The sequence below is a fragment of the Schistocerca serialis genome, chromosome 3 (assembly GCF_023864345.2).
Source record: "Schistocerca serialis cubense isolate TAMUIC-IGC-003099 chromosome 3, iqSchSeri2.2, whole genome shotgun sequence".
In the NCBI taxonomy this organism is placed as follows: domain Eukaryota; kingdom Metazoa; phylum Arthropoda; class Insecta; order Orthoptera; family Acrididae; genus Schistocerca; species Schistocerca serialis.
Window position 1 is genome coordinate 1,064,621,062 of NC_064640.1, and position 288,358 is coordinate 1,064,909,419.

Genomic DNA, 288,358 nt, shown 5'->3' on the forward strand with positions numbered 1-288,358 from the left:
GAGACCAGCTTTAGATTCCGATGCTTCACTTCAGGTTTTATGTATCCCTTGGACCTTCTTATTGACGATGAAACACAGAAATGGCATCGGAATTAAATACAAAAGGCACAATGCCAACTTAAGTACAAGATCACTGACTCTTCTTACAGCCTATGTTTTTGAACCTTTCCTGTGAGACCAGTTTTAGATTCCGAAACTTCACTTCAGGTTTACAGCATTCCTTGGACCTTCTTATTGACGATGAAACACAGAAAATGCATCGGAATTAAATATAAAAGGCACAATGCCAACTTAAGTACAAGAAGACTGACTCTTCTTACTGTCTATGATTTGAACCTTTCCTGTGAGACCAGTTTTAGATTCCAATGCTTCACTTCTTTTTTACTGGATCCCTTGAACCTTCTAATTGATGATGAAACACATAAATTGCATCAGAAATAAATACAAAAGGCACAATGCCAACTTAAGTACAAGAAGACTGACTCTTCTTACTGTCTATGATTTGAACCTTTCCTGTGAGACCAGTTTTAGATTCCTATGCTTCACTTCAGGTTTTCTGTATCCCTTGGACCTTCTTATTAACGATGAAACACAGAAATTGCATCGGAATTAAATACAAAAGGCACAATGCCGACTTAAGTACAAGAAGACTGACTCTTCTTACTGTCTATGTTTTGCGCCTTTCCTGTGAGACCAAAATTAGATTCTGATCCTTCAATTCAGGTTTACTGTATCCCTTGGACCTTTTAATTGACGATGAAACACAGAAGTTGCATCGGAATTAAATACAAAAGGCACAATGTCGACTTAAGTACAAGAAGAATAACTCTTCTTACTGTCTATGATTTGAGCCTTTCCTGTGAGACCAGTTTTAGATTCCGATACTTCACTTCGGGTTTAATGTATCCCTTGGACCTTCTTACTGACGATGAAACACCGTAATTGGATCGCAATAAATTACAAAATGCACAATGCCGACTTAAGTACAAGAAGACTGACTCTTCTTAATGTCTATGTTTTGAACTTTTCCTGTGAGACCAGTTTTAGATTCCAATGCTTCAGTTCAGGTTAAATGAAGCCCTTGGACCTTCATACTGACAAGGAAACACAGAAATTGCATTGAAATTGAATACAAAAGGCACAATGTAGACGTAAGTACAAGAAGACTGACTCTTCTTACTGTCTATGCTTTGAACCTTTCCTGTGAGACCAGTTTTAGATTCCGATATTTCACTTCAGGATTACTGTATCCCTTGGACCTTCTTATTGACGATGAAACACAGAAATAGCATCGGAATTAAATACAAAAATAACAATGCAGACTTCAGTACATGAAGACTGACTCATCTTACTGTCTATGTTTTGAACCTTACCGGTGAGACCAGTATTAGGTTCCGATGCTTCACTTTAGGTTTACTGTATCCCTTGGAATTTCTTATTGACGATGAAACACAGAAATAGCATCGGAATTAAATACAAAAGTCACAATGCTAACTTAAGTACATGAAGACTGACTCTTCTTACTGCCCATGCTTTGAGCCTTTCCTGTGAGACCAGTTTTAGATTCCAATGCTTCACTTCATTTTTACTGGATCCCTTGAACCTTCTAATTGACGATGAAACACATAAATCGCATCGGAAATAAATACAAAAGGCACAATGCCGACTTAAGTACAAGAAGACTGACTCTTGTCACTGTCTATGCTTTGAGCCTTTCCTGTGAGACCAGTTTTAGATTCCGATGCAGCAGTTCAGGTTTAATGTATCCCTTGGTCCTTCTTATTGACGATGAAACACAGATATTGCATTGAAATTGAATACAAAAGACACAATGTAGACGTAAGTATAAGAAGACTGACTCTTCATACTGTCTATGTTTGAACCTTTCCTGTGAGACCAGTTTTAGATTCCGATGCCTCACTTCAGGTTTACTGTATCCCTTGGACATTCCTATTGACGATGAAACACAGAAATTATATCGGAATTAAATGCAAAAGGCACAATGCCGACTTAAGTACAAGAAGACTGACTCTTGTTGCTGTGTATGATTTGAGCCTTTCCTGTGAGACCAGATTTAGATTCCGATGCTTCACTTCAGGTCTAATGTATCCCTTGGACCTTCTTATTGACGATGAAATACAGATATTGCATTGAAATTAAATAAAAAAAGCACAATGTAGACGTAAGTACAAGAGGACTGACTCTTCTTTCATTCTCTGATTTGATCCTTTCCTGTGAGACCAGTTTTAGCTTCCGATGCTTCCCTTCAGGTTTGCTGTATCCCTTGGACCTTCTTATTGACAATGAAACACAGAAATTGCATTGGAATTAAATACAAAAGGCACTATGCCGACTTAATTACAAGAAGACTGACTCTTCTTACTGTCTATGTTTTGAACTTTTACTGTGAGACCAGTTTTAAATTAAGATGATTCACTTCAGGTTTAATGTATCCCTTGGACCTTTTTATTGACGATGAAACACAGAAATTGCATCGGAATTAAATACAAAAATCACAACGCCGACTTCAGTACAAGAAGACTGAGTCTTCTTACTGTCTCTGTTTGGACCTTACCTGTGAGACCAGTTTTAGATTCCGATGCTTCACTTCAGGTTTACTGTATCCCTTGGACTTTCTTATTGACGATGAAACACCGAAATTGCATCGGAACTAAATACACAAGGAACAATCCCGACTTAAGTACATGAAGACTGACTCTTCTTACTGTCCATGCTTTGAGCCTTACCTGTGAGACCAATTTTAGATTCCAATGCTTCACTTCAGGTTTACTGGACCCCTTGGACCATCTAATTGACGATGAAACAAAGAAATTGCATCGGAATAAAATACAAAAGGCACAATGCCGACATAAGTACAACAAGACTGACTCTCCTTACTGTGTGTGATTTGAACCTTTCCTGTGAGACCAATTTTAGAATCCAATGCTTCACGTCAGGTTTACTGTATCACTTGGAACTTCTTATTGACGATGAAACAAAGAAATTGTATCGGAATTAAATACAAAAGGCACAATGCCAACTTAAGTACAAGAAGACTGACTCTTCTTACTGTCTATGTTTTGAACCTTTCCTGTGAGAAAAGTATTAGATTCCGATGCTTCACTTCAGGTTTTACTGTATCCTTTGGGCCTTCTAATTGACGATGAAACACAGAAATTGCATCGGAATTAAATACATAAGTTCCAATGTCGACTTAAGCACAAGAAGACTGACTCTTGTTACTGTCTATGTTTTGAATCTTTCCTGTAACACCATTTTTAGATTCCGATGCTTCACTTCAGGTTTTACTGTATCCCTTGGACCTTCTTATTGACGATGAAACACCGAAATTGCATCGCAATTAAATACAAAAGGCACAATGCCGACATAGGTACAAGAAGACTGACTCTTCTTACTGTCTATGTTTTGAGACTTTCCTGTGAGACCAGTTTTAGATTCCGATGCTTCACCTCAGGTTTAATGTATCCCTTAGACCTTCTTACTGATGATGAAACACAGAAATTGCATCGGAATTAAATACAAAATGCACAATGCCGACTTCAGTACAAGAAGACTAACTCTTCTCACTGTCTATGTTTTGAACCTTACCTGTGAGACCAGTTTTAGATTCCGATGCTTCACTTCAGGTTTACTGTATCCCTTGGACTTTTTATTGACGATGAAACACAGATATTGCATCGGAATTAAATACAAAAGGCACAAAGCCAACTTAAGTACAAGATCACTGACTCTTCTTACTGCCTATGTTTTGAATCTTTCCTGTGAGACCAGTTTTAGATTCCGAGACTTCACTTCAGGTTTACAGTATCCCTTGGACCTTCTTATTGACGATGAAACACAGAAATTGCATCGGAGATAAATACAAATGGCACAATGCCGATTTAAGTACAAGATGACTGACACTTCTTACTGTCTATGATTTGGGCCATTCCTGTGAGACCAGTTTTAAATTCCGTTGCTTTACTTCAAGTTTTACTGTATCCCTTGTATCTTCTTATGGACAATTAAACACAGAAATTGCATCGGAATTAAATACAAGAGGCACAATGCCGACTTAAGTACAAGAAGACTGACTCTTCTTACCATCTATGCATTGAGCCTTTCCTGTGAGACCAGTTTTAGATTCCGATGCTTCACTTCGGGTTTAATGTATCCCTTGGACTTTCTTATTGACGATGAAACACAGAAATTGCATTGAAATTGAATACAAAAGGCACAATGTAGACGTAAGTACAAGAAAACTGCCTCTTCATACTATCTATGTTTGAACCTTTCCTGTGAGACCAGCTTTAGATTCCGATGCTTCAGTTCAGGTTTTATGCATCCCTTGGACCTTCTTATTGACGATGAAACACAGAAATGGCATCGGAATTAAATACAAAAGGCACAATGCCGACTTAAGTACAAGAAGACTGACTCTTCTTACTGTCTATGTTTGAGCCTTTCCTGTGAGCCCGGTTTTAGATTCCCACGCTTCACTTCAGGTTTTATGTATCCCTTGGACCTTCTTATTGACGATGAAACACAGAAATTGCATAGAAATTAAATCCAAAAGGCACAATGTAGACGTAAGTACAAGAAGACTGACTCTTCTTACTGTGTATGGTTTGAACCTTTCCTGTGAGCCCAGTTTTAGATTCCGATGCTTCACTTCAGGTTTTATGTATCCCTTGGACCTTCTTATTGACGATGAAACACAGAAATTGCATCGGAATTAAATACGAAAGGCACAATGCCGACTTAAGTACAAGAAGATCGCCTCTACTTACATTCTATGGTTTGAACCTTTCCTGTGAGACCAGTTATTGATTCCGATGTTTTACTTCAGGATTACTGCATCCCTTGGACGTTCAAATTGACGATGAAACACAGAAATTGCATCGGAATTAACTACAAAATGCACAATGCCGACTTCAGTACAAGAAGACTGACTCTTCTCACTGTCCATGTTTTCAACCTTTCCTGTGAGACCAGTTTCAGATTCCGATACTTCACTTCAGGTTTACAGTATCCCTTGGACCTTCTTATTGAGATGAAATACAGAAATTCCATCGGAGATAAATACAAATGGCACAATGCCGATTTAAGTACAAGATGACTGACACTTCTTACTGTCTATTATTTGAGCCTTTCCTGTGAGACCAGTTTTAGATTCCGATGCTTCACTTCAGCTTTACTGTATCCCTTGGACCTTCTTATTGACGATGTAACACAGAAGTTGCATCGGAATTAAATACAAAAGGCACAATGCCGACTTAAGTACAAGAAGACTGACTCTTCTTACTGTCTATGTTTTGAGCCTTTCCTGTGAGACCAGTTTTAGATTCCGATACTTCACTCCGCGTTAATGCATCCCTTGGACCATCTTATTGACGATGAAACACCGTAATTGCATCGCAATAAAATACAATAGGCACAATGCCGACTTAAGTACAAGAAGACTGACTCTTCTTAATGTCTATGTTTTGAAAATTACCGGTGAGACCAGTTTTAGATTCCGATGCTTCACTTTAGGTTTACTGTATCCCTTGGACTTTCTTATTGACGATGAAACACAGAAAATGCATCGGAATTAAATATAAAGGGCACAACGCCAACTTAAGTAAAAGAGGACTGACTCTTCTCACTGTCTATGCTTTGAACCTTTCCTGTGAGACCAGTTTTAGATTCCGATGTTTCACATCAGGATTACTGTATCCCTTGGACCTTCTTATTGACGATGAAACACAGAAATAGCATCGGAATTAAATACAAAAATCACAATGCATCCTTCAGTACATAAAGACTGGCTCTTCTTACTGCCCATGTTTTGAGCCTTTCCTGTGAGACCAGTTTTAGATTCCAATGTTTCACTTGATTGTTACTGGATCCCTTGGACCTTCTAATTGACGATGAAACACAGAAATTGCATCGGAAATAAATTCAAAAGGCACAATTCCAACTTAAGTACAAGAAGACTGACTCTTCTTACTCTCTATGATTTGAACCATTCCTGTGAGACCGGTTTTAGATTCCTATGCCTCACTTCAGGTTTTCTGTATCCCTTGGACCTTCGTCTTGACGATGAAACACAGAAATTGCATTGAAATTAAATACAAAAGGCACAATGTAGACTTAAGTACAAGAGGACTGACTCTCCTTTCATTCTATGATTTGATCCTTTCCTGTGAGACCAGTTTTACCTTCCGATGCTTCTCTTCAGGTTTACTGTATCCCTTGGACCCACTTATTGACGATGAAACACAGAAATTGCATTGGAATTAAATACAAAAGGCATAATGCCGACTTAAGTACAACAGGACTGACGCTTCTTACTATCTATGTTTTGAACCTTTCCTGTGAAACCAGTTTTAAATTAAGATGATTCACTTCAGGTTTACTGTATCCCTTGGACCTTCATATTGACGATGAAACACAGAAATTGCATCGGAATTAAATACGAAGGGCACAATGCCGACTTAAGTAAAAGATGAATGACTCTTCCTACTGTCTATGCTTTGCACCTTTCGTGTGAGACCAGTATTAAATTCCGATGCTTCACTTCAGGTGTACTGTATCCCTTGGACCTTCTTATTGACGATGAAACACAGAAATTGCATCGGAATTAAATACAAAAATCACAAAGCCGACTTCAGTACAAAAAGACTGAGTCTTCTTACTGTCAATGTTTGGACCTTACCTGTGAGACCAGTTTAAGATTCCGATGCTTCACTTGAGGTTTACTGTATCCCTTGGACTTTCTTATTGACGATGAAACACAGAAATTGCATCGGAACTAAATACAAAAGGTACAATCCCGACTTAAGTACATGAAGACTGACTCTTCTTACTGTCCATGCTTTGAGCCTTTCCTGTGAGACCAGTTTTAGATTCCAATGCTTCACTTCAGGTTTACTGGACCCCTTGGACCATCTCTTTGACGATGAAACACAGAAATTGCATCGGAATTAAATACAAAAGGCACAATGCCGACATAAGTACAACAAGATTGACTCTCCTTACTGTGTATGATTTGAACCTTTCCTGTGAGACCAGTTTTAGAATCCGATGCTTCACGTAATGTTTACTGTATTACTTGGACCTTCTTATTGACGATGAAACAAAGAAATTGCATCCGAATTAAATACAAAAGGCACAATGCCAACTTAAGTACAAGAGGACTGACTCTTCTGACTGTCTATGTTTTGAACCTTTCCTGTGAGACCAGTATTAGATTCCGATGCTTCACTTCAGGTTTTACTGTATCCTTTGGACCTTCTAATTGACGATGAAACACAGAAATTGCATCAGAATTAAATACATAAGTCACCATGCCGACTTAAGCACAAGAAGACTGACTCTTGTTACTGTCTATGTTTTGAACCTTTCCTTTAAGACCAGTTTTAGATTCCGATGCTTCACTTCAGGTTTTACTGTATCCCTTGGACCTTCTTATTGACGATTAAACACAGAAATTGCATCGGAATTAAATACAAAATGCACAATGCCGACTTCAGTACAAGAGGACTGACTCTTCTCAATGTCTATGTTTTGAACCTTACCTGTGAGACTAGTTTTAGATTCCGATGCTTCACTTCAGGTTTACAGTATCCCTCGGACCTTCTTCTTGACGATGAAACACAGAAATTGCTTCGGAGAGAAATACAAATGGCACAATGCCGATTTAAGTACAAGATGACTGACACTTCTTACTGTGTATGATTTGAGCCATTCCTATGAGACGAATTTTGGATTCCGACGCTTCACTTAAAGTTTAATTAATCACTTGGACCTTCTCATTGACGATGAAACACAGAAATTGCATCGGAATTAAATACAAAAGGCACAATGCCGACATAAGTACAACAAGACTGACTCTTCTTACTGTCGATGATTTGAACCTTTCCTGTGAGATCAGTTTTAGAATCCGATACTTCACGTCAGGTTTACTGTATCACTTGGACCTTCTTATTGACGATGAAACAAAGAAATTGCATCGGCATTAAATGCAAAAGGCACAATGCCAACTTAAGTACAAGAAGACTGACTCTTCTTACTGTCTAAATTTTGAAACTTTCCTGCGAGACCAGTTTTAGATTCCAATGCTTCACTTCAGGATTTACTGTATCCCTTGGACCTTCTAATTGACGATGAAACACTGAAATTGCATCGGAATTAAATACATAAGGCACAATGCCGACTTAAGCACAAGGAGACTGACTCTTCTTACTGTCTATGTTTGAACCTTTCCTGTGAGACCAGTTTTAGATTCCGATGCTTCACTTCAGGTTTTACTGTATCCCTTGGACTTTCTTATTGACGATGAAACACAGATTTTGCATCGCAATTAAATACAAAAGGCACAATGCCGCCTTAAGTACAAGAAGACTGACTCTTCTTACTGTCAATGCTTTGAGCCTTTCTTGTGAGACCAGTTTTAGATTCTGATTCTTCACGTCAGATTTAATGTATCCCTTGGACCTTCTTATTGACGATGAAACACAGAAATTGCATTGATATTGAATACAAAAGGCACAATGTAGACGTAAGTACAAGAAGAGTGACTCTTCATACTGTCTATATTATAACCTTTCCTGTGAGACCAGTTTTAGATTCCGATTCTTCACTTCAGGTTTACTGTATCCCTTGGATTTTCTTATTGTGATGAGACACAGAAATTATATCGGAATTAAATGCAAAAGGCACAATGCCGACTTAAGTACAAGAAGACTGACTCTTGTTACTGTCTATGTTTTGAGCCTTTCCTGTGACACCAGTTTTAGAGTCCGATGCTTCACTTCAGGTTTAATGTATCCCTTGGACCTTTTTATTGACGATGAAATACTGAAATTGCATTGAAATTAAATACATAAGGCACAATGTAGACGTAAGTACAAGAGTACTGACTCTTCCTTCATTCTATAATTTGATCCTTTCCTGTGAGACCAGTTTTAGCTTCCGATGCATCTCTTCAGGTTTACTGTATCCCTTGGACCTTCTTATTGACGATTAAACACAGAAATTGCATCGGAATTAATTACAAAGGGCACAATGCCGACTTAAGTACAAGAAGACTGACTCTTCTGACTGTCTATGATTTGAACCTTTCCTGTGAGACCAGTTTTAGAATCCGATACTTCACGTCAGGTATACTCTATCACTTGGACCGTCTTATTGACGATGTAACAAAGAAATTGCATCGGAATTAAATACAAAAGGCACAATGCCAACTTAAGTACAAGAAGACTGTCTCTTCTTACTGTCTATGTTTTGAACCTTTCCTGTGAGACCAGTTTTAGATTCCGATGCTTCACATCAGGTTTTACTGTATCCCTTGGTCCTTCTAATTGACGATGAAACACAGAAATAGCATCGGAATTAAATACAAAAATCACAATGCAGACTTCAGTACAAGAAAACTGACTCTTCTTACTGTCTATGTTTTTAACCTTTCCTGTGAGACCAGTTTTATATTCCGATGCTTCACTTCAAGTTTAATGAATCACTTGGACCTTCTCATTGACGAGGAAACACAGAAATTGCATCGGAATTAAATACAAAAGGCACAATGCCGAGATAAGTACAACAAGACTGACTCTTCTTACTGTCTATGCTTTGAACCTTTCCCGTGGGACCAGTATTAGATTCCCATGCTTCGCTTCAGGTATACTGTATCACTTGAACATTCTTATTGACATTGAAACACAAAAAGTACATCTTAATTAAATACAAAAGGCACAATGCCGACTTAAGTACAAGAAGACTGACTCTTCTTCCTGTCTATGTTTTGAAACTTTCCTGTGAGACCAGTTTTAGATTACGATGCTTCACTTCAAGTTTACCGTATCCCTTGTACCTTCTTATTGACGACGAAACACAGAAATTGCATTGATATTAAATACAAAAGGCACAATGTAGACGTAAGTACAAGAAAACTGACTCTTCTTACTGTCTATGCGATGAACCTTTGCTGCCAGACCAGTTTTAGAATCCGATGCTTCACTTCAGATTTACTGTATCCCTTGGACCTTCTTATTGACGATGAAACACGGAAATTGCATCGGAATTGAATACAAAAGGCACAATGTCGACTTAAGTACAAGAAGACTGATTCTTCTTACTGACTATGTTTTGAGCCTTTCCTGTGAGACCAGTTTTAGATTCCGATGCTTCACTTCAGGTTTACTGTATCCCTTGGACCTTCTTATTGACGATGAAACACAGAATTTGCATCGGAACTAAATACAAAATGCACAATGCCGACTTAAGTACGAGAAGACAGACTCTTCTTCCTGTCTATGTGTTGAAACTTTCCAGTGAGACCAGTTTTAGATTCCGATGCTTCACTTCATGTTTACTGTATCCCTTGGACCTTCTTATTGACGATGGAACTCAGAAATTGCATCGGAATTAAATACTAAAGGCACAATGCCGACTTAAGTACAAGAGGACTGACTCTTCTTACATTCTATGATTTGAACCTTTCCTGTGAGACCAGTTATTGATTCTGATGTTTCACTTCAGGATTACTGTATCTCTTGGACCTTCTTATTGTCGATGAAACACAGAAATAGCATCGGAATTAAATACAAAAATCAAAATGCCGACTTCAATTCAAGAAGACTGAGTATTCCTACTGTCTATGTTTGGACCTTACCTGTGAGACCAGTTTTAGAATCCGATGCTTCACTTCAGATTTAGTGTATCCCTTGGACCTTCTTATTGACGATGAAACACAGAAATTGCATCGGAATTTAATACAAAAGGCACAATGCCGACATAAGTACAACAGGACTGACTGTTCTTACATTCTATGATTTGAGCCTTTCCTCTGCGACCAGTTTTAAATTCTAAAGTTTCATTTCAGATTTACTTAGCCAATGGACCATCTTGGTGACTATGAAACACAGAAAGAGAATTGGAATTAAATACAAAACGCACAATGCCGACTTAAGTACAAGAGGATTGACTCTTCTTACATGCTCTGATTTGAACCTTTCCTGTGAGACCACTTTTAGATTCCGATGCTTAACTTCAGGTTTCCTGAATAACTTCGACCTTCTTATTGACAATGAATCACAGAAATTGCACTGAAATTAAATACAAAAGTCTCAATGTAAACGTAAGTACAAGGAGACTGACTTTTCTTACTGTCTATGCTTCGAACCTTTCCTGCGAGATCAGTTTTAGATATCGATGCTTCACTTCAGGTTTACTGTATCCCTTGGACCTTCTTATTGAGGATTAAACACAGAAATTGCATCGGAATTGAATACAAAAGGCACAATGTCGACTTAAATACAAGAAGACTGACTCTTCTTACTGTCTATGTTTTGAGCCTTTCCTGTGAGACCAGTTTTAGATTCCGATGCTTCACTTCAGGTTTACTGTATCGCTTGGACCTTCTCATTGTCGATGAAACACAGAAATTGCATCGGAATTAATTACAAAAGGCACAAAACCTACTTAAGTACAAGAAGACTGACTCTTGTTACTGTCTATGTTTTGAGCCTTTCCTGTGAGACCAGTTTTAGATTCCGATGCTTCACTCCAGGTTTAATGTATCGCTTGGACCTTCTTATTGACGATGAAACACAGAAATTGCATCGGAACTAAATACAAAATGCAGAATGCCGACTTAAGTACGAGAAGACAGACTCTTCTCCCTGTCTATGTGTTGAAACTTTCCAGTGAGACCAGTTTTAGATTCCGATGATTCACATCATGTTTACTGTATCCCTTGGACCTTCTTATTGACGATGGAACTCAGAAATTGCATCGGAATTAAATACTAAAGGCACAATGCCGACTTAAGTACAAGAGGACTGAATCTTCTTACATTCTATGATTTGAATCTTTCCTGTGAGACCAGTTATTGATTCTGATGTTTCACTTCAGGATTACTGTATCTCTTGGACCTTCTTATTGTCGATGAAACACAGAAATAGCATCGGAATTAAATACAAAAATAACAATGCCGACTTCAATTCAAGAAGACTGAGTCTTCCTACTGTCTATGTTTGGACCTTACCTGTGAGACCAGTTTTAGATTCCGATGCTTCACTTCAGGTTTACTGTATCCCTCGGACTTTCTTATTGACGATGAAATACAGAAATTGCATCGGAACTGAATACATAAGGCACAATGCCGACTTAAGTACATGAAGACTGACTCTTCGGACTGTCCATGTTTTGATCCTTTCCTGTGAGACCAGTTTTAGATTCCAATGCTTCACGTCAGGTTTACTGGACCCCTTGGACCATCTAATTGACAATGAAACACAGAAATAGCATCGGAATTAATTACAAAAAACCACAATGCCGACATAAGTACAACAAGACTGACTCTTCTTACTGTCTATGATTTGAAGCATTCCTGTGAATCCAGTTTTAGATTCCGATGTTTCACTTCAGGTTTACTGTATCCCTTGGACCTTCTTATTGACGATGAAACACAGAAATTCCACCGGAATTAAATACAAAAATCACAATGTAGACGTAAGTACAATAAGACTGACTCTTCTTACTGTCTATGCTACGAACCTTTCCTGTGAGATCAGTTTTAGATTTCGATGCTTCACTTCAGGTTTACTGTATCCCTTGGACCTTCTTATTGACGATTAAACACAGAAATTGCATCGGAATTAAATACAAAGGGCACAATGCCGACTTATGTACAAGAAGACTGACTCTTCTTACTGTCTAAGTTTTGAGACTTTCCTGTGAGACCAGTTTTAGATTCCGATGCTTCACTTCAGGTTTACTGTATCCTTTGGACCTTCTTATTGTCGATGAAACACAGAAATTGCATCGGAATTAAAATCAAAAGGCACTATGCAAACTTAAGTACAAGAAGACTGACTCTTCTGACTGTCTATGTTTTAGCCTTTCCTGTGAGACCAGTTTCATATTCCGATGCTTCACTTCAAGTTTAATGAATCACTTGGACGTTCTCATTGACGATGAAACACAGAAATTGCATCGGAATTAAATACAAAAGGCACAATGCCGACATAAGTACAACAAGACTGACTCTTCTTACTGTCTATGGTTTGAACCTTTCCTGTGAGACCAGTTTTAGAATCCGATACTTCACGTCAGGTATACTGTATCACTTGGACCGTCTTATTAACGATGAAACAAAGAAATTGCATCGGAATTAAATACAAAAGGCACAATGCCAACTTAAGTACAAGCAGACTGACTCTTCTTACTGTCTATGTTTTGAACCTTTCCTGTGAGACCAGTTTTAGATTCCGATGCTTCACTTCAGGTTTTACTGTATCCCCTGGTCCTTCTAATTGACGATGAAACACAGAAATAGAATCGGAATTAAATACAAAAATCACAATGCAGACTTCAGTACAAGAAAACTGACTCTTCTTACTGTCTATGTTTTGAACCTTTCCTGTGAGACCAGTTTTATATTCCGATGCTTCACTTCAAGTTTAATGAATCACTTGGACCTTCTCATTGACGATGAAACACAGAAATTGCATCGGAATTAAATGCAAAAGGCACAATGCCGACATAATTACAACAAGACTGACTCTTCTTACTGTCTATGTTTTGAACCTTTCCTGTGGGACCAGTATTAGATTCCCATGCTTCGCTTCAGGTATACTGTATCACTTGAACATTCTTATTGACATTGAAACACAGAAAATACATCTTAATTAAATACAAAAGGCACAATGCCTACTAAAGTACAAGAAGACTGACTCTTCTTCCTGTCTATGTTTTGAAACTTTCCTGTGAGGCCAGTTTTAGATTCCGATGCTTCACTTCGGGTTTACCGTATCCCTTGTACCTTCTTATTGACGACGAAACACAGAAATTGCATTGATATTAAATACAAAAGGCACAATGTAAACGTAAGTACAAGAAAACTGACTCTTCTTACTGTCTATGCGGTGAACCTTTCCTGCCAGACCAGTTTTAGAATCCGATGCTTCACTTCAGGTTTACTGAATAACTTCGACCTCCGTATTGACAATGAATCACAGAAATTGCATTGAAATTAAATACAAAAGTCTCAATGTAAACGTAAGTACAAGAAGACTGACTTTTCTTACTGTCTATGCTTCGAACCTTTCCTGCGAGATCAGTTTTAGATTTCGATGCTTCACGTCAGGTTTACTGTATCACTTGGACCTTCTTATTGACGATGAAACAAAGAATTTGCATCGGAATTAAATACAAAAGGCACAATGCCAACTTAAGTACAAGAAGTCTGACTCTTCTTACTGTCTATGATTTGAACCTTTCCTGTGAGACCAGTTTTAGATTCCGATGCTTCGCTTCAGGTTTACTGTATCACTTGAACCTTCTTATTGACGATGAAACACAGAAAATACGTCTTAATTAAACACAAAAGACACAATGCCGACTTAAGTACAAGAGGACTGACTCTTCTTACATTCTATGATTTGAACCTTTCCTGTGAGACCAGTTATTGATTCTGATGTTTCACTTTAGGATTACTGTATCTCTTGGACCTTCTTATTGTCGATGAAACACAGAAATAGCATCGGAATTAAATACAAAAATCGCAATGCCGACTTCAGTACAAGAAGACTGAGTCTTCCTACTGTCTATGTTTGGACCTTACCTGTGAGACCAGTTTTAGATTCCGATGCTTCACTTCAGGTTTACTGTATCCCTCGGACTTTCTTATTGACGATGAAACAAAGAATTTGCATCGGAATTAAATACAAAAGGCACTAGGCCAACTTAAGTACAAGAAGCCTGACTCTTCTTACTGTCTATGCTTTGAAGCTTTCCTGTGAGACCAGTTTTAGATTCCGATGCTTCACTTCAGGTTTTACTGTATCCCTTGGACCTTCTAAATGACGATGAAACACGGAAATTGCATCGGAATTAAATATGAAAGGCACAATGCCGATTTAAGCACAAGAAGACTGACTCTTCTTACTGTCTATGTTTTGAACCTTTCCTGTGAGACCAGTTTTAGATTCCGATGCTTCGCTTCAGGTTTACTGTATCACTTGAACCTTCTTATTGACGATGAAACACAGAAAATACGTCTTAATTAAACACAAAAGTCACAATGCAGACTTAAGTACAAGAAGACTGACTCTTCTTCCTGTCTATGTTTTGAAACTTTCCTGTGAGACCTGTATTAGATTCTGATGCTTCACTTCAGGTTTACCGTATCCCATGGATCTTCTTATTGACGATGAAACACAGAAATTGCATCGGAATTAAATACAAAAAACACAATGCCGACTTAAGTACAACAGGACTGACTGTTCTTACATTTTATAATTTGACCCTTTCCTGTGAGACCAGTTTTAGATTCTGATGTTTCACTTCAGATGTACTTGCCTATGGACCTTCTTGGTGACGATGAAACACAGAAATTGAATTGGAATTAAATACTAAACGCACAATGCCGACTTAAGTACAAGAGGTCTGTCTCTTCTTACATGCTATGATTTGAATCTTTCCTGTGAAACCAGTATTAGATTCCGATGCTTAACTTCCGGTTTACTGTATCCCTTGGACCTTCTTATTGACGATGAAACTAAGAATTGGCATCGGAATTAAATACAAAAGGCACAATGCCAACTTAAGTACAAGAAGACTGACTTTTCTTACTGTCTATGTTTTGAAGCTTTCCTGTGAGACCAGATTTAGATTCCGACGCTTCACTTCAGGTTTTACTGTATCCCTTGGACCTTCTAAATGACGATGAAACACAGAAATTGCATCGGAATTAAATATAAAAGGCACAATGCCGACTTAAGCACAAGAAGACTGACTCTTCTTCCTGTCTATGTTTTGAAACTTTCCTGTGAGACCAGTTTTAGATTCTGATGCTTCACTTCAGGTTTACCATATCCCTTGGACCTTCTTATTGCGATGAAACACAGAAATTGCTTCGGAATTATATACAAAAAACACAATGCCGACTTCAGTACAACAGGGCTGACTGTTCTTATGTTCTATAATTTGACCCCTTCCTGTGAGAGCAGTTGTAGATTCTGATGTTTCACTTCGATTTACTTGCCTATGGACCTTCTTGGTGACGATGAAACACAGATATTGAATTGGAATTAAATACAAAACGCACAATGCCGACTTAAGTACAAGAGGACTGACTCTTCTTACATGCTATGATTTGAACTTTTCCTGTGAGATCAGTTTTAGATTTCGATGCTTCACTTCAGGTTTTCTGTATCCCTTGGACCTTCTTGTTGACGATGAAACACAGAAATTGCATCGGAATTAAATACAAAATGCACAATGCGGACTTAAGTACGAGGAGACTGACTCTTCTTCCTGTCTATGCTTTGAAACTTTGCTGTGAGACCAGTTTTAGATTCCGATGCTTCATTTCAGGTTTGCTGTATCCCTTGGACGTTCTTATTGACGATGAAACACAGAAAATGCATCCGAATTAAATACATAAGGCACAATGCTGACTTAAGTACAAGAGGACCGACTCTTCTTACATGCTATTATTTGAACCTTTCCTGTGAGATCAGTTTTAGATTTCGATGCTTCACTTCAGGTTTACTGTATCCCTTGGACCTTCGTATTGACGATAAAACAAAGAAATTGCATCAGAAATAAATACAAAAGCCACAATGCCAACTTAAGTACAAGATCACTGACTCTTCCTACTGTCTATGTTTTGAACCTTTCCTGTGAGACCAGTTTTCGATTCCGATGCTTCACTTCAGGTTTACTGTATCCCTTGGACCTTCTTATTGACGATGAAACACAGAAAATGCTTCGGAATTAAATACAAAAGCCACAATTAAAACTTAAGTACAAGAAGACTGAGTCTTATATCTTTTGAACCTTTCCTGTGAGACCAGTTTTTGATTCCGATGCTTCACTTCAGGTTTTACTGTATCCCTCGGACCTTCTTATTGACGATGAAACACAAAAATTAGCATCGGAATTATATACAAAAGGCACAATGCCGACTTAAGTACAAGAGGACTGACTCTTCTTACTGTCTATGTTTTGAACTTTCCTGTGAGACCAGTTTTAGATTCCGATGCTTCACTTCAGGTTTTACTGTATCCATTGCATCTTCTTATTGACGATGAAACACAGAAATTGCATCGGAATTAAATACAAAAGGCACAATGCCAACTTAAGTGCAAGCAGACTGACTCTTCTTACTTTCTATGTTTTGAACCTTTCCTGTGAGTCCAGTTTTAGATTCCGATGCTTCACTTCAGGTTTCACTGTATCCCTTGGTCCTTCTAATTGACGATGAAACACAGAAATAGAATCGGAATTAAATACAAAAATCACAATGCAGACTTCAGTACAAGAAAACTGACTCTTCTTACTGTCTATGTTTTGAACCTTTCCTGTGAGACCAGTTTTATATTCCGATGCTTCACTTCAAGTTTAATGAATCACTTGGACCTTCTCATTGACGATGAAACACAGAAAATGCATCGGAATTAAATACAAAAGGCACAATGCCGACATAATTACAACAAGACTGACTCTTCTTACTGTCTATGCTTTGAACCTTTCCTGTGGGACCAGTATTAGATTCCCATGCTTCGCTTCAGGTATACTGTATCACTTGAACATTCTTATTGACATTGAAACACAGAAAATACATCTTAATTAAATACAAAAGGCACAGTGCCTACTTAAGTACAAGAAGACTGACTCTTCTTCCTGTCTATGTTTTGAACCTTTCCTGTGAGACCAGTTTTTGATTCCGATGCTTCACTTCAGGTTTTACTGTATCCCTCGGACCTTCTTATTGACGATGAAACACAGAAATTGCATCGGAATTATATACAAAAGGCACAATGCCGACTTAAGTACAAGAGGACTGACTCATCTTACTGGCTATGTTTTGAACTTTCCTGTGAGACCAGTTTTAGATTCCGATGCTTCACTTCAGGTTTTACTGTATCCATTGGATCTTCTTATTGACGATGAAACACAGAAATTGCATCGGAATTAAATACAAAATGCACAATACCGACTTAAGTACAAGAAGACTGAAACTTCTTACTGTCTATGTTTTGAGCCTTTCCTGTGAGACCAGTTTTAGATTCTGATGCTTCACTTCACGGCTAATGTATCCCTTGGACGTTGTCATTGACAATGAAACACAGAAATAGCATCGGAATTAAATAGAAAAGGCATAAAGCCGACTTAAGTACAACAGGACTGACTCTTCTTACTGTCTATGCCTTGAACCTTTCTTGTGAGACCAGTTTTAAATTCCGATGCCTCACTTCAGGTTTACTGTATCCCTTGGACCTTCTTATTGACGATGAAACACAGAAATTGCATCGGAATTAAACACAAAAAGCACAATGCCGACTTAAGTGCAAGAAGACTGACTCTTATCCGCGCCTATGTTTTGAACCTATCCTGTGAGACCAGTTTTAGATTCCGATGGTTCACTTCAGGTTTACTGTATCCCTTGGACCTTCTTATTGACGATAAAACACAGAAAATGCATCGGAATTAGATACAAAAGGCAAAATGCCGACTGAAGTATAAGATGACTTACTCTTCTTACTGTCCCTGTTTTGTGCCTTTCCTGTGATACCAGTTTTAGATTCCAATGCTTCACTTCAGGTTTACTGGATCCCTTGGACCTTCTAGTTGACGATGAAACAGAGAAATTGCATCGGAATTAAATACAAAAGGCACAATGCTAACTTAAGTACAAGAGGACTGGCTCTTCTTACTGTCTGTGCTTTGAGCCTTTCCTGTGAGACCAGTTTTAGATTCCGATGCTTCACTTCAGGTTTAATGTATCCATTGGACCTTCTTATTGACGATGCAACACAGAAATTGCATTGAAATTGAACACAAAAGGCACAATATAGACGTAAGTACAAAAAGACTGACTCTTCTTACTGTCTATGCTTTGAACCTTTCCTGTGAGACCCGTTTTAGATTCCATTGCTTCACTTCAGGTTTACTGTATCCCTTGGACCTTCTTATTGACGATGAAACACAGAAATTGCATCGGAGTTATTTACAAAATGCACAATGCCGACTTAAGTACAAGAAGACAGACACTTCTTACTTTCTATGTTTTGAGCCTTTCCTGTGAGACCAGTTTTAGATTCCGATGCTTCACTTCAGGTTTAATGTATCACTTGGACCTTCTTATTGACGATGAAACACAGATATCGCATCGGAATTAAATACAAAAGGCACAATGCCGCCCTAAGTACAACAATAGAGACTCTTCTTACAGACGCTGTTTTGAGCATTCCCTGAGAGACCAGTATTAATTTCCGATACACCACTGCAGGTTCAATGTATTCCTTAGACATTCACATTGACGATGAAACACTGAAATCGCATCGGAATTAAATACCAAAGGCACAATGCCGCCTTAAGTACAAGAATAGAGACTCTTCTTACAGTCGGTGCTTTGAGCATTCCATGTGAGACCAGTAATAGTATCCGATACACCACTGCAGGTTCAATGTATTCCTTGGACATACACATTGACGATGAAACACTGAAATTACATCGGAATTAAATACAAAAGAAAAAATGTCGCCTTAAGTACAAGAATAGAGACTCTTCTTACTGTCGGAGTTTTGAGGATTCCCTGTGAGACCAGTATTAGTTTCCGATACACCACTGCAGGTTCAATGTATTCCTTGAACATACACATTGACGATGAAACACTGAAATTACATCGGAATTAAATACAAAGGGCAGAATGCCGCCTTAAGTACAAGAACAGAGACTCTTCTTACAGTCGGTGCTTTGAGCAGTCCCTGTGAGACCTGTATTAGTTTCTGATACACCACTGCTGGTTCAATGTACTCCTTGGACCTTCACATTGACGTTGAAACACAGAAATCGCATCGGAATTAAATAGAAAAGGCACAATTCCGCCTTAAGTACAAGAATAGAGACTTTTCTTAGAGTCGGTGCTTTGAGCATTCCCTGTGAGACCAGTATTAGTTTCCGATACACCACTGCCGGTTCACTGTATTCCTTGGAAATACACATTGACGATGAAACACAGAAATTACATTGGAATTAAATACAAAAGCCACAATGCCTCCTTAACTACAAGAATAGAAACTCGTCTTACAGTCGGTGCTTTGAGCATTCCCTGTGAGATTAGTATTAGTTTCCGATACAGCACTTTAGGTTCAATGTATTCCTTGGACTTTCACATCGACGATGAAACACTGAAATGGCATCGGAATTAAATACAAAGAGCACAATACCGTCTTAAGTACAAGAATAGAGACTCTTCTTACAGTCGGTGCTTTGAGCATTCCTGGTGAGACCAATATTAGTTTCCGATACACCACTGTAGGTCCAATGTATTCCTTGGACCTTCACATTGACGAAGAAACACAGATATCGCATCGGAATAAATACAAAAGGCACAATGCCGCCTTAAGTACAAGAATAGAGACTCTTCTTACAGTCGGTGCTTTGAGCATTCCCTGTGAGATCAGTATTAGTTTCCGATACACCACTGCAGGTTCAATGTATTCCTTGGACCATCGCATTGACGATGAAACACAGAAATCGCATTGGAATTAAATACAAAAGGCACAATGCCGCCTTAAGTACAAGAATAGAGATTCTTCTTACAGTCGGTGCTTTGGGCATTCCCTGTGAGACCAGTATTAGTTTCCGATACACCACTTTAGGTTCAATGTATTCCTTGGACCTTCACATTGACGATGAAACACAGAAATTGCATCGGAATTAAATGCAACAGGCACAATGCCGCCTTACGTACAAGAATGGAGACTCTTCTTACAGTCGGTGCTTTGAGCATTCCGTGTGAGACCAGTATTAGTTTCCGATACAAAACTGCAGGTTCAATGTATTCCTCGGACCTTCACATTGACGATGAAACACAGAAATCACATCGGAATTTAATACAAAAGGAACAATTCCGCCTTAAGTACAAGAAAAGAGACACTTCTTACAATCGGTGCATTGAGCATTCCCTGTGAGACCAGTATTACTTTCTGATACACCGCTGCAGGTTCAATGTACTCTTTGGACATACACATTGACGATGAAACACAAAAATCGCATCGGAATTAAATACAAAAGGCACAATGCCGCCTTACGTACAAGAATAGAGACTCTTCTTACAGTCGGTGTTTTGAGCATTCCCTGTGAAATCAGTATTAGTTTCCGATACACCACTGCAGGTTCAAAGTAATCCTTTGACATACACATTGATGATGAAACACTGAAATTACATCGGAATTAAATACAAAGGGCACAATGACGCCTTAAGTGCAAGAAGAGTGAGACTTCTTAGAGACTGTGCTTTGATCCTTTCCTGTGAGACCAGCATGAGTTTCCGATACACCACTGCAGGTCCAATGTATTCCTTGGACCTTCACATTGACGATATAACACAGAAATCGCGACGGAATTAAATACAAAAGGCACAATGCCGCCTTAAGGACAAGAATAGAGACTCTTCATACAGTCGGTGCTTTGAGCATTCCCAGTGAGACCAGTATTAGTTTCCGATACACCACTGCAGGCTCAATGTATTCCTTGGACCTTCACATTGTCGATGAAACACAGAAATCCCATCGGAATTAAATACAAACGGCACAATGCCGCCTTAAGTACATGAATAGAGACTCTTCTTGCAGTCGGTGTTTGAGCATTCCCTGTGAGACCAGTATTAGTTTCCGATACACCACTGCAGGTTCAGTGTATTCCTTGGACGTTCACATTGACGATGAATCACAGAAATGGCATCCGAATTAAATACAGAAGGCACAATGCCGACTTAAGTACACGAATAGTGATTCTTCTTACAGTCGGTGCATTGAGCATTCCCTGTGAGACCAGTATCAGTTTCCGATACACCGCTGCAGGTTCAGTGCATTCCTTGGACTTTCACATTGGCGATGAAACACAGAAATGGCATCGGAATTAAATACAAAGGGCACAATGCCGCCTTAAGTCCAAGAATAAGGACTCTTCTTACAGTCGGTGCTTTGAGCATTCCCTGTGAGACCAGTATTAGTTTCCGATACACCACAGCAGGTTCAATGTATTCCTTGGACCTACACATTGACGATGAAACAGAGAAATCGCATCGGAATTAAATACAAATGGCCCAGAACCGCCTTAAGTACATGAATAGAGACTCTTCTTACAGTCGTTGCTTTGAGCATTCCCTGTGAGACCAGTATTAGTTTCCGATACACCACTGCAGGTTCAATGTATTCCTTGGACCTTCACATTGACGATTATACACAGAAATCGCATCGGAATTAAATACAAGAGGCACAATGCCGCCTTAAGTACAAGAATAGAGACTCTTCTTACAGTCGGTGCTTAGAGCATTCCCTGTGAGACCAGTATTAGTTTCCGATACACCACTGCAGGTCCAATGTATTCCTTGGACCTTCACATTGACGATGAAACACAGAAATCGCATCAGAATAAATACAAAAGGCACAATGCCGCCTTAAGTACAAGAATACAGACTCTACTTACAGTCGGTGCTTTGAGCATTCCCTGTGAGACCAGTATTAGTTTCCGATACACCACTGCAGGTTCAATGTATTCCTTGGATCATCGCATTGACGATGAAACACAGAAATCGCATTGGAATTAAATTCAAAACGCACGATGCCGCCTTAAGTACAAGAATAGAGACACATCTTACAGTCGGTGCTTTGAGCATTCCCTGTGAGACCAGTTTTAGTTTCCGATACACCACTGCAAGTTCAATGTATTCCTTGGAGTTTCACATCGACGATGAAACACAGAAATGGCATCGAAATTAAATACAAAGGGCACAATGCCGCCTTAAGTACAAGAGTAGACACTCTTCTTACAGTCGGTGCTTTGAGCATTCCCTGTGAGACCAGAATTAGTTTCCGATACACCACTGCAGGTTCAATGTATTCCTTGGACCTTCACTTTAACGATGAAAGACAGAAATCGCATCGGAATTAAATACAAAAGGCCCAGTGCCGCCTTAAGTACAAGAATAGAACCTCTCCTTACAGTCGTAGCTTTGAGCATTCCGTGTGAGACCAGTAGTAGTTTCCGATACACCACTGCAGGATCAATGTATTCCTTGGACCTTCACATTGACGATTATATACAGAAATCGCATCGGAATTAAATACAAAAGGCACAATGCCGACTTAAGTACAAGAATAGAGGCTCTTCTTACAGTCGGTGTTTGAGCATTCCCTGTGAGACCAGTATTAGTTTCCGATACACCACTGCAGTTTCAATGTATTCCTTGGAAATACACATTGACGATGAAACACTGATATTACATCGGAATTAAATACAAAGGGCACAATGACGCCTTAAGTACAAGCAGAGTGAGACTTCTTAGAGTCTGTGTTTTGATCCTTTCCTGTGTGACCCGTATTAGTTTCCGATACGCCACTGCAGGTACAATGTATTCCTTGGACCTTCAAATTGACGATTACACACAGAAATCGCATCGCAATTAAATAAAAAAGGCACAATGCCGCCTTAAGTACAAGAATAGAGACTCTTCTTACAGTCGGTGCTTTGAGCATTCCCTGTGAGACAAGTATTTGTTTCCGATACACCACTGCAGGTTCAGTGTATTCCTTGGACTTTCACATCGACGATGAAATACAGAAATGGCATCGGAAATAAATACAAAGGGCAAAATGCCGCCTTAAGTACAAGAATAGACACTCTTCTTACAGTCGGTGCTTTCAGCTTTCCCTTTGAGACCAGTATTAGTTTCCGATACACCACTGCAGTTTCAATGTATTCCTTGGAAATACACATTGACGATGAAACACTGAAATTACATCGGAATTAAATACAAAGGGCACAATGACGCCTTAAGTACAAGCAGACTGAGACTTCTTAGAGTCAGTGTTTTGATCCTTTCCTGTGTGATCCGTATTAGTTTCCGATACGCCACTGCAGGTTCAATGTATTCCTTAGACCTTCACATTGACGATTACACACAGAAATCGCATCGGAATTAAATACAAAAGGCACAATGCCGCCTTAAGTACAAGAATAGAGACTCTTCTTACAGTCGGTGCTTTGAGCATTCCCTGTGAGACCAGTATTAGTTTCCGAACAGCACTGCAGGTTCAGTGTATTCCTTGGACTTTCACATCGACGATGAAACACAGAAATGGCATCGAAATTAAATACAAAGGGCACAATGCCGCCGTAAGTACAAGTATAACCACTCTTCTTACAGTCGGTGCTTTGAGCATTCCCTGTGAGACCAGTATTAGTTTCCGATACACCACTGCAGGTTCAATGTATTCCTTGGACCTTCACATTAACGATGAAAGACAGAAATCGCATCGGAATTAAATACAAAACGGCCAGTGCCGCCTTAAGTACAAGAATAGAACCTCTCCTTACAGTCGTTGCTTTGAGCATTCCCTGTGAAACCAGTATTAGTTTCCGATACACCACTGCAGGATCAATGTATTCCTTGGACCTTCACATTGACGATTATACACAGAAATCGCATCGGAATTAAATACAAAAGGCACAATGCCGCATTAAGTACAAGAATAGAGACTCTTCTTACAGTCGGTGCTTTGAGCATTCCCTGTGAGACCAGTATTAGTTTCCGATACACCACTGCAGGTCCAATGTATTCCTTGGACCTTTACATTGACAATGAAACACATATATCGCATCGGAATAAATACAAAAGGCACAATGCCGCCTTAAGTACAAGAATACAGACTCTTCTTACAGTCGGTGCTTTGAGCATTCCCTGTGAGACCAGTATTAGTTTCCGATACACCACTGCTGGTTCAATGTATTCCTTGGACCATCGCATTGACGATGAAACACAGAAATCGCATTGGAATTAAATACAAAAGGCACAATGCCGCCTTAAGTACAAGAATAGAGGCTCTTCTTACAGTCTGTGCTTTGTCCATTCCCTGTGAGACCAGTTTTAGTATCCGATACACCAATGCAGATTCAATGTATTCCTTGGACTTACACAATGACGATGAAACACTGAAATTACATCGGAATTAAATACAAAAGGAACAATGCCGCCTTAAGTACAAGAATATAGACTCTTCTTAATGTCGGTGCTTTGAGCATTCCCTGTGAGACCAGTATCAGTTTCCGATACACCACTGCAGGTTCAATGTATTCCTTGGACATACACATTGACGATGAAAAACTGAAATTACATCGGAATTAAATACAAAAGCCACAATGCCTCCTTAACTACAAGATTAGAAACTCTTCTTACTGTCGGTGCTTTGAGCATTCCCTGTGAGACCAGTATTAGTTTCCGATACACCACTTTAGGTTCAATGTATTCCTTGGACCTTCGCATTGTCGATGAAACACAGAAATTGCATCGGAATTTAATACAACAGGCACAATGCCGGCTTACGTACAAGAATGGAGACTCTTCTTACAGTCGGTGCTTAGAGCATTCCTTGTGAGACCAGCATTAGTTTCCGATACACCTCTGCAGATTGAATGTATTCCTTGGAGCTTCACATTGACGATGAAACACACAAATCGCATCGGATTTAAATACAAAAGGCGCAATGCCACCTTAAGCACAAGAATACAGACTCTACTTACAGTCGGTGCTTTGAGCATTCCCTGTGAGACCAGTATTAGTTTCCGATACACCACAGCAGGCTCAATGTATTCCTTGGACCTTTACATTGACAATGAAACACATATATCGCATCGGAATAAATACAAAAGGCACAATGCCGCCTTAAGTACAAGAATACAGACTCTTCTTACAGTCGGTGCTTTGAGCATTCCCTGTGAGACCAGTATTAGTTTCCGATACACCACTGCAGGATCAATGTATTCCTTGGACCTTCACATAGCCGAAGAAACACAGTAATCGCATCGGAATTATATACACAAGGCACAATGCCGCCTTAAGTACAAGAGTAGACACTCTTCTTAAAGTCGGTGCTTTGAGCATTCCCTGTGAGACCAGTATTAGTTTCCGATACACCACTGTAGGTTCAATGTATTCCTTGGACCTTCACATTAACGATGAAAGACAGAAATCGCATCGGAATTAGATACAAACGGCCCAGTGCAGCCTTAAGTACAAGAATAGAACCTCTCCTTACAGTCGTTGCTTTGAGCATTCCCTGTGATACCAGTATTAGTTTCCGATTCACCACTGCAGGATCAATGTATTCCTTGGACCTTCACATTGATGATTATACACAGAAATCGCATCGGAATTAAATACAAAAGGCACAATGCCGCCTTAAGTACAAGAATACAGACTCTTCTTACAGTCGGTGATTTGAGCAATCCCTGTGAGACCTGTATTAGTTTCCGATACACCCCTGCTGGTTCAATGTACTATTTGGACCTTCACATTGACGATGAAACACAGAAATCGCATCGGAATTAAATTCAAAAGGCACAATGCCGCCTTAAGTACAAGAATAGAGACTCTTCTTACAGTCAGTGCTTTGAGCATTCAGTGTGAGACCAGTATTAGTTTCCGATACACCACTGCAGGTTCAATGTATTCCTTGGACATACACATTGACGATGAGACACTGAAATTACATCGGAATTAAATACAAAAGCCACAATGCCTCCTGAACTTCAAGAATAGAAACTCTTCTTACAGTCGGTGCTTTGAGCATTCCCTGTGAGACGAGTATTAGTTTCCGATACACCACTGCTGGTTCAATGTATTCCTTGGACCTTCACATTGACGATGAAACACAGAAATCGCATCGGAATTAAATATAATAGGCACAATGCCGCCTTACGTACAAGAATAGAGACTCTTCTTACAGTCGGTACTTTCAGCATTCCCTGTGAGACCAGTATTAGTTTCCGATTCTCCACTGCAGGTTGATTGTATTCCTCGGAGCTTCACATTGACGATGAAACACAGAAATCGCATTGGAATAAAAAAAAAAAGGCACAATGCCGCCTTAAGTACAAGAATAGAGACTCTTCTTACAGTCGGTGCTTTGAGCATGCCCTGTGAGACCAGTATTAGTATCCGATACACCACTGCAGGTTCAATGTAGTCCATGGACATACACATTGACGATGAAACACAGAAATCGCATCGGATTTAAATACAAAAGGCACAATGCCGCCTTACGTACAAGAATAGAGACTCTTCTTACAGTCGGTGTTTTGAGCATTCTCTGTGAAATCAGTATTAGTTTCCGATACACCACTGCAGGTTCAAAGTAATCCATTGACATACACATTGATGATGAAACACTGAAATTACATCGGAATTAAATACTAAGGGCACAATGACGCCTTAAGTGCAAGAAGAGTGAGACTTCTTAGAGACTGTGCTTTGATCCTTTCCTGTGCGACCAGTATTAGTTTCCGATACACCACTGCAGGTCCAATGTATTCCTTGGACCTTCACATTGACGATATAACACAGATATCGCAAAGGAATTAAATAAAAAAGGCACAATGCCGCCTTAAGGACAAGAATAGAGACTCTTCATACAGTCGGTGCTTTGAGCATTCCCTGTGAGACCAGTATCAGTTTCTGATACACCACTGCAGGCTCAATGTATTCCTTGGACCTTCACATTGTTGATGAAACACAGAAATCCCATCGGAATTAAATACAAACGGCACAATGCCGCCTTAAGTACATGATTAGAGACTCTTCTTGCAGTCGGTGGTTGAGCATTCCCTGTGAGACCAGTATTAGTTTCCGATACACCACTGCGAGTTCAGTGTATTCCTTGGACGTTCACATTGACGATGAATCACAGAAATAGCATCGGAATTAAATACAGAAGGCACAATGCCGAATTAAGTACAAGAATAGACACTCTTCTTACAGTCGATGATTCGAGCATTCCCTGTGGGACCAGTATTAGTTTCCGATACACCACTGCAGGTTGAATGGATTCCTTGGACCTTCAAATTGACGATGAAACACAGAAATCGCACCGGAATTAAATACAAAAGTCACAATTCCGCCTTAAGTACAAGAATACTGACACTACTTACAGTCGGTGCTTTGAGCATTGCCTGTGAGACCAGTATTAGTTTCCGATACAGCACTGCAGGTTCAATGTATTCCTTGGACCTTCACATTGACGATGAAACACAGAAATCGCATCGGAATGAAATACAAAAGGCACAATGCCGCCTTAAGTACAAGTATAGAGTCTCTTCTCACAGTCGGTGCGTCGAGTATTCCCTGTGAGACTAGTATTAGTTTCCGATACACCACTGCAGGGTCAATTTATTCCTTGCATCTTCACATTGACGATGAAACACAGAAATCGCATCGGAATTAAATACAAAAGGCACAATGCTGCCTTAAGTACAAGAATAGAGACTTTTCTTACAGTCGGTGCTTTGAGCATTTTCGGTGAGACCTGTATTAGTTTGCGATACACCACTGCCGGTTCAATGTATTCCTTGGACCTTCACATTGACGATGAAACACAGAAATCGCATCGGAATTAAATACAAAAGGCACAATGCCGCCTTACGTAGAAGAATAGAGACTCTTCTTACAGTCGGTGCTATGAGCATTCCCTGTGAGACCAGTATTAGTTTCCGATACACCACTGCAGGTTCAATGTATTCCTTGGACCTTCACATTGACGATGAAACACAGAAATCGCATCGGAATTAAATACAAAAGGCACAATGCCGCCTTAAGTACATGAACACAGACACTTCTTACAGTCTGTGCTTTGAGCATTCCCTGTGAGACCAGTATTAGTTCCCGATACACCACTGCAGGTTCAATGTATTCCTTGGACCTTCACATAGCCGAAGAAACACAGTAATCGCATCGGAATTATATACACAAGGCACAATGCCGTCTTAAGTACAAGAATATAGACTCTTCTTACATTCGGTGCTTTGAGCATTCCCTCAGAGAGCAGTATTAGTTTCCGATACACCACTGCAGGTTCAAGGTATTCCTAGGAACCTTCACATTGACTATGAAACACAGAAATCGCATCGGAATTAAATACAAAAAGGCACAATGCCGCCTTAAGTACAAGAATAGAGACTCTTCTTACAGTCGGTGCTTTGAGCATTCCCTGTGAGACCAGTGTTAGTATCCGATACACCACTGCAGGCTCAATGTATTCCTTGGACCGTCACATTGACGATGCTACATAGAAATCGCATCGGAATTAAATACAAAAGGCACTATGCCGCCTTAAGTACAAGAATAGAGACTCTTCTTACAGTCGGTGCTGTGAGCATTCCCTTTGAGCCCAGTATTAGTTTCCGACACACCACTGATGGTTCAATGTATACTTTGACCTTCACATTGACGATGAAACACAGAAATCGCATCGAAATTAAATACAAAAAGCACTATGCCGCCTTAAGTACAAGAATAGAGACTCTTCTTACAGTTGGAGCTTTGAGCATTTCCTGTGAGACCAGTATTAGTTTCCGATATACCACTGCAGGTTCAAAGTATTCCTTGGGCATACACATTGACGATGAAACACTGAAATTACATCGGATTTAAATACAAAGGCACAATGACGATTTAAGTACAAGAAGAGTGCGAATTCTTAGGGTCTGTGCTTTGATCCTTTCCTGTGAGACCAGTATTAGTTTCTGATACACCACTGCAGGTTCAATGTATTCCTTGGACCGTCACATTGACGATGCTACATAGAAATCGCATCGGAATTAAATACAAAAGGCACAATGCTGCCTTAAGTACAAGAATAGAGACTCTTCTTACAGTCGGTGCTGTGAGCATTCCCTGTGAGACGAGTATTAGTTTCCGACACAAAACTGATGATTCAATGTATCCTTTGGACCTTCACATTGACCATGAAACACAGAAATCGCATCGGAATTAAATACAAAAGGCACTATGCCGCCTTAAGTACAAGAATAGAGACTCTTCTTACAGTCGGTGATTTGAGCATTCCCTGTGAGACCTGTATTAGTTTCCGATACACCACTGCAGGTTCAATGTATTCCTCGGACATATACATTGACGATGAAACACTGAAATTATATCGGAATTAAATACAAAAGGAACAATGCCGCCTTAAGTACAAGAATAGAGACTCTTCTTATAGTCGGTGATTTGAGCATTCCCTGAGAGACCAGTATTAATTTCCGATACACCACTGCAGGTTCAATGTATTCCTTAGACATTCACATCGACGATGAAACACAGAAATGGCATCGGAATTATATACAAAGGGCACTATGCCGCCTTAAGTACAAGAATAGAGACTCTTCTTACAGTCGGTGTTTTGAGCATTCCCTGTGAGACCAGTATTAGCTTCCGATACACCACTGCAGGTTCAATGTACTCCTTGGACCTTCACATTGACGATGAAACACAGAAATCGCATCGGAATTAAATACAAAAGGCACAATGCCTCCTTACGTACAAGAATAGAGACTCTTCTTACAGTCGGTGTTTTGAGCATTCCCTGTGAAATCAGTATTAGTTTCCGATACACCACTGCAGGTTCAAAGTAATCCTTTGACATACACATTGATGATGAAACACTGAAATTACATCGGAATTAAATACAGAGGGCCCAATGACGCCTCAAGTGCATGAAGAGTGAGATTTTTTTGAGTCTGTGTTTGACCCTCTCCTGTGAGACCAGTATTAGTTTCCGATACACCACTGCAGCTTCAATGTATTCCTCGGACCTTCACATTGACGATGAAACACAGAAATCGCATCGGAATTAAATACAAAATGCACACTGCCGCCTTAAGCACAAGAATTGAGACTCATCTTACAGTCGGTGCTTTGAGCATTCCCTGTGAGACCAGTATTAGTTTCCGATACACCACTGCAGGTTCAATGTATTTCTTGGGCCTTCACATTGGCGATGAAACACAGAAATGGCATCGGAATTAAATACAAAAGGCACAATGCCGCCTTAAGTACAAGAATACAAACTCTACTTACTGTCGGTGCTTAGAGCATTCCCTGTGAGACCAGTATTAGTTTCCGATACACCACTGCAGGTTCATTGTGTTCCTTGGACCTTCACATTGACGATGAAACACAGAAATCGCATCGGAATTAAATACAAAATGCACAATGCCGCAATAAGTACAAGATTAGAAACTCTTCTTACAGTCGGTGCTTTGAGCATTCCCTGTGAGACCAGTATTAGTTTCTGATACACCACTGCAGGTTCAGTGTATTCCTTGGACCTTCAAATTGACGATGAAACACAGAAATCGCACCGGAATTAAATACAAAAGGCACAATGACGCCTTAAGTACAAGTATAGAGTCTCTTCTTACAGTCGGTGCTTTGAGCAATCCCTGTGAGACCAGTATTAGTATCCGATACACCACTGCAGGTTCAATGTATTCCTTGGACATACACATTGACGATGAAACACTGAAATTACATCGGAATTAAATACAAAAGGAACAATGAAGCCTTAAGTACAAGAATAGAGTCTTCTTACTGTCGGTGATTTGAGCATTCCCTGTGAGAAAGGTATTAGTTTCCGATACACCACTGCAGGTTCAATGTATTCCTTAGACATACACATGGACGATGAAACACTGAAGTTACATCGGAATTAAATATAAAAGCCACAATGCCACCTAAAGAGCAAGAAGAGTGTTGCTTCTTACAGACTGTGCTTTGATCCTTTCCTGTGAGACCAGTATTAGTTTCCGATACACCACTGCAGGTTCAATGTATTCCTTGCACCTTCACATTGACGAGGAAACACAGAAATCGCATCGGAATTAAATACAAAAGGCACAATGCCGCCTTATAAACAAGAATACAGACTGTTCTTACTGTCGGTGCTTTGAGCATCACCTGAGAGACCAGTATTAGTAATCCGATACACCACTCCAGGATCAATGTATTTCTTGGACCTTCACATTGACGATGAAACACAGAAATCGCCTCGGAATTAAATACCAAAGGCACAATTATGCCTTAAGTACAAGAATAGAGACTCTTCTCACAGTCGGAGCTTCGAGTATTCCCTGTGAGTCTAGTATTAGTTTCCGATACACCACTGCAGGTTCAATGAATTCCTTGGACATAGACATTGCCTATGAAACACTGAAATTACATCGGAATTAAATATAAAGGGCACAAAGACGCCTTTAGTGCAAGAAGAGTGAGACTTCTTAGAGGCTGTGCTTTGATCCTTTCCTGTGAGACCAGTATTAGTTTCCGATACACAGCTGCAGGTTCAATGTATTCCTTGGTCCATCACATTGACGATGAAACACAGAAATTGCATCGGAATTAAATACAAGATGCACAATGCCGCAATAAGTACAAGATTAGAAACTCTTCTTACAGTCGGTGCTTTGAGCATTCCCTGTGAGACCAGTATTAGTTTCCGATACACCACTGCATGTTCAATGTATTCCTTGGACATAAACACTGACGATGAAACACTGAAATTACATGGCAATTAAATACAAAAGGCACAATGCCGCCTTAAGTACAAGAACACAAACTCTTCTTACAGTCTGTGCTCTGAGCATTCCCTCTGAGACCAGTATTAGCTTCCGATACACCACTGCAGGTTCAATGTATTCCTTGGACCTTCACATTGACGATGAAACACAGAAATCGCATCGGAATTAAATACAAAAGACATAATGCCGCCTTAAGTACAAGAACACAAACTCTTCTTACAGTCTGTGCTCTGAGCATTCCCTGTGAGACCAGTATTAGCTTCCGATACACCACTGCAGGTTCAATGCATTCCTTGGACCGTCACATTGAATATGAAAGACAGAAATCGTATCGGAATTAAACTCAAAAGGCACTAAGCCGCCTTAAGTACAAGAATACAGACTCTTCTTACAGTCGGTGCTTTGAGCATTTTTGGTGAGACCTGTATTAGTTTGCGATACACCACTGCAGGTTCAATGTATTCCTTGGACCTTCACATTGACGATGAAACACAGAAATCGCATCGGAATTAAATACAAAAGGCACAATGCCGCCTTAAGTACATGAACACAGACTCTTCTTACAGTCTGTGCTTTGAGCATTCCCTCAGAGAGCAGTATTAGTTTCCGATACACCACTGCAGGTTCAACGTATTCCTAGGAACCTTCACATTGACTATGAAACACAGAAATCGCATCGGAATTAAATACAAAAGGCACAATGCCGCCTTAAGTACAAGAATAGAGACTCTTCTTACAGTCGGGTTTTTGAGCATTCCCTCTGAGACCAGTATTAGTTTTCGATACACCACTGCGGGTTCAATGTATTCCTTGGACCTTCACATAGACGATGAAACACAGAAAACGCATCGGAATTAAATACAAAAGGAACAATGCCGCCTTAAGTACAAGAATAAAGGCTCTTCTTACAGTCGGTGCTTTGAGCATTCGCTGTGAGACCAGTATTAGTTTACGATACACCACTGCAGGTACAATGTATTCCTTGGACATACACATTGACGATGAAATACTGAAATTACATCGGAATTAAATACAAAAGGCACAATGCCGCCTTAAGTGCTAGAAGAGTGAGTCATCTTAGAGTCTGTGCCTTGATCCTTTCCTGAGAGACCAGTATTAGTTTCCGATACACCATTGCAGGTTCAATGTATTCCTTGGACTTTCACATTGACGATAAAACAAGGAAATCGCATCGGAATTAAATACAAAAGGCACAATGCCGCTTTAAGTACAAGAATAGAGACTCTTCTTACAGTCGGTGCTATGAGCATTCCCTGTGAGACCAGTATTAGTTTCTGATACACCACTGCAGGTTCAGCGTATTCCTTGGACCATCGCATTGACGATGAATCACAGATATCGCATCGGAATTAAATACAAAAGGCACAATGCCGCCTTAAGTACAACAATAGAGACTCTTATACAGTCGGTGCTTTGAGCATTCCCTGTGAGACCACTATTAGTTTCCGATACACCACTGCAGATTCAATGTATTCCCTGGAGCTTCACATTGACGATGAAACACAGAAATCGCATCGGAATTAAATACAAAAGGCACAATGCCGCCTTAAGTGAGGGAGTAGAGACACTTATTACTGTCGTTGCTTTGAGCATTCCCTGTGAGACCAGTATTAGTTTCCGGTACACTACTCCAGGTTCAATGTATTCCTTGGACATTCACATTGACGATGAAACACTGAAATTACATTGGAATTAAATACAAAAGGCACAATGCCGCCTTAATTGCAAGAAGAGTGAGACTTCTTAGAGTCTGTGCTTTGATCCTTTCCTGTGAGACCAGTATTAGTTTCCGATACACCACTGCAGGTTCAATGTATTCCTTGGACCTTCACATTGACGATGAAACACAGAAATCGCATCGGAATTAAATACAAAAGACACAATGCCGCCTTAAGCACAAGAACACAAACTCTTCTTACAGTCTGTGCTCTGAGCATTCCCTGTGAGACCAGTATTAGCTTCCGATACATCACTGCAGGTTCAATGTATCCCTTGGACCTTCACCTTGACGATGAAACACAGAAATCGCATCGGAATTAAATACAAAAGGCACAATGCCGCCTTAAGTATAAAAATAGATACTCTTCTTACCGTCGGTGCTTTGAGCATTCCCTGTTAAACCAGTATTAGTTTCCGATACACCACTGCAGGTTCAATGTATTCCTTGGACCTTCACATTGACGATGAAACACAGAAATCGCATCGGAATTAAATACAAGAGGCACAATGCCGCCTTAAGTGAGGGAGTAGAGACTCTTATTACTGTCGTTGCTTTGAGCATTCCCTGTGAGACCAGTATTAGTTTCCGATACACCACTGTAGATTCAGTGTATTCCTTGGACCTTCACATTGACGATGAAACACAGAAATCGCATCCGAATCAAATACAAAAGGACAATGCCGCGTTAAGTGCAAGAAGAGTGAGACTTCTAGAGTCTGTGCTTTGATCCTTTCCTGTGAGACCAGTATTAGTTTCTGATACACCACTGCAGGTTCAATGTATTCCTTGGACCTTAACATTGACGATGAATCACAGAAATCGCATCGGAATTAAATACAAAAGGCACAATGGCGCCTTAAGTACATGAACACAGACTCTTCTTACAGTCTGTGCTTTGAGCATTCCCTGTGAGACCAGTATTAGTTTTCGATACACCACTGCAGGTTCGATGTATTCCTTGGACATACACATTGACGACGAAATACTGAAATTACATCGGAATTAAAAAAAAAGGCACAGTGCCGCCTTAAGTGCTAGAAGTGTGAGACATCTTAGAGTCTGTGCTTTGATCCTTTCCTGAGAGACCAGTATTAGTTTCCGATGCACCATTGCAGCTTCAATGTATTCCTTGGACTTTCACATTGACGATAAAACAAGGAAATCGCATCGGAATTAAATACAAAAGGCACAATGCCGCCTTAATTACAAGAATAGAGCCTCTTCTTACTGCCGGTGCTTTGAGCATTCCCTGTGAGACCAGTATTAGTTTCCGATACACCACTGCAGGTTCAATGTATTCCTTGGACCTTCACATTGACGATGAAACACAGAAATCGCATCGGAATTAAATACAAAAGGCACAATGCCGCCTTAAGTACAAGAATAGAGACTCTTCATACAGTCGGTGCTATGAGCATTCCCTGTGAGACCAGTATTAGTTTCTGATACACCACTGCAGGTACAGTGTATTCCTTGGACCATCACATTGACGATGAATCCCAGATATCGCATCGGAATTAAATACAAAAGGCACAATGCCGCCTTAAGTACAACAATAGAGACTCTTATACAGTCGGTGCTTTGAGCATTCCCTGTGAGACCACTATTAGTTTCTGATACACCACTGCAGATTCAATGTATTCCCTGGAGCTTCACATTGACGATGAAACACAGAAATCGCATCGGAATTAAATACAAGAGGCACAATGCCGCCTTAAGAGAGGGAGTAGAGACTCTTATTACTGTCGTTGCTTTGAGCATTCCCTGTGAGACCAGTATTAGTTTCCGGTACACCACTGCAGGTTCAATGTATTCCTTGGACATTCACATTGACGATGAAACACTGAAATTACATTGGAATTAAATACAAAAGGCACATTGCCGCCTTAATTGCAAGAAGAGTGAGACTTCTTAGAGTCTGTGCTTTGATCCTTTCCTGTGAGACCAGTATTAGTTTCCGATTCACCACTGCAGGTTCAATGTATTCCTTGGACCTTCACATTGACGATGAAACACAGATATCGCCTCGGAATTTAATACAAAAGGCACATTGCCGCCATAAGTGCAAGAGTAGAGACTCTTCTTACAGTCGGTGCTTTGAGCATTCCCTGTCAGACCAGTATAGGTTTCCAATACACCACTGCAGGTTCAATGTATTCCATGGACATACACATTGACGATGAAACACTGAAATTACAACGGAATTAAATACAAAAGGCACAATGCAGCCTTAGTTGCAAGAAGAGTGAGACTTCTTAGAGTCTGCGCTTTGATCCTTTCCTGTGAGTCCAGTATTAGTTTCCGATACACCACTGCAAGATCAATGCATTCCTTGGACCGTCACATTGAATATGAAAGACAGAAATCGTATCGGAATTAAACTCAAAAGGCAATAAGCCGCCTTAAGTACACGAATACAGACTCATCTTACAGTCGGTGCTTTGAGCATTTCCTGTGAAACCTGTATTAGTTTGCGATACACCACTGCAGGTTCAGTGTATTCCTTGGACCTTCACATTGACGACGAAACACAAATATCGCATCGGAATTGAATACAAAAGGCACAATGCCGCCTTAGCTACATGAATAGAGACTCTTCTTACAGTCGGTGCTATGAGCATTCCCTGTGAGACCTGTATTAGTTTCCGATACACCACTGTAGATTCAGTGTATTCCTTGGACCGTCACATTGACGATGAAACACAGAAATCGCATCCGAATCAAATACAAAAGGACAATGCCACGTTAAGTGCAAGAAGAGTGAGACTTCTAGAGTCTGTGCTTTGATCCTTTCCTGTGAGACCAGTATTAGTTTCTGATACACCACTGCAGGTTCAATGTATTCCTTGGACCTTAACATTGACGATGAATCACAGAAATCGCATCGGAATTAAATACAAAAGGCACAATGGCGTCTTAAGTACATGAACACAGACTCTTCCTACAGTCTGTGCTTTGAGCATTCCCTGTGAGACCAGTATTAGTTTTCGATACACCACTGCAGGTTCGATGTATTCCTTGGACATACACATTGACGATGAAATACTGAAATTACATCGGAATTAAATACAAAAGGCACAATGCCGCCTTAAGTGCTAGAGGAGTGAGACATCTTAGAGTCTGTGCCTTGATCCTTTCCTGAGAGACCAGTATTAGTTTCCGATACACCATTGCAGGTTCAATGTATTCCTTGGACTTTCACATTGACGATAAAACAAGGAAATCGCATCGGAATTAAATACAAAAGGCACAATGCCGCCTTAATTACAAGAATAGAGCCTCTTCTTACTGCCGGTGCTTTGAGCATTCCCTCTGAGACCAGTATTAGTTTCCGATACACCACTGCAGGTTCAATGTATTCCTTGGACCTTCACATTGACGCTGAAACACAGAAATCGCATCGGAATTAAATACAAAAGGCATAATGCCGCATAAGTACAAGAATAGAGACTCTTCTTACAGTCGGTGCTATGAGCATTCCCTGTGAGACCAGTATTAGTTTCTGATACACCACTGCAGGTTCAGCGTATTCCTTGGACCATCACATTGACGATGAATCACAGATATCGCATCGGAATTAAATACAAAAGGCACAATGCCGCCTTAAGTACAACAATAGAGACTCTTATACAGTCGGTGCTTTGAGCATTCCCTGTGAGACCACTATTAGTTTCTGATACACCACTGCAGATTCAATGTATTCCCTGGAGCTTCACATTGACGATGAAACACAGAAATCGCAACAGAATTAAATACAAGAGGCACAATGCCGCCTTAAGTGAGGGAGTAGAGACTCTTATTACTGTCGTTGCTTTGAGCATTCCCTGTGAGACCAGTATTAGTTTCCGGTACACCACTGCAGGTTCAATGTATTCCTTGGACATTCACATTGACGATGAAACACTGAAATTACATTGCAATTAAATACAAAAGGCACAATGCCGCCTTAATTGCAAGAAGAGTGAGACTTCTTAGAGTCTGTGCTTTGATCCTTTCCTGTGAGATCAGTATTAGCTTCCGATACACCACTGCAGGTTCAATGCATTCCTTGGACCGTCACATTGAATATGAAAGACAGAAATCGTATCGGAATTAAACTCAAAAGGCACTAAGGCGCCTTAAGTACAAGAATACAGACTCTTCTTACAGTCGGTGCTTTGAGCATTCCCGGTGAGACCTGTATTAGTTTGCGATACACCACTGCAGGTTCAATGTATTCCTTGGACCTTCACATTGACGATGAAACACAGAAATCGCATCGGAATTAAATACAAAAGGCACAATGCCGCCTTAAGTACATGAACACAGACTCTTCTTACAGTCTGTGCTTTGAGCATTCCCTGTGAGACCAGTATTAGTTTTCGATACACCACTGCAGGTTCGATGTATTCCTTGGACCTTCACATAGCCGAAGAAACACAGAAATCGCATCGGAATTAAATACAAAAGGCACAATGCCGCCTTAAGTACAAGAATAGAGACTCTTCTTACAGTCGGGTTTTTGAGCATTCCCTCTGAGACCAGTATTAGTTTTCGATACACCACTGCGGGTTCAATGTATTCCTTGGACCTTCACATTGACGATGAAACACAGAAAACGCATCGGAATTAAATACAAAAGGAACAATGCCGCCTTAAGTACAAGAATAAAGGCTCTTCTTACAGTCGGTGCTTTGAGCATTCGCTGTGAGACCAGTATTGGTTTACGATACACCACTGCAGGTACAATGTATTCCTTGGACATACACATTGACGATGAAATACTGAAATTACATCGGAATTAAATACAAAAGGCACAATGCCGCCTTAAGTGCTAGAAGAGTGAGTCATCTTAGAGTCTGTGCCTTGATCCTTTCCTGAGAGACCAGTATTAGTTTCCGATACACCATTGCAGGTTCAATGTATTCCTTGGACTTTCACATTGACGATAAAACAAGGAAATCGCATCGGAATTAAATACAAAAGGCACAATGCCGCTTTAAGTACAAGAATAGAGACTCTTCTTACAGTCGGTGCTATGAGCATTCCCTGTGAGACCAGTATTAGTTTCTGATACACCACTGCAGGTTCAGCGTATTCCTTGGACCATCGCATTGACGATGAATCACAGATATCGCATCGGAATTAAATACAAAAGGCACAATGCCGCCTTAAGTACAACAATAGAGACTCTTATACAGTCGGTGCTTTGAGCATTCCCTGTGCGACCACTATTAGTTTCCGATACACCACTGCAGATTCAGTGTATTCCCTGGAGCTTCACATTGACGATGAAACACAGAAATCGCATCGGAATTAAATAAAAAAGGCACAATGCCGCCTTAAGTGAGGGAGTAGAGACACTTATTACTGTCGTTGCTTTGAGCATTCCCTGTGAGACCAGTATTAGTTTCCGGTACACTACTCCAGGTTCAATGTATTCCTTGGACATTCACATTGACGATGAAACACTGAAATTACATTGGAATTAAATACAAAAGGCACAATGCCGCCTTAATTGCAAGAAGAGTGAGACTTCTTAGAGGCTGTGCTTTGATCGTTTCCTGTGAGACCAGTATTAGTTTCCGATACACCACTGCAGATTCAATGTATTCCTTGGACCTTCACATTGACGATGAAACACAGAAATCGCATGGGAATTAAATACAAAAGACACAATGCCGCCTTAAGTACAAGAACACAAACTCTTCTTACAGTCTGTGCTCTGAGCATTCCCTGTGAGACCAGTATTAGCTTCCGATACACCATTGCAGGTTCAATGCATTCCTTGGACCGTCACATTGAATATGAAAGACAGAAATCGTATCGGAATTAAACTCAAAAGGCACTAAGCCGCCTTAAGTACAAGAAAACAGACTCTTCTTACAGTCGGTGCTTTGAGCAATCCCGGTGAGACCTGTATTAGTTTGCGATACACCACTATAGGTTCAATGTATTCCTTGGACCTTCACATTGACGATGAAACACAGAAATCGCATCGGAATTAAATACAAAAGGCACAATGCCGCCTTGAGTACATGAACACAGACTCTTCTTACAGTCTGTGCTTTGAGGATTCCCTGTGAGACCAGTATTAGTTCACGATACACCACTGCAGGTTCGATGTATTCCTTGGACCTTCACATAGCCGAAGAAACACAGAAATCGCATCGGAATTAAATACAAAAGGCACAATGCCGTCTTAAGTACAAGAATAGAGACTCTTCTTACAGTCGGTGCTTTGAGCATTCCCTCAGAGAGCAGTATTAGTTTCCGATACACCACTGCAGGTTCAAGGTATTCCTAGGAACCTTCACATTGACTATGAAACACAGAAATCGCATCGGAATTAAATACAAAAGGCACAATGCCGCCTTAAGTACAAGAATAGAGACTCTTCTTACAGTCGGTGTTTTGAGCATTCCCTGTGAGACCAGTATTAGTTTTCGATACACCACTGCAGGTTCAATGTATTCCTTGGACCTTCACATTGACGATGAATCACAGATATCGCATCGGAATTAAATACAAAAGGAACAATGCCGCCTTAAGTACAAGAATGGAGGCTCTTCTTACAGTCGGTGCTTTGAGCATTCGCTGTGAGACCAGTATTAGTTTCCGATACACCACTGCAGGTTCAATGTATTCCTTGGACATACACATTGACGATGAAATACTGTTATTACATCGGAATTAAATACAAAAGGCACAATGCCGCCTTAAGTGCTAGAAGAGTGAGACATCTTAGAGTCTGTGCCTTGATCCTTTCCTGAGAGACCAGTATTAGTTTCCGATACACCATTGCAGGTTCAATGTATTCCTTGGACTTTCACATTGACGATAAAACAAGGAAATCGCATCGGAATTAAATACAAAAGGCACAATGCCGCCTTAATTACAAGAATAGAGCCTCTTCTTACTGCCGGTGCTTTGAGCATTCCCTGTGAGACCAGTATTAGTTTCCGATACACCACTGCAGGTTCAATGTATTCCTTGGACCTTCACATTGACGATGAAACACAGATATCGCATCGGAATTAAATAAAAAAAGCACAATGCCGCGTTAAGTACAAGAACACAGACCCTTCTTACAGTCTGTGCTTTGAGCATTCCCTGTGAGACCAGTATTAGCTTCCGATACACCACTGCAGGTTCAATGTATTCCTTGGACCTTCACATTGACGACGAAACACAAAAATCGCATCGGATTTGAATACAAAAGGCACAATGCCGCCTTAACTACAAGAATAGAGACTCTTCTTACAGTCGGTGCTATGAGCATTCCCTGTAAGACCAGTATTAGTTTCCGATAGACCACTGTAGATTCAGTGTATTCCTTGGACCTTCACATTGACGATGAAACACAGAAATTGCATCGGAATGAAATACAAAAGGCACAATGCCGCCTTAAGTACAAGAACACAGACTCGTCTTACAGTCTGTGTTTTGAGCATCCCCTGTGAGACCAGTATTAGTTTCCGATACACTACTGCAGGGTCAATGTATTCCTTGGACTCTCACATTGCCGAAGAAACACAGAAATCGCATCGGAATTAAATACAAAAGGCACAATGCCGCCTTAAGTAGAAGAATAGAGACTCTTCTTACTGTCGGTGCTTTGAGCATTCATTGTGAAACCAGTATTAGTTTCCGATACACCACTGCAGGGTCAATGTATTCCTTGGACATACACATTGACGATGAAACAATGAAATTACATCGGAATTAAATACAAAAGGCACTATGCCGCCTTAATTGCAAGAAGAGTGAGACTTCTTAGAGTCTGTGATTTCATCCTTTCCTGTGAGCCCAGTATTAGTTTCCGATACACCACTGCAGGTTCAATGTATTCCTTGGACCGTCACATTGACGATGAAAGACAGAAATCGCACTGGAATTAAATACAAAAGGCACAATGCCGCCTTAAGTACAAGAATAGAGACTCTTCTTACAGTCGGTCCTTTGAGCATTCCCTGTGAGACCAGTATTAGTTTCCGATACACCACTGCAGATTCAATGTATTCCTTGGACCTTCACATTGACGATGAAACACAGATATCTCATCGGAATTCAATACAAAAGGCACAATGCCGCCTTAATTGCAAGAAGAGTGAGACTTCTTAGAGTCTGCTCTTTGATCCTTTCCTATGAGTCCAGTATTAGTTTCCGATACACCACTGCAGGTTCAATGCATTCCTTGGACCTTCACATTGACGATGGAACACAGATATCGCATCGGAATTAAATACAAAAGCCACAAACCCACCTTAATTACAAGAATAGAGACTCTTCTTACAGTCGGTGCTTTGAGCATTCCCTGTGAGACCAGTATTAGTGTCCGATACACCACTGCAGGTTCGATGCATTCCTTGGACCTTCACATTGACGATGAAACACAGAAATCGCATCGGAATTAAATACAAAAGGCACAATGCCGCCTTAAGTACAACAATAGAGGTTCTTCTTACAGTCGGTGCTTTGAGCATTCCCTGTGAGACCAGTATTAGTTTCCGATACACCACTGCAGGTTCAAAGTATTCCTTGGACCTTCACATTGACTATGAAACACAGAAATCGTATCTGAATCAAATACAAAAGGCACAATGCCGCCGTAAGTTCAAGAATAGAGACACTTCATACAGTCGGTGCTTTGAGCATTCCCTGTGAGACCAGTATTAGTTTCCGATACACCACTGCAGGGTCAATGTATTTCTTGGACTCTCACATTGCCGAATAAACACAGAAATCGCATCGGAATTAAATACAAAAGGCACAATGCCGCCTTAAGTACAAGAATAGAGGCTCTTCTTTCTTTCGGTGCTTTGAGCATTCATTGTGAATCCAGTATTAGTTTCCGATACACCACTGCGGATTCAATGTATTCCTTGGACCTTCACATTGACGATGAAACACAGAAATCGCATCGGAATTAAATACAAAAGGCACAATGCCGCCTTAAGTACAACAATAGAAGCTCTTCTTACAGTCGGTGCTTTGAGCATTCCCTGTGAGACCAGTATTAGTTTCCGATACACCACTGCAGATTCAATGTATTCCTTGGACATACACATTGACGATGAAACACAGTAATTGCATCGGAATTAAATACAATAGCCACAATACCGCTTTAAGTACAAGAATAGAGACACTTCTTACAGTCGGTGCTTTGAGCATTCCCTGTGAGACCAGTATTAGTTTCCGATACACCACTGCAGGTTCAATGTGTTCCTTGGACATACACATTGACGATGAAATACTGAAATTACATCGGAATTAAATACAAAAGTCACAATGCCGCCTTAAGTGCTAGAAGAGTGAGACTTCTTAGAGTCTGTGCCTTGATCCTTTCCTGAGAGACCAGTATTAGTTTCCGATACACCACTGCAGGTTCAATGTATTCCTTGGACTTTCACATTGACGATGAAACTAAGAAATCGCATCGGAATTAAATACAAAAGGCACAATGCCGCCTTAATTACAAGAATAGAGCCTCTTCTTAGAGTCGGTGCTTTGAGCATTCCCTGTGAGACCAGTAATAGTTTCCGATACACCACTGCAGGTTCAATGTATTCCTTGGACGTCCACATTCACGGTGAAACACAGAAATTGCATCGGAATTAAATACAAAAGGCCAAATGCCGCCTTAAGTACAAGAATAGAGACACTTCTTGCAGTCGGTGCTTTGAGCATTGCCTCTCAGAGCAGTATTAGTTTCTGATACACCACTGCAGGTTCAGTGTATTGCTTGGACCTTAACATTCACTATGAATCACAGAAATCGCATCGGAATTAAATACAAAAGACACAAGGAAGCCTTAAGTACAAGAATAGAGACTCTTCTTACAGTCGGTGATTTGAGCATTCCCTGTGAGACCAGTATTAGTTTCCGATACACCACTGCACGTTCAATGTATTCCTTGGACGTCCACATTCACGGTGAAACACAGAAATTCCATCGGAATGAAATACAAAAGGCACAATGCCGCCTTAAGTACAAGAATAGAGACACTTCTTGCAGTCGGTGCTTTGAGCATTGCCTCTCAGAGCAGTATTAGTTTCTGATACACCACTGCAGGTTCAGTGTATTTCTTGGACCTTTACATTCTCTATGAAACACAGATATCGCATCGGAATTAAATACAAAAGACACAAGGAAGACTTAAGTACAAGAATAGAGACTCTTCTTAGAGTCGGTGGTTTGAGCATTCCCTGTGAGACCAGTATTAGTTTCTGATACACCACTGCAGGTTCAAAGTTTAACTTGGACCTTCACATTAACTATGAAACACAGAAATCTCATCTGAATCAAATACAAAAGGCACAATGCCGCCTTAAGTACAAGAATGGAGACACTTCTTACAGTCGGTGCTTTGAGCATTCCCTCTGAGAGCAGTATTAGTTTCCGATACACCACTGCAGGTACAATGTATTCCTTGGACCTTCACATTGACGATGAAACACAGAAATCGCATCGGAATTCAATACAAAAGGCACAATGCCGCCTTAAATACAAGAACACAGACTCGTCTTACGGTCTGTGTTTTGAGCATTCCCTGTGAGACCAGTATTAGTTTCCGATACACCACTGCAGGGTCAATGTATTCCTTGGACTCTCACATTGCCGAAGAAACACAGAAATCGCATCGGAATTAAATACAAAAGGCACAATGCCGCCTTAAGTACAAGAATAGGGACTCTTCTTTCTGTCGGTGGTTTGAGCATTCATTGTGTAACCAGTATTAGTTTCCGATACACCACTGCAGGTTCAATGTATTCCTTGGACATACACATTGAAGATGAAACACAGTAATTGCATCGGAATTAAATACAAAAGGCACATTACCGCTTTAAGTACAGGAATAGAGACACTTCTTGCAATCGGTGCTTAGAGCATTGCCTCTGAGAGCAGTATTAGTTTCTGATACACCACTGCAGGTTCAAGGTATTCCTTGGACCTTCACATTCTTTATGAAATACAGAAATCGCATCGGAATTAAATACAAAAGGCACAAGGAAGCCTTAAGTACAAGAATAGAGACTCTTCTTATAGTCGGTGCTTTGAGCATTCCCTGTGAGACCAGTATTAGTTTCCGATACACCACTGCAGGGTCAATGTATTCCTTGGACGTCCACATTCACGGTGAAACACTGAAATTGAATCGGAATGAAATACAAAAGGCACAATGCCGCCTTAAGTACAAGAATAGAGACACTTCTTACAGTCAGTGCTTTGAGCATTGCCTCTCAGAGCAGTATTAGTTTCTGATACACCACTGCAGGTTCAGTGTATTCCTTCGACTTTCACATTCACTATGAAACACAGAAATCGCATCGGAAATAAATACAAAAGACACAAGAAAGCCTTAAGGACAAGAATAGAGACTCATCTTACAGTCGGTGATTTGAGCATTCCCTGTGAGACCAGTATTAGTTTCCGATACACCACTGCAGGTTCAAAGTATTCCTTGGACCTTCACATTGACTATGAAACACAGAAATCGCATCGGAATTCAATACAACAGGCAAAATGCCGCCTTAAATACAAGAACACAGACTCGTCTTACAGTCTGTGTTTTGAGCATTCCCTGTGAGACCAGTATTAGTTTCCGATACACCACTGCAGGGTCAATGTATTCCTTGGACTCTCACATTGCCGAAGAAACACAGAAATCGCATCGGAATTAAATACAAAAGGCACAATGCCGCCTTAAGTACAAGAATAGGGACTCTTCTTTCTGTCGGTGGATTGAGCATTCATTGTGAAACCAGTATTAGTTTCCGATTCACCACTGCAAGTTCAATGCATTCCTTGGACCTTCACATTGGCGATGAAACACATAAATCGCATCGGAATTAAATACAAAAGGCACAATGCCACCTTAATTACAAGAATAGAGACTCTTCTTACAGTCGGTGCTTTGAGCATTCCATGTGAGACCAGTATTAGTGTCCGATACACCACTGCAGATTCAATGTATTCCTTGGACCTTCACATTGACGATGAAACACAGAAATCGCATCGGAATTAAATACAAAAGGCACAATGCCGCCTTAAGTACAACAATAGAAGCTCTTCTTACAGTCGGTGCTTTGAGCATTCCCTGTGAGACCAGTATTAGTTTCCGATACACCACTGCAGGTTCAATGTATTCCTTGGACATACACATTGAAGATGAAACACAGTAATTGCATCGGAATTAAATACAAAAGGCATAATACCGCTTTAAGTACAGGAATAGAGACACTTCTTGCAATCGGTGCTTAGAGCATTGCCTCTGAGAGCAGTATTAGTTTCTGATACACCACTGCAGGTTCAAGGTATTCCTTGGACCTTCACATTCTTTATGAAATACAGAAATCGCATGGGAATTAAATACAAAAGGCACAAGGAAGCCTTAAGTACAAGAATAGAGACTCTTCTTATAGTCGGTGCTTTGAGCATTCCCTGTGAGACCAGTATTAGTTTCCGATACACCACTGCAGGTTCAGTGTATTCCTTCGACTTTCACATTCACTATGAAACACAGAAATCGCATCGGAAATAAATACAAAAGACACAAGAAAGCCTTAAGGACAAGAATAGAGACTCATCTTACAGTCGGTGATTTGAGCATTCCCTGTGAGACCAGTATTAGTTTCCGATACACCACTGCAGGTTCAAAGTATTCCTTGGACCTTCACATTGACTATGAAACACAGAAATCGCATCTGAATCAAATACAAAACGCACAATGCCGCCTTAAGTACAAGAAAAAGACACTTCTTACAGTCGGTGCTTTGAGCATTCCCTCTGAGAGCAGTATTAGTTTCCGATACACCACTGCAGGTACAATGTATTCCTTGGACCTTCACATTGACGATGAAACACAGATATCGCATCGGAATTAAATACAAAAGACACAAGGAAGACTTAAGTACAAGAATAGAGACTCTTCTTAGAGTCGGTGGTTTGAGCATTCCCTGTGAGACCAGTATTAGTTTCCGATACACCACTGCAGGTTCAAAGTATAACTTGGACCTTCACATTGACTATGAAACACAGAAATCGCATCTGAATCAAATACAAAAGGCACAATGCCGCCTTAAGTACAAGAATGGCGACACTTCTTACAGTCGGTGCTTTGAGCATTCCCTCTGAGAGCAGTATTAGTTTCCGATACACCACTGCAGGTACAATGTATTCCTCGGACCTTCACATTGACGATGAAACACAGAAATCGCATCGGAATTCAATACAACAGGCAAAATGCCGCCTTAAATACAAGAACACAGACTCGTCTTACAGTCTGTGTTTTGAGCATTCCCTGTGAGACCAGTATTAGTTTCCGATACACCACTGCAGGGTCAATGTATTCCTTGGACTCTCACATTGCCGAAGAAACACAGAAATCGCATCGGAATTAAATACAAAAGGCACAATGCCGCCTTAAGTACAAGAATAGGGACTCTTCTTTCTGTCGGTGGTTTGAGCATTCATTGTGAAACCAGTATTAGTTTCCGATTCACCACTGCAAGTTCAATGCATTCCTTGGACCTTCACATTGGCGATGAAACACATAAATCGCATCGGAATTAAATACAAAAGGCACAATGCCACCTTAATTACAAGAATAGAGACTCTTCTTACAGTCGGTGCTTTGAGCATTCCATGTGAGACCAGTATTAGTGTCCGATACACCACTGCAGATTCAATGTATTCCTTGGACCTTCACATTGACGATGAAACACAGAAATCGCATCGGAATTAAATACAAAAGGCACAATGCCGCCTTAAGTACAACAATAGAAGCTCTTCTTACAGTCGGTGCTTTGAGCATTCCCTGTGAGACCAGTATTAGTTTCCGATACACCACTGCAGGTTCAATGTATTCCTTGGACATACACATTGAAGATGAAACACAGTAATTGCATCGGAATTAAATACAAAAGGCATAATACCGCTTTAAGTACAGGAATAGAGACACTTCTTGCAATCGGTGCTCAGAGCATTGCCTCTGAGAGCAGTATTAGTTTCTGATACACCACTGCAGGTTCAAGGTAATCCTTGGACCTTCACATTCTTTATGAAATACAGAAATCGCATCGGAATTAAATACAAAAGGCACAAGGAAGCCTTAAGTACAAGAATAGAGACTCTTCTTACAGTCGGTGCTTTGAGCATTCCCTGTGAGACCAGTATTAGTTTCCGATACACCACTGCAGGTTCAATGTATTCCTTGGACGTCCACATTCACGTTGAAACACAGAAATTGAATCGGAATGAAATACAAAAGGCACAAGGAAGCCTTAAGTACAAGAATAGAGACACTTCTTACAGTCGGTGCTTTGAGCATTGCCTCTCAGAGCAGTATTAGTTTCTGATACACCACTGCAGGTTAAGTGTATTCCTTGGACTTTCACATTCACTATGTAACATAGAAATCGCATCGGAAATAAATACAAGAGACACAAGAAAGCCTTAAGTACAAGAATAGAGACTCATCTTACAGTCGGTGATTTGAGCATTCCCTGTGAGACCAGTATTAGTTTCCGATACACCACTGCAGCTTCAAAGTATTCCTTGGACCTTCACATTGACTATGAAACAAAGAAATCGCATCTGAATCAAATACAAAACGCACAATGCCGCCTTAAGTACAAGAAAAAGACACTTCTTACAGTCGGTGCTTTGAGCATTCCCTCTGAGAGCAGTATTAGTTTCCGATACACCACTGCAGGTACAATGTATTCCTTGGACCTTCACATTGACGCTGAAACACAGAAATCGCATCGGAATTCAATACAAAAGGCACAATGCCGCCTTAAATACAAGAACACAGACTCGTCTTACAGTCTGTGCTTTGAGCATTCCCTGTGAGACCAGTATTAGTTTCCGATACACCACTGCAGGGTCAATGTTTTCCTTGGACTCTCACATTGCCGAAGAAACACAGAAATCGCATCGGAATTAAATACAAAATTCACAATGCCGCCTTAAGTACAAGAATAGAGACTCTTCTTTCTGTCGGTGCTTTGAGCATTCATTGTGAAACAAGTATTAGTTTCCGATACACCGCTGCAGGTTCAATGCATTCCTTGGACCTTCACATGGGCGATGAAACACAGAAATCGCATCGGAATTAAATACAAAAGGCACAATGCCACCTTAATTACAAGAATAGAGACTCTTCTTACAGTCGGTGCTTTGAGCATTCCCTGTGAGACCAGTATTAGAGTCCGATACACCACTGCAGATTCAATGTATTCCTTGGACCTTCACATTGACGATGAAACACAGAAATCGCATCGGAATTAAATACAAAAGGCACAATGCCGCCTTAAGTACAACAATAGAAGCTCTTCTTACAGTCGGTGCTTTGAGCATTCCCTGTGAGACCAGTATTAGTTTCCGATACACCACTGCAGGTTCAATGTATTCCTTGGACATACACATTGACGATGAAACACAGTAATTGCATCGGAATTAAATACAAAATGCACAATACCGCTTTAAGTACAGGAATAGAGACACTTCTTGCAATCGGTGCTTAGAGCATTGCCTCTGAGAGCAGTATTAGTTTCTGATACACCACTGCAGGTTCAAGGTATTCCTTGGACCTTCACATTCTTTATGAAATACAGAAATCGCATCGGAATTAAATACAAAAGGCACAAGAAACCTTAAGTACAAGAATAGGGACTCTTCTTACAGTCGGTGTTTTGAGCATTCCCTGTGAGACCAGTATTAGTTTCCGATACACCACTGCAGGTTCAATGTATTCCTTGGACGTCCACATTCACGGTGAAACACAGAAATTGAATCGGAATGAAATACAAAAGGCACAATGCCGCCATAAGTACAAGAATAGAGACACTTCTTACAGTCGGTGCTTTGAGCATTGCCTCTCAGAGCAGTATTAGTTTCTGATACACCACTGCAGGTTCAGTGTATTCCTTGGACTTTCACATTCACTATGAAACACAGAAATCGCATCGGAAATAAATACAAAAGACACAAGGAAGCCTTAAGTACAAGAATAGAAACCCTTCTTACAGTCGGTGATTTGAGCATTCCCTGTGAGACCAGTATTAGTTTCCGATACACCACTGCAGGTTCAAAGTATTCCTTGGACCTTCACATTGACTATGAAACACAGAAATCGCATCTGAATCAAATACAAAAGGCACAATTCCGCCTTAAGTACAAGAAGAAGACACTTCTTACAGTCGGTTCTTTGAGCATTCCCTCTGAGAGCAGTATTAGTTTCCGATACACCACTGCAGGTACAATGTATTCCTTGGACCTTCACATTGACGATGAAACACAGAAATCGCATCGGAAATAAATACAAAAGACACAAGGAAGCCTTAAGTACAAGAATAGAGACTCTTCTTTCTGTCGGTGCTTTGAGCATTCATTGTGAAACCAGTATTAGTTTCCGATACACCACTGCATGTTCAATGCATTCCTTGGACCTTCATATTGGCGATGAAACACAGAAATCGCATCGGAATTAAATACAAAAGGCACAATGCCACCTTAATTACAAGAATAGAGACTCCTCTTACAGTCGGTGCTTTGAGCATTCCCTGTGAGACCAGTATTAGTGTCCGATACACCATTGCACATTCAATGTATTCCTTGGACCTTCACATTGACGATGAAACACAGAAATCGCATCGGAATTAAATACAAAAGGCACAATGCCGCCTTAAGTACAACAATAGAAGCTCTTCTTACAGTCGGTGCTTTGAGCATTCCCTGTGAGACCAGTATTAGTTTCCGATACACCACTGCAGGTTCAATGTATTCCTTGGACATACACATTGACGATGAAACACAGTAATTGCATCGGAATTAAATACAAAAGGCACAATACCGCTTAAAGTACAGGAATAGAATCACTTCTTTCAATTGGTGCTTTGAGCATTGCCTCTGAGAGCAGTATTAGTTTCTGATACACCACTGCAGGTTCAAGGTATTCCTTGGACATTCACATTCTTTATGAAATACAGAAATCGCATCGGAATTAAATACAAAAGGCACAAGGAAGCCTTAAGTACAAGAATAGAGACTCTTCTTACAGTCGGTGCTTTGAGCATTCCCTCTGAGACCAGTATTAGTTTCCGATACACCACTGCAGGTTCAATGTATTCCTTGGACCATCACATTGACGATGAAACACAGAAATCTCGTCGGAATTGAATACAAAAGGCACAAAGCCGCCTTAAGTACAAGAATAGAGGCTCTTCTTCCAGTCGGTGCTTTGGGCATTCCCTGTGAGACCAGTATTAGTTTCCTATACACCACTGCAGGTTCAAAGTATTCCTTGGACCTTCACATTGACTATGAAACACAGAAATCGCATCGGAATTAAATACAAAAGTCACAATGCCGCCTTAAGTACAAGAATAGAGACACTTCTTACAGTCGGTGATTTGAGCATTCCCTCTGAGACCAGTATTAGTTTCCGATACACCACTGCAGGTTCAATGTATTCCTTGGACATACACATTGACGATGAAATACTGAAATTACATCGAAATTAAATACAAAAGGCACAATGCCGCCTTAAGTGCTAGAAGAGTGAGACTTCCTAGAGTCTGTGCCTTGATCCTTTCCTGAGAGAACTGTATTAGATTCCGATACACCACTGCATGTTCAATGTATTCCTTGGACTTTCACATTGACGATGAAACACAGAAATCGCATCGGAATTAAATACAAAAGGCACAATACCGCCTTAATTACAAGAATAGAACCTCTTTTTACAGTCGGTGCTTTGAGCATTCCCTGTGAGACCAGTAATAGTTTCCGACACACCACCGCAGGTTCAATGTATTCCTTGGACGCCCACATTCACGATGAAACAAGGAAATTGCATCGGAATTAAATACAAAAGGCACAAAACCGCCTTAAGTACAGGAATAGAGACACTTCTTACAATCGGTGCTTTGAGCTTTGCCTCTGAGAGCAGTATTAGTTTCAGATACACCACTGCAGGTTCAATGTATTCCTTGGCCTTTCACATTGACGATGAAACACAGAAATCGCTTCGGAATTAAATACAAAAGGCACAAGGCAACCTTAAGTACAAGAATAGAGACTCTTCTTACAGTCGGTGCTTTGAGCATTCCCTGTGAGACCAGTATTAGTTTCAGATACACCACTGCAGGTTCAAAGTATTCCTTGGACCTTCACATTGACTATGAAACAGAGAGATCGAATCGGAATTAAATGCAAAAAGCACAAAGCCTAATTAAGTACAAGAATAGAGACTCTTCTTACAGTCGGTGTTTTGAGCATTCCCTGTGAGACCAGTATTAGTTTCCGATACACCACTGTAGGTTCAATGTATATCTTGGACCTTCACATTGACGATGAAACACAGAAATCGCATCGGAATTAAATACAAAAGTCACAATGCCACGTTAAGTACAAGAATAGAAACTCTCCTTACAGTCGATGCTTTGAGCATTCCCTGTGAGACCATTATTAGATTCCGATACACCACTGCAGGTTCAATGTATGTCTTGGACATACACATTGACAATGCAATACTGAAATTACATCGGAATTAAATACAAAGGGCACAATGCCGCCTTAAGTGCTAGAAGAGTGAGACTTCTTAGAGTCTGTGACTTGATCCTTTCCTGTGAGACCAGTATTAGTTTTCGATACACCACTGCAGGTTCAATGTGTTCCTTGGACATCCACATTGACGATGAAACACAGAAATCGCAACGGAATCAAATACAAAAGCACAATGGCGCCTTAATTACGGGAATACTGACTCTTCTTACAGTCGGTGCTTTGTGCATTCCCTGTGAGACCAGTGTTACTTTCCGATACACCACTGCAGGTTCAATGTATTCCTTGGACCTTCACATTGACGATGAAACACAGAAATCGACGCGGAATTAAATACAAATGGCACAATGCCGCCTTAAGTACAAGAATAGAGACTCTTCTTACAGTCGGTGCTTTGAGCATTCCCTGTGAGACCAGTATTAGTTTCCGATACACCACTGCAGGTTCAGTGTATTCGTTGGACCTTCACATTGATGATGAAACACAGAAATCGCATCGGAATTAAATACAAAACGCACAATGCCACCTTAAGTACAAGAATAGAAACTCTTCTTGCAGTCGGTGCTTTGAGCATTTCCTGTGAGACCAGTATTAGTGTCCGATACACCACTGCAGGTTCAAAGTATTCCTTGGACCTTCACATTGACTATGAAACACAGAAATCGTATCGGAATTAAATACAAAAGGCACAATGCCGCCTTAAGTACAAGAATAGAGACACTTCTTACAGTCGGTGCTTTGAGCATTCCCTCTGAGAGCAGTATTAGTTTCCGTACACCACTGCAGGTTCAAAGTATTCCTTGTACCTTCACATTGACTATGAAACACAGAAATCCCATAAGAATTAAATACAAAAGGCACAATGCCGCCTTAAGTACAAGAATAGAGACTCTTCTTACAGTCGGTGTTTTGAGCATTCCCTGTGTGACCAGTAATAGTATCCGATACACCACTGCAGGTTCAATGTATTCCTTGGACCTTCACATTGACGATGAAACACAGAAATCGCATCGGAATTAAATACAAAAGGCACAATTCCGCCCTAAGTATAAGAATAGAGACTCTTCTTACAGTCGGTGCTTTGAGCATTCCCTGTGAGACCAGTATTAGTTTCTGATACACCACTGCAGGTTCAATGTATTCCTTGGACCTTCACATTGACGATGAATCACAGAAATCGCATCGGAATTAAATACAAAAGGCACAATGCCGCCTTAATTGCATGAAAAGTGAGACTTCTTAGAGTCTGTGCTTTGATCCTTTCCTGTGAGCCCAGTATTAGTTTCCGATACGCCACTGCACGTTAAATGTATTTCTAGGACCGTCACATTCACGATGAAAGACAGAAATCTCATCGGAATTAAATACAAAAGGCACAATGCCGCCTTAAGTACAAGAATACAGACTCTTCTTACAGTCGGTTCTTTGAGCATTCTCTGTGAGACCTGTATTAGTTTCCGATACACCACTGCAGGTTCAATGTATTCCTTGGACCTTCACATTGACGATGAAACACAGAAATCGCATCGGAATTAAATTCAAAAGGCACAATGCCGAATTAAGTACAAGAATAGAGACTCTTCTTACAGTCGGTGCTATGAGCATTCCCTGTGAGACCAGTATTAGTTTCCGTTACAACACTGCAGGTTCAATGTATTCCTTGGACCTTCACATTGACGATGAATCACAGAAATCGCATCGGAATTAAATACAAAAGGCACAATGCCGCCTTAAGTACAAGAATAGAGACTCTTCTTACAGTCGGTGTTTGGAGCATTCCCTGTGAGACCAGTATTAGTTTCTGATACACCACTGCAGGTTCAATGTATTCCTTGGACCTTCACATTGACGATGAATCACAGAAATCGCATCGGAATTAAATACAAAAGGCACAATGCCGCCTTAATTGCAAGAAGAGTGAGACTTCTTAGAGTCTGTGCTTTGATCCTTTCCTGTGAGTCCAATATAAGTTTCTGATACACCACTGCAGGTTCAATGTATTCCTTGGACCTTCACATTGACGATGAATCACAGAAATCGCATCGGAATTAAATACAAAAGGCACAATGCCGCCTGAAGTACAAGAATAGAGACACTTCTTACAGTCGGTGCTTTGACATTCACTCTGAGAGCAGTATTAGTTTCCGTACACCACTGCAGGTTCAAAGTATTCCTTGGTCCTACACATTGACTATGAAACACTGAAATCGCATCGGAATTAAATACAAAAGGCACAATGCCGCCTTAAGTACAAGAATAAAGACACTGCTTACAGTCGGTGATTTGAGCATTCCCTCTGAGACCAGTATTAGTTTCCGATACACCACTGCAGGTTCAATGTATTCCTTGGACCGTCACATTGACGATGAAAGACAGAAATCGCATCGGAATTAAATACAAAAGGCACAATGCCGCCTTAAGTACAAGAATAGAGACTCTTCTTACAGTCGGTGCTATGAGCATTCCCTGTGAGACCAGTATTAGTTTCCGATACTCCACTGCAGGTTCAATGTATTCCTTGGACCGTCACATTGACGATGAATCACAGAAATCGCATCGGAATTAATTACAAAAGGCACAATGCCGCCTTAAGTACAAGAATAGAGACTCTTCTTACAATCGGTGCTTTGAGCATTCCCTGTGAGACCAGTATTAGTTTCCGATACACCACTGCAGATTTAATGTATTCCTTGGACCTTCACATTGACGATGAAACATAGAAATCGCATCGGAATTCAATACAAAAGGCACAATGCCTCCTTAAGTACAAGAATAGAGACTCTTCTTACAGTCGCTGCTTTGAGCATTCCCTGTGGGGCCAGTATTACTTTCTGATACAACACTGCAGGTTCAATGTATTCCTTGGACATACAAAATGACGATGAAACACTGAAATTACATCGGAATTAAATACAAAAGACACAATGCCGCCTTAATGCAAGAAGAGTGAGACTTCTTAAAGTCCATTCTTTGATACTTTCCTGTGAGTCCAGTATTAGATTCCGATACACTACTGCAGGTTCAACGTATTCCTTGGACCCTCACATTGACGATAAAAAACTGAAATTGCATCGGAATTAAAAACAAAAGGCACAATGCCGCCTTAGGTACAAGAATAGAGACTCTTCTAACTGTCGGTGCTTTGAGCAATCATTGTGACACCAGTATTAGTTTCCGATACACCACTGCAGGTTCAATGTATTCCTTGGACGTCCACATTCACGGTGAAACACAGAAATTGAATCGGAATGAAATACAAAAGGCACAATGCCGCCATAAGTACAAGAATAGAGACACTTCTTACAGTCGGTGCTTTGAGCATTGCCTCTCAGAGCAGTATTAGTTTCTGATACACCACTGCAGGTTCAGTGTATTCCTTGGACTTTCACATTCACTATGAAACACAGAAATCGCATCGGAAATAAATACAAAAGACACAAGGAAGCCTTAAGTACAAGAATAGAGACTCTTCTTACAGTTGGTGATTTGAGCATTCCCTGTGAGACCAGTATTAGTTTCCGATACACCACTGCAGGTTCAAAGTAATCCTTGGACCTTCACATTGACTATGAAACACAGAAATCGCATCTGAATCAAATACAAAAGGCACAATGCCGCCTTAAGTACAAGAAGAAGACACTTCTTACAGTCGGTTCTTTGAGCATTCCCTCTGAGAGCAGTATTAGTTTCCGATACACCACTGCAGGTACAATGTATTCCTTGGACCTTCACATTGACGATGAAACACAGAAATCGCATCGGAATTAAATACAAAAGACACAAGGAAGCCTTAAGTACAAGAATAGAGACTCTTCTTTCTGTCGGTGCTTTGAGCATTCATTGTGAAACCAGTATTAGTTTCCGATACACCACTGCAGGTTCAATGCATTCCTTGGACCTTCATATTGGCGATGAAACACAGAAATCGCATCGGAATTAAATACAAAAGGCACAATGCCACCTTAATTACAAGAATAGAGACTCCTCTTACAGTCGGTGCTTTGAGCATTCCCTGTGAGACCAGTATTAGTGTCCGATACACCATTGCACATTCAATGTATTCCTTGGACCTTCACATTGACGATGAAACACAGAAATCGCATCGGAATTAAATACAAAAGGCACAATGCCGCCTTAAGTACAACAATAGAAGCTCTTCTTACAGTCGGTGCTTTGAGCATTCCCTGTGAGACCAGTATTAGTTTCCGATACACCACTGCAGGTTCAATGTATTCCTTGGACATACACATTGACGATGAAACACAGTAATTGCATCGGAATTAAATACAAAAGGCACAATACCGCTTAAAGTACAGGAATAGAGACACTTCTTTCAATTGGTGCTTTGAGCATTGCCTCTGAGAGCAGTATTAGTTTCTGATACACCACTGCAGGTTCAAGGTATTCCTTGGACATTCACATTCTTTATGAAATACAGAAATCGCATCGGAATTAAATACAAAAGGCACAAGGAAGCCTTAAGTACAAGAATAGAGACTCTTCTTACAGTCGGTGCTTTGAGCATTCCCTGTGAGACCAGTATTAGTTTCCGATACACCACTGCAGGTTCAAAGTATTCCTTGGACCTTCACATTGACTATGAAACACAGAAATCGCATCGGAATTAAATACAAAAGTCACAATGCCGCCTTAAGTACAAGAATAGAGACACTTCTTACAGTCGGTGATTTGAGCATTCCCTCTGAGACCAGTATTAGTTTCCGATACACCACTGCAGGTTCAATGTATTCCTTGGACATACACATTGACGATGAAATACTGAAATTACATCGAAATTAAATACAAAAGGCACAATGCCGCCTTAAGTGCTAGAAGAGTGAGACTTCCTAGAGTCTGTGCCTTGATCCTTTCCTGAGAGAACTGTATTAGATTCCGATACACCACTGCATGTTCAATGTATTCCTTGGACTTTCACATTGACGATGAAACACAGAAATCGCATCGGAATTAAATACAAAAGGCACAATACCGCCTTAATTACAAGAATAGAACCTCTTTTTACAGTCGGTGCTTTGAGCATTCCCTGTGAGACCAGTAATAGTTTCCGACACACCACCGCAGGTTCAATGTATTCCTTGGACGCCCACATTCACGATGAAACAAGGAAATTGCATCGGAATTAAATACAAAAGGCACAAAACCGCCTTAAGTACAGGAATAGAGACACTTCTTACAATCGGTGCTTTGAGCTTTCCCTCTGAGAGCAGTATTAGTTTCAGATACACCACTGCAGGTTCAATGTATTCCTTGGCCTTTCACATTGACGATGAAACACAGAAATCGCTTCGGAATTAAATACAAAAGGCACAATGCCGCCTGAAGTACAAGAATAGAGACACTTCTTACAGTCGGTGCTTTGACATTCACTCTGAGAGCAGTATTAGTTTCCGTACACCACTGCAGGTTCAAAGTATTCCTTGGTCCTACACATTGACTATGAAACACTGAAATCGCATCGGAATTAAATACAAAAGGCACAATGCCGCCTTAAGTACAAGAATAAAGACACTGCTTACAGTCGGTGATTTGAGCATTCCCTCTGAGACCAGTATTAGTTTCCGATACACCACTGCAGGTTCAATGTATTCCTTGGACCGTCACATTGACGATGAAAGACAGAAATCGCATCGGAATTAAATACAAAAGGCACAATGCCGCCTTAAGTACAAGAATAGAGACTCTTCTTACAGTCGGTGCTATGAGCATTCCCTGTGAGACCAGTATTAGTTTCCGATACTCCACTGCAGGTTCAATGTATTCCTTGGACCGTCACATTGACGATGAATCACAGAAATCGCATCGGAATTAATTACAAAAGGCACAATGCCGCCTTAAGTACAAGAATAGAGACTCTTCTTACAATCGGTGCTTTGAGCATTCCCTGTGAGACCAGTATTAGTTTCCGATACACCACTGCAGATTTAATGTATTCCTTGGACCTTCACATTGACGATGAAACATAGAAATCGCATCGGAATTCAATACAAAAGGCACAATGCCTCCTTAAGTACAAGAATAGAGACTCTTCTTACAGTCGCTGCTTTGAGCATTCCCTGTGGGGCCAGTATTACTTTCTGATACAACACTGCAGGTTCAATGTATTCCTTGGACATACAAAATGACGATGAAACACTGAAATTACATCGGAATTAAATACAAAAGACACAATGCCGCCTTAATGCAAGAAGAGTGAGACTTCTTAAAGTCCATTCTTTGATACTTTCCTGTGAGTCCAGTATTAGATTCCGATACACTACTGCAGGTTCAACGTATTCCTTGGACCCTCACATTGACGATAAAAAACTGAAATTGCATCGGAATTAAAAACAAAAGGCACAATGCCGCCTTAGGTACAAGAATAGAGACTCTTCTAACTGTCGGTGCTTTGAGCAATCATTGTGACACCAGTATTAGTTTCCGATACACCACTGCAGGTTCAATGTATTCCTTGGACGTCCACATTCACGGTGAAACACAGAAATTGAATCGGAATGAAATACAAAAGGCACAATGCCGCCATAAGTACAAGAATAGAGACACTTCTTACAGTCGGTGCTTTGAGCATTGCCTCTCAGAGCAGTATTAGTTTCTGATACACCACTGCAGGTTCAGTGTATTCCTTGGACTTTCACATTCACTATGAAACACAGAAATCGCATCGGAAATAAATACAAAAGACACAAGGAAGCCTTAAGTACAAGAATAGAGACTCTTCTTACAGTTGGTGATTTGAGCATTCCCTGTGAGACCAGTATTAGTTTCCGATACACCACTGCAGGTTCAAAGTAATCCTTGGACCTTCACATTGACTATGAAACACAGAAATCGCATCTGAATCAAATACAAAAGGCACAATGCCGCCTTAAGTACAAGAAGAAGACACTTCTTACAGTCGGTTCTTTGAGCATTCCCTCTGAGAGCAGTATTAGTTTCCGATACACCACTGCAGGTACAATGTATTCCTTGGACCTTCACATTGACGATGAAACACAGAAATCGCATCGGAATTAAATACAAAAGACACAAGGAAGCCTTAAGTACAAGAATAGAGACTCTTCTTTCTGTCGGTGCTTTGAGCATTCATTGTGAAACCAGTATTAGTTTCCGATACACCACTGCAGGTTCAATGCATTCCTTGGACCTTCATATTGGCGATGAAACACAGAAATCGCATCGGAATTAAATACAAAAGGCACAATGCCACCTTAATTACAAGAATAGAGACTCCTCTTACAGTCGGTGCTTTGAGCATTCCCTGTGAGACCAGTATTAGTGTCCGATACACCATTGCACATTCAATGTATTCCTTGGACCTTCACATTGACGATGAAACACAGAAATCGCATCGGAATTAAATACAAAAGGCACAATGCCGCCTTAAGTACAACAATAGAAGCTCTTCTTACAGTCGGTGCTTTGAGCATTCCCTGTGAGACCAGTATTAGTTTCCGATACACCACTGCAGGTTCAATGTATTCCTTGGACATACACATTGACGATGAAACACAGTAATTGCATCGGAATTAAATACAAAAGGCACAATACCGCTTAAAGTACAGGAATAGAGACACTTCTTTCAATTGGTGCTTTGAGCATTGCCTCTGAGAGCAGTATTAGTTTCTGATACACCACTGCAGGTTCAAGGTATTCCTTGGACATTCACATTCTTTATGAAATACAGAAATCGCATCGGAATTAAATACAAAAGGCACAAGGAAGCCTTAAGTACAAGAATAGAGACTCTTCTTACAGTCGGTGCTTTGAGCATTCCCTGTGAGACCAGTATTAGTTTCCGATACACCACTGCAGGTTCAAAGTATTCCTTGGACCTTCACATTGACTATGAAACACAGAAATCGCATCGGAATTAAATACAAAAGTCACAATGCCGCCTTAAGTACAAGAATAGAGACACTTCTTACAGTCGGTGATTTGAGCATTCCCTCTGAGACCAGTATTAGTTTCCGATACACCACTGCAGGTTCAATGTATTCCTTGGACATACACATTGACGATGAAATACTGAAATTACATCGAAATTAAATACAAAAGGCACAATGCCGCCTTAAGTGCTAGAAGAGTGAGACTTCCTAGAGTCTGTGCCTTGATCCTTTCCTGAGAGAACTGTATTAGATTCCGATACACCACTGCATGTTCAATGTATTCCTTGGACTTTCACATTGACGATGAAACACAGAAATCGCATCGGAATTAAATACAAAAGGCACAATACCGCCTTAATTACAAGAATAGAACCTCTTTTTACAGTCGGTGCTTTGAGCATTCCCTGTGAGACCAGTAATAGTTTCCGACACACCACCGCAGGTTCAATGTATTCCTTGGACGCCCACATTCACGATGAAACAAGGAAATTGCATCGGAATTAAATACAAAAGGCACAAAACCGCCTTAAGTACAGGAATAGAGACACTTCTTACAATCGGTGCTTTGAGCTTTCCCTCTGAGAGCAGTATTAGTTTCAGATACACCACTGCAGGTTCAATGTATTCCTTGGCCTTTCACATTGACGATGAAACACAGAAATCGCTTCGGAATTAAATACAAAAGGCACAAGGCAACCTTAAGTACAAGAATAGAGAATCTTCTTACAGTCGGTGCTTTGAGCATTCCCTGTGAGACCAGTATTAGTTTCAGATACACCACTGCAGGTTCAAAGTATTCCTTGGACCTTCACATTGACTATGAAACACAGAGATCGAATCGGAATTAAATGCAAAAAGCACAAAGCCTAATTAAGTACAAGAATAGAGACTCTTCTTACAGTCGGTGTTTTGAGCATTCCCTGTGAGACCAGTATTAGTTTCCGATACACCACTGTAGGTTCAATGTATATTTTGGACCTTCACATTGACGATGAAACACAGAAATCGCATCGGAATTAAATACAAAAGTCACAATGCCGCCTTAAGTACAAGAATAGAAACTCTCCTTACAGTCGATGCTTTGAGCATTCCCTGTGAGACCATTATTAGATTCCGATACACCACTGCAGGTTCAATGTATGTCTTGGACATACACATTGACAATGCAATGCTGAAATTACATCGGAATTAAATACAAAGGGCACAATGCCGCCTTAAGTGCTAGAAGAGTGAGACTTCTTAGAGTCTGTGACTTGATCCTTTCCTGTGAGACCAGTATTAGTTTTCGATACACCACTGCAGGTTCAATGTGTTCCTTGGACATCCACATTGACGATGAAACACAGAAATCGCAACGGAATCAAATACAAAAGCACAATGGCGCCTTAATTACGAGAATACTGACTCTTCTTACAGTCGGTGCTTTGTGCATTCCCTGTGAGACCAGTGTTACTTTCCGATACACCACTGCAGGTTCAATGTATTCCTTGGACCTTCACATTGACGATGAAACACAGAAATCGACGCGGAATTAAATACAAATGGCACAATGCCGCCTTAAGTACAAGAATAGAGACTCTTCTTACAGTCGGTGCTTTGAGCATTCCCTGTGAGACCAGTATTAGTTTCCGATACACCACTGCAGGTTCAGTGTATTCGTTGGACCTTCACATTGATGATGAAACACAGAAATCGCATCGGAATTAAATACAAAACGCACAATGCCACCTTAAGTACAAGAATAGAAACTCTTCTTGCAGTCGGTGCTTTGAGCATTTCCTGTGAGACCAGTATTAGTGTCCGATACACCACTGCAGGTTCAAAGTATTCCTTGGACCTTCACATTGACTATGAAACACAGAAATCGTATCGGAATTAAATACAAAAGGCACAATGCCGCCTTAAGTACAAGAATAGAGACACTTCTTACAGTCGGTGCTTTGAGCATTCCCTCTGAGAGCAGTATTAGTTTCCGTACACCACTGCAGGTTCAAAGTATTCCTTGTACCTTCACATTGACTATGAAACACAGAAATCCCATAAGAATTAAATACAAAAGGCACAATGCCGCCTTAAGTACAAGAATAGAGACTCTTCTTACAGTCGGTGTTTTGAGCATTCCCTGTGTGACCAGTAATAGTATCCGATACACCACTGCAGGTTCAATGTATTCCTTGGACCTTCACATTGACGATGAAACACAGAAATCGCATCGGAATTAAATACAAAAGGCACAATTCCGCCCTAAGTATAAGAATAGAGACTCTTCTTACAGTCGGTGCTTTGAGCATTCCCTGTGAGACCAGTATTAGTTTCTGATACACCACTGCAGGTTCAATGTATTCCTTGGACCTTCACATTGACGATGAATCACAGAAATCGCATCGGAATTAAATACAAAAGGCACAATGCCGCCTTAATTGCATGAAAAGTGAGACTTCTTAGAGTCTGTGCTTTGATCCTTTCCTGTGAGCCCAGTATTAGTTTCCGATACGCCACTGCACGTTAAATGTATTTCTAGGACCGTCACATTCACGATGAAAGACAGAAATCTCATCGGAATTAAATACAAAAGGCACAATGCCGCCTTAAGTACAAGAATACAGACTCTTCTTACAGTCGGTTCTTTGAGCATTCTCTGTGAGACCTGTATTAGTTTCCGATACACCACTGCAGGTTCAATGTATTCCTTGGACCTTCACATTGATGATGAAACACAGAAATCGCATCGGAATTAAATTCAAAAGGCACAATGCCGAATTAAGTACAAGAATAGAGACTCTTCTTACAGTCGGTGCTATGAGCATTCCCTGTGAGACCAGTATTAGTTTCCGTTACAACACTGCAGGTTCAATGTATTCCTTGGACCTTCACATTGACGATGAATCACAGAAATCGCATCGGAATTAAATACAAAAGGCACAATGCCGCCTTAAGTACAAGAATAGAGACTCTTCTTACAGTCGGTGTTATGAGCATTCCCTGTGAGACCAGTATTAGTTTCTGATACACCACTGCAGGTTCAATGTATTCCTTGGACCTTCACATTGACGATGAATCACAGAAATCGCATCGGAATTAAATACAAAAGGCACAATGCCGCCTTAATTGCAAGAAGAGTGAGACTTCTTAGAGTCTGTGCTTTGATCCTTTCCTGTGAGTCCAATATAAGTTTCTGATACACCACTGCAGGTTCAATGTATTCCTTGGACCTTCACATTGACGATGAATCACAGAAATCGCATCGGAATTAAATACAAAAGGCACAATGCCGCCTGAAGTACAAGAATAGAGACACTTCTTACAGTCGGTGCTTTGACATTCACTCTGAGAGCAGTATTAGTTTCCGTACACCACTGCAGGTTCAAAGTATTCCTTGGTCCTACACATTGACTATGAAACACTGAAATCGCATCGGAATTAAATACAAAAGGCACAATGCCGCCTTAAGTACAAGAATAAAGACACTGCATACAGTCGGTGATTTGAGCATTCCCTCTGAGACCAGTATTAGTTTCCGATACACCACTGCAGGTTCAATGTATTCCTTGGACCGTCACATTGACGATGAAAGACAGAAATCGCATCGGAATTAAATACAAAAGGCACAATGCCGCCTTAAGTATAAGAATAGAGACTCTTCTTACAGTCGGTGCTATGAGCAATCATTGTGACACCAGTATTAGTTTCCGATACACCACTGCAGGTTCAATGCATTCCTTGGACCTTCACATTGAAGATGAAACACAGAAATCGCATCGGAATTAAATACAAAAGACACAATGCCACCTTAATTACAAGAATAGAAACTCGTCTTACAGTCGGTGCTTTGAGCATTCCCTGTGAGACCAGTATTGGTGTCAGATACACCACTGCAGATTCAATGTATTCCTTGGACCTTCACATTGACGATGAAACACAGAAATCGCATCGGAATTAAATACAAAAGGCACAATGTCGCCTTAAGTACAACAATAGAGGCTCTTCTTACAGTCGGTGCTTTGAGCATTCCCTGTGAGACCAGTATTAGTTTCCGATACACCACTGCAAGTTCAATGTATTCCTTGGAAATACACATTGACGATGAAATACTGAAATTACATCGGAATTAAATACAAAAGGCACAATGCCGCCTTAAGTGCTAGAAGAGTGAGACTTCCTAGAGTCTGTGCCTTGATCCTTTCCTGAGAGACCAGTATTAGTTTTCGATACACCACTGCAGGTTCAATGTGTTCCTTGGACATCCACATTGACGATGAAACACAGAAAACGCAACGGAACTAAATACCAAAAGCACAATGCCGCCTTAATTACGAGAATACTGACTCTTCTTACAGTCGGTGCTTTGTGCATTCCCTGTGAGACCAGTGTTAGTTTCCGATAGACCACTGCAGGTTCAATGTATTCCTTGGACCTTCACATTGACGTTGAAACACAGAAATCGACGTGGAATTAAATACAAAAGGCACAATGCCGCATTAAGTACAAGAATAGGGACTCTTCTTACAGTCGGTGCTTTGAGCATTCCCTGTGAGACCAGTAATAGTTTCCGATACACCACTGCAGGTTCAGTGTATGCCTTGGACCTTCACATTGATGATGAAACACAGAAATCGCATCGGAATTAAATACAAAGCGCACAATGCCACCTTAAGTACAAGAATAGAGACCCTTCTTGCAGTCGGTGCTTTGAGCATTCCCTGTGAGACCAGTAATAGTGTCCGATACACCACTGCAGGTTCAAAGTATTCCTTGGACCTTACATTGACTATGAAACACAGAAATCGTATCGGAATTAAATACAAAAGGCACAATACCGCCTTAAGTACAAGAATAGAGACACTTCTTACAGTCGGTGCTTTGAGCATTCCCTCTGAGAGCAGTATTAGTTTCCGTACACCACTGCAGGTTCAAAGTATTCCTTGGAACTTCACATTGACTATGAAACACAGAAATCCCATAAGAATTAAATACAAAAGGCACAATGCCGCTTTAAGTACAAGAATAGAGACTCTTCTTAGAGTCGGTGTTTTGAGCATTCCCTGTGAGACCAGTATTAGTTTCCGATACACCACTGCAGGTTCAATGTATTCCTTGGACATACACATTGACGATGAAATACTGAAATTACATCGGAATTAAATACAAAAGGCACAATGCCGCCTTGAGTGCTAGAAGTGTGAGACTTCCTAGAGTCTGGGCCTTGATCCTTTCCTGAGAGAACAGTATTAGTTTCCGATACACCACTGCAGGTTCAATGTATTCCTTGGACTTTCACATTGACGATGAAACACAGAAATCGCATCGGAATTAAATACAAAAGGCACAATGCCGCCTTAATTACAAGAATAGAACCTCTTTTTACAGTCGGTGCTTTGAGCATTCCCTGTGAGACCAGTAATAGTTTCCGACACACCACCGCAGGTTCATTGTATTCGTTGGACGTCCACATTCACGATGAAACAAGGAAATTTCATCGGAATTAAATACAAAAGGCACAATACCGCCTTAAGTACAGGAATAGAGACACTTCTTACAATCGGTGCTTTGAGCATTGCCTCTGAGAGCAGTATTACTTTCAGATACACCACTGCAGGTTCAATGTATTCCTTGACCTTTCACATTGACGATGAAACACAGAAATCGCTTCGGAATTAAATACAAAAGGCACAAGGCCGCCTTAAGTACAAGAATAGAGACTCTTCTTACAGGCGGTGGTTTGAGCATTCCCTGTGAGACCAGTATTAGTTTGAGATACAGCACTGCAGGTTCAAAGTATTCCTTGGACCTTCACATTGACTATGAAACACAGAGATCGATTCGGAATTAAATGCAAAAAGCACAAAGCCGCATTAAGTACAAGAATAGAGACTCTTCTTAAAGTCGGTGTTTTGGGCATTCCCTGTGAGACCAGTATTAGTTTCCGATACACCACTGCAGGTTCAATGTATATCTTGGACCTTCACATTGACGATGAAACACAGAAATCGCATCGGAATTAAATACAAAAGTCACAATGCCGCCTTAAGTACAAGAATAGAAACTCTTCTTACATTCGATGCTTTGAGCATTCCCTGTGAGACCATTATTAGATTCCGATACACCACTGCAGGTTCAATGTATGCCTTGGACATACACATTGACGATGCAATACTGAAATTACATCGGAATTAAATACAAAGGGCACAATGCCGCCTTAAGTGCTAGATGAGTGAGACTTCTTAGAGTCTGTGACTTTATCCTTTCCTGTGAGACCAGTATTAGTTTTCGATACACCACTGCAGGTTCAATGTGATCCTTGGACATCCACATTGACGATGAAACACAGAAATCGCAACGGAACCAAATACGAAAAGCACAATGACGCCTTAATTACGAGAATACTGACTCTTCTTACAGTCGGTGCTTTTAGCATTCCCTGTGAGACCATTATTAGTTTCCGATACACCACTGCAGGTTCAGTGTATTCCTTGGACCTTCACATTGATGATGAAACACAGAAATCGCATCGGAATTAATTAGAAAACGCACAATGCCACCTTAAGTACAAGAATAGAGACTCTTCTTGCAGTCGGTGCTTTGAGCATTCCCTGTGAGACCAGTATTAGTGTCGGATACACCACTGCAGGTTCAAAGTATTCCTTGGACCTTCACATTGACTATGAAACACAGAAATCGTATCGGAATTAAATACAAAAGGCACAATGCCGCCTTAAGTACAAGAATAGAGACACTTCTTACAGTCGGTGCTTTGAGCATTCCCTGTGAGACCAGTATTAGTTTCCGTACACCACTGCAGGTTCAAAGTATTCCTTGGACCTTCACATTGACTATGAAACTCAGAAATCCCATAGGAATTAAATACAAAAGGCACAATGCCGCCTTAAGTACAAGAATAGAGACTCTTCTACAGTGGTGTTTTGAATATTCCCTGTGAGACCAGTAATAGTTTCCGATACACCACTGCAGGTTCAATGTATTCCTTGGACCTTCACATTGACGATGAAACACAGAAATCGCATCGGAATTAAATACAAAAGGCACAATTCCGCCTTAAGTATAAGAATAGAGACTCTTCTTACAGTCGGTGCTTTGAGCATTCCCTGTGAGAGCAGTATTAGTTTCTGATACACCACTGCAGGTTCAATGTATTCCTTGGACCTTCACATTGACGATGAATCACAGAAATCGCATCGGAATTAAATACAAAAGGCACAATGTCGCCTTAATTGCAAGAAGAGTGAGACTTCTTAGAGTCTGTGCTTTGATTCTTTCCTGTGAGCCCAGTATTAGTTTCCGATACACCACTGCACGTTAAATGTATTTCTAGGACCGTCACATTCACGATGAAAGACAGAAATCTCATCGGAATTAAATACAAAAGGCACAATGCCGCCTTAAGTACAAGAATACAGACTCTTCTTACAGTCGGTTCTTTGAGCATTCCCTGTGAGACCAGTATTAGTTTCCGATACACCACTGCAGGGTCAATGTATTCCTTGGACCTTCACATTGACGATGAATCACAGAAATCGCATCGGAATTAAATACAAAAGGCACAATGCCGCCTTAAGTACAAGAATAGATACTCTTCTTACAATCGGTGCTTTGAGCATTCCCTGTGAGACCAGTATTAGTTTCCGATACACCACTGCAAATTCAATGTATTCCTTTGACCTTCACATTGACGATGAAACACTGAAATCGCATCGGAATTAAATACAAAAGGGACAATGCCGCCTTAAGGGCAAGAAGAGTGAGACTTCTTAGAGTCTGTGCTTTGATCCTTTCCTGAGAGTCCAGTATTTGTTTCTGATACACCACTGCAGGTTCAATGTATTCCTTGGACCTTCATATTGACGATGAATCACAGAAATCGCATCGGAATTAAATAAAAAAGGCATAATGCCGCCTGAAGTACAAGAATAGAGACACTTCTTACAGTCGGTGCTTTGAGCATTCACTCTGAGAGCAGTATTAGTTTCCGTACACCACTGCAGGTTCAAAGTATTCCTTGGACCTTCACATTGACTATGAAACACTGAAATCGCATCGGAATTAAATACAAAAGGCACAATGCCGCCTTAAATACAAGAATAGAGACACTGCTTACAGTCGGTGATTTGAGCATTCCCTCTGAGACCAGTATTAGTTTCCGATACACCACTGCAGGTTCAATGTATTCCTTGGACCGTCACATTGACGATGAAAGACAGATATCGCACTGGAATTAAATACAAAAGGCACAATGCCGCCTTAAGTACAAGAATAGAGACTCTTCTTACAGTCGGTGCTATGAGCATTCCCTGTGAGACCAGTATTAGTTTCCGATACGCCACTGCAGGTTAAATGTATTCCTTGGACCGTCACATTGACGATGAATCACAGAAATCGCATCGAAATTAATTACAAAAGGCACAATGCCGCCTTAAGTACAAGAATAGAGACTCTTCTTACAGTCGCTGCTTTGAGCATTTCCTGTGGGGCGAGTATTACTTTCTGATACAACACTGCAGGTTCAATGTTTCCTTGGACATACACAATGACGATGAAACACTGAAATTACATCAGAATTAAATACAAAAGACACAATGCCGCCTTAATGCAAGAAGAGTGAGACTTCTTAAAGTCCATTCTTTGATACTTTCCTGTGAGTCCAGTATTAGATTCCGATACACTACTGCAGGTTCAACGTAGTCCTTGGACCCTCACATTGACGATAAAAAACAGAAATTGCATCGGAATTAAATACAAAAGGCACAATGCCGCCTTAAGTACAAGAATAGAGACTCTTCTTACTGTCGGTGCTTTGAGCAATCATTGTGAAACCAGTATTAGTTTCCGATACACCACTGCAGGTTCAGTGCATTCCTTGGACCTTCACATTGAAGATGAAACACAGAAATCGCATCGGAATTAAATACAAAAGACACAATGCCAGCATAATTAAGAGAATAGAAACTCGTCTTACAGTCGGTGCTTTGAACATTCCCTGTGAGACCAGTGTTAGTGTCAGATACACCACTGCAGGTTCAATGTATTCCTTGGACCTTCACATTGACGATGAAACACAGAAATCGCATCGGAATTAAATACAAAAGGCACAATGCCGCCTTAAGTACAACAATAGAGGCTCTCCTTACAGTCGGTGATTTGAGCATTCCCTGTGAGACCAGTATTAGTTTCCGATACACCACTGCAGGTTCAATGTATTCCTTGGACATACACATTGACGATGAAATACTGAAATTACATCGCAATTAAATACAAAAGGCACAATGCCGCCTTAAGTGCTAGAAGAGTGAGACTTCCTAGAGTCTGTGCCTTGATCCTTTCCTGAGAGACCAGTATTAGTTTTCGATACACCACTGCAGGTTCAATGTGTTCCTTGGACATCCACATTGACGATGAAACACAGAAATCGCAACGGAACTAAATACCAAAAGCACAATGACGCCTTAATTACGAGAATACTGACTCTTCTTAAAGTCGGTGCTTTGTGCATTCCCTGTGAGACCAGTGTTAGTTTCCGATACATCACTGCAGGTTCAATGTATTCCTTGGACCTTCACATTGACGATGAAACACAGAAATCGACGCGGAATAAAATACAAAAGGCACAATGCCGCATTAAGTACAAGAATAGAGACTCTTCTTACAGTCGGTGCTTTGAGCATTCCCTGTGAGACCAGTATTAGTTTCCGATACACCACTGCAGGTTCAGTGTATTCCTTGGACCTTCACATTGATGATGAAACACAGAAATCGCATCGGAATTAAATACAAAACGCACAATGCCACCATAAGTACAAGAATAGAGACTCTTCTTGCAGTCGGTGCTTTGAGCATTCCCTGTGAGACCAGTATTAGTGTCCGATACACCACTGCAGGTTCAATGTATTCCTTGGACCGTCACATTGACGATGAATCACAGAAATCGCATCGGAATTAATTACAAAAGGCACAATGCCGCCTTAAGTACAAGAATAGAGACTCTTCTTACAATCGGTGCTTTGAGCATTCCCTGTGAGACCAGTATTAGTTTCCGATACACCACTGCAGATTCAATGTATTCCTTGGACCTTCACATTGACGATGAAAGACAGAAATCGCACTGGAATTAAATACAAAAGGCACAATGCCGCCTTAAGTACAAGAATAGAGACTCTTCTTACAGTCGGTGCAATGAGCATTCCCTTTGAGACCAGTATTAGTTTCCGATACGCCACTGCAGGTTTAATATATTCCTTGGACCGTCACATTGACGATGAATCACAGAAATCGCATCGGAAATAATTACAAAAGGCACAATGCCGCCTTAAGTACAAGAATTATGACTCTTCTTACAATCGGTGCTTTGAGCATTCCCTGTGAGACCAGTATTAGTTTCCGATACACCACTGCAGATTCAATGTATCCTTGGACCTTCACATTGACGATGAAACACAGAAAACGCATCGGAATTCAATACAAAAGGCACAATGCCTCCTTAAGTACAAGAATAGAGACTCTTCTTACAGTCGCTGCTTTGAGCATTCCCTGTGGGGCCAGTATTACTTTCTGATACAACACTGCAGGCTCAATGTATTCCTTGGACATACACAATGACGATGAAACACTGAAATTACATCGGAATTAAATACAAAAGACACAATGCCGCCTTAATGCAAGAAGAGTGAGACTTCTTAAAGTCCATTCTTTGATACTTTCCTGTGAGTCCAGTATTAGATTCCGATACACTACTGCAGGTTCAACGTATTCCTTGGACCCTCACATTGACGATAGAAAACAGAAATTGCATCGGAATTAAATACAAAAGGCACAATGCCGCCTTAAGTACAAGAATAGAGACTCTTCTTACTGTCGGTGCTTTGAGCAATCATTGTGAAACCAGTAATAGTTCCGATACACCACTGCAGGTTCAATGCATTCCTTGGACCTTCACATTGAAGATGAAACACAGAAATCGCATCGGAATTAAATACAAAAGACACAATGCCACCTTAATTACAAGAATAGAAACTCTTCTTACAGTCAGTGCTTTGAGCATTCCCTGTGAGACCAGTATTAGTGTCAGATACACCACTGCAGATTCAATGTATTCCTTGGACCTTCACATTGACGATGAAACACAGAAATCGCATCGGAATTAAATTCAAAAGGCACAATGCCGAATTAAGTACAAGAATAGAGACTCTTCTTACAGTCGGTGCTATGGGCATTCCCTGTGAGACCAGTATTAGTTTCCGATACACCACTGCAGGTTCAATGTATTCCTTGGACCTTCACATTGACGATGAATCACAGAAATCGCATCGGAATTAAATACCAAAAGCCCAATGCCGCCTTAAGTACAAGAATAGATACTCTTCTTACAATCGGTGCTTTGAGCATTCCCTGTGAGACCAGTATTAGTTTCCGATACACCACTGCAAATTCAGTGTATTCCTTGGACCTTCACATTGACGATGAAACACTGAAATCGCATCGGAATTAAATACAAAAGGGACAATGCAGCCTTAAGTGCAAGAAGAGTGAGACTTCTTAGAGTCTGTGCTTTGATCCTTTCCTGAGAGTCCAGTATTAGTTTCTGATACACCACTGCAGGTTCAATGTATTCCTTGGACCTTCACATTGACGATGAATCACAGAAATCGCATCGGAATTAAGTACAAAAGGCACAATGCCGCCTGAAGTACAAGAATAGAGACACTTCTTACAGTCGGTGCTTTGAGCATTCACTCTGAGAGCAGTATTAGTTTCCGTACACCACTGCAGGTTCAAAGTATTCCTTGGACCTTCACATTGACTATGAAACACGGAAATCGCATCGGAATTAAATACAAAAGGCACAATGCCGTCTTAAATACAAGAATAGAGACACTGCTTACAGTCGGTGATTTGAGCATTCCCTCTGAGACCAGTATTAGCTTCCGATACACCACTGCAGGTTCAATGTATTCCTTGGACCGTCACATTGACGATAAATCACAGAAATCGCATCGGAATTAAATACAAAAGGCACAATGCCGCCTTAAGTACAAGAATAGATACTCTTCTTACAATCGGTGCTTTGAGCATTCCCTGTGAGACCAGTATTAGTTTCCGATACACCACTGCAGGTTCAATGTATTCCTTGGACATACACATTGACGATGAAATACTGACATTACATCGGAATTAAATACAAAAGGCACAATGCCGCCTTAAGTGCTAGAAGAGTGAGACTTCCTAGAGTCTGTGCCTTGATCCTTTCCTGAGAGACCAGTATTAGTTTTCGATACACCACTGCAGGTTCAATGTGTTCCTTGGACATCCACATTGACGATGTAACACAGAAATCGCAACGGAACTAAATACCAAAAGCACAATGACGCCTTAATAACGAGAATACTGACTCTTCTTACAGTCGGTGCTTTGTGCATTCCCTGTGAGACCAGTGTTAGTGTCCGATACACCAATGCAGGTTCAATGTATTCCTTGGACCTTCACATTGACGATGAAACAATGAAATCGACGCGGAATTAAATACAAAAGTCACAATGCCGCATTAAATACAACAATAGAGACTCTTCTTACAGTCGGTGCTTTGAGCATTCCCTGTGAGACCAGTATTAGTTTCCGATACACCACTGCAGGTTCAGTGTATTCCTTGGACCTTCACATTGATGATGAAACACAGAAATCGCATCGGAATTAAATACAAAACGCACAATGCCACCTTAAGTACAAGAATAGAGACTCTTCTTGCAGTCGGTGCTTTCAGCATTCCCTGTGAGACCAGTATTAGTGTCCGATACACCACTGCAGGTTCAATGTATTCCTCGGACCGTCACATTGACGATGAATCACAGAAATCGCATCGGAATTAATTACAAAAGGCACAATGCCGCCTTAAGTACAAGAATAGAGACTCTTCTTACAATCGGTGCTTTGAGCATTCCCTGTGAGACCAGTATTAGTTTCCGATACACCACTGCAGATTCAATGTGTTCCTTGGACCTTCACATTGACGATGAAAGACAGAAATCGCACTGGAATTAAATACAAAAGGCACAATGCCGCCTTAAGTACAAGAATAGAGACTCTTCTTACAGTCGGTGCTATGAGCATTCCCTGTGAGACCAATATTAGTTTCCGATACGCCACTGCAGGTTCAATGTATTCCTTGGACCGTCACATTGACGATGAATCACGGAAATCGCATCGGAATTAATTACAAAAGGCACAATGCCGCCTTAAGTACAAGAATAGAGACTCTTCTTACAATCGGTGCTTTGAGCATTCCCTGTGAGACCAGTATTAGTTTCCGATACACCACTGCAGATTCAATGCATTCCTTGGACCTTCACATTGACGATGAAACACAGAAATCGCATCGGAATTCAATACAAAAGGCACAATGCCTCCTTAAGTACAAGAAAAGAGACTCTTCTTACAGTCGCTGCTTTGAGCATTCCCTGTGGGGCCAGTATTACTTTCTGATACAACACTGCAGGTTCAATGTATTCCTTATACATACACAATGACGATGAAACACTGAAATTACATCGGAATTAAATACAAAAGACACAATGCCGCCTTAATGCAAGAAGAGTGAGACTTCTTAAAGTCCATTCTTTGATACTTTCCTGTGAGTCCAGTATTAGATTCCGATACACTACTGCAGGTTCAACGTATTCCTTGGACCCTCACATTGACGATAAAAAACAGAAATTGCATCGGAATTAAATACAAAAGGCACAATGCCGCCTTAAGTACAAGAATAGAGACTCTTCTTACTGTCGGTGCTTTGAGCAATCATTGTGAAACCAGTATTAGTTTCCGATACACCACTGCAGGTTCAATGCATTCCTTGGACCTTCACATTGAAGATGAAACACAGAAATCGCATCGGAATTAAATACAAAAGACACAATGCCACCTTAATTACAAGAATAGAAACTCGTCTTACAGTCGGTGCTTTGAGCATTCCCTGTGGGACCAGTATTAGTGTCAGATACACCACTGCAGATTCAATGTATTCCTTGGACCTTCACATTGACGATGAAACACAGAAATCGCATCGGAATTAAATACAAAAGGCACAATGCCGCCTTAAGTACAACAATAGAGGCTCTTCTTACAGTCGGTGCTTTGAGCATTCCCTGTGAGACCAGTATTAGTTTCCGATACATCACTGCAGGTTCAATGTATTCCTTGGACATACACATTGACGATGAAATACTGAAATTACATCGGATTTAAATACAAAAGGCACAATGCCGCATTAAGTACAAGTACAGAGACTCTTCTTACAGTCGGTGCTTTGAGCAATCCCTGTGAGACCAGTATTAGTTTCCGATACACCACTGCAGGTTCAGTGTATTCCTTGGACCTTCACATTGATGATGAAACACAGAAATCGCATCGGAATTAAATACAAAACGAACAATGCCACCTTAAGTACAAGAATAGAGACTCTTCTTGCTGTCGGTGCCTTGAGCATTCCCTGTGAGACCAGTATTAGTGTCCGATACACCACTGCAGGTTCAAAGTATTCCTTGGACCTTCACATTGACTATGAAACACAGAAATCGTATCGGAATTAAATACAAAAGGCACAATGCCGCCTTAAGTACAAGATTAGAGACACTTCTTACAGTCGGTGTTTTGAGCATTCCCTCTGAGAGAAGTATTAGTTTCCGTACACCACTGCAGGTTCAAAGTATTCCTTGGACCTTCACATTGACTATGAAACACAGAAATCCCATAAGAATTAAATACAAAAGGCACAACGCCGCCTTAAGTACAAGAATAGAGACTCTTCTTACAGTCGGTGTTTTGAGCATTCCCTGTGAGACCAGTATTAGTTTCCGATACACCACTGCAGGTTCAATGTATTCCTTGGACCTTCACATTGACGATGAAACACAGAAATCGCATCGGAATTAAATACAAAAGGCACAATGCCGCCTTAAGTATAAGAATAGAGACTCTTCTTACAGTCGGTGCTTTGAGCATTCCCTGTGAGACCAGTATTAGTTTCTGATACACCACTGCAGGTTCAATGTATTCCTTGGACCTTCACATTGACGATGAATCACAGAAATCGCATCGGAATTAAATACAAAAGGCACAATGCCGCCTTAATTGCAAGAAGAGTGAGACTTCTTAGAGTCTGTGCTTTGATCCATTCCTGTGAGCCCAGTATTAGTTTCCGATACACCACTGCACGTTAAATGTATTTCTAGGACCGTCACATTGACGATGAAAGTCAGAAATCTCATCGGATTTAAATACAAAAGGCACAATGCCGCCTTAAGTACAAGAATACAGACTCTTCTTACAGTCGGTTCTTTGAGCATTCTCTGTGAGACCTGTATTAGTTTCCGATACACCACTGCAGGTTCAATGTATTCCTTGGACCTTCACATTGACGATGAAACACAGAAATCGCATCGAAATTAAATTCAAAAGGCACAATGCCGAATTAAGTACAAAAATTGAGACTCTTCTTACAGTCGGTGCTATGAGCATTCCCTTTGGGACCAGTATTAGTTTCCGATACACCACTGCAGGTTCAATGTATTCCTTGTACCTTCACATTGACGATGAATCACTGAAATCGCATCGGAATTAAATACAAAAGGCACAATGCCGCCTTAAGTACAAGAATAGATACTCTTCTTACAATCGGTGCTTTGAGCATTCCCTGTGAGACCAGTATTAGTTTCCGATACACCACTGCAGGTTCAATGTATTCCTTGGACCTTCACATTGACGATGAAACACAGAAATCGCATCGGAATTAAATTCAAAAGGCACAATGCCGACTTAAGTACAAAAATAGAGACTCTTCTTACAGTCGGTGCTATGAGCATTCCCTTTGGGACCAGTATTAGTTTCCGATACACCACTGCAGGTTCAATGTATTCCTTGGACCTTCACATTGACGATGAATCACTGAAATCGCATCGGAATTAAATACAAAAGGCACAATGCCGCCTTAATTGCAAGAAGAGTGAGACTTCTTAGAGTCTGTGCTTTGATCCTTTCCTGTGAGCCCAGTATTAGTTTCCGATACACCACTGCACGTTAAATGTATTTCTAGGACCGTCACATTGACGATGAAAGACAGAAATCTCATCGGAATTAAATACAAAAGGCACAATGCCGCCTTAAGTACAAGAATACAGACTCTTCTTACAGTCGGTTCTTTGAGCATTCTCTGTGAGACCTGTATTAGTTTCCGATACACCACTGCAGGTTCAATGTATTCCTTGGACCTTCACATTGACGATGAATCACTGAAATCGCATCGGAATTAAATACAAAAGGCACAATGCCGCCTTAAGTACAAGAATAGATACTCTTCTTACAGTCGGTGCTTTGAGCATTCACTATGAGAGCAGTATTAGTTTCCGTACACCACTGCAGGTTCAAAGTATTGCTTGGACCTTCACATTGACTATGAAACACAGAAATCGCATCGGAATTAAATACAAAAGGTACAATGCCGCCTTAAGTACAAGAATAGAGACACTTCTTACAGTCGGTGATTTGAGCATTCCCTCTGAGACCAGTATTAGTTTCCGAAACACCACTGCAGGTTCAATGTATTCCTTGGACCGTCACATTGACGATGAATCACAGAAATCGAATCGGAATTAATTACAAAAGGCACAATGCCGCCTTAAGTACAAGAGTAGAGACTCTTCTTACAATCGGTGCTTTGAGCATTCCCTGTGAGACCAGTATTAGTTTCCGATACACCACTGCAGATTCAATGTATTCCTTGGACCTTCACATTGACGATGAAACACAGAAATCTCATCGGAATTCAATACAAAAGGCACAATGCCTCCTTAAGTACAAGAATAGAGACTCTTCTTACAGTCGCTGCTTTGAGCATTCCCTGTGGGGCCAGTGTTAATTTCTGATACAACACTGCAGGCTCAATGTATTCCTTGTACATACACAATTACGATGAAACACTGAAATTACATCGGAATTAAATACAAAAGACACAATGCCGCCTTATAGCAAGAAGAATGAGACTTCTTAAAGTCCATTCTTTGATACTTTCCTGTGAGTCCAGTATTAGATTCCGATACACTACTGCAGGTTCAACGTATTCCTTGGACCCTCACATTGACGATAAAAAACAGAAATTGCATCGGAATTAAATACAAAAGGCACAATGGAGCCTTAAGTACAAGAATAGAGACTCTTCTTACTGTCGGTGCATTGAGCAATCATTGTGAAACCACTATTAGTTTCCGATACACCACTGCAGGTTCAATGCATTCCTTGGACCTTCACATTGAAGATGAAACACAGAAATCGCATCGGAATTAAATACAAAAGACACAATGCCACCTTAATTACAAGATTAGAAACTCGTCTTACAGTCGGTGCTTTGAGCATTCCCTGTGAGACCAGTATTAGTGTCAGATACACCACTGCAGATTCAATGTATTCCTTGGACATTCACATTGACGATAAAACACAGAAATCGCATCGGAATTAAATACAAAAGGCACAATGCCGCCTTAAGTACAACAATAGAGGCTCTTCTTACAGTCGGTGCTTTGAGCATTCCCTGTGAGACCAGTATTAGTTTCCGATACACCACTGCAGGTTCAATGTATTCCTTGGACTTTCACATTGACGATGAAACAGAGAAATCGCATCGGAATTAAATACAAAAGACACAATACCACCTTAATTACAAGAATAGAAACTCGTCTTACAGTCGGTGCTTTGAGCATTCCCTGTGAGACCAGTATTAGTTTCCGATACACCACTGCAGATTCAATGTGTTCCTTGGACCTTCACATTGACGATGAAAGACAGAAATCGCACTGGAATTAAATACAAAAGGCACAATGCCGCCTTAAGTACAAGAATAGAGACTCTTCTTACAGTCGGTGCTATGAGCATTCCCTGTGAGACCAGTATTAGTTTCCGATACGCCACTGCAGGTTCAATGTATTCCTTTTACCGTCACATTGACGATGAATCACGGCAATCGCATCGGAATTAATTACAAAAGGCACAATGCCGCCTTAAGTACAAGAATAGAGACTCTTCTTACAATCGGTGCTTTGAGCATTCCCTGTGAGACCAGTATTAGTTTCCGATACACCACTGCAGATTCAATGTATTCCTTGGACCTTCACATTGACGATGAAACACAGAAATCGCATCGGAATTCAATACAAAAGGCACAATGCCTCCTTAAGTACAAGAATAGAGACTCTTCTTACAGTCGCTGCTTTGAGCATTCCGTGTGGGGCCAGTATTACTTTCTGATACAACACTGCAGGTTCAATGTATTCCTTGGACATACACAATGACGATGAAACACTGAATTTACATCGGAATTAAATACAAAAGACACAATGCCGCCTTAATGCAAGAAGAGTGAGACTTCTTAAAGTCCATTCTTTGATACTTTCCTGTGAGTCCAGTATTAGATTCCGATACACTACTGCAGGTTCAACGTATTCCTTGGACCCTCACATTGACGATAAAAAACAGAAATTGCATCGGAATTAAATACAAAAGGCACAATGCCGCCTTAAGTACAAGAATAGAGACTCTTCTTACTGTCGGTGCTTTGAGCAATCATTGTGAAACCAGTATTAGTTTCCGATACACCACTGCAGGTTCAATGCATTCCTTGGACATTCACATTGAAGATGAAACACAGAAATCGCATCGGAATTAAATACAAAAGACACAATGCCACCTTAATTACAAGAATAGAAACTCGTCTTACAGTCGGTGCTTTGAGCATTATCTGTGGGACCAGTATTAGTGTCAGATACACCACTGCAGATTCAATGTATTCCTTGGACCTTCACATTGACGATGAAACACAGAAATCGCATCGGAATTAAATACAAAAGGCACAATGCCGCCTTAAGTACAAGAATAGAGGTTCTTCTTACAGTCGGTGCTTTGAGCATTCCCTGTGAGACCAGTATTAGTTTCCAATACATCACTGCAGGTTCAATGTATTCCTTGGACATACACATTGACGATGAAATACTGAAATTACATCGGATTTAAATACAAAAGGCACAATGCCGCATTAAGTACAAGACCAGAGACTCTTCTTACAGTCGGTGCTTTGAGCAATCCCTGTGAGACCAGTATTAGTTTCCGATACACCACTGCAGGTTCAGTGTATTCCTTGGACCTTCACATTGATGATGAAACACAGAAATCGCATCGGAATTAAATACAAAACGAACAATGCCACCTTAAGTACAAGAATAGAGACTCTTCTTGCTGTCGGTGCTTTGAGCATTCCCTGTGAGACCAGTATTAGTGTCCGACACACCACTGCAGGTTCAAAGTATTCCTTGGACCTTTACATTGACTATGAAACACAGAAATCGTATCGGAATTAAATACAAAAGGCACAATGCCGCCTTAAGTACAAGAATAGAGACACTTCTTACAGTCGGTGTTTTGAGCATTCCCTCTGAGAGAAGTATTAGTTTCCGTACACCACTGCAGGTTCAAAGTATTCCTTGGACCTTCACATTGACTATGAAACACAGAAATCCCATAAGAATTAAATACAAAAGGCACAACGCCGCCTTAAGTACAAGAATAGAGACTCTTCTTACAGTCGGTGTTTTGAGCATTCCCTGTGAGACCAGTATTAGTTTCCGATACACCACTGCAGGTTCAATGTATTCCTTGGACCTTCACATTGACGATGAAACACAGAAATCGCATCGGAATTAAATACAAAATGCACAATGCCGCCTTAAGTATAAGAATAGAGACTCTTCTTACAGTCGGTGCTTTGAGCATTCCCTGTGAGACCAGTATTAGTTTCTGATACACCACTGCAGGTTCAATGTATTCCTTGGACCTTCACATTGACGATGAATCACAGAAATCGCATCGGAATTAAATACAAAAGGCACAATGCCGCCTTAATTGCAAGAAGAGTGAGACTTCTTAGAGTCTGTGCTTTGATCCATTCCTGTGAGCCCAGTATTAGTTTCCGATACACCACTGCACGTTAAATGTATTTCTAGGACCGTCACATTGACGATGAAAGACAGAAATCTCATCGGATTTAAATACAAAAGGCACAATGCCGCCTTAAGTACAAGAATACAGACTCTTCTTACAGTCGGTTTTTTGAGCATTCTCTGTGAGACCTGTATTAGTTTCCGATACACCACTGCAGGTTCAATGTATTCCTTGGACCTTCACATTGACGATGAAACACAGAAATCGCATCGAAATTAAATTCAAAAGGCACAATGCCGAATTAAGTACAAAAATAGAGACTCTTCTTACAGTCGGTGCTATGAGCATTCCCTTTGGGATTAGTATTAGTTTCCGATACACCACCGCAGGTTCAATGTATTCCTTGGACCTTCACATTGACGATGAATCACTGAAATCGCATCGGAATTAAATACAAAAGGCACAATGCCGCCTTAAGTACAAGAATAGATACTCTTCTTACAATCGGTGCTTTGAGCATTCCCTGTGAGACCAGTATTAGTTTCCGATACACCACTGCAGGTTCAATGTATTCCTTGGACCTTCACATTGACGATGAAACACAGAAATCGCATCGGAATTAAATTCAAAAGGCACAATGCCGAATTAAGTACAAAAATAGAGACTCTTCTTACAGTCGGTGCTATGAGCATTCCCTTTGGGACCAGTATTAGTTTCCGATACACCACTGCAGGTTCAATGTATTCCTTGGACCTTCACATTGACGATGAATCACTGAAATCGCATCGGAATTAAATACAAAAGGCACAATGCCGCCTTAATTGCAAGAAGAGTGAGACTTCTTAGAGTCTGTGCTTTGATCCTTTCCTGTGAGCCCAGTATTAGTTTCCGATACACCACTGCACGTTAAATGTAATTCTAGGACCGTCACATTGACGATGAAAGACAGAAATCTCATCGGAATTAAATACAAAAGGCACAATGCCGCCTTAAGTACAAGAATACAGACTCTTCTTACAGTCGGTTCTTTGAGCATTCTCTGTGAGACCTGTATTAGTTTCCGATACACCACTGCAGGTTCAATGTATTCCTTGGACCTTCACATTGACGATGAAACACAGAAATCACATCGGAATTAAATTCAAAAGGCACAATGCCGAATTAAGTACAAAAATAGAGACTCTTCTTACAGTCGGTGCTATGAGCATTCCCTTTGAGACCAGTATTAGTTTCCGATACACCACTGCAGGTTCAATGTATTCCTTGGACCTTCACATTGACGATGAATCACTGAAATCGCATCGGAATTAAATACAAAAGGCACAATGCCGCCTTAAGTACAAGAATAGATACTCTTCTTACAATCGGTGCTTTGAGCATTCCCTGTGAGACCAGTATTAGTTTCCGATACACCACTGCAGGTTCAATGTATTCCTTGGACCTTCACATTGACGATGAAACACAGAAATCGCATCGGAATTAAATTCAAAAGGCACAATGCCGAATTAAGTACAAAAATAGAGACCCTTCTTACAGTCGGTGCTATGAGCATTCCCTTTGGGACCAGTATTAGTTTCCGATACACCACTGCAGGTTCAATGTATTCCTTGGACCTTCACATTGACGATGAATCACTGAAATCGCATCGGAATTAAATACAAAAGGCACAATGCCGCCTTAAGTACATAAATAGATACTCTTCTTACAGTCGGTGCTTTGAGCATTCACTCTGAGAGCAGTATTAGTTTCCGTACACCACTGCAGGTTCAAAGTATTCCTTGGACCTTCACATTGACTATGAAACACAGAAATCGCATCGGAATTAAATACAAAAGGCACAATGCCGCCTTAAGTACAAGAATAGAGACACTTCTTACAGTCGGTGATTTGAGCATTCCCTCTGAGACCAGTATTAGTTTCCGATACACCACTGCAGGTTCAATGTATTCCTTGGACCGTCACATTGACGATAAAAAACAGAAATTACATCGGAATTAAATACAAAAGGCACAATGGAGCCTTAAGTACAAGAATAGAGACTCTTCTTACTGTCGGTGCATTGAGCAATCATTGTGAAACCAGTATTAGTTTCCGATACACCACTGCAGGTTCAATGCATTCCTTGGACCTTCACATTGAAGATGAAACACAGAAATCGCATCGGAATTAAATACAAAAGACACAATGCCACCTTAATTACAAGAATAGAAACTCGTCTTACAGTCGGTGCTTTGAGCATTCCCTGTGAGACCAGTATTAGTGTCAGATACACCACTGCAGATTCAATGTATACCTTGGACATTCACATTGAAGATGAAACACAGAAATCGCATCGGAATTAAATACAAAAGGCACAATGCCGCCTTAAGTACAACAATAGAGGCTCTTCTTACAGTCGGTGCTTTGAGCATTCCCTGTGAGACCAGTATTAGTTTCCGATACCCCACTGCAGGTTCAATGTATTCCTTGGACTTTCACATTGACGATGAAACAGAGAAATCGCATCGGAATTATATACAAAAGACACAATGCCACCTTAATTACAAGAATAGAAACTCGTCTTTCAGTTGGTGCTTTGAGCATTCCCTGTGAGACCAGTATTAGTGTCAGATACACCACTGCAGGTTCAATGTATTCCTTGGACCTTCACATTGACGATGAATCACTGAAATCGCATCGGAATTAAATACAAAAGGCACAATGCCGCCTTAAGTACAAGAATAAAAACTCTTCTTACAGTCGATGCTTTGAGCATTCCCTGTGAGACCATTATTAGATTCCGATACACCACTGCAGGTTCAATGTATGCCTTGGACATACACATTGAAGATGCAATACTGAAATTACATCGGAATTAAATACAAAGGGCACAATGCCGCCTTAAGTGCTAGAAGAGTGAGACTTCTTAGAGTCTGTGACTTGATCCTTTCCTGTGAGACCAGTATTAGTTTTCGATACACCACTGCAGGTTCAATGTGTTCCTTGGACATCCACTTTGACGATGAAACACAGAAATCGCAACGGAACTAAATACCAAAAGCACAATGACGCCTTAATTACAAGAATACTGACTCTTCTTACAGTCGGTGCTTTGTGCATTCCCTGTGAGACCAGTGTTAGATTCCGATACACCACTGCAGGTTCAATGTATTCCTTGGACCTTCACATTGACGATGAAACACAGAAATCGACGCGGAATTAAATACAAAAGGCACAATGCCGCCTTAAGTACAAGAATAGAGACTCTTCTTACAGTCGGTGCTTTGAGCATTCCCTGTGAGACCAGTATTAGTTTCCGATACACCACTGCAGGTTCAGTGTATTCCTTGGACCTTCACATTAATGATGAAACACAGAAATCGCATCGGAATTAAATACAAAACGCACAATGCCACCTTACGTACAAGAATAGAGACTCTTCTTGAAGTCGGTGCTTTGAGCATTCCCTGTGAGACCAGTATTAGTGTCCGATACACCTCTGCAGGTTCAAAGTATTCCTTGGACCTTCACATTGACTATGAAACACAGCAATCGTATCGGAATTAAATACAAAAGGCACAATGCCGCCTTAAGTACAAGAATAGAGACACTTCTTACAGTCGGTGCTTTGAGCATTCCCTCTGAGAGCAGTATTAGTTTCCGTACACCACTGCAGGTTCAAAGTATTCCTTGGACCTTCACATTGACTATAAAACACAGAAATCGCATAAGAATTAAATACAAAAGGCACAATGCCGCCTTAAGTACAAGAATAGGGACTCTTCTTACAGTCGGTGTATTGAGCATTCCCTGTGAGACCAGTATTAGATTCCGATACACCACTGCAGGTTCAGTGTATTCCTTGGACCTTCACATTGACGATGAAACACAGAAATCGCATCGGAATTAAATACAAACGGCACAATGCCGCCTTAAGTATAAGAATAGAGACTCTTCTTACAATCGGTGCTTTGAGCATTCCCTGTGAGACCAGTATTAGTTTCCGATACACCACTGCAAATTCAATGTATTCCTTGGACCTTCACATTGACAATGAATCACAGAAATCGCATCGGAATTAAATACAAAAGGCACAATGCCACCTTAATTGCAAGAAGAGTGAGACTTCTTAGAGTCTGTGCTTTGATCCTTTCCTGTGAGCCCAGTATTAGTTTCAGATACACCACTGCACGTTAAATGTATTTCTAGGACCGTCACTTTGACGATGAAAGACAGAAATCACATCGGAATTAAATACAAAAGGCACAATGCCGCCTTAAGTACAAGAATACAGACTCTTCTTACAGTCGGTTCTTTGAGCATTCTCTGTGAGACCTGTATTAGTTTCCGATACACCACTGCAGGTTCAATGTATTCCTCGGACCTTCACATTGACGATGAAACACAGAAATCGCATCGGAATTAAATTCAAAAGGCACAATGCCGAATTAAGTACAAGAATAGAGACTCTTCTTACAATCGGTGCTTTGAGCATTCCCTGTGAGACCAGTATTAGTTCCCGATACACCACTGCAAATTCAATGTATTCCTTGGACCTTCACATTGACGATGAAACACTGAAATCGCATCGGAATTAAAGACAAAAGGGACAATGCCGCCTTAAGTGCAAGAAGAGTGAGACTTCTTAGAGTCTGTGCTTTGATCCTTTCCTGTGAGTCCAGTATTAGTTTCTGATACACCACTGCAGGTTCAATGTATTCCTTGGACCTTCACATTGACGATGAATCACAGAAATCGCATCGGAATTAAATACAAAAGGCACAATGGGGCCTTAAGTACAAGAATAGTGACTCTTCTTACAGTCGGTGAGACCTGTGAGGCCAGTATTAGTTTCCGATACACCACTGCAGATTCAATGTATTCCTTGGACCTTCACATTGACGATGAAACACTGAAATCGCATCGGAATTAAATACAAAAGGGACAATGCCTCCTTAAGTGCAAGAAGAGTGAGATTTCTTAGAGTCTGTGCTTTGATCCTTTCCTGTGAGTCCAGTATTAGTTTCTGATACACCACTGCAGGTTCAATGTATTCCTTGGACCTTCACATTGAGCTGAATCACAGAAATCGAATCGGAATTAAATACAAAAGCCACAATGCCGCCTTAAGTACAAGAACAGAGACTCTTCTTACAGTCTGTGCTATGAGCTTTCCCTGTGAGACCAGTTTTAGTTTCCGATACACAGCTGCAGGTTCAATGTATTCCTTGGACATTCACATTGACGATCAAACACTGAAATTACATTGGAATTAAATACAAAAGGCACAATGCCGCCTTAATTGCAAGAAGAGTGAGACTTCTTAGAGTCTGTGCTTTGATCCTTTCCTGTGAGACCAGTATTAGCTTCTAATACACCACTGCAGGTTCAATGTTTTCCTTGGACCGTCACATTGACGACGAAACACTGAAATCACATCGGAATTAAATACAAAAGGGACAAGGCCGCCTTAAGTGCAAGAAGAGTAAGACTTCTTAGAGTCTGTGCTTTGATCCTTTCCTGTGAGACCAGTATTAGCTTCTGATACACCACTGCAGGTTCAATGTATTCCTTGGACCGTCACATTGACGATGAATCACAGAAATCGCATCGGAATTAAATACAAAAGGCACAAACCCGGGTTAAGTGAGAGAGTAGAGACTCTTCTTACAGTCGATGCTTTGAGCATTAACTGTGAGACCAGTATTAGTTTCCGATACACAGCTGCAGGTTCAATGTATTCCTTTACAAATTCACATTGACGATCAAACACTGAAATTACATTGCAATTAAATATAAAAGGCACAATGCCGCCTTGATTGCAAGAAGAGTGAGACTTCTTAGAGTCAGTGCATTGATCCTTTCCTGTGAGACCAGTATTAGTTTCCGATAAACCACTGCAGATTCAATGTATTCCTTGGACATTCACATTGACGATGAAACACAGAAATCGCATCGGAATTAAATACAAAAGGCACAAAGCCGCTTTAAGTACAAGAACACAGACTCTTCTTACAGCCTATGCTTTGAGCATTCCCTGTGAGACTAGTCTTAGTTTCCGATACACCACTGCAGGTTCAACGTATTCCTTGGACCTTCACATTTGCGAAGAAACACAGAAATCGCATCGGAATTAAATACAAAAGGCACAATGCCGCCTTAAGTACAAGAATAGAGACTCTTCTTACAGTTGGTGTTTTGAGCATTCCCTGTGAAACCAGTATTAGTTTCCAATACATCACTGCAGGTTCAATGAATTCCTTGGACCTTCACATTGACGATGAAACAAAGAAATCGCATCGGAATTAAATACAAAAGGCTCAATGCCGCCTTAAGTACAAGAATACAGACTCTCCTTACAGTCTTTGCTTTGAGCATTCCCTGTGAGACCAGTATTACTTTCTGATACACCACTGCAGGTGCAATGTATTCCTTGGACATACACAATGACGATGAAACACTGAAATTACATCGGAATTAAATACAAAAGACACAATGCCGCCTTAATGAAAGACGAGTGAGACTTCATAGAGTCCATTCTTTGATCCTTTCCTGTTAGTCCAGTATTAGTTTCCGATACACCACTGCAGGTTCAATGTATTCCTTGGACCCTCGCATTGACGATAAAAAACAGAAATTGCGTCGGAATTAAATACAAAAGGCACAATGCCGCCTTAAGTGCAAGAATAGAGACTCTTCTTACAGTCGGTGTTTTGAGCATTCCCTGTGGGACCAGTATTAGTTTCCGATACACCACTGCAGATTCAATGTATTCTATGGACCTTCACATTGACGATGAAACACAGAAATCACATCGGATTTAAATACAAAAGGCACAATGCCGCCTTGATTGCAAGAATAGTGAGACTTGTTACAGTGTGTGCTTTGATCCTTTCCTGCGAGACCAGTATTAGTTTCCGATACACCACCGCAGGTTCAATGTATTCCTTGGACCTTCACATTGACGATGACACACAGAAATCGCATCGGAATTAAATACAAAAGGCACAATGCCGCCTTAAGTACAAGAATAGAGACTCCTCTTACAGTTGGTGTTTTGAGCATTCCCTGTGAAACCAGTATTAGATTCCGATACATCACTGCAGGTTCAATGTATTCCTTGGACCTTCACATTGACGATGAAACACAGAAATCGCATCGGAATTAAATACAAAAGGCACAATGTCGCCTTAAGTACAAGAATAGAGGCTCTTCTTACAGTCGGTGCTTTGAGGATTCCCTGTGAGACCAGTATTAGTTTCCGATACACCACTGCAGGTTCAGTGTATTTCTTGGACATACACATTGACGATGAAATACTGAAATTACATCGGAATTAAATACAAAAGGCACAATGCCGCCTTAAGTGCTAGAAGATTCAGAGTTCTTAGAGTCAGTGATTTGATCCTTTCCTGTGAGACCAGTATTAGTTTCCGATACACCACCGCAGGTTCAATGTATTCCTTGGACCTTCACATTGACGATGACACACAGAAATCGCATCGGGATTAAATACAAATGCACAATGCCGCCTTAAGTACAAGAATAGAGACACTTCTCTCAGTCGGTGCTTTGAGCATTCCCTGAGAGACTAGTCTTAGTTTCCGATACACCACTGCAGGTTCAATGTATTCGTTGGACCTTCACATTTGCGAAGAAACACAGAAATCATATCGGAATTAAATACAAAATGCACAATGCCGACTTAAGTACAAGAATAGAGACTCTTCTTACAGTCAGTGCTTTGAGCATTCCCTGTGAGACCAGTATTAGTTTCCGATACACCACTGCAGGAACAAAGTATTCCTTGGACCTTCACATTGACTATGAAACACAGAAATCGCATCGGAATTAAATACAAAAGGCACAATGCCGCCTTAAGTACAAGAATAGAGACTCTTCTTACATTCGGTGCTTTGAGCATTCCCTGTGAGACCAGTATTAGTTTCTGATACACCACTGCAGGTTCAATGTATTCCTTGGACCTTCACATTGACGAAGAAACACAGAAATCGCTTCGGAATTAAATACAAAAGCACAATGCCGCCTTAATTGCAAGAATAGAGACTCTTCTTAAAGTCGGTGCTTTGAGCATTCCCTGTGAGACCAGTATTAGTTTCCGATACACCACTGCAGGTTCAATGTATTCCTTGGACCTTCACATTGACGATAAAACACAGAAATCGCATCGGAATTAAATACAAAAGGCACAATGCCGTCTTAATTCCAAGGAGAGTGAGACTTCTTAGAGTCTGCGCCTTGATCCTTTCCTGTGAGACCAGTATTAGTTTCCGATACACCACTGCAGGTTCAATGAATTCCTTGGACCTTCACATTGACGATGAATCACAGAAATCGCATCGGAATTAAATACAAAAGTCACAATGGCGCCTTAAGTACAAGAATAGAGACTCTTTTTACAGTTGGTGCTTGGAGCTTTCCCTGTGAGACCAGTATTAGATTCCGATACACCACTGCAGAGTCAATATATTCCTTGGAGCTTCACATTGACGATGAAACACAGAAATCGCATCGGAATTAAATACAAAAGGTACAAAACCGCCTTAAGTGAGGGAGTAGAGACTCTTCTTTTAGTCGTTGCTTTGAGCATTCCCTGTGAGACCAGTATTAGTTTCCGATACACAGCTGCAGGTTCAAAGTATTCCTTGGACATTCACATTGACGATCAAACACTGAAATTACATTGCAATTAAATACAAAAGGCACAATGCCGCCTTCATTGCAAGAAAACTGAGACTTCTTAGAGTCAGTGCTTTGATCCTTTCCTGTGAGACCAGTATTAGTTTCCGATACACGACTGCAGATTCAATGTATTCCTTGGACATTCACATTGACGATGAAACACAGATATCGCTTCGGAATTAAATACAAAAGGCACAAAGCCGCCTTAAGTACAAGAATAGAGACTCTTCTTACAGTCGGTGCTTTTAGCATTCCCTCTGAGAGCAGTATTAGTTTCCGACACACAGCTGCAGGTTCAATGTATTCCTTGGACATTCACATTGACGATAAAACACTGAAATTACATTGGAATTAAATACAAAAGGCACAATGCCGCCTTAATTGCAAGAAGAGTGAGACTTCTTAGAATCTGTGCTTTGATCCTTTCCTGTGAGACCAGTATTAGTTTCCGATACACCACTGCACGTTCAATGTATTCCTTGGACGGTCAAATTGAATATGAAAGACAGAAATCGTATCGGAATTAAACTGAAAAGGCAGTATGCCGCCTTAGGTACAAGAATACAGACTCTTCTTACCGTCGATGCTTTGAGCATTCCCTGTGAGACCTGTATTAGTTTCCGATACACCACTGCAGGTTCAATGTATTCCTTGGAACTTCACATTGACGATGAAACACAGAAATCGCATCGGAATTAAATACAAAAGTCACAATGGCGCCTTAAGTACATGAATAGAGACTCTTCTTACAGTCGGTGCTTGGAGCATTCCCTGTGAGACCAGTAATAGTTTCCGATACACCACTGCAGGTTCAATGTATTCCTTGGACGTTCACATTCACGATGAAGCACAGAAATCGCATCGGAATTAAATACAAAAGGCACAATGCCGCCTTAATTCCAAGAAGAGTGAGACTTCTTAGAGTCTGTGCCTTGATCCTTTCCTGTGAGACCAGTATTAGTTTCCGATACACCACTGCAGGTTCAATGTATTCCTTGGACCTTCACATTGACGATGAATCACAGAAATCGCAACGGAATTAAATACAAAAGTCACAATGGCGCCTTAAGTACATGAATAGAGACTCTTCTTACAGTCGGTGCTTGGAGCATTCCCTGTGAGACCAGTAATAGTTTCCGATACACCACTGCAGGTTCAATGTATTCCTTGGACGTTCACATTCACGATGAAGCACAGAAATCGCATCGGAATTAAATACAAAACGCACAATGCCGCCTTAAGTACAGGAATAGAGACACTTCGTACAGTCGGTGCTTTGAGCATTGCCTGTGAGGGCAGTATTAGTTTCCGATACACCACTGCAGGTTCAAGGTATTCCTTGTACCTTCACATTGACTATGTAACACAGAAATCGCATCGGAATTAAATACAAAAGGCACAAGGAAGCCTTAAGTACAAGAATAGAAACTCTTCTTACATTCGGTGCTTTGAGCATTCCCTGTGAGACCAGTATTAGTTTCCGACACACCACTGCAGGTTCAATGTATTCCTTGGACCTTCAAATTGACGATGAAACAAAGAAATCGCATCGGAATTAAATACAAAAGGCACAATGCCGCCTTAATCACAAGAATAGAGACTCTTCTTACAGTCGGTGATTTGAGCATTCCCTGTGAGACCAGTATTAGTTTCCGATACACCACTGCAGGTTCAATGTATTCCCTGGACATACACAATGACGATGATACACTGAAATTACATCGGAATTAAATACAAAAGACACAATGCCTCCTTAATGCAAGAAGAGTGAGACTTCTTAGAGTCCATTCTTTGATCCTTTCCTGTGAGACCAGTATTAGTTTCCGATACACCACTGCATGTTCAATGTATTCCTTGGACCTTCAAATTGACGATGAAACAAAGAAATCGCATCGGAATTAAATACAAAAGGCACAATGCCGCCTTAATCACAAGAACAGTGACTCTTCTTACAGTCGGTGCTTTGAGCATTCCCTGTGAGACCAGTATTAGTTTCCGATACACCACCGCGGGTTCAATGTATTCCTTAGACCATCACATTGACGATGAAACACAGAAATTGCGTCGGAATTAAATACAAAAGGCACAATGCCGCCTTAAGTACATGAATAGAGACACTTCTTACAGTCGGTGATTTGAGCATTCCCTCTGAGAGCAGTATTAGTTTCCGATACACCACTGCAGGTTCAAGGTTTTCCTTGGACCTTCACATTGCCTATGAAACCCAGAAATCGCATCGGAATTAAATACAAAAGTCACAAGGCCGCCTTAAGTACAAGAATAGAGACTCTTCTTACAGTCAGTGCTTTGAGCATTCCCTGTGAGACCAGTATTAGTTTCCGATACACCACTGCAGGATCAAAGTATTCCTTGGACCTTCACATTGACTATGAAACACAGAAATCGCATCGGAATTAAATACAAAAGGCACAATGCCGCCTTAAGTACAAGAATAGAGACTCTTCTTACATTCGGTGCTTTGAGCATTCCCTGTGAGACAAGTATTAGTTTCTGATACACCACTGCAGGTTCAATGTATTCCTTGGACCTTCACATTGACGAAGAAACACAGAAATCGCTTCGGAATTAAATACAAAAGCACAATGCCGCCTTAATTGCAAGAATAGAGACTCTTCTTAAAGTCGGTGCTTTGAGCATTCCCTGTGAGACCAGTATTAGTTTCCGATACACCACTGCAGGTTCAATGTATTCCTTGGACCTTCACATTGACGATAAAACACAGAAATCGCATCGGAATTAAATATAAAAGGCACAATGCCGTCTTAATTCCAAGGAGAGTGAGACTTCTTAGAGTCTGCGACTTGATCCTTTCCTGTGAGACCAGTATTAGTTTCCGATACACCACTGCAGGTTCAATGAATTCCTTGGACCTTCACATTGACGATGAATCACAGAAATCGCATCGGAATTAAATACAAAAGTCACAATGGCGCCTTAAGTACAAGAATAGAGACTCTTTTTACAGTTGGTGCTTGGAGCTTTCCCTGTGAGACCAGTATTAGATTCCGATACACCACTGCAGAGTCAATATATTCCTTGGAGCTTCACATTGACGATGAAACACAGAAATCGCAACGGAATTAAATACAAAAGGTACAAAACCGCCTTAAGTGAGGGAGTAGAGACTCTTCTTTTAGTCGTTGCTTTGAGCATTCCCTGTGAGACCAGTATTAGTTTCCGATACACAGCTGCAGGTTCAATGTATTCCTTGGACATTCACATTGACGATCAAACACTGAAATTACATTGCAATTAAATACAAAAGGCACAATGCCGCCTTCATTGCAAGAAAAGTGAGACTTCTTAGAGTCAGTGCTTTGATCCTTTCCTGTGAGACCAGTATTAGTTTCCGATACACGACTGCAGATTCAATGTATTCCTTGGACATTCACATTGACGATGAAACACAGAAATCGCATCGGAATTAAATACAAAAGGCACAAAGCGGCCTTAAGTACAAGAATAGAGACTCTTCTTACTGTCGGTGCTTTTAGCATTCCCTCTGAGAGCAGTATTAGTTTCCGACACACAGCTGCAGGTTCAATGTATTCCTTGGACATTCACATTGACGATAAAACACTGAAATTACATTGGAATTAAATACAAAAGGCACAATGCCGCCTTAATTGCAAGAAGAGTGAGACTTCTTAGAATCTGTGCTTTGATCCTTTCCTGTGAGTCCAGTATTAGTTTCCGATACACCACTGCACGTTCAATGTATTCCTTGGACGGTCAAATTGAATATGAAAGACAGAAATCGTATCGGAATTAAACTGAAAAGGCAGTATGCCGCCTTAGGTACAAGAATACAGACTCTTCTTACCGTCGATGCTTTGAGCATTCCCTGTGAGACCTGTATTAGTTTCCGATACACCACTGCAGGTTCAATGTATTCCTTGGAACTTCACATTGACGATGAAACACAGAAATCGCATCGGAATTACATACAAATGGCACAAAACCGCCTTAAGGGAGGGAGTAGATACTCTTCTTACATTCGTTACTTTGAGCATTCCCTGTGAGACCAGTATTAGTTTCCGATACACAGCTGCAGGTTCAATGTATTCCTTGGACATTCACATTGACGATCAAACACTGAAATTACATTGGAAATAAATACAAAAGGCACAATGCCGCTTTATTGCAAGAAGAGTGAGACTTCTTATAGTCTGTGACTTGATCCTTTCCTGTGAGACCAGTATTAGTTTCCGATACACCACTGCAGATTCATTGTATTCCTTGGACATTCACATTGACGATGAAACACAGAAATCGCATCGGAATTAAATACAAAAGGCACAAAGCCGCCTTAAATACAAGATTACAGACACTTCTTACAGTCGGTGCTTTGAGCATTCCCTGTGAGACCAGTATTACTTTCTGATACACCACTGCAGGTGCAATGTATTCCTTGGACATACACAATGACAATGAAACACTGAAATTACATCGGAATTAAATGCAAAAGACACAATGGCGCCTTAATGCAAAACGAATGAGACTTCATAGAGTCCATTCTTTGATCCTTTCCTGTTAGTCCAGAATTAGTTTCCGATACACCACTGCAGGTTCAATGTATTCCTTGGACCCTCGCATTGACGATAAAAAACAGAAATTGCATCGGAATTAAATACAAAAGGCACAATGCCGCCTTAAGTACAAGACTAGAGACTCTTCTTACAGTCGGTGTTTTGAGCATTCCCTGTGAGACCAGTATTAGTTTCCGATACACCACTGCAGGTTCAATGTATTCCTTGGACCTTCGCATTGACGATGAAACACAGAAATCACATCGGATTTAAATACAAAAGGCACAATGCCGCCTTAAGTACAAGAATAGAGGCTCTTCTTACAGTCGGTGCTTTGAGCATTCCCTGTGGGACCAGTATTAGTTTCCGATACACCACTGCAGGTTCAATGTATTTCTTAGACAAACACATTGACAATGAAATACTGAAATTACATCGGAATTAAATACAAAAGGCACAAGGCCGCCTTAAGTGCTAGAAGAGTGAGACTTCTTAAAGTCTGTGCCTTGATCCTTTCCTGTGAGCCCAGTATTAGTTTCCGATACACCACTGCAGGTTTAATGTATTCCTTGGACCTTCACATTGACGATGAAACACAGAAATCGCATCGGAATTAAATACAAAAGGCACAATGCCGCCTTAATTACAAGAATAGAGACTTCTCTTACAGTCGGTGCTTTGAGCATTCCCTGTGAGACCAGTAATAGTTTCCGATACACCACTGCAGGTTCAATGTATTCCTTGGACGTTCACATTCACGATGAAACACAGAAATCGCATCGGAATTAAATACAAAAGGCAGAATGCCGCCTTAAGTACAAGAATAGAGACACTTCTTACAGTCGGTGCTTTGAGCATTGCCTCTGTGGGCAGTATTAGTTTCCGATACACCACTGCAGGTTCAAGGTATTCCTTGGACTTTCACATTGACTATGAAACACAGAAATCGCATCGGAATTAAATACAAATGGCACAAGGACGCCTTAAGTACAAGAATAGAGACTCTTCTTACAGTCGGTGCTTTGAGCATTCCCTGTGAGACCAGTATTAGTTTCCGATACACCACTACAGGTTCAAAGTATTCCTTGGACCTTCACATTGACTATGAAACACAGAAATCGCAACGGAATTAATGCAAAAGGCACAAAGCCGCCTTAAGTACAAGAATAGAGACTCTTCTTACAGTCGGTGTTCTGAGCATTTCCTGTGAGACCAGTATTAGTTTCCGATTCACCACTGCAGGTTCAATGTATTCCTTTAACCTTCACATTGACGATGAAACACAGAAATCGCATCGGAATTAAATACAAAAGGCATAATGCCGGCTTAAGTACAAGAGTAGAGACACTTCTTACAGTCGGTGATTTGAGCATTCCCTCTGAGAGCATTATTAGTTTCCGATACACCACTGCAGGTTCAAGGTATTCCTTGGACATTCACATTGACTATGAAACACAGAAATCGCATCGGAATTAAATACAAAAGTCACAAGGCCACCTTAAGTACAAGAATAGAGACTCTTTTTACTGTCAGTGCTTTGAGCATTCCCTGTGAGACCAGTATTAGTTTCCGATACACCACTGCAGCTTCAAAGTACTCCTTGGACCTTCACATTGACTGTGAAACACAGAAATCGCATCGGAATTAAATACAAAAGGCACAATGCCGCCCTAAGCACAAGAATAGAGACTCTTCGTACAGTCGGTGCTTTGAGCATTCCCTGTGAGACCAGTATAAGTTTCCGATACACCACTGCAGGTTCAATGTATTCCTTGGACCTTCACATTGACGAAGAAACACAGAAATCGCATCGGAGTTAAATACAAAAGCACAATGCCGCCTTAATTACAAGAATAGTGACTCTTCTTACAGACGGTGCTTTGAGCATTCCCTGTGAGACCAGTATTAGTTTCCGATACACCACTGCAGGTTCAATGTATTCCTTGGACCTTCACATTGACGATGAAATACAGAAATCGCATCGGAATTAAATACAAAAGGCACAATGCCGCCTTAATTCCAAGAAGAGTGAGACTTCTTAGAGTCTGTGCCTTGATCTTTCCTGTGAGACCAGTATTAGTTTCCGATACACCACAGCAGGTTCAATGTATTCCTTGGACCTTTACATTGACGATGAACCACAGAAATCGCATCGGAATTAAATACAAAAGTCACAATGGCGCCTTAAGTACAAGAATAGAGACGCTGCTTACAGTCGGTGCTTGGAGCATTCCCTGTGAGACCAGTATTAGTTTCCGATACACCACTGCAGATTCAATGTATTCCTTGGAGCTTCACATTGACGATGAAACACAGAAATCGCATCGGAATTAAATACAAAAGGCACAAAACCGCCTTAAGTGAGGGAGTAGAGACTCTTCTTACAGTCGTTGCTTTGAGCATTCCCTGTGAGTCCAGTATTAGTTTCCGATACACAGCTGCAGGTTCAATGTATTCCTTGTACATTCACATTGACGATGAAACACTGAAATTACATTGCAATTAAATACAAAAGGCACAATGCCGCCTTGATTGCAAGAAGAGTGAGACTTCTTAGAGTGAGTGCTTTGATCCTTTCCTGTGAGACCAGTGTTAGTTTCCGATACACCATTGCAGATTCAATGTATTCCTTGGACATTCACATTGACGATGAAACACAGAAATCGCATCGGAATTAAATACAAAAGGCACAATGCCGCCTTAAGTACAAGAATAGAGACACTTCTTACAGTCGGTGATTTGAGCATTCCCTCTCAGAGCAGTATTAGTTTCCGATACACCACTGCAGGTTCAAAGTATTCCCTGGACCTTCACATTGACGATGAAACACAGATATCGCATCGGAATTAAATACGAAAGTCACAATGCCGCCTTAATTACAAGAATAGAGACTCTTCTTACAGTCGGTGATTTGAGCATTCCCTTTGAGACCAGTATTAGTTTCCGATACACCACCGCAGGTTCAATGTATTCCTTAGACCTTCACATTGACGATGAAACACAGAAATCGCATCGGAATTAAATACAGAAGGCACAATGCCGCCTTAAGTACAAGAATAGAGTCACTTCTTACAGTCGGTGATTTGAGCATTCCCTCTGAGAGCAGTATTAGTTTCCGATACACCACTGCAGGTTCAAGGTATTCCTTGGATCTTCACATTGACTATGAAACACAGAAATCGCATCGGAATTAAATACAAATTTCACAAGGCCGCCTTATGTACAAGAATAGAGACTCTTCTTACTGTCGATGCTTTGAGCATTCCCTGTGAGACCAGTATTAGTTTCCGATACACCACTGCAGGTTCAATGTATTCCTTGGACCTTCACATTGACGAAGAAACACAGAAATCGCATCGGAATTAAATACAAAAGGCACAATACCGCCTTAAGTACAAGAAGAGAGACTCTTCTTACTGTCGATGCTTTGAGCATTCCCTGTGAGACCAGTATTAGTTTCCGATACACCACTGCAGGTTCAATGTATTCCTTGGACCTTCACATTGACGAAGAAACACAGAAATCGCATCGGAATTAAATACAAAAGCACAATGCTGCCTTAATTCCAAGAATAGAGACTCTTATTACAGTCGGTGCTTTGAGCATTCCCTGTGAGACCAGTATTAGTTTCCGATACACCACTGAAGGTTCAATGTATTCCTTGGACCTTCACATTCACGATGAAACATTGAAATCGCATCGGATTTAAATACAAAAGGCACAATGCCGCCATAAGTACAAGAATAGAAGCACTTCTTACAGTCGGTGCTTTGAGCATTGCCTCTGAGACCAGTATTAGTTTCCGATACACCACTGCAGGTTCAAGATATTCCTTGGACCTTCACATTGGCTATGAAACACAGAAATCGCATCGGAATTAAATACAAATGGTACAAGGAAGACTTAAGTACAAGAATAGAGACTCTTCTTACAGTCGGTGCTTTGAGCATTCCCTGTGAGACCAGTATTAGTTTCCGATACACCACTGCAGGTTCAAAGTATTCCTTGGACGTTCACATTGAATATGAAACACAGAAATAGCATCGGAATTAAATACAAAAGGCACAATGCCGCCTTAAGTACAAGAGTAGAGACACTTCTTACAGTCGGTGCTTTGAGCATTCCCTGTGAGAGCAGTATTAGTTTTCGATACACCACTGCAGGTTCAATGTATTCCTTGGACCTTCACATTGACGATGAAACACAGAAATCGCATCGGAATTAAATACAAAAGTCACAATGGCGCCTTAAGTACAAGAATAGAGACGCTGCTTACAGTCGGTGCTTGGAGCATTCCCTGTGAGACCAGTATTAGTTTCCGATACACCACTGCTGATTCAATGTATTCCTTGGAGCTTCACATTGACGATGAAACACAGAAATCGCATCGGAATTAAATACAAAAGGCACAAAACCGCCTTAAGTGAGGGAGTAGAGACTCTTCTTACAGTCGTTGCTTTGAGCATTCCCTGTGAGTCCAGTATTAGTTTCCGATACATAGCTGCAGGTTCAATGTATTCCTTGTACATTCACATTGACGATGAAACACTGAAATTACATTGCAATTAAATACAAAAGGCACAATGCCGCCTTGATTGCAAGAAGAGTGAGACTTCTTAGAGTGAGTGCTTTGATCCTTTCCTGTGAGACCAGTGTTAGTTTCCGATACACCATTGCAGATTCAATGTATTCCTTGGACATTCACATTGACGATGAAACACAGAAATCGCATCGGAATTAAATACAAAAGGCACAATGCCGCCTTAAGTACAAGAATAGAGACACTTCTTACAGTCGGTGATTTGAGCATTCCCTCTCAGAGCAGTATTAGTTTCCGATACACCACTGCAGGTTCAAAGTATTCCCTGGACCTTCACATTGACGATGAAACACAGATATCGCATCGGAATTAAATACGAAAGTCACAATGCCGCCTTAATTACAAGAATAGAGACTCTTCTTACAGTCGGTGCTTTGAGCATTCCCTTTGAGACCAGTATTAGTTTCCGATACACCACCGCAGGTTCAATGTATTCCTTAGACCTTCACATTGACGATGAAACACAGAAATCGCATCGGAATTAAATACAGAAGGCACAATGCCGCCTTAAGTACAAGAATAGAGTCACTTCTTACAGTCGGTGATTTGAGCATTCCCTCTGAGAGCAGTATTAGTTTCCGATACACCACTGCAGGTTCAAGGTATTCCTTGGATCTTCACATTGACTATGAAACACAGAAATCGCATCGGAATTAAATACAAAAGGCACAATACCGCCTTAAGTACAAGAAGAGAGACTCTTCTTACTGTCGATGCTTTGAGCATTCCCTGTGAGACCAGTATTAGTTTCCGATACACCACTGCAGGTTCAATGTATTCCTTGGACCTTCACATTGACGAAGAAACACAGATATCGCATCGGAATTAAATACAAAAGCACAATGCTGCCTTAATTCCAAGAATAGAGACTCTTATTACAGTCGGTGCTTTGAGCATTCCCTGTGAGACCAGTATTAGTTTCCGATACACCACTGAAGGTTCAATGTATTCCTTGGACCTTCACATTCACGATGAAACATTGAAATCGCATCGGATTTAAATACAAAAGGCACAATGCCGCCATAAGTACAAGAATAGAAGCACTTCTTACAGTCGGTGCTTTGAGCATTGCCTCTGAGACCAGTATTAGTTTCCGATACACCACTGCAGGTTCAAGATATTCCTTGGACCTTCACATTGGCTATGAAACACAGAAATCGCATCGGAATTAAATACAAATGGCACAAGGAATAGTACAAGAATAGAGACTCTTCTTACAGTCGGTGCTTTGAGCATTCCCTGTGAGACCAGTATTAGTTTCCGATACACCACTGCAGGTTCAAAGTATTCCTTGGACGTTCACATTGAATATGAAACACAGAAATAGCATCGGAATTAAATACAAAAGGCACAATGCCGCCTTAAGTACAAGAGTAGAGACACTTCTTACAGTCGGTGCTTTGAGCATTCCCTGTGAGAGCAGTATTAGTTTTCGATACACCACTGCAGGTTCAATGTATTCCTTGGACCTTCACATTGACGATGAAACACAGAAATCGCATCGGAATTAAATCCAAAAGGCTCAATGCCGCCTTAAGTACAAGAATAGAGACTCTTCTTACAGTCGGTGATTTGAGCATTCCCTGTGAGACCAGTATTAGTTTCCGATACACCACTGCAGGTTCAATGTATTCCCTGGACATACACAATGACGATGAAACACTGAAATTACATCGGAATTAAATATAAAAGACACAATGCTACCTTAATGCAAGAAGAGTGTGATTTCTTAGAGTCCATTCTTTGATCCTTTCCTGTGAGCCCAGTATTAGTTTCCGATACACCACTGCAGCTTCAATGTATTCCTCGGACCTTCACATTGACGATGAAACACAGAAATCGCATCGGAATTAAATACAAAAGGCACAATGCCGCCTTAAGTACAAGAAGAGAGACACTTCTTACAGTCGGTGCTTTGAGCATTCCTTCTGAGAGCAGTATAAGTTGCCGCTACACCACTGCAGGTTCAAGGTATTCCTTGGACCTTCACGTTGACTATGAAACACAGAAATAGCATCGGAATTTCATACAAAAGGCACAAGGCTGCCTTAAGTACAAGAATAGGGACTCTTCTTGCGTTCAGTGCTTGAGCATTCCCTGTGAGACCAGTATTAGTTTCCGATACACCACTGCTGGTTCAAAGTACTCCTTGGACCTTCACATTGACTATGAAACACAGAAATCGCTTCGGAGTTAAATACAAGAGGCACAATGCCGCCTTAAGTACAAGAATAGAGACTCTTCTTACAGTCGGTGCTTTGAGCATTCCCTGTGAGACCAGTATTAGTTTCCGATACACCACTGCAGGTTCAATGTATTACTCGGACCTTCATATTGACGATGAAACACAGAAATCGCATCGGAATTAGATACAAAAGGCACAAAGCCGCTCTCAGTACAAGAATAGAGACTCTTCTTACAGTGGGTGGTTTGAGCATTCCCTGTGAGACCAGTATTAGTTTCCGATACACCCCTGCAGGCTCAATGTATTCCTTGGACATACACAATGACGATGAAACACTGAAATTACATCGGAATTAAATACAAAAGACACAATGCCGCCTTAATGCAAGAAGAGTGAGACTTCTTAGAGTCCATTCTTTGAGCCTTTCCTGTAAGACCAGTATTAGTTTCCGATACACCACTGCAGGTTCATTGTATTCCTTGGACTATCACATTGACGATGAAACACAGAAATCGCATCGGAATTAAATACAAAAGGCACAATGCCGCCTTAATTACAAGAATAGAGTCTCTTCTTACAGTCGGTTCTTTGAGCATTCTCTGTGAGACCAGTATTAGTTTCCGATACACCACTGTAGGTTCAATGTATTCCTTGGACATACATATTGACGATGAAACACTGAAATTACATCGGAATTAAATACAAAAGGCACAATGCCACCTTAAGTGCAAGAAGAGTGAGACTTCTTAGAGTCTGTGCCTTGAACCTTTCCTGTGCGACCAGTATTAGTTTCCGATACACCACAGCAGGTTCAATGTATTCCTTGTCATACACATTGACGATGAAACACTGAAATTACATCGGAATTTAATACAAAAGGCACAATGCCCCCTTAAGTACAAGAATAGATATTCTTGTTACTGTCGGTGCTTTGAGCATTCCCTGTGAGACCAGTATTAGTTTCCGGTACACCACTGCAGGTTCAATGTATTCCTTGGACCTTCACATTGACGATGAAACACAGAAATCGCATCGGAATAAAATACAAAAGGCACAATGCCGACTTAAGTACAAGAATAGAGGCTCTTCTTACTGTCGGTGCTTTTAACGTTCCCTGTGAGACCAGTATTAGTTTCCGATACACCACTGCAGGTTCAATTTATTGGTTGGAGCTTCACATTGGCAATGAAATACAGAAATCGCATCGGAATTAAATACAAGAGGCACAATGCCGCCTTAAGTACAGGAGTAGAGACCCTTCTTACAGTCGGTGTTTTGATTATTCCCTGTGAGACCAGTATTAATTTCCTATACACCACTGCAGGTTCAATGTATTTCTTGTCATACACATTGACGATGAAACACTGAAATTACATCGGAATTAAATTCAAAAGGCACAATGCCGCCTTAATTACAAGAATAGAGACTCTTCTTACATTCGGTGCTTTGAGCATTCCCTGTGAGACCAGTATTAGTTTCCGATACACCACTGCAGGTTCAATGTATTCCTTGGACCTTCACATTGACGATGAAACCCAGAAATCGCATCGGATTTAAATATAAAAGGCACAATGCCGCCTTAATTACAAGAATAGAGACTCTTCTAACAGTCGGTGCTTTGAGCTTTCCCTGTGAGACCAGTATTAGTTTCCGATACACCACTGCAGGTTCAAAGTATTCCGTGCACCTTCACATTGACTATGAAACACAGAAAACACATCGGAATTAAATACAAAAGGCACAATGCCGGCTTAAGTAAAAGATTAGAGACTCTTCTTACAGTTAGTGCTTTGAGCATTCCCTGTGAGACCAGTATTACTTTCCAATACACCACTGCAGGTTCAATGTATTCCTTGGACTTTCACATTCACGATGAAACACAGAAATCGCATCGGAAATAAATACAAAGAGCATAATGCCGCGTAAAGTACAAGATCAGAGACTCTTCTACAGTTTGTGCCTTGAACACTCCCTGTGAGACCAGTATTAGTTTCCGATACACCACTGCAGGTTCAATGTACTCCTTGGACATGCACATTGACGATGAAACACTCAAATGACATCGAAATTAAATACAAAAGGCAACATGCCGCATTAAGTGCAAGAAGAGTGAGACTTCTTAGAGTCTGTGCTTTGATCCTTTCCTGTGAGACCAGTATTAGTTTCCGATACACCACTGCAGGTTCAATGTATTAATTGGATCATCACATTGACGATGAAACACAGAAATCGCATCGGAATTAAATACAAGAAACACAATGGCGCGTAAAGTACAAGATCAGAGACTCTTCTACAGTCTGTGCCTTGAACACTCCCTGTGAGACCAGGATTAGTTTCCGATACACCACTGCAGGTTCAATGTATTCCTTGGACATACACATTGACGATGAAACACTGAAATCGCATCGGAATTAAATACAAAAGGCACAATGCCGGCTTAAGTACAAGAGTAAAGACTCTTCTTACAGTTAGTGCTTTGAGCATTCCCTGTGAGGCCAGTATTAATTTCCGATACACCACTGCAGGTTCAATGTATTCCTTGTCATACACATTGACGATGGAACCATGAAATTACATCGGAATTAAATACAAAAGGCACAATGCCTCCTTAAGTAAAAGAATAGAGACTCTTCTTACAGTCGGTGCTTTGAGCATTCCCTGTGAGACCAGTATTACTTTCCGATACACCACTGTAGGTTCAATGTATTTCTTGGACATACACATTGACGATGAAATACTGAAATTACATCGGAATTAAATACAAAAGGCACAATGCCGCCTTAAGTGCTAGAAGAGTGAGACTTCTTAGAGTCTGTTCCTTGATCCTTTCCTGTGAGACCAGTATTAGTTTCCGATACACCACTGCAGGTTCAATGTATTCCTTGGACCTTCACATTGACGATGAAACACAGAAATCGCATCGGAACTAAATACAAAAGGCACAATGCCGTCTTAATTACAAGAATAGAGACTCTTCTTACAGTCGGTGCTTTGAGCATTCCCTGTGAGGCCAGTAATAGTTTCCGATACACCACTGCAGGTTCAATTTATTCCTTGGACCTTCACATTGACGATGAAACACAGAAATCGCATCGGAATTAAATGCAAAAGGCAGAAAACCGCCTTAAGTGCAGGAATAGAGACTCTTCTTACAGTCGGTGTTTTGAGCATTTCCTGTGAGACCAGTATTAGTTTCCGATACACCACTGCAGGTTCAATGTATTCCTTGGACATTCACATGGACGATGAAATACTGAAATTAGATCGGAAGTAAATACAAAAGGCACAATGCCGCCTTAAGTGGTAGAGGAGTGAGACTTCTTAGTTTCGGTGCCTTGATCCTTTCCTGTGAGACCAATATTAGGTTCCGATACACCACTGTAGGCTCCATGTATTCCTTGGACCTCACATTGACGATGAAACACAGAAAAAGCATCGGAACTAAATGCAAATGGCACAATGCCGCCTTAGTTACAAGAATAGAGACTCTTCTTACAGTCGGTGCTTGAGCATTCCCTGTGAGACTAGTAATAGTTTCCGATACACCACTGCAGGTTCAATGTATTCCTTGGACCTTCACATTGACGATGAAACACAGAAATCGCATCGGAATTAAATACAAAAGGCACAATGTCGCCTTAAGTAAATAATAGAGACACTTCTTACAGTCGGAGATTTGAGCATTCCCTCTGAGAGCAGTATTAGTTGCCGATACACCAATGCAGGTTCAAAGTATTCCTTGGACCTTCACATTGACTATGAAACACAGAAATCGCATGGGAATTAAATACAAAAGGCACAATGCCGCGTTAAGTACAAGAATAGAGACTCTTCTTACAGTCGGTGCTTTGAGCATTCCCTGTGAGACCAGTATTAGTTTCCGATACATCACTGCAGTTTCAATGTATTCCTTGGACCTTCACATTGACTATGAAACACAGGAATCGCATCGGAATTAAATACAAAAGGCGCAATGCCGCCTGAAGTACAAGAATAGAGCCTCTTCTTACAGTCGGTGCTTTGAGCATTCCCTGTGAGACCAGTATTAGTTTCCGATACACCACTGCAGGTTCAAAGTATTCCTTGGCCCTTCACATTGACTATGAAACACAGAAATCGCATCGGAATTAAATGCAAAAGGCACAAAGCCGCCTTAAGTACAAGAATAGAGACTCTTCTTACAGTCGGTGTTTGAGCATTTCCTGTGAGACCAGTATTAGTTTCCGATACACCACTGAAGGTTCAATGTATTCCTTGGACCTTCACATTGACGATGAAACACAGAAATCGCATCGGAATTATAACAAAAGGCACAATGCCGCCTTAAGTACAAGAATAGAGACTCTTCTTACAGTCTGTGCTTTGAGCGTTCCCTGTGAGAGCAGTATTAGTTTCCGATACACCACATTGCAGGTTCAATGTATTCCTTGGACATACACATTGACGATGAAACACAGAAATCGCATCGGAATTAAATACAAAAGGCACAATGTCGCCTTAAGTAAATAATAGAGACACTTCTTACAGTCGGAGATTTGAGCATTCGCTCTGAGAGCAGTATTAGTTGCCGATACACCAATGCAGGTTCAAAGTATTCCTTGGACCTTCACATTGACTATGAAACACAGAAATCGCATGGGAATTAAATACAAAAGGCACAATGCCGCCTTAAGTACAAGAATAGAGACTCTTCTTACAGTCGGTGCTTTGAGCATTCCCTGTGAGACCAGTATTAGTTTCCGATACACCACTGCAGGTTTAATGTATTCCTTGGAACTTCACATTGACTATGAAACACAGAAATCGCATTGGAATTAAATACAAAAGGCACAATGCCGCCTTAAGTACAAGAATAGAGACTCATCCTACAGTCGGTGATTTGAGCATTCCCTGTGAGACCAGTATTAGTTTCCGATACACCACTGCAGGTTCAATGTATTCCCTGGACATACACAATGACGATGAAACACTGAAATTAAATCGGAATTAAATACAAAAGACAGAATGCCGAATTAATACAAGAAGAGTGAGACTTCTTAGAGTCCATTCTTTGAACCTTTCCTGTGAGACTAGTATTAGTTTCCGATACACCACTGCATGTTCAATAAATTCCTTGGACCTTCAAATTGACGATGAAACACAGAAATCGCATCGGAAATAAATACAAAAGGCACAATGCCGCCTTAATTACAAGAATAGAGACTCTTCTTACAGTCGGTGCTTTGAGCATTCCCTGTGAGACCACTAATAGTTTCCGATACACCACTGCAGATTCAATGTATTCCTTGGACCTTCACAGTGACGATGAAACACAGAAATCGCATCGGAAGTAAATAGAAAAAGGCAAAATGCCGCCTTAAGTACAAGAATAGAGACACTTCTTACAGTCAGTGCTTTGAGCATTGCCTCTGAGAGCAGTATTAGTTTCCGATACACCACTGCAGGTTCACGGTATTCCTTGGACCTTCACATTGACTATGAAACACAGAAATCGCATCGGAATTAAATACAAATGGCACAATGCCGCCTTAAGTACAAGAATAGAGACTCTTCTTACAGTCGGTGCTTTGAGCACTCCCTGTGAGACCAGTATTAGTTTCCGATACACCACTGCAGGTTCAAGGTATTCCTTGGACCTTCACATTGACTATGAAACATAGAAATCGCATCGGAATTAAATGCAAAAGGCACAATGCCGCCTTAAGTACAAGAATAGAGACTGTTCTTACAGTCGATGTTTTGAGCATTTCCTGTGTGACCAGTATTAGTTCCGATACACCACTGCAGGTTCAATGTATTCCTTGGACCTTCAGATTGACGATGAAACACAGAAATCGCATCGGAATTAAATACAAAAGGCACAATGGCGCGTTAAGTACAAGAATAGGGACTCTTCTTACAGTCGGTGCTTTGAGCATTCCCTGTGAGACCAGTATTAGTTTCCGATACACCACTGCAGGTTCAATGTATTCCTTGGACATACACATTGACGATGAAATACTGAAATTACATCGGAATTAAATACAAAAGGCACAATGCCGCCTTAAGTGCTAGAGGAGTGAGACTTCTTAGTGTCTGTGCCTTGATCCCTTCCTGTGAGACCAGTATTAGTTTCCGATACACCACTGCAGGTTCAATGTATTCCTTGGACCTTCACATTGACGATGAAACACATAAATCGCATAGGAACTAAATACAAAAGGCACAATGCCGCCTTATTTACAAGACTAGGGACTCTTCTTACAGTCGGTGCTTGAGCATTCCCAGTGAGACCAGTAATAGTTTCCGATACACCCTTGCAGGTTCAATGTATTCCTTGGACCTTCACATTGACGATGAAACACAGAAATCGCATCGGAATTAAATACAAATGGCACAATGACGCCTTAAGTACAAGAATAGAGACTCTTCTTACAGTCGGTGCTTTGAGCATTCCCTGTGATACCAGTATTAGTTTCCGATACACCACAGCAGGTTCAATGTATTCCTTGGACCTTCACATTGACTATGAAACACAGATATCGCATCGGAATTAAATACAAAAGGCACAATGCCGCCTTAAGTACAAGAATAGAGACTCTTCATACAGTCGGTGATTTGAGCATTCCCTGGGAGACCAGTATTAGTTTCCGATACACCACTGCAGGTTCAATGTATTCCCTGGACATACACAATGACGATGAAACACTGAAATTACATCGGAATTAAATACAAAAGACACAATGCCGCCTTAATGCAAGAAGAGGGAGACTTCTTAGAGTACATTCTTTGAACCTTTCCTGTGAGATCAGTATTAGTTTCCGATACACCACTGCATGATCAATAAATTCCTTGGACCTTCACATTGACGATGATACACAGAAATCGCATCGGAATAAAATACAAAAAGCACAATGCCGCCTTAATTACAAGAATAGAGACTCTTCTTACAGTCGGTGCTTTGAGCATTCCCTGTGGGACCAGTAATAGTTTCCGATACACCACTGCAAATTCAATGTATTCCTTGGACCTTCACAGTGACAATGAAACACAGAAATCGCATCGGAATTAAATAGAAAAGGCAAAATGCCGCCTTAAGTACAAGAATAGAGACATTTCTCACAGGCGGTGCTTTGAGCATGCCTCTGAGAGCAGTATTTGTTTCCGATACACCACTGCAGGTTCAAGGTATTCCTTGGACCTTCACATTGACTATGAAACACAGAAATCGCATCGGATTTAAATACAAAAGGCACAATGCCGCCTTAAGTACAAGAATAGAGACTCTTCTTACAGTCGGTGCTTTGAGCACTCCCTGTGAGACCAGTATTAGTTTCCGATACACCACTGCAGGTTCAATGTATTCCTTGGACCTTCACATTGACCATGAAACACAGAAATCGCATCGAAATTAAATACTAAAGGCAGAATGCCGCCTTAAGTACAAGAATAGAGACACTTCTTACAGTCGGTGCTTTGAGCATTCCCTGTGAGAGTAGTATTAGTTTCCAATACACCACTGCAGGTTCAATGTATTCCTTGGACATACACATTGACGATGAAACACTGAAATTAGATCGGAATTAAATACTAAAGGCACAATGCCGCCTTAGGTGCTAGAAGTGTGAGACTTCTTAGAGTCTGTGGCTTCATCCTTTCCTGTGCGACCTGTTTTAGTTTCCGATACACCACTGCAGGTTCAATGTATTCCTTGGACCTTCACATTGACTATGAAACACAGAAATCGCATCGGATTTAAATACAAAAGGCACAATGCCGCCTTAAGTACAAGAATAGAGACTCTTCTTACAGTCGGTGCTTTGAGCATTCCCTGTGAGACCAGTATTAGTTTCCGATACACAACTGAAGGTTCAGTGTATTCCTTGGACCTTCACATTGACGATGAAACACAGAAATCGCATCGGAATTAAATACAAAAGGCACAATGCCGCCTTAAGTACAAGAATAGGGATTCTTCTTACAGTTGGTGCTTTGAGCATTCCCTGTGAGACCAGTATTAGTTTCCGATACACCACTGCAGGTTCAATGTATTCCTTCGAACTTCAAGTTGACCATGAAACACAGAAATCGCATCGGAATTAAATACAAAAGACACAATGCCGGCTTAAGTACAAGAATACCGACTCTTCTTACAGTCGGTGCTTTGAGCATTCCCTGTCAGACCAGTACAGGTTTCCGATACACCACTGCAGGTTCAATGTATTCCTTGGACGTACACAATGACGATGAAACACTGAAATTACATCGGAATTAAATACAAAAGGTAGAATGCCGCCTTAATGCAAGAAGAGTAAGACTTCTTAGAGTCCATTCTTTGATCCTTCCTGTGAGACCAGTATTAGTTTCCGATACACCACTGCAGGTTCAATGTATTTCTTGGACCTTCACATTCACGATGAAACACAGAAATCGCATCGGATTTAAATACAAAAGGCACAATGCCGCCTTAAGTACAAGAATAGAGACACTTCTTACAGTCGGTGCTTTGAGAATTGCCTCTGAGAGCAGTATTAGTCTCCGATACACCTCTGCAGGTTCAAGGTATTCCTTGGACCTTCACATTGACTATGAAACACAGAAATCGCATCGGAATTAAATACAAAAGTCACAAGGCCGCCTTAAGTACAAGAATAGAGACTCTTCTTACAGTCAGTGCTTTGAGCATTCCCTGTGAGAGTAGTATTAGTTTCCGATACACCACTGCAGGTTCAATGTATTCCTTGGACTTTCACATTGACGATGAAACACAGAAATCGCATCGGAATTAAATACAAGAAGCACAATGCCGAGTAAAGTACAAGATCAGGGACTCTTCTATAGGATGTGCCTTGAACACTCCCTGTGAGACCAGTATTAGTTTCCGAAACACCACTGCAGGTTCAATGTATTCCTTAGACATACACATTGACGATGAAACTCTGAAATTACATCGAAATTAAATACAAAAGGCACAATGCCGCCTTAAGTGCAAGAAGAGTGAGACTTCTTAGAGTCTGTGCTTTGATCCTTTCCTGTGAGAGCAGTATTAGTTTCCGATTCACCACTCTAGGTTCAATGTATTCCTTGGACATACACATTGACGATGAAAAACTGATCACTCCCTGTGTGACCAGTATTAGTTTCCGATACACCACTGCAGGTTCAATGTATTCCTTGGACATACACATTGACGATGAAACTCTGAAATTACATCGAAATTAAATACAAAAGGCACAATGCCGCTTTAAGTGCAAGAAGAGAGAGACTTCTTAGAGTCTGTGCTTTGATCCTTTCCTGTGAGACCAGCATTAGTTTCCGATTCAACACTGTAGGTTCAATGTATTCCTTGGACATACACATTGACGATGAAACACTGATATTACATCGGAATTAAATACAAAAGGCACAATGCCGCCTTAAGGGCAAGAAGAGTGAGACTACTTAAAGTCTGTGCTTTAATCCTTTCCTGTGAGACCAGTATTAGTTTCCGATACACCACTGCAGGTTCAATGTATTCCTTGGACCTTCACATTGACGATGAAACACAGAAATCGCATCGGAATTAAATACAAGAAGCACAATGCCGCGTAAAGTACAAGATCAGAGACTCTTCTACAGTCTGTGCCTTGAACACTCCCTGTGAGACCAGTATTAGTTTCCGAAACACCACTGCAGGTTCAATGTATTCCTTGGACATACACATTGACGATGAAACACTCAAATTACATCGGAATTACATACAAAAGGCACAATGCCGAATTAAGTGCCAGAAGAGTGAGACTTCTTAGTGTCTGTGTTTTGATCGTTTCCTGTGAGACCAGTATTTGTTTCCGATACACCACTGCAGGTACAATGTATTTCTTGGACCTTCACATTGACGATGAAACTCAGAAATCGCATAGGAATTAAATACAAGAAGCACAATGCCGCGTAAAGTACAAGATCAGAGACTCTTCTACAGTCTGTGCCTTGAACACTCCCTGTGTGACCAGTATTAGTTTCCGATGCACCACTGCAGGCTCAATGTATTCCTTGGACCTAAGCATTGACGATGAAACACAGAAATTACATCTGAATTAAATACAAAAGACGCAATGCCGCCTTTAGTGCAAGATGACTGAGACTTCTTAGAATCTGCGCTTTTATCCTTTAATGTGAGACCAGTATTAGTTTCCGATACACGACTGCAGGTTCAAAGTATTCCTTGGACCTTCACATTGACTATGAAACACAGAAATCTCATCGGAATTAAATACAATTGCCGGCTTAAGTACAAGAATAGTGACTCTTCTTACAGTTAGTGCTTTGAGCATTCCCTGTGAGGCCAGTATTAATTTCCGATACACCACTGCCGGTTCAATGTATTCCTTGTCATACACTTTGACGATGAAACACTGAAATTACATCGGAATTAAATACAAAAGGCACAATGCCGCTTTAAGTGCAAGAATAGAGACTCTTCTTACAGTCGGTGTTATGAGCATTCCCAGTGAGACCAGTATTAGTTTCCGATACACCACTGCATGTTCAATATATTCCTTGGACCTTCACATTGACAATGAAACACAGAAATCGCATGGGAATTAAATACAAAAGGCACAAAGCCGCCTTAAGTACAACAATAGAGATTCTACTTACAGTCGGTGCTTTGAGCATTCCCTCTGAGAGCAGTATTAGTTTCCGATACACCACTTCAGGTTCAAGGTATACCTTGGACCTTCACATTGACTATGAAACACAGAAATCGCATCGGAATTAAATACAAATGGCACAATGCCGCCTTAATTACAAGAATAGAGACTCTTCATACAGTCGCTGTTTTGAGCATTCCCTGTGAGACCAGTATTGGTTTCTGATTCACCACTGCAGTATCATTGTATTCCTTGGACCTTCACATTGACAATGAAACACAGAAATCTCATCGGAATTAAATACAAAAGGCACAATTCCGGCTTAAGTACAAGAATAGAGACACTTCTTACAGTCGGGGCTTTGAGCATTCCCTCTGAGAGCAGTATTAGTTTCCGATACACCACTGCAGGTTCAAGGTATTCCTTGGACCTTCACATGGACTATGAAACACACAAATCGCATCGGAATTAAATACAAAAGGCACAAGGCCGCCTTAAGTACAAGAACAGAGACTCTTCTTACAGTCGGTGCTTTGAGCATTCCCTGTGAGGCCAGTATTAGTTTCCGATACACCACTGCAGGTTCAAAGTATTTCTTGGACATTCACATTGACTATGAAAAACAGAAATCGCATCGGAATTAAATGCCAAAGGCACAATGCCGCCTTAAGTAGAAAATTAGAGACTCTTCTTACAGTCGGTGTTTTGAGCATTCCCTGTGAGACCAGTATTAGTTTCCGATACACCACTGCATGTTCAATGTATTCCTTGGACCTTCACATTGACGATGAAACACAGAAATCGCATCGGAATTAAATACAAAAGGCACAATGCCGGCTTAAGTACAGGAATAGAGACTCTTCTTACAGTTAGTGCTTTGAGCATTCCCTGTGAGACCAGTATTAGTTTCCGATATACCACTGAAGGGTCAAAGTATTCCTTGGACTTTCACATTGACGTTGAAACACAGAAATCGCATCGGAATGAAATACAAGAAGCACAATGCCGCGTAAAGTACATGATAAGAGACTCTTCCACAGTCTGTGCCTTGAACACTCCCTGTAAGACCAGTATTAGTTTCCGATACACCACTGCAGGTTCAATGTATTCCTTGGACGTACACATTGACGATGAAACACTGAAATTACATCGAAATTAAATACAGAAGGCACAATGCCGCCTTAAGTGCAAGAAGAGTGAGACTTTTTAGAGCCTGTGCTTTTATCCTTTCCTGTGAGACCAGTATTAGGCTCCGATTCACCACTGTAGGTTCAATGTATTCCTTGGACATAGACATTGAGGATGAAACACTGATATTACATCGGAATTAAATACAAAAGGCACAATGCCGCCTTAAGTGCAAGAAGAGTGAGACTTTTTAGAGTCTGTGCTTTGATCCTTTCCTGTGAGACCAGTATTAGTTTCCGATACACCACTGCAGGTTCAATGTATTCCTTGGACCTTCACATTGACAATGAAACACAGAAATCGAATGGGAATTAAATACAAGAAGCACAATGCCGCGTAAAGTACAAGATCAGAGACTCTTCTACAGTCTGGGCCTTGAAAAATCCCTGTGAGACCAGTATTAGTTTCCGATACACCACTGCAGGTTCAATGTATTCCTTGGACATACACATTGACGATGGAACACTGAAATTACATCGGATTTAAATACAAAAGGCACAATGCCGAATTAAGTGCCACAAGAGTGAGACTTCTTAGTGTCTGTGTTTTGATCGGTTCCTGTGAGACAAGTATCTGTGTCCGATACACCACTGCAGCTTAAATGTAATTCTTGGACCCTCACATTGACGATGAAACACAGAAATCGCATCGGAATTGAATACAAGAAGCACAATGCCGCGTAAAGTACAAGATCAGAGACTCTTCTACAGTCTGTGCCTTGAACACTCCCTATGTGACTAGTATTAGTTTCAGATGCACTACTGCAGACTCAATGTATTCCTCGGACCTAAACATTGACGATGAAACACAGAAATTACATCGGAATTAAATTCAAAAGGCACAATGCCGCCTTTAGTGCAAGATGAGTGAGACTTCTTAGAATCTGCGCTTTGATCCTTTAATGTGAGACCAGTATTAGTTTCCGGTAAATGACTGCAGGTTCAAAGTATTCCTTGGACCTTCACATTGACTATGAAACACAGAAATCTCATCGGAATTAAATACAAAAGGCACAATGCCGGCTTAAGTACAAGAATAGAGACTCTTCTTACAGTTAGTGCTTTGAGCATTCATTGTGAGGCCAGAATTAATTTGCGATACACCACTGCCGGTTCAATGTATTCCTTGTCATACACTTTGACGATGAAACACTGAAATTACATCGGAATTAAATACAAAAGGCACAATGCCGCTTTAAGTGCAAGAATAGAGACTCTTCTTACAGTCGGTGCTATGAGCATTCCCAGTGAGACCAGTATTAGTTTCCGATACACAACTGCAGGTTCAGTGTATTCCTTGGACCTTCACATTGACGATGAAACACAGAAATCGCATCGGAATTAAATACAAAAGGCACAAAGCCGCCTTAAGTACAACAATAGAGATTCTTCTTACAGTCAGTGCTTTGAGCATTCCCTCTGAGAGCAGTATTAGTTTCCGATACACCATTTCAGGTTCAAGGTATTCCTTGGACCATCACATTGACTAAGAAACACAGAAATCGCATCGGAATTAAATACAAATGGCACAATGCCGCCTTAATTACAAGAATAGTGATTCTTCTTACAGTCGCTGCTTTGAGCATTCCCTGTGAGACCAGTATTGGTATCTGATACACCACTGCAGGTTCAATGTATTCCTTGGACCTTCACATTGACAATGAAACACAGAAATCGCATCGGAATTAAATACAAAAGGCACAATTCCGCCTTAAGCACAAGAATAGAGACACTTCTTACAGTCGGTGCTTTGAGCATTCCCTGTGAGACCAGTATTACTTTCCGATACACCACTGCAGGTTCAAGGTATTCCTTGGACCTTCACATGGACTATGAAACACAGAAATTGCATCGGAATTAAATACAAAAGGCACAAGGCCGCCTTAAGTACAAGAACAGAGTTTCTTCTTACAGTCGGTGCTTTGAGCATTCCCTGTGAGGCCAGTATTTGTTTCCGATACACCACTGCAGGTTCAAAGTATTTCTTGGACATTCACATTGACTATGAAACACAGAAATCGCATCGGAATTAAATGCAAAAGGCGCAATGCCGCCTTAAGTAATAGAATAGAGACTCTTCTTACAGTCGGTGTTTTGAGCATTCCCTGTGGGACCAGTATTAGTTTCCGATACACCACTGCATGTTCAATGTATTCCTTGGACCTTCACATTGACGATGAAACACAGAAATCGCATCGGAATGAAATACAAGAAGCACAATGCCGCGTAAAGGACATGATCAGAGACTCTTCTACAGTCTGTGCCTTGAACACTCCCTGTGAGACCAGTATTAGTTTCCGATACACCACTGCAGGTTCAATGTATTCCTTGGCCGTACACATTGACGATGAAACACTGAAATTACATCGAAATTAAATAGAGAAAGCACAATGCCGCCTTAAGTGCAAGAAGAGTGAGACTTCTTAGAGTATGTGCTTTGATCCTTTCCTGTGAGACCAGTATTAGGCTCCGATTCACCACTGTAAGTTCAATGTATTCCTTGGACCTTCACATTGACAATGAAACACAGAAATCGCATCGGAATTAAATACAATAGGCACAATTCCGCCTTAAGCACAAGAATAGAGACACTTCTTACAGTCGGTGCTTTGAGCATTCCCTGTGAGACCAGTATTAGTTTCCGATACACCACTGCAGGTTCAAGGGATTCCTTGGACCTTCACATGGACTATGAAACACAGCAATCGCATCGGAATTAAATACAAAAGGCACAAGGCCGCCTTAAGTACAAGAACAGTGTTTCTTCTTACAGTCGGTGCTTTGAGCATTCCCTGTGAGGCCAGTATTTGTTTCCGATACACCACTTCAGGTTCAAAGTATTTCTTGGACATTCACATTGACTATGAAACACAGAAATCGCATCGGAATTAAATGCAAAAGGCACAATGCCGCCTTAAGTACAAGAATAGAGACTCTTCTTACAGTCGGTGTTTTGAGCATTCCCTGTGAGACCAGTAATAGTTTCCGATACACCACTGCAGGTTCAATGTATTCCTTGGACATACACATTGACGATGAAACACTGAAATTAAATCGAAATTAAATACAAAAGGCACAATGCCGCCTTAAGTGCAAGAAGAGTGAGACTTCTTAGAGTCTGTGCTTTGATCCTTTCCTGTGAGAACAGTATTAGTTTCCGATTCACCACTGTAGGTTCAATGTATTCCTTGGACATACACATTGACGATGAAACACTGATATTACATCGGAATTAAATACAAAAGGCACAATAGAGCCTTAAGTGCAAGAAGAGTGAGACTTTTTAGAGTCTGTGCTTTGATCCATTCCTGTGAGACCAGTATTAGTTTCCGATACACCACTGCAGGTTCAATGTATTCCTTGGACCTTCACATTGACACTGAAACACAGAAATCGCATGGGAATTAAATACAAGAAGCACAATGCTGCGTAAAGTACAAGATCAGAGACTCTTCTACAGTCTGGGCCTTGAACACTCCCTGTGAGACCAGTATTAGTTTCCGATACACCACTGCAGGTTCAATGTATTCCTTGGACATACACATTGACGTTGAAACACTGAAATTACATCGGAATTAAATACAAAAGACACAATGCCGAATTAAGTGCCAGAAGAGTGAGACTTCTTAGTGTCTGTGTTTTGATCCTTTCCTGTGAGACCAGTATTAGTTTCCGATTCACCACTGTAGGTTCAATGTATTCCTGGGCCATACACATTGACAATGAAATAATGATATTACATCGGAATTAAATACAAAAGGCACAATGCCGCCTTTAGTGCAAGATGAGTGAGACTTCTTAGAATCTGTGCTTTGATCCTTTAATGTGAGACCATTATTAGTTTCCGATACACGACTGCAGGCTCAAAGTATTCCTTGGACCTTCACATTGACTATGAAACACAGAAATCGCACCGGAATTAAACACAAAAGGCACAATGCCGACTTATGTACAAGAATAGAGACTCCACTTACAGTTAGTGCTTTGAGCATTCCCTGTGAGGCCAGTATTAATTTCCGATACACCACTGCATGTTCAATGTATTACTTGTCATACACATTGACGATGAAACACTGAAATTACATCGGAATTAAATACAAAAGGCACAATGCCGCCTTAAGTGCAAGAATAGAGACTTTTCTTACAGTCGGTGCTTTGAGCATTCCCTGTGAGACCAGTATTAGTTTCCGATACACAACTGCAGGTTCAGTGTATTCCTTAGACCTTCACATTGACGATGAAACACAGAAATCGCATCGGAATTAAATACAAAAGGCACAAAGCCGCCTTAAGTACAACAATAGAGATTCTTCTTACAATCGGAGCTTTGAGCATTCCCTGTGAGACCAGTATTAGTTTCCGATACACCACTGCAGGTTGAATGTATTACTTGGACCTTCACATTGAAGATGAAACACAGAAATCGCATCGGAATTAAATACAAGTGGCACAATGCCGCCTTAATTACAAGAATAGAGACTCTTCTTACAGTCGCTGCTTTGAGCATTCCCTGTGAGACCAGTATTAGTTTCCGATACACCACTGCAGTTTCAATGTATTCCTTGGACCTTCACATTGACGATGAAACACAGAAATCGCATTGGAATTAAATACAAATGGCACAATTCCGCCTTAAGTACAAGAATAGAGACACTTCTTACAGTCGGTGTTTGGGCATTCCCTCTTAGAACAGTTTCAGTTTCCGATACACCACTGCAGGTTCAAGGTATTCCTTCGACCATCACATTGACTATGAAACACAGAAATCGCATCGGAATTAAATACAAAAGGCACAAGGCCACCTTAATTACAAGAACAGAGACTTTTCTTACAGCCGGTGCTTTGAGCATTCCCTGTGAAGCCAGTATTAGTTTCCGATACACCACTGCAGCTTCAAAGTATTTCTTGGACATTCACATTGACTATGAAACACAGAAATCGCATCGGAATTAAATGCAAAAGGCACAATGCCGCCATAAGTACAAGAATAGAGACTCTTCTTACAGTCGGTGTCTTGAGCATTCCCTGTGAGACCAGTATTAGTTTCCGATACACCACTGCAGGTTCAATGTATTCCTTGGACCTTCAAATTACGATGAAACACAGAAATCGCATCGGAATTAAATACAAAATGCACAATGCCGCCTTAAGTACAAGAATAGAGACTCTTCTTACAGTCGGTGCTATGAGCATTCCCTGTGAGACCAGTATTAGTTTCCGATACACCACTGGAGGTTCAATGTATTCCTTGGACATAATCATTGACCATGAAATACTGGAATTACATCGGAATTAAATACAAAAGGCACAATGCCGCCTTAAGTGCTAGAAGAGTGAGACTTCTTAGAGTCTGTGCCTTGATCCTTTCCTGTGAGACCAGTATTAGTTTCCGATACACCACTGCAGTTTCAATGTATTCCTTAGACCTTCACATTGACTATGAAACACAGAAATCGCATCGGAATAAAATACAAAAGGCACAATGCCGCCTTAATTACAAGAATAGAGACTCGACTTGCAGTCGGTGCTTTGAGCATTCCCTGTGAGACCAGTAACAGTTTCCGATACACCACTGCAGGTTCAATGAATTCCTTGGACCTTCACGTTCACGATGAAACACAGAAATCGCATCGGAATTAAATGCAAAAGGCACAATGCCGCCTTAAGTACATGAATAGAGACACTTCTTACAGTCGGTGCTTTGAGCATTCCTTGTAAGACCAGTATTACTTTCCGATACACCACAGCAGGTTCAATGTATTCCTTGGACCTTCACATTGACGATGAATTACAGAAATCGCATCGGAATTAAATACAAGAAGCACAATGCCGCTTAAAGTACAAGATGAGTGACTCTTCTACAGTCTGTGCCTTGAACACTCCCTGTGAGACCAGCATTAGTTTCCGATACACCACTGCAGGTTCAAATTATTCCTTGCACCTTCACATTGACTATGAAACACAGAAATCGCATCGGAATTAAATACAAAAGACACAATGCCGCCTTCAGTACAAGAATAGAGACTCTTCTTACAGTCGGTGTTTTGAGCATTCCCTGTGAGACCAGTATTAGTTTCCGATACACCACTGCAAGTTCAAGGTATTCCTTGGACCATCACATTGACTATGAAACACAGATATCGCATCGGAATTAAATACAAAAGGCGCAAGGCCGCCTTAAGTACAAGAATAGAGTCTCTTCTTACAGTTGGTGCTTAGAGCGTTCCCTGTGAGACCAGTATTAGTTTCCGATACACCACTGCAGGTTCAAAATATTCCTTGCACCTTCACATTGACTATGAAACACAGAATTCGCATCGGAATTAAATACAAAAGACACAATGCCGCATTAAGTACAAGAATAGAGACACTTCTTACAAGCGGTGCTTTGAGCATTCCCTCCGAGACCAGTACTAGTTTCCGAAACACCACTGCAGGTTCACGGTATTCCTAGGACCTTCACATTGACTATGAAACACAGATATCGCATCGGAATTAAATAGAAAAGGCACAAGGCCGCCTTAAGTACAAGAATAGAGACACCTCTTACTGTCGGTGCTTTGAGCATTCCCTCTGAGAGCAGTATTAGTTTCCGATACACCACTGCAGGTTCAATGTATTCCTTGGACATACACATTGACGATGAAACACTGAAATTACATCGAAATTAAATACAAAAGGCACAATGCCGCCTTAAGTGCAAGAAGAGTGAGACTTCTTAGAGTCTGTGCTTTGATCGTTTCCTGTGAGACCAGAATTAGTTTCCGATTCACCACTGTGGGTTCAATGTATTCCTTGGACATACACATTGACGATGAAACACAGAAATTACATCGGAATTAAATACAAAAAGGACATTGCCGCCTTAAGTGCAAGATGTGTGAGACTTCTTAGAGTCTGTGCTTTGGTCCTTTCCTGTGAGACCAGTATTAGTTTCCGATTCACCACTGCAGGCACAATGTATTCCTTGGACCTACTCACTGACGATGAAACACAGAACTTACATCGGAATTAAGTACATAAGGAACAATTCCGTCTTAAGTACAAGAATAGTGACTCATCTTACAGTCTGTGATTTGAGCATTCCCTGTGAGACAAGTATTAGATACTGAAGCGCCAATGCAGGATTAATGTATCCCTTGGACCCACACATTGACGATGTAACACAGAAATTTCATTGGAATTAAATACAAAAGGCACGATGCCGCCTTAAGTGTAAGAAGAGTGAGACTTCTTAGTATCTGTGCTTTGATCGTTTAATGTGAGACCTGTATTAGTTTGCGATACACCACTGCAGGTTCAATGTATTCCTTGGACTTTCACATTGACGATGAAACACAGAAATCGCATCGGAATTAAATATAAGAAGCACAATGACGCGTAAAGTATAAGATCAGAGACTCTTCTACAGTCTGTGCATTGAACACACCCTGTGAGACCAGTATTAGTTTCCGATACACCACTGCAGGTTCAATGTATTCCTTGATCCTTCACATTGACGATGAAACACTCAAATTACATCGGAATTAAATACAAAAGGCACAATGCCGCCTTAAGTGCCAGAAGAGTGAGACTCCTTAGTGTCTGTGCTGTGATCCTTTCCTGTGAGACTAGTATTAGTTTCCGATTCACCACTGCAGGCACAATGTATTCCTTGGACCTACTCACTGACGATGAAACACAGAACTTACATCGGAATTAAATACAAAAGGCACAACTCCGTCAAAAGTACAAGAATAGTGACTCTTCCACAGTCTGTGCCTTGAACACTCCCTGTGTGACCAGTATTAGATTCCGATGCACCACTGGAGGTTCAATGTATTCCTTGGACCTAAACTTTGACGATGAAACACAGAAATTACATCGAAATTAAATACAAAAGGCACAATGCCGCCTTTAGTGCAAGATGAGTGAGACTTCTTAGTATCTGTGCTTTGATCGTTTAATGTGAGACCTGTATTAGTTTCCGATACACCACTGCAGGTTCAATGTATTCCTTGGACCTTCACATTGACGATGAAACACAGAAATCGCATCGGAATTAAATACAAGAAGCACAATGCCGCGTAAATAACAAGATCAGAGACTCATCTACAGTCTGTGCCTTGAACACTCCCTGTGAGACCAGTATTAGTTTCCGATACACCAATGCAGGCTCAATGTATTCCTTGGACCTACACATTGACGATGAAACACTGAAATTACATCGGAATTAAATACAAACGGCACAATGCCGCTTTAAGAGCAAGAAGAGTGAGACTTCTTAGAGGCTGTGATTTTATCCTTTAATGTGAGACCAGTACTAGTTTCCGATACACCACTGCAGGTTGAATGTATTCTTTGGACCTTCACATTGACGATGAAACACAGAAATCGCATCGGAATTAAATACAAAAGCCACAAAACCGCCTTGAGTACAAGAATATAGATTCTTCTTACAGTCTGTGATTTGAGCATTCCCTGTGAGACCAGTTTTAGATACCGATGCACCAATACAGGATTAATGTATTACTTGACCCACACATTGACGATGAAACACAGAGATTGCATTGGATTTAAATACAAAAGGCAAAATGCCGCCGTAAGTACACAAAAAGTGACTCTTCTTACAGTCTGTGCAATGAGCATTCCGTGTGAGACCAGTATTAGTTTCCGATAAACCACTGCAGGTTCAATGTATTAATTGGACCTTCACATTGACGATGAAACACAGAAATTGCATCGGAATTAAATACAAAAATAACAATGCCGCCTTATGTACAAGAAAAGAGACTCTTCTATGAGTCTCTACTTTTACCGTTTTCTGTGAGACCAGTACTAGAATCCGATGCACCACTGAAGGTTTAATGCATAACTCGGACCTTCACATTGACGATGAAACACAGAAATTTTATCGGAATTAAATACAAAAGGCACACTGCCGCCTTAAGTACAAGAATATAGATTCTTCTTACAGTCGGTGCTATGAGCATTCCCTGTGAGACCAGTATTTGTTTCCGATACACCACAGCAGGTTCAATGTATTCCTTGGACATTCACATTGACGATGAAATACTGAAATTACATCGGAATTAAATACATAAGGCACAATGCCGCCTTACGTGCAAGAGGAGTGAGACTTCTTAGTGTCTGTGCTTTGATCCTTTCCTGTGATACCAGTATTAGTTTCCGATACACCACTGCAGGTTCAATGTATTCCTTGGACACACACATTGACGATGAAACACTGAAATTACATTGGAATTAAATACAAAAGGCACAATACCGCCTTAAGTGCAAGAAGAGTGAGACTTCTTAGAGTCTGTGCTTTGATCCTTTAATGTGAGACCAGTATTAGTTTCCGATACACCACTGCAGGTTCAATGTATTCCGTGGAGCTTCACATTAACGATGAAACACAGAAATCGCATCGGAATTAAATACAAAAGGCACAATGCCGCCTTAAGTACAGGATTAGAAACTCTTCTTACAGTCGGTGTTTTCAGCATTCCCTGCGAGACCAGTATTAGTTTCCGATACACCACTGCCGGTTCAATGTATTCCTTGGACATACACATTGACAATGAAACACTAAAATTACATCGGAATTTAATACAAAAGGAACAATGCCGCCTCAAGTACAAGAATAGAGTCTCTTCTAACAGTCGGTGCTTTGAGAATTCAATGTGAGACCAGTATTAGCTTCCGATACACGACAGCAGGTTCAATGTATTACTTGGACTTTCACATTGACGATGAGACACAGAAGTTACATCGGAATTATATACAAAAGGCACAATGCCGCCTTAAGTACACGAATAGGGACTCTTCTTACAGTCGGTGCTTTGAGAATTCCCTGTGAGACCAGTATTAGACTCCGATACTCCACTGCAGGTTCAATGTATTCCTTGGACCTACACACTGTCGATGAAACACTGAAATTACATCGGAATTAAATACAAACGGCACAATGCCGCCTTAAGTGCTAGAAGAGTGAGACTTTATAGTCTGTGCTTTGATCCTTTCCTGTGAGACCATTATTAGCTTCCGATACATCACTGCAGGTTCAATGTATTCCTTGGACCTTCACATTGGCGATGAAACACAGATATTGCATCGGAATTAAATACAAAAGGCACAATGTCGCCTTTAGTGCAAGAATAGAGACTCTTCTTACAGTCGGTGCTTTGAGCATTCCCTGTGAGACCAGTATTAGTTTCTGATAGACCAATGCCGGTTCAATCTATTCCTAGGACTTTCACATTGACGAAGAAGCACAGAAATCGCATCGGAGTTAAATACAAAAGGCAAAATGCCGCCTTAAATACAAGAATACAGACTCTTCTTACAGTCGGTGATTCGAGCATTCCCTGTGAGACCAGTATTAATTTCCGATACACCACTGCAGTTTCAATGTATTCCTTGGACCTTCACATTGACGATGAAACACAGAAATTGCATCGGAATTAAATACAAAAGGCACATTACCGCCGTAAGTACAAGAATTGAGACTCTTCTAACGGTCGGTGCTTTAAGCATTCCCTGTGAGACCAGTATTAGTTTCCGATACACCACTGCAGGTTCAATGTATTTCTTGGACCTTCACATTGACGATGAAACACACAAATCGCATCGGAATTAAATACAAAAGGCACAATGTCGCCTCAAGTTCAAGAATAGAGACTCTTCTTACAGTCGGTGCTATGAGCATTCCCTGTGAGACCAGTATTAGTTTCCGATACACCACTGCAGGTTCAAAGTATTCCTTGGACCTTCACATTGACGATGAAACACAGAAATCGCATCGGAATTAAATACAAAATACACAATGTCGTCTTAAGTACAAGAATAGAGACTCTTCTTACAGTCGGTGATTTGAGCATTCGCTGTGAGACCAGTATTGGTTTCCGATACACCACTGCAGGTTCAATGTATTCCTTGGACATACACATTGACGATGAAACACTGAAATTACATCGGAATTAAATACAAAAGGCACAATGCCGCCTTAAGTACAAGAATAGAGACTCTTCTTACAGTCGGTGCTTTGAGCATTAACTGTGAGATCAGTATTAGTTTCCGATACACCACTGCAGGACAATGTATTCCTTGGACCTTCACATTGACGATGAAACATAGTAATTACATCGGAATTAAATACAAAAGGCACTATGCCGCCTTAAGTGCAAGACGAGTGAGACTTCTTTGAGTCTGTGCTTTGATCCTTCCCTGTGAGACCAGTATTAGTTTCCGATACACCACTGCAGGTTCAATGTATTCCTTGGACCTTCACATTGACGATGAAACACAGAAATCGCATCGGAATGAAATACAAAAGGCACAATGCCGCCTTAAGTACAAGAATAGAGACTCTTCTTACAGTCGATGCTTTGAGCATTCCCTGTGAGACCAGTATTAGTTTCCGATACACCACTGCAGGTTCAATGTACTCCTTGGACCTTCACATTGTAGATGAAACTCAGAAATCGCATCGGAATTAAAAACAAAAGGCACAATGCCGCCTCAAGTTCGAGAATAGAGACTCTTCTTACAGTCGGTGCTTTGAGCATTCCCTGTGAGACCAGTATTGGTTTCCGATACACCACTGCAGGTTCAATGTATTTCTTGGACCTTCACATTGACGATGAATAACAGAAGTCGCATCGGAATTAAATACAAAAGGCACAATGCCGTCTTAAGTACAAGAATGGAGACTCTTCTTTCAGTCGGTGATTTGAGCATTCCCTGTGAGATCAGTATTAGTTTGCGATACACCACTGCCGGTTCAATGTATTCCTTGGACATACACATTGACGATGAAACACTGTAATTGCATCGGAATTAAATACAAAAGGCACAATGCTGACTTAAGTACATGAATAGAGAATCATCTTACATTCGGTGCTTTGAGAATTCCCTGTGAGACCAGTGTTAGTTTCCGATACACCACTGCAGGTTCAATGTATTCCTTGGACCTTCAAATTGAAGATGAAACACAGAAATCGCATCGGAATTAAATACAAAAGGCACAATGCCGCCTTAAGTACAAGAATAGAGACTCTTCTTACAGTCGGTGCTTTGAGCATTCCCTGTGAGACCAGTATTAGTTTCTGATACACCACTGCAGGTTCAATGTACTCCTTGGACCTTCACATTGTAGATGAAACACAGAAATCGCATCGGAATTAAATACAAAAGGCACAATGCCGCCTCAAGTTCGAGAACAGAGACTCATTTTACAGTCGGTGATTTGAGCATTCCCTGTGAGCACAATATTAATTTCCGATACACCACTGCAGGTCTAATGTATTCCTTGGACCTTCACATTGACGATGAAACACAGAAATCGCATCGGAATTAAACACAAAAGGCACATTACCGCCGTAAGTACAAGAATTGAGACTCTTCTAACGGTCGGTGCTTTAAGCATTCCCTGTGAGACCAGTATTAGTTTCCGATACACCACTGCAGGTTCAATGTATTCCTTGGACCTTCACATTGACGATGAAACACACAAATCGCATCGGAATTACATACAAAAGGCACAATGTCGCCTCAAGTTCAAGAATAGAGACTCTTCTTACAGTCGGTGCTTTGAGCATTCCCTGTGAGACCAGTATTAGTTTCCGATACACCACTGCAGGTTCAAAGTATTCCTTGGACCTTCACATTGACGATGAAACACAGAATCTCGCATCGGAATTAAATACAAAATACACAATGTCGCCTTAAGTACAAGAATAGAGACTCTTCTTACAGTCGGTGATATGAGCATTCGGTGTGAGACCAGTATTGGTTTCCGATACACCACTGCAGGTTCAATGTATTCCTTGGACATACACATTGACGATGAAACACTGAAATTACATCGGAATTAAATACAAAAGGCACAATGCCGCCTTAAGTACAAGAATAGAGACTCTTCTTACAGTCTGTGCTTTGATCCTTCCCTGTGAGACCAGTATTAGTTTCCGATACACCACTGCAGGTTCAATGTATTCCTTGGACCTTCACACTGACGATGAAACACAGAAATCGCATCGGAATTAAATACAAAAGGCACAATGCCGCCTTAAGTACAAGAATAGAGACTCTTCTTACAGTCGGTGCTTTGAGCATTCCCTGTGAGACCAGTATTAGTTTCCGATACACCACTGCAGGTTCAATGTACTCCTTGGACCTTCACATTGTAGATGAAACACAGAAATCGCATCGGAATTAAAAACAAAAGGCACAATGCCGCCTCAAGTTCGAGAATAGAGACTCATTTTACAGTCGGTGCTTTGAGCATTCCCTGTGAGCTCAATATTAATTTCCGATACACCACTGCAGGTTCAATGAATTTCTTGGACCTTCACATTGACGATGAAACACAGAAGTCGCATCGGAATTAAATACAAAAGGCACAATGCCGTCTTAAGTACAAGAATGGAGACTCTTCTTACAGTCGGTGATTTGAGCATTCCCTGTGAGATCAATATTAGTTTCCGATACACCACTGCCGCTTCAATGTATTCCTTGGACATACACATTGACGATGAAACACTGTAATTGCATCGGAATTAAATACAAAAGGCACAATGCTGACTTAAGTACATGAATAGAGAATCATCTTACATTCGGTGCTTTGAGAATTCCCTGTGAGACCAGTATTAGTTTCCGATACACCACTGCAGGTTCAATGTATTCCTTGGACCTTCAAATTGAAGATGAAACACAGAAATCGCATCGGAATTAAATACAAAAGGCACAATGCCGCCATAAGTACAAGAATAGAGACTCTTCTTACAGTCGGTGCTTTGAGCATTCCCTGTGAGACCAGTATTAGTTTCCGATACACCACTGCCGGTTCATGTATTCCCTGCACCTTCACATTGACGATGAAACACTGAAATTACATCGGAATTAAATAGAAAGGGCACAATGCAACCTTTGTGCAAGAAGAGTGAGACTTCTTAGTCTGTGCTTTGATCCTTTCCTGTGTGACCAGTATTAACTTAGGGGACACCACTGCAGGTTCAATGTATTCCTTGGACCTTCACATTGGCGAAGAAACACAGGAAACGCATCGGAATTCAATTCAAATGGCACAATTTCGCCTTAAGTACAAGAATAGAGACTCTTCTTACAGTCGGTGCTATGAGCATTCCCTGTGAGACCAGTATTAGTTTCTGATAGACCACTGCTGGTTCAATCTATTCCTAGGACTTTCACATTGACAAAGAAACACAGATATCGCATCGGAATTAAATACAAAAGGCAAAATGCCGCCTTAAATACAAGAATACAGACTCTTCTTACAGTCGGTGCTTTGAGCATTCCCTGTGAGACCAGTATTAGTTTCCGATACACCACTGCAGGTTCAATGTATTCCTTTGACCTTCACATTGACGATGAAACGCAGAAATTGCATCGGAATTAAATAAAAATGGCACAATGCCCCCTAAGTACAAGAATGGAGACTTTTCTTACGGTTGGTGTTTTAAGCATTCCCTGTGAGACCAGTATTACTTTCCGATACACCACTGCAGGTTCAATGTATTTCTTGGACCTTCAAATTGAAGATGAAACACAGAAATAGCATCGGAATTAAATACAAAAGGCACAATGTTGCTTTAAGTACAAGAATAGAGACTCTTCTTACAGTCGGTGCTTTGAGCATTCCCTGTGAGTCCAGTATTAGTTTCCAATACACCACTGCAGGTTCAATGTATTCCTTGGACCTTCACATTGACGATGACACACAGAAATCGCATCGGAATGAATTACAAAAATCACAATGACACCTTATGTACAAGAATACAGACTCTTCTTACAGTCGGTGTTTTGAGCATTCTCTGTGAGACCAGTTTTAGTTTCCGATACACCACTGCAGGTTCAATGTATTCCTTGGACCTTCACATTGACGATGAAAAACAGAAATCGCATCGGAATTAAATACAAAAGGCACAATGCCGCCTTAAGTACAGGAATAGAGACTCTTCTTACAGTCGGCGATTTGAGCATTCCCTGTGAGACCAGTATTAGTTTCCGATACACCACTGCAGGTTCAATGTATTCCTCGGAACTTCACATTGACGATGAAACACAGAAATCGCAACGGAATTAAATACAAAAGGCACAATGCCGCCTTAAGTACACGAATAGAGACTCTTCTTACAGTCGGTACTTTGAGCATTCCCTGTTAGACCAGTATTAGTTTCCGATACACCACTGCAGGTTCAATGTATTCCTTGGACCATCACATTGACGATGAAACACAGAAATCTTGTCGGAATTGAATACAAAAGGCACAAAGCCGCCTTAAGTACAAGAATAGAGGCTCTTCTTCCAGTCGGTGCTTTGGGCATTCCCTGTGAGACCAGTATTAGTTTCCGATACACCACTTCAGGTTCAATGTATTCCTTGGACATACACATTGACGATGAAACACTGAAATTACATCGGAATTAAATACAAAAGGCACATTGCCGCCTTAAGTACTAGAATAGAGACTCTTCTTACAGTCAGTGCATTGAGCATTCCCTGTGAGACCAGTATTAGCTTTCCGATACACCACTGCAAGTTCAGTATATTACTTGGACTTTCACATTGACGATAAAAGACAGAAATCGCATCGGAATTAAATACAAAAGGCACAATGCAGCCTTAAGTGCAAGAAGAGTGAGACTTCTTAGAGCCTGTGCCATGATCCTTTCCTATGAGACCAGTATTAGTTTCCGATACACCACTGCTGGTTCAATGTATTCCGTTGATCTTCACATTGACGACGAAACACAGAAATCGCATCGGAATTTAACACAAAAGGCACAATGCCGCCTTAAGTACAAGAATAGAGACTATTCTTACAGTCTGTGCTTTGATCCTATCCTGTGAGACCAGTATTAGTTTCCGATACACCACTGCAGGTTCAATGTATTCCTTGGACATACACATTAACGATGAAACACATAAATTACATCGGAATGAAATACAAAATTCACAATGCCGCCTTAAGTACAAGAATAGAGACTCTTCTTACAGTCGGTGCTTTGAGCACTCCCTGTGAGACCAGTATTAGTTTCCGATACACCACTGCAAATTCGATGTATACCTTGGACCTTCACATTGACGATGAAACACAGAAATCTCATCGGAATTAAAAATAAAAGGCACAATGCCGCCTTAAGTACAAGAATAGAGACACTTCTTGCAGTCGGTGCTTTGAGCATTCCCTGTGAGACCAGTATTAGCTTCCAATACGCCACTGCATGTTCAATGTATTCCTTGGACATACACATTGACGATGAAACACTGAGATTACATCGCAATTGAATACAAAAGACACAATGCCGCCTGAAGTACAAGAATAGAGACTCCTCTTACAGTCGTTGCTTTGAGCATTCCCTGTGCGACCAGTATTAGTTTCCGATACACCACTGCAGGTTCAATGTATTACTTGGACCTTCACAGTGACGATGAAACACAGAAATCACATCGGAATTAATTACAAAATGCACAATGCCGCCTTAAGTACAAGATTAGAGACTCTTCTTACAGTCGGTGCTTTGAGCATTCCCTGTGAGACCAGTATTAGTCCGATACACCACTGCAGGGTCAATGTATTCCTTGGACATACATATTGACGATTAAATCGGAATTAAATACAAAATGCACCTTACCGCCTTACGTACAAGAATGTAGACTCTTCTTACAGTCGGTGCTTTGAGCATTCCCTGTGAGACCAATATTAGTTTCCGATACATCACTGCAGGTTCAATGTATTCCTTGGACGTAAACATTGACGATGAAACACTGCGAACACATCGGAATTAAATATAAATGGCACAATGCCGCCTTAAGTACAAGAATAGAGACACTTCTTACAGTCGGTGCTTTGAGCATAACCTGTGAGACCAGTATTAGTTTCCAAAACACCACTGCCGGTTCAATGTTTTCCTTGGACGTAAACATTGACGATGAAACACTGAAATTACTTGGGAATTAAATACAAAAGTCATAATGCCGCCTTAAGTACAAGAATAGAGACCCTTCTTACATTCGGTGTTTCAGCATTCCCTGTGAGACCAGTATTAGTTTCCGATAGACCACTGCACGTTCAATGTATTCCTTGGATCTTCACATTGACGATAAAACAAAGAAATCGCATCGGAATTAAATACAAAAGGCACAATGCCGCCTTAAGTACAAGAATGTAGACTCTTCTTACAGTCGGGTATTTGAGCATTGCCTGTGAGACCAGTATTAGTTTCCGATACACCACTGCAGGTTCAATGCATTCCTTGGACATACACATTGACGATGAAACACTGAGATTACATCGGAATTAGATACAAATGGCTTAATGCCGCCTGAAGTCCAAGGATAGAGACTCTTCTTACAGTCGGTGTTTCAGCATTCCCTGTGAGACCAGTATTAGTTTCCGATAGACCACTGCACGTTCAATGTATTCCTTGGATCTTCACATTGACGATAAAACAAAGAAATCGCATCGGAATTAAATACAAAAGGCACGATGCCGCCTTAAGTATAAGAATAGAGACTCTTCTTACAGTCGGTGCTTTGAGCATTCCCTGTGAGACCAGTATTAGTTTCTGATAGACCACTGCTTGTTCAATCTATTCCTAGGACTTTCACATTGACAAAGGCCACACAGAAATCGCATCGGAATTATATACAAAAGGCAAATGGCCGCCTTAAATATAAGAATACAGACTCTTCTTACAGTCGGTGCTTTGAGCATTCCCTGTGAGACCAGTATTAGTTTCTAATACACCACTGCAGGTTCAATGTATTCCTTTGACCTTCACATTGACGATGAAACGCAGAAATTGCATCGGAATTAAATAAAAAAGGCACAATGCCCCCTAAGTACAAGAATGGAGACTCTTCTTACGGTCGATGTTTTAAGCATTCCCTGTGAGACCAGTATTAGTTTCCGATACACCACTGCAGGTTCAATGTACTCCTTGGACCTTCACATTGTAGATGAAACACAGAAATCGCATCGGAATTAAAAACAAAAGGCACAATGCCGCCTCAAGTTCGAGAATAGAGACTCATTTGACAGTCGGTGCTTTGAGCACTCCCTGTGAGCTCAATATTAATTTCCGATACACCACTGCAGGTTCAATGTATTTCTTGGACCTTCACATTGACGATGAAACACAGAAGTCGCATCGGAATTAAATACAAAAGGCACAATGCCGTCTTAAGTACAAGAATGGAGACTCTTCTTACAGTCGGTGATTTGAGCATTCCCTGTGAGATCAATATTAGTTTCCGATACACCACTGCCGCTTCAATGTATTCCTTGGACATACACATTGACGATGAAACACTGTAATTGCATCGGAATTAAATACAAAAGGCACAATGCTGACTTAAGTACATGAATAGAGAATCATCTTACATTCGGTGCTTTGAGAATTCCCTGTGAGACCAGTATTAGTTTCCGATACACCACTGCAGGTTCAATGTATTCCTTGGACCTTCTAATTGAAGATGAAACACAGAAATCGCATCGGAATTAAATATAAAAGGCACAATGCCGCCTTAAGTACAAGAATAGAGACTCTTCTTACAGTCGGTGCTTTGAGCATTCCCTGTGAGACCAGTATTAGTTTCCGATACACCACTGCCGGTTCATTGTATTCCCTGCACCTTCACATTGACGATGAAACACTGAAATTACATCGGAATTAAATAGAAAGGGCACAATGCAACCTTTGTGCAAGAAGAGTGAGACTTCTTAGTCTGTGCTTTGATCCTTTCCTGTGTGACCAGTATTAACTTAGGGGACACCACTGCAGGTTCAATGTATTCCTTGGACCTTCACATTGGCGAAGAAACACAGGAATCGCATCGGAATTCAATTCAAATGGCACAATGTCGCCTTAAGTACAAGAATAGAGACTCTTCTTACAGTCGGTGCTATGAGCATTCCCTGTGAGACCAGTATTAGTTTCTGATAGACCAATGCTGGTTCAATCTATTCCTAGGACTTTCACATTGACAAAGAAACACAGATATCGCATCGGAATTAAATACAAAAGGCAAAATGCCGCCTTAAATACAAGAATACAGACTCTTCTTACAGTCGGTGCTTTGAGCATTCCCTGTGAGACCAGTATTAGTTTCCGATACACCACTGCAGGTTCAATGTATTCCTTTGACCTTCACATTGACGATGAAACGCAGAAATTGCATCGGAATTAAATAAAAATGGCACAATGCCCCCTAAGTACAAGAATGGAGACTTTTCTTACGGTTGGTGTTTTAAGCATTCCCTGTGAGACCAGTATTACTTTCCGATACACCACTGCAGGTTCAATGTATTTCTTGGACCTTCAAATTGAAGATGAAACACAGAAATAGCATCGGAATTAAATACAAAAGGCACAATGTTGCTTTAAGTACAAGAATAGAGACTCTTCTTACAGTCGGTGCTTTGAGCATTCCCTGTGAGACCAGTATTAGTTTCCAATACACCACTGCAGGTTCAATGTATTCCTTGGACATACACATTGACGATGAAACACTGAAATTACATGGGAATTAAATACAAAAGGCACAATGCCGCCTTAAGTGCAAGAAGAGTGAGACTTCTTAGAGTCTGTGCTTTGATCCTTTCCTGTGAGACCAGTATTAGTTTCCGATACACCACTGCAGGTTCAATGTATTCCTTGGACCTTCACATTGACGATGACACACAGAAATCGCATCGGAATGAATTACAAAAATCACAATGACACCTTATGTACAAGAATACAGACTCTTCTTACAGTCGGTGTTTTGAGCATTCTCTGTGAGACCAGTTTTAGTTTCCGATACACCACTGCAGTTTCAATGTATTCCTTGGACCTTCACATTGACGATGAAAAACTGAAATCGCATCGGAATTAAATACAAAAGGCAGAATGCCGCCTTAAGTACAAGAATAGAGACTCTTCTTACAGTCGGCGCTTTGAGCATTCCCTGTGAGACCAGTATTAGTTTCCGATACACCACTGCAGGTTCAATGTATTCCTCGGAACTTCACATTGACGATGAAACACAGAAATCGCAACGGAATTAAATACAAAAGGCACAATGCCGCCTTAAGTACAAGAATAGAGACTCTTCTTACAGTCTGTGCACTGAGCATTCCCTGTGAGACCAGTATTAGTTTCCGATACACCACTGCAGGTTCAATGTATTCCTTGGACCTTCACATAGACGATAAAACACAGAAATCGCATCGCAATTACATACAAAAGGCACAATGCCGCCTTAAGTACAAGAATAGAGACTCTTCTTACAGTCTGTGCACTGAGCATTCCCTGTGAGACCAGTATTAGCTTTCCGATACACCACTGCAAGAACAGTATATTACTTGGACTTTCACATTGACGATAAAAGACAGAAATCGCATCGGAATTAAATACAAAAGGCACAATGCAGCCTTAAGTGCAAGAAGAGTGAGACTTCTTAGAGCCTGTGCCATGATCCTTTCCTATGAGACCAGTATTAGTTTCCGATACACCACTGCTGGTTCAATGTATTCCGTTGATCTTCACATTGACGACGAAACACAGAAATCGCATCGGAATTTAACACAAAAGGCACAATGCCGCCTTAAGTACAAGAATAGAGACTATTCTTACAGTCTGTGCTTTGATCCTTTCCTGTGAGACCAGTATTAGTTTCCGATACACCACTGCAGGTTCAATGTATTCCTTGGACATACACATTGACGATGAAACACATAAATTACATCGGAATGAAATACAAAATTCACAATGCCGCCTTAAGTACAAGAATAGAGACTCTTCTTACAGTCGGTGCTTTGAGCACTCCCTGTGAGACCAGTATTAGTTTCCGATACACCACTGCAAATTCGATGTATACCTTGGACCCTCACATTGACGATGAAACACAGAAATCTCATCGGAATTAAATATAAAAGGCACAATGCCGCCTTAAGTACAAGAATAGAGACACTTCTTGCAGTCGGTGCTTTGAGCATTCCCTGTGAGACCAGTATTAGTTTCGAATACACCACTGCAGGTTCAATGTATTCCTTGGACATACACATTGACGATGAAACACTGAGATTACATCGCAATTGAATACAAAAGACACAATGCTGCCTGAAGTACAAGAATAGAGACTCCTCTTACAGTCGTTGCTTTGAGCATTCCCTGTGCGACCAGTATTAGTTTCCGATACACCACTGCAGGTTCAATGTATTACTTGGACCTTCACAGTGACGATGAAACACAGAAATCACATCGGAATTAATTACAAAATGCACAATGCCGCCTTAAGTACAAGATTAGAGACTCTTCTTACAGTCGGTGCTTTGAGCATTCCCTGTGAGACCAATATTAGTTTCCGATACATCACTGCAGGTTCAATGTATTCCTTGGACGTAAACATTGACGATGAAACACTGCGAACACATCGGAATTAAATATAAAAGGCACAATGCCGCCTTAAGTACAAGAATAGAGACACTTCTTACAGTCGGTGCTTTGAGCATAACCTGTGAGACCAGTATTAGTTTCCAAAACACCACTGCCGGTTCAATGTTTTCCTTGGACGTAAACATTGACGATGAAACACTGAAATTACATGGGAATTAAATACAAAAGTCATAATGCCGCCTTAAGTACAAGAATAGAGACTCTTCTTACATTCGGTGTTTCAGCATTCCCTGTGAGACCAGTATTAGTTTCCGATAGACCACTGCACGTTCAATGTATTCCTTGGATCTTCACATTGACGATAAAACAAAGAAATCGCATCGGAATTAAATACAAAAGGCACAATGCCGCCTTAAGTACAAGAATGTAGACTCTTCTTACAGTCGGGTATTTGAGCATTGTCTGTGAGACCAGTATTAGTTTCCGATACACCACTGCAGGTTCAATGCATTCCTTGGACATACACATTGACGATGAAACACTGAGATTACATCGGAATTAAATACAAATGGCTCAATGCCGCCTGAAGTCCAAGAATAGAGACTCTTCTTACAGTCGGTGTTTCAGCATTCCCTGTGAGACCAGTATTAGTTTCCGATAGACCACTGCACGTTCAATGTATTCCTTGGATCTTCACATTGACGATAAAACAAAGAAATCGCATCGGAATTAAATACAAAAGGCACGATGCCGCCTTAAGTACAAGAATAGAGACTCTTCTTACAGTCGGTGCTTTGAGCATTCCCTGTGAGACCAGTATTAGTTTCTGATAGACCACTGCTTGTTCAATCTATTCCTAGGACTTTCACATTGACAAAGAAACACAGAAATCGCATCGGAATTATATACAAAAGGCAAATGGCCGCCTTAAATATAAGAATACAGACTCTTCTTACAGTCGGTGCTTTGAGCATTCCCTGTGAGACCAGTATTAGTTTCGAATACACCACTGCAGGTTCAATGTATTCCTTTGACCTTCACATTGACGATGAAACGCAGAAATTGCATCGGAATTAAATAAAAAAGGCACAATGCCCCCTAAGTACAAGAATGGAGACTCTTCTTACGGTCGATGTTTTAAGCATTCCCTGTGAGACCAGTATTAGTTTCCGATACACCACTGCAGGTTCAATGTATTCCTTGGACCTTCAAATTGAAGATGAAACACAGAAATCGCATCGGAATTAGATACAAAAGGCACAATATTGCCTTAAGTACAAGAACAGAGACTTTTCTTACAGTCGGTGCTTTGAGCATTCCCTGTGAGACCAGTATTAGTTTCCAATACACCACTGCAGGTTCAATGTATTCATTGGAAATACACATTGACGATGAAACACTGAAATTACATCGGAATTAAATACAAAAGGCACAATGCCGCCTTAAGTGCTAGAAGATTGAGACTTCTTAGAGTCTGTGCTTTGATCCTTTCCTGTGAGACCAGTATTAGTTTCCGATACACCATTGCAGGTTCAATGTTTTCCTTGGACCTTCACATTGACGATGACACACAGAAATCGCGTCGGAATGAAATTCAAAAATCACAATGACACCTTATGTACAAGAAGACAGACTCTTCTTACAGTCGGTGTTTTGAGCATTCTCTGTGAGACCAGTTTTAGTTTCCGATACACCACTGCAGGTTCAATGTATTCCTTGGACCTTCACATTGACGATGAAACACAGATATAGCATAGGAATTAAATACAAAAGGCACAATGCCGCCTTAAGTACAAGAATAGAGACTCTTCTTACAGTCGGTGCTTTGAGCATTTCCTGTGAGATCAGTATTAGTTTCCGATACACCATTGCACGTTCAATGTATTCTTTGGACCTTAACATTGACGATGAAACACAGAAATCGCATCGGAATCAAATACAAAAGGCACAATGCCGCCTTAAGTAGAAGAATAGAGACTCTTCTTACAGTCGGTGCTTTGAGCATTCCCTGTGAGACCAGTATTAGTTTCCGATACACCACTGCTGGTTCAATGTATTCCTTGGACCATCACATTGACGATGAAACACAGAAATCGCGTCGGAATTGAATACAAAAGGCACAATGCCGCCTTAAGTACAAGAATAGAGACTCGTCTTACAGTCGGTGCTTTGAGCATTCCCTGTGAGACCAGTATTAGTTTCCGATACACCACTGCAGGTTCAATGTATTCCTTGGACCTTCACATTAACGATGAAACACAGAAATCGCAACGGAGTTAAATACAAAAGTCATAATGCCGCCTTAAGTACAAGAATAGAGACTCTTCTTACAGTCTGTGCATTGAGCATTCCCTGTGAGACCAGTATTAGTTTCCGTTCCACCACTACAAGTTCAATATATTACTTGGACTTTCACATTGACGATAAAAGACAGAAATCGCATCGGAATTACATACAAAAATTACAATGCCGCCTTAAGTACAAGAATAGAGAATCTTCTTACAGTCGGTGCTTTGAGCATTCCTTGTGAGACCAGTATTAGTTTCCGATACACCACTGCAGGTTCAGTGTATTACTTGGACCTTCACATTCACGATGAAACACAGAAATCACATCGGAATTAAATACAAAAGGCACAATGCCGGCTTAAGTACAAGAATAGAGACTCTTCTTACAGTCGGTGCTTTGAGCATTCCCTGTGAGACCAGTATTAGTTTCCGATACACCACTGCAGGGTCAATGTATTCCTTGGACATACATATTGACGATGAAGCACATAAATTAAATCGGAATTAAATATAAAAGGCACATTACTGCCTTAAATACAAGAATGTAGACTCTTCTTACAGTCGGTGCTTTGAGCATTCCCTGTGAGACCAGTATTAGTTTCCGATACAGCACTGCAGGGTCAATGTATTCCTTGGACGTAAACATTGACGATGAAACACTGCGAACACATCGGAATTAAATATAAAAGGCACAATGCCGCCTTAAGTACAAGAATAGAGACACTTCTTACAGTCGGTGCTTTGAGCATTCCCTGTGAGACCAGTATTAGTTTCCAATACACCACTGCCGGTTCAATGTATTCCTTGGATGTAAACATTGACGATGAAACACTGAAATTACATGGAAATTAAATACAAAAGGCACAATGCCGCCTTAAGTACAAGAATAGAGTCTCCTCTTACAGTCGGTGTTTCAGCATTCCCTGTGAGACCAGTATCAGTTTCCGATAGACCACTGCACGTTCAATGTATTCCTTGGATCTTCACATTGACGATAAAACAAAGAAATCGCATCGGAATTAAATACAAAAGGCACAATGCCGCCTTAAGTACAAGAATGTAGACTCTTCTTACAGTCGGTGATTTGAGCATTCCCTGTGAGACCAGTATTAGTTTCCGATACACCACTGCAGGTTCAATGTATTTCTTGGACATACACATTGACGATGAATTACTGAGATTACATCGGAATTTAATACAAATGGCTCAATGCCGCCTGAAGTCCAAGAATAGAGACTCTTCTTACAGTCGGTGCTTTGAGCATTCCCTGTGCGACCAGTATTAGTTTCCGATACACCACTGCAGGTTCAATGAATTACTTGGACCTTCACATTGACGATGAAACACAGAAATCGCATCGGAATTAAACACAAAAGGCACAATGCCGCCTTAAGTATAAGAATAGAGACACTTCTTACAGTCGGTGCTTTGAGCATTCCCTGTGAGACCAGTATTACTTTCCAATACACCACTGCCGGTTCAATGTATTCCTTGGACGTAAACATTGACGATGAAACACTGAAATTACATGGGAATTAAATACAAACAGCACAATGCCGCCTTAAGAACAAGAATAGAGTCTCTTCTTACATTCGGTGTTTCAGCATTCCCTGTGAGACCAGTATTAGTTTCCGATAGACCACTGCACGTTCAATGTATTCCTTGGATCTTCGCATTGACGATAAAACAAAGAAATCGCATCGGAATTAAATACAAAAGGCACAATGCCGCCTTAAGTACAAGAATGTAGACTCTTCTTACAGTCGGTGATTTGAGCATTCCCTGTGAGACCAGTATTAGTTTCTGATACACCACTGCAGGTTCAATGTATTCCTTGGACATACACATTGACGATGAAACACTGAGATTACATCGGAATTAAATACAAATGGCTCAATGCCGCCTGAAGTCCAAAAATAGAGACTCTTCTTACAGTCGGTGCTTTGAGCATTCCCTGTGTGACCAGTATTAGTTTCCGATACACCACTGCAGGTTCAATGAATTACTTGGACCTTCACATTGACGATGAAACACAGAAATCGCATCGGAATTAAATACAAAAGGCACATTGCCGCCTTAAGTACAAGAATAGAGACACTTCTTACAGTCGGTGCTTTGAGCATTCCCTGTGAGACCAGTATTAGTTTCCGATACACCACTGCAGGTTCAATGTATTCCGTGGACATACACATTGACGATGAAACACTGAAATTACATCGGAACTATATACAAAAGTCACAATGCCGCCTTAAGTGCAAGAAGAGTGAGACACTTAGAGTCTGTGCTTTGATCCTTTCCTGTGAGACCAGTATTAGTCTCCGATACACCAGTGCAGGTTCAATGTATTCCTTGGACCTTCACATTTACGCTGAAACACTGAATTTGCATCGGAATTAAATACAAAAGGCACAATGCCGCCTTAAGTGCAAGAAGAGTGACACTTCTTAGGGTCTGTGCTTTGATCCTTTCCTGAGAGACCAGTATTAGTTTCTGATACACAACTGCAGGTTCAATGTAATCCTTGGAACTTCACATTGACGATAAAACAAAGAAACCGCATCGGAATTATATACAAAAGGCACAATGCCGCCTTAAGGACAAGAATAGAGACTCTTCTTACAGTCGGTGCTTTGAGCATTCCCTGTGAGACCAGTATTAGTTTCCGATACACCACTGCAGGTTCAATATATTCCTTGGACATACACATTGATGACGAAACACATAAATTACATCGGAATTAAATACAAAAGGCACAATGCCGCCATAAGTACATGAATAGAGACTCTTCTTACAGTCGGTGCTTTGAGCATTCCCTGTGATACCAGTATTAGTTTCCGATACACCTTTGCAGGTTCAATGTATTCCTTGGACGTTCACATTGACGAAGAATCACAGAAATCGCATCGGAATTAAATACAAAAATCACAATGCCACCTTGAGTACAAGAATAGAGACTCTTCTTACAGTCTGTGCTTTGATCCTTTCCTGTGAGACCAGTATTAGTTTACGATACACCACTGCAGGTTCAGTGTATTCCTTTGACTTTCACATTGACGATGAAACACAGAAATCGCATCGGAATTAAATACAAAAGGCACAATGCCACCTTAGGTACAAGAATAGAGACTCTTCTTACAGTCGGTGCTTTGATCCTTTCCTGTGAGGCCAGTATTATTTTCCGATACACCACTGCAGGTTCAATGTATCCCTTGGTCCTTCACATTGACGTTAAAACAAAGAAACCGCATCGGAATTAAATACAAAACGCACAATGCCGCCTTAAGTACAAGAATAGAGACTCTTCTTACTGTCGGTGCTTTGAGCATTCCCTGTGAGACCAGTATTAGTTTCCGATACACCACTGCAGGTTCAATGTATTCCTTGGACATACACATGGACGATGAAACACATAAATTACATCGGAATTAAATACAAAATTCACAATGCCGCCTTAAGTACAAGAATAGAGACTCTTCTTACTGTTGGTGCTTTGAGCATTCCCTGTGAGACCAGTATTAGTTTCCGATACACCACTGCAAATTCGATGTATACCTTGGACCTTCACATTGACGATGTAACACAGAAATCTCATCGGAATTAAATATAAAAGGCACAATGTCGCCCTAAGTACAAGAATAGAGACACTTCTTGCAGTCGGTGCTTTGAGCATTCCCTGTGAGACCAGTATTAGTTTCCAATACACCACTGCAGGTTCAATGTATTACTTGGACCTTCACATTGACGATGAAACACAGAAATCACATCGGAATTAAATACAAAAGGCACAATGCCGCCTTAAGTACAAGAATAGAGACTCTTCTTACAGTCGGTGCTTTGAGCATTCCCTGTGAGACCAGTATTAGTTTCCCATACACCACTGCAGGGTCTATGTATTCCTTGGACATACATATTGACGATGAAGCACATAAATTAAATCGGAATTAAATACAAAAGGCACATTACTGCCTTAAATACAAGAATGTAGACTCTTCTTACAGTCGGTGCTTTGAGCATTCCCTGTGAGACCAGTATTAGTTTCCGATACAGCACTGCAGGTTCAATGTATTCCTTGGACGTAAACATTGACGATGAAACACTGCGAATACATCGGAATTAAATATAAAAGGCACAATGCCGCCTTAAGTACAAGAATGGAGACACTTCTTACAGTCGGTGGTTTGAGCATTCCCTGTGAGACCAGTATTAGTTTCCAATACACCACTGAAGGTTCAATGTATTCCTTGGAAGTAAACATTGACGATGAAACACTGAAATTACATGGAAATTAAATACAAAAGGCACAATGCCGCCTTAAGTACAAGAATAGAGTCTCTTCCTACAGTCGGTGTTTCAGCATTCCCTGTGAGACCAGTATTAGTTTCCGATAGACCACTGCACGTTCAATGTATTCCTTGGATCTTCACATTGACGATAAAACAAAGAAATCGCATCGGAATTAAATACAAAAGGCACAATGCCGCCTTAAGTACAAGAATGTAGACTCTTCTTACAGTCGGTGATTTGAGCATTCCTTGTGAGACCAGTATTAGTTTCCGATACACCACTGCAGGTTCAATGTATTCCTTGGACATACACATTGACGATGAATTACTGAGATTACATCGGAATTAAGTACAAATGGCTCAATGCCGCCTGAAGTCCAGGAATAGAGACTCTTCTTACAGTCGGTGCTTTGAGCATTCCCTTTGCGACCAGTATTAGTTTCCGATACACCACTGCAGGTTCAATGAATTACTTGGACCTTCACATTGACGATGAAACACAGAAATCGCATCGGAATTAAATACAAAAGGCACAATGCCGCCTTAAGTACAAGAATAGAGACACTTCTTACAGTCGGTGCCTTGAGCATTCCCTGTGAGTCCAGTATTAGTCTCCAATACACCACTGCCGGTTCAATGTATTCCTTGGACGTAAACATTGACGATGAAACACTGAAATTACATGGGAATTAAATACAAAATGCACTATGCCGCCTTAAGTACAAGAATAGAGTCTCTTCTTACATTCGGTGTTTCAGCATTCCCTGAGAGACCAGTATTAGTTTCCGATAGACCACTGCACGTTCAATGTATTCCTTGGATCTTCGCATTGACGATAAAACAAAGAAATCGCATCGGAATTAAATACAAAAGGCACAATGCCGCCTTAAGTACAAGAATGTAGACTCTTCTTACAGTCGGTGATTTGAGCATTCCCTGTGAGACCAGTATTAGTTTCCGATACACCACTGCAGGTTCAATGTATTCCTTGGACATACACATTGACGATGAAACACTGAGATTACATCGGAATTAAATACAAATGGCTCAATGCCACCTGAAGTCCAAAAATAGAGACTCTTCTTACAGTCGGTGCTTTGAGCATTCCCTGTGTGACCAGTATTAGTTTCCGATACACCACTGCAGGTTCAATGAATTACTTGGACCTTCACATTGACGATGAAACACAGAAATCGCATCGGAATTAAATACAAAATGCACAATGCCGCCTTAAGTACAAGAATAGAGACACTTCTTACAGTCGGTGCTTTGAGCATTCCCTGTGAGACCAGTATTAGTTTCCGATACACCACTGCAGGGTCAATGTATTCCGTGGACATACACATTGACGATGAAACACTGAAATTACATCGGAACTATATACAAAAGTCACAATGCCGCCTTAAGTGCGAGAAGAGTGAGACACTTAGAGTCTGTGCTTTGATCCTTTCCTGTGAGACCAGTATTAGTCTCCGATACACCACTGCAGGTTCAATGTATTCCTTGGACCTTCAAATTGAAGATAAAACACAGAATTCGCATCGGAATTAAATACAAAAGGCACAATGCGGCCTTAAGTACAAGAATAGAGACTCTTCTTACAGTCGGTGCTTTGAGCATTCCCTGTGAGACCAGTATTAGTTTCCAATACACCACCGCAGGTTCAGTGTATTCCTTGTACATACACATTGACGATGAAACACTGAAATTACATTGGAATTAAATACAAAAGGCACAATGCCGCTTTCAGTGTAAGAAGAGTGAGACTTCTTAGAGTCTGTGCTTTGATCTTTTCCAGTGAGACCAGTATTAGTTTCCGATACACTACTGCAGGTTCAAGGTAATCCTTGGACCTTAGCATTGATGATGAAACACAGAAATTACATCGGAATTAAATTCAAAAGGCACAATGCCGCCTTAAGTACAAGAATAGAGACTTTTCTTACAGTCGGTGCTTTGAGCATTCCCTGTGAGACCAGTATTAGTTTCCGATACACCAGTGCAGGTTCAATGTATTCCTTGGACCTTCACATTTACGATGAAACACTGAATTTGCATCGGAATTAAATACAAAAGGCTTTAAGTGCAAGAAGAGTGAGACTTCTTAGGGTCTGTGCTTTGATCCTTTCCTGTGAGACCAGTATTAGTTTCCGATACACTACTGCAGGTTCAAGGTAATCCTTGGCCCTTCACATTGACGATAAAACAAAGAAACCGCATCGGAATTATATACAAAAGGCACAATGCCGCCTTAAGGACAAGAATAGAGACTCTTCTTACAGTCGGTGCTTTGAGCATTCCCTGTGAGACCAGTATTAGTTTCCGATACACCACTGCAGGTTCAATGTATTCCTTGGACATACACATTGATGACGAAACACATAAATTACATCGGAATTAAATACAAAAGGCACAATGCCGCCTTAAGTACAAGAATGTAGACTCTTCTTACAGTCGGTGCTATGAGCATTCACTGTGAGACCAGTATTAGTTTCCGATACACCACTGCAGGTTCAATGTATTCCTTGGACATACATATTGACGATGAAGCACATAACTTACATCGGAATTAAATACAAAAGGCACAATGCCGCCTTAATTACAAGAATGTAGACTCTTCTTACAGTCGGTGCTTTGAGAATTCCCTGTGAGACCAGTATTAGTTTCCGATACAGCACTGCAGGTTCAATGTATTCCTTGGACGTAAACATTGACGATGAAACACAGAAATCTCATCGGAATTAAATTTAAAAGGCACAATGCCGCCTTAAGTACAAGAATAGAGACACTTCTTACAGTCGGTGCTTTGAGCACTCCCTGTGCGACCAGTATTAGTTTCCAATACACCACTGCAGGATCAATGTATTCCTTGGACATACACATTGACGATGAATCTCTGAGATTACATCGGAATTAAATACAAAAGGCACAATGCCGTCTGAAGTACAAGAATAGAGGCTCTTCTTACAGCCGGTGCTTTGAGCATTCCCTGTGCGACAAGTATTAGTGTCCGATACACCACTGCAGGTTCAGTGTATTACTTGGACCTTCACATTGACGATGAAACACAGAAATCGCATCGGAATTAAATACAAAAGGCACAATGCCGCCTTAAGTACAAGAATAGAGACTCTTCTTACTGTCGGTGCTTTGAGCATTCCCTGTGAGACCAGTATTAGTTTCCAATACACCACTGCAGGTTCAGTGTATTCCTTGGACAAACACATTGACGATGAAACACTGAAATTACATCGGAATTAAATACAAAAGGCACAATGCCGTTTCAGTGCAAGAAGAGTGAGACTTCTTAGGGTCTGTGCTTTGATCCTTTCCTGTGAGACCAGTATTAGTTTCCGATACACTACTGCAGGGTCAAGGTAATCCTTGGACCTTCACATTGACGATAAAACAAAGAAACCGCATCGGAATTATATACAAAAGGCACAATGCTGCCTTAAGTACATGAATAGAGACTCTTCTTACAGTCGTTGCTTTGAGCATTACCTGTGAGACCAGTATTAGTTTCCGATACACAACTGCAGGTTCAATGTATTCCTTGGACATACACATTGACGATGAAACACATAAATTACATCGGAATTAAATACAAAAGGCACAATGCCGCCTTAAGTACATGAATAGAGACTCTTCTTGCAGTCGGTGCTTTGAGCATTCCCTGTGAGACCAGTATTAGTTTCCAACACATCACTGCAGCTTCAATGTATTCCTTGGACCTTCACATTGACCATAAAACACAGAAATCGCATCGCAATTGCATACAAAAAGCACAATGCCGCCTTAAGTACAAGAATAGAGACTTTTGTTACAGTCGTTGCTTTGAGCATTCCCAGTGAGACCAGTATTAGTTTCCGATACAGCACTGCACGTTCAGTGTATTCTTTGGACATTCACATTGACGATGAAGCACAGAAATTGCATCGGAATTAAATACAAAAGGCACAATGCCGCCTTAAGTACAAGAATAGAGACCCTTCTTACAGTCGTTGCTTTGAGCATTCCCTGTGAGACCAGTATTAAATTTCCGATACACCACTGCAGGTTCAATGTATTCCTTCGACCATAACATTGAAGATGAAACACAGAAATCGCATCGGAATTAAATACAAAAGGCACAATGTCGCCTTAGGTACAAGAATAGAGACTCTTCTAACAGTCGGAGCTTTGAGCATTCCCTGTGAGACCAGTATTAGTTTCCGATACACCACTGCAGGTTCAATGTATTCCTTGGACATTCACATTGACGATTAAACACAGAAATCTCATCGGAAAGAAATATAAAAGGCATAATGCCGCCTTAAGTACAAGAATAGAGGCACTTCTTACAGTCGGTGCTTTGAGCATTCCCTGCGAGACCAGTATTAGTTTCAAATACACCACTGCAGGTTCAATGTATTCCTTGGACATACACATTGACGATGAAACACTGAGATTACATCGGAATTAAATACAAAAGGCACAATGCCGCCTGAAGTACAAGAATAGAGACTCTTCTTGCAGTCGGTGCTTTGAGCATTCCCTGTGCGACCAGTATTAGTTTCCGATACAACATTGCAAGTTCAATGTATTCCTTGGACCTTCACATTGACGATGAAACACAGAAATCGCATCGGAATTAAATACAAAAGACACAATGCCGCCTTAAGTACAAGAATTGAGACTCTTCTTACAGTCTGTGCTTTGATCCTTTCCTGTGAGACCAGTATTAGTTTCCCATACATTACTGCAGGTTCAATGTATTCCTTTGACCTTTACATTGACGATGAAACAAAGAAATCGCATCGGAATTAAATACAAAAATTACAATGCCGCCTTAAGTACAAGAATAGAGACTCTTCTTACAGTCAGTGATTTGATCCTTTCCTGTGAGACCAGTATTAGTTTCCGATACACCACTGCAGGTTCAATGTATTCCTTGGACATACACATTGTCAATGAAACACTGAAATTACATCGGAATTAAATACAAAAGGACAATGCCGGCTTAAGTGCAAGAGGAATGAGGCTTCTTAGAGTCTGGGCTTTGATCCTTTTCTGTGAGACCAGTATTAGTTTCCGATACACCACTGGAGGTTCAATGTATTCCTTGGACCTTTACATTAATGATAAAACACAGAAATCGCATCAGAATTAAATACAAATGGCACAACATCGCCTTAAGTACAAGAATAGAGACACTTCTTACTGTCGATGCATGGAGCATTCCCTGTGAGACCAGTATTAGTTTCCGATGTACCACTGCAGGTTCCATGTATTCCTTGGACATACACATTGACGATGAAACACTGAAATTACATCGGAATTAAATACAAAAGCCACAATGCCGCCTTAAGTGCAAGAAGAGTGAGACTTCTTAGAGTCTGTGCTTTGATCCTTTCCTGTGAGACCAGTATTAGTTTCCGATACACCACTGCAGGTTCAATGTATTCCTTGGACTTTCACATTGACGATGAAACACAGAAATCGCATCGGAATTAAATAGAAAAGGCACAATGCCATTTCAGTGCAAGAAGAGTGAGACTTCTTAGAGTCTGTGCTTTGATCTTTTCCTGTGAGACCAGTATTAGTTTCCGATACACTACTGCAGGTTCAAGGTAATCCTTGGACCTTCACATTGACGATAAAACAAAGAAACCGCATCGGAATTATATACAAAAGGCACAATGCCGCCTTAAGTACAAGAATAGAGACTCTTCTCACAGTCGTTGCTTTGAGCATTCCCTGTGAGACCAGTATTAGTTTCCGATACACCTCTGCAGGTTCAATGTATTCCTTGGACATACACATTGACGATGGAACACTGAAATTACATCGGAATTAAATACAAAAGGCACAATGCCGCTTTCAGTGCAAGAAGAGTGAGACTTCTTAGAGTCTGTGCTTTGATCCTTTCCTGTGAGACCAGTATTAGTTTCCGATACACCACTGCAGGTTCAATGTATACCTTGGACGTAAACATTGACGAAGAAACACACAAATCGTATCGGAATTCAATACAAAAGGCACAATGCCGCCTTAAGTACAAGAGTAAAGACTCTTCTTACAGTCTGTGTTTGATCCTCTCCTGTGAGACCAGTATTAGTTTCCGATACACCACTTCAGGTTCAATGAAGTCCTTTGACCTTCACATTGACGATGAAACACAGAAATCGGATCGGAATTAAATACAAAAGGCACAATGCCGCCTTAAGTACAAGAATAGAGACTCTTCTTACAGTCAGTGCTTTGATCCTTTCGTGTAAGACCAGTATTAGTTTCCGATACATCACTGCATGTTCAATGTATTCCACTGACCCTCACATTGACGTTGAAACACAGAAATCGCATCGGAATTAAATACAAAAGGCACAATGACGCCATAAGTACAAGATTAGAGACTCTTCATACAGTCAGTGCTTCGATCCTTTCCAGTGAGACCAGTATTAGTTTCCGATACACCACTGCAGGTTCAATATATTGCTTGGACCTTCACATTCAGGATGAAACACAGAAATCGCATCGCAATTAAATACAGAAGGCACAATGCCGCCTTAAGTACAGGAATAGAGACACTTCTTACAGTCTGTGCTTTGATCCTTTCCTGTGAGACCAGTATTAGTTTCCGATACACCACTGCAGGTTCAATGTATTCCTTGGCATACACATTGTCAATGAAACACTGAAATTACATCGGTATTAAATACAAAAGGCACAATGTCGGCTTAAGTGCAAGAGGAATGAGGCTTCTTAGAGTCTGGGCTTTGATCCTTTCCTGTGAGACCAGTATTAGTTTCCAATACGGCACCACTGGAGGTTCTATGTATTCTTTGGACCTTTACATTGATGATAAAACACAGAAATCGCATCAGAATTAAATACAAATGGCACAACGCCGCCTTAAGTACAAGAATAGAGACACTTCTTACTGTCGATGCTTGGAGCATTCCCTGTGAGACCAGTATTAGTTTCCGATGTACCACTGCAGGTTCCATGTATTCCTTGGACATACACATTGACGATGAAACACATAAATTACATCGGAATTAAATACAAAAGCCACAATGCCGCCTTAAGTGCAAGAAGAGTGATACTTCTTAGAGTCTGTGCTTTGATCCTTTCCTGTGAGACCAGTATTAGTTTCCGATACACCACTGCAGGTTCAATTTATTCCTTGGACCTTCACATTGACGATGAAACATAGAAATCGCATCGGAATTAAATACAAAAGGCACAATTCCGACTTAAGTACAAGAATAGAGTCTCCTCTTACAGTCGGTGCTTTGAGCATTCCCTGTGAGACCAGTATTAGTTTCCGATACACAACTGCAGGTTCAATGTATTCTTTCGACATTCACATTGGCGATGAAACACAGAAATCGCATCGGAATGAAATACAAAAGGCACAATGCCGCCTTAAGTACAAGAATGGAGACTCTTCTTACAGTCTGTGCTTTGATCCTTTCCTGTGAGACCAGTATTAGTTTCCGATACACCACTGCAGGTTCAATGTATTCTTTCGACATTTACATTGACGATAAAACACAGAAATCGCATCGGAATTAAATACAAAAATTACAATGAAGCCTTAAGTACAAGAATAGAGACTCTTCTTACAGTCTGTGATTTGATCCTTTCCTGTGAGACCAGTATTAGTTTCCGATACACCACTGCAGGTTCAATGTATTCCATTGACCCTCACATTGACGATGAAACACAGAAATCTCATTGGAATTAAATACAAAAGGCACAATGCCGCCTTAAGTACTAAGAATAGAGACTCTTATTACAGTCGGTGCTTTGAGCATTCCCTGTGAGACCAGTATTTGTTTCCGATACACCACTGCAGGTTCAATGTATTCCTTCGACATTCACATTGACGATGAAACACAGAAATCGCATCGGAATTAAATACAAAAGGCACAATGCCGCCTTAAGTACAAGAATAGAGGCTCTTCTTACAGTCTGTGCTTTGATCCTTTCCTGTGAGGCCGGTATTAGTTTCCGATTCACCACTGCAGGTTCAATGTATTCCATTGACCTTCCCGTTGACGATGAAACACAGAATTCCCATCGGAATTAAATACAAAAGGCACAATGCCACCTTAAGTTCAAGAATAGAGACTCTTCTTACAGTCCGTGTCTGATCCATTCCTGTGAGACAAGTATTAGTTTCCGATACATCACTGCAGGTTCAATGTATTCCTTGGACCATCAAATTGACAATGAAAGACAGAAATCGCATTGGAATTAAATACAAAACGCACAATGCCGCCTTAAGTACAAGAATAGAGACTCATCTTACAGTCGGTGTTTTGAGCATACCCTGTGAGACCAGTATTAGTTTCCGATACACCACTGCAGGTTCAATGTATTCCTTGGACTTAAACATTGACGATGAAACACTGAAATTACATCGGAATAAAATACAAAAGGCACAATGCCGCCTTTAGTACAAGAATAGAGACTCTTCTTACGGTCGGTGCTTTGAGCATTGCCTGTGTGACCAGTGTTAGTTTCCGATACACCACTGCAGGTTGAATGTATTCCTTGGACCTTCATATTGACGATGAAACACAGTAATCGTATAGGAATTAAATACAAAAGCCACAATGCCGTCATAGGTACAAGAATAGAGACTCTCTTTACAGTCGGTGATTTAAGCATTCGTGTGAGACCAGTATTAGTTTCCGATACACCACTGCAGGTTCAATGTATTCCTTGGACATACACATTGAAGGTGAAACATTGTATTTATATCGGAATTAAATACAAAAGGCACAATGCTGAATTAAGTGTAAGAAGAGTGAGACTTCTTAGAGTCTGTGTTTGATCCTTTTCTGTGAGACCAGTATTAGATTCCGATACACTACTGCAGGTTCAATGCAATCCTTGGACCTTCACATTGACGATGAAACACAGAAATCGCATCAGAATTAAAAACAAAAGGAACAACGCCGCCTTAAGTACAAGAATAGAGACTCTTTTTACAGTCTGTGCCTTGAACACTCCCTGTGAGACCAGTATTAGTTACCGATACACCACTGCAGGCTCAATAGATTTCTTGCACTTTCACATTGCGATGAAACACTGAAATTACATCGGAATTAAATACAAAAGGCACAATGCCGCCTTAAGTGCAGGAAGAGTGAGACTTCTTAGAGTCTGTGCTTTGATCCTTTCCTGTGAGCCCAGTATTAGTTTCCGATACACCACTGCAGGTTCAATGTATTCCTTGGACCTTCACATTGACGATGAAACACAGAAATCGCATCGGAATGAAATAGAAAAGGCGCAATGCCCCCATAGGTACAAGAATAGAGACTCTTCTCACACTCGGTGCTTTGAGCATTCCCTGTGAGACCAGTATTAGTTTCCGATACACCACTGCAGGTTCGAAGTATTCCTTGGACCTTCACGTTGACGATGAAACATAGAAATCGCATTGGAGTTAAATACAAAGCGCACAATGCCGCCTTAAGTACTAAGAATAGAGACTCTTATTACAGTCGGTGCTTTGAGTATTCCCTGTGAGACCAGTATTTGTTTCCGATACACCACTGCAGGTTCAATGTATTCCTTCGACATTCACATTGACGATGAAACACAGAAATCGCATCGGAATTAAATACAAAAGGCACAATGCCGCCTTAAGTACAAGAATAGAGGCTCTTCTTACAGTCTGTGCTTTGATCCTTTCCTGTGAGGCCGGTATTAGTTTCCGATTCACCACTGCAGGTTCAATGTATTCCATTGACCTTCCCGTTGACAATGAAACACAGAATTCCCATCGGAATTAAATACAAAAGGCACAATGCCGCCTTAAGTTCAAGAATAGAGACTCTTCTTACAGTCCGTGTCTGATCCTTTCCTGTGAGACCAGTATTAGTTTCCGATACATCACTACAGGTTCAATGTATTCCTTGGACCATCAAATTGACAATGAAAGACAGAAATCGCATTGGAATTAAATACAAAACGCACAATGCCGCCTTAAGTACAAGAATAGAGACTCATCTTACAGTCGGTGTTTTGAGCATACCCTGTGAGACCAGTATTAGTTTCCGATACACCACTGCAGGTTCAATGTATTCCTTGGACTTAAACATTGACGATGAAACACTGAAATTACATCGGAATAAAATACAAAAGGCACAAGCCGCCTTTAGTACAAGAATAGAGACTCTTCTTACGGTCGGTGCTTTGAGCATTGCCTGTGTGACCAGTGTTAGTTTCCGATACACCACTGCAAGTTGAATGTATTCCTTGGACCTTCATATTGACGATGAAACACAGTAATCGTATAGGAATTAAATACAAAAGCCACAATGCCGTCATAGGTACAAGAATAGAGACTCTCTTTACAGTCGGTGATTTAAGCATTCGTGTGAGACCAGTATTAGTTTCCGATACACCACTGCAGGTTCAATGTATTCCTTGGACATACACATTGAAGGTGAAACATTGTATTTATATCGGAATTAAATACAAAAGGCACAATGCTGAATTAAGTGTATGAAGAGTGAGACTTCTTAGAGTCTGTGTTTGATCCTTTTCTGTGAGACCAGTATTAGATTCCGATACACTACTGCAGGTTCAATGCAATCCTTGGACCTTCACATTGACGATGAAACACAGAAATCGCATCAGAATTAAAAACAAAAGGAACAACGCCGCCTTAAGTACAAGAATAGAGACTCTTTTTACAGTCTGTGCCTTGAACACTCCCTGTGAGACCAGTATTAGTTACCGATACACCACTGCAGGCTCAATAGATTCCTTGCACTTTCACATTGCGATGAAACACTGAAATTACATCGGAATTAAATACAAAAGGCACAATGCCGCCTTAAGTGCAGGAAGAGTGAGACTTCTTAGAGTCTGTGCTTTGATCCTTTCCTGTGAGCCCAGTATTAGTTTCCGATACACCACTGCAGGTTCAATGTATTCCTAGGACCTTCACATTGACGATGAAACACAGAAATCGCATCGGAATGAAATAGAAAAGGCGCAATGCCCCCATAGGTACAAGAATAGAGACTCTTCTCACACTCGGTGCTTTGAGCATTCCCTGTGAGACCAGTATTAGTTTCCGATACACCACTGCAGGTTCGAAGTATTCCTTGGACCTTCACGTTGACGATGAAACATAGAAATCGCATTGGAGTTAAATACAAAACGCACAATGCCGCCTTAAGTAGAAGAATAGAGATTCTTCTTACAGTCGGTGATTTGAGCATTCCCTGTGAGACCTGTATTAGTTTCCGATACACCACTGCAGGTTCAATGTATTCCTTGGTCCTTCACATTGACGATGAAACACAGAAATCGCATCGGAATTAAATACAAAAGACACAATGACGCCATAAGTACAAGAATTGAGACTCTTCTTATAGTGTGTGCTTTGATCCTTTCCTGTGAGACCAGTATTAGTTTCCGATACACCACTGCAGGTTCAATGTATTCCTTGGACATACACATTGACGATGATACACCGAAATCGCATCGGAATTAAATACAAAAGGCACAATGCCGCCTTTAGTACAAGATTAAGACTCTTCTTACAGTCGGTGCTTTGATCATTCCCTGTGAGACCAGTATTAGTTTCCGATACACCACTGCAGGTTCAATGTATTCCTTGGACATACACATTGACGATGAAACACAGATATCGCATCGGAATTAAATACAAAAATTATAATGCCACCTTAAGTACAAACATAGAGACTCTTCTTACAGTCAGTGATTTGATCCTTTCCTTTGAGACCAGTATTAGTTTCCGATACACCACTGCAGGTTCAATGTATTCCTTTGACTTTCACATTGAAAATGAAACACAGATATCGCATCGGAATTAAATACAAAAGGCACGATGCCACCTTAGGTACAAGAATAGAGACTCTTCTTACAGTCGGGGCTTGATCCTTTCCTGTGAGACCATTATTAGTTTCCGATACACCACTGCAGGTTCAATGTACTCCTTAGACCTTCACATTCACGATGAAACACAGAAATCGCATCGGAATTAAATACAAAAGGCACAATGCCGCCTTAAGTACAGGAATAGAGACACTTCTTACAGTCTGTGCTTTGATCCTTTCCTGTGAGACCAGTATTAGTTTCCGATACACCACTGCAGGTTCAATGTATTCCTTGGACATACACATTGTCAATGAAACACTGAAATTACATCGGAATTAAATACAAAAGGACAATGGCGGCTTAAGTACAAGAATAGAGACTCTTCTTACAGTCGTTGCTTTGAGCATTCCCTGTGAGACCAGTATTAAATTTCCGATACACCACTGCAGGTTCAATGTATTCCTTCGACCATAAAATTGAGAATGAAACACAGAAATCGCATCGGAATTAAATACAAAAGGCACAATGAAGCCTTAGGTACAAGAATAGAGACTTTTCTTTCAGTCGGAGCTTTGAGCATTCCCTGTGAGACCAGTATTAGTTTCCAATACACCACTGCAGGTTCAATGTATTCCTTGGACCTTCACATTGACGATTAAACACAGAAATCTCATCGGAAAGAAATATAAAAGGCATAATGCCGCCTTAAGTACAAGAATAGAGGCACTTCTTACAGTCGGTGCTTTGAGCATTCCCTGTGAGACCAGTATTAGTTTCCAATACACCACTGCAGGTTCAATGTATTCCTTGGACATACACATTGACGATGAAACACTGAGATTACATCGGAATTAAATACAAAAGGCACAATGCCGCCTGAAGTACAAGAATAGAGACTCTTCTTGCAGTCGGTGCTTTGAGCATTCCCTGTGCGACCAGTATTAGTTTCCGATACAACACTGCAAGTTCAATGTATTCCTTGGACCTTCACATTGACGAAGAAACACAGAAATCGCATCGGAATTAAATACAAAAGACACAATGCCGCAGTAAGTACAAGAATTGAGACTCTTCTTACAGTCTGTGCTTTGATCCTTTCCTGTGAGACCAGTATTAGTTTCCGATACATCACTGCAGGTTCAATGTATTCCTTTGACCTTTACATTGACGATGAAACACAGAAATCGCATCGGAATTAAATACAAAAATTACAATGCCGCCGTAAGTACAAGAATTGAGACTCTTCTTACAGTCTGTGCTTTGATCCTATCCTGTGAGACCAGTATTAGTTTCCGATACACCACTGCAGGTTCAATGTATTCCTTGGACATACACATTGTCAATGAAACACTGAAATTACATCGGAATTAAATACAAAAGGACAATGCCGGCTTAAGTGCAAGAGGAATGAGGCTTCTTAGAGTCTGGGCTTTGATCCTTTCCTGTGAGACCAGTATTAGTTTCCGATACACCACTGGAGGTTCAATGTATTCCTTGGACCTTTACATTGATGATAAAACACAGAAATCGCATCAGAATTAAATACAAATGGCACAACGCCGCCTTGAGTACAAGAATAGAGACACTTCTTACTGTCGATGCATGGAGCATTCCCTGTGAGACCAGTATTTGTTTCCGATGTACCACTGCAGGTTCCATGTATTCCTTGGACATACACATTGACGATGAAACACTGAAATTACATCGGAATTAAATACAAAAGCCACAATGCCGCCTTAAGTGCAAGAAGAGGAGACTTCTTAGAGTCTGTGCTTTGATCCTTTCCTGTGAGACCAGTATTAGTTTCCGATACACCACTGCAGGTTCAATGTATTCCTTGGACTTTCACATTGACGATGAAACACAGAAATCGCATCGGAATTAAATAGAAAAGGCACAATGCCGCCTTAATTACAAGAATAGAGACTCTGCTTACAGTCGGTGCTTTGAGCATTCCCTGTGAGACCAGTATTAGTTTCCAATTCACCACTGCAGGTTCAGTGTATTCCTTGGACATACACATTGACGATGAAACACTGAAATTACATCGGAATTAAATACAAAAGGCCCAATGCCATTTCAGTGCAAGAAGAGTGAGACTTCTTAGAGTCTGTGCTTTGATCTTTTCCTGTGAGACCAGTATTAGTTTCCGATACACTACTGCAGGTTCAAGGTAATCCTTGGACCTTAGCATTGAAGATGAAACACAGAAATTACATCGGAATTAAATTCAAAAAGCACAATGCCGCCTTAAGTACAAGAATAGAGACTCTTCTTACAGTCGGTGCTTTGAGCATTCCCTGTGAGACCAGTATTAGTTTCCGATACACCACTGCAGGTTCAATGTATTCCTTGGACCTTCACATTTACGATGAAACACTGAATTTACATCGGAATTTAATACAGAAGGCACAATGCCGCTTTAAGTGCAAGAAGAGTGAGACCTCTTGGGGTCTGTGCTTTGATCCTTTACTGTGACACCAGTATTAGTTTCCGATACACTACTGCAGGTTCAAGGTAATCCTTGGACCTTCACATTGACGATAAAACAAAGAAACCGCATCGGAATTATATACAAAAGGCACAATGCCGCCTTAAGTACAAGAATAGAGACTCTTCTTACAGTCGTTGCTTTGAGCATTCCCTGTGAGACCAGTATTAGTTTCCGATACACCACTGCAGGTTCAATGTATTCCTTGGACATACACATTGACGATGAAACACAGAAATCGGATCGGAATTAAATACAAAAGACACAATGCCGCCTTAAGTACAAGAATTGAGACTCTTCTTACAGTCAGTGCTTTGATCCTTTCGTGTGAGACCAGTATTAGTTTCCGATACATCACTGCATGTTCAATGTATTCCACTGACCCTCACATTGACGTTGAAACACAGAAATCGCATCGGAATTAAATACAAAAGGCACAATGACGCCATAAGTACAAGATTAGAGACTCTTCTTACAGTCTGTGCTTCGATCCTTTGCTGTGAGACCAGTATTAGTTTCCGATACACCACTGCAGGTTCAATGTATTGCTTGGACCTTCACATTCAGGATGAAACACAGAAATCGCATCGGAATTAAATACAAAAGGCACAATGCCGCCTTAAGTACAGGAATAGAGACACTTCTTACAGTCTGTGCTTTGATCCTTTCCTGTGAGACCAGTATTAGTTTCCGATACACCACTGCAGGTTCAATGTATTCCTTGGCATACACATTGTCAATGAAACACTGAAATTACATCGGTATTAAATACAAAAGGCACAATGCCGGCTTAAGTGCAAGAGGAATGAGGCTTCTTAGAGTCTGGGCTTTGATCCTTTCCTGTGAGACCAGTATTAGTTTGCGATACACCACAGGAGGTTCAATGTATTCTTTGGACCTTTACATTGATGATAAAACACAGAAATCGCATCAGAATTAAATACAAATGGCACAACGCCGCCTTAAGTACAAGAATAGAGACACTTCTTACTGTCGATGCTTGGAGCATTCCCTGTGAGACCAGTATTAGTTCCCGATGTACCACTGCAGGTTCCATGTATTCCTTGGACATACACATTGACGATGAAACACATAAATTACATCGGAATTAAATACAAAAGCCACATTGCCGCCTTAAGTGCAAGAAGAGTGAGACTTCTTAGAGTCTGTGCTTTGATCCTTTCCTGTGAGACCAGTATTAGTTTCCGATACACCACTGCAGGTTCAATTTATTCCTTGGACCTTCACATTGACGATGAAACATAGAAATCGCATCGGAATTAAATACAAAAATCACAATTCCGACTTAAGTACAAGAATAGAGACTCCTCTTACAGTCGGTGCTTTGAGCATTCCCTGTGAGACCAGTATTAGTTTCCGATACACAACTGCAGGTTCAATGTATTCTTTCGACATTCACATTGGCGATGAAACACAGAAATCGCATCGGAATGAAATACAAAAGGCACAATGCCGCCTTAAGTACAAGAATGGAGACTCTTCTTACAGTCTGTGCTTTGATCCTTTCCTGTGAGACCAGTATTAGTTTCCGATACACCAATACACCACTGCAGGTTCAATGTATTCTTTCGACATTTACATTGACGATAAAACACAGAAATCGCATCGGAATTAAATACAAAAATTACAATGAAGCCTTAAGTACAAGAATAGAGACTCTTCTTACAGTCTGTGATTTGATCCTTTCCTGTGAGACCAATATTAGGTTCCGATACACCACTGCAGGTACAATGTATTCCATTGACCCTCACATTGACGATGAAACACAGAAATCTCATTGGAATTAAATACAAAAGGCACAATGCCGCCTTAAGTACAAGAATAGAGACTCTTCTTACAGTCGGTGCTTTGAACATTCCCTGTGAGACCAGTATTTGTTTCCGATACACCACTGCAGGTTCAATGTATTCCTTCGACATTCACATTGACGATGAAACACAGAAATCGCATCGGAATTAAATACAAAAGGCACAATGGCGCCTTAAGTACAAGAATAGAGGCTCTTCTTACAGTCTGTGCTTTGATCCTTTCCTGTGAGACCGGTATTAGCTTCCGATTCACCACTGCAGTTTCAATGTATTCCATTGCCCTTCACGTTGACGATGAAACACAGAATTCGCATCGGAATTAAATACAAAAGGCACAATGCCGCCTTAAGTTCAAGAATAGAGACTCTTCTTACAGTTCGTGTTTTATCCTTTCCTGTGAGACCAGTATTAGTTTCCGATACACCACTGCTGGTTCAATGTATTCCTTGGATCATCACATTGACGATGAAACACAGAAATCACATCGAAATTAAATGCAAAAGGCACAATGCCGCTTTAAGTACAAGAATAGATATTCTTCTTACAGTCGGTGCTTTGTGCATTCCCTGTGAGACCAGTATTAGTTTCCGATACACCACTGCAGGTTCAATGTATTCCTTGGACCATCACATTGACGATGAAAGACAGAAATCGCATTGGAATTAAATACAAAACGCACAATGCCGCCTTAAGTACAAGAATAGAGACTCATCTTACAGTCGGTGTTTTGAGCATACCCTGTGAGACCAGTATTAGTTTCCGATACACCACTGCAGGTTCAATGTATTCCTTGGACTTAAACATTGACGATGAAACACTGAAATCACATCGGAATAAAATACAAAAGGCACAATGCCGCCTTTAGTACAAGAATAGAGACTCTTCTTACGGTCGGTGCTTTGAGCAATGCCTGTGAGACCAGTGTTAGTTTCCGATACACCACTGCAGGTTCAATGTATTCCTTGGACATACACATTGACGATGAAACATTGTATTTATATCGGAATAAAATACAAAAGGCACAATGAGGAATTAAGTGTAAGAAGAGTAAGACTTGTTAGAGTCTGTGTTTGATGCTTTTCTGTGAGACCAGTATTAGATTCCGATACACTACGTCAGGTTCAATGCAATCCTTGGACCTTCACATTGACGATGAAACACAGAAATCGCATCAGAATTAAAAACAAAAGGAACAACGCCGCCTTAAGTACAAGAATAGAGACTCTTTTTACAGTCTGTGCCTTGAACACTCCCTGTGAGAGCAGTATTAGTTACCGATACACCACTGCAGGCTCAATAGATTCCTTGCACTTTCACATTGGCGATGTAACACTGAAATTACATCGGAATTAAATACAAAAGGCACAATGCCGCCTTAAGTGCAAGAAGAGTGAGACTTCTTAGAGTCTGTGCTTTGATCCTTTCCTGTGAGCCCAGTATTAGTTTCCGATACACCACTGCAGGTTCAATGTATTCCTTGGACTTTCACATTGACGATGAAACACAGAAATCGCATCGGAATGAAATACAAAAGGCGCAATGCCCCCATAGGTACAAGAATAGAGACTCTTCTCACAATCGGTGCTTTGAGCATTCCCTGTGAGACCAGTATTAGTTTCCGATACACCACTGCAGGTTCGAAGTATTCATTGGACCTTCACGTTGACGATGAAACATAGAAATCGCATCGGAGTTAAATACAAAACGCACAATGCCGCCTTAAGTACAAGAATAGAGATTCTTCTTACAGTCGGTGATTTGAGCATTCCCTGTGAGACCAGTATTAGTTTCCGATACACCACTGCAGGTTCAATGTATTCCTTGGACCATCACATTGACGATGAAACACAGAAATCGCATCGGAATTAAATCCAAAAGGCACAATGCCGCCTTAAGTACAAGAATAGAGATTCTTCTTACAGTCGGTGCTTTGAGCATTCCCTGTGAGACCAGTATTACTTTCCGATACACCACTGCAGGTTCAATGTATACCTTGGACCATCACATTGACGATGAAACACAGAAATCGCATTGGATTTAAATACAAAACGCACAATGCCGCCTTAAGTAAAAGAATAGAGAATCTTCTTACAGTCGGTGCTTTGAGCATTCCCTGTGAGACCAGTATTAGTTTCCGATACAGCACTGCATGTTCAATGTATTCCTTGGACGTAAACATTGACAATGAAACACTGAAATTACATCGGAATTAAATCCAAAAGGCACAATGCCGCCTTAAGTACAAGAATAGAGACTCTTCTTACTGTCAGTGCTTTGAGCATTCGCAGTGAGACCAGTATTAGTTTCCGATACACAACTGCACGTTCAATGTATTCCTTGGATCTTCACATTGACGATGAATCACAGAAATCGCATCGGAATTAAATACAAAAGACACAATGACGCCATAAGTACAAGAATTGAGACTCTTCTTACAGTGTGTGCTTTGATCCTTTCCTGTGAGACCAGTATTAGTTTCCGATACACCACTGCAGGTTTAATGTATTCCTTGGACGTAAACATTGACGATGAAACACACAAATCGCATCGGAATTAAATACAAAAGGCACAATGCAGCCTTAAGTACAAGAATAGAGACTCTTCTTACAGTCTGTGCTTTCATCCTTTCCTGTGAGACCAGTATTAGTTTCCGATACACCTCTGCAGGTTCAATGTATTCCTTGGACCTTCACATTCACGATGACACACAGAAATCCCATCAGAATTAAATACAAAAGGCACAATACCGCCTTAAGTACAAGAATAGAGACACTTCTTACTTTCTGTGCTTTGATCCTTTCCTGTGAGACCAATATTAGTTTCCGATACACCACTGCAGGTTCAATGTATTCCTTGGACATACACATTGTCAATGAAACACTGAAATTACATCGGAATTAAATACAAAAGGCACAATGCCGCCTTAAGTGCAAGAGGAATGAAGCTTCTTAGTGTCTGGGCTTTGATCCTTTCCTGTGAGACCACTATTAGTTTCCGATACACCTCTGCAGGTTCAATATATTCCATTGACCCTCACATTGACGATGAAACACAGAAATCGCATCGGACTTAAATACAAAAGGCACAATGCAACCTTAAGTACAAGAATAGAGACTCTTCTTACAGTCTGTGCTTTGATCCTTTCCTGTGAGAGCAGTATTAGTTTCCGATACACCACTGCAGGTTCAATGTATTCCTTGGACATACACATTGTCGATGAAACACTGAAATTACATCGGAATTAATTACAAAAGGCACAATGCCGCCTTAAGTTTAAGAATAGAGATTCTTCTTGCAGTAGGTGCTTTGTGCATTCCCTGTGAGACCAGTATTAGTTTCCGATACACCACTGCAGGTTCAATATATTCCATTGACCCTGACATTGACGATGAAACACAGAAATCGCATCGGACTTAAATACAAAAGGCACAATGCAACCTTAAGTACAAGAATAGAGACTCTTCTTACAGTCTGTGCTTTGATCCTTTCCTGTGAGAGCAGTATTAGTTTCCGATACACCACTGCTGGTTGAATGTATTCCTTGGATCTTCACATTGACGATGAAACACAGAAATCACATCGAAATCAAATACAAAACGCACAATGCCGCCATTAGTACAAGAGTAGAGACTCTTCTTTCGGTCGGTGCTTTGAGCATTGCCTGTGAGACCAGTGTTAGTTTCCGATACACCACTGCAGGTTGAATGTATTCCTTGGACCTTCACATTGACGATGAAACACAGTAATCGTATAGGAATTAAATACAAAAGCCGCAATGCCGTCATAGGTACAAGAATAGAGACTCTCCTTACAGTCATTGATTTAAGCATTCGTGTGAGACCAGTATTAGTTTCCGATACACCACTGCAGGTTCAATGTATTCCTTGGACATACACATTGACGATGAAATATTGTATTTACATCGGAATTAAATACAAAAGGCACAATGCCGCCTTAAGTGTAAGAAGAGTGAGATTTCTTAGAGTCAGTGTTTGATCCTTTTCTGTGAGACCAATATTAGATTCCGATACACTACTGCAGGTTCAATGCAATCATTGGACCTCCACATTGACGATGAAACACAGAAATCGCATCAGAATTAAAAACAAAAGGAACAACGCCGCCTTATGTACAAGAATAGAGACTCTTTTTACAGTCTGTGCCTTGAACACTCCCGGTGAGACCAGTATTAGTTACTGATACACCACTGCAGGCTCAATAGATTCCTTGGACTTTTACAATAGCGATGAAACACTGAAATTACATCGGAATTAAATACAAAAGGCACAATGCCGCCTTAAGTGCAAGAAGAGTGAGACTTCTTAGAGTCTGTGCTTTGATCCTTTCCTGTGAGCCCAGTATTAGTTTCCGATACACCACTGCGGGTTCAATGTATTCCTTGGACCTTCACATTGACGATGAAACACAGAAATCGCAACGGAATGAAATACAAAAGGCGCAATGCCGCCATAGGTACAAGAATAGAGACTCTTCTCACACTCGGTGCTTTGAGCATTCCCTGTGAGACCAGAATTAGTTTCCGATACACCACTGCAGGTTCGAAGTATTACTTGGCCCTTCACGTTGACGATCAAACATAGAAATCGCATCGGAGTTAAATACAAAACGCACAATGCCGCCTTAGTACAAGAATAGAGATTCTTCTTACAGTCGGTGATTTGCGCATTCCCTGTGAGACCAGTATTAGTTTCCGATACACCACTGCAGGTTCAATGTATTCCTTGGACCTTCACATTGACGATGAAACACAGAAATCGCATCGGAATTAAATGGAAAAGGCACAATGCCTCCTTAAGTACAAGAATAGAGATTCTTCTTACAGTCGGTGCTTTGAGCATTCCCTGTGAGACCAGTATTACTTTCCGATACACCACTGCAGGTTCAATGTATACCTTGGACCATCACATTGACGATGAAACACAGAAATCGCATTGGATTTAAATACAAAACGCACAATGCCACCTTAAGTAAGAGAATTGAGACTCTTCTTACAGTCGGTGCTTTGATCTTTTCCTGTGAGGCCAGTATTAGTTTCCGATACACCACTGCAGGTTTAATGTATTCCTTGGACGTAAACATTGACGATGAAACACACAAATCGCATCGGAATTAAATACAAAAGGCACAATGCAGCCTTAAGTACAAGAATAGAGACTCTTCTTACAGTCTGTGCTTTGATCCGTTCCTGTGAGACCAGTATTAGTTTCCGATACACCACTGCAGGTTCAATGTATTCCTTTGACCTTTACATTGACGATGAAACACAGAAATAGCATCGGAATTAAACACAACAGGCACAATGCCGCCTTAAGTACAAGAATAGAGACCCTTCTTACAGTCTGTGCTTTGATCCTTTCCTGTAGGACCAGTATTAGTTTCCGGTACACCACTGCAGGTTCAATGTATTCCTTGGACCTTCACATTCACGATGAAACACAGAAATCGCATCGGAATTAAATACAAAAGGCACAATGCCGCCTTAAGTACAAGAATAGAGACTCTTCTTACAGTCTGTGCTTTGATCCTTTCCTGTGAGACCAGTATTAGTTTCCGATACACCACTGCAGGTTCAATGTATTATATTGACCCTCACATTGACGATGAAACACAGATATCGTATCGGAATTAAATTCTAAAGGCACAATGCAACCTTAAGTACAAGAATAGAGACTCTTCTTACAGTCTGTGCTTTGATCCTTTCCTGTGAGACCAGTATTAGTTTCCGATACACCACTGGAGGTTCAATGTATTCCTTGGACATACACATTGTCGATGAAACACTGAAATTACATCGGAATTAAATACAAAAGGCACAATGCCGCCATAGGTGCAAGAGGAATGAGGCTTCTTAGAGTCTGGGTTTTGATCCTTTCCTGTGAGACCAGTATTATTTTCCGATACACCACTGCCGGTTCAATGTATTCCTTTGACCTTCACATTGACGATGACACACAGAAATCGCATCGCAATTAAATACAAAAGGCAAAATGCCGCCTTAGGTACAAGAATGTAGACTCTTCATACAGTCGGTGCTTTGAGAATTGCCTCTTAGACCAGTATTATTTTCCGATACAACAGTGCAGGTTCAATGTATTCCTTGGACCATCACGTTCACGATGAAACACAGAAATCGCATAGGAATTAAATACAAAATGCACAATGCCGCCTTAAGTACAAGAATAGAGACACTTCCTACAGTCTGTGCTTTGATCCTTTCCTGTGAGACCAGTATTAGTTTCCGATACACCACTGCAGGTTCAATGTATTCCTTGGACATACGCATTGTCAATGAAACACAGAAATTACATCAGAAGTAAATACAAAAGGCACAATGCCGTCTTAAGTGCAAGAGGAATGAGGCTTCTTAGACTCTGGGCTTTGATCCTTTCCTGTGAGACCAGTATTACTTTCCGGTACACCTCTGCAGGTTAAATGTATTCCTTGGACCTTCACATTGATGAATAAACACAGAAATCGCATCGGAATTAAATACAAATGGCACAATGCCGCCTTAAGTACAAGAATAGAGACACTTCTTACTGTCGATGCTTTGAGCATTCCCTGTGAGACCAGTATTAGTTTCCGATGTACCACTGCAGGTTCAATGTATTCCTTGGACATACACATTGACGATGAAACACTGAAATTACATCGGAATTCAATACAAAAGCCACAATGCCGCCTTAAGTGCAAGAAGAGTGAGACTTCTTAGAGTCTGTGCTTTGATCCTTTCCTGTGAGACCAGTATTAGTTTCCGATACACCACTGCAGGTTCAATGTATTCCTTGGACCTTCACATTGACGATGAAAAACAGATATCGCTTCGGAATTAAATAGAAAAGGCACAATGCCGCCTTAAGTACAAGAATAGAGACTCTTCTTACAGTCGGTGCTTTGAGCATTCCCTGTGAGACCAGTATTAGTTTCCGAAACACCACTGCAGGTTCAATGAATTCCTTCGACATTCACATTGACGATGAAACACAGAAATCGCATCGGAATTAAATACAAAAAGCACAATGAAGCCTTAAGTACAAGAATAGAGACTCTTCTTACAGTCTGTACTTTGATCGTTTCCTGTGAGACCAGTATTAGCTTCCGATACACCACTGCAGGTTCAATGTATTCCTTTGACCTTCACATTGACAATGACACACAGAAATCGCATCGGAATTAAATACAAAAGGCACAATGCCGCCTTAGGTACAAGAATGTAGACTCTTCATGCAGTCGCTGCTCTGAGAATTCCCTGTTAGACCAGTATTAGTTTCCGATACAACACTGCAGGTTCAATGTATTCCTTGGACATACACATGGACGATGAAACACTGAAATTACATCGGAATTAAATACAAATGGCACAATGCCGCCTTATGTGCAAGAACAGAGAGACTTCTTAGAGTCTGTGCTTTGATCCTTTCCTGTGAGACCAGTATTAGTTTCCGATAGACCACGGCTGGTTCAATTTATTCCTTAGATCTTCACATTGACGATGAAACACAGAAATTACATCGGAATTAAATGCAAAAGGCTCAATGCCGGCTTAAGTACAAGAATAGAGATTCTTCGTACAGTCGGTGCTTTGAGCATTTCCTGTGAGACCAGTATTAGTTTCCGATACACCACCGCAGGTTCAATGTATTCCTTTGACCTTCACATTGACGATGAAACACAGAAATCGCATCGGAATTAAATACAAAAGGCACAAGGCCGCCTTAAGTACAAGAATAAAGACTCTCCTTACAGTCTGTGCTTTGATCCTTTCCTGTGGGACCAGTATTAGTTTCCGATACACCACTGCAGGTTCAATGTATTCCTTGGACATACACATTGTCGATGAAACACTGATATTACATCGGAATTAAATACAAAAGGCACAATGCCGCCTTAAGTGCAAGAGGAATGAGGCTTCTTAGAGTCTGGGCTTTGATCCTTCCCTGTGAGACCAGTATTATTTTCTGATACACCACTGCAGGTTCAATGTATTCCTTGGACTTTCACATTGACGATGAAACACAGAAATCACATCGGAATTAAATACAAATGGCACAATGCCGCCTTAAGTACAAGAATAGAGACACTTCTGACAGTCGATGCTTTGAGCATTCCCTGTGAGACCAGTATTAGTTTCCGATACACCACTGCAGGTTCAATGTATTCCTTTGAACTTCACATTGACGATGACACACAGAAATCGCATCGGAATTAAATACAAAAGGCACAATGGCGCCTTAGGTACAAGAATGTAGACTCTTCATACAGTCGCTGCTTTGAGAATTCCCTGTTAGACCAGTATTAGTTTCCGATACAACACTTCAGGTTCAATGTATTCCTTGGACCTTCACATTCACGATGAAACACAGAAATCGCATCGGAATTAAATACAAAAGGCACAATGCCGCCTTAAGTACAAGAATAGAGACACTTCTTTCTGTCGATACTTTGAGCATTCCCTGTGAGACCAGTATTAGTTTCCGATACACCACTGCAGGTTCAATGTATTCCTTGGACATACACATTGACGATGAAACACTGAAATTACATCGGAATTAAATACAAAAGCCACAATGCCGCCTTAAGTGCAAGAAGACTGAGACTTCTTAGAGTCTGTGCTTTGATCCTTTCCTGTGAGACCAGTATTAGTTTCCGATACACCACTGCAGGTTAAATGTATTCCTTGAACCTTCACATTGACGATGAAACACAGAAATCGCTTCGGAATCATATACAAAAGGCAGAATGCCGCCTTAAGTACAAGAATAGAGACTCTTCTTACAGTCGGTGCTTTGAGCATTCCCTGTGTGACCAGTATTAGTTTCCGATACACCACTGCAGGTTCAATGTATTCCTTTGACATTCACATTGACGATGAAACACAGAGATCGCATCGGAATTAAATACAAAAGGCACAATGAAGCCTTAAGTACAAGAATAGAGACTCTTCTTACAGTCTGTGCTTTGATCCTTTCCTGTGAGACCAGTAATAGTTACCGATACACCTCTGCAGGTTCAATGTATTCCTTTGACCTTCACATTGACGATGAAACAAAGAAATCGCATCGGAATTAAAGACAAAAAGCACAATGCCGTCTTAAGTACAAGAATAGAGACTCTTCTTACAGTCTGTGCTTTGATCCTTTCCTGTGAGACCAGTATTAGTTTCCGATACACCAATGCTGGTTCAATGTATTCCTTAGATCTTCACATTGACGATGAAACACAGAAATTACATCGGAATTAAATGCAAGAAGCTCAATGCCGGCCTAAGTACAAGAATAGAGATTCTTTTTACAGTCGGTGCTTTGAGCATTCCCTGTGAGACCAGTATTAGTTTCCGATACACCACTGCAGGTTAAATGTAGTCCTTTGACCTTCACATTGACGATGACACACAGAAATCGCATCGGAATTAAATACAAAAGGCACAATGCCGCCTTAGGTACAAGAATGTAGACTCTACATACAGTCGCTGCTATGAGAATTCCCTGTTACACCAGTATTAGTTTCAGATACAACACTGCAGGTTCAATGTATTTCTTGGACATACACTTGGACGATGAAACACTGAAATTACTTCGGAATTAAATACAAAAGGCACAATGCCGCCTTAAGTACAAGAATAGGGACTCTTCTTACAGCCTGTGCTTTGATCCTTTCCTTTGATACCAGTATTAGTTTCCGACACACCACTGCAGGTTCAATGTATTCCATTGACCCTCACATTGATGATGAAACACAGAAATCGCATCGGAATTAAATACAAAAGGCACAATGCCGCCTTAAGTGCAAGAGGAATGAGGCTTCTTAGAGTCTGGGCATTTATCCTTCCCTGTGAGACCAGTATTATTTTCCGATACACCACTGCAGGTTCAATGTATTCCTTGGACCTCCACATTGACGATGAAACACAGAAATCGCATCTGAATTAAATACAAATGGCACAATGCCGCCTTTAGTACAAGAATAGAGACACTTCTTACAGTCGATGATTTGAGCATTCCCTGTGAGACCAGTATTAGTTTCCGATACACCACTGCAGGTTCAATGTATTTCTTTGACCTTCACATTGACGGTGACACACAGAAATCGCATCGGAATTAAATACAAAAGGCACAATGCCGCCTTAGGTACAAGAATGTAGTCTCTTCATAGAGTCGCTGCTTTGAGAATTCCCTGTTAGACCAGTATTAGTTTCCGGTACTACACCGCAGGTTCAATGTATTCCTTGGACCTTCACATTCACGATGAAACACAGAAATCGCATCGGCATTAAATACAAAAGGCACAATGCCGCCTTAAGTGTAAGAAGAGTGAGAATTCTTAGAGTCAGTGTTTGATCCTTTTCAGTGAGACCAGTATTAGATTCCGATACACTACTGCCGGTTCAATGCAATCCTTGGACCTTCACATTGACGATGAAACACAGAAATCGCATCAGAATTAAAAACCAAAGGAACAACGCCGCCTTATGTACAAGAATAGAGACTCTTTTTACAGTCTGTGCCTTGAACACTCCCGGTGAGACCAGTATTACTTTCCGATACACCACTGCAGGCTCAATAGATTCCTTGGACTTTCACATTGGCGATGAAACACTGAAATTACATCGGAATTAACTACAAAAGGCACAATGCCGCCTTAAGTGCAAGAAGAGTGAGACTTCTTAGAGTCTGTGCTTTGATCCTTTCCTGTGAGCCCAGTATTAGTTTCCGATACACCACTGCGGGTTCAATGTATTCCTTGGACCTTCACATTGACGATGAAACACAGAAATCGCAACGGAATGAAATACAAAAGGCGCAATGCCGCCATAGGTACAAGAATAGAGACTCTTCTCACAGTCGGTGCTTTGAGCATTCCCTGTGAGACCAGTATTAGTTTCCGATACACCACTGCAGGTTCGAAGTATTCCTTGGACCATCACATTGACGATGAAAAACAGAAATCGCATCGGAATTAAATGCAAAAGGCACAATGCCGCCTTAAGTACAAGAATAGAGATTCTTCTTACAGTCGGTGCTTTGAGCATTCCCAGTGAGACCAGTATTACTTTCCGATACACCACTGCAGGTTCAATGTATACCTTGGACCATCACATTGACGATGAAACACAGAAATCGCATTGGATTTAAATACAAAACGCACAATGCCACCATAAATAAGAGAATAGAGACTCTTCTTACAGTCGGTGCTTTGAGCATTCCCTGTGAGACCAGTATTAGTTTCCGATACAACACTGCATGTTCAATGTATTCCTTGGACGTAAACATTGACAATGAAACACTGAAATTACATCGGAATTAAATACAAAAGGCACAATGCCGCCTTCAGTACAAGAATAAAGAATCTTCTTACTGTCAGTGCTTTGAGCATACCCTGTGAGACCAGTATTAGTTTCCGACACACCACTGAGGGTTCAATGTATTCCTTTGACCTTCACATTGACGATGAAACACAGAATCCGCATCGGAATTAAATACAAAAGACATAATGACGCCGTAAGTACAAGAATTGAGACTCTTCTTACAGTGTGTGCTTTGAACCTTTCCTGTGAGACCAGTATTTGTTTCCGAAACACCACTGCAGGTTCAATGTATTCCTTTGACCTTTACATTGACGATGAAAGACAGAAATCGCATCGGAATTAAATACAAATATTACAATGCCGCCTTAAGTACAAGAATAGAGGCACTTCTTACATTCTGTGCTTTGATCCTTTCCTGTGAGACCAGTATTAGTTTCCGATACACCACTGCAGGTTCAATGTATTCCTTTGACCTTTACATTGACAATGAAACACAGAAATAGCATCGGAATTAAATACAACAGGCCCAATGCCGCCTTAAGTACAAGAATAGAGACCCTTCTTACAGTCTGTGCTTTGATACATTCCTGTGAGACCAGTATTAGTTTCCGGTACACCACTGCAGGTTCAATGTATTCCTTGGATCTTCACATTCACGATGAAACACAGAAATCCCATCGGAATTAAATACAAAAGGCACAATACCGCCTTAAGTACAAGAATAGAGGCACTTCTTACATTCTGTGCTTTGATCCTTTCCTGTGAGACCAGTATTAGTTTCCGATACACCACTGCAGGTTCAATGTATTCCTTGGACATACACATTGTGAATGAAACACTGAAATTACATCGGAATTAAATACAAAAAACACAATGCCGCCTAAAGTGCAAGAGGAATGAGGCTTCTTAGTGTCTGGGCTTTGATCCTTTCCTGTGAGACCAGTATTAGTTTCCGATACACCTCTGCAGGTTCAATATATTCCATTGACCCTCACATTGACGATGAAACACAGAAATCGCATCGGACTTAAATACAAAAGGCACGATGCAACCTTAAGTACAAGAATAGAGACTCTTCTTACAGTCTGTGCTTTGATCCTTTCCTGTGAGAGCAGTATTAGTTTCCGATACACCACTGCAGGTTCAATGTATTCCTTGGACATACACTTTGTCGATGAAACACTGATATTTCATCGGAATTAAATACAAAAGGCACAATGCTGCCTTAAGTGAAAGAGGAATGAGGCTTCTTAGAGTCTGGGCTCTGATCCTTTCCTGTGAGACCACTATTATTTACCGATACACCACTGCAGGTTCTATGTATTCCTTTGACCTTCACATTGACGATGAAACACAGAAATCGCATCGCAATTAAATACAAAAGGCACAATGCCGCCTTAAGTACAAGAATAGAGACTCTTCTTACAGTCGGTGCTTTGAGCATTCCCTGAGAGACCAGTATTAGTTTCCGATACACCACTGCAGGTTCAATGTATTCCTTCGACATTCACATTGATGATGAAACACAGAAATCGCATCGGAATTAAATACAAAAGGCACAATGCCGCCTTAAGTACAAGAATAGAGACATTTCTTACAGTCTGTGCTTTGATCCTTTCCTGTGAGACCAGTATTAGTTTCCTATACACCACTGCAGGTTCATTGTATTCCTTTGATCTTCACATTGACGATGAAACACAGAAATCGCATCGGAATTAAATACAAAAGGCACAATGCCGCCTTAAGTACAAGAATAGAGACTCTTCTTACAGTCTGTGCTTTGATCCTTTCCTGTGAGACCAGTATTAGTTTCCGATACACCACTGCAGGTTCAATGTATTATATTGACCCTCACATTGACGATGAAACACAGAAATCGTATCGGAATTAAATTCTAAAGGCACAATGCAACCTTAAGTACAAGAATAGAAACTCTTCTTACAGTCTGTGCTTTGATCCTTTCCTGTGAGACCAGTATTAGTTTCCGATACACCACTGCAGGTTCAATGTATTCCTTGGACATACACATTGTCGATGAAACACTGAAATTACATCGGAATTAAATACAAAAGGCACAATGCCGCCTGAAGTACAAGAATAGAGACACTTCCTACAGTCTGTGCTTTGATCCTTTCCTGTGAGACCAGTATTAGTTTCCGATACACCACTGCAGGTTCAATGTATTCCTTGGACATACGCATTGTCAATGAAACAAAGAAATTACATCAGAAGTAAATACAAAAGGCACAATGCCGTCTTAAGTGCAAGAGGAATAAGGCTTCTTAGACTCTGGGCTTTGATCCTTTCCTGTGAGACCAGTATTACTTTCCGGTACACCTCTGCAGGTTAAATATATTCCTTGGACCTTCACATTGATGATAAAACACAGAAATCGCATCGGAATTAAATACAAATGGCACAATGCCGCCTTAAGTACAAGAATAGAGACACTTCTTACTGTCGATGCTTTGAGCATTCCCTGTGAGACCAGTATTAGTTTCCGATGTACCACCGCAGGTTCAATGTATTCCTTGGACATACACATTGACGATGAAACACTGAAATTACATCGGAATTCAATACTAAAGCCACAATGCCGCCTTAAGTGCAAGAAGAGTGAGACTTCTTAGAGTCTGTGCTTTGATCCTTTCCTGTGAGATCAGTATTAGTTTCCGATACACCCCTGCAGGTTCAATGTATTCCTTGGACCTTCACATTGACGATGAAACACAGATATCGCTTCGTAATTACATAGAAAAGGCACAATGCCGCCTTAAGTACAAGAATAGAGACTCTTCTTACAGTCGGTGCTTTGAGCATTCCCTGTGAGACCAGTATGAGTTTCCGATACACCACTGCAGGTTCAATGTATTCCTTCGACATTCACATTGACGATGAAACACAGAAATCGCATCGGAATTAAATACAAAAAGCACAATGAAGCCTTAAGTACAAGAATAGAGACTCTTCTTACAGTCTGTACTTTGATCGTTTCCTGTGAGACCAGTATTAGTTTCCGATACACCACTGCAGGTTCAATGTATTCCTTTGACCTTCACATTGACGATGAAACACAGAAATCGGATCGGAATTAAATACAAAAGGCACAATGCCGCCTTAAGTACAAGAATAGAGACTCCACTTACAGTCTGTGCTTTGATCCTTTCCTGTGAGGCCAGTATTAGTTTCCGATACACCACTGCTGGTTCAATGTATTCCATTGACCCTCACAATGACGATGAAACTCCGAAATCGCATCGGAATTAAATACAAAAGGCACAATGCAACCTTAAGTACAAGAATAGAGACTCTTCTTACAGTCTGTGCTTTGATCCTTTCCTGTGAGACCAGTATTAGTTTCCGATACACCACTGCAGGTTCAATGTATTCCTTGAACATACACATTGTCCATGAAACACTGAAATTCCATCGGAATTAAATACAAAAGGCACAATGCCGCCTTAAGTGCAAGAGGAATGAGGCTTCTTAGAGTCTGGGTTTGATCCTTTCCTGTGAGACCGGTATTATTTTCCGATACACCACTGCAGGTTCAATGTATTCCTTGGACCTTCAGATTGACGATGAAACACAGAAATCGCATCGGAATGAAATACAAGTGGCACAATGCCGCCTTAAGTACAAGAATAGAGACACTTCTTACAGTCGATGCTTTGAGCATTCCCTGTGAGACCAGTATTAGTTTCCGATACACCACTGCAGGTTCAATGTATTCCTTTGACCTTCACATTGACAATGACACACAGAAATTGCATCGGAATTAAATACAAAAGGCACAATGCCGCCTTAGGTACAAGATTGTAGACTCTTCATGCAGTCGCTGCTCTGAGAATTCCCTGTTAGACCAGTATTAGTTTCCTATACAACACTGCAGGTTCAATGTATTCCTTGGACATACACATGGACGATGAAACACTGATATTACATCGGAATTAAATACAAAAGGCACAATGCCGCCTTATGTGCAAGAAGAGAGAGACTTCTTAGAGTCTGTGCTTTGATCCTTTCCTGTGAGACCAGTATTAGTTTCCGATACACCACTGCTGGTTCAATTTATTCCTTAGATCTTCACATTGACGATGAAACACAGAAATTACATCGGAATTAAATGCAAAAGGCTCAATGCCGGCTTAAGTACAAGAATAGAGATTCTTTTTACAGTCGGTGCTTTGAGCATTTCCTGTGAGACCAGTATTAGTTTCTGATACACCACGGCAGGTTCAATGTATTCCTTTGACCTTCACAATGACGATGAAACACAGAAATCGCATCGGAATTAAATACAAAAGGCACAAGGCCGCCTTAAGTACAAGAATCAAGACTCTCCTTACAGTCTGTGCTTTGATCCTTTCCTGTGAGACCAGTATTAGTTTCCGATACACCACTGCAGGTTCAATGTATTCCTTGGACATACACATTGTCGATGAAACACTGATATTACATCGGAATTAAATACAAAAGGCACAATGCCGCCTTAAGTGCAAGAGGAATGAGGCTTCTTAGAGTCTGGGGTTTGATCCTTCCCTGTGAGACCAGTATTATTTTCCGATACACCACTGCAGGTTCAATGTATTCCTTGGACCTTCACATTGACGATGAAACAAAGAAATCACATCGGAATAAAATACAAATGGCACAATGCCGCCTTAAGTACAAGAATAGAGACACTTCTTACAGTCGATGCTTTGAGCATTCCCTGTGAGACCAGTATTAGCTTCCGATACACCACTGCAGGTTCAATGTATTCCTTTGAACTTCACACTGACGATGACACACAGAAATCGCATCGGAATTAAATACAAAAGGCACAATGCCGCCTTAGGTACAAGAATGTACACTCTACATACAGTCGCTGCTTCGAGAATTCCCTGTTAGACCAGTATTAGTTTCCGATACAACACTTCAGGTTCAATGTATTCCTTGGACCTTCACATTCACGATGAAACACAGAAATCGCATCGGAATTAAATACAAAAGGCACAATGCCGCCTTAAGTGCAAGAGGAATGAGGCTTCTTAGAGTCTGGGCTTTGATCCTTTCCTGTGAGACCAGTATTTGTTTCCGATACACCTCTGCAGGTTAAATGTATTCCTTGGACCATCACATTGATGATAAAACACAGAAATCGCATCGGAATTAAATACAAAAGGCACAATGCCACCTTAAGTACAAGAATAGAGACACTTCTTACTGTCGATACTTTGAGCATTCCCTGTGAGACCAGTATTAGTTTCCGATACACCACTGCAGGTTCAATGTATTCCTTGGACATACACATTGACGATGAAACACTGAAATTACATCGGAATTAAATACAAAAGCAACAATGCCGCCTTAAGTGCAAGAAGACTGAGACTTCTTAGAGTCTGTGCTTTGATCCTTTCCTGTGAGACCAGTAATAGTTTCCGATACACCACTGCAGGTTAAATGTATTCCTTGAACCTTCACATTGACGATGAAACACAGAAATCGCTTCGGAATCATATACAAAAGGCAGAATGCCGCCTTAAGTACAAGAATAGAGACTCTTCTTACAGTCGGTGCTTTGAGCATTCCCTGTGTGACCAGTATTAGTTTCCAATACACCACTGCAGGTTCAATGTATTCCTTCGACATTCACATTGACGATGAAACACAGAGATCGCATCGGAATTAAATACAAAAGGCACAATGAAGCCTTAAGTACAAGAATAGTGACTCTTCTTACAGTCTGTGCTTTGATCCTTTCCTGTGATACCAGTAATAGTTTCCGATACACCTCTGCAGGTTCAATGTATTCTTTTGACCTTCACATTGACGATGAAACACAGAAATCGCATCGGAATTAAATACAAAAGGCACAATGCCGCCTTAAGTACAAGAATAGTGACTCTTCTTACATTCTGTGCTTCGATCCTTTCCTGTGAGACCAATATTAGTTTCCGATACACCACTGCAGGTTAAATGTATTCCTTTGACCTTCACATTGACGATGACACACAGAAATCGCATCGGAATTAAATACAAAAGGCACAATGCCGCCTTAAGTGGAAAAGGAATGAGGCTTCTTAGAGTCTGGGCTTTGATCCTTTCCTGTGAGACCAGTATAAGTTTCCGATACACCATTGCAGGTTCAATGTATTCCTTGGACCTCCACATTGACGATGAAACACAGAAATCGCATCTGAATTAATTACAAATGGCACAATGCCGCATTAAATACAAGAATAGAGAAACTTCTTACTTTCGATGGTTTGAGCATTCCCTGTGAGACCAATATTAGTTTCCGATGTACCACTGCAGTTCAATGTATTCCGTGGACATACACATTGACGATGAAACACTGAAATTACATCGGAATTAAATACAAAAGCCACAATGCCGCCTTAAGTGCAAGAAGAGTGAGACTTCTTAGAGTCTGTGGTTGATCCTTTTCTGTGAGACCAGTATTTGTTTCCGATACACCACTGTACGTTCAATGCAATCCTTGGACCTTCACATTGACGATGAAACACAGGAATTACATCGGAATGAAATACAAAAGGCACATTGCCGCCTTAAGTGCAAGAAGAGTGAGACTTCTTAGAGTCTGTGCTTTGATCCTTTCCTGTGAGCCCAGTATTAGTTTCCGATACACCACTGCAGGTTCAATGTATTCCTTGGACCTTCACATTGACGATGAAACACAGAAATCGCATCGGAATGAAATACAAAAGGCACAATGCCACCATAGGTACAAGAATAGCGACTCTTCTCACAGTCGGTGCTTTGAGCATTCCCTGTGAGACCAGTATTAGTTTCCGATTCACCACTGTAGGTTCGAAGTATTCCTTGGACCTTCACTTTGACGATGAAACACAGAAATCGCATCGGAATTAAATACAAAACGCACAATGCCGTCTTAAGTACAAGAATAGAGATTCTTCTTACAGTCGGTGTTTTGAGCATTCCCTGTGAGACCAGTATTTGTTTCCGATTCACCACTGCAGGTTCAATGTATTCCTTGGACCTTCACATTGACGAAGAAACACAGAAATCCCATCGGAAATAAATGCAAAAAGGCACAATGCCGCCTTAAGTACAAGATTAGAGATTGTTCTTACAGTCGGTGCTTTGAGCATTCTCTGTGAGACCAGTATTAGTTTCCGATACACCACTGCTGGTTCTTTGTATTCCTTGGACCATCACATTAACGATGAAACACAGAAATCGCATTGGAATTAAATACAAAACACACAATGCCGCCTTAAGTACAAGAATAGAGACACTTCTTACAGTCGGTGCTTTGAGCATTCCCTGTGAGACCGGTATTAGTTTCCGATACACCACTGCAGGTTCAATGTATTCCTTGGACATACACATTGACGATGAAACAATGAAATTACATCGGAATTACATACTAAAGGCACAATGCCGCCTTAAGTGCAAGAAGAGTGAGACTTCCTAGAGTCTGTGCTTTGATCCTTTCCTATGAGACCAGTATTAGTTTCCGATACACCACTGCAGGTTTAATGTATTCCTTTTACTAACACATTGACGATGAAACACTGAAATTACATCGGAATTAAATACAAAAGGCACAATGCCGCCTTAAGTTCATAAAGAGTTAGACTTCTTAGAGTCTGTGATTTGATCCTTTCCTATGAGACCAGTATTAGTTTCAGATACACCACTGCAGGTTCAAAGCATCCCTTTTACAAACACATTGATGATGAAGCACTGAAATTACATCGGAATTAAATACAAAAGGCACAATGCCGCCTTAAGCGCAAGAAGAGTGAGACTTCTTAGAGTCTGTGCTTTGATCCTTTCCTGTGAGACCAGTATTAGTTTCCGATACACCACTGCAGGTTAAATGTATTCCTTGAACCTTCACATTGACGATGAAACACAGAAATCGCTTCGGAATCATATACAAAAGGCAGAATGCCGCCTTAAGTACAAGAATAGAGACTCTTCTTACAGTCGGTGGTTTGAGCATTCCCTGTGTGACCAGTAATATTTTCCGATACACCTCTGCAGGTTCAATGTATTCCTTTGACCTTCACATTGACGATGAAACACAGAAATCGCATCGGAATTAAATACAAAAGGCACAATGCCGCCTTAAGTACAAGAATAGAGACTCTTCTTACAGTCTGTGCTTTGATCCTTTCCTGTGAGACCAGTATTAGTTTCCGATACACCACTGCAGGTTAAATGTATTCCTTTGACCTTCACATTGACGATGACACACAGAAATCGCATCAGAATTAAATACAAAAGGCACAATGCCGCCTTAGGTACAAGAATGTAGACTCTACATACAGTCGCTGCTATGATAATTCCCTGTTACACCAGTATTAGTTTCAGATACAACACTGCAGGTTCTATGTATTCCTTGGACATACACATGGACGATGAAACAGTGAAATTACTTCGGAATTAAATACAAAAGGCACAATGCCGCCTTAAGTGCAAGAAGAGAGAGACTTCTTAGGGTCTGTGCTTTGTTCCTTTCCTGTGAGACCAGTATTAGTTTCCGATACACCAATGCTGGTTCAATGTATTCCTTAGATCTTCACATTGACGATGAAACTCAGAAATTACATCGGAATTAAATGCAAGAAGCTCAATGGCGGCCTAAGTACAAGAATAGAGATTCTTTTTACAGTCGGTGCTTTGAGCATTCCCTGTGAGACCAGTATTAGTTTCCGATACACCACTTCAGGTTCAATGTATTCCTTTGACCTTCACATTGACGATGAAAGACAGAAATCGCATCGGAAATAAATACAAAAGGCACAATGCCGCCTTAAGTACAAGAATAGGGACTCTTCTTACAGCCTATGCTTTGATCCTTTCCTTTGATACCAGTATTAGTTTCCGATACACCACTGCAGGTTCAATGTTTTCCATTGACCATCACATTGATGATGAAACACAGAAATCGCATCGGAATTAAATACAAAAGGCACAATGCCACCTTAAGTGCAAGAGGAATGAGGCTTCTTAGAGTCTGGGCATTTATCCTTCCCTGTGAGACCAGTATTATTTTCCGATACACCACTGCAGGTTCAATGTATTCCTTGGACCTCCACATTGACGATGAAACACAGAAATCGCATCTGAATTAAATACAAATGGCACAATGCCGCCTTTAGTACAAGAATAGAGACACTTCTTACATTCGATGATTTGAGCATTCCCTGTGAGACCAGTATTAGTTTCCGATACACCACTGCAGGTTCAATGTATTTCTTTGACCTTCACATTGACGGTGACACACAGAAATCGCATCGGACTTAAATACAAAAGGCACAATGCCGCCTTAGGTACAAGAATGTAGACTCTTCATAGAGTCGCTGCTTTGAGAATTCCCTGTTAGACCAGTATTAGTTTCCGATACTGCACTGCAGGTTCAATGTATTCCTTGGACCTTCACATTCACGATCAAAAACAGAAATCGCATCGGCATTAAATACAAAAGGCACAATGCCGCCTTAAGTACAAGAGTAGAGACACTTCTTACAGTCTGTGCTTTGATCCTTTCCTGTGAGACCAGTATTAGTTTCCGATACACAACTGCAGGTTCAATGTTTTCCTTGGAAATACAAATTGTCAATGAAACACTGAAATTACATCAGAATTAAATACATAAGGCACAATGCCGCCTTAAGTGGAAAAGGAATGAGGCTTTTTAGAGTCTGGGCTTTGATCCTTTCCTGTGAGACCAGTATAAGTTTCCGATACACCATTGCAGGTTCAATGTATTCCTTAAACCTTCACATTGATGATAAAACAAAGAAATCGCATCGGAATTAAATACAACTGGCACAATGCCGCATTAAATACAAGAATAGAGACACTTCTTACTGTCGATGCTTTGAGCATTCCCTGTGAGACCAATATTAGTTTCCGATGTACCACTGCAGTTCAATGTATTCCGTGGACATACACATTGACGATGAAACACTGAAATTACATCGGAATTAAATACAAAAGCCACAATGCCGCCTTAAGTGCAAGAAGAGTGAGACTTCTTAGAGTCTGTGCTTTGATCCTTTCCTGTGAGACCAGTATTAGTTTCCGATACACCATTGCAGGTTCAATGTATTCCTTGGACCTTCACATTGACGATGAAACACAGAAATCGCATCGGAATTCAATACAAATAGCTCAATGCCGACTTAAGTACAAGAATAGAGATTCTTTTTACAGTCGGAGCTTTGAGCATTCCCTGCGAGACCAGTATTAGTTTCTGATACAGCACTGCAGGTTCCATGTATTCCTTGGACGTAAACATTGACGATGAAACACTGAAATTACATCGGAATGAAATACAAAAGGCACAATGCCGCCTTCAGTGCAAGAAGAATGAGACTTCTTAGAGTCTGTGTTTGATCCTTTTCGGTGAGAGCAGTATTTGTTTCCGATACACCACTGTAGGTTCAAAGCAATCCTTGGACCTTCACATTGTCGATGAAACACAGGAATCGCATCGGAATTAAATACAAAAGGCACTACGCCGCGTTAAGTACAAGAATAGAGACTCTTTTTTCAGTCTGTGCCTTGAACACTCCCTGTGAGACCAGTATTAGTTTCCGATACACCACTGCAGGCTCAATGTATACCTTGGACCTTCATATTGACGATGAAACACTGAAATTACATCGGAATGAAATACAAAAGGCACATTGCCGCCTTAAGTGCAAGAAGAGTGAGACTTCTTAGAGTCTGTGCTTTGATCCTTTCCTGTGAGCCCAGTATTAGTTTCCGATACACCACTGCAGGTTCAATGTATTCCTTGGACCTTCACATTGACGATGAAACACAGAAATCGCATCGGAATGAAATACAAAAGGCACAATGCCACCATAAGTACAAGAATCGAGATTCTTCTTACAGTCGGTGTTTTGAGCATTCCCTGTGAGACCAGTATTTGTTTCCGATTCACCACTGCAGATTCAATGTATTCCTTGGACCTTCACATTGACGATGAAACACAGAAATCCCATCGGAAATAAATGCAAAAGGCACAATGCCGCCTTAAGTACAAGATTAGAGATTGTTCTTACAGTCGGTGCTTTGAGCATCCCTGTGAGACCAGTATTAGTTTCCGATACACCACTGCTGGTTCTTTGTATTCCTTGGACCATCACATTGACGATGAAACACAGAAATCGCATTGGAATTAAATACAAAACACACAATGCCGCCTTAAGTACAAGAATAGAGACACTTGTTACAGTCGGTGCTTTGAGCATTCCCTGTGAGACCGGTATTAGTTTCCGATACACCACTGCAGGTTCAATGTATTCCTTGGACATACACATTGACGATGAAACACTGAAATTACATCGGAATTACATACTAATGGCACAATGCCGCCTTAAGTGCAAGAAGAGTGAGACTTCTTAGAGTCTGTGCTTTAGTCCTTTCCTATGAGACCAGTATTAGTTTCCGATACACCACTGCAGGTTTAATGTATTCCTTTTACATACACATTGACGATGAAACACTGATATTACATCAGAATTAAATACAAAAGGCACAATGCAGCCTTAAGTGCAAGAAGGGTGAGACTTCTTAGAGTCTGTGCTTTGATCCTTTCCTATGAGACCAGTATTAGTTTCCGATACACCTATGCAGGTTCAATGTATTCCTTTTACTAACACATTGACGAAGAAACACTGAAATTACATCGGAATTAAATACAAAAGGCACAATGCCGCCTTAAGTTCATAAAGAGTGAGACTTCTTTGAGTCTGTGATTCGATCCTTTCCTATGAGACCAGTATTAGTTTCCGATACACCACTGCAGCTTCAAAGCATCCCTTTTACAAACACATTGATGATGAAACACTGAAATTACATCGGAATTAAATACGAAAGGCACAATGCCGTCTTAAGCGCCAGAAGAGTGAGACTTCTTAGAGTCTGTGCTTTGATCCTTTCCTGCGAGACCAGTATTAGTTTCCGATACACCACTGCAGGTTCAATGTATACCTTGGACCTTCACACTGACGATGAAACACAGAAATCGCATCGGAATTAAATACAAAAGGCACAATGCCGCCTTAAGTACAAGAACAGAGACTCTTCTGAGTGTCGGTGCTTTGAGCATTCCCTGTGAGACCAGTTTTAGTTTCCGATACACCACTGCAGGTTCAATGTATTCCTTGGACCTTCACGTTGACGATGAAACACAGAAATCGTATCGGAATTAAATACAAAACGCACAATGCCGCCTTAAGCACAAGAATAGAGACTCTTCCTACAGTCAGTGCTTTGAGCATTTAGTGTGAGACCAGTATAAGTTTCCGATACACCACTGCAGGTTCAATGTATTCCTTGGACCTTCAAAATGACGATGAAACACAGAAATCGCATCGGAATTAAATACAAAAGGCACAATGCCGCCTTAAGTACAAGAATAGAGACTCTTCTTACAGTCGGTTATTTGAGCATTCCCTGTGAGAGCAGTATTCGTTTCCGATACACCACTGCATGTACAATGTATTTCTTGGACCTTCACATTGACGATGAAACCCAGAAATCGCATCGGAATTAAATACAAAAGGCACAATGCCGCCTTAAGTACAAGAATAGAGACTCTTCTTACAGTCGGTGATTTGAGCATTCCCTGTGAGAGCAGTATTCGTTTCCGATACACCACTGCAGGTTCAATGTATTTCTTGGACCTTCACATTGACGATGAAACACAGATATCGCATCGGAATTAAATACAAATGGCACAATGCCGCCTTAAGTACAAGAATAGAGACTCTTCTAACAGTCGATGCTTTGATCCATTCCTGTGAGACTAGTATTAGTTTCCGATAAACCACTGCAGGTTCAATGATTTCTTTGGACTTTCACATTGACGATGAAACACGTACATTACATCGGAATTGAATACAAAAGGCACAATGCCGCCTTAAGTGCAAGAAGAGTGAGACTTCTTAGAGTCTGTGCTTTGATCCTTTCCTATGAGACCAGTATTAGTTTCCGATACACCACTGCAGGTTTAATGTATTCCTTAGACCTTGACATTGACGATGAAACACAGAAATCGCATGGTAATTAAATACGAAAGGCGCAATGCCGCTTTAAGTACATGAATCGAGACTCTTCTTACAGTCGGTGATTTGAGATTTCCCTGTGAGAACAGTATTAGCTTCCGATACACCACTGCTGGTTCAATGGATTCCTCGGACTTTCACATTGACGATTAAACACTGTATTTACATCGGAACCACATACAAAAGGCACAATGCCGCCTAAAGTGCAAGAAGAGTGAGACTTCTTTGACTCTGTGCTTTGATCCTTTCTAGTGAGACCAGTATTAGTTTCCGATACACCACTGCAGTGTCAAAGTAGTTCTTGGACCTTCACATTCACGATGAAACACAGAAATCGCATCGGAATTAAATACAAAAGGCACAATGGCGCCCTCAGTACAAGGATAGAGACTCTTCTTACAGTCTGTGCCTTGAACACTTCCTGTGAGACCAGTATTAGTTTTCGATACACCACTGCAGGCTCAATGTATTCCTTGGACCTTCACATTGACGATGATACACAGATATTACATCGGAATTAAAAACAAAAGGCACTATGCCGCCTTCAGTGCAACTAGAGTGAGACTTCTTAGAGTCTGTGCTTTGACCCTTTCCTGTGAGACCAGTATTAGTTTCCGATACACCACTGCAGGTTCAAAGTATTCCTTGGACTTTCACATTGACGATGAAACACAGAAATCGCATCGGAATTAATTACAAAAGGCACAATGCCACCTTAAGCACAAGAATAGAGACTCTTCTTACAGTCGGTGCTTTGAGCATTCCCTGTGAGACCCGTATTAGGTTCTGAAACACCACTGCAGGTTCAATGAATTCCTTGGACATACACATTGACGACGAAACACAGAAATCGCATTAGAATAAAATACAAAAGGCAGAATGCCGCCTTAAGTACAAGAATAGAGACTCTTCTTACAGTCGGTGCTTTGATCGTTCCCTGTGAGACCAGTATTAGTTTCCGATACACCACTGCAGTTTCAATGTATTCCTTGGACATACACATTGACGATGAAACACTGAAATTACATCGGAATTGAATACAAAAGGCACAATGCCGCCTTAAGTGCAAGAAGAGTGAGACTTCTTTGACTCTGTGATTTGATCCTTTCCTGTGAGACCAGTATTAGTTTCCGATACACCACTGCAGTGTCAAAGTAATTCTTGGACCTTGACATTCACGATGAAACACAGAAATCGCATCGGAATTAAATACAAACGGCACAATGGCGCCTTAAGTACTAGAATAGAGACTCTTCTTACAGTCTGTGCCTTGAACACTCCCTGTGAGACCAGTATTAGTTTTCGATACACCACTGCAGGTTCAATGTATTCCTTGGACCTTCACATTGACGATGATACACAGAAATTACATCGGAATTAAAAACAAAAGGCTCTATGCCGCCTTCAGTGCAAGTAGAGTGAGACTTCTTAGTGTCTGTGCTTTGATCCCTTCCTGTGAGACCAGTATTAGTTTCCGATACACCACTGCAGGTTCAATGTATTCTTTGGACTTTCACATTGACGATGAAACACAGAAATCGCATCGGAATTAAATACAAAAGGCACAATGCCACCTTAAGTACAAGAATAGAGACTCTTCTTACAGTCGGTGCTTTGAGCATTCCCTGTGAGACCAGTATTAGGTTCTGATACACCACTGCAGGTTCAATGAATTCCTTGGACATACACATTGACGACGAAACACAGAAATCGCATTAGAATTAAATACAAAAGGCGGAATGCCGCCTTAAGTACGAGAATAGAGACTCTTCTTACAGTCGGTGCTTTGATCCATTGATGTGAGACCAGTATTAGTTTCCGATATACCACTGCAGGTTCAATGTATTCCTTGGACAGTCACATTGACAATGAAACACTGAAATTACATCGGAATTACATACAAAAGGCACAATGCCGCCTTAAGTGCAAGAAGAGTGAGACATCTTAGAGTCTGCGCATTGATCATTTCCTATGAGACCAATATTAGTTTCCGATACATCACTGCAGGTTCAATGTATTCCTTTTACATACACATTGCGGATGAAACACTGAAATTTCATCGGAATTAAATACAAAAAGCAAAATGCCGCCTGAAGTGCAAGAAGAGTGAGACTTCTTAGAGTCTGTGCATTGATCCTTTCCTGTGAGACCAGTATTAGTTTCCGATACACCACTGCTGGTTCAATGTATTCCTTGGACCTTCACATTGACGATGAAACACAGAAATCGCATCGGAATTAAATACTAAAGGCACAATGCCGCATTAAGTATAAGAATAGTGACTCTTCTTACAGTCGGTTCTTTGATCCTTTCCTGTGAGACCAGTATCAGTTTCTGATACACCACTACAGGTTCAATGTATTCCTTGGACATTCACATTGACGATGAAACACTGAAATTACATCGGAATTAAATACAAAAGGCAGAATGCCGCCTTAATTGCAAGAAGTGGGAGACTTCTTAGAGTCTGTGCTTTGATCCTTTCCTATGAGACCAGTATTAGTTTCCTATACACCACTGCAGGTTCAAAGTATTCCTTTTACATACACATTGACGATGAAACACTGAAATTACATCGGAATTAAATACAAAAGGCACAATGCCGCCTTAAGTGCAAGAAGAGTGAGACTTCTTAGAGTCTGTGCTTTGATCTTTTCCTATGAGACCAGTATAACTTTCCGATACACCACTGCAGGTTCAATGTATTCCTTTTACTTACACATTGACGGTGAAACACTGAAATTATATCGGAATTAAATACAAAAGGCGCAATGCTGCGTTAAGTTCTAGAAGAGTGAGACTTCTTAGAGTCTGTGATTTGATCCTGTCCGATGAGACCAGTATTACTTTCCGATACACCACTGCAGGTTCAATGTATTCCTTTTACATACACATTGATGATGAAACACTGAAATTACATCGGAATTAAATACAAAAGGCACAATGCCGCCTTAAGTGCAAGAAGAGTGAGACTTGTTAGAGTCTGTGCTTTTATCCATTCCTCTGAGACCAGTATTAGTTTCCGATTCACCACTGCAGGTTCAATGTATTCCTTGGAAATACACATTGACGATGAAACACTGAAATTACGTCGGAATTAAATACAAATGGCAGAATGCCGCCTTAAGTGCAAGAAGAGTGAGACTTCTTAGAGTCTGTGTTTTGATCGTTTCCTGTGAGACCAGTATTAGTTTCCGTTACACCACTGCAGGTTCAATGTATTCCTTGGACCTTCACTTCGACGATGAAACACTGAAATCGCATCGGAATTAAATACAAAAGGCACAATGCCGCCCTATGTACAAGAATAGAGACTCTTCTTACAGTCGGTGCTTTAAGCATTCCCTGTGTGACCAGTATTCTTTTCCGATACACCACTGCAGGTTCAATGTATTCCTTGGACCTTCACATTGTCGATGAAACACAGATATCGCGTCGGAATTAAATAGAAAAGGCACAATGCCGCCTTAAGTACAAGAATAGAGACTCTTCTTACAGTCGGTGCTTTGAGCATTCCCTGTGAGACCAGTATTAGTTTCCGATACACCACTGCAGTTTCAATGTATTCCTTGGACATACACATTGACGATGAAACACTGAAATTACATCGGAATTGAATACAAAAGGCACAATGCCGCCTTAAGTGCAAGAAGAGTGAGACTTCTTCGAGTCTGTGCATTGTTCCTTTCCTGTGAGACCAGTATTAGTTTCCGATACACCACTGCAAGTTCAATGTATTCCTTGGACCTTCACATTGACAATGAAACACAGAAATCGCATCTTAAATAAATACTAAAGGCGCAATGCCGCCTTAAGTACAAGATTAGAGACTCTTCTTACAGTCGGTGTTATGAGCATTCCCTGTGAGACCAGTATTAGTTTCCGATACACCACTGCAGGTTCAATGTATTCCTTGTACATACACATTGACGATGAAACACACAAATCGCATCGGAATTAAATACAAAAGGCACAATGCCGCCTTAAGTACATGAATAGAGACTCTTCTTACAGTCGGTGTTTTGAGCATTCTCTGTGAGACCAGTATTACTTTCCGATACACCACTGCAGGTTCAATGTTTTCCTTGGACGTACAAGTTGGTGATGAAAAACTGAAATTAGGTCGGAATTAAATACAAAAGGCACAATGCCGCCTTAAGTGCAAGAAGAGTGTGACTTCCTAGAGTCTGTGCTTTGATCCTTTCCTGTGAGACCAGTATTAGTTTCCGATACACCACTGCAGGTTCAATGTTTTCCTTGGACCTTCACATTGACGATGAAACACAGAAATCGCATCGGAATTAAATACAAAAGGCACAATGCCGCCTTAAGTGCAAGAAGAGTGAGACTTCTTAGAGTCTGTGCTTTGATCCTTTCCTGTGAGACCAGTATTAGTTTCCGATACACCACTGCAGGTTCGATGTATGCCTTGGACCCTCACATTGACGATGAAACACAGAAATCGCATCGGAATTAGATACAAAAAGGCACAATGCCGCCTTAAGTACAAGAATAGAGACTCTTCTTAAAGTCGGTGTTTTGAGCATTCCCTGTGAGACCAGTATTAGGTTCCGATACACCACTGCAGGTTCAATGAATTCCTTGGACATAGACATTGACGATGAAACACAGAAATCGCATCGGAATTAAATACAAAAGGCACAATGCCGCCCTAAGTACAAGAATAGAGACTCTTCTTACAGTCGGTGCTTTGAGCATTCCCTGTGAGACCAGTATTAGTTTACGATACACCTCTGCAGGTTCAATGTATTCCTTGGACATACGTATTGACGATGAAACACTGAAATCGCATCGGAATTAAATACAGAAGGCACAATACCGCCTTAAGTACAAGAATAGAGACTCTTCTTACAGTCGGTGCTTTTAGCATTCCCTGTGAGACCAGTATTAGTTTCCGATACACCACTGCAGGTTCAATGTATTCCTTGGACATACACATTGACGATGATACACAGAAATCGCATCGGAATTAAATACAAAAGGCACAATGCCGCCTTTAGAACAAGAATAAGACTCTTCTTACAGTCGGTGATTTGAGCATTCCCTGTGAGACCAGTATTAGTTTCCGATACTCCACTGCAGGTTCAGTGTATTCCTTGGTCATACACATTGACGATGAAACACAGATATCGCATCGGAATTAAAAACAAAAGGCACAATCCCGCCCTAAGTACAAGAATAGAGACTCTTCTTACAGTCGGTGCTTTGATCATTCCCTGTGAGACAAGTATTAGTTTCCGATACCCCACTGCAGGTTCAATGTATTACTTGGGCATACACATTGACGATGATACACAGAAATCGAATCGGAATTAAATACAAAAGGCGCAATGCCGCCTTTAGTACAAGAATAGAGACTCTACCTACAGTCGGTGCTTAGAGCATTCCCTGTGAGACCAGTATCAGTTTCCGATACACCACTGCAGGTTCAATGTATTCCTTGGACGTACACATTGGTGATGAAAAACTGAAATTAGATAGGACTTAAATGCAAAAGGCACAATGCCGCCTTAAGTGCAAGAAGAGTGAGACTTCTTAGAGTCTGTGCTTTGATCATTTCCTGTGAGACCAGTATTAGCTTCCGATACACCACTGCGGGTTCAATGTATTCCTTGGACCTTCACATTGACGATGAAACATAGAAATCGCATCATAATTAAATACAAAAGGAACAATGCCGCCTTAAGTGCAAGAAGAGTGAGACTTCTTAGAGTCTGTGCTTTGATCCTTTCCTGTGAGACCAGTATTAGTTTCCGATACACCACTGCCGGTTCAATGTATTCCTAGGACCTTCACATTGACGATGAAACACAGATATCGCAACGGAATTAAATACAAAAGGCACAATGTCGCCTTAAGTGCAATAAGAGAGTGATTTCTTAGAGTCTGTGCTTTGATCCTTTCCTGGGAGACCAGTATTAGTTTCCGATACACCACTGCGGGTTCAATGTATTCCTTGGACCTTCACATTGACGATGAAACACAGAAATCGCATCGGAATTAAATACAAAAGGCACAATGCCGCATTAAGTACAAGAATAGAGACTCTTCTTACAGGCGGTGCTTTGAGCTTTCCCTGTGAGACCAGTATTAGTTTCCGATACACCATTGCAGGTTTAATGTATTCCCTGGACCTTCACATTGACGATGAAACACAGAAATCGCATCGGAATTAAATACAAAAGGCACAATGCCGCCTTAAGGGCAAGAAGAGTGTGACTTCTTTGAGTGTGTGCTTTGATCCTTTCCTGTGAGACCGGTATTAGTTTCCGAAACACCACTGGAGGTTCAATGTATTCCTTGGACCTTCACAATGACGATGAAACACAGAAATAGCATCGGAATTAAATACAAAAGTCACAATGCCGCCATAAGTACAAGAATAGAGACTCATCTTACAGTCGGTGCTTTGAGCGTTCCCTGTGAGGCCAGTATTAGTTTCCGATACACCACTGCCGGTTCATTGTATTCCTTGGAGATACACATTGATGATGAAACACTGAAATTACATCGGAATTAAATACAAGAGCCACAATGCCGCCTTAAGTGCAAGAAGAGTGAAACTTTTTAAAGTCTGTCCTTTGATCCTTTCCTGTGAGACCAGTATTAGTTTCCGATACACCACTTCTGGTTCAATGTATTCCTTGGACATACACATTGATGATGAAACACCGAAATTACATCGGAATTAAATACAAAAGCCACAATGCCGCCTTAAGTGCAAGAGGAGTGAGACTTTTCAGAGTCTGTCCTTTGATCCTTTCCTGTGAGACCAGTATTAGTTTCCGATGCACCACTGCAGGTTCAATGTATTCCTTGTACATACACATTGACGATGAAACACAGAAATCGCATCGGAATTAAATACAAAAGGCACAATGCCGCCTTAAGTACATGAATAGAGACTCTTCTTACAGTCGGTGTTTTGAGCAGTCTCTGTGAGACCAGTATTACTTTCCGATACACCACTGCAGGTTCAATGTTTTCCTTGGACGTACAAGTTGGTGATGAAAAACTGAAATTAGGTCGGAATTAAATACAAAAGGCACAATGCCGCCTTAAGTGCAAGAAGAGTGTGACTTCTTAGAGTCTGTGCTTTGATCCTTTCCTGTGAGACCAGTATTAGTTTCCGATACACCACTGCAGGTTCAATGTTTTCCTTGGACCTTCACATTGACGATGAAACACAGAAATCGCATCGGACTTAAATACAAAAGGCACAATGCCGCCCTAAGTGCAAGAAGAGTGAGACTTCTTAGAGTCTGTGCTTTGATCCTTTCCTGTGAGACCAGTATTAGTTTCCGATACACCACTGCAGGTTCGATCTATGCCTTGGACCCTCACATTGGCGATGAAACACAGAAATCGCATCGGAATTAAATACAAAAAGGCAAATGCCGCCTTAAGTACAAGAATAGAGACTCTTCTTACAGTCGGTGCTTTGATCATTCCCTGTGAGACAAGTATTAGTTGCCGATACCCCACTGCAGGTTCAATGCATTACTTGGGCATACACATTGACGATGATACACAGAAATCGCATCGGAATTAAATACAAAAGGCGCAATGCCGCCTTTAGTACAAGAATAGTGACTCTACCTACAGTCGGTGCTTAGAGCATTCCCTGTGAGACCAGTATTAGTTTCCGATACACCACTGCAGGTTCAATGTATTCCTTGGACGTACACGTTGGTGATGAAAAACTGAAATTAGATAGGACTTAAATACAAAAGGCACAATGCCGCCTTAAGTGCAAGAAGAGTGAGACTTCTTAGAGTCTGTGCTTTGATCATTTCCTGTGAGACCAGTGTTAGTTTCCGATACACTACTGCAGGTTCAATGTATTCCTAGGACCTTCACATTGACGATGAAACACAGATATCGCAACGGAATTAAATACAAAAGGCACAATGTCGCCTTAAGTGCAATAAGAGAGTGATTTCTTAGAGTCTGTGCTTTGATCCTTTCCTGGGAGACCAGTATTAGTTTCCGATACACCACTGCAGGTTCAATGTATTCCTTGGACCATCACATTGACGATGGAACACAGAAATCGCATCGGAATTAAATACAAAAGGCACAATGCCGCCTTAAGTACAAGAAGAGTGAGATTTCTTAGAGTCTGTGCTTTGATCCTTTCCTGTGAGACCAGTATTAGTTTCCGATACACCACTGCAGGTTCAATGTATTCCTTGGACCTTCACATTGACGATGAAACACAGAAATCGCATCGGAATTAAATACAAAAGGCACAATGCCGCATTAAGTACAAGAATAGAGACTCTTCTTACAGGCGGTGCTTTGAGCTTTCCCTGTGAGACCAGTATTAGTTTCCGATACACCATTGCAGGTTTAATGTATTCCTTGGGCATTCACATCGACGATGAAACACAGAAATCGCATCGGAATTAAATACAAAAGGCACAATGCCGCCTTAAGGGCAAGAAGAGTGTGACTTCTTAGAGTGTGTGCTTTGATCCTTTCCTGTGAGACCGGTATTAGTTTCCGAAACACCACTGGAGGTTCAATGTATTCCTTGGACCTTCACAATGACGATGAAACACAGAAATCGCATCGGAATTAAATACAAAAGGCACAATGCCGCCATAAGTACAAGAATAGAGACTCATCTTACAGTCGGTGCTTTGAGCGTTCCCTGTGAGGCCAGTATTAGTTTCCGATACACCACTGCAGGTTCAATGTATTCCTTGGACATACACATTGATGATGAAACCCCGAAATTACATCGGAATTAAATACAAGAGCCACAATGCCGCCTTAAGTGCAAGAAGAGTGAGACTTTTTAAAGTCTGTCCTTTGATCCTTTCCTGTGAGACCAGTATTAGTTTCCGATACACCACTTCTGGTTCAATGTATTCCTTGGACATACACATTGATGATGAAACACCGAAATTACATCGGAATTAAATACAAAAGCCAGAATGCCGCCTTAAGTGCAAGAGGAGTGAGACTTTTCAGAGTCTGTCCTTTGATCCTTTCCTGTGAGACCAGTATTAGTTTCCGATGCACCACTGCAAGTTCAATGTATTCCTTGTACATACATATTGACGATGGAACACAGAAATTGCATCGGAATTAAATACAAAAGGCACAATGCCGCCTAAAGTACATGAATAGAGACTCTACTTACAGTCGGTGTTTTGAGCATTCTCTGTGAGACCAGTATTAGTTTCCGATACACCACTGCAGGTTCAATGTTTTCCTTGGACGTACAAGTTAGTGATGAAAAACTGAAATTAGATCGGAATTAAATACAAAAGGCACAATGCCGCCATAAGTGCAAGAAGAGTGAGACTTCTTAGAGTCTGTGCTTTGATCCTTTCCTGTGAGACCAGGATTATATTCCGATACACGACTGCCGGTTCAATATATTCCTACGACCTTCACATTGACGATGAAACACAGATATCGCAACGGAATTAAATACAAAAGGCACAATGCCGCCTTAAGTACAAGAAGAGTGAGACTTCTTAGAGTTTGTGCTTTGATCCTTTCCTGTGAGACCAGTATTAGTTTCCGATACACCACTGCAGGTTCAATGTATTCCTTGGACCTTCACATTGACGATGAAACACAGAAATCGCATCGGAATTAAATACAAAAGGCACAATGCCGCATTAAGTACAAGAATAGAGACTCTTCTTACAGGCGGTGCTTTGAGGTTTCCCTGTGAGACCAGTATTAGTTTCCGATACACCACTGCAAGTTTAATGTATTCCTTCGACATTCACATTGACGATGAAACACAGAAATCGCATCGGAAACTAAATACAAAAGGCACAATGCCGCCTTAAGTGCAAGAAGAGTGTGACTTCTTAGATTCTGTGCTCTGATCCTTTCCTGCGAGACCAGAATTAGTTTCCGATACACCACTGCAGGTTTGATGTATTCCTTGGACCTTCACATTGACGATGGAATACTGAAATCGCATCGGAATTAAATACAAAAGGCACAATGCCGCCTTAGGTGCAAGAAGAGTGAGACTTCTTAGAGTGTGTGCTTTGATCCTTTCCTGTGAGACCGGTATTAGTTTCCGAAACACCACTGCAGGTTCAATGTATTCCTTGGACCTTCACAGTGACGATGAAACACAGAAATCGCATCGGAATTAAATACAAAAGGCACAATGCCGCCTTAAGTACAAGAATAGAGACTCATCTTACAGTCGGTGCTTTGAGCGTTCCCTGTGAGACCAGTATTAGATTCCGATACACCACTGCTGGTTCAATGTATTCCTTGGACATACACATTGATGATGAAACACTGAAATTACATCGGAATTAAATACAAAAGCCACAATGCCGCCTTAAGTGCAAGAAGAGTGAGACTTTTTAGAGTCTGTCCTTTGATCCTTTCCTGTGAGACCAGTATTAGTTTCCGATACACCACTGCTGGTTCAATGTATTCCTTGGACCTTCACATTGACGATGGAACACAGAAATCGCATAGTAATTAAATACAAAAGGCACAATGCCGCCTTAAGTGCAAGAAGAGTGAGACTTCTTAGAGTCTGTGCTTTGATCATTTCCTATGAGACCAGTATTAGTTTCCGATGCACCACTGCAGGTTCAATGTATTCCTTGTACATACACATTGACGATGAAACACAGAAATCGCATCGGAATTAAATACAAAAGGCACAATGCCGCCTTAAGTACATGAATAGAGACTCTTCTTACAGTCGGTGTTTTGAGCATTCTCTGTGAGACCAGTATTACTTTCCGATACACCACTGCAGGTTCAATGTTTTCGTTGGACGTACAAGTTGGTGATGAAAAACTGAAATTAGGTCGGAATTAAATACAAAAGGCACAATGCCGCCTTAAGTGCAAGAAGAGTGTGACTTCTTAGAGTCTGTGCTTTGATCCTTTCCTGTGAGACCAGTAATAGTTTCCGATACACCACTGCAGGTTCAATGTTTTCCTTGGACCTTCACATTGACGATGAAACACAGATATCGCATCGGAATTAAATACAAAAGGCACAATGCCGCCCTAAGTGCAAGAAGAGTGAGACTTCTTAGAGTCTGTGCTTTGATCCTTTCCTGTGAGACCAGTATTAGTTTCCGATACACCACTGCAGGTTCGATCTATGCCTTGGACCCTCACATTGGCGATGAAACACAGAAATCGCATCGGAATTAAATACAAAAAGGCAAATGCCGCCTTAAGTACAAGAATAGAGACTCTTCTTACAGTCGGTGCTTTGATCATTCCCTGTGAGACAAGTATTAGTTTCCGATACCCCACTGCAGGTTCAATGTATTACTTGGGCATACACATTGACGATGATACTCAGAAATCGCATCGGAATTAAATACAAAAGGCGCAATGCCGCCTTTAGTACAAGAATAGAGACTCTACCTACAGTCGGTGCTGAGAGCATTCCCTGTGAGACCAGTATTAGTTTCCAATACACCACTGCAGGTTCAATGTATTCCTTGGACGTACACGTTGGTGATGAAAAACTGAAATTAGATAGGACTTAAATACAAAAGGCACAATGCCGCCTTAAGTGCAAGAAGAGTGAGACTTCTTAGAGTCTGTGCTTTGATCATTTCCTGTCAGACCAGTGTTAGTTTCCGATACACCACTGCAGGTTCAATGTATTCCTTGGACCTTCACATTGACGATGAAACAAAGAAATCGCATCATAATTAAATACAAAAGGAACAATGCCGCCTTACGTGCAAGAAGAGTGAGACTTCTTAGAGTCTGTGCTTTGATCCTTTCCTGTGAGACCAGTATTAGTTTCCGATACACCACTGCCGGTTCAATGTATTCCTAGGACCTTCACATTGACGATGAAACACAGATATCGCAACGGAATTAAATACAAAAGGCACAATGTCGCCTTAAGTGCAATAAGAGAGTGATTTCTTAGAGTCTGTGCTTTGATCCTTTCCTGGGAGACCAGTATTAGTTTCCGATACACCACTGCAGGTTCAATGTATTCCTTGGACCATCACATTGACGATGAAACACAGAAATCGCATCGGAATTAAACACAAAAGGCACAATGCCGCCTTAAGTACAAGAAGAGTGAGATTTCTTAGAGTCTGTGCTTTGATCCTTTCCTGTGAGACCAGTATTAGTTTCCGATACACCACTGCAGGTTCAATGTATTCCTTGGACCTTCACATTGACGATGAAACACAGAAATCGCATCGGAATTAAATACAAAAGGCACAATGCCGCATTAAGTACAAGAATAGAGACTCTTCTTACAGGCGGTGCTTTGAGCTTTCCCTGTGAGACCAGTATTAGTTTCCGATACACCATTGCAGGTTTAATGTATTCCTTGGGCATTCACATCGACGATGAAACACAGAAATCGCATCGGAATTAAATACAAAAGGCACAATGCCGCCTTAAGAGCAAGAAGAGTGTGACTTCTTAGATTCTGTGCTCTGATCCTTTCCTGCGAGACCAGAATTAGTTTCCGATACACCACTGCAGGTTTGATGTATTCCTTGGACCTTCACATTGACGATGGAACACTGAAATCGCATCGGAATTAAATACAAAAGGCACAATGCCGCCTTAGGTGCAAGAAGAGTGAGACTTCTTAGAGTGTGTGCTTTGATCCTTTCCTGTGAGATCGGTATTAGTTTCAGAAACACCACTGCAGGTTCAATGTATTCCTTGGACCTTCACAATGACGATGAAACACAGAAATCGCATCGGAATTAAATACAAAAGGCACAATGCCGCCTTAAGTACAAGAATAGAGACACATCTTACAGTCGGTGCTTTGAGCGTTCCCTGTGAGACCAGTATTAGATTCCGATTCACCACTGCTGGTTCAATGTATTCCTTGGACATACACATTGATGATGAAACACTGAAATTACATCGGAAATAAATACAAAAGCCACAATCCGCCTTAAGTGCAAGAAGAGTGAGACTTTTTAGAGTCTGTCCCTTGATCCTTTCCTGTGAGACCAGTATTAGTTTCCGATACACCACTGCTGGTTCAATGTATTCCTTGGACATACACATTGATGATGAAACACTGAAATTACATCGGAATTAAATACAAATGCCAGAATGCCGCCTTAACTGCAAGAAGAGTGAGACTTTTTAGAGTCTGTCCTTTGATCCTTTCCTGTGAGACCAGTATTATTTTCCGATGCACCACTGCAGGTTCAATGTATTCCTTGTACATACACATTGACGATGAAACACAGAAATCGCATCGGAATTAAATACAAAAGGCACAATGCAGCCTTAAGTACATGAATAGGGACTCTTCTTACAGTCGGTGTTTTGAGCATTCTCTGTGAGACCAGTATTTGTTTCCGATACACCACTGCAGGTTAAATGTTTTCTTTGGACGTACAAGTTGGTGATGAAAAACTGAAATTAGATCGGAGTTAAATACAAAAGGCACAATGCCGCCTTAAGTGCAAGAAGAGTGAGACTTCTTAGAGTCTGTGCTTTGATCCTTTCCTGAGAGAACAGTATTAGATTCCGATACACCACTGCAGGTTCAATGTATTCCTTGGACCTTCACATTGACGATGAAACACAGAAATCGCATCGTTATTAAATACAAAAGGCACAATGCCGCCTTAAGTGCAAGAAGAGTGAGACTTCTTAGAGTCTGTGCTTTGATCATTTCCTATGAGACCAGTATTAGTTTCTGGTACACCACTGCAGGTTCAATGTATTCCTTGGACATTCACATTGACGATGAAACACAGATATCGCAACGGAATTAAATACAAAAGGCACAATGCCGCCTTAAGTGCAAGAAGGGTGTGACTTCATAGAGTCTGTGCTTTGATCCTTTCCTGTGAGACCAGTATTAGTTTCCGATACACCACTGCAGGTTCAATGTATTCCATGGACCTTCACATTGACGATGAAACACAGAAATCGCATTGGAATTAAATACAAAAGGCACAATGCCGCCTTAAGTGCAAGAAGAGTGAGACTTCTTAGAGTCTGTGCTTTGATCCTTTCGTGTGTGAATAGTATTAGTTTCCGATACACCACTGCTGGTTCAATGTATTCCTTGGACCTTCACATTGACGATGATACATAGAAATCGCATCGGAATTAAATACAAAAGTCACAATGCCGCCCTAAGTACAAGAATAGATACTCTTCTTACAGTCGGTGCTTTGAGCATTCCCTGTGAGACCAGTATTAGTTTCCGATACACCTCTGCAGGTTCAATGTATTCCTTGGACATACACATTGACGATGAAACACTGAAATCGCATCGGAATTAAATACAGAAGGCACATTACCGCCTTAAGTACAAGAATCGAGACTCTTCTTACAGTCGGTGCTTTTAGCATTCCCTGTGAGACCAGTATTAGTTTGCGATACACCACTGCAGGTTCAATGTATTCCTTGGACATACACATTGACGATGATACACAGAAATCGTATCGGAATTAAATACAAAAGGCACAATGCCGCCTTTAGTACAAGAATAAGATTCTTCCTACAGTCGGTGCTTTGAGCATTCCCTGTGAGACCAGTATTAGTTTCCGATACACCACTGCAGTTTCAATGTATTCCTTGGACATACACATTGACGATGAAACACAGATATGGCATCGGAATTAAATACAAAAGGCACAATGCCGCCCTAAGTACAAGAATATAGACTCTTCTTACAGTCGGTGTTTTGAGCATTCTCTGTGAGACCAGAATTAGTTTCCGATACACCACAGCAGTTTCAATTTATTGCTGGGACGTACAAGTTGGTGATGAAAAACTGAAATTAGATCGGAATTAAATACAAAATTCACAATGCCGCCATAAGTGCAAGAAGAGTGAGACTTCTTAGAGTCTGTGCTTTGATCCTTTCCTGTGAGACGAGTATTAGTTTCCGATACACCACAGCAGGTTCAATGTATTGCTTGGTCCTTTGCATTGACGATGAAACACAGAAATCGCATCGTAATTAAATACAAAAGGCACAATGCCTACTTAAGTGCAAGAAGAGTAGGACCTCTTAGAGTCTGTGCTTTGATCCTTTCCTATGAGACCAGTATTAGTTTCCGATACACTACAGCAGGTTCAATGTTTATTCCTTGGACCTTCACATTGACGAAGAAACACAGATATCGCATCGGAATTAAATACAAAAGGCACAATGCCGCCTTTAGTACAAGAATAGAGACTCTTCCTACAGTCGGTGCTTAGAGCATTCCCTGTGAGACCAGTATTAGCTTCCGATACATCACTGCAAGGTTCAATGTTTTCCTTGGACATACACATTGACGATGAAACACAGAAATCGCATCGGAATTAAATAAAAAAGCCTCAATGCCGCCTTAAGTGCAAGTAGAGTGAGACTTCTTAGAGACTGTGCTTTGATCCTTTCCTGTGAGACCAGTATTACTTTCCGATACACCACTGCAGGTACAATGTATTCCTTGGACCTTCACATTGAAGATGAAACACAGAAATCGCATTGGAATTAAATACATAACGCTCATTGCATCCTTAAGTGCAAGAAGAGTGAGTGGTCTTTGAGTCTGTGCTTTGATCCTTTCCTGTGAGACTAGTATTAGTTTCCGATGCACCACTGCAGGTTCTATGTATTCCTTGGACATACACATTGACGATGAAACACAGAAAACGCATCGGAATTAAATACAAAAGGCACAATGCCGCCTTAAGTACATGAATAGAGACTCTTCTTATAGTCGGTGTTTTGAGCATTCTCTGTGAGACCAGTATTAGTTTCCGATACACCACTGCAGTTTCAATGTATTCCTTGGACGTGCAAGTTGGTGATGAAAAACTGAAATTATATCGGAATTAAATACAAAAGGCACAATGCCGCCTTAAGTGTTAGAAGAGTGAGTTTTCTTAGAGTTTGTGCTTTGATCCTATCCTGTGAGACCAGTATTAGTTTCCGATTCACCACTGCAGGTTCAATGTATTTCTTGGACCTTCACATTGTCGATGGAACACAGAAATCGCATCGGAATTAAATACAAAAGGCACAATGCCGCCGTAAATACAAGAAGAGTGAGACTTCCTAGAGTCTGTGCTTTGATCCTTTCCTGTGAGACCAGTATTAGTTTCCGATACACCACTGCAGGTTCAATGTACTCATTGGACCTTCACATTGGCGATGAAACACAGAAATCGCATCGGAATTAAATACAAAAGGCACAATGCCGCATTAAGTACAAGAATAGAGACTGTTCTTACAGGCGGTGCTTTGAGCTTTCCCTGTGAGACCAGTATTAGTTTCCGATACACCAATGCAGGTTTAATGTATTCCTTCGACCTTCACATAGACGATGAAACACAGAAATCGCATCGGAATTAAGTACAAAAAGCACAATGCCGCCTTAAGTGCAAGAAGAGTGAGACTTCTTAGAGTCTGTGCTTTGATCCTTTCCTTTGAGACCGGTATTAGTTTCCGATACACCACTGCAGGTTCAATGTATTCCATGGACCTTCACGATGAAACACAGAAATCGCATCGGAATTAAATACAAAAGGCACAATGCCGCCTTAAGTACAAGAAGAGTGAGACTTCTTAGAGTCTGTGGTTTGATCCTTTCCTATGAGACCAGTATTAGTTTCCGGTACACCACTGCAGGTTTAATGTATTCCTTAGACCTTGACATTGACGATGAAACACAGAAATCGCATGGGAATTAAATACGAAAGGCGCAATGCCGCTTTAAGTACATGAATCGAGACTCTTCTTACAGTCGGTGATTTGAGATTTCCCTGTGAGAACAGTATTAGCTTCCGATACACCACTGCTGGTTCAATGGATTCCTCGGACTTTCACATTGACGATTAAACACTGTATTTACATCGGAATTACATACAAAAGGCACAATGCCGCCTAAAGTGCAAGATGAGTGAGACTTCTTTGACTCTGTGCTTTGATCCTTTCTAGTGAGACCAGTATTAGTTTCCGATACACCACTGCAGGTTTAATGTATTCCTTCGACCTTCACATTGACGATGAAACACATAAATCGCATTGGAATTAAATACAAAAAGCACAATGCCGCCGTAAGTGCAAGAAGAGTGAGACTTCTTAGAGTCTGTGCTTTGATCCTTTCCTTTGAGACCGGTATTAGTTTCCGATACACCACTGCAGGTTCAATGTATTCCTTGGACCTTCACAATGACGATGAAACACAGAAATCGCATCGGAATTAAATACAAAAGGCACAATGCCGCCTTAAGTACAAGAAGAGTGAGAGTTCTTAGAGTCTGTGCTTTGTTCCTTTCCTGTGAGACCAGTATTAGTTTCCGATACACCACTGCTGGTTCAATGTATTCCTTGGACATTCACATTGACAATGAAACACAGATAACACAACGGAATTAAATACAAAAGGCACAATGCCGCCTTAAGTGTATGAAAAGTGTGACATCTTAGAGTCTGTGCTTTGATCCTTTCCTGTGAGACCAGTATTAGTTTCCGATACACCACTGCAGGTTCAATGTATTCCTTGGACCTTCATAATGACGATGAAACACAGAAATCGCATCGGAATTAAGTACAAAAGCCACAATGCCGCCTTAAGTACAAGAATAGAGACTCTTCTTACAGTCGGTGCTTTGAGCTTTCCCTGTGAGACCAGTATTAGTTTCCGATACACCACTGCAGGGTCAATGGATTCCTTGGACCTTCACATTGACGATGATACATAGAAATCGCATCGGAATTAAATACAAAAGGCACAATGCCGCCTTAAGTACAAGAATAGAGACTCTTCTTACAGTCGGTGTTATGAGCATTCGCTGTGAGACCAGTATTACGTTCCGATGCACCACTGCAGGTTCAATGTATTCCTTGGACATACAAATTGGCGATGAAACACAGAAATCGCATCGGAATTAAATACAAAAGGCACAATGCCGCCCTAAGTACAAGAATAGAGACTCTTCTTACTGTCGGTGCTTTAAGCATTCCCTGTGAGACCAGTATTAGTTTCCGATACACCACTGCAGGTTCAATGTATTCCTTGGACATACACATTGACGATGAAATACAGAAATCGCATCGGAATTAAATACAAAAGGCACAATGCAGCCTTAAGTACAAGAATAAAGACGCTTCTTACAGTCGGTGTTTTGAGCATTCACTGTGAGACCAGTATTAGTTTCCGATACACCACTGCAGGTTCAATGTATTCCTTGGACATTCACATTGACGATGAAACACAGATATCGCAACGGAATTAAATACAAAAGGCACAATGCCGCCTTAAGTGCAAGAAGAGTGAGACTTCTTAGAGTCTGATCTTCGATCCTTTCCTGTGAGACTAGTATTAGTTTCCGATACACCACTGCAGGTTACATGTATTCCTAGGACCTTCACATTGACGATGAAACACAGATATCGCAACGGAATTAAATACAAAAGGCACAATGCCGCCTTAAGTGCAATAAGAGTGTGACTTCTTAGAGTCTGTGCTTTGATCCTTTCCTGGGTGACCAGTATTAGTTTCCGATACACCACTGCAGGTTCAATGTATTCCTTGGACCTTCACATTGACGATGAAACACAGAAATCGCATCGGAAATAAATACAAAAGGCACAATGCCGCCTTTAGTACAAGAATAAGACTCTTCTTACAGTCGGTGTTTGAGCATTCCCTGTGAGACCAGTATTAGTTTCCGATACACCACTGGAGGTTCAATGTTTTCCTTGGACCTTCACAATGACGATGAAATACAGAAATCGCATCGGAATTAATTACAAAAGGCACAATGCCGCCTTAAGTACAAGAAGAGTGAGACTTTTTAGAGTCTGTCCTTTGATCCTTTCCTGTGAGATCTGTATTAGTTTCCGATATACCACTGCAGGTTCAATGTATTCCTTGGACCTTCACATTGAAGATGAAACACAGAAATCGCATCGGAATTAAATACAAAAGGCACAATGCCGCCGTAAGTACATGAATAGAGACTCTTCTTACAGTCGGTGTTTTGAGCATTCCCTGTGAGACCAGTATTAGTTTTACGATACACCACTGCAAGTTCAATGTATTCCTTGGACGTACAAGTTGGTGATGAAAAACTGAAATTAGATCGGAATTAAATACAAAAGGCACAATGCCGCCTTAAGTGCAAGAAGAGTGACACTTCTTAGAGTCTGTGCTTTGATCCTTTCCTGTGAGACCAGTCTTAGTTTCCGATACTCCACTGCAGGTTCGATGTATTCCTTGGACCTTCACTTTGCCGATGACACACAGAAATCGCATCGGAATTAAATAGAAAAGGCACAATGCCGTCTTAAGTGCAAGAAGAGTGTGACTTCTTCGAGTCTGTGCATTGATCCTTTCCTGTGAGACCAGTATTAGTTTCCGATACACCACTGCAGGTTCAATGTATTCCTTGGACCTTCACATTGACGATGAAACACAGAAATCGAATCGGAATTAAATACCAAAGGCACAATGCCGCCGTAAGTACAAGAATAGAGACTCTTCTTACTGTCGATGCTTTGAGCATTCGCTGTGAGACCAGTATTAGGTTCCGATGCTCCACTGCAGGTTCTATGTATTCCTTGGACATACACATTGACGATGAAACACAGAAATCGCATCGGAATTAAATAAAAAAGGCTCAATGCCACTTATTTGCAAGTAGAGTGAGACTTCTTAGAGTCTGTGCTTTGATCCTTTCCTGTGAGACCAGTATTAGTTTCCGATACACCACTGCAGGTTCAGTGTATTCCTTGGACCTTCACAATGACGATGAAACACAGAAATCGCATCGTAATTAAATACAAAAGGCACAATGCCGCCTTAAGTGCAAGAAGAGTGAGACTTCTTAGAGTCTGTGCTTTGATCCTTTCCTATGAGATCAGTATTAGTTTCCGGTACACCACTGCAGGTTCAATGTATTCCTTGGACATTCACATTGACGATGAAACACAGATGTCGCAACGGAATTAAAAACAAAAGGCACAATGCCGCCGTAAGTGCAAGAAGAGTGTGACTTCTTAGAGTCTGTGCTTTCATCCTTTCCTGTGAGACCAGTATTCGTTTCCGATACACCACTGCAGGTTCAATGTATTCCTTGGACCTTCACATTGACGATGAAACACAGAAATCGCATCGGAATTAAATACAAAATGCACAATACCGCCTTAAGTTAAGAAGAGTGAGACTTCTTAGAGTCTGTGCTTTGATCCTTTCCTGCGACACCAGTATTAGTTTCCGATACACCACTGCAGGTTCAATGTATGCCTTGGACCCTCACATTGACGATGAAACACAGAAATCGCATCGGAATTAAATACAAAATGGCACAATGCCGCCTTAAGTACAAGAATAGAGACTCTTCTTACAGTCGGTGCTTTGAGCATTCCCTGTGAGGCCAGTATTAGTTTCCGATACACCACTGCAGGTTCAATGTATTCCTTGGACATACACATTGACGATGAAACACAGAAATCGCATCGGAATAAAATAAAAAAGGCTCAATGGCGCCTTAAGTGCAAGTAGAGTGAGACTTCTTAGAGTCTGTGCGTTGATCGTTTCCTGTGAGACCAGTATTAGTTTCCGATACACCACTGCAGGTTCAATGTATTCATTGGACCTTCACATTGATGATGAAAGGCAGAAATCGAATCGCAATTAAATACAAAAGGCACAATGCCGCCTTAAGTACAAGAATAGAGACTCTTCTTACAGTCGGTGCTTTGATCCTTCCTGTGAGACCAGTATTAGTTTCCGATACATCACTGCAGGTTCAATGTATTCCTTGTACCTTCACAATGACGATGAAACACAGAAATCGCATCGCAATAAAATAAAAAAGGCTCAGTGGCGCCTTAAGTGCAAGTAGAGTGAGACTTCTTAGAGTCTGTGCGTTGATCCTTTCCTGTGAGACCAGGATTAGTTTCCGATACACCACTGCAGGTTCAATGTATTCCTTGGACCTTCACAATGACGATGAAACACAGAAATCGCATCGGAATTAAATACAAAAGGCACAATGCCGCCTTAAGTACAAGAATAGATACTCATCTTACAGTCGGTGCTTTGAGCGTTCCCTGTGAGACCAGTATTAGTTTCCGATACACCACTGCTGGTTCAATGTATCCCTTGGACATTCACATTGATGATGAAACACAGATATCGCATCGGAATTAAATACAAAAGGCACAATGCCGCCTTAAGTACAAGAATAGAGACTGTTCTTAAAGTCGGTTTTTTGAACATTCCCTGTGAGACCTGTATTAGTTTCCGATACACCACTGCAGGTTCAATGTATTCCTTGGACCTTCACATTGACGATGATACATAGAAATCGCATCGGAATTAAATACAAAAGGCACAATGCCGCCTTAAGTAAAAGAACAGAGACTCTTCTTACAGTCGGTGTTTTGAGCATTCCCTGTGAGACCAGTATTAGCCTCCGATACACCACTGCAGGTTCAATGTTTTCCTTGGACATACACATTGACGATGAAACACAGAAATCGCAACGGAAATAAATACAAAAGGCACAATGCCGCCTTAAGTACAAGAATAGAGACTCTTCTTACAGTCGGTGCTTTGATCCTTTCCAGTGAGACCAGTATTAGTTTCCGATACATCACTGCAGGTTCAATGTATTCCTTCGACCTTCACAATGACGGTGAAACACAGAAATCGCGTCGGAATTAAATACAAAAGGCACAATGCCGCCTTAAGAGCAAGAAGAGTGTGATTTCTTAGATTCTGTGCTTTGATCCCTTTCTGTGTGACCAGTATTAGTTTCCGAAACACCACTGCAGGTTCAATGTATTCCTTGGACCTTCACAATGACGTTGAAACACAGAAATCGCATCGGAATTAAATACAAAAGGCACAATGCCGCCTTAAGTACAAGACTAGAGACTCATCTTACAGTCGGTGCTTTGAGCGTTCCCTGTGAGACCAGTATTAGTTTCCGATACACCACTGCTGGTTCAATGTATTCCTTGGACATACACATTGATGATGAAACACTGAAATTACATCGGAATTAAATACAAAAGCCACAATGCCGCCTTAAGTGCAAGAAGAGTGAGACTTCTTAGAGTCTGTGCTTTGATCCTTTCCTATGAGACCAGTATTAGTTTCCGGTACACCACTGCAGGTTCAATGTATTCCTTGGACATTCACATTGACGATGAAACACAGATATCGCAAAGGAATTAAATACAAAACGCACAATGCCGCCTTAAGTGCAAGACGAGTGTGACTTCTTAGAGTCTGTGCTTTGATCCTTTCCTGTGAGACCAGTATTAGTTTCCGATACACCACTGTAGGTTCAATGTATTCCTTGGACCTTCACATTGACGATGAAACACAGAAATCGCATCGGAATTAAATACAAAAGGCACAATGCCGCCTTAAGTGCAAGAAGAGTGAGACCTCTTAGAGTCTGTGCTTTGATCCTTTCCTGTGAGACCAGTATTTGTTTCCGATACACCACTGCAGGTTCAATGTATGCCTTGGACCCTCACATTGACGATGAAACACAGTAATCGCATCGGAATTAAATACAAAAGGCACAATGCCGCCTTAAGTACAAGAATAGAGACTCATCTTACAGTCGGTGCTTTGAGCGTTCCCTGTGAGACCAGTATTAGTTTCCGATACACCACTGCTGGTTCAATGTATTCCTTGGACATTCACATTGATGATGAAACACAGATATCGCAACGGAATTAAATACAAAAGGCACAATGCCGCCTTAAGTGCAAGAAGAGTGTGACTTCTTAGAGTCTGTGTTTTGATCCTTTCCTGTGAGACCAGTATTAGTTTCCGATACACCACTGCAAATTCAATGTATTCCTTGGACCTTCACATTGACGATGAAACACAGAAATCGCATCGGAATTAAATACAAAAGGCACAATGCCGCCTTAAGTGCAAGAAGAGTGAGACTTCTTAGAGTCTGTGCTTTGATCCTTTCCTGTGAGACCAGTATTAGTTTCCGATACACCACTGCAGGTTCAATGTATACCTTGGACCCTCAAATTGACGATGAAACACAGAATTCGCATCGGAATTAAATACAAAAAGGCACAATGCCGCCTTAAGTACAAGAACAGAGACTCTTCTTACAGTCGGTGTTTTGAGCATTCCCTGTGAGACCAGTATTAGCTTCCGATACACCACTGCAGGTTCAATGTTTTCCTTGGACATACACATTGACGATGAAACACAGAAATCGCAACGGAAATAAATACAAAAGGCACAATGCCGCCTTAAGTACAAGAATAGAGACTCCTCTTACAGTCGGTGCTTTGATCCTTTCCAGTGAGACCAGTATTAGTTTCCGATACAACACTGCAGGTTCAATGTATTCCTTGGACCATCACAATGACGGTGAAACACAGAAATCGCGTCGGAATTAAATTCAAAAGGCACAATGCCGCCTTAAGAGCAAAAAGAGTGTGATTTCTTAGATTCTGTGCTTTGATCCTTTTCTGTGTGACCAGTATTAGTTTCCGATACACCAATGCAGGTTTAATGTACTCCTTGGACCTTCACATTGACGATACATCACTGCAGGTTCAATGTATTCCTTGGACTTTCACAATGACGGTGAAACACAGAATTCGCGTCGGAATTAAATACAAAAGGCACAATGCCGCCTTAAGAGCAAGAAGAGTGTGATTTCTTAGATTCTGTGCTTTGATCCTTTTCTGTGTGACCAGTATTAGTTTCCGATACACCAATGCAGGTTTAATGTACTCCTTGGACCTTCACATTGACGATGGAACACTGAAATCGCATCGGAATTAAACACAAAAGGCACAATGCCGCCTTAAGTGCAAGAAGAGTGAGAATTCTTAGAGTGTGTGCTTTGATCCTTTCCTGTGAGACCGGTATTAGTTTCCGAAACACCACTGCAGGTTCACTGTATTCCTTGGACCCTCACAATGACGTTGAAACACAGAAATCGCATCGGAATTAAATACAAAAGGCACAATGCCGCCTTAAGTACAAGACTAGAGACTCATCTTACAGTCGGAGCTTTGAGCGTTCCCTGTGAGACCAGTATTAGTTTCCGATACACCACTGCTGGTTCAATGTATTCCTTGGACCTTCACATTGACGATGATACATAGAAATCACATCGGAATTAAATACAAAAGGCACAATGCCGCCTTAAGTACAGGAATAGAGACTCTTCTTACAGTCGGTGTTTTGAGCATTCCCTGTGAGACCAGTATTCGGTTCCGATGCACCACTGCGGGTTCATTGAATTCCTTGGACATACACATTGACGAAGAAACACAGAAATCGCATCGGAATTAAATACAAAAGGCACAATGCCGCCCTAAGTACAAGAATAGAGACTCTTCTTACAGTCGGTGCTTAGAGCATTCCCTGTGAGACCAGTATTAGTGTCCGATACACCTCTGCAGGTTCAATGTATTCCTTGGAAATACACATTGACGATGAAACACTGAAATCGCATCGGAATTAAATACAGAAGGCACAATACCGCCTTAAGTACAAGAATAGAGACTCTTCTTACAGTCGGTGCTTTGAGCATTCCCTGTGAGACCAGTATTAGTTTCCGATACACCACTGCTGGTTCAATGTATTCCTTGGACATACACATTGATGATGAAACACTGAAATTACATCGGAATTAAATACAAAAGCTACAATGCCGCCTTAAGTGCAAGAAGAGTGAGACATCTTAGAGTCTGTGCTTTGATCCTTTCCTATGAGACCAGTATTAGTTTCCGGTACACCACTGCAGGTCAATGTATTCCTTGGACATTCACATTGACGATGAAACACAGATGTCGCAACGGAATTAAATACAAAAGGCACAATGCCGCCTTAAGTGCAAGAAGAGTGTGACTTCTTAGAGTCTGTGCTTTGATCCTTTCCTGTGAGACCAGTATTAGTTTCCGATACACCACTGCAGGTTCAATGTATTCCTTAGACCTTCACATTGACGATGAAACACAGAAATCGTATCGGAATTAAATACAAAATGCACAATGCCGCCTTAAGTTAAGAAGAGTGAGACTTCTTAGAGTCTGTGCTTTGATCCTTTCCTGCGAGACCAGTATTACTTTCCGATACACCACTGCAGGTTCAATGTATGACTTGGACCCTCACATTGACGATGATACACAGAAATCGCATCGAAATTAAAAACAAAAAGGCACAATGCCGCCTTAAGTACAAGAATAGAGACTCATCTTACAGTCGGTGCTATGAGCGTTCCCTGTGAGACCAGTATTAGTTTCCGATACACCACTGCTGGTTCAATGTATTCCTTGGACATACACATTGATGATGAAACACTGAAATTACATCGGAATTAAATACAAAATGCACAATGCCGCCGTAAGTACAAGAATAGAGACTCTTCTTACAGTCGGTGTTTTGAGCATTCCCTGTGAGACCAGTATTAGTTTCCGATACACCACTGCAATTTCAATGTATTCCTTGGACGTACAAGTTGGTGATGAAAAACTGAAATTAGATCGGAATTAAATACAAAAGGCACAATGCCGCCTTAAGTGCAAGAAGAGTGAGACTTCTTAGAGTCTGTGCTTTGATCCTTTCCTGTGAGACCAGTATTAGTTTCCGATACACCACTGCAGATTCAATGTATTCCTTGGACCTTCACATTGACGATGAAACACAGAAATCGCATCGTAATTAAATACAAAAGGCACAATGCCGCCTTAAGTGCAAGAAGAGTGAGACTTCTTAGAGTCTGTGCTATGATCCTTTCCTATGAGACCAGTATTAGTTTCCGGTACACCACTGCAGGTTCAATGTGTTCCTTGGACATTCACATTGATGATGAAACACAGATATCGCAATGGAATTAAATACAAAAGGCACAATGCCGCCCTAAGTACAAGAATAGAGACTCTTCTTACAGTCGGTGCTTTGAGCATTCCCTGTGAGACCAGTATTAGTTTCCGATACACCTCTGCAGGTTCAATGTATTCCTTGGACATACACATTGACGATGAAACACTGAAATCGCATCGGAATTAAATACAGAAGGCACAATACCGCCTTAAGTACAAGAATAGAGACTCTTCTTACAGTCGGTGTTTTAGCATTCCCTGTGAGACCAGTATTAGTTTCCGATACACCACTGCAGGTTCAATGTATTCCTTGGACATACACATTGACGATGATACACCGAAATCGCATCGGAATTAAATACAAAAGGCACAATGCCGCCTTTAGTACAAGATTAAGACTCTTCTTACAGTCGGTGCTTTGATCATTCCCTGTGAGACCAGTATTAGTTTCCGATACACCACTGCAGGTTCAATGTATTCCTTGGACATACACATTGACGATGAAACACAGATATCGCATCGGAATTAAATACAAAAGGCACAATGCTGCTCTAAGTACAAGAATAGAGACTCTTCTTACAGTCGGTGCTTTGAGCATTCCCTGTGAGACAAGTATTAGTTTCCGATACACCACTGCAGGTTCAATGTATTCCTTGGACATACACATTGACGATGAAACACTGAAATCGCATCGGAATTAAATACAGAAGGCACAATACCGCCTTAAGTACAAGAATAGAGACTCTATTTACAGTCGGTGCTTTTAGCATTCCCTGTGAGACCAGTATTTGGTTTCGATGCACCACTGCAGGTTCAATGTATTCTTTGGACATACACGTTGACGATGAAACACAGAAATCGCATCGGAATTAAATCCAAAGGCACAATGCCGCCCTAAGTGCAAGAATAGAGACTCTTCTTACAGTCGGTGCTTTGAGCATTCCCTGTGCGACAAGTATTAGTTTCCGATACACCACTGCAGGTTCAATGTATTACTTGGACATACACATTGACGATGATACACAGAAATCCCATCGGAATTAAATACAAAAGGCACAATGCCGTCTTTAGTACAAGAATAGGGTCTGTTCCTACAGTCGGTGGTTACAGCATTCCCTGTGAGACCAGTATTAGCTTCCGATACACCACTGCAAGGTTCAATGTATTACTTGGACATACACATTGACGATGAAACACAGAAATCGCATCGGAATTAAATAAAAAAGCCTCAATGCCGCCTTAAGTGCAAGTAGAGTGAGACTTCTTAGAGTCTGTGCTTTGATCCTTTCCTGTGAGACCAATATTAGTTTCCGATACACCACTGCAGGTTCAATGTATTCCTTGGACCTTCACATTGACGATGAAACACAGAAATCGCATCGGAATTAAATACAAAGGCTCATTGCATTCTTAAGTGCAAGAAGAGTGAGACGTCTTTGGTCTGTTTTTTGATCCTTACCTGTGAGACCAGTATTAGTTTCCGATGCACCACTGCATGCTCAATGTATTCCTTGGACATACACATTGACGATGAAACACAGAAATCGCATCGGAATTAAATACAAAAGGAACAATGTCGCCTTAAGAACAAGAATAAAGACTCTTCTTACAGTCGGTGTTTTGAGCATTCTCTGTGAGACCAGTATTAGTTTCCGATACACCACTGCAGGTTCAATTTATTCCTTGGACGTACACGTTGGTGATGAAAAACTGAAATTAGATCGGAATTAAATACAAAAGGCACAATGCCGCCTTAAGTGCAAGAAGAGTGAGACTTCTTAGAGTCTGTGCTTTGATCCTTTCCTGTGAGACCAGTATTAGTTTCCGATACACCACTGCAGGTTCAATGTATTCCTTGGACCTAAACATTGACAATGAAACACAGAAAACGCATCATAATTAAATACAAAAGGCACAATGCGGCCTTAAGTGCTAGAAGAGTGAGACTTTTTAGAGTCTATGCTTTGATGCTTTCCTGTGAGACCAGTATTAGTTTCCGATACACCACTGCCGGTTCAATGTATTCCTAGGACCTTCACATTGACGATGAAACACAGGTATCGCAACGGAAATAAACACAAAAGGCACAATGCCGCCTTAAGTGCAAGAAGAGTGTAACTTCTTAGAGTCTGTGCTTTGATCCTTTCCTGGGAGACCAGTATTAGTTTCCGATACACCACTGCAGGTTCAGTGTATTCCTAGGACCTTCACGTTGACGATGGAACACAGAAATCGCATCGGAATTAAATACAAAAGGAACAATGCCGCCTTAAGTACAAGAAGAGTGAGACTTCTTAGAGTCTGTGCTTTGATCCTTTCCTGTGAGACCAGTATTAGTTTCCGATACACCACTGTAGGTTCAATGTATTCCTAGGACCTTCACATTGACGATGAAACACAGAAATCGCATCGGAATTAAATACAAAAGGCACAATGCCGCATTAAGTACAAGAATAGAGACTCTTCTTACAGGCGGTGATTTGAGCTTTCCCTGTGAGACCAGTATTAGTTTCCGATACACCACTGCAGGTTTAATGTATTCCTTCGACCATCACATTGACGATGAAACTCAGAAATCGCATCGTAATTAAATACAAAAGGCACAATACTGCCTTAAGTGCAAGAAGAGTGAGACTTCTTAGAGTCTGTGCTTTGATCCTTTCCTTTGAGACCGGTATTAGTTTCCGATACACCAATGCAGGTCAATGTATTCCTTGGACCTTCACAATGACGATGAAACACAGAAATCGCATCGGAATGAAATACAAATGGCACAATGCCGCCTTAAGTACAAGAAGAGTGAGACTTCTTAGAGTTAGTGTTTGTTCCATTCCTGTGAGACCAGTATTAGTTTCCGATACACCACTGCATGTTCAATGTATTCCTTGGACCTTCACATTGACGATGAAACACAGAAATCGCATCGGAATTAAATACCAAAGGCACAATGCCGCCTTAAGTACAAGAATAGAGACTCTTCTTACTGTCGGTGCTTTGAGCATTCCCTGTGAGACCTGTATTAGTTTCCGATACACCACTGCAGGTTCAATGGATTCCTTGGACCTTCACATTGACGATGATACATAGAAATCGCATCGGAATTAAATACAAAAGGCACAATGCCGCCTTAAGTACAAGAATAGAGACTCTTCTGACAGTCGGTGTTTTGAGCATTCGCTGTGAGACCAGTATTAGGTTCCGATGCACCACTGCAGGTTCTATGTATTCCTTGGACATACACATTGACGATGAAACACAGAAATCGCATCGGAATTAAATACAAAAGGCACAATGCAGCCCTAAGAACAAGTATTGAGACTCTTCTAACTGTCGGTGCTTTAAGCATTCCCTGTGAGACCAGTATTAGTTTCCGATGCACCACTGCAGGTTCAATGTATTCCTTGGACATACACATTGACGATGAAACACAGAAATCGCAACGGAATTAAATACAAAAGGCTCAATGCCGCCCTAAGTACAAGAATAGAGACTCTTCCTACAGTCGGTGCTTAGAGCATTCCCTTTGAGACCAGTATTAGCTTCCGATACACCACTGCAGGTTCAATGTATTCCTTGGACATACACATTGAAGATGAAACACAGAAATCGCATCGGAATAAAATAAAAAATGCTCAATGCCACTTATTTGCAAGTAGAGTGAGACTTCTTAGAGTCTGTGCTTTGATCCTTTCCTGTGAGACCAGTATTAGTTTCCGATACACCACTGCAGTTTCAATGTATTCCTTGGACATTCACATTGACGATGAAACACAGAAATCGCATCGGAATTAAATACAAAACTCACAATGCCGCCTTAAGTGCAAGAAGAGTGAGACTTCTTAGAGTCTGTGCTTTAATTCCTTTCCTGTGAGACCAGTATTAGTTTCCGATACACCACTGCAGGATCAATGTATTCCTAGGACCTTCACATTGACGATGAAATACAGAAATCGCATCGGAATTAAATACTAAAGGCACAATGCCGCCTTAAGTGCAGGAAGAGTGAGACTTCTTAGAGTCTGTGCTTTGATCCTTTCCTGTGAGACCGGTATTAGTTTCCGATACACCACTGCAGGTTCAATGTATTCCTGGGACCTTCACAATGACGATGAAACACAGAAATCGCATCGGAATTAAATACAAAAGGCACAATGCCGCCTTAAGTACAAGAATAGAGACTCTTCTTACAGTCGGTGCTTTGAGCTTTCCCTGTGAGAGCTGTATTAGTTTCCGATACACCACTGCAGGTTCAATGTATTCCTTGGACCTTCACATTGACGATGAAACACAGAAATCGCATCGGAATTAAATACAAAAGGCACAATGCTGCCTTGAGTGCAAGACGAGTGAGACTTCTTAGAGCCTGTGCTTTGATCCTTTCCTGTGAGACCAGTATTAGTTTCCGATACAACACTGCAGGTTCAATGTATTCCTTCGACCTTCACATTGACGATGAAACACAGAAATCGCATCGTAATTAAATATAAAAGACACAATGCCGCCTTTATTGCAAGAAGATTGAGTCCTCTTGGAGTCTGTGCTTTGTTCCTTTCCTGTGAGACCAGTATTAGTCTCCGATACACCACTGCAGGTTCAATGCATTCCTAGGAACTTCACATTGACGATGAAACACAGATATCGCAACGGAATTAAATACAAAAGGCACAATGCTGCCTTAAGGGCAATAAGAGTGTGACTTCTTAGAGTCTGTGCTTTGATCCTTTCCTGGGAGACCAGTATTAGTTTCCGATACACCACTGCAGGTTCAATGTATTCCTTGGACCTTCACATTGACGATGAAACACAGAAATCGAATCGGAAATAAATACAAAAGGCACAATGCCGCCTTAAGTACAAGAAGAGTGAGACTTCTTAGAGTCTGTGCTTTGATCCTTTCCTGCGAGACGAGTATTAGTTTCCGATACACCACTGCAGGTTCAATGTATTCCTTGGACCTTCACATTGACGATGAAATACAGAAATCGCATCGAAATTAAATACTAAAGGCACAATGCCGCCTTAAGTGCAAGAAGAGTGAGACTTCTTAGAGTCTGTGCTTTGATCCTTTCCTTTGAGACCGGTATTAGTTTCAGATACACCACTGCAGGTTCAATGTATTCCTTGGACCTTCACAATGACGATGAAACACAGAAATCGTATCGGAATTAAATACAAAAGGCACAATGCCGTTTTAAGTACAAGAATAGAGACTCTTCTTACAGTCGGTGCTTTGAGCTTTCCCTGTGAGACCAGTATTAGTTTCCGATACACCACTGCAGGTTCAATGTATTCCTTGGACCTTCACATTGACGATGAAATCGCATCGGAATTAAATACAAAAGGCACAATGCCGCCTTAAGTGCAAGAAGAGTGAGACTTCTTAGAGTCTGTGCTTTGATCCTTTCCTGTGAGACCAGTATTAGTTTCCAATACAACACTGTAGGTTCAATGTATTCCTTGGACTTTCACATTGACGATGAAACACAGAAATCGCATCGTAATTAAATATAAAAGACACAATGCCGCCTTTATTGCAAGAAGAGTGTGACTTCTTGGAGTCTGTGCTTTGTTCCTTTCCTGTGAGACCAGTATTAGTTTCCGATACAACACTGCAGGTTAAATGTATTCCTTGGACCTTCACAATGACGATGAAACACAGAAATCGCATCGGATTTAAATACAAAAGGCACAATGCCGCCTTAAGTACAAGAATAGAGACTCCTCTTACAGTCGGTGCTTTGAGCTTTACCTGTGAGACCAGTATTAGTTTCCGATACACCACTGCAGGTTCAATGTATTCCTTGGACCTTCACATTGACGATGAAACACAGAAATCGCATCGGAATTAAATACAAAAGGTACAATGCCGCCTTAAGTGCAAGACGAGTGAGACTTCTTAGAGCCTGTGCTTTGATCCTTTCCTGTGAGACCAGTATTAGTTAGCGATACAACTCTGCAGGTTCAATGTATTCCTTGGACCTTCACATTGACGATGAAACACAGAAATCGCATCGTAATTAAATATAAAATACACAATGCCGCCTTTATTGCAAGAAGAGTGAGACTTCTTGGAGTCTGTGCTTTGTTCCTTTCCTGTGAGACCAGTATTAGTTTCCGATACACCACTGCCGGTTCAATGTATTCCTTGGACATTCACATTGACGATGAAACACAGATACCGCAACGGAATTAAATACAAAACGCACAATGCCGCCTAACTACAAGAATAGAGACTCTTCTTACAGTCGGTGTTTTGAGCATTCGCTGTGAGACCAGTATTAGGTTCCGATGCACCACTGCAGGATCAATGTATTCTTTGGACATACACATTGACGATGAAACACAGAAATCGCATCGGAATTAAATACAAAAGGCATAATGCCGCCCTAAGTACAAGAATAGAGGCTCTTCTTACTGTCGGTGATTTGAGCATTCCCTGTGTGACCAGTATTAGTTTCCGATACACCACTGCAGGTTCAATGTATCCTTGGACCTTCACATTGACGAAGAACCACAGAAATCGCATCGTAATTAAATATAAAAGACACAATGCCGCCTTAGGTACAAGAAGAGTGAGACTTCTTAGAGTCTGTGCTTAGATCCTTTCCTGTGAGCCCAGTATTAGTTTCCGATACACCACTGCAGGTTTCAATGTTTTCCTTGGACCTTCACATTGACGATGAAACACAGAAATCGCATCGGAATTAAATACAAAATGCACAATGCCGCATTAAGTACAAGAATAGAGTCTCTTCTTACAGGCGGTGCTTTGAGCTTTCCCTGTGAGACCAGTATTAGTTTCCGATACACCACTGCAGGTTACATGTATTCCTTGGACCTTCACATTGACGATGAAACACAGAAATCGCATCGTAATTAAATATAAAAGACACAATGCCGCCTTTAGTGCAAGAAGAGTGAGACTTCTTGGAGTCTGTGATTTGATCCTTTCCTGTGAGACCAGTATTAGTTTCCGATTCACCACTGCATGTTCAATGTATTCCTTGGACCTTCACATTGACGATGAAGCACAGAAATCGCATCGGAATTAAATACAAAAGGCACAATGCCGCCCTAAGTACAAGAATAGAGACTCATCTTTCAGTCGGTGCTTTGAGCATTCCCTGTGATACCAGTATTAGTTTCCGATACAGCACTGCAAGTTCAATGTATTCCTTGGACAACACATTGACGATGGAACACAGAAGTCGCATCGGAATTAAATACAAGAGGCACAATGCCGCCTTAAGTACAAGAATAGAGACTCTTCTTACAGTCGGTGCTTTGAGCCTTCCCTGTGAGACCAGTATTAGTTTCCGATACACCACTTCAGTTTCAATGTATTCCTCGGACCTTCACATTGACGATGAAACACAGACATCGAATCGGAATTAAATACAAAAGGCTCAATGCAACCTGAAGTGCAAGAAGAGTGAGACGTCATAGAGTCTGGGCGTTGATCCTTTCCTGTGAGACCAGTATTATTTTCCGATGCACCTCTGCAGGTTCAATGTATTCCTTGGACATACACATTGACGATGAAACACAGAAATCGCAACGGAATTAAATTCAAAAGGCACAATGCCGCCTTAAGTGCAAGAAGAGTGTGACTTCTTAGAGTCTGTGCTATGATCGTTTCCTGTGAGACCAGTATTAGTTTCCGACACACCACTGCAGGTTCAATATATTCCTTGGACATACACATTGACGATGAAGCACTGAAATTACATCGAAATTAAATACAAAAGGCACAATGCCGCCTTAAGTGCAAGAAGAGTGAGACTTCTTAGAGTCTGTGCTTTGATCCTTTCCTTTGAGATCAGTATTAGTTTCCGATCCACCACTGCAGGTCCAATGTATTCCTTGGACCTTCACATTGACGATGAAACACAGAAATTCGCATCGGAATTAAATACAAAAGACACAATGCCGCCTTAAGTACAAGAATAGGGACTCATCTTACAGTCGGTGCTTTTACCATTCCCTGTGAGACCAGTATTAGTTTCCGATAGCCCACTGCAGGATCAATGTATTCCTTGGACATACACATTGACGATGAAACACAGAAATCGCATCGGAATTAAATACAGGAGGCACAATGCCGCCTTAAGTACAAGAATAGAGACTCTTCTTACAGACGGTGCTTTGAGCATTCCCTGTGAGACCAGTATTAGTTTCCGATACACCACTGCCGGTTCAATGTATTCCTTGGACCTTCACATTGACGATGAAACACAGAAATCGCATCGGAATTAAATACAAAAGGCAATATGCCGCCTTAAGTGCAAGAAGAGTGAGACTTCTTAGAGTCTGTGCTTTGATCCTTTCCTGTGAGACCAGTATCAGTTTCCGATACACCACTGCAGGTTCAATGTATTCCTTGGACCTTCACATTGACGATGAAACACAGAAATTGCATCGGAATTAAATACAAAAGGCACAATGCCGCCCTAAGTACAAGAATAGAGACTCATCTTACAGTCGGTGCTTTGAGCATTCCCTGTGATACCAGTATTAGTTTCCGATACACCACTGCAGGTTCAATGTATTCCTTGGACATACACATTGACGATGAAACACAGAAATCTCATCGGAATTAAATACAAAAGGCACAATGCCGCCTTAAGTACAAGAATAGAGACCCTTCTTACAGTCGGTGCTGTGAGCATTCCCTGTGAGACCAGTATTAGTTTCCGATACACCACTGGAAGTTCAATGTATTCCTTGGACCTTCACAATGACGATGAAACACAGTAATCGCATCGGAATTAAATACAAAATTCACTATGCCTCCTTAAGTACAAGAATAGAGACTCTTCTTACAGTCGGTGCTTTTAGCATTCCCTGTGAGACCAGTATTAGTTTCCGATAGGCCACTGCAGGTTCAATGTATTCCCTGGACATACACATTGACGATGAAACACAGAAATCGCATCGGAATGAAATACAAATGGTACAATGCCGCCTTAAGTACAAGAATAGAGACTCCTCTTACAGTTTGTGCTTTGAGCATTCCCTGCGAGACCAGTATTAGCTTCCGATACACCACTGCAGGTTCAATGTTTTCCTTGGACCTTCAGATTGACGATGATACACAGAAATCGCATCGGAATTAAATACAAAAGGCACAATGCCGCCTAAAGTACAAGAATAGAGACTCTTCTTACAGTCGGTGCTTTGAGCATTCCCTGTGAGACCAGTATTAGCTTCCGATACACCACTGCAGGTTCAGTGTATTCCTTGGACATACACATTGACGATGAAACACAGAAATCGCATCGGAATTAAGTACAAAGGGCACAATGCCACCTTAAGTACAAGAATAGAGACTCTTCTTACAGTCGGTGCTTTGAGCATTCCCTGTGAGACCTGTATTAGTTTCCGATACACCACTGCAGGTTCAATGTATTCCTTGGACCTTCACATTGACGATGAAACAGAGAAATCGCATCGGAAATAAATACAGATGGCACAATGCCGCCTTAAGTACAAGAATAGAGACTCTTCTTAGAGTCGGTGCTTTGAGCATTCCCTGTGAGACCAGTATTAGTTTCCGATACACCACTGCAGGTTCAATGTATTCATTGGACATACACATTGACGATGATACACAGAATTCGCATCGGGATTAAATACAAAAGGCACAATGCCGGCTATAATTCAAGAATAGAGAGTCATCTTACAATCGGTGCTTTGAGCATTCCCTGTGAGACCAGTATTAGTTTCCGATACACCACTGCAGGTTCAATGTATTCCTTGGACACACACATTGACGATGAAACACAGAAATCGCAACGGAATTAAATACCAAAGGCACAATGCCGCCTTAAGTACAAGAATAGAGACTCTTTTTACAGTCGGTGCACTGAGCATTCCCTGTGAGACCAGTATTAGTTTCCGATACACCACTGCAAGTTCAATGTATTCCTTGGACATACACATTGACGATGATACACAGAATTCGCATCGGGATTAAATACAAAAGGCACAATGCCGGCTTTAATTCAAGAATAGAGAGTCATCTTACAATCGGTGCTTTGAGCATTCCCTGCGAGACCAGTATTAGCTTCCGATACACCACTGCAGGTTCAATGTTTTCCTTGGACCTTCAGATTGACGATGATACACAGAAATCGCATCGGAATTAAATACAAAAGGCACAATGCCGCCTAAAGTACAAGAATAGAGACTCTTCTTACAGTCGGTGCTTTGAGCATTCCCTGTGAGACCAGTATTAGCTTCCGATACACCACTGCAGGTTCAGTGTATTCCTTGGACATACACATTGACGATGAAACACAGAAATCGCATCGGAATTAAGTACAAAAGGCACAATGCCACCTTAAGTACAAGAATAGAGACTCTTCTTACAGTCGGTGCTTTGAGCATTCCCTGTGAGACCTGTATTAGTTTCCGATACACCACTGCAGGTTCAATGTATTCCTTGGACCTTCACATTGACGATGAAACACAGAAATCGCATCGGAAATAAATACAGATGGCACAATGCCGCCTTAAGTACAAGAATAGAGACTCTTCTTAGAGTCGGTGCTTTGAGCATTCCCTGTGAGACCAGTATTAGCTTCCGACACACCTCTGCAGGTTCAATGTATTCCTTGGAAATAAACATTGTCGATGAAACACTGAAATCGCATCGGAATTAAATACAGAAGGCACAATACCGCCTTAAGTACAAGAATAGAGACTCTTTTTACAGTCGGTGCACTGAGCATTCCCTGTGAGACCAGTATTAGTTTCCGATACACAACTGCAAGTTCAATGTATTCCTTGGACATACACATTGACGATGATACACAGAATTCGCATCGGGATTAAATACAAAAGGCACAATGCCGGCTTTAATTCAAGAATAGAGAGTCATCTTACAATCGGTGCTTTGAGCATTCCCTGTGAGACCAGTATTAGTTTCCGATACACCACTGCAGGTTCAATGTATTCCTTGGACACACACATTGACGATGAAACACAGAAATCGCAACGGAATTAAATACCAAAGGCACAATGCCGCCTTAAGTACAAGAATAGAGACTCTTCTTAAAGTCGGTGCTTTGAGCAATCCCTGTGAGACCTGTATTAGTTTCCGATACACCTCTGCAGGTTCAATGTATTCCTTGGACATACACATTGACGATGAAACACTGAAATCGTATCGGAATTAAATACAGAAGGCACAATACCGCCTTACGTACAAGAGTAGAGACTCTTCTTACAGTCGGTGCAGTGAGCATTCCCTGTGAGACCAGTATTAGTTTCCGATACACCACTGCAGGTTCAATGTATTCATTGGACATACACATTGACGATAATACACAGAAATCGCATGTGAATTAAATACAAAAGGCACAATGCCGCCTTTAGTACAAGAATAGAGACTCATCTTTCAGTCGGTGCTTTGAGCATTCCCTGTGAGACCAGTATTAGTTTTCGATACACCACTGCAGGTTCAATGTATTCCTTGGACATACACATTGACGATGAAACACATAAATCGCATCGGAATTAAATACAAAAGGCACAATGCCGCATTAAGTACAAGAATAGAGACTCTTCTTACAGTCGGTGTTTTAAGCATTCTCTATGAGACCAGTATTAGTTTTCTATACAACACTGCAGGTTCAATGCATTCCTTGGACGTACACGTTAGTTATGAAAACTGAAATTAGATCGGATTTAAAAACAAAAGGCACAATGCCGCCTTAACTGCAAGAAGAGTGAGACCTCTTAGAGTCTGTGCTTTGATCCTTTCCTGTGAGACCAGTATTAGTTTCCGATACACCACTGCAGGTTCAATGTATTCCTTGGGATTTCACATTGACGATGAAACACAGAAATCGCATCGGAATTAAATACAAAAGGCACAATGCCGCAATAAGTACAAGAATAGAGACTCTTCTTACAGGCGGTCCCTTGAGCTTTCCCTGTGAGACCAGTATTAGTTTCCGATACACCACTGCAGGTTCAATGTATTCCTTGGACCTTCACATTGACGATGAAACACAGAAATCGCATCGGAAATAAATACAGATGGCACAATGCCGCCTTAAGTACAAGAATAGAGACTCTTCTTAGAGTCGGTGCTTTGAGCATTCCCTGTGAGACCAGTATTAGTTTCCGATACACCACTGCAGGTTCAATGTATTCCTAGGACATACACATTGACGATGAAACACAGAAATCGCATGGGAATTAAATACAAAAGACACAATGCCGCCTTAGGTGCAAGAAGAGTGAGACTTCTTAGAGTCTGTGCTTTGATCCTTTCCTGTGCGACCAGTATTAGTTTCCGATACACCACTGCAGGTTCAATGTATTCCTTGGACCTTCACAATGACGATGAAACACAGAAATCGCATCGGAATTATATACAAAAGGCAATATGCCGCCTTAAGTGCAAGAAGAGTGAGACTTCTTAGAGTCTGTGTTTTGATCCTTTCCTGTGAGACCAGTATTAGTTTCCGATACACCACAGCAGGTTCAATGTATTCCTTTGATATACAGATTGACGATGAAACACAGAAATCGCATCGGAATTAAATACAAAAGGCACAATTTCGCCTTAAGTACAAGAATAGAGACTCTTCTTACAGTCGGTGCTTTGAGCATTCCCTGTGAGACCAGTATTAGTTTCCGATACACCACTGCAGGCTCATTGTATTCCTTGGACCTTCACATTGACGATGAAACACAGAAAACGCATCGGAATTAAATACAAAAGGCTCAATGCAACTTGAAGTGCAAGAAGACTGAGACGTCTTAGAGTCTGGGCGTTGATCCTTTCCTGTGAGACCAGTATTAGTTTCCGCTGGACCACTGCAGGTTCAATGTATTCCTTGGACATACACATTGACGTAGAAACACAGAAATCGCAACGGAATTAAATACAACAGGCACAATGCCGCCTGAAGTTCAAGAATAGAGACTCTTCCTACAGTCGGTGCTTAGAGCATTCCCTGTGAGACCAGTATTAGCTTCCGATACACCACTGTCGGTTCAATGAATTCGTTGGACATACACATTGACAATGAAACACAGAAATCGCATAGGAATTAAATAAAAAAGGCTCAATGCCGCCTTAAGTGCATGTAGAGTGAGACTTCATAGAGTCTGTGCTTTGATCCTTTCCTGTGAGAGCAGTATTAGTTTCCGATGCACCACTGCAGGTTCAATGAATTCCTAGGACTTACACATTGACAATGAACCACTGAAATTACATTGGAATTAAATATAAAAGGCGCAATGCCGCCATAAGTGCAGGAAGAGTGACACTTCTTCGAGTCTGTGATTTGATCTTTTCCTGTGGGACCAGTATTAGTTTCCGATACACCACTGCAGGTTCAATGTGTTCCTTGGACCTCACATTGACGATGAAACGCAGATATCACTTCGGAATTAAATACAAAAAGCACAATGACGCTTTAAGTACAAGAATAGAGACTCTTCTTACAGTCGGTGCATTGAGCGTTCCCTGTGAGACCAGTATTAGTTTCCGATACACCACTGCTGGTTCAATGTGTTCCTTGGACATACACATTGACGATGAAACACTGAAATTACATCGGAATTAAATTCAAAGGCCGCAATGCCGCCTTAAGTGCAAGAAGAGTGAGACTTCTTAGAGTTTGTCCTTTGATCCTTTCCTGTGAGACCAGTATTAGTTTCCGATACACCTCTGCAGGTTCGATGTATTCCTTGGACGTACACGTTGGTGATGAAAAACTGAAATTAGATCGGAATTAAATACAAAAGGCACAATGCCGCCTTAAGTGCAAGAAGAGTGAGACTTCTTAGAGTCTGTGCTTTGATCCTTTCCTGTGAGACCAGTATTAGTATCCGATACACCACTGCAGGTTCAATGTATTCCTTGGACCTTCACATTGACGATGAAACACAGAAATCGCATAGGAATTAAATACCAAAGGTACAATGCCGCCTTAAGTACAAGAATAGATACTCTTCTTACAGTCGATGCTTTGAGCATTCCCTGTAAGACCTGTATTAGGTTCCGATACACCACTGAATTTTCAATGTATTCCATGGACATTCACATTGACGACGATACATAGAAATCGCATCGGAGTTAAGTACAAAAGGCACAATGCCGTCTTAAGTACAAGAATAGAGACTCTTCTTACAGTCGGTGTTTTGAGCATTCCCTGTGAGACCAGTATTAGGTTCCGATGCACCACTGCAGGTTCAATGTATTCCTTGGACATACACATTGACGATGAACCACAGAAATCGCATCGGAATTAAATACAAAATGCACAATGCCGCCGTAAGTACAAGAATAGAGACTCTTCTTACAGTCGGTGCTTTGAGCATTCCCTGTGAGACCAGTATTAGTTTCCGATACACCACAGCAGGTTCAATGTATTCCTTGGATATACACATTGACGATGAAACACAGAAATCGCATCGAAATTAAATACAAAAGGCACAATGCCGCCTAAAGTACAAGAATAGAGACTCTTCTTACAGTCGGTGCTTTGTGCATTCCCTGTGAGACCAGTATTAGTTTCCGATACACCACTGCAAGTTCAATGTATTCCTTGGACCTTCACATTGACGATGAAACACAGAAATCGCAACGGAATTAAATACAAAAGGCACAATGCCGCCTTAAGTACAAGAATAGAGACTCTTCCTACAGTCGGGGCTTAGAGCATTCCCTGTGAGACCAGTATTAGCTTCCGATACACCACTGCAGGTTCAATGTTTTCCTTGGACATACACATTGACGATGAAACACAGAAATCGCATCGGAATTAAATACAAAATGCTCAATGCCGCCTTAAGTGCAAGTAGAGTGAGACTTCTTAGAGTCTGTGCTTTGATCCTTTCCTGTGAGACCAGTATTAGTTTCCGATACAGCACTGCAGGTTCAATGTATTCCTTGGACCTTCACATTGACGATGAAACACAGAAATCGCATCGGAATTAAATACAAAAGGCTCATTGCATACTTAATTGCAAGAAGAGTGAGACGTCTTAGAGTCTGGTCTTTGATCCTTTCCTGTGAGACCAGTATTAGTTTCCGATGCACCACTGCAGGTTCAGTGTATTCCTTGGACATACACATTGACGATGAAACACGAAATCGCATCGGAATTAAATACAAAATGCACAATGCCGCCTTAAGTACAAGAATAGAGACTCTTCTTACAGTCGGTGTTTCGAGCATTCTCTGTGAGACCAGTATTAGTTTCCGATACACCACTGCAGGTTCAATGTATTCCTTGGACCTTCACATTGACGATAAAACACAGAAATCGCATCGTAATTAAATACAAAAGCCAAATGCCGCCTTAAGTGCAAGAAGAGTGAGACTTCTTAGAGTCTGTTCTTTGATCCTTTCCTGTGAGACCAGTATTAGTTTCCGATACACTACAGCAGGTTCAATGTATTCCTTGGACCTTCACATTGACGATGAAACACAGAAGTCGCATCGGAATTAAATACAAAAGGCACAATGCCGCCTTAAGCACAAGAATAGAGACTCTTCTTACAGTCGGTGCTTTGAGCATTCCCTGTGTGACCAGTATTAGTTTCCGATACACAACTGCAGGTTCGATGTATTCCTTGGACCTTCACATTGACGATGAAACACAGAAATCGCATCGGAATTAAATACAAAAGGCTCAATGCAACCTGAAGTGCAAGAAGAGTGAGACGTCTTAGAGTCTGGGCGTTGATCCTTTCCTGCGAGACCAGTATTAGTTTCCGATGCACCACTGCAGGTTCAATGTATTCCTTGGACATACACATTGACGATGAAACACAGAAATCGCAACGGAATTAAATACAAAAGGCACAATGCCGCCTTAAGTGCAAGAAGAGTGTGACTTCTTAGAGTCTGTGTTATGATCGTTTCCTGTGAGACCAGTATTAGTTTCCGATACACCACTGCAGGTTTAATGTATTCCTTGGACATACACATTGACGATGAAACACAGAAATCGCAACGGAATTAAATACCAAAGGCACAATGCCGCCTTAAGTACAAGAATAGAGACTCTTCTTAAAGTCGGTGCTTTGAGCAATCCCTGTGAGACCTGTATTAGTTTCCGATACACCTCTGCAGGTTCAATGTATTCCTTGGACATACACATTGACGATGAAACACTGAAATCGTATCGGAATTAAATACAGAAGGCACAATACCGCCTTACGTACAAGAGTAGAGACTCTTCTTACAGTCGGTGCAGTGAGCATTCCCTGTGAGACCAGTATTAGTTTCCGATACACCACTGCAGGTTCAATGTATTCATTGGACATACACATTGACGATAATACACAGAAATCGCATGTGAATTAAATACAAAAGGCACAATGCCGCCTTTAGTACAAGAATAGAGACTCATCTTTCAGTCGGTGCTTTGAGCATTCCCTGTGAGACCAGTATTAGTTTTCGATACACCACTGCAGGTTCAATGTATTCCTTGGACATACACATTGACGATGAAACACATAAATCGCATCGGAATTAAATACAAAAGGCACAATGCCGCATTAAGTACAAGAATAGAGACTCTTCTTACAGTCGGTGTTTTAAGCATTCTCTATGAGACCAGTATTAGTTTTCTATACAACACTGCAGGTTCAATGCATTCCTTGGACGTACACGTTAGTTATGAAAACTGAAATTAGATCGGATTTAAAAACAAAAGGCACAATGCCGCCTTAACTGCAAGAAGAGTGAGACCTCTTAGAGTCTGTGCTTTGATCCTTTCCTGTGAGACCAGTATTAGTTTCCGATACACCACTGCAGGTTCAATGTATTCCTTGGGATTTCACATTGACGATGAAACACAGAAATCGCATCGGAATTAAATACAAAAGGCACAATGCCGCAATAAGTACAAGAATAGAGACTCTTCTTACAGGCGGTCCCTTGAGCTTTCCCTGTGAGACCAGTATTAGTTTCCGATACACCACTGCAGGTTCAATGTATTCCTTGGACCTTCACATTGACGATGAAACACAGAAATCGCATCGGAAATAAATACAGATGGCACAATGCCGCCTTAAGTACAAGAATAGAGACTCTTCTTAGAGTCGGTGCTTTGAGCATTCCCTGTGAGACCAGTATTAGTTTCCGATACACCACTGCAGGTTCAATGTATTCCTAGGACATACACATTGACGATGAAACACAGAAATCGCATGGGAATTAAATACAAAAGACACAATGCCGCCTTAGGTGCAAGAAGAGTGAGACTTCTTAGAGTCTGTGCTTTGATCCTTTCCTGTGCGACCAGTATTAGTTTCCGATACACCACTGCAGGTTCAATGTATTCCTTGGACCTTCACAATGACGATGAAACACAGAAATCGCATCGGAATTATATACAAAAGGCAATATGCCGCCTTAAGTGCAAGAAGAGTGAGACTTCTTAGAGTCTGTGTTTTGATCCTTTCCTGTGAGACCAGTATTAGTTTCCGATACACCACAGCAGGTTCAATGTATTCCTTTGATATACAGATTGACGATGAAACACAGAAATCGCATCGGAATTAAATACAAAAGGCACAATTTCGCCTTAAGTACAAGAATAGAGACTCTTCTTACAGTCGGTGCTTTGAGCATTCCCTGTGAGACCAGTATTAGTTTCCGATACACCACTGCAGGCTCATTGTATTCCTTGGACCTTCACATTGACGATGAAACACAGAAAACGCATCGGAATTAAATACAAAAGGCTCAATGCAACTTGAAGTGCAAGAAGACTGAGACGTCTTAGAGTCTGGGCGTTGATCCTTTCCTGTGAGACCAGTATTAGTTTCCGCTGGACCACTGCAGGTTCAATGTATTCCTTGGACATACACATTGACGTAGAAACACAGAAATCGCAACGGAATTAAATACAACAGGCACAATGCCGCCTGAAGTTCAAGAATAGAGACTCTTCCTACAGTCGGTGCTTAGAGCATTCCCTGTGAGACCAGTATTAGCTTCCGATACACCACTGTCGGTTCAATGAATTCGTTGGACATACACATTGACAATGAAACACAGAAATCGCATAGGAATTAAATAAAAAAGGCTCAATGCCGCCTTAAGTGCATGTAGAGTGAGACTTCATAGAGTCTGTGCTTTGATCCTTTCCTGTGAGAGCAGTATTAGTTTCCGATGCACCACTGCAGGTTCAATGAATTCCTAGGACTTACACATTGACAATGAACCACTGAAATTACATTGGAATTAAATATAAAAGGCGCAATGCCGCCATAAGTGCAGGAAGAGTGACACTTCTTCGAGTCTGTGATTTGATCTTTTCCTGTGGGACCAGTATTAGTTTCCGATACACCACTGCAGGTTCAATGTGTTCCTTGGACCTCACATTGACGATGAAACGCAGATATCACTTCGGAATTAAATACAAAAAGCACAATGACGCTTTAAGTACAAGAATAGAGACTCTTCTTACAGTCGGTGCATTGAGCGTTCCCTGTGAGACCAGTATTAGTTTCCGATACACCACTGCTGGTTCAATGTGTTCCTTGGACATACACATTGACGATGAAACACTGAAATTACATCGGAATTAAATTCAAAGGCCGCAATGCCGCCTTAAGTGCAAGAAGAGTGAGACTTCTTAGAGTTTGTCCTTTGATCCTTTCCTGTGAGACCAGTATTAGTTTCCGATACACCTCTGCAGGTTCGATGTATTCCTTGGACGTACACGTTGGTGATGAAAAACTGAAATTAGATCGGAATTAAATACAAAAGGCACAATGCCGCCTTAAGTGCAAGAAGAGTGAGACTTCTTAGAGTCTGTGCTTTGATCCTTTCCTGTGAGACCAGTATTAGTATCCGATACACCACTGCAGGTTCAATGTATTCCTTGGACCTTCACATTGACGATGAAACACAGAAATCGCATAGGAATTAAATACCAAAGGTACAATGCCGCCTTAAGTACAAGAATAGATACTCTTCTTACAGTCGATGCTTTGAGCATTCCCTGTAAGACCTGTATTAGGTTCCGATACACCACTGAATTTTCAATGTATTCCATGGACATTCACATTGACGACGATACATAGAAATCGCATCGGAGTTAAGTACAAAAGGCACAATGCCGTCTTAAGTACAAGAATAGAGACTCTTCTTACAGTCGGTGTTTTGAGCATTCCCTGTGAGACCAGTATTAGGTTCCGATGCACCACTGCAGGTTCAATGTATTCCTTGGACATACACATTGACGATGAACCACAGAAATCGCATCGGAATTAAATACAAAATGCACAATGCCGCCGTAAGTACAAGAATAGAGACTCTTCTTACAGTCGGTGCTTTGAGCATTCCCTGTGAGACCAGTATTAGTTTCCGATACACCACAGCAGGTTCAATGTATTCCTTGGATATACACATTGACGATGAAACACAGAAATCGCATCGAAATTAAATACAAAAGGCACAATGCCGCCTAAAGTACAAGAATAGAGACTCTTCTTACAGTCGGTGCTTTGTGCATTCCCTGTGAGACCAGTATTAGTTTCCGATACACCACTGCAAGTTCAATGTATTCCTTGGACCTTCACATTGACGATGAAACACAGAAATCGCAACGGAATTAAATACAAAAGGCACAATGCCGCCTTAAGTACAAGAATAGAGACTCTTCCTACAGTCGGGGCTTAGAGCATTCCCTGTGAGACCAGTATTAGCTTCCGATACACCACTGCAGGTTCAATGTTTTCCTTGGACATACACATTGACGATGAAACACAGAAATCGCATCGGAATTAAATACAAAATGCTCAATGCCGCCTTAAGTGCAAGTAGAGTGAGACTTCTTAGAGTCTGTGCTTTGATCCTTTCCTGTGAGACCAGTATTAGTTTCCGATACAGCACTGCAGGTTCAATGTATTCCTTGGACCTTCACATTGACGATGAAACACAGAAATCGCATCGGAATTAAATACAAAAGGCTCATTGCATACTTAATTGCAAGAAGAGTGAGACGTCTTAGAGTCTGGTCTTTGATCCTTTCCTGTGAGACCAGTATTAGTTTCCGATGCACCACTGCAGGTTCAGTGTATTCCTTGGACATACACATTGACGATGAAACACGAAATCGCATCGGAATTAAATACAAAATGCACAATGCCGCCTTAAGTACAAGAATAGAGACTCTTCTTACAGTCGGTGTTTCGAGCATTCTCTGTGAGACCAGTATTAGTTTCCGATACACCACTGCAGGTTCAATGTATTCCTTGGACCTTCACATTGACGATAAAACACAGAAATCGCATCGTAATTAAATACAAAAGCCAAATGCCGCCTTAAGTGCAAGAAGAGTGAGACTTCTTAGAGTCTGTTCTTTGATCCTTTCCTGTGAGACCAGTATTAGTTTCCGATACACTACTGCAGGTTCAATGTATTCCTTGGACCTTCACATTGACGATGAAACACAGAAGTCGCATCGGAATTAAATACAAAAGGCACAATGCCGCCTTAAGCACAAGAATAGAGACTCTTCTTACAGTCGGTGCTTTGAGCATTCCCTGTGTGACCAGTATTAGTTTCCGATACACAACTGCAGGTTCGATGTATTCCTTGGACCTTCACATTGACGATGAAACACAGAAATCGCATCGGAATTAAATACAAAAGGCTCAATGCAACCTGAAGTGCAAGAAGAGTGAGACGTCTTAGAGTCTGGGCGTTGATCCTTTCCTGCGAGACCAGTATTAGTTTCCGATGCACCACTGCAGGTTCAATGTATTCCTTGGACATACACATTGACGATGAAACACAGAAATCGCAACGGAATTAAATACAAATGCACAATGCCGCCTTAAGTGCAAGAAGAGTGTGACTTCTTAGAGTCTGTGTTATGATCGTTTCCTGTGAGACCAGTATTAGTTTCCGATACACCACTGCAGGTTTAATGTATTCCTTGGACATACACATTGACGATGAAACACAGAAATCGCATCGGAATTAAATACAAATGGCACAATACCGCCTTAAGTGCAAGAAGAGTGAGACTTCTTAGAGTCTGTGCTTTGATCCTTTCCTGTGAGACCGGTATTAGTTTCCGATACACCACTGCAGGATCAATGTATTCCTTGGACCTTCACAATGACGATGAAACACAGAAATCGCATCGGAATTAAATTCAAAATTCACAATGCCGCCTTAAGTACAAGAATAGGGACTGTTCTTACAGTCGGTGCTTTGAGCGTTCCCTGTGAGACCAGTATTAGTTTCCGATACACCACTGCTGGTGCAATGTATTCCTTGGACATACACATTGATGATGAAACACTGAAATTACATCGGAATTAAATACAAAAGCCACAATGTCGCCTTAAGTGCAAGAAGAGTGAGACTTTTTAGAGTCTGTCCTTTGATCCTTTCCTGTGAGACCAGTATTAGTTTCCGATACACCACTGCAGGTTCAATGTATTCCTTGGACATACACATTGACGATGAAACACTGAAATTACATTGAAATTAAATACAAAAGGCACAATGCCGCCTTAAGTGCAAGTGGAGTGAGACTTCTTAGAGCCTGTGTTTTGATCTTTTCCTGTGAGACCAGTATTAGTTTCCGATCCACCACTGCAGGTTCAATGTATTCCTTGGACATACATATTGGCGATGAAACACTGAAATTACATCGAAATTAAATATAAAAGGCACAATGCCGCCTTAAGTGCAAGAAGAGTGAGACTTCTTAGAGTCTGTGCTTTGATCCTTTCCTGTGAGACCAGTATTAGTTTCCGATCCACCACTGCAGGTTCAATGTATTCCTTGGACCTTCACATTGACGAAGAAACACAGAAATCGCATCGGAATGAAATACAAAAGGCTCATTGCATACTTAATTGCAAGAAGAGTGAGACGTCTTAGAGTTGGTCTTTGATCCTTTCCTGTGAGACCAGTATTAGTTTCCGATGCACCACTGCAGGTTCAGTGTATTCCTTGGACATACACATTGATGATGAAACACTGAAATTACATCGGAATTAAATACAAAAGCCACAATGTCGCCTTAAGTGCAAGAAGAGTGAGACTTTTTAGAGTCTCTCCTTTGATCCTTTCCTGTGAGACCACTATTAGTTTCCGATACACCACTGCAGGTTCAATGTATTCCTTGGACATACACATTGACGATGAAACACTGAAATTACATTGAAATTAAATACAAAAGGCACAATGCCGCCTTAAGTGCAAGTAGAGTGAGACTTCTTAGAGCCTGTGCTTTGATCTTTTCCTGTGAGACCAGTATTAGCTTCCGATCCAACACTGCAGGTTCAATGTATTCCTTGGACATACATATTGGCGATGAAACACTGAAATTACATCGAAATTAAATATAAAAGGCACAATGCCGCCTTAAGTGCAAGAAGAGTGAGACTTCTTAGAGTCTGTGCTTTGATCCTTTCCTGTGAGACCAGTATTAGCTTCCGATCCACCACTGCAGGTTCAATGTATTCCTTGGACCTTCACATTGACGATGAAACACAGAAATCGCATTGGAATTAAATACAAAAGGCACAATGCCGCCTTAAGTACAAGAATAGACACTCCTCTTACAGTCGGTGCTTTGAGCATTCCCTGCGGGACCAGTATTAGTTTCCGACACACCACTGCAGGTGCAATGTATTCCTTGGACCTTCAGATTGACGATGATACATAGAAATCGCATCGGAATTAAATACAAAAGGCACAATGCCGCCTTAAGTACAAGAATAGAGACTCTTCTTACAGTCGGAGCTTTGAGCATTCCCTGTGAGACCAGTATTAGTTTCCGATACACCACTGCAGGTTCAATGTATTCCTTGGACATACACATTGACGATGAAACACAGAAGTCGCATCGTAATTAAATACAAAAGGCACAATGCCGCCTTAAGTGCAAGAAGAGTGTGACTTCTTAGAGTCTGTGCTTTGATCCTTTCCTGTGGGACCAGTATTAGTTTCCGATACACCACTGCAGTTTCAATGTATTCCTTGGACCTTCACATTGACGATGAAACACAGAAATCGCATCGGAAGTAAATACAAAAGGCAATATGCCGCCTTACGTGCAAGAAGAGTGAGACTTCTTAGAGTCTGTGCTTTGATCCTTTCCTGTGAGACCAGTATTAGTTCCCGATACACCACTGCAGGTTCAATGTATTCCTTGGACCTTCACATTGACGATGAAACACTGAAATCGCATCGGAAATAAATACAAAAGGCACAATGCCGCCCTAAGTACAAGAATAGAGACTCATATTACAGTCGGTGCTTTGAGCATTCCCTGTGATACCAGTATTAGTTTCCGATACACCACTACAGGTTCAATGTATTCCTTGGACATACACATTGACGATGAAACACAGAAGTCGCATCGGAATTAAATACAAGAGGCACAATGCCGCCTTAAGTACAAGAATAGAGACTCTTCTTACAGTCGGTGCTTTGAGCATTCCCTGTGAGACCAGTATTAGTTTCCGATACACCACTGCAAGTTCAATGTATTCCTTGGACCTTCACATTGACGATGAAACACAGAAATCGCATCGGAAATAAATACAAAAGGCTCAATGCAACCTTAAGTGCAAGAAGAGTGAGACGTCTTAGAGTCTGGGCGTTGATCCTTTCCTGTGAGACCAGTATTAGTTTCCGATGCACCACTGCAGGTTCAGTGTATTCCTTGGACATACACATTGACGATGAAACACAGAAATCGCAACGGAATTAAATACAAAAGGCACAATGCCGCCTTATGTGCAAGATGAGTGTGACTTCTTAGAGTCTGTGCTATGATTGTTTCCTGTGAGACCAGTATTAGTTTCCGATACACCACTGCTGGTTTAATGTATTCCTTGGACCTTCACATTGACGATGAAACACAGAAATCGCATCGGAATTAAATACAAAAGGCACAATGCCGCCTTAAGTGCAAGAAGAGTGAGACGTCTTAGAGTCTGGGCGTTGATCCTTTCCTGTGAGACCAGTATTAGTTTCCGATACACCACTGCCGGTTCAAAATATTCCTTGGACATACACATTGACGATGAAACACTGAAATTACATCGAAATTAAATACAAAAGGCACAATGCCGACTTAAGTGCCAGAAGAGTGAGACTTCTTAGAGTCTGTGCTTTGAACCTTTCCTGTGAGACCAATATTAGTTTCCGATCCACCACTGCAGGTTCAATGTATTCCTTGGACCTTCACATTGACGATGAAACACAGAAATCGCATCGGAATTAAATACAAAAGACACAATGCCGCCTTAAGTGCAAGAAGAGTGAGACGACTTAGAGTCTGGACGTTGATCCTTTCCTGTGAGACCAGTATTATATTCCGATACACCACTGCAGGTTCAATGTATTCCTTTGGCATACACATTGACGATGAAACACAGAAATCGCATTGGAATTAAATACAAAAGGCGCAATGCCGCCTTAAGTACAAGAATAGAGACTCCTCTTACAGTCGGTGCTTTGAGCATTCCCTGCGAGACCAGTATTAGTTGCCGATACACCACTGCAGGTTCAATGTATTCCTTGGACCTTCAGATTGACGATGATACACAGAAATCGCATCGGAATTAAGTACAAAAGGCACAATGCCGCCTTAAGTACAAGAATAGAGACTCTTCTTACAGTTGGTGCTTTGAGCATTCCCTGTGAGACCAGTATTAGTTTCCGATATATCTCTGCAGGTTCAATGTATTTCTTGGACATACGCATTGACGATGAAACACAGAAGTCGCATCGTAATTAAATACAAAAGGCACAATGCCGCCTTAAGTGCAAGAAGAGTGAGATTTCTTAGAGTCTGTGCTGTGATCCTTTCCTGTGAGACCAGTATTAGTTTCCGATACACCACTGAAGTTTCAATGTATTCCATGGACCTTCACATTGACGATGAAACACAGAAATCGCATCGGAAGTAAATACAAAAGGCAATATGCCGCCTTAAGTGCAAGAAGAGTGAGACTTCTTAGAGTCTGTGCTTTGATCCTTTCCTGTGAGACCAGTATTAGTTTCCGATACACCACTGCAGGATCAATGTATTCCTTGGACCTTCACATTGACGATGAAACACAGAAATCGCATCGGAATTAAATACAAAAGGCACCATGCCGTCCCAAAGTACAAGAGAAGAGACTCATCTTACAGTCGGTGATTTGAGCATTCCCTGAGATACCAGTATTAGTTTCCGATACACCACTGCAGGTTCAATGTATTCCTTGGAAATACACATTGACGATGAAACACAGAAGTCGCATCGGAATTAAATACAAGAGGCACAATGCCGCCTTAAGTACAAGAATAGAGACTCTTCTTACAGTCGGTGCTTTGAGCATTCCCTGTGAGACCAGTATTAGTTTCCGATACACCACTGCAGTTTCAATGTATTCCTTGGACCTTCACATTGACGATGAAACACAGAAATCGCATCGGAATTAAATACAAAAAACTCAATGCAACCTGAAATGCAAGAAGAGTGAGACGTCTTAGAGTCTGGGCGTTGATCCTTTCCTGTGAGACCAGTATTAGTTTTCGATACACCACTGCAGGTTCAATGTATTCCTTGGACATACACTTTGACGATGAAACACAGAAATCGCTACGGAATTAAATACAAAAGGCACAATGCCGCCTTAGGTGCAAGAAGAGTGAGACTTCTTAGAGTCTGTGCTTTGAACCTTTCCTGTGAGACCGGTATTAGTTTCCGATACACCACTGCAGGTTCAATGTATTCCTTGGACCTTCACAATGACGATGAAACACAGAAATCGCATCGGAATTAAATACAAAAGACACAATGCCGCCTTAAGTACAAGAAGAGGGACTCTTCTTACAGTCGGTGCTTTTAGCATTCCCTGTGAGACTAGTATTAGTTTCCGATAGCCCACTGCAGGTTCAATGTATTCCTTGGACATACACATTGACGATGAAACACAGAAATCGCATCGGAATTAAATACAAAAGGCACAATGCCGCCTTAAGTACAAGAATAGAGACTCTTCATACAGTCGGGTCTTTGAGCATTCCCTGTGAGACCAGTATTAGTTTCCGATACACCACTGCAGGTTCAATGTATTCCTTGGACATACACATTGACGATGAAACACAGAAGTCGCATCGTAATTAAATACAAAAGGCACAATGCCGCCATAAGTACAAGAAGAGTGAGACTTCTTAGAGTCTGTGCTGTGATCCTTTCCTGTGAGACCAGTATTAGTTTCCGATCCACCACTGCAGGTTCAATGTATTCCTTGGACTTTCACATTGACGATGAAACACAGAAATCGCATCGGAATTAAATACAAAAGACACAATGCCGCCTTAAGTACAAGAATAGGGACTCTTCTTACAGTCGGTGCTTTTAGCATTCCCTGTGAGACCAGTAATAGTTTCCGATAGCCCACTGCAGGTTCAATGTATTCCTTGGACATACACATTGACGATGAAACACAGAAATTGCTTCGAAATTAAATACAAAAGGCACATTGCCGCCTTAAGTTCAAGAATAGAGACTCTTCTTACGGTCGGTGCTTTGAGCATTCCCTGTGAGACCAGTATTATATTACGATACACCACTGCAGGTTCAATGTATTCCTTTGACATACACATTGACGATGAAACACAGAAATCGCATTGGAATTAAATACAAAAGGCACAATGCCGCCTTAAGTACAAGAATAGAGACTCCTCTTACAGTCGGTGCTTTCAGCATTCATTGCGAGTCTAGTATTAGTTTCCGATACACAACTGCAGGTTCAATGTATTCCTTGGACCTTCAGATTGATGATGTTACACAGAAATCGCATCGGAATTAAATACAAAAGGCTCAATGCAACCTGAAGTGCAAGAAGAGTGAGTTGTCTTAGAGTCTGGGCGTTGATTTTTTCCTGTGAGAACAGTATTAGTTTCCGATGCACCACTGCAGGTTCAATGTATTCCTTGGACATACACATTGACGATGAAACACAGAAATCGCAACGGAATTAAATACAAAAGGCACAATGCCGCCGTAAGTGCAAGAAGAGTGTGACTTCTTAGAGTCTGTGCTTTGATCGTTTCCTGTGAGACCAGTATTAGTTTCCAATACACCACTGCAGGTTTAATGTTTTCCTTGTACCTTCACATTGACGATGAAACACAGAAATCGCATCGGAATTAAATACAAAAGGCCCAATGCCGCCTTAAGTGCAAGAAGAGTGAGACTTCTTAGAGTCTGTGCTTAGATCCTTTCCTGTGAGACCGGTATTAGTTTCCGATACACCACTGCAGGTTCAATGTATTCCTTGGACCTTCACATTGACGATGAAACACAGAAATCGCATCGGAATTAAATACAAATTGCACAATGCCGCCTTAAGTACAAGAATAGGGACTCTTCTTACAGTCGGTGCTTTTAGCATTCCCTGTGAGACCAGTAATAGTTTCCGATAGCCCACTGCAGGTTCAATGTATTCCTTGGACATACACATTGACGATGAAACACAGAAATTGCTTCGAAATTAAATACAAAAGGCACATTGCCGCCTTATGTACAAGAACAGAGACTCTTCTTACAGTCGGTGCTTTGAGCGTTCCCTGTGAGACCAGTATTAGTTTCCGACACACCACCGCAGGTTCAATGTATTCCTTGGACATACACATTGGCGATGAAACACTGAAATTACATCGAAATTAAATACAAAAGGCACAATGCCGCCTTAAGTGCAAGAAGAGTGAGACTTCTTAGAGTCTGTGCTTTGATCCTTTCCTGTGAGACCAGTATTAGTTTCCGATCCACCACTGCAGGTTCAATATATTCCTTGGACCTTCACATTGAGGATGAAACACAGAAATCGCATCGGAATTAAATACAAAAGACACAATGTCGCCTTAAGTACAAGAATAGGGACTCTTCTTACACTCGGTGCTTTTAGCATTCCCTGTGAGACCAGTATTAGTTTCCGATAGCCCACTGCAGGTTCAATGTATTCCTTGGACATACACATTGACGATGAAACACAGAAATCGCATCGGAATTAAATACAAAAGGCACAATGCCGCCTTAAGTACAAGAATAGAGACTCTTCTTACGGTCGCTGCTTTGAGCATTCCCTGTGAGACCAGTATTATATTCCGATACACCACTGCAGGTTCAATGTATTCCTTTGACATACACGTTGACGATGAAACACGATAATCGCATTGGAATTAAATACAAAAGGCACAATGCCGCCTTAAGTAGAAGAATAGAGACTCCTCTTACAGTCGGTGCTTTGAGCATTCCCTGCGAGACCAGTATTAGTTTCCGATACACCACTGCAGGTCCATGTATTCCTTGGACCTTCAGATTGACGATGATACACAGAAATCGCATCGAAAATAAATACAAAAGCACAATGCCGCCGTAAGTACAAGAATAGAGACTCTTCTTACAGTCGGTGCTTTGAGCATTCCCTGTGAGACCAGTATTAGTTTCCGATACACCACTGCAGGTTCAATGTATTCCTTGGACATACACATTGACGATGAAACACAGAAGTCGCATCGTAATTAAATACAATGGGCACAATTCCGCCATAAGTGCAAGAAGAGTGAGACTTCTTAGAGTCTGGGCTGTGATCCTTTCCTGTGAGACCAGTATTAGTTTCCGATACACCACTGCAGGTTCAATGTATTCCTTGGACATTCACATTGACGATGTAACACAGATATCGCAACGGAATTAAATACAAAAGGCACAATGCCGACTTAAGTGCAAGGAGAGTGTGACTCCTTAGAGTCTGTGCTTTGATCCTTTACTGTAAGACCAGTATTAGTTTCCGATACACAGCTGCAGTTTCAATGTATTCCTTGGACCTTCACATTGACGATGAAACACAGAAATCGCATCGGAATTAAATACAAAAGGCTATATGCTGCCTTAAGTGCAAGAAGAGTGAGACTTCTTAGAGTCTGTGTTTGATCCTTTCCTGTGAGACCAGTATTAGTTTCCGATACACCACTGCTGGTTCAATGTATTCCTTGGACCTTCACATTGACGATGAAACACAGAAATCGCATCGGAATTAAATACAAAATTCACTATCCCTCCTTAAGTAAAAGAATAGAGACTCTTCTTACAGTCGGTCCTTTTAGCGTTCCCTGTGAGACCAGTATTAGTTTCCGATACACCACTGCTGGTTCAATGTATTCCTTGGACATACACATTGATGATGAAACACTGAAATTACATCGGAATTAAATACAAAAGCCACAATGCCGCCTTAAGTGCAAGAAGAGTGAGACTTTTTAGAGTCTGTCCTTTGAACCTTTCCTGTGAGACCAGTATTAGTTTCCGACACACCACTGCCGGTTCAATGTATTCCTTGGACATACACATTGGCCATGAAACACTGAAATTACATCGAAATTAAATAAAAAAGGCACAATGCCGCCTTGAGTACAAGAAGAGTGAGACTTCTTAGAGTCCGTGCTTTGATCCTTTCCTGTGAGACCAGTATTAGTTTCCGATCCACCACTGCAGGTTCAATGTATTCGTTGGACCTTCACATTGACGATGAAACACAGAAATCGCATCGGAATTAAATACAAAAGACACAATGTCGCCTTAACTACAAGAATAGAGACTCTTCTTACAGTCGGTGCTTTTAGCATTCCCTGTGAGACCAGTATTAGTTTCCGATAGCCCACTGCAAGTTCAATGTATTTCTTGGACATACACATTGACGATGAAACACAGAAATCGCATCGGAATTAAATACAAAAGGCACAATGCCGCCTTAAGTACAAGAATAGAGACTCTTCTTACGGTCGGTGCTTTGAGCATTCCCTGTGACACCAGTATTATATTCCGATATACCACTGCAGGTTCAATGAATTCCTTTAACATACACATTGACGATGAAATACAGAAATCGCATCGGAATTAAATACAAAAGGTACAATGCCGCCTTAAGTACAAGAATAGAGACTCCTCTTACAGTCGGTGCTTTGAGCATTCCCTGCGAGACCAGTATTAGTTTCCGATACACCACTGCAGGTTCAAAGTATTCCTTGGACCACCAGATTGACGATGATACACAGAAATCGCATCGCAATTAAATACAAAAAGCACAATGCCGCCTAAAGTACAAGAATAGAGACTCTTCTTATAGTCGGTGCTTTGAGCATTCCCTGTGAGACCAGTATTAGTTTCCGATACACCACTGCAGGTTCAATGTATTCCTTGGACATACACATTGACGATGAAACACAGAAATCGCATCGGAATTATGTACAAAAGGCACAATGCCACCTTAAGTACAAGAATAGAGACTCTTCTTACAGTCGGTGCTTTGAGCATTCCCTGTGAGACCTGTATTAGTTTCCGATACACCTCTGCAGGTTCAATGTATTCCTTGGAAATAAACATTGACGATGAAACACAGAAATCGCATCGGAATTAAATACAAAAGGCAAAATGCCGCATTAAGTACAAGAATAGAGACTCTTCTTACAGGCGGTGCTTCGAGCTTTCCCTGTGAGACCAGTATTAGTTTCCGATACACCACTGCAGGTTCAATGTATTCCTTGGACCTTCACATTGACGATGAAACACAGAAATCGCATCGGAATTAAATACAGAAGGCACAATGCCGACTTAAGTACAAGAATAGAGACTCTTCTAAGAGTCGGTGCTTTGAGCATTCCCTGTGAGACCACTATTAGTTTCCGATACACCACTGCAGGTTCAATGTATTCCTAGGACATACACATTGACGATGAAACACAGATATCGCATGGGAATTAAATACAAAAGACACAATGCCGCCTTAGGTGCAAGAAGAGTGAGACTTCTTAGAGTCTGTGCTTTGATCCTTTCCTCTGCGACCAGTATTAGTTTCCGATACACCACTGCATGTTCAATGTATTCCTTGGACCTTCACATTGACGATGAAACACAGAAATCGCATCGGAATTATTTACAAAAGGCAATATGCCGCCTTAAGTGCAAGAAGAGTGAGACTTCTTAGAGTCTGTGCTTTGATCCTATCCTGTGAGACCAGTATTAGTTTCCGATACACCACAGAAGGTTCAATGTATTCCATGGATATACACATTGACGATGAAACACAGAAATCGCATCGGAATTAAATACAAAAGGCACAATGCCGCCTTAAGTACAAGAATAGAGACTCTTCTTACAGTCGGTGCTTTGAGCATTCCCTGTGAGACCAGTATTAGTTTCCGATACACCACTGCAGGTTCAATGTATTCCTTGGACTTTCACATTGACGATGAAACACAGAAATCGCATCGGAATTAAATATAAAAGGTTCAATGCAACTTGAAGTGCAAGAAGAGTGAGACGTCTTAGAGTCTGGGCGTTGATCCTTTGCTGTGAGACCAGTATTAGTTTCCGCTGGACCACTGCAGGTTCAATGTATTCCTTGGACATACACATTGACGATGAAACACAGAAATCGCAACGGAATTAAATACAACAGGCACAATGCCGCCTTAAGTACAAGAATAGAGACTCTTCCTACAGTCGGTGCTTAGAGCATTCCCTGTGAGACCAGTATTAGCTTCCGATACACCACTGTAGGTTCAATGAATTCGTTGGACATACACATTGACGATGAAACACAGAAATCGCATCGGAATTAAATACAAAATGCTCATAGCAACCTTAAGTGCAAGAAGAGTGAGACGTCTTAGTGTCTGTGATTTGATCCTTTCCTGTGAGACCAGTATTAGTATCCGATGCACCACTGCAGGTTCAATGTATTCCTAGGACTTACACATTGACAATGAACCACTGAAATTACATTGGAATTAAATACAAAAGGCGCAATGCCGCCTTAAGTGCAGGAAGGGTGACACTTCTTCGAGTCTGTGCTTTGATCTTTTCCTGTGAGACCAGTATTAGTTTCCGATACACCACTGCAGGTTCAATGTGTTCCTTGGACCTCACATTGACGATGAAACACAGATATCACATCGGAATTAAATACAAAAAGCACAATGCCGCTTTAAGTACAAGAATAGAGACTCTTCTTACAGTCGGTGCATTGAGCGTTCCCTGTGAGACCAGTATTAGTTTCCGATACACCACTGCTGGTTCAATGTATTCCTTGGACATACACATTGTCGATGAAACACTGAAATTACATCGGAATTAAATTCAAAGGCCGCAATGCCGCCTTATGTGCAAGAAGAGTGAGACTTCTTAGAGTTTGTCCTTTGATCCTTTCCTGTGAGACCAGTATTGGTTTCCGATACACCACTGCAGGTTCAATGTATTACTTGGACATACACATTGACGATGAAAAACTGAAATTAGATCGGAATTAAATACAAAAGGCACAATGCCGCCTTAAGTGCAAACAGAGTGAGACTTCTTAGAGTCTGTGTTTTGATCCATTCCTGTGAGACCAGTATTAGTTTCCGATACACCACTGCAGGTTCAATGTATTCCTTGGACCTTCCCATTGACGATGAAACACAGAAATCGCATCGTAATTAAATACAAAAGGCACAATGCCGCCTTGAGTGCAAGAAGAGTGAGATTTCGTAGAGTCTGTGCTATGATCCATTCCTGTGAGACCAGTATTAGTTTCCGATACACCACTGCAGGTTCAATGTATTCCTTGGACATTCACATTGACGATGAAACACAGATATCGCTACGGAATTTAATACAAAAGGCACGATGCCGCCTTAAGTGCAAGAAGAGTGTGACTTCTTAGAGTCTGTGCTTTGATCCTTTCCTGTGAGACCAGTATTAGTTTCCGATACACCACTGCAGGTTCAATGTATTCCATGGACCTTCACATTGAAGATGAAACACAGAAATCGCATCATAATTAAATACAAAAGGCACAATGCCGCCTTAAGTGCAAGAAGAGTGAGACTTCTTAGAGTCTGTGCTTTGATCCTTTCCTGTGAGACCAGTATTAGTTTCCGATACACCACTGCAGGTTCAATGTATTCCTTGGAACTTCACATTGACGATGAATCACAGAAATCGCGTAGGAATTAAATACCGAAGGCACAATGCCGCCTTAAGTACAAGAATAGATACTCTTCTTACAGTCGGTGCTTTGAGCATTCCCTGTGAGACCTGTATTAGGTTCCGATACAACACTGCAGGTTCAATGTATTCCTTGGACCTTCACATTGACGATGATACATAGAAATCGCATCGGAATTAAATACAAAAGGCACAATGCCGCCTTAAGTACAAGAATAGAGACTCTTCTTACGCTCGGTGTTTTGAGCATTCCCTGTGAGACCAGTATTAGGTTCCGATGCACCACTGCAGGTTCAATGTATTCCTTGGACATACACATTGACGATGAAACACAGAAATCTCATCGGAATTAAATACAAAATGCACAATGCCGCCGTAAGTACAAGAATAGAGACTCTTCTTACAGTCGGTGCTTTGAGCATTCCCTGTGAGACCAGTATTAGTTTCCGATACACCACAGCAGGTTCAATGTATTCCTTGGATATACACATTGACGATGAATCACAGAAAGCGCATCGGAATTAAATACAAAAGGCACAATGCCGCCTAAAGTACAAGAATAGAGACTCTTCTTACGGACGGTGCTTTGAGCATTCCCTGTAAGACCAGTATTAGTTTCCGATACACCTCTGCAGGTTCAATGTTTTCCTTGGAAATAAACATTTTCGATGAAACACTGAAATCGCATCGGAATTAAATACAAAAGACACAATGCCGCATTAAGTACAAGAATAGAGACTCTTCTTACAGGCGGTGCTTTGAGCTTTCCCTGTGAGACCAGTATTAGTTTCCGATACACCACTGCAGGTTCAATGTATTCCTTGGACCTTCACATTGTCGATGAAACACAGAAATCGCATCGGAATTAAATACAGAAGGCACAATGCCGCCTTAAGTACAAGAATAGAGACTCTTCTAAGAGTCGGTGCTTTGAGCATTCCCTGTGAGACCAGTATTAGTTTCCGATACACCACTGCAGGTTCAATGTATTCCTAGGACATACACATTGACGATGAAACACAGAAATCGCATGGGAATTAAATACAAAAGACACAATGCCGCCTTAGGTGCAAGAAGAGTGAGACTTCTTAGAGTCTGTGCTTTGATCCTTTCCTCTGCAATCAGTATTAGCTTCCGATACACCACTGCAGGTTCAATGTATTCCTTGGACCTTCACATTGACGATGAAACACAGAAATCGCATCGGAATTAAATACAGAAGGCACAATGCCGCCTTAAGTACAAGAATAGAGACTCTTCTTAGAGTCGGTGCTTTGAGCATTCCCTGTGAGACCAGTATTAGATTCCGATGCACCACTGCAGGTTCAATGTATTCCTAGGACTTACACATTGACAATGAACCACTGGAATTACATTGGAATTAAATACAAGAGGCGCAATGCCGCCTTATGTGCAGGAACAGTGACACTTCTTCGAGTCTGTGCTTTGACCTTTTCCTGTGAGACCAGTATTAGTTTCCGATACACCACTGCAGGTTCAATGTGTTCCTTGGACTTCACATTGACGATGAAACACAGATATCACATCGGAATTAAATACAAAAAGCACAATGCCGCTTTAAGTACAAGAATAGAGACTCTTCTTACAGTCGGAGCATTGAGCGTTCCCTGTGAGACCAGTATTAGTTTCCGATACACCACTGCTGGTTCAATGTATTCCTTGGACATACACATTGACGATGAAACACTGACATTACATCGGAATTAAATTCAAAGGCCGCAATGCCGCCTTAAGTGCAAGAAGAGTGAGACTTCTTAGAGTTTGTCCTTTGATCCTTTCCTGTGAGACCAGTATTAGTTTCCGATACACCACTGCAGGTTCAATGTATTCCTTGGACATACACATTGACGAGGAAACACTGAAATTACAACGAAATTAAATACAAAAGGCACAATGCCGACTTAAGTGCAAGAAGAGTGAGACTTCTTAGAGTCTGTGTTTTGATCCTTTCCTGTGAGACCAGTATTAGTTTCCAATACACCACAGCAGGTTTAATGTATTCCTTGGACCTTCACATTGACGATGAAACACAGAAATCGCATCGGAATTAAATACAAAAGACACAATGACGCCTTAAGTGCAAGAAGAGTGGGACTTCTTAGAGTCTGTGCTTTGATCCTTTCCTGTGAGACCAGTATTAGTTTCCGATACACCACTGCAGGTTCAAGGTATTCCTTGGACGTACACGTTGGTGATGAAAAACTGAAATTAGATCGGAATTAAATACAAAAGGCACAATGCTGCCTTAAGTGCAAAAAGAGTGAGACTTCTTAGAGTCTGTGCTTTGATCCTTTCCTGTGAGACCAGTACTAGTTTCCGATACACCACTGCAGGTTCAATGTATTCCTTGGACCTTCCCATTGACGATGAAACACAGAAATCGCATCTTAATTAAATACAAAAGGCACAATGCCGCCTTGAGTGCAAGAAGAGTGAGATTTCTTAGAGTCTGTGCTTTGATCCTTTCCTGTGAGACCAGTATTAGTTTCCGATACACCACTGCAGGTTCAATGTATTCCTTGGACATTCACATTGACGATGAAACACAGATATCGCAACGGAATTAATTACAAAAGGCACAATGCCGCCTTAAGTGCAAGAAGAGTGTGACTTCTTAGAGTCTGTGCTTTGATCCTTTCCTGTGAGACCAGTATTAGTTTCCGATACACCACTGCAGGTTCAATGTATTTCATGGACCTTTAAATTAACGATGAAACACAGAAATCGCATCATAATTAAATACAAAAGGCACAATGCCGCCTTAAGTGCAAGAAGAGTGAGACTTCTTTGAGTCTGTCCTTTGATCCTTTCCTGTGAGACCAGTATTAGTTTCCGATACACCACTGCAGGTTCAATGTATTCCTTGGACCTTCACATTGACGATGAAACACAGAAATCGCGTAGGAATTAAATACCAAAGGCACAATGCCGCCTTAAGTACAAGAATAGATAGTCTTCTTACGGTCGGTGCTTTGAGCATTCCCTGTGGGACCTGTATTAGGTTCCGATACACCACTGCATGTTCAATGTATTCCTTGGACCTTCACATTGACGATGATACATAGAAATCGCATCGGAATCAAATACAAAAGCACAATGCCGCCTTAAGTACAAGAATAGAGACTCTTCTTATAGTCGGTGTTTTAAGCATTCCCTGTGAGACCAGTATTAGGTTCCGATGCACCACTGCAGGTTCAATGTATTCCTTGGACATACACATTGATGATGAAACACAGAAATCGCATCGGAATTAAATACAAAATGCACAATGCCGCCGTAAGTACAAGAATAGAGACTCTTCTTACAGTCGGTGCTTTGAGCATTCCCTGTGAGACCAGTATTAGTTTCCGATACACCACAGCAGATTCAATGTATTCCTTGGATATACACATTGACGATGAATCACAGAAATCGCATCGGAATTAAATACAAAAGGCACAATGCCGCCTAAAGTACAAGAATAGAGACTCTTCTTACACTCGGTGATTTGAGCATTCCCTGTGAGACCAGTATTAGTTTCCGATACACCACTGCAAGTTCGTTGTATTCCTTGGACCTTCACATTGACGATGAAACACAGAAATCGCATCGGAAGTAAATACAAAAGGCTCAATGCAATCTAAAGTGCAAGAAGAGTGAGACGTCTTAGAGTCTGGGTTTTGATCCTTTCCTGTGAGAGCAGCATTAGTTTCCGATGCACCACTGCAGATTCAATGTATTCCTAGGACATACGCATTGACGATGAAACACAGAAATCGCAACGGAATTAAATACAAAAGGCACAATGCCGCCTTAAGTACAAGAATAGAGACTCTTCCTACAGTCGGTGCATAGAGCATTCCCTGTGAGACCAGTATTAGCTTCCGATACACCACTGCAATTTCAATGTTTTCCTTGGACATACACATTGACGATGAAACCCAGAAATCGCATCGGAATTAAATACAAAATGCTCAATGCCGCCTTAAGTGCAAGTAGAGTGAGACTTCTTAGAGTCTGTGATTTGATCCTTTCCTGTGAGACCAGTATTAGTTTCCGATACACCACTGCAGGTTCAATGTATTCCTTGGACCTTCACATTGACGATGAAACACAGAAATCACATCGGAATTAAATACAAAGGGCTCATTGCATCCTTAATTGCAAGAAGAGTGATACGTCTTAGAGTCTGGTCTTTGATCCTTTCCTGTGAGACCAATATTAGTTTCCGATGCACCACTGCAGGTTCAATGTATTCCTTGGACTTACACATTGACGATAAAACACGAAATCGCATCGGAATTAAATACAAAACGCACAATGCCGCCTTAAGTGCAAGTAGAGTGAGACTTCCTAGAGTCTGTGCTTTGATCCTTTCCTGTGAGACCAGTATTAGTTTCCGATACACCACTGCAGGTTCAATGTATTCCTTGGACCTTCACATTGACGATGAAACACAGAAATCGCATCGGAATTAAATACAAAAGGCACAATGCCGCCCTAAGTACAAGAATAGAGACTCATCTTACAGTCGGTGCTTTGAGCATTCCCTTTGATACCAGTATTAATTTCCGATACACCACTGCAGGTTCAATGTATTCCTTGGACTTACACATTGACGATGAAACACAGAAGTCGCATCGGAATTAAATACAAAAGGCACAATGCCGCCTTAAGTACAAGAATAGAGACTCTTCTTACAGTCGGTGCTTTGAGCATTCCCTGTGAGACCAGTATTAGTTTCCTATACACCACTGCAGGTTCAATGTATTCCTTGGACCTTCACATTGACTATGAAACACAGAAATCGCATCGGAATTAAATACAAAAGGCTCAATGCAACCTGAAGTGCAAGAAGAGTGAGACGTCTTAGAGTTTGGGCGTTGATACTTTCCTGCGAGACCAGTATTAGTTTCCGATACACCACTGCAGGTTTAATGTATTCCTTGGACATACACATTGACAATGAAACACAGAAATCGCATCGGAATTAAATACAAAAGGCACAATGCCGCCTTAAGTGCAAGAAGAGTGAGACTTCTTAGAGTCTCTGACTTGATCCTTTCCTGTGAGACCGGTATTAGTTTCCGATACACCACTGCAGGTTCAATGTATGCCTTGGACCTTCACAAGACGATGAAACACAGAAATCGCATCGGAATTAAATACAAAAGCACAATGCCGCTTAAGTACAAGAATAGAAACTCTTCTTACAGTCGGTGCTTTGAGCATTCTCTGTGAGACCAGTATTAGTTTCCGATACACCACTGCAGGTTCAATGTATTCCTTGGACCTTCACATTGACGATAAAACACAGAAATCGCATCGTAATTAAATACAAAAGGGAAAATGCCGCCTTAAGTGCAAGAAGAGTGAGACTTCTTAGAGTCTGTTCTTTGATCCTTTCCAGTGAGACCAGTATTAGTTTCCGATACACCTTTGCAGGTTCAATGTATTCCTTGGACATTCACATTGACGATGAAACACAGATATCGCAACGGAATAAAATACAAAAGGCACAATGCCACCTTAAGTGCAAGAAGAGTGTGACTTCTTAGATTCTGTGCTTTGATCCTTTCCTGTGAGACCAGTATAAGTTTCCGATACACCACTGCAGTTTCAATGTATTCCTTGGACCTTCACATTGACGATGAAACACAGAAATCGCATCGGAATTAAATACAAAAGGCAACATGTTGCCTTAAGTGCAAGAAGAGTGAGACTTCTTAGAGTCTGTGCTTTGATCCTTTCCTGTGAGACCAGTATTAGTTTCCGATACACCACTGCAGGTTCAATATATTCCTTGGACCTTCACAATGACGATGAAACACAGAAATCGCATCGGAATTAAATACAAAAGGCACAATGCCGCCCTAAGTACAAGAATAGAGACTCATCTTACAGTCGGTGCTTTGAGCGTTCCCTGTGAGACCAGTATTAGTTTCCGATACACCACTGCTGGTTCAATGTATTCCTTGGACATACACATTGATGATGAAACACTGAAATTACATCGGAATTAAATACAAAAGTCACAATGCCGCCTTAAGTGCAAGAAGAGTGAGACTTTTTAGAGTCTGTCCTTTGATCCTTTACTGTGAGACCAGTATTAGTTTCCGATACACCACTGCAGGTTCAATGTATTCCTTGGACATACACATTGACGATGAAACACAGAAATCGCATCTGCATTAAATACAAAAGACACAATGCCCCCTTAAGTACAAGAATAGGGACTCTTCTTACAGTCGGTGCTTTTAGCATTATCTGTGAGACCAGTATTAGTTTCCGATAGCCCACTGCAGGTTCAATGTATTCCTTGGACCTTCCCATTGACGATGAAACACAGAAATCGCATCGTAATTAAATACAAAAGGCACAATGCCGCCTTGAGTGCAAGACGAGTGAGATTTCTTAGAGTCTGTGCTTTGATCCTTTCCTGTGAGACCAGTATTAGTTTGCGTTACACCACTGCAGGTTCAATGTATTCCTTGGACATTCACATTGACGATGAAACACAGATATCGCAACGAAATTAATTACAAAAGGCACAAAGCCGCCTTAAGTGCAAGAAGAGTGTGACTTTTTAGAGTCTGTGCTTTGATCCTCTCCTGTGAGACCAGTATTAGTTTCCGATACACCACTGCAGGTTCAATGTATTCCATGGACCTTCACATTGACGATGAAACCCAGAAATCGCATAGGAATTAAATACAAAAGGCACAATGCCACCTTAAGTGCAAGAAGAGTGAGACTTCTTAGAGTCTGTGCTTTGATGCTTTCCTGTGAGACCAGTATTAGTTTCCGATAGACCACTGCATGTTCAATGTATTCCTTGGACCTTCACATTGACGATGAAACACAGAAATCGCGTATGAATTAAATACCAAAGGCACAATGCCGCCTTAAGTACAAGAATAGATACTCTTCTTACAGTCGGTGTTTTGAGCATGCTCTGTGAGACCAGTATTAGTTTCCGATACACCACTGCAGGTTCAATGTATTCCTTGGACCTTCACATTGACGATAAAACACAGAAATCGCATCGTAATTAAATACAAAAGGCAAAATGCCGCCTTATGTGCAAGAAGAGTGTGACTTCTTAGAGTCTGTGTTTTGATCCTTTCCTGTGTGACCAGTATTAGTTTCAGATACACCACTGCATTTTCAATGTATTCCTTGGACCTTCACATTGACGATGAAACACAGAAACCGCATCGGAATTAAATACAAAAGGCTATATGTTGCCTTAAGTGCAAGAAGAGTGAGACGTCTTAGAGTCTGGGCGTTGATCCTTTCCTGCGAGAGCAGTATTAGTTTTCGATGCACCACTGCAGGTTCAATGTATTCCTTGGACATACACATTGACGATGAAACACAGAAATCGCAACGGAATTAAATTCAAAAGGCACAATACCGCCTTAAGTTCAAGAAGAGTGCGACTTCTTAGAGTCTGTGCTATGATCGTTTCCTGTGAGACCAGTATTAGTTTCCGATACACCACTGCAGGTTTAATGTATTCCTTGGACATACACATTGACGATGAAACACAGAAATCGCATCGGAATTAAATACAAATCGCACAATGCCGCCTTAAGTGCAAGAAGAGTGAGACTTCTTAGAGTCTGTGCTTTGATCCTTTCCTGTGCGACCGGTATTAGTTTCCGATACACCACTGCAGGTTCAATGTATGCCTTGGACCTTCACAATGACGATGAAACACAGAAATCGAATCGGAATTAAATACAAAATTCACAATGCCGCCTTAAGTACAAGAATAGAGACTCTTCTTACAGTCGGTGCTTTGAGCGTTCCCTGTGAAAACAGTATTAGTTTCCGATACACCACTGCTGGTTCAATGTATTCCTTGGACATACACATTGAGGATGAAACACTGAAATTACATCGGAATTAAATACAAAAGCCACAATGCCGCCTTAAGTGCAAGTAGAGTGAGACTTCTTAGACTCTGTGCTTTGATCCTTTCCTGTGAGATCAGTATTAGTTTCCGATCCACCACTGCAGCTTCAATGGATTCCTTGGACATACACATTGACGATGAAACACTGAAATTACATCGAAATTAAATACAAAAGGCACAATGCCGCCCTAAGTGCAAGTAGAGTGAGACTTCTTAGACTCTGTGCTTTGATCCTTTCCTGTGAGATCAGTATTAGTTTCCGATCCACTACTGCAGGTTCAATGTATTCCTTGGACCTTCACAATGACGATGAAACACAGAAATCGCATCGGCATTAAATACAAAAGACACAATGCCGCCTTAAGTACAAGAATAGGGACTCTTCTTACAGTCGGTGCTTTTAGCATTCCCTGTGAGACCAGTATTAATTTCCGATAGCCCACTGCAGGTTCAATGTATTCCTTGGACATACACATTGACGATGAAACACAGAAATCGCATCGGAATTAAATACAAAAGGCACAATGCCGCCTTAAGTACAAGAATAGAGGCTCTTCTTACGGTCGGTGCTTTGAGCATTCCCTGTGAGACCAGTATTATATTCCGATACACCACTGCTGGTTCAATGTATTCCTTTGACATACACATTGACGATGAAACACAGAAATCGCATCGGAATTAAATACAAAAGGCACAATGCCGCCTTAAGTACAAGAATAGAGACTGCTCTTTCAGTCGGTGCTTTGAGCATTCCCTGCGAGACCAGTATTAGTTTCCGATACACCACTGCATTTTCAATGTATTCCTTGGACCTTCAGATTGACGATGATACACAGAAATCGCATCGGAATTAAATACAAAAGGCACAATGCCGCCTTAAGTACAAGAATAGAGACTCTTCTTACAGTCGGTGCTTTGAGCATTCCCTGTGAGACCAGTATTAGTTTCCGATACACCACTGCAGGTTCAATGTATTCCTTGGACATACACATTGACGATGAAACACAGAAGTCGCATCGGAATTAAATACAAGAGGCACAATGCCGCCTTAAGTACAAGAGTAGAGACTCTTCTTACAGTCGGTGCTTTGAGCATTCCCTGTGAGACTAGTATCAGTTTCCGATACACCTCTGCAGGTTCAATGTATTCCTTGGACCTTCACATTGACGATGAAACACAGAAATCGCATCGGAATTAAATACAAAAGGCTCAATGCAACATGAAGTGCAAGAAGTGTGAGACGTCTTAGAGTCTGGGCGTTGATCCTTTCCTGTGAGACCAGTATTAGTTTCCGATGCACCACTGCTGGTTCAATGTATTCCTTGGACTTACACAATGACGATGAAACACAGAAATCGCAACGGAATTAAATGCAAAAGGCACAATGCCGCCTTAAGTGCAAGAAGAGTGTGACTTCTTAGAGTCTGTGCTATGATCGTTTCCTGTGAAACCAGTATTAGTTTCCGATACACCACTGCTGGTTTAATGTATACCTTGGATCTTCACATTGACGATGAAACACAGAAATCGCATCGGAATTAATTACAAAAGGCACAATGCCGCCTTATGTGCAGGAAGAGTGAGACTTCTTAGAGTCTGTGCTTTGATCCTTTCCTGTGAGGCCGGTATTAATTCCCGATACACCACTGCAGGTTCAATGTATTCCTTGGACCTTCACAATGACGATGAAAAACAGAAATCGCATCGGAATTAAATACAAAATCCACAATGCCGCCTTAAGTACAAGAATAGAGACTCTTCTTACAGTCTGTCCTTTGATCCTTTCCTGTGAGACCAGTATTAGTTTCCGACACACCACTGCAGGTTCAATGTATTCCTCGGACATTCACATTGACGATGAAACACAGATATCGCAACGGAATTAAATACATAAGGCACAATGCCGCCTTAAGTGCAAGAAGAGTGTGACTTCTTAGAGTCTGTGCTTTGATCCTATCCTGTGAGACCAGTATTAGTTTCCGATCCACCACTGCAGGTTCGAATTATTCCTTGGGCCTTCACATTGACGATGAAACACAGAAATCGCATCGGTATTAAATACAAAAGACACAAAGCCGCCTTAAGTACAAGAATAGGTACTCTTCTTACAGTCGGTGCTTTTAGCATTCCCTGTGAGACCAGTATTAGTTTCCGATAGCCCACTGCAGGTTCAATGTATTCCTTGGACATACACATTGACGATGAAACACAGAAGTCGCATCGTAATTAAATACAAAAGGCACAATGCCGCCTTAAGTGCAAGAAGAGTGAGACGTCTTAGAGTCTGGGCGTTGATCCTTTCCTGTGAGACCAGTATTAGTTTACGATGCACCACTGCAGGTTCAATGTATTCCTTGGACATACACATTGACGATGAAACACAGAAATCGCAACGGAATTAAATGCAAAAGGCACAATGCCGCCTTAAGTGCAAGAAGAGTGTGACTTCTTAGAGTTTGTGCTAAGATTGTTTCCTGTGAGACCAGTATTAGTTTCCGATACACCACTGCTGGTTTAATGTATACCTTGGACCTTCACATTGACGATGAAACACAGAAATCTCATCGGAATTAAATACAAAAGGTACAATGCCGCCTTAAGTGCAAGAAGAGTGAGACTTCTTAGAGTCTGTGCTTTGATCCTTTCCAGTGAGGCCGGTATTAGTTTCCGATACACCACTGCAGGTTCAATGTATTCCTTGGACCTTCACAATGACGATGAAACACAGAAATGGCATCGGAATTAAATACAAAATCCGCAATGCCGCCTTAAGTACAAGAATAGAGACTCTTCTTACAGTCTGTCCTTTGATCCTTTCCTGTGAGACCAGTATTAGTTTCCGTTACACCACTGCAGGTTCAATGTATTTCTTGGACATTCACATTGACGATGAAACACAGATATCGCAACGGAATTAAATACATAAGGCACAATGCCGCCTTAAGTGCAAGAAGAGTGTGACTTCTTAGAGTCTGTGCTTTGATCCTTTCCTGTGAGATTAGTATTAGTTTCCGATACACCACTGCAGTTTCAATGTATTCCTTGGACCTTCACATTGACGATGAAACACAGAAATCGCATCGGAATTAAATACAAAAGACAGAATGCCGCCTAATGTACAAGAATAGGGACTCTTCTTACAGTCGGTGCTTTTAGCATTCCCTGTGAGACCAGTATTTGTTTCCGATAGCCCACTGCAGGTTCAATGTATTCCTTGGACATACACATTAACGATGAAACACAGAAGTCGCATCGGAATTAAATACAAAAGGCACAATGCCGCCTTAAGTACAAGAATGGAGACTCTTCTTACAGTCGGTGCTTTGAGCATTCCCTGTGAGACCAGTATTCGTTTCCGATACACCACTGCAGGTTCAATGTATTCCTTGGACCTTCACATTGACGATGAAACACAGAAATCGCATCGGAATTAAATACAAAAGGCTCAATGCAACCAGAAGTGCAAGAAGAATGAGACGTCTTAGAGTCTGGGCGTTGATCCATTCCTGTGAGACCAGTATTAGTTTCCGATGCAACACTGAAATTTCAATGTATTCCTTGGACATACACATTGACGATGAAACATAGAAATCGCAACGGAATTAAATACAAAAGGCACAACGCCGCCTTATGTGCAAGAAGAGTGTGACTTCTTAGAGTCTGTGCTATGATCGTTTCCTGTGAGACCAGTATTAGTTTCCGATACACCACTGCAGGTTTAATGTATTCCTTGGACATACACATTGATGATGAAACACTGAAATTACATCGGAATTAAATACAAAAGCCACAATGTTGCCTTAAGTGCAAGAAGAGTGAGACTTTTTAGAGTCTGTCCTTTGATCCTTTCCTGTGAGACCAGTATTAGTTTCCGACACACCACTGCAGGTTCAATGTATTCCTTGGACATACACATTGGCGATGAAACACTGAAATTACATCGAAATTAAATACAAAAGGCACAATGCCGCCCTAAGTGCAAGAAGAGTGAGACTTCTTAGCGTCTGTGCTTTGATCCTTTCCTGTGAGACCAGTATTAGTTTCCGATCCACCACTGCAGGTTCAATGTATTCCTTGGACCTTCACATTGACGATGAAACACAGAAATCGCATCGGAATTATATACAAAAGGCACAATGCCGCCTTAAGTGCAAGAAGAGTGAGGCTTCTTAGAGTCTGTGCTGTGATCCTTTCCTGTGAGACCAGTAGTAGTTTCCGATACACCACTGCAAGTTCAATGTATTCCTTGGACCTTCACATTGACGATGAAACACAGAAATCGCATCGGAATTAAATACAAAAGGCACAATGACGCATTAAGTACAAGAATTGAGACTCTTCTTAGAGTCGGTGCTTTATGCATTCCCTGTGAGACCAGTATTAGTTTCCGATACACCACTGCAGGTTCAATGTATTCCTAGGACATACACATTGACGATGAACCACTGAAATTACATTGGAATTGAATACAAAAGGTGCAATGCCGCCTTAAGTGCAGGAAGAGTGAGACTTCTTCGAGGCTGTGCTTTGATCTTTTCCTGTGAGACTAGTATTAGTTTCCGATACACCACTGCAGGTTCAATGTATTCCTTGGACATTGACATTTGACGATGAAACACAGATATCGCAACGGAATTAAATACAAAAGGCACAACGCCGCCTTAAGTGCAAGAAGAGTGTAACCTCTTAGAGTCTGTGCTTTGATCCTTTCCTGTGAGACCGGTATTAGTTTCCGATACACCACTGCAGTTTCAATGTATTCCTTGGACCTTCACATTGACGATGAAGCAGCAAAATCGCATCGGAATTAAATACAAAAGGCACAATGCCGAATTAAGTACAAGAATAGAGACTCTTCTTACAGGCGCTGCTTTGAGCTTTCCCTGTGAGACCAGTATTAGTTTCCGAAACACCATTGCAGGTTCAATGAATTCCTTGGACCTTCACATTGACGATGAAACACAGAAATCGCATCGGAATTAAATACAGAAGGCACAATGCCGCCTTAAGTACAAGAATAGAGATTCTTCTTAGAGTCGGTGATTTGAGCATTCCCAGTGAGACCAGTATTAGTTTCCGATAGACCACTGCAGGTTCAATGTATTCCTTGGACATACACATTGACGATGAAACACTGAAATTACATCGAAATTAAATACAAAAGGCACCATGCCGACTTAAGTGCAAGGAGAGGGAGACTTCTTAGAGTCTGTGTTTAGATCATTTCCTGTGAGACCAGTATTAGTTTCCGATACACCACAGCAGGTTCAATGTATTCCTTGGACCTTCACATGGACGACGAAACACAGAAATCGCATGGGAATTAAATACAAAAGGCACAATGCCGCCTTAAGATCAAGAAAAGAGACTCTTCTTACAGTCTGTGCTTTGATCCTTTCCTGTGAGACCAGGATTAGTTTCCGATAGCCCACTGCAGATTGAATGTATTCCTTGGACCTTTACATTGACGATGAAACACAGAAATCGCATCGGAATTAAATACAAAAGGCACAATGCCGCCTTAAGTACAAGAATAGAAACTCTTCTTACAGTCGGTGTTTTCAGCATTCCCTGTGAGATAAGTATTAGTTTCCGATACACCACTGCAGGTTCAATGTATTCCTTGGACCTTCACATTGACGATGAAACACAGAAATCGCATCGGAATTAAAGTCTAAAGGCACTATGCCGTCTTAAGTACAAGAATAGAGACTCTTCTTACAGTCGGTGATTTGTGCATTCCCTGTGAGACCAGTATTAGTTTCCGATACACCACTGCAGGTTCAATGTATTCCTTGGACCTTGACATTGACGATGAAACACAGAAATCGCATCGGAATTAAATACAAAAGGCACAATGCCGCCGTAAGTACAAGAATAGAGACTCTTCTTACAGTCGGTGCTTTGGGCATTCCCTGTGATACCAGTATTAGTTTCCGATACACCACTGCAGGTTCAATGTATTCCTTGGACATACACATTGACGATGAAACACAGAAATCGCATCGGAATTAAATACAAAAGGCACAATGCCGCCTTATGTACAAGAATAGAGACTCTTTTTACGGTCGGTGCTTTGAGCATTCCCTGTGGGACCAGTATTAGTTTCCGATACACCACTGCAGGTTCAATGTACTCCTTGGACCTTCAGATTGACGATGAAACACAGAAATCGCATCGGAATTAAGTAGAAAAGGCATAATGCCGCCTTAAGTTCAAGAATAGAGACTCTTCTTACAGTCGGTGCTTTGAGCATTCCCTGTGAGACCAGTATTAGTTTCCGATACACCTCTGCAGGTTCAATGTTTTCCTCGGACATACACATTGACGATGAAACACTGAAATTGCATCGGAAATAAATACAAAAGGCACAATACCGCCTTAAGTACAAGAATAGAGACTCTTCAAACAGTCGGTGCCTTGCGCATTCCCTGTGAGACCTGTATTAGTTTCCAATACACCACTGCAGGTTCAATGTATTCCTTGGACATACTCATTGACGATGAAACACTGAAATTACATCGAATTTAAATACAAAAGGCACAATGCCGACTTAAGTGCAAGAAGAGTGAGACTTCTTAGAGTCTGTCCTTTGATCCTTCTCTGTGAGACCAGTATTAGTTTCCGATACACCACTGCACGTTCAATGTATTCCTTGGACCTTCACATGGACGAAGAAACACAGCAATCGCATCGGAATTAAATACAAAAGGCACAATGCCGCCTTAAGTTCAAGAAAAGAGATTCTTCTTACAGTCTGTGCTTTGATCCTTTCCTGTGAGACCAGGATTAGTTTCCGATAGCCCACTGCAGGTTCAATGTATTCCTTGGACCTTCACATTGACGATGAAACACTGAAATCGCATCGGAATTAAATACAAAAGGCACAATGCCGCCTTAAGTACAAGAATAGAAACTCTTCTTACAATCGGTGTTTTGAGCATTCCCTGTGAGACAAGTATTAGTTTCCGATACACCACTGCAGGTTCAATGTATTCCATGGACCTTCACATTGACGATGAGACACAGAAATCGCATCGGAATTAAATTCAAACGGCACTATGCCGTCTTAAGTACAAGAATAGAGACTCTTCTTACAGTCGGTGCTTTGAGCATTCCCTGTGAGACCAGTATTAGTTTCCGATACACCACTGCAGGTTCAATGTATTCCTTGGACCTTGATATTGACGATGAAACACAGAAATCGCATCGGAATTCAATACAAAAGGCACAATGCCGCCTTAAGTACAAGAATAGAGACTCTTCTTACAGTCGGTGCTTTGAGCATTCCCTGTGAGACCAGTATTAGTTTCCGATACACCACTGCTGGTTCAATGTATTCCTTGGACATACACATTGACGATGAAACACTCAAATTACATCGGAATTAAATACAAAAGGCACAATGCCGACTTAAGTGCAAGAAGAGTGAGACTTCTTAGAGTCTGTGTTTAGATCCTTTCCTGTGAGACCAGTATTAGTTTCCGATACACCACAGCAGGTTCAATGTATTCGTTGGACCTTCACATTGACGATGAAACACAGAAATCGCATGGGAATTAAATACAAAAGACACAATGCCACTTTAAGTGCCAGAAGGGTGAGACTTCTTAGAGTCTGTCTTTTGATCCTTTCCTGTGAGACCAGTATTAGTTTCCGATACACCACTGCAGGTTCAATGTATTCCTTGGACATACACATTGACGATGAAACACTGAAATCGCATCGGAATTAAATACAAAAGGAACAATACCGCCTTAAGTACAAGAATAGTGACTTTTCTTACAGTCGGTGCTTTGAGCATTCCCTGTGAGACCAGTATTAGTTTCCGATACCCCACTGCAGGTTAAATGTATTCCTTGGACATACACATTGACAATGAAACACAGAAATCGCATCGGAATTAAATACAAATGGCACAATGCCGCCTTATGTACAAGAATAGAGACTCTTCTTACGGTCGGTGCTTTGAGCATTCCCTGTGAGACCAGTATTAGGTTCCTATACACCACTGCAGGTTCAATGTATTCCTTGAACCTTCAGATTGACGATGAAACACAGAAATCGCATCGGAATTATATAGAAAAGGCACAATTCCGCCTTAAGTACAAGAATAGAGACTCTTCTTACAGTCGGTGCTTTGAGCATTCCCTGTGAGACCAGTATTAGTTTCCGATACACCTCTCCAGGTTCAATGTATTCCTCGGACATAGACATTGACGATGAAACACTGAAATCGCATCGGAAATAAATACAAAAGGCACAATACCGCCTTAAGTACAAGAATAGAGACTCTTCTTACAGTCTGTGCTTTGATCCTTTCCTGTGAGACCAGGATTAGTTTCCGATACACCACTGTAGGTTCAATGTATTCCTTGGACCTTCACATTGACAATGAAACACAGAAATCGCATCGGAATTAAATTCAAAAGGCACTATGCCGTCTTAAGTACAAGAATAGAGACTCTTCTTACAGTCGGTGCTTTGAGCATTCCCTGTGATACCAGTATGAGTTTCCGATACACCACTGCAGGTTCAATGTATTCCTTGGACCTTCACATTGACGATGAAACACAGAAATCGCATCGGAATTAATTAAAACAGGCGCAATGCCACCTTAAGTACAAGAATAGAGACTGTCCTTACAGTCGGTGCATTGAGCATTCCCTATGAGACCAGCATTAGTTTCCGAAACACCACTGCAGGTTCAATGTATTCCTTGGACCTTCACATTGACGATGAAACAAAGAAATCGCATCGGAATTAATTACAAAAGGCACAATGCCGTCATGAGTACAAGAATAGAGTCTCCTCTTACAGGTGGTGCTTTGAGCTTTCCCGGTGAGACCATTATTAGTTTCCGATACACCACTGCAGGTTCAATGTATTCCTTGGACATTCACATTGACGATGAAACGCAGAAATCGCATCGGAATTAAATTCAGAAGGCACAATGCCGCCTTAAGTACAAGAACAGAGACTCTTCTTAGAGTCGGTGCTTTATGCATTCCCTGTGAGACCAGTATTAGTTTCCGATACACCACTGCAGGTTCAATGTATTCCTAGGACATACACATTGACGATGAACCACTGAAATTACATTGGAATTGAATACAAAAGGCGCAATGCCGCCTTAAGTGCAGGAAGAGTGAGACTTCTTCGAGTCTGTGCTTTGAAATTTACCTGTGAGGCCAGTATTAGTTTCCGATACACCACTGCAGGTTCAATGTGTTCCTTGGACCTTCACATGGACGACGAAACACAGAAATCGCATGGGAATTAAATACAAAAGGCACAATGCCGCCTTAAGATCAAGAAAAGAGACTCTTCTTACAGTCTGTGCTTTGATCCTTTCCTGTGAGACCAGTATTAGTTTCCGATACACCACTGCAGGTTCAATGTATTCCTTGGACCTTGACATTGACGATGAAACACAGAAATCGCATCGGAATTAAATACAAAAGGCACAATGCCGCCGTAAGTACAAGAATAGAGACTCTTCTTACAGTCGGTGCTTTGGGCATTCCCTGTGATACCAGTATTAGTTTCCGATACACCACTGCAGGTTCAATGTATTCCTTGGACATACACATTGACGATGAAACACAGAAATCGCATCGGAATTAAATACAAAAGGCACAATGCCGCCTTATGTACAAGAATAGAGACTCTTATTACGGTCGGTGCTTTGAGCATTCCCTGTGGGACCAGTATTAGTTTCCGATACACCACTGCAGGTTCAATGTACTCCTTGGACCTTCAGATTGACGATGAAACACAGAAATCGCATCGGAATTAAGTAGAAAAGGCATAATGCCGCCTTAAGTTCAAGAATAGAGACTCTTCTTACAGTCGGTGCTTTGAGCATTCCCTGTGAGACCAGTATTAGTTTCCGATACACCTCTGCAGGTTCAATGTATTCCTCGGACATACACATTGACGATGAAACACTGAAATTGCATCGGAAATAAATACAAAAGGCACAATACCGCCTTAAGTACAAGAATAGAGACTCTTCTTACAGTCGGTGCTTTGAGCATTCCCTGTGAGACCTGTATTAGTTTCCAATACACCACTGCAGGTACAATGTATTCCTTGGACATACACATTGACGATGAAACACTGAAATTACATCGAATTTAAATACAAAAGGCACAATGCCGACTTAAGTGCAAGAAGAGTGAGACTTCTTAGAGTCTGTGTATAGATCCTTTCCTGTGAGACCAGTATTAGTTTCCGATACACCACAGCAGGTACAATGTATTCCTTGGACCTTCACATTGACGATGAAACACAGAAATCGCATGGGAATTAAATACAAAAGACACAATGCTTCCTTAAGTGCAAGGAGAGTGAGACTTCTTAGAGCCTGTGCTTTGATCCTTTCCTGTGAGACCAGTATTAGTTTCCGATAGACCACTACAGGTTCAATGTATTCCTTGGACCTTCACATTGACGATGAAACACAGAAATCGCATCGGAATTAAATACAAAAGACACAATGCCGCCTTAAGTACAAGAATAGAGACTCTTCTTACAGGCGGTGCTTTGAGCATTCCCTGTGAGACCAGTATTAGTTTCTGATACACCTCTGCTGGTTCAATGTATTCCTCGGACATACACATTGACGATGAAACACTGAATTCGCTTCGGAAATAAATACAATAGGCACAATACCGCCTTAAGTACAAGAATAGAGACTCTTCTTACAGTCGGTGCTTTGAGCATTCCTTGTGAGACCTGTATTAGTTTCCAATACACCACTGCAGGTTCAATGTATTCCTTGGACATACACATTGACGATGATACACAGAAATCGCATCGGAATTAAATACAAAAGCCACAATACCGCCTTAAGTGCAAGAAGAGTGAGACATCTTAGAGTCTGTCCTTTGATCCTTCTCTGTGAGACCAGTATTAGTTTCCGATACACCACTGCACGTTCAATGTATTCCTTGGACCTTCACATGGACGAAGAAACACAGAAATCGCATCGGAATAAAATACAAAAGGCACAATGCCGCCTTAAGTTCAAGAAAAGAGACTCTTCTTACAGTCTGTGCTTTGATCCTTTCCTGTGAGACCAGGATTAGTTTCCGATAGCCCACTGCAGGTTCAATGTATTCCTTGAACCTTCAGATTGACGATGAAACACAGAAATCGCATCGGAATTATATAGAAAAGGCACAAATCCGCCTTAAGTACAAGAATAGAGACTCTTCTTACAGTCGGTGCTTTGAGCATTCCCTGTGAGACCAGTATTAGTTTCCGATACACCTCTCCAGGTTCAATGTATTCCTCGGACATAGACATTGACGATGAAACACTGAAATCGCATCGGAAATAAATACAAAAGGCACAATACCGCCTTAAGTACAAGAATAGAGACTCTTCTTACAGTCTGTGCTTTGATCCTTTCCTGTGAGACCAGGATTAGTTTCCGATACACCACTGTAGGTTCAATGTATTCCTTGGACCTTCACATTGACAATGAAACACAGAAATCGCATCGGAATTAAATTCAAAAGGCCCTATGCCGTCTTAAGTACAAGAATAGAGACTCTTCTTACAGTCGGTGCTTTGAGCATTCCCTGTGATACCAGTATGAGTTTCCGATACACCACTGCAGGTTCAATGTATTCCTTGGACCTTCACATTGACGATGAAACACAGAAATCGCATCGGAATTAATTAAAACAGGCGCAATGCCACCTTACGTACAAGAATAGAGACTGTCCTTACAGTCGGTGCATTGAGCATTCCCTATGAGACCAGCATTAGTTTCCGAAACACCACTGCAGGTTCAATGTATTCCTTGGACCTTCACATTGACGATGAAACAAAGAAATCGCATCGGAATTAATTACAAAAGGCACAATGCCGTCATGAGTACAAGAATAGAGTCTCCTCTTACAGGTGGTGCTTTGAGCTTTCCCGGTGAGACCATTATTAGTTTCCGATACACCACTGCAGGTTCAATGTATTCCTTGGACCTTCACATTGACGATGAAACGCAGAAATCGCATCGGAATTAAATTCAGAAGGCACAATGCCGCCTTAAGTACAAGAACAGAGACTCTTCTTAGAGTCGGTGCTTTATGCATTCCCTGTGAGACCAGTATTAGTTTCCGATACACCACTGCAGGTTCAATGTATTCCTAGGACATACACATTGACGATGAACCACTGAAATTACATTGGAATTGAATACAAAAGGCGCAATGCCGCCTTAAGTGCAGGAAGAGTGAGACTTCTTCGAGTCTGTGCTTTGATCTTTACCTGTGAGGCCAGTATTAGTTTCCGATACACCACTGCAGGTTCAATGTGTTCCTTGGACCTTCACATGGACGACGAAACACAGAAATCGCATGGGAATTAAATACAAAAGGCACAATGCCGCCTTAAGATCAAGAAAAGAGACTCTTCTTACAGTCTGTGCTTTGATCCTTTCCTGTGAGACCAGTATTAGTTTCCGATACACCACTGCAGGTTCAATGTATTCCTTGGACCTTGACATTGACGATGAAACACAGAAATCGCATCGGAATTAAATACAAAAGGCACAATGCCGCCGTAAGTACAAGAATAGAGACTCTTCTTACAGTCGGTGCTTTGGGCATTCCCTGTGATACCAGTATTAGTTTCCGATACACCACTGCAGGTTCAATGTATTCCTTGGACATACACATTGACGATGAAACACAGAAATCGCATCGGAATTAAGTACAAAAGGCACAATGCCGCCTTATGTACAAGAATAGAGACTCTTTTTACGGTCGGTGCTTTGAGCATTCCCTGTGGAACCAGTATTAGTTTCCGATATACCACTGCAGGTTCAATGTACTCCTTGGACCTTCAGATTGACGATGAAACACAGAAATCGCATCGGAATTAAGTAGAAAAGGCATAATGCCGCCTTAAGTTCAAGAATAGAGACTCTTCTTACAGTCGGTGCTTTGAGCATTCCCTGTGAGACCAGTATTAGTTTCCGATACACCTCTGCAGGTTCAATGTATTCCTCGGACATACACATTGACGATGAAACACTGAAATTGCATCGGAAATAAATACAAAAGGCACAATACCGCCTTAAGTACAAGAATAGAGACTCTTCTTACAGTCGGTGCTTTGAGCATTCCCTGTGAGACCTGTATTAGTTTCCAATACACCACTGCAGGTTCAATGTATTCCTTGGGCATACACATTGACGATGAAACACTGAAATTACATCGAATTTAAATACAAAAGGCACAATGCCGACTTAAGTGCAAGAAGAGTGAGACTTCTTAGAGTCTGTGTATAGATCCTTTCCTGTGAGACCAGTATTAGTTTCCGATACACCACAGCAGGTTCAATGTATTCCTTGGACCTTCACATTGACGATGAAACACAGAAATCGCATGGGAATTAAATACAAAAGACACAATGCTTCCTTAAGTGCAAGGAGAGTGAGACTTCTTAGAGTCTGTGCTTTGATCCTTTCCTGTGAGACCAGTATTAGTTTCCGATAGACCACTACAGGTTCAATGTATTCCTTGGACCTTCACATTGAAGATGAAACACAGAAATCGCATCGGAATTAAATACAAAAGACACAATGCCGCCTTAAGTACAAGAATAGAGACTCTTCTTACAGGCGGTGCTTTGAGCATTCCCTGTGAGACCAGTATTAGTTTCTGATACACCTCTGCTGGTTCAATGTATTCCTCGGACATACACATTGACGATGAAACACTGAATTCGCTTCGGAAATAAATACAATAGGCACAATACCGCCTTAAGTACAAGAATAGAGACTCTTCTTACAGTCGGTGCTTTGAGCATTCCTTGTGAGACCTGTATTAGTTTCCAATACACCACTGCAGGTTCAATGTATTCCTTGGACATACACATTGACGATGATACACAGAAATCGCATCGGAATTAAATACAAAAGCCACAATACCGCCTTAAGTGCAAGAAGAGTGAGACATCTTAGAGTCTGTCCTTCGATCCTTCTCTGTGAGACCAGTATTAGTTTCCGATACACCACTGCACGTTCAAAGTATTCCTTGGACCTTCACATGGACGAAGAAACACAGAAATCGCATCGGAATTAAATACAAAAGGCACAATGCCGCTTTAAGTTCAAGAAAAGAGACTCTTCTTACAGTCTGTGCTTTGATCCTTTCCTGTGAGACCAGGATTAGTTTCCGATAGCCCACTGCAGGTTCAATGTATTCCTTGGACCTTCACATTGACGATGAAACACTGAAATCGCATCGGAATTAAATACAAAAGGCACAATGCCGCCTTAAGTACAAGAATAGAAACTCTTCTTACAATCGGTGTTTTGAGCATTCCCTGTGAGACAAGTATTAGTTTCCGATACACCACTGCAGGTTCAATGTATTCCATGGACCTTCACATTGACGATGAGACACAGAAATCGCATCGGAATTAAATTCAAAAGGCACTATGCCGTCTTAAGTACAAGAATAGAGACTCTTCTTACAGTCGGTGCTTTGAGCATTCCCTGTGAGACCAGTATTAGTTTCCGATACACCACTGCAGGTTCAATGTATTCCTTGGACCTTGATATTGACGATGAAACACAAAAATCGCATCGGAATTAAATACAAAAGGCACAATGCCGCCTTAAGTACAAGAATAGAGACTCTTCTTACAGTCGGTGCTTTGAGCATTCCCTGTGAGACCAGTATTAGTTTCCGATACACCACTGCTGGTTCCATGTATTCCTTGGACATACACATTGACGATGAAACACTCAAATTACATCGGAATTAAATACAAAAGGCACAATGCCGACTTAAGTGCAAGAAGAGTGAGACTTCTTAGAGTCTGTGTTTAGATCCTTTCCTGTGAGACCAGTATTAGTTTCCGATACACCACAGCAGGTTCAATGTACTCGTTGGACCTTCACATTGACGATGAAACACAGAAATCGCATGGGAATTAAATACAAAAGACACAATGCCTCTTTAAGTGCCAGAAGGGTGAGACTTCTTAGAGTCTGTCTTTTGATCCTTTCCTGTGAGACCAGTATTAGTTTCCGATACACCACTGCAGGTTCAATGTATTCCTTGGACATACACATTGACGATGAAACACTGAAATCGCATCGGAATTAAATACAAAAGGAACAATACCGCCTTAAGTACAAGAATAGTGACTTCTCTTACAGTCGGTGCTTTGAGCATTCCCTGTGAGACCAGTATTAGTTTCCGATACCCCACTGCAGGTTAAATGTATTCCTTGGACATACACATTGACAATGAAACACAGAAATCGCATCGGAATTAAATACAAATGGCACAATGCCGCCTTATGTACAAGAATAGAGACTCTTCTTACGGTCGGTGCTTTGAGCATTCCCTGTGAGACCAGTATTAGTTTCCTATACACCACTGCAGGTTCAATGTATTCCTTGAACCTTCAGATTGACGATGAAACACAGAAATCGCATCGGAATTATATAGAAAAGGCACAATTCCGCCTTAAGTACAAGAATAGAGACTCTTCTTACAGTCGGTGCTTTGAGCATTCCCTGTGAGACCAGTATTAGTTTCCGATACACCTCTCCAGGTTCAATGTATTCCTCGGACATAGACATTGACGATGAAACACTGAAATCGCATCGGAAATAAATACAAAAGGCACAATACCGCCTTAAGTACAAGAATAGAGACTCTTCTTACAGTCTGTGCTTTGATCCTTTCCTGTGAGACCAGGATTAGTTTCCGATACACCACTGTAGGTTCAATGTATTCCTTGGACCTTCACATTGACAATGAAACACAGAAATCGCATCGGAATTAAATTCAAAAGGCACTATGCCGTCTTAAGTACAAGAATAGAGACTCTTCTTACAGTCGGTGCTTTGAGCATTCCCTGTGATACCAGTATTGGTTTCCGATACACCACTGCAGGTTCAATGTATTCCTTGGACCTTCACATTGACGATGAAACACAGAAATCGCATCGGAATTAATTAAAACAGGCGCAATGCCACCTTAAGTACAAGAATAGAGACTGTCCTTACAGTCGGTGCATTGAGCAATCCCTATGAGACCAGCATTAGTTTCCGAAACACCACTGCAGGTTCAATGTATTCCTTGGACCTTCACATTGACGATGAAACAAAGAAATCGCATCGGAATTAAATTCAGATGGCACAATGCCGCCTTAAGTACAAGAACAGAGACTCTTCTTAGAGTCGGTGCTTTATGCATTCCCTGTGAGACCAGTATTAGTTTCCGATACACCACTGCAGGTTCAATGTATTCCTAGGACATACACATTGACGATGGACCACTGAAATTACATTGGAATTGAATACAAAAGGCGCAATGCCGCCTTAAGTGCAGGAAGAGTGAGACTTCTTCGAGTCTGTGCTTTGATCTTTACCTGTGAGGCCAGTATTAGTTTCCGATACACCACTGCAGGTTCAATGTGTTCCTTTGACCTTCACATGGACGACGAAACACAGAAATCGCATGGGAATTAAATACAAAAGGCACAATGCCGCCTTAAGTTCAAGAATAGAGACTCCTCTTACAGTCGGTGCTTTGAGCATTCCCTGTGAGACCAGTATTAGTTTCCGATACACCTCTGCAGGTTCAATGTATTCCTCGGACATACACATTGACGATGAAACACTGAAATTGCATCGGAAATAAATACAAAAGGCACAATACCGCCTTAAGTACAAGAATAGAGACTCTTCTTACAGTCGGTGCTTTGAGCATTCCCTGTGAGACCTGTATTAGTTTCCAATACACCACTGCAGGTTCAATGTATTCCTTGGGCATACACATTGACGATGAAACACTGAAATTACATCGAATTTAAATACAAAAGGCACAATGCCGACTTAAGTGCAAGAAGAGTGAGACTTCTTAGAGTCTGTGTATAGATCCTTTCCTGTGAGACCAGTATTAGTTTCCGATACACCACAGCAGGTTCAATGTATTCCTTGGACCTTCACATTGACGATGAAACACAGAAATCGCATGGGAATTAAATACAAAAGACACAATGCTTCCTTAAGTGCAAGGAGAGTGAGACTTCTTAGAGTCTGTGCTTTGATCCTTTCCTGTGAGACCAGTATTAGTTTCCGATAGACCACTACAGGTTCAATGTATTCCTTGGACCTTCACATTGAAGATGAAACACAGAAATCGCATCGGAATTAAATACAAAAGGCACAATGCCGCCTTAAGTACAAGAATAGAGACTCTTCTTACAGTCGGTGCTTTGAGCATTCCCTGTGAGACCAGTATTAGTTTCCGATACACCACTGCTGGTTCAATGTATTCCTTGGACATACACATTGACGATGAAACACTCAAATTACATCGGAATTAAATACAAAAGGCACAATGCCGACTTAAGTGCAAGAAGAGTGAGACTTCTTAGAGTCTGTGTTTAGATCCTTTCCTGTGAGACCAGTATTAGTTTCCGATCCACCACAGCAGGTTCAATGTACTCGTTGGACCTTCACATTGACGATGAAACACAGAAATCGCATGGGAATCAAATACAAAAGACACAATGCCTCTTTAAGTGCCAGAAGGGTGAGACTTCTTAGAGTCTGTCTTTTGATCCTTTCCTGTGAGACCAGTATTAGTTTCCGATACACCACTGCAGGTTCAATGTATTCCTTGGACATACACATTGACGATGAAACACTGAAATCGCATCGGAATTAAATACAAAAGGAACAATACCGCCTTAAGTACAAGAATAGTGACTTCTCTTACAGTCGGTGCTTTGAGCATTCCCTGTGAGACCAGTATTAGTTTCCGATACCCCACTGCAGGTTAAATGTATTCCTTGGACATACACATTGACAATGAAACACAGAAATCGCATCGGAATTAAATACAAATGGCACAATGCCGCCTTATGTACAAGAATAGAGACTCTTCTTACGGTCGGTGCTTTGAGCATTCCCTGTGAGACCAGTATTAGTTTCCTATACACCACTGCAGGTTCAATGTATTCCTTGAACCTTCAGATTGACGATGAAACACAGAAATCGCATCGGAATAATATAGAAAAGGCACAATTCCGCCTTAAGTACAAGAATAGAGACTCTTCTTACAGTCGGTGCTTTGAGCATTCCCTGTGAGACCAGTATTAGTTTCCGATACACCTCTCCAGGTTCAATGTATTCCTCGGACATAGACATTGACGATGAAACACTGAAATCGCATCGGAAATAAATACAAAAGGCACAATACCGCCTTAAGTACAAGAATAGAGACTCTTCTTACAGTCTGTGCTTTGATCCTTTCCTGTGAGACCAGGATTAGTTTCCGATACACCACTGTAGGTTCAATGTATTCCTTGGACCTTCACATTGACAATGAAACACAGAAATCGCATCGGAATTAAATTCAAAAGGCACTATGCCGTCTTAAGTACAAGAATAGAGACTCTTCTTACAGTCGGTGCTTTGAGCATTCCCTGTGATACCAGTATTGGTTTCCGATACACCACTGCAGGTTCAATGTATTCCTTGGACCTTCACATTGACGATGAAACACAGAAATCGCATCGGAATTAATTAAAACAGGCGCAATGCCACCTTAAGTACAAGAATAGAGACTGTCCTTACAGTCGGTGCATTGAGCATTCCCTATGAGACCAGCATTAGTTTCCGAAACACCACTGCAGGTTCAATGTATTCCTTGGACCTTCACATTGACGATGAAACAAAGAAATCGCATCGGAATTAATTACAAAAGGCACAATGGCGTCATGAGTACAAGAATAGAGTCTCCTCTTACAGGTGGTGCTTTGAGCTTTCCCGGTGAGACCATTATTAGTTTCCGATACACCACTGCAGGTTCAATGTATTCCTTGGACCTTCACATTGACGATGAAACGCAGAAATCGCATCGGAATTAAATTCAGAAGGCACAATGCCGCCTTAAGTACAAGAACAGAGACTCTTCTTAGAGTCGGTGCTTTATGCATTCCCTGTGAGACCAGTATTAGTTTCCGATACACCACTGCAGGTTCAATGTATTCCTAGGACATACACATTGACGATGAACCACTGAAATTACATTGGAATTGAATACAAAAGGCGCAATGCCGCCTTAAGTGCAGGAAGAGTGAGACTTCTTCGAGTCTGTGCTTTGATCTTTACCTGTGAGGCCAGTATTAGTTTCCGATACACCACTGCAGGTTCAATGTGTTCCTTGGACCTTCAGATTGACGATGAAACACAGATATCACATCGGAATTAAATACAAAAGGCACAATGCCGCTTTAAGTACAAGAATAGTGACTTTTCTTACAGTCGGTGCTTTGAGCATTCCCTGTGAGACCAGTATTAGTTTCCGATACCCCAATGCAGGTTCAATGTTTCCTTGGACATACACATTGACAATGTAACACAGAAATCGCATCGGAATTAAATACAAAAGGCACAATGCCGCCTTATGTACAAGAATAGAGACTCTTCTTACGGTCGGTGATTTGAGCAATCCCTGTGAGACCAGTATTAGTTTCCTATACACCACTGCAGGTTCAATGTATTCCTTGAACCTTCAGACTGACGATGAAACACAGAAATCGCATCGGAATTATATAGAAAAGGCACAATGCCGCCTTAAGTACAAGAATAGAGACTCTTCTTACAGTCGGTGCTTTGAGCATTCCCTGTGAGACCAGTATTAGTTTCCGATACACCTCTGCAGGTTCAATGTATTCCTCGGACATACGCATTGACGATGAAACACTGAAATCGCATCGGAAATAAATACAAAAGGCACAATACCGCCTTAAGTACAAGAATAGAGACTCTTCTTACAGTCTGTGCTTTGATCCTTTCCTGTGAGACCAGGATTAGTTTCCGATACACCACTGCAGGTTCAATGTATTCCTTGGACCTTCACATTGACGATGAAACACAGAAATCGCATCGGAATTAAATTCAAAAGGCACTATGCCGTCTTAAGTACAAGAATATAGACTCTTCTTACAGTCGGTGCTTTGAGCATTCCCTGTGAGACCAGTATTAGTTTCCGATACACCACTGCAGTTTCAATGTATTCCTTGGACCTTGGCATTGACGATGAAACACAGAAATCGCATCGGAATTAAATACAAAAGGCACAATGCCGCCTTAAGTACAAGAATAGAGACTCTTCTTACAGTCGGTGCTTTGAGCATTCCCTGTGATACCAGTATTAGTTTCCGATACACCACTGCAGGTTCAATGTATTTCTTGGACCTTCACATTGACGATGAAACACAGAAATCGCATCGAAATTAATTACAACCGGCGCAATGCCGCCTTAAGTACAAGAATAGAGACTGTCCTTACAGTCGGTGCATTGAGCATTACCTATGAGACCAGCATTAGTTTCCGAAACACCACTGCAGGTTCAATGTATTCCTTGGACCTTCACATTGACGATGAAACAAAGAAATCGCATCGGAATTAAATACAAAAGGCACAATGCCGTCATAAGTACAAGAATAGAGACTCTTCTTACAGGTGGTGCTATGAGCTTTCCCAGTGAGACCAGTATTAGTTTCCGATACACCACTGCAGGTTCAATGTATTCCTTGGACCTTCACATTGACGATGAAACGCAGAAATCGCATCGGAATTAAATTCAGAAGGCACAATGCCGCCTTAAGTACAAGAACAGAGACTCTTCTTAGAGTCGGTGCTTTATGCATTCCCTGTGAGACCAGTATTAGTTTCCGATACACCACTGCAGGTTCAATGTATTCCTAGGACATACAAATTGACGATGAACCACTGAAATTACATTGGAATTGAATACAAAAGGCGCAATGCCGCCTTAAGTGCAGGAAGAGTGATACTTCTTCGAGTCTGTGCTTTGATCTTTACCTGTGAAGCCAGTATTAGTTTCTGATACACCACTGCAGGTTCAATGTGTTCCTTGGACCTTCAGATTGACGATGAAACACAGATATCACATCGGAATTAAATACAAAAGGCACAATGCCGCTTTAAGTACAAGAATTGAGACTCTTCTTAGAGTCGGTGCTTTGAGCGTTCCCTGCGAGATCAGTATTAGTTTCCGATACACCACTGCTGGTTCAATGTATTCCTTGGACATACACATCGACGATGAAACACTGAAATTACATCGGAATTAAATACAAAAGCCACAATGCCGCCTCAAGTGCAAAAAGAGTGAGACTCTTTAGAGTCTGTCCTTTCATCCTTTCCTGTGAGACCAGTATTAGATTCCGATGCACCACTGCAGGTTCAATGTATTCCTTGGACATACACATTGCCGATCAAACAATGAAGTTACATCGAAATTAAATACAAAAGGCACAATGCCGACTTAAGTGCAAGAAGAGTGAGACTTCTTAGAGTCTGTGCTTTGATCATTTCCTGTGGGACCAGTATTAGTTTCCGATACACCACTACAGGTTCAATGTATTCCTTGGACCTTCACATTGACGATGAAACACAGAAATCGCATCGGAATTAAATACAAAAGACACAATGCCGCCTTAAGTACAAGAATAGAGACTCTTCTTACAGTCGGTGCTTTGAGCATTCCCTGTGAGACAAGTATTAGTTTCCGATACACCTCTGCAGGTTCAATGTGTTCCTCGGACATACACTTTGACGATGAAACACTGAAATCGCATGGGAATTAAATACAAAAGGAACAATACCGCCTTAAGTACAAGAGTAGTGACTCTTCTTTCAGTCGGTGCTTTGAGCATTCCCTGTGAGACCAGTATTAGTTTCCGATACGCCACTGCAGGTTCAATGTATTCCTTGGACATACACATTGACGATGAAACACAGAAATCGCATCGGAATTAAATACAAAAGGCACAATGCCGCCTTATGTACAAGAATAGAGACTCTTCTTACGGTCGGTGCTTTGAGCATTCCCCGTGAGACCATTATTAGTTTCCGATACACCACTGCAGGTTCAATGTATTTCTTGGACCTTCAGATTGTCGATGATACACAGAAATCTCATCGGAAATAAATACAAAATGCACGATACCGCCTTAAGTACAAGAATAGATACTCTTCTTACAGTCGGTGCTTTGAGCATTCCCAGTGAGACCAGTATTAGTTTCCGATACACCACTGCAGGTTCAATTTATTCCTTATACATTCACATTGACGATGAAACACAGAAATCGCATCGGAATTAAATACAAAACGCTCAATGCAACCTTAAGTGCAAGAAGGGGAGACGTCTTAGAGTCTGTGCTTTGATCCTTTCCTGTGAGACCAGCATTTGTTTCCGATACACCACTGCAGGTCCAATGTATTCCTTGGACATACACATTGACGATGAAACACTCAAATTACATCGGAATTAAATACAAAAGGCACAATGCCGACTTAAGTGCAAGAAGAGTGAGACTTCTTAGAGTCTGTGTTTAGATCCTTTCCTGTGAGACCAGTATTAGTTTCCGATACACCACAGCAGGTTCAATGTATTCGTTGGACCTTCACATTGACGATGAAACACAGAAATCGCATGGGAATTAAATACAGAAGACACAATGCCTCTTTAAGTGCCAGAAGGGTGAGACTTCTTAGAGTCTGTCTTTTGATCCTTTCCTGTGAGACCAGTATTAGTTTCCGATACACCACTGCAGGTTCAATGTATTCCTTGGACATACACACTGACGATGAAACACTGATCTCGCATCGGAATTAAATACAAAAGGAACAATACCGCCTTAAGTACAAGAATAGTGACTTTTCTTACAGTCGGTGCTTTGAGCGTTCCCTGTGAGACCAGTATTAGTTTCCGATACCCCACTGCAGGTTAAATGTATTCCTTGGACATACACATTGACAATGAAACACAGAAATCGCATCGGAATTAAATACAAATGGCACAATGCCGCCTTATGTACAAGAATAGAGACTCTTCTTACGGTCGGTGCTTTGAGCATTCCCTGTGAGACCATTATTAGCTTCCTATACACCACTGCAGGTTCAATGTATTCCTTGAACCTTCAGATTGACGATGAAACACAGAAATCGCATCGGAATTATATAGAAAAGGCACAATTCCGCCTTAAGTACAAGAATAGAGACTCTTCTTACAGTCGGTGCTTTGAGCATTCCCTGTGAGACCAGTATTAGTTTCCGATACACCTCTCCAGGTTCAATGTATTCCTCGGACATAGACATTGACGATGAAACACTGAAATCGCATCGGAAATAAATACAAAATGCACAATACCGCCTTAAGTACAAGAATAGAGACTCTTCTTACAGTCTGTGCTTTGATCCTTTCCTGTGAGACCAGGATTAGTTTCCGATACACCACTGTAGGTTCAATGTATTCCTTGGACCTTCACATTGACAATGAAACACAGAAATCGCATCGGAATTAAATTCTAAAGGCACTATGCAGTCTTAAGTACAAGAATAGAGACTCTTCTTACAGTCGGTGCTTTGAGCATTCCCTGTGATACCAGTATTAGTTTCCGATACACCACTGCAGGTTCAATGTATTCCTTGGACCTTCACATTGACGATGAAACACAGAAATCGCATCGGAATTAATTAAAACAGGCGCAATGCCACCTTAAGTACAAGAATAGAGACTGTCCTTACAGTCGGTGCATTGAGCATTCCCTATGAGACCAGCATTAGTTTCCGAAACACCACTGCAGGTTCAATGTATTCCTTGGACCTTCACATTGACGATGAAACAAAGAAATCGCATCGGAATGAATTACAAAAGGCACAATGCCGTCATGAGTACAGGAATAGAGTCTCCTCTTACAGGTGGTGCTTTGAGTTTTCCCGGTGAGACCATTATTAGTTTCCGATACACCACTGCAGGTTCAATGTATTCCTTGGACCTTCACATTGACGATGAAACGCAGAAATCGCATCGGAATTAAATTCAGAAGGCACAATGCCGCCTTAAGTACAAGAACAGAGACTCTTCTTAGAGTCGGTGCTTTATGCATTCCCTGTGAGACCAGTATTAGTTTCCGATACACCACTGCAGGTTCAATGTATTCCTAGGACATACACATTGACGATGAACCACTGAAATTACATTGGAATTGAATACAAAAGGCGCAATGCCGCCTTAAGTGCAGGAAGAGTGAGACTTCTTCGAGTCTGTGCTTTGATCTTTACCTGTGAGGCCAGTATTAGTTTCCGATACACCACTGCAGGTTCAATGTGTTCCTTGGACCTTCAGATTGACGATGAAACACAGATATCACATCGGAATTAAATACAAAAGGCACAATGCCGCTATAAGTACAAGAATAGTGACTTTTCTTACAGTCGGTGCTTTGAGCATTCCCTGTGAGACCAGTATTAGTTTCCGATACCCCAATGCAGGTTCAATGTTTCCTTGGACATACACATTGACAATGTAACACAGAAATCGCATCGGAATTAAATACAAAAGGCACAATGCCGCCTTATGTACAAGAATAGAGACTCTTCTTACGGTCGGTGATTTGAGCATTCCCTGTGAGACCAGTATTAGTTTCCTATACCCAACTGCAGGTTCAATGTATTCCTTGAACCTTCAGACTGACGATGAAACACAGAAATCGCATCGGAATTATATAGAAAAGGCACAATGCCGCCTTAAGTACAAGAATAGAGACTCTTCTTACAGTCGGTGCTTTGAGCATTCCCTGTGAGACCAGTATTAGTTTCCGATACACCTCTGCAGGTTCAATGTATTCCTCGGACATACGCATTGACGATGAAACACTGAAATCGCATCGGAAATAAATACAAAAGGCACAATACCGCCTTAAGTACAAGAATAGAGACTCTTCTTACAGTCTGTGCTTTGATCCTTTCCTGTGAGACCAGGATTAGTTTCCGATACACCACTGCAGGTTCAATGTATTCCTTGGACCTTCACATTGACGATGAAACACAGAAATCGCATCGGAATTAAATTCAAAAGGCACTATGCCGTCTTAAGTACAAGAATAGAGACTCTTCTTACAGTCGGTGCTTTGAGCATTCCCTGTGAGACCAGTATTAGTTTCCGATACACCACTGCAGTTTCAATGTATTCCTTGGACCTTGACATTGACGATGAAACACAGAAATCGCATCGGAATTAAATACAAAAGGCACAATGCCGCCTTAAGTACAAGAATAGAGACTCTTCTTACAGTCGGTGCTTTGAGCATTCCCTGTGATACCAGTATTAGTTTCCGATACACCACTGCAGGTTCAATGTATTCCTTGGACGTTCACATTGACGATGAAACACAGAAATCGCATCGAAATTAATTACAACAGGCGCAATGCCGCCTTAAGTACAAGAATAGAGACTGTCCTTACAGTCGGTGCATTGAGCATTACCTATGAGACCAGCATTAGTTTCCGAAACACCACTGCAGGTTCAATGTATTCCTTGGACCTTCACATTGACGATGAAACAAAGAAATCGCATCGGAATTAAATACAAAAGGCACAATGCAGTCATAAGTACAAGAATAGAGACTCTTCTTACAGGTGGTGCTATGAGCTTTCCCAGTGAGACCAGTATTAGTTTCCGATACACCACTGCAGGTTCAATGTATTCCTTGGACCTTCACATTGACGATGAAACGCAGAAATCGCATCAGAATTAAATTCAGAAGGCACAATGCCGCCTTAAGTACAAGAACAGAGACTCTTCTTAGAGTCGGTGCTTTATGCATTCCCTGTGAGACCAGTATTAGTTTCCGACACACCACTGCAGGTTCAATGTATTCCTAGGACATACACATTGACGATGAACCACTGAAATTACATTGGAGTTGAATACAAAAGGCGCAATGCCGCCTTAAGTGCAGGAAGAGTGATACTTCTTCGAGTCTGTGCTTTGATCTTTACCTGTGAAGCCAGTATTAGTTTCTGATACACCACTGCAGGTTCAATGTGTTCCTTGGACCTTCAGATTGACGATGAAACACAGATATCACATCGGAATTAAATACAAAAGGCACAATGCCGCTTTAAGTACAAGAATTGAGACTCTTCTTAGAGTCGGTTCTTTGAGCGTTCCCTGCGAGATCAGTATTAGTTTCCGATACACCACTGCTGGTTCAATGTATTCCTTGGACATACACATTGACGATGAAACACTGAAATTACATCGGAATTAAATACAAAAGCCACAATGCCGCCATAAGTGCAAAAAGAGTGGGACTCTTTAGAGTCTGTCCTTTCATCCTTTCCTGTGAGACCAGTATTAGATTCCGATACACCTCTGCAGGTTCAATGTATTCCTCGGACATACACTTTGACGATGAAACACTGAAATCGCATCGGAATTAAATACAAAAGGAACAATACCGCCTTAAGTACAAGAATAGTGACTCTTCTTTCAGTCGGTGCTTTGAGCATTCCCTGTGAGACCAGTATTAGTTTCCGATACGCCACTGCAGGTTCAATGTATTCCTTGGACATACACATTGACGATGAAACACAGAAATCGCATCGGAATTAAATACAAAAGGCACAATGCCGCCTTATGTACAAGAATAGAGACTCTTCTTACGGTCGGTGCTCTGAGCATTCCCTGTGAGACCATTATTAGTTTCCGATACACCACTGCAGGTTCAATGTATTTCTTGGACCTTCAGATTGACGATGATACACAGAAATCTCATCGGGAATAAATACAAAATGCACGATACCGCTATAAGTACAAGAATAGATACTCTTCTTACAGTCGGTGCTTTGAGCATTCCCAGTGAGACCAGTATTAGTTTCCGATACACCACTGCAGGTTCAATTTATTCCTTATACATTCACATTGACGATGAAACACAGAAATCGCATCGGAATTAAATACAAAATGCTCAATGCTACCTTAAGTGCAAGAAGGGGAGACGTCTTAGAGTCTGTGCTTTGATCCTTTCCTGTGAGACCAGCATTTGTTTCCGATACACCACTGCAGGTCCAATGTATTCCTTGGACATACACATTGACGATAAAACACAGAAATCCAATCGGAATTAAATACAAAACGAAAAATGCCGCCTTAAGTACAAGAAAAGAGACTCTTCTTACAGTCTGTGTTTGATCCTTCCCTGTGAGACCAGTATTAGTTTCCGATACACCACTAAGGGTTCAATGTTATTCCTTGGACATTCACATTGACGATGAAACACAGATATCGCAACGGAATTAAATACAAAAGGCACAATGCCGCCTTAAGTGCAAGAAGAGTGTGACTTCTTAGAGTCTGTGCTTTGATCCTTTCCTGTGAGACCAGTATTAGTTTCCGATACACCACTGCAGGTTCAATGTATTCCTTGGACCTTCCCATTGACGATGAAACACAGAAATCGCATCGTAATTAAATACAAATGGCACAATGCCGCCTTAAGTGCAAGAAGAGTGAGACTTCTTACAGCCTGTGCTATGATCCTTTCCTGTGAGACCAGTATTAGTTTCCAATACACCACTGAGGGTTCAATGTATACCTTGCACATTCACATTGACGATGAAACACAGATATCGCAACGGAATTAAATACAAAAGGCACAATGCCGCCTTAAGTGCAAGAAGAGTGTGACTTCTTAGAGTCTGTGCTTTGATCCTTTCCTGTGAGACCAGTATTAGTTTCCGATACACCACTGCAGGTTCAATGTATTCCTTGGACCTTCACATTGACGATGAAACACAGAAATCGTATCGGAATTAAATACAAAAGGCACAATGCCGCATTAAGTACAAGAATAGAGACTCTTCTTACAGGCGGTGCTTTGAGCTTTCCCAGTGAGACCAGTATTAGTTTCCGATACACCACTGCAGGTTCAATGTATTCCTTGAACCTTCAGACTGACGATGAAACACAGAAATCGCATCGGAATTATATAGAAAAGGCACAATGCCGCCTTAAGTACAAGAATAGAGACTCTTCTTACAGTCGGTGCTTTGAGCATTCCCTGTGAGACCAGTATTAGTTTCCGATACACCTCTGCAGGTTCAATGTATTCCTCGGACATACGCATTGACGATGAAACACTGAAATCGCATCGGAAATAAATACAAAAGGCACAATACCGCCTTAAGTACAAGAATAGAGACTCTTCTTACAGTCTGTGCTTTGATCCTTTCCTGTGAGACCAGGATTAGTTTCCGATACACCACTGCCGGTTCAATGTATTCCTTGGACCTTCACATTGACGATGAAACACAGAAATCGCATCGGAATTAAATTCAAAAGGCACTATGCCGTCTTAAGTACAAGAATAGAGACTCTTCTTACAGTCGGTGCTTTGAGCATTCCCTGTGAGACCAGTATTAGTTTCCGATACACCACTGCAGTTTCAATGTATTCCTTGGACCTTGACATTGACGATGAAACACAGAAATCGCATCGGAATTAAATACAAAAGGCACAATGCCGCCTTAAGTACAAGAATAGAGACTCTTCTTACACTCGGTGCTTTGAGCATTCCCTGTGATACCAGTATTAGTTTCCGATACACCACTGCAGGTTCAAAGTATTCCTTGGACGTTCACATTGACGATGAAACACAGAAATCGCATCGAAATTAATTACAACAGGCGCAATGCCGCCTTAAGTACAAGAATAGAGACTGTCCATACAGTCGGTGCATTGAGCATTACCTATGAGACCAGCATTAGTTTCCGAAACACCACTGCAGGTTCAATGTATTCCTTGGACCTTCACATTGACGATGAAACAAAGAAATCGCATCGGAATTAAATACAAAAGGCACAATGCAGTCATAAGTACAAGAATAGAGACTCTTCTTACAGGTGGTGCTATGAGCTTTCCCAGTGAGACCAGTATTAGTTTCCGATACACCACTGCAGGTTCAATGTATTCCTTGGACCTTCACATTGACGATGAAACGCAGAAATCGCATCAGAATTAAATTCAGAAGGCACAATGCCGCCTTAAGTACAAGAACAGAGACTCTTCTTAGAGTCGGTGCTTTATGCATTCCCTGTGAGACCAGTATTAGTTTCCGATACACCACTGCAGGTTCAATGTATTCCTAGGACATACACATTGACGATGAACCACTGAAATTACATTGGAGTTGAATACAAAAGGCGCAATGCCGCCTTAAGTGCAGGAAGAGTGATACTTCTTCGAATCTGTGCTTTGATCTTTACCTGTGAAGCCAGTATTAGTTTCTGATACACCACTGCAGGTTCAATGTGTTCCTTGGACCTTCAGATTGACGATGAAACACAGATATCACATCGGAATTAAATACAAAAGGCACAATGCCGCTTTAAGTACAAGAATTGAGACTCTTCTTAGAGTCGGTTCTTTGAGCGTTCCCTGCGAGATCAGTATTAGTTTCCGATACACCACTGCTGGTTCAATGTATTCCTTGGACATACACATTGACGATGAAACACTGAAATTACATCGGAATTAAATACAAAAGCCACAATGCCGCCATAAGTGCAAAAAGAGTGAGACTCTTTAGAGTCTGTCCTTTCATCCTTTCCTGTGAGACCAGTATTAGATTCCGATACACCACTGCAGGTTCAATGTATTCCTTGGACATACACATTGCCGATCAAACAATGAAGTTACATCGAAATTAAATACAAAAGGCACAATGCCGACTTAAGTGCAAGAAGAGTGAGACTTCTTAGAGTCTGTGCTTTGATCCTTTCCTGTGAGACCAGTATTAGTTTCCGATACACCACCACAGGTTCAATGTATTCCTTGGACCTTCACACTGACGAAGAAACATAGAAATCGCATCGGAATTAAATACAAAAGACACAATGCCGCCTTAAGTACAAGAATAGAGACTCTTCTTACAGTCGGTGCTTTGAGCATTCCCTGTGAGACAAGTATTAGTTTCCGATACACCTCTGCAGGTTCAATGTATTCCTCGGACATACACTTTGACGATGAAACACTGAAATCGCATCGGAATTAAATACAAAAGGAACAATACCGCCTTAAGTACAAGAATAGTGACTCTTCTTTCAGTCGGTGCTTTGAGCATTCCCTGTGAGACCAGTATTAGTTTCCGATACGCCACTGCAGGTTCAATGTATTCCTTGGACATACACATTGACGATGAAACACAGAAATCGCATCGGAATTAAATACAAAAGGCACAATGCCGCCTTATGTACAAGAATAGAGACTCTTCTTACGGTCGGTGCTTTGAGCATTCCCTGTGAGACCATTATTAGTTTCCGATACACCACTGCAGGTTCAATGTATTTCTTGGACCTTCAGATTGACGATGATACACAGAAATCTTATCGGAAATAAATACAAAATGCACGATACCGCCTTAAGTACAAGAATAGATACTCTTCTTACAGTCGGTGCTTTGAGCATTCCCAGTGAGACCAGTATTAGTTTCCGATACACCACTGCAGGTTCAATTTATTCCTTATACATTCACATTGACGATGAAACACAGAAATCGCATCGGAATTAAATACAAAATGCTCAATGCAACCTTAAGTGCAAGAAGGGGAGACGTCTTAGAGTCTGTGCTTTGATCCTTTCCTGTGAGACCAGCATTTGTTTCCGATACACCACTGCAGGTCCAATGTATTCCTTGGACATACACATTGACGATAAAACACAGAAATCCAATCGGAATTAAATACAAAACGAAAAATGCCGCCTTAAGTACAACAAAAGAGACTCTTCTTACAGTCTGTGTTTGATCCTTTCCTGTGAGACCAGTATTAGTTTCCGATACACCACTGAGGGTTCAATGTTATTCCTTGGACATTCACATTGACGATGAAACACAGATATCGCAACGGAATTAAATACAAAAGGCACAATGCCGCCTTAAGTGCAAGAAGAGTGTGACTTCTTAGAGTCTGTGCTTTGATCCTTTCCTGTGAGACCAGTATTAGTTTCCGATACACCACTGCAGGTTCAATGTATTCCTTGGATCTTCCCATTGACGATGATACACAGAAATCGCATCGTAATTGAATACAAATGGCACAATGCCGCCTTAAGTGCAAGAAGAGTGAGACTACTTACAGCCTGTGCTATGATCCTTTCCTGTGAGACCAGTATTAGTTTCCCATACACCACTGAGGGTTCAATGTATACCTTGCACATTCACATTGACGATGAAACACAGATATCGCAACGGAATTAAATACAAAAGGCACAATGCCGCCTTAAGTACAAGAAGAGTGTGACTTCTTAGAGTCTGTGCTTTGATCCTTTCCTGTGAGACCAGTATTAGTTTCCGATACACCACTGCAGGTTCAATGTATTCCTTGGACCTTCACATTGACGATGAATCACAGAAATCGTATCGGAATTAAATACAAAAGGCACAATGCCGCATTAAGTACAAGAATAGAGACTCTTCTTACAGGCGGTGCTTTGAGCTTTCCCAGTGAGACCAGTATTAGTTTCCGATACACCACTGCAGGTTCAATGTATTCCTTGGACCTTCACATTCACGATGAAAAGCAGAAATCGCATCGGAATTAAATTCAGAAGGCACAATGCCGCCTTAAGTACAAGAATAGAGACTCTTCTTAGAGTCGGTGCTTTATGCATTCCCTGTGAGACCAGTATTAGTTTCCGATACACCACTGCAGGTTCAATGTATTTCTAGGACATGCACATTGACGATGAACCACTGAAATTACATTGGAATTGTATACAAAAGGCGCAATGCCGCCTTAAGTGCAGGAAGAGTGAGACATCTTCGAGTCTGTGCTTTGATCTTTTCCTGTGATGCCAGTATTAGTTTCCGATACACCACTGCAGGTTCAATGTGTTCCTTGGACCTTCAGATTGTCGATGAAACACAGATATCACATCGGAATTAAATACAAAAGGCACAATGCCGCTTTAAGTACATGAATTGAGACTCTTCTTAGAGTCGGTGCTTTGAGCGTTCCCTGCGAGATCAGTATTAGTTTCCGATACACCACTGCTGGTTCAATGTATTCCTTGGACATACACATTGACGATGAAATACTGAAATTTCATCGGAATTAAATACAAAGGCCACAATGCCGCCATAAGTGCAAAAAGAGTGAGACTTCTTAGAGACTGTCCTTTGATCCTTTCCTGTGAGACCAGTATTAGATTCCGATACACCACAGCAGGTTCAATGTATTCCTTGGACATACACATTGCCGATCAAACAATGAAGTTACATCGAAATTAAATACAAAAGGCACAATGCCGACTTAAGTGCAAGAAGAGTGAGACTTCTTAGAGTCTTTGCTTTGATCCTTTCCTGTGAGACCAGTATTAGTTTCCGATACACCACTACAGGTTCAATGTATTCCTTGGACCTTCACATTGACTATGAAACACAGAAATCGCATCGGAATTAAATACAAAAGACAAAATGCCGCCTTAAGTACAAGAATAGAGACTCTTCTTGCAGTCGGTGCTTTGAGCATTCCCTGTGAGGCCATTATTAGTTTCCGATACACCTCTGCAGGTTCAATGTATTCCTCGGACATACACATTGACGATGAAACACTGAAATCGCATCGGAATGAAATACAAAAGGCACAATGCCGCCTTATGTACAAGAATAGAGACTCTTCTTACGGTCGGTGCTTTGAGCATTCCCTGTGAGACCATTATTAGTTTCCGATACACCACTGCAGGTTCAATGTATTCCTTGGACCTTCAGATTGACGATGATACACAGAAATCTCATCGGAAATAAATACAAAATGCACGATACCGCCTTAAGTACAAAAATAGATACTCTTCTTACAGTCGGTGCTTTGATCATTCCCTGTGATACCAGTATTAGTTTCCGATACACCACTGCAGGTTCAATGTATTCCTTGGACATACACTTTGAAGATGAGACACAGATGTCGCATCGGAATTAAATACAAAAGGCACAATGCCGCCTTAAGTTCAAGAAGAGTGAGGCTTCTTAGAGTCTGTGCTGTGATCCTTTCCTGTGGGACCAGTATTACTTTCCGATACACCACTGCAGGTTCAATGTATTCCTTGGACCTTCACATAGACGATGAAACAAAGAAATCGCATCGGAATTAAATACAAAAGGCACAATGCCGCATTAAGTACAAGAATAGAGACTCCTCTTACAGGCGGAGCTTTGAGCTTTCCCTGTGAGACCAGTACTAGTTTCCGATACACCACTGCAGGTTCAATGTATTCCTCGGACCTTCACATTGACGATGAAACACAGATATCGCATCGGAACTAAATACAAAAGGCACAATCCCGCCTTAAGTACAAGATTAGAGACTCTTGTTAGGGTCGGTGCTTTATGCATTCCCTGGGAGACCAGTATTAGTTTCCGATACACCACTGCAGGTTCAATGTATTCCTAGGACATACACATTGACGATGAACCACTGAAATTACATTGGAATTGAATACAAAAGGCGCAATGCCGCCTTAAGTGCTGGAAGAGTGAGACTACTTCGAGTCTGTGCTTTGATCTTTTCCTGTGAGGCCAGTATTAGTTTCCGATACACCACTGCAGGTTCAATGTGTTCCTTGGACCATCACATTGACGATAAAACACAGATATCACATCGGATTTAAATACAAAAGGCACAATGCCGCTTTAAGTACAAGAATAGAGACTCTTCTTAGAGTCGGTGCTTTGAGCGTTCCCTGCGAGATCAGTATTAGTTTCCGATACACCACTGCTGGTTCAATGTATTCCTTGGACATACACATTGACGATGAAACACTGAAATTACATCGGAATCAAATACAAAAGCCACAATGCCGCCATAAGTGCAAGAAGAGTGAGACTTCTTAGAGTCTGTCTTTTGATCCTTTACTGTGAGACCAGTATTAGATTCCGATACACCAATGCAGGTTCAATGTATTCCTTGGACATACACATTGCCGATCAAACAAAGAAGTTACATCGAAATTAAATACAAAAGGCACAATGCCGACTTAAGTGCAAGAAGAGTGAGACTTCTTAGAGTCTGTGCTTTGATCCTTTCCTGTGAGACCAGTATTAGTTTCCGATAGACCACTACAGGTTCAATGTATTCCTTGGACCTTCACATTGACGATGAAACACAGAAATCGCATCGGAAAATAATACAAAAGACACAACGCCGTGTTAAGTACAAGAATAGAGACTCTTCTTACAGTCGGTGCTTTGAGCATTCCCTGTGAGACCAGTAATAGTTTCCGATACACCTCTGCAGGTTCAATGTATTCCTCGTACATACACATTGACGATGAAACACTGAAATCGCATCGGAATTAAATACAAAAGGAACAATACCGCCTTAAGTACAAGAATAGTGACTCTTCTTACAGTTGGTGCTTTGAGCATTCCCTGTGAGACCAGTATTAGTTTCCGATACCCCACTGCACGATACATGTATTCCTTGGACATACACATTGATGATGAAACACAGAAATCGCATCGGAAATAAATACAAAATGCACAATGCCGCCTTATGTACAAGAATAGAGACTCTTGTTACGGTCGGTGCTTTGTGCATTCCCTGTGAGACCAGTATTAGTTTCCGATACACCACTGCAGGTTCAATGTATTCCTTGGACCGTCAGATTGACGATGATACACAGAAATCGCATCGGAATTAACTACAAAATGCACGATGCCGCCTTAAGTACAAGAATAGATACTCTTGTTACAGTCGGTGCTTTGATCATTCCCTGTGTGACCAGTATTAGTTTCCGATACACCACTGCAGGTTCAGTCTATTCCTTGGACATACACATTGACGATGAAACACAGAAATCGCATCGGAATTAAACACAAAAGGCACAATGCCGCCTTAAGTACAAGAATAGAGACCCTTCTTACAGTCGGTGCTTTGAGCATTCCCTGTGAGACCAGTATCAGTTTCCGATACACCTCTGCAGGTTCAATGTATTCCTCGGACATACACATTGACGATGAAACACTGAAATCGCATCGGAAATAAATACAAAAGGCACAATACCGCCTTAAGTACAAGAATAGAGATTCTTCTTACAGTCGGTGCGTCGAGCATTCCCTGTGAGACCAGTATTAGTTTCCGATCCACCACTGTAGTGTTCAATGTATTCATTGGACCTTCACATTGACGATGAAACACAATAATCGCATCGCGATTAAATACAAAAGAATCAATGCAACCTTAAGTGCAAGAAGAGTGAGACGTCTTTGAGTCTGTGCTTTGATCTTTTCCTGTGAAACCAGTATTAGTTTCCGATGCAGCACTGCAGGTTCAATGTATTGCTTGGACATACACATTGACGATGAAACATAGAAATCCAATCGGAATTAAATGCAAAACGAAAAATGCCGCCTTAAGGGGATACGGAATCACCTATCCCCGCAATGTTAATAAATGCCTACTATTGGGAACATTTTCTCACAAACTACTGGAGACAGAGAGGTAAAAATTTTACTGTATGTGCATTCATATGTTACAACAATACTGAAACAACAGTTTATTGTCAAAGTATTTTCTTACAGAGATATTGTACATTTATTTTTAAGTAAATTTTTTCCATCGCTTTTTACTAGACTATCACCCCTAAGTCTTTTGTAAATCAAGTAATTAAAAAATCGTTGTTTCAGTATGTAATAGGGACCTATGTCACTACGTCATAAAAATTTCAGATTTCTAGGTTGACCAGTACCTGAGATAATGTTCCTAGATGAAGTAAAAAGTAAACTTACGGGAAACGGAGAAAGAAGATTAAAACATTCCTGATCCGTAGCTAATACCCCCTTCACAGTCTTCATAATCATCTTCAAGTCTTCTTTTGGCACCCCTCTGCACCTGTCTTGCTTTTTTCACTAATGTCTTGATTATATTATCAGCATGCCTTAGTCTGTGCTGATCTAAAAAGAACATAGCACGTACCGTACGGGAACCAACACACATACCCAACTTTTGAAGGACCTGGCATTTAGTTATATTTCCAAGATTGAAGGTTGCCACAGCATCATACACACCAAAATGTAGTGTATTAATTCCGACAATCACTGTTTTTGGGAGACGATGCCATATCACACTATTCAAGCACTCGTTGGGGTTCTGCGTTTTTCCGTGAAGACATTTCATCAGAAGACTTCTGTCAGCCAGATCTCTGAAAATGGGCTTTATTTCTGCCATGATGGCTGATGGTAGACTGTGGTGGTGAATGTATTTCTCTCCTGTTGTTAGTCCCCTATTGTATTTACACCAGCTGTTTTCACCTTTGGGGCACAAACCATGTTGTGGATGCTCATCCGTGGATGCGGTGTGGAAATATAAAGCCCATATAGCTCTCCTCATTTCTTCAAGATTGCCTGTATTTTGCCTGATTGCAAGGCCATAGCAGTTCTGAATGTGGTCTATTATGGAATCAGTCAATCTTCCTCTGCCATCCAAGGTTTTCCCATCATCTAGTTTTTTCCCTTTCATAACTGATTTTAACCTTCTCAGCCTGGCACCCATTCTCTTCTGCACATGTCCTATACATTCAAGTTTGCTTATATTTACACTGTTCCCATATGGTTTGCTTTCCAAAACTTCTTTGAATGCTTTAGAGTCACCATCTCCCAGATATTTGACATAGCGAACATTATACCACTGTGAAGAGCGATGAAAAATTTTCTTCACCCCAGCAACCTCCATGCCACCACTACTACCATAATAATTAGCAATACAGTCATCACTGTGTTCTTTTTTCAGCCTGCCTGTGCACCTACAGTATTTAGACATTATTGCAACATCAATAACCTTGCCAGTATCAACACTAGTTGCTGTTACAACACCATTGTTGGAGGTGTGGCCCCTTTTCTGCCACGTGCCATCAAACGCCACTGTGAGGTCACGACTGCCGTCATTTTCTTCCACTGCTTCTTCCACAGCAACCTGCATTGACTTCTGTGCTACATCTTCAACTGCAGATCCTAGTACATAATTGTAAGCTTCAAACTTTGAAGGTGCACTTGGAAGATTTAGAACACCACATAGCATATCACCAGCTGCTTTGCCCTTACCAATTGCTCGCAATCCGTAAACTAACCTAATATTTACACTATAAAGTTCAGTTTTCTTGTATCCATTATTTACAGTTACTGAAACCGAACTTGGAAACTTACAGCTGTATTTACAAACACCGTATATTAAATTAAACTGGGCAGCCAGGCCAACATGGGATTCTACTTTCAGAGAAACGTTTCCATGACATATTTTGCAGCACAAACTGTTTTCAAGAGCTTCACACAATATATTCGTATCAATGAGTTCAAAAACTTCATTCCCTCTATCAAGTAAATTATATTTCTCTTCCAAATCTCTTAGTTTTTTATGAGAAGCACTGTTTTCATTTGGTGTAAGTTCGTTCGGCAAATCAGTAATAAGTGGATTCACATTTTCCAACAGTGATGATGATGAACTGCTTTGCTTTGCTAATGAATCATTATTTCTTTTCTTTTGCCAGTTCACACGCTTTTTAAATACTTTTGCTTTAGCTCTAGGCATTTTCACTGCGAAAAATGAAGCACTAAATACGAAATAACTCAACAACAACTACTTTCTTATATCACACTGTTTACAAAACAGTCCCGCCACAAAGTCAAAGAGTAACTTGAGGAAACCAGAGAGAAACATTTTCGGGCAACTAGTGTATAAATAGTCGCTGGAAACCGGGATATTTGAATTCATGTCACTTTAAAGGTACTGCCAAAAAGTTCATGGTCAGCCACGAGAGACATGTATAACTAAAGCGCAATACCCGATCTCACAAATATATAAAAATAAAATAGTTATAATTGTAGTAGAGCTATGTATGATACGTCATTTTAAAGAGGAAACATGGCAGAATATAATACGCCAATTAAAAAAAAAAATTCGATTTTTTAACCCAAAATCCGATTCCGTATCCCCTTAAGTACATGAAAAGAGACTCTTCTTACAGTCTGTGTTTGATCCTTTCCTGTGAGACCAGTATTAGTTTCCGATACACCACTGAGGGTTCAATGTATTCCTTGGACATTCACATTGACGATGAAACACAGATATCGCAACGGAATTAAATACAAAAGGCACAATGCCGCCTTAAGTGCAAGAAGAGAGTGACTTCTTAGAGTCTGTGCTTTGATCCTTTCCTGTGAGACCAGTATTAGTTTCCGATACACCACTGCAGGTTCAATGTATTCCTTGGACCTTCCCATTGACGATGAAACACAGAAATCGCATCGTAATTAAATACAAATGGCACAATGCCGCCTTAAGTGCAAGAAGAGTGAGACTTCTTACAGCCTGTGCTTTGATCCTTTCCTGTGAGACCAGTATTAGTTTCCGATACACCACTGAGGGTTCAATGTATTCCTTGGACATTCACATTGACGATGAAACACAGATATCGCAACGGAAATAATACAAAAGGCACAATGCCGCCTTAAGTGCAAGAAGAGTGTGACTTCTTAGAGTCTGTGCTTTGATCCTTTCCTGTGAGACCAGTATTAGTTTCCGATACACCACTGCAGGTTCAATGTATTCCTTGGACCTTCACATTGACGATGAAACGCAGAAATCGCATCGGAATTAAATTCAGAAGGCACAACGCCGCCTTAAGTACAAGAATAGAGACTCTTCCTAGAGTCGGTGCTCTATGCATTCCCTGTGAGACCAGTATTAGTTTCCGATACACCGCTGCAGGTTCAATGTATTCCTAGGACATGCACATTGACGATGAACCACTGAAATTACATTGGAATTGTTATACAAAAGGCGCAATGCCGCCTTAAGTGCAGGAAGAGTGAGACTTCTTCGAGTCTGTGCTTTGATCTTTTCCTGTGATGCCAGTATTAGTTTCCGATACACCACTGCAGGTTCAATGTATTCCTTGGACCTTCACATTGACGATGAAACACAGAAATCGCATCGGAATTAAATACAAAACACAAAATGCCGCCTGAAGTACAAGAATAGAGACTCTTCTTGCAGTCGGTGCTTTGAGCATTCCCTGTGAGACCAGTATTAGTTTCCGATACACCTCTGCAGGTTCAATGTATTCCTCGGACATACACATTGACGATGAATCTTTGAAATCGCATCGGAATTAAATACAAAAGGCACAATGCCGCCTTATGTACAAGAATAGAGACTCTTCTTACCGTCGGTGCTTTGAGCATTCCCTGTGAGACCATTATTAGTTTCCGATACACCACTGCAGGTTCAATGTATTCCTTGGACCTTCAGATTGAAGATGATACACAGAAATCTCATCGGAAATAAATACAAAATGCGCGATACTGCCTTATGTTCAAAAATAGATACTTTTCTTACAGTCGGTGCTTTGATCATTCCCTGTGAGACCAGTATTAGTTTCCGATACACCACTGCAGGTTCAATGTATTCCTTGGACATACACATTGAAGATGAGAAACAGATGTCGAATCGGAATTAAATACAAAAGGCACAATGCCGCCTTAAGTGCAAGAAGAGTGAGGCTTCTTAGAGTCTGTGCTGTGATCCATTCCTGTGGGACCAGTATTAGTTTCCGATACACCACTGCAGGTTCAATGTATTCCTTGGACCTTCACATAGACGATGAAACAAAGAAATCGCATCGGAATTAATTACAAAAGGCACAATGCCGCATTAAGTACAAGAATAGAGACTCTTCTTACAGGCGGAGCTTTGAGCTTTCCCTGTGAGACCAGTACTAGTTTCCGATACACCACTGCAGGTTCAATGTATCCCTCGGACCTTCACATTGACGATGAAACAAAGATATCGCATCGGAACTAAATACAAAAGGCACAATGCCGCCTTAAGTACAAGAATAGAGACTCTTGTTAGGGTCGGTGCTTTATGCATTCCCTGGGAGACCAGTATTAGTTTCCGATACACCACTGCAGGTTCAATGTATTCCTAGGACATACACATTGACGATGAACCACTGAAATTACATTGGAATTGAATACAAAAGGCGCAATGCCGCCTTAAGTGCAGGAAGAGTGAGACTTCTTCGAGTCTGTGCTTTGATCTTTTCCTGTGAGGCCAGTATTAGTTTCCGATACACCACTGCAGGTTCAATGTGTTCCTTGGACCTTCACATTGACGATGAAACACAGATATCACATCGGAATTAAATACAAAAGGCACAATGCCGCTTTAAGTACAAGAATAGAGACTCTTCTTAGAGTCGGTGATTTGAGCGTTCCCTGCGAGATCAGTATTAGTTTCCGATAAACCACTGCTGGTTCAATGTATTCCTTGGACATACACATTGACGATGAAACACTGAAATTACATCGGAATCAAATACAAAAGCCACAATGCCGCCATAAGTGCAAGAAGAGTGAGACTTCTTAGAGTCTGTCCTTTGATCCTTTCCTGTGAGACCAGTATTAGATTCCGATACACCAATGCAGGTTCAATGTATTCCTTGGACATACACATTGCCGATCAAACAAAGAAGTTACATCGAAATTAAATACAAAAGGCACAATGCCGACATAAGTGCAAGAAGAGTGAGACTTCTTAGAGTCTGTGCTTTGATCCTTTCCTGTGAGACCAGTAATAGTTTCCGATACACCTCTGCAGGTTCAATGTATTCCTCGGACATACACATTGACGATGAAACACTGAAATCGCATCGGAATTAAATACAAAAGGAACAATACCGCCTTAAGTACAAGAATAGTGACTCTTCTTACAGTTGGTGCTTTGAGCATTCCCTGTGTGACCAGTAGTAGTTTCCGATACCCC